General features: G+C 42.3%; 7 protein-coding genes across 12 annotated transcripts; 3 read left to right on the top strand and 4 right to left on the bottom strand.

Annotated features, from left to right (window-relative positions):
* Window positions 1-26,896: 26,896 nt before the first annotated feature.
* On the bottom strand, window positions 26,897-27,883 carry LOC309968394 (2-iminobutanoate/2-iminopropanoate deaminase-like). The gene has a single exon (XM_082849609.1). It carries the CDS (start codon window positions 27,816-27,818, stop codon window positions 27,405-27,407), a length of 414 nt encoding a protein of 137 aa, XP_082705735.1. The 5' UTR covers window positions 27,819-27,883; the 3' UTR covers window positions 26,897-27,404.
* Window positions 27,884-51,351: 23,468 nt separating this feature from the next.
* RBX1 (ring-box 1) lies at window positions 51,352-65,507 on the bottom strand (the record flags this gene model as incomplete). 4 transcript variants are annotated; one of them, XM_082851022.1, is made up of 5 exons in its annotated part: window positions 65,411-65,507; window positions 63,417-63,495; window positions 58,428-58,498; window positions 55,184-55,269; window positions 51,352-52,401 (listed from the first exon to the last, which is right to left on the bottom strand). In XM_082851022.1, the coding sequence occupies exons 1-5, from the start codon at window positions 65,486-65,488 to the stop codon at window positions 52,389-52,391; spliced, it is 327 nt and encodes a 108-aa protein (XP_082707148.1). In that variant the 5' UTR covers window positions 65,489-65,507. The 4 variants fall into 4 exon arrangements, with proteins under 4 accessions (XP_082707148.1, XP_082707149.1, XP_082707150.1 ...); XM_082851023.1 differs by lacking the exon at window positions 58,428-58,498; XM_082851024.1 differs by lacking the exon at window positions 51,352-52,401 and having other exon boundaries at window positions 55,180-55,269.
* Window positions 65,508-89,828: 24,321 nt separating this feature from the next.
* XPNPEP3 (X-prolyl aminopeptidase 3) lies at window positions 89,829-146,625 on the bottom strand. The gene is made up of 10 exons (XM_082849702.1): window positions 146,518-146,625; window positions 137,752-137,868; window positions 128,104-128,511; window positions 125,415-125,617; window positions 109,381-109,443; window positions 108,429-108,542; window positions 101,121-101,206; window positions 94,590-94,770; window positions 93,391-93,511; window positions 89,829-91,698 (listed from the first exon to the last, which is right to left on the bottom strand). Exons 1-10 carry the CDS (start codon window positions 146,579-146,581, stop codon window positions 91,532-91,534), a joined length of 1,524 nt encoding a protein of 507 aa, XP_082705828.1. The 5' UTR covers window positions 146,582-146,625; the 3' UTR covers window positions 89,829-91,531.
* DNAJB7 (DnaJ heat shock protein family (Hsp40) member B7) lies at window positions 138,593-146,150 on the top strand (the record flags this gene model as incomplete). The annotated part of the gene is given in 7 exon segments (XM_082849505.1): window positions 138,593-138,680; window positions 141,509-141,573; window positions 141,577-141,846; window positions 141,848-141,932; window positions 141,935-141,986; window positions 141,988-142,175; window positions 146,095-146,150. Coding segments are annotated over 7 exon segments (804 nt in total).
* A 470-nt stretch (window positions 146,626-147,095) lies between the features above and the next one.
* Window positions 147,096-173,462, top strand: ST13 (ST13 Hsp70 interacting protein). The gene is made up of 12 exons (XM_082849704.1): window positions 147,096-147,329; window positions 152,480-152,537; window positions 154,619-154,694; window positions 156,406-156,476; window positions 160,876-160,942; window positions 165,110-165,194; window positions 165,316-165,426; window positions 167,889-167,991; window positions 169,113-169,229; window positions 169,863-169,911; window positions 172,007-172,140; window positions 172,641-173,462. Exons 1-12 carry the CDS (start codon window positions 147,220-147,222, stop codon window positions 172,767-172,769), a joined length of 1,110 nt encoding a protein of 369 aa, XP_082705830.1. The 5' UTR covers window positions 147,096-147,219; the 3' UTR covers window positions 172,770-173,462.
* Window positions 173,463-178,777: 5,315 nt separating this feature from the next.
* On the top strand, window positions 178,778-225,828 carry SLC25A17 (solute carrier family 25 member 17). 3 transcript variants are annotated; one of them, XM_082850845.1, is made up of 9 exons: window positions 178,778-178,933; window positions 199,456-199,516; window positions 202,341-202,407; window positions 203,766-203,917; window positions 214,481-214,597; window positions 215,935-216,080; window positions 216,169-216,264; window positions 217,529-217,611; window positions 223,306-225,828. In XM_082850845.1, the coding sequence occupies exons 1-9, from the start codon at window positions 178,880-178,882 to the stop codon at window positions 223,451-223,453; spliced, it is 924 nt and encodes a 307-aa protein (XP_082706971.1). In that variant the 5' UTR covers window positions 178,778-178,879; the 3' UTR covers window positions 223,454-225,828. The 3 variants fall into 3 exon arrangements, with proteins under 3 accessions (XP_082706971.1, XP_082706973.1, XP_082706972.1); XM_082850847.1 differs by lacking the exon at window positions 223,306-225,828 and adding an exon at window positions 221,941-222,028; XM_082850846.1 differs by lacking the exon at window positions 178,778-178,933 and adding an exon at window positions 194,236-196,111.
* A 45,594-nt stretch (window positions 225,829-271,422) lies between these two features.
* On the bottom strand, window positions 271,423-273,891 carry MCHR1 (melanin concentrating hormone receptor 1; the record flags this gene model as incomplete). Its single annotated transcript, XM_082850352.1, has 2 exons — window positions 273,613-273,891; window positions 271,423-272,402 (listed from the first exon to the last, which is right to left on the bottom strand). The coding sequence occupies exons 1-2, from the start codon at window positions 273,692-273,694 to the stop codon at window positions 271,423-271,425; spliced, it is 1,062 nt and encodes a 353-aa protein (XP_082706478.1). The 5' UTR covers window positions 273,695-273,891.
* Between the last annotated feature and the right edge of the window lie 14,467 nt (window positions 273,892-288,358).

Raw genomic sequence — 288,358 nt, 5'->3', positions numbered from 1 at the left:
CATGTGGGATCTTCCTGGACCAGGGCTTGAACCCCCTGCTTGGCAGGCGGATTCTTAACCACTGTGCTACGAGGGAAGCCCTGGATGAAACTTGAAAGCATAAAACATCACCACTGTAGAGAATGGACTCAAGGACACGGGGAGGGCGAAGGGTAAGCTGGGATGAAGTGAGACAGTGGCATTGACATATATACACTACCAAATGTGAAATAGATAGCTAGTGGGAAGCAGTCGCATAGCACAGGGAGATCACCTCGGTGCTTTGTGACCACCTAGAGGCGTGGGATAGGGAGGGTGGGAGGGAGACGCAAGAGGGACGAGATATGGGGATATAAGTATACGTATAGCTGATTCACTTTGTTATACAGCAGAAACTAACACAAAGGTAAAGCAATTATACCCCAGTATAGGTGTTAAAAAGAAAACCACACCACTACAGTCACAAAAGGTAATGTATTGTATGATCCTGTCTTGTTTTTTGCTTTTTTTTGGCCGTGCCAAATGGTTTGCGGGATCTTAGTTCCCCGACCAGGGATTGAACCCAGGCCCTCAGCAGTGAAAGTGTGGAGTCCTAACCACTGGACTGCCAGGGAATTCCCTGTATGATCCCATTTTTATGAAATGTGCAGAAATAAGCAAATTCATAGAGACAGAAATCAGATTAGTGGTTTCCAGGGTCTGTGGAAGTTGGGGGGAAGTGGGAAGTGACCGCTAACGGGTACCGGGTTTCTTTTGGGGGTGGTAAAAATGTCCTAAAATTGACTGTAGTGGTGATGGTTGCACAAGTCCGTGGATATACTGAAAGCCATAGAATTGTACACTCTGAGTGGATGAATTGTACGGTATGTGAATTACATCTCAACATAGCTGTTAAAAAATGTCAAGGAGGCGGGCTTCCACGGTGGCACAGTGGTTAAGAATCCGTCTGCCAATGCAGGACATGCGTTCGAGCCCCGGTCCGGGAAGATCCCACATGCTATGGAGCAACTAAGCCTGTGCGCCACAACTACTGAGCCTGTGCTCTAGAGCCCATGAGCCACAACTACTGAGCCCTCGTGCTGCAACTACTGAAGCCCATGCGCCTAGAGCCTGTGCTCCTTAACAAGAGAAGCCACCGCAATAAGCCCTCGCACCACAACGAAGAGTAGCCCCCGCTCGCCGCAACCAGAGAAAGCCCGTGCGCAGCAACAAAGACCCAATGCAACCATAAATAAATAAATTTAAAAAAAACAAAATAAAACCAAAAAAACGTCAAGGAGGCAATCGGGTGTGCCCCGGAGAAGAGAGGCTGGAGCAGGAGAAATAAGTTGGAAGTTATTGGGCCACAGACAGGGATGGGAGAACTCTTACTGGAAAGATGAGTGGAGGGGTAAGAGGATTCAGGATCAAGTCCTGGGACCTTTCATCACTGGAATGGGGAAAGGAGGGGGGTTCAGGAAAGGAGGCCAAATAGCAGACAGTGGGGTAGGAGACATGCATGTGATGTGGACAAGCTGAGGAGGACTAGCTGAGGCCAAGAGAGGAGAGTGTTTTGAGAAGGGGGAGGGGCCAAGTGGGTCACAGGCAGCGGAGTGGGCAAGAAGGTGCAAGCAGGAAGCAGGGCCCATCCCCAGCTGCCTGCCCCCTTTGGCAAAAAGTCCACAGTGTGCCCCACTGAAGCCTTCCTGAAGCAGCAGGGGGTGTAGTTTGGTGAAGGGGAAGGAAAAGGAGCAAAGTTTGGTGCTCAGCATGCCAAGGACAATCTCAGCCCTGCTGCTTCACTGCCTAAGTGACCTTAGGAAAGACACGGGGCCTGCTTCCTCACTCCTGAATGGCCTTTTAGGGTTGATGAGGAGATTGAATACTGTACCCTGTGCAAACTGCCTGACACATAGTGGGCACTTTAGTTGTTAAAAGCTCTGGCTCCAAAGACAGGCAGCTAGCTGTGTGATCTAGGCCAGTTTCCTTAACCACTCTGAACCTCAGTTTTCAGGAGATTCCGGGGTATATTAGTCAAATCCACCTCACTGGACTGTTGCAAGAGTTAGATGACAAAATGCAAGTAAAGCGTTTGGCAGGGGGCTGGAACACAGTAAGGGCTTCGTGAAGAGCTGCATGTTCCTTTCTGCTCTCAGCCCTTGCCTTGATGCACGCCCGGGTTGGGTGACAATCGGGGACCACGGGGAGCAGCTCCCACTAACCATCTTCCCGCAGGGCTGGGCCCCGGCCCCTAAACAGCCGCTCAGCTCAGCCAGCCCGGCATCAACGCGCCACCAAGAAGACTGAGACAGAGCAGAGCGCTGGGCCTTAGCTGGAGCGGGGTCAGTGTGTGCATGTGGCCGGGTGGGGGGCCTGTAGCCTCCTCCTGGCTGGTATTGGCTCGCAGATCGGCAACATGATCACCGCCTTGACCTCGGGAGGGAACAGCTGCTCTGAGGCCATCCCATGACTCGAGTACCTCACATAAGGCCCCCTTAACCTTGGGCAGCTGCCGCGTCCACGCCAACAGCTGGGCCCCGCGGGCCGTAAATCACTGACGACACAAGCCGACCAGCGCGGCTGGCGGCTGCTGCCGGGGGTGGGAGCGGGGCGGGGGCGCAGGCAGGGCCTCAGAAACACTCCCCCCTCCCCCCACACCCCACCCATTCCATTCAAGCCAAGGGTGGTGGCTTTGTAGCCTTGCTGGGCAAACTTTCGTCAAATCCGCAGAGGTCTTTCGACACAAGAGACGCTGCACAGCAGAAGCAATGTGGACGTCCAGGGGGAGGCTACGTGTATAAGCCGAGCCGGGAACTGGAAAGTCTGACATGAAAGTCACTCGATCACACGCCGTGGGGCTGGCGGGGACAGGCGAGCCCGCGTCTCCAGCCGGAGGCCCCTCGCGCGCGTCTTGCCTCGGTCCTGGCGGCGAACACCGGGGCGCAGGGGAAGCCAGCTAATCCCGCGGATTCCACGAATGCGCAGAACACACACTCCGCGCTGCCCGCCGGCGGCCACCGGGCACAGGCAGGGGGACCACCGCCCGGGGGACTAGGACACCCGCCCCGGGGTATGTTAGTGCAGGGCACCAGAAGACAGCCTGGATTTTTCCATTATCTGATGAGGGTGCATTCCAGACCGTTCATCCACGTGTTTGCTTTGCTCCCGTGTGATTTGTCTAGAAATGTCTGTAATGGCATTTTCCCTTTAACATCGTAATAGGCAGCGCAAAGGAGAAGAGTATTAACCATTCTCTGCCGTTAGATTCCTCATGGCAAAGAACTGGCAGGTGGTGGAAACAAACGTGGGTGTCAACTACCTTCTGGCAATCGTCACCACTTGTTTACATCTTGAAAAGAATAGAAGGAAAAGTGCAAACGTGGAAACAGTTGTTTTAGGTGCTGGAGTGATTTGCTTTTAATTGTCCCTGGCAAAAGTAATCTGTGGGGTGGGGAGGATGGTAGCCCTGGGTCCCGGTAGTGACTGGGAGGGCTTTCTGGGGGTGTGGGTGATGTTCTGCCATCCATCTAGATGTGGGTTGTTACCTGGGTATGTTCACTTTATTCACCAAGCTGGACACTTACAATCTGTGTGTTTTCCTGTGTGTTATATACTTCAATAAAATGTTTGCTTTAACAAATGTTTGTGAATGATATCTTCTTATTTGTAAAACATATTTTCAAAGGTACTCATAATAGGGTGAAAGGGACTTTAGTGATTACCTCAACCAATTCCACTGCTGTACTGATGAGAAAGGAAGGCTCAGAATGAAACTAGTCACTGAGACCCACTGAGTCAGAGGCTGAACCAGAAATGGGACCTCAAAACCCTCTCACTTCTGTTCCACTGAACCAGGTGACCTCTGCAAGCCTGGATTAAGAAAACTTTTAGAGGATCATGGTTTTTTTAAAAAAGAGTAGTGGTAACATTTTCAAATTTTAAAAATCAATACGGTGTTACTTTAGTTTTTGAATTGGTTATATGTACGAAAGCTACAGAATTCAAAAGTCACAAAAAAGATTTATGATGCAAAGTGTCATTCCCATTCTTAGGGACTCTATCCCACTCTGGCCCAGGTGCCACTGCAGAGACTTCTGTGCATCTTTCTGGAGACCGTCTGTGCCTGATTAACATACTCCTTTCTTATTCACAGAAAGGGAACACACTGGACACACCATTCTACACCTCGTTCCCATCACTTCATTAACACACCTTGAACCCTGTTCATTTCAATACCCTTAGCCCCTGCCCACCCCACCCCACTTTTAAAGGCTATAGAGTGATCCTTTGTATGGACTATTTAAGCAAATCCTCTATTAGTGGACATTTAGACCGTTTCTAGCATTTGATATTAGATCGATGCTGCAGTATATAGACTTTTTCATGTTGTTAGGCAAAAGTGTAAGTAGATTGTGGAATAAATTCCTAGAAGTTGTATTAGTGGATCAAGGGTGCATCCACTTAAAATTTTAGTAAATATATCCAAATTGCTAGCCATAAATTGTGCCATCTTACAGTCTCATAAACAAGGTATGAGAGCAGCTGTTTCCCTCTACTTTTGCGACACAGTGTTTTCAAATTCTTTGGACTGTGCCGATCTGATAGTTTCAAAAGCGTATGTCAGGCTAATTATGACGTATGTTTCTCTTATTATGAGGCAGACTGAACATTTTTTCATTCGCTTGGATCATTCGTTTTTTCACTATGAGAACCATCTATCCATATCCTCTGTCCATTTTTCTATTCCATTTTAAATCGGGTTGTTGGTTTTGTATTGTCAAATTTTTAATTGGAGAATATAGTTTACAGAGTGAAAAAAATTACACCCCTTCAGCACAAAAATCACAGTTACTTTTGGTGTGGTCCTTTCATCGTCTCTTCCAGGGGCATATACATAGTTTTACATTATTACAACTAATTAATAATATGTAGTGAGTACTTCCTGAGTGCTAGGCGTTGTGCTAACCAATCACAGGGGCACATGAAATTTCTTGTTCTGCTTTTTCACATAATGTAGCAGGAGTGGTTTTTCATGTTGCGACACTGTCTTTATGATTCTCATTTGCAATGGCTACTTAGCATGCTGTCAAAATAGTGGATATCCCATCATGCTGTTCTCTAATTGTTAACTTTCAGTTGTTGCATCTATTGCCTTATCATTTCTGATTAGTAAACCCTTCAAATCTATTTTAAAAATTAAATTCTTACATTGATGTTGTAAATTGCATCTTACCTTAACATCGAATAAATATCTTTTTTGTTTTTAAATGGAAATATGTGAGAATAGGAAGGGAGCACACACATTCAAGAACTTTATAAACAGCTAATGGTTATGCACGTGTTTTTTCTCTTTTTATAAATTTATTTTTGGCTTCATTGGGTCTTCGTTGCTGCGCGTGGCGTTCTCCAGTTGCGGCGAGCGGGGCTACTCTTCGTTGCGGTGCGCGGGCTTCTCTTGTTGTGTGGCTTCTCTTGTTGTGGAGCACGGACTCTAGGCGTGCGGGCTTCAGTAGTTGTGGCTCGCGGGCTCTAGAGCGCAGGCTCAGTAGTTGTGGTGCACGGGCTTAGTTGCTCCGTGGCATGTGGGATCTTCCTGGACCAGGGCTCGAACCCGGGTCCCCTGCATTGGCAGGTGGATTCTCAACCACTGCGCCACCAGGGAAGTCCCAAATAAATATCTTTTAAATACTTATAAATATTCAATCATTGTAATTAAAATGTTTGTCTCATGAAGTAGAGGGAAATGAAATAGCAAAAGTAGCTACTGGCAGGGGGAGAGAGAAATTAGGAGTTTGGGATTAACATGTATGCACTACTATATATAAAATAGATAACCAACAGGGACCCACTGTAGAGCACAGGGAACTATACTCAATATTTTGTAATAATCTATGAGGGAAAAGAACCTGAAAAAAAAATGTATGTATGACTGAATCACTTTGCTGTACACCTGAAACTAACACAACATTGTAAACCAACTATACTTCAATAAAAAAATTAATTTGAAAAAAAATTAACTCGTGGTTATAAAGGGCACACACAAACACACTATATATGTGTACGTTGTTCATATATTACCTACCACAGCTGCTTTTCCATTTGGTGGAAAAGTCTCCCATAATTTAAAATTAAGGATGAAAAATTATGTCACTCTACTTGATGCAAAAAGGTTTCATTTAAAACAAACTTTATTTGTAAGCACTTTAAAAACTAAATGAATATACACACTTTTTAGTGCGACTTTCTCCTCAATATCAATATAAAAAGTGAGTGCAATTTTCCTTCACATAGCATAAAACTGTAAGAAAAAGAATTACTTTTTCCCTATGCTGCCTTTAAAAGTATGGTTGTGAAATTGAAGTGGCTGCCATTATACATGCTTATGTATGTAAACGCTTGTTTTACAAAAAGGCTTATTTTTCTAAGTAAAAATGCTTTTTTATAATGCCAAGTTAAAAAAGAAAAATAAAAAATTACGCGAACGGGCTTCCCTGGTGGTGCAGTGGTTGAGAGTCCACCTGCCAATGCAGGGGATACGGGTTCGAGCCCTGGTCCGGGAAGATCCCACATGCCACGGAGCAACTGGGCCCGTGAGCCACAATTACTGAGCCTGCGCGTCTGGAGCCTGTGCTCCGCAACAAGAGAGGCTGCGATAGTGAGAGGCCCGCGCACCGCGATGAAGAGGGGCCCCCACTTGCCGCAACTAGAGGAAGCCTGCGCACAGAAACGAAGACCCAACACAGCCATAAATAAAAATAAATTAATTAATTAAAAAATTTACACAAACAATATGAGTAAAATCATATTTAAAAAATAAATATACCGAATAAAGGGGAAAAATACTATAAGGAAATACACAAAAAAGTGTACAGTTGAGTTAACAAATTTTCTTCTGTAAGGTAATATTAGTTTTACAATGAAAACCAAGAAATAAAAAAAAATTAATTCTAAGGAGAGAAATGAAATCATAACAGCTCTTGAACAATAATCTGATTTATGGGCCAGAATATTTGGGGAAGAATTTCTGGGGTCCAGTGTACAGTGGCTCGTCCCAAACTACATGGCAGGGCCTTAATTGATTGTTTTCACCCATGCACAGCCAACTCAGAATTCAGACGAGGCAGGATCTCTTTGCCTTGGAATAAAACAGAGCAGAACTGATGTCAGATGTGGGCAGGGACAGATCTGAAAGGGGCTTCCCACCCAGCGGTTAAGGTTCATCTGCTCTATGGACGGACATCAAAATGATATGGGGACAAGGTAACCCAGCACCATGAAAAACTCATTATATTAAGTGGTTGTGATTATAGGTGAGTCCCCACTTCCATGTTATAGAGCATTTTCTAGTTAAAAAGTGGGTGGTGGGCTTCCCTGGTGGCACAGTGGTTGAGAGTCCGCCTGCCGATGCAGGGGACACGGGTTCGTGCCCCAGATTGCTCTGGTCATTCTGACACAGCAAGTCCACGAGGGCATCTGACCTGATTTTAGTGTAGGAAGGTCTGAACTCTTGCCTACACACCTGGATGGGTTCAGCCAAGACAGACAAAATCCTCTCGGTCCCCAGTATCCCAGAGTGAGGTGACCTGCCCCTCTGAGCAGGGGCCCAGGCTGTCACGTGGGGTTATTTCTTTGCTGCGCTGGTGAATGGGTGCTCAGCACTCCCTGCTCCTCATATCAAGAGAAATTACCCAGCTCCTTCCCAGAGGTTCTCTCCCTGAACACCCAGGGCTCTGCTTGATGGTTTCAATGTGCAAACAGGTGGTAGGTTGCAGTTTTCTCTGTGTTGTGGCTCTGAGGTTTTAATCGCTAACAGATGTGGTTGCCAAGGCAACCACACAGCTGTTTAGTCTCCTGATACTTGTCCACCTAGGTTGGCTTAAGTGGCAGGAGTTTGGGGCTGTATTTGGTGTTCTGTAAACTCTATCATTAAATCTTCTTTACCTCAAAAAAGCACATAGAAATGGCCACCCAGTGCCTGTCTGGGTTCACACTGCTAGGTAGAATTCTTTCTCTCTTGTCTTCCTCCTTGCCTATCAGACAGATGCAGAGATCACCAGAGGAAAGGGCCTGAGTAGGAAGGAGGGAGGCATGGTGTGTCCAATGAGAGGCTCAGCCATGAGCCGAGTGGTGGTCTTTCATTCTTGCGTTGCTCTCCACAGCTTGCTGTACAAGCCCCTCCGTTGTTGATGCCACCTGCCCAAGGTCACACAGCCAGCGTGGCAGAGCTAGACACAAATTTCAGTGTTCTTATGTCCGATCTGTTGCTCCTCTTCCTGCACCAAGAGGGGGAAGCTGGGGAATCACAGAGGAGGTGGGTCTCTGGGGAGAATGGGAACAGCAGGGAAGCACTGCTCGGCTATGCCACCCCAGGTGCCAGGCCACATCAGCCAGCTCAGCTTCCTTCAACCCCAGTGAGGAACAACAGCTTCCTGGAGTTCAAACTCACAGGACCCGGTACCGACCACAGTGTGCCGAAATGATCCATTATTTGCCCGCTTCCTTGTAGTGAATGCCTGCTTTTGTTTCCCTAGCACCTCTCTTTCCACTGGGAGACTGACCCTACCCCATCCCATGGTGGGATGGTCACTCCCAGGGACTTGACCACCACCTAACTGTGGGTCTGGGCCCAGTAGTCAAGGTTTGGACAATAAAGGTGCCAATCTCAGTCCAGAGTGACTGGTCAAAGGGGCATGTAGCCCAGTCTTGGCCAATCAGTTCTTTCCAGTCCATCTGGTTTAGGAACACCAGGAGGAACAGGGTTCTCCTTTCCAGTTGTAATCTTTGAGGCTGGAGGCTGGGGGTTGCCAGCAGTGGCCTTTCCCACCAGATGGAGAGGGTCTGGCTGTGGCCAGAGGGAATGAGACAAACATGTGAGGAGAAATAGGGACAAGCAGAGTCAGGAAAAGGAGAGCCTTGCCCACCCTGCGCCATCCAGTCATTTCTAGAGCAATGCCTCCCCTGGGCTTCACTGTTACCTGATCGCCCAATTTCTACACCAAGTCAAGGGGAAGCCCAGGTGTATATCTTCCGGCTGGGCTCCAGAGTTACCAATGATAGGAATTACCAGAGTTGCTGTATATTCTCAGGATAAGTGAAACACCCCAACATAAGTGAATCAGTAGAGTACAGTGCTTAAGAGCCTGGCTCTGAAGCCAGATTACATGGCTTTGCGAATTCACTAGCAGCAGAAATTTGGCTGTGTTACTTGACTTCCCCTAAGCTTCATTCTTCTTATCTGTAAAATGGGAATGATAAAGATACATGCGTCATAAGTACTCAGTATATGTGGGCTGTTGTTATCACATGATCGTTATTGTTTGGGCAGATAATAGTACCTGACATGGATAGTGAAGTTTGACTCTGTTAACTTATTCATTTATTGTTTTTTATATTGGTAATATTTTCATTTGAATATTTTTATACGTATTTGGATTATGAAGAATTGTTGGCTAATACTATTTGTGACAATTAACTTTTTTTTTTTGCGGTACACGGGCCTCTCACTGTTGTGGCCTCTCCCGTTGCGGAGCACAGGCTCCGGACGCGCAGGCTCAGCGGCCACGGCTCACGGGCCCAGCCGCTCTGCGGCATGTGGGATCCTCCCGGACCGGGGCACAAACCCGCGTCCCCTGCATCGGCAGGCGGACTCTCAACCACTGTGCCACCAGGGAAGCCCGCAATTAACATTCTTTGAAGGCTCACCGTGTGCCAGGCCGCATGCTAAGTCCTCTACATGATGATCTCACAGCAAGTATGGGAAGGAATGTTTACAAGCCCCTCCTCTCACGGCTGCCTCCACAGGAAAGGAGGGCACTTCACCCAAATGCCCCCAAAGAACACTTCCAGCCTTTCTGCCCCTTCCTTGCTCTTCCTTAAGGGGAGAGGAGCTAACCCAACAGTCAGAGCTTGACAATCATTTTCTTAGTGGGTGCGGTCCCTTTAAAATGATTGGCAGGTGCCCATTCCCTTTCTTTTCTACCTGTGACGAGCTGTGTGGGACAGGTGGCTGGTCTCATGCACTTGCAGCTTTTCTACTACACCTGGTGGAATGTTGAGTCAGGCCGCACCTGGGTCTAACCGTCTTTATTTCTGGAGGAGAGAGTAGGAAGGTGGAATATAGGCCCATGGCCAAAGGGGAATTCTCAACACAGTTAACTAAACACCCTGGATTGGAGTTATAGACTGCCTAAGTCAATAGAGTGTTTTATCTAAAGTAACCTATGAAGATTCTGGTATATGGGTTTGGCAATTACAGAAAAGAGAGGCTGAGAGAAAAACTAAAGATTGAAGTAATATAGGTTCCACCACCATTCAGCTGTGAACCTCTGGCCCAGAGCCAAGAGGGAAAGAAGATCCAAAGCTGCTCTGTCTCCAATCTACTCAATTCCAACACACTTGTCCCACAGCATGTGGCCCTTTCACCATATTAACAGTGATTCTAACGCTGAAGGATGGGGATTTTTCACAAGACATTAGCCTGCAGATGCAAGCTAACTACTTCCTTTGGTGCTTATCAGTGATCTTCTTTTCTAAAACAGGAGGGGAAATTGGTTGTGTTGGACTCACTGTGGGAGTGCGTCATTGCGTCGGAGCCCTGGAGGGGAGAAGAGGTGAGAAGCATCCTGCACCCCTGAACAGTACATTACTTGTGCTCAGAGAGGGTGAAGCATCCTGCCCATGGCTGCACAGCAAAGTGGCACAGCCTGGATTTGAACCCAGGTCTGCCTGGAAGCACAGTCCATGCTCCTAGCCACTTGACTGCCTCCGTGGCCTAATTTAGTAGTTTACTCACTTAAATGTTACAGAAACAGCAACGTTCAAACCAAGGAAGCTAGAAGGAACAGGTAACCATCTAGCAGAGCCTCTTACCCAATGTGGTTCCCCTTTCTCCAGCATCTTTAGTGGGCGGTCAGCTCATCTCTGTTCAGATACCTCTAGGGATGGTGAGCTTCTCACCTCCCTCCAGGCCAGCCACCCATCTCATTGTTAGAAATGCTTCCTTTTTTTTTTTTTTTTTTGCCCTGCCGCAGCTTGTGGGATCTTAGTTCCCCAACCAGGGCTCGAACCCGGGTCTCCTGCAGTGGAAGCACAGAGTCCCAAACCAAAATGCTTCCTTCTCATAAAGGTCCAGCTCTGCCCTCTGGATCCTGCCTAACCTGTTTGCCAAATCCATAAGACTGTCTCTCCTTTACTTGAGGCCTGTGTTCCCTGGAGGTTTCGTTTGTGAACATCTACTGTTCTCTTATATGCCAAATGCAGAGATACACACAATGCTATTACTGCCCTCATGATGCTCACAGAATAGAGGGGGAGCCAGTTGTAGACACAGAAACCAACAAACCAGAGGAAGAATAAAGTTAAGGGAGACACTGCAACGGTGGGGTTACACGCAAGCTGGCGAGAGCAGAGACTCCTCCACCGATGTCCTCTCAGCCCCAAACGCGGCTCCTGGCACGCAGCTGGGGTTTAATTAATGTTGAATGAACAGAAGAGCCAGTGATGCCAGGGAAGGGTCCCCTGGGAACGTGTTCTCCAGCCTGGGGCTTGGAGGAAAGAGCTATATTGGGCCAGGGGGAGACTGAGTCTGAAAACCCCAGGCTTTGCAAAATCCGGATTTACTATTTTTTTTTTTTTTTTTTTTTTTTTGGCTGCGTTGGGTCTTCTCTGCTGCGCGCGGGCTTTCTCTAGATGCAGAGAGCAGGGGCTACTCTTTGTTGCGGTGCACGGGCTTCCCATTGCTGTGGCTTCTCTTGTTGTGGAGCACGGGGTCTAGGCACACGGGCTTTAGTAGATGTGGCTCACGGGCTCTAGAGTGCAGGCTCAGTAGTTGTGGCCACGGGCTTAGTTGCTCCGTGGCATGTGGGACCTTCCCGGACCAGAGCTCGAACCCGTGTCCCCTGCATTGGCAGGCGGATTCTTAACCACTGCGCCACCAGGGAAGCCCTCGCAGGCAGATTCTTAACCACTGCGCCACCAGGGAAACCCCCCAGATTTATTTTTAACATTGAAAACTTGGGAAATCTCATATTAAAACCTGGACTTGGGGGCCTCTCTTGAAAAGTTGGAAGACCTTGCAAACCGGGGCCCACAGTTCCTCCAGGTGACTGTCTCTCTGTGCTGAGAAACAGTGCTCCTTCCAGGCATGAGCCTCATTCTCCTCCAATCAGCTGCTCCCACTTACACTTTCCTGCCTGGTCCTCACAGGCAGCTGTGTAGACTCTTGTATTGAATCCACTCCCCTCAGTTTCCTCATTACTCTTATTTGGAAAGCTTTTAATTCAGTGATTCTCAACTTGAAGGATGCGGGAAAGATAGCCTCTTATATACTGGAAAGATTCTAACACAACTCCCTCCCCCTGTCCTTCCTCTCCGCATGCACAATGAAGATTGCTGTCGGAAGCCCAGCCACACCCCTGCCACGCTGGCAGTGCTGAAGTGTGGAAATTCCACCCACGAAGTTTCCCTGATCCTGAGGGAAGATGTGTAGACTCTCATCTCACACAACAGCATCACCCCCCTCCTCTCTAATCATCACTAGAGTTTGTCACCTAGCAACACAGCATCCATGGGGTAGCAACTGCTCACCAATTCATTCATCCGTTTAGCAGACATTGACTGAGCTGCTCCCACGCCTGGGATGAGCAGGGACTCAAAAAAGATTTGTTGCACTAATGAATGAAGATATGGGGATGAATGAGCCCAAGAAGGAGGTCAGACTCTGGAGAAAAACAGATTTAAAAAGAATATTTGTAATACAGGCCATAATAGATGTGTTTATGCATATTTTTATTCCAAGGAGGAAGCCACAGTCCTGTATAGGTAAGTCAGAGAAAGAAGAGGGAGTAGTTCAGTTAGGTCTTGAGAGAGGGCAGGAATTTGTTAGGACAGGAAGACGGAACAGGAGAACCACGTTCCTGGGCAAAGGAACATCACAGGCAAAGGCTCTGAGGTGTGGAACTGCATGGCAGGTCTGAGACCACAGAAGAGTTCAGTATCAATAGAGCAGAGGATGTACCAAGATTCCTAAAATCTATATCCACAAAGGTTCAAGCTAGTCCCAACGCTCAGACAACAAGATCAGAGTTCTTTTGAGACAGAAGGTAGACTCGTATCCATGCATGGCCCCCTCTGAGCACAGGGCCTGGACTGCCCTGGTCAGGAGAATGTTTGCAGAATAAAGTTGAAGATGAAACAGAACCTGGAAGGGAAGACAAGAACCATCCACATACCAGGCACAGCCAAGATGCTGCCTTGGTGCTTCCCAAATACTTTTTAAATTAATTAATTAATTTATGGTTGCGTTGGGTATTTGTTGCTGCGCGGGTTTTCTCTAGTTGCGGCGAGCAGGGGAGGAGGGGCCCGTGGAGCTTGGACTCCGGCGAAGCCATCATGACGGCACTGCACCCCACCCCCATTTCCTCAAAGCGCCCGTTGTTCCTATGCACCCCTAGGCTTCCTGGTGCAAGCACCCAAGACTCTCTACCTAAAGGACTTTCTCAGGGGCACAGGAACATGCTCAGTGAGAATGCGGGAAGTACGGAAGTGCCAGGACGTTAACACTTCCAGGGCAGCCCTGGAAGTTAGTGGATAAATACCATGCTTCCCTAATCCTAATGTAGGACAATCCTGAGGACTTCTCTGCACACCTCCCAGAGGGAGTCTGCGATGGAGCCCTAGTTGCCCACAGTGGTAACCACTCATTAACGCACCCCGTATAGCAACCACACCCCCTGTACATCAGCTTCCTTACCGTCCCCGTCTTCCTTTCCCACTACTCTTACTGGGGTTTCATGGAATCATTTTCAGAATAAGCTACCTGCTCTCAACTCCATGCTCCATGGGCCCCTCCTCCAGGCGTGTAGATTCTACAATCCCAGCCCTTGCCCTTGTCCTCCCAGGCCCAGGGGAGGTATCTGTTTCCTGCAGTTACTATCTCAGTGTTACCTGTGTTCCACCCTCACCTTTTCAGTCCTTCAAAATCTGTTGAATCAATTTGCTCCATTAATTTCTCCCTGCTAAATCTGCATTTGATGGAATCTAAAACAAGATGTTACCGGAAGTGGCTCCAGGAAGTAAGCTCTCAGAATGGGATTTTGGGATTGGATCACTTTCCAGTCAGATGGCAATGAGGACCCTGTTACTGATGTTGAGTGGGATGGCGATAACCCAAAACATGCTGGGCCAGCACAATGACTAAGACTCTCACATTTGGTAGATGGGGATGGGGTTCAGGTGGAAGAAGCTGCACTGGTATCTGCAACGATGCTATCGCTTGAAAAACACGAGGGTAATGGATTATTATAAGGATTGTGGGGGGACTTCCCTGGTGGTCCAGTGGTTAGGGACTCTAAGCTCTCACTGCTGAGGGCTCAGGTTCAATCCCTGGTCAGGGAACTAAGATCCCATAAGCTGTGTGGTGCGGCACCCCCCCCCCCAAAAAAAAGGACTGTGGGGCTGGTTGGCTCTTTTAACTGCCGCCCAGAAGGAAGGAAACAATAGGCTCAAGTCGGTCCACTATCAACTCAGAGCACAATGTGAAAGCCAGAAAGTCTCCATAGTGACATCTAAAGAGACCCTAATCTCCTGTAGCCAGAGGAAAAACAGGGCTGAAAATCAGGCCCAAGATTTTATTTATGAGTTACAAAGGAGGCTGAACTCACAGCCCCAGCAAGTCTCCTCTGCTAGGGACTGGAAAGGGAAGGAGTGGGGCTCTGAGGCCTGGATGTGACATTTGAGTAGATGCAGCTGAGAACCTAAAGCACCCAGATTCACCATAACCACCCTGGACAGCAGGACCGGCCCCTCCCCTTCACTGGAGAAATCAGCTTCCCATTACCTGGAGACCATGCAAAGGCTTCATTGGAGGCAGATGTCTTACACGATGATACTTGTCCTCCTTGAGATCTGCCCTTTCCTGCCCTTAAGGATTCTAGGACAAAAACTAGGGTCAAGTTTTCCCCAAAGAGCTTCAGAACCTGGCTAATATTTTCCAGCAGGAACAAGAAGAACAATCCTGGGAATGGATCCTGCTAGTGGTGGACCAGGGAGGGTGGTGCCTGGAATTATAAGGCTGGAATGGGGAGAGTTTATTGATGTGAGGGGAACCCTCTCATGATTCAGGATTTAATATTCTGGCAAGGACTTCTGGAGCCAGTTCTGGTACCCTTTGGAATGGTCCCTTCAAGCCTGGAAACAATGATGTCCTACAGAAAATTAGATGGTAATGCTGGCCTTGCTTTACCAGTATGAGGAAAAGGTCAAAAGCTGAGAGAGGTAAGCATGTTAGGATGGATTACATTAAACCAGTGAACCTGACCATGATCTCTAGAAGACACTGTCTTCACTAAAGCAGTATGGAACGTACCAGTGAGAGGTCAACATTGTTGAGAAACTCAATGGTAGCCATTCTCTGTGGGCCAGGGTTTACATAAAAGATGCAGCTGTGTACCTGGGCTCCCTAGTGCCAATATGCATCATAGGATTCTGAAACAGCAGAGGCCAAGTGGTAGCACTTAATCAACAGAGGCAAGACACGCACAATGACTGTAATGGGGAGCAAAATGGGAATGGCAATCAGGTGGCCTTTATCGCAGAGATCTTGAGGTGATTGATGGCTTTGGCAGATGGCTGATGTCAGGCATTAAATTGGAAAAGTCTAAATCTCTCACCTATTTAGCAGACATTAGCTGGTTTTTATGCCCAGAACCCATCAAATGAAGGTGAGGCCAAATCCCCTCAAGAAAGGACCCTGCAATACCACAACAAGTAGTATATACTTATATACTTCTATAGCTTCTCCAAAAGGACTTTTAATCATTTACCAGAGTAACTGTACAATACGGAACAGAGGAATGCCAAGCTCTTCTGAGGGCTCTTAGATATGGGTCTGAGCTGACACTGATACAAGGAGACCCAAATACCATCATGGCTCCCTTGTTAGAATGGGGGTATATGGAAGCTGGTGATACCTGGAGTCATGTTCCTCTGGTCATTTCCCAAATCTTTGAGTGAGTAATCAGAATGGATATACTTATTAGCCAGCAGAACCCACACATTTATTCCTTGACTTAGAGAATAAGGACCCTTATGTTTGGAAAAGTCAAGGAGAAGTCCCTGAAACCGTTGCAGTTCTTTCCTTGGCCAACATCATATATCAGAAAAACTCCTGCATCCTAGGTGGAATGGTAGAGATTAGTATCCTGTTTAATTCACTGGTCTAGCCCTTGTAAAAGCCAAATGGATCATGGTAGATGACAGTGGAGTATTATAACCAAACGGTAGCCCTAGTCACAGCTGCTGTGTCAGATGTAGCATCTTTAGTGCAATAGAGCAGCAACACAGCCTCTGGCACTTGGTATGCAGCTATTGATCTGGCAAGTGCATTCTTTTCAGTGGGCAAGAAGGAGGCTCAAAGCAGACTGCATTCACCTGTGATGGACAGACGGCCACCCTCACAGTCTTACCTCAGGGCTACGTTAACTCTTCTGCTTTCTATCATCATATAGTCCTAAAGAATCTTGATCAACAGGACATTGATCTTACGATATACCACATCATCCTTTTTTTACTTTTTACGGTACGCGGGCCTCTCACTGCTGTGGCCTCTCCCGTTGTGGAGCACAGGCTCCGGATGGGCAGGTTCAGAGGCCATGGGTCACAGGCCCAGCCGCTCCGCGGCATGTGGGATCTTCCCGGACCGGGGCACGAACCCGCGTCTCCTGCATCGGCCGGCGGACTCCCAACCACTGCGCCACCAGGGAAGCCCTACCACATCATCTTGAAGTTGCTCGTCTGAGAGGATGTTAGAATGATCTCTAAAAGGCACAGCTGGAGTGTATAGCTGCTATAGTCCTCTGTATGTGGTCTGTAACTGCTCACAAGGTTAACAGTTATTAATTCCTCCTTCTACTACCCACTCTGTTTCTTTTGCCCTCAGCCAGGACTTCATCAAGTTAGGGTTCTCTACCTGGTAGAGTGCCTTAAAACTTCAGGCCTAAAAGCAATTAAAACAAAAAGCAACTTCATGTCTAAACGGTTTTAATTCTCAGTGGTCCTGCTTTTTGGGTTGCTTTAATTTCCCATTAACTCTTGCTACTCGACATGGAAGTAATAAAAGGTGTTACATAGGATCCTCTGGGTTCCAGACACAGTTTTGCAGCCCCCTTTGTAAGTAACAACTTGCTTTGCTAATTGGGGTGAATCATCCCAGCCAGTAGATAACCTCTTTCTTTACCAGTTGGGAAGTGCCAAATGCCCAGATTCCAACTGAATGGAACCATAGCCATGTCCCCTAATATTAGGAAATATTCCTCCTTTGGGAACTAAGACCTCCCATCGAGGTTAAATGTGTGGGAGCAGGAACTGAAAGTAGGTGTAACAGTCAGAGTAGCTGCTCCTGTTCCAGACCTTCAAACAGCACCACGTATTGACCACATGTGTAAGAAAGCACGTGTAAGACACACTCCCATCCTTTCAGGGTGTTTTTCTCAACTGGCATCAGAACAGAACCTTCAGTAGGTCATTCCACCATTCTTTCAGGCCAGCCGCTTCTAGGTGATGGGGTACGTAGTAATATTACTGAGTTCTACACACGCATGCTCACAGCAACAATTCTTTTGCTAAGAAGCCATTCCCGGGTTTCCCTGGTGGCATAGAGGTTAAGAATCCGCCTGCCAATGCAGGGGACACGGGTTCGAGCCCTGGTCCGGGAAGATCCCACATGCCGCGGAGCAACTAAGCCTGTGCGCCACAACTACTGAGCCTGCACTCTGGAGCCCGCGCACCACAACTACTGAGCCCGCATGCCACAACTACTGAAGCCCACGCCTACAGCCTGTGCTCCACAACAAGAGAAGCCACCGCAGTGAGAAGCTGGCGCTCCACAATGAAGAGCAGTCCCCGCTGGCCACAACTAGAGAAAGCCCCATGCGGCAGCAACAAAGACCCAATGCAGCCATAAAAATAAATAATAAATAAATTTATTTTTTTTAAAAAAAGAGGGCTTCCCTGGTGGCGCAGTGGTTGAGAGTCCGCCTGCCGATGCAAGGGACACAGGTTCGTGCCCTGGTCTGGGAAGATCCCACGTGCCGCGGAGCGGCTGGGTCCGTGAGCCATGGCTGCTGAGCCTGCGCGTCCAGAGCCTGTACTCTGCAACGGGAGAGGCCACAGCAGTGAGAGGCCCGCGCACCGCAAAAAAAAAAAAAAAAAAAAAAAGAAGCCATTCCCTTGATTGGATACACTGCTGCGTGAAATACCATGAAAGTGCAAAAGGAATTCCAAAAGACTATGGATGGTGACACTGGGAGAAGCATTGCTGATGGGAAAGGCAAATCCTATGCAGAATGCATGTTTATTCTAAAACTGCTGCCCCCTCCATAATGAAAGGGGTCCAGTATAACCAGCCTACAGGCAGGTGGCTGGCTAGTCCCCCTGGGGATGATGGCATGCAGGGTGGTAGGTCAGTGCTGGTCTCAGCTGTTGGAAGGTTAAACACTCAGGAATGACAGGAGCCAGATCAGCTTGTCGAGGGGATGGCCTTATTAGCTGTACATATTCTCCATCCCTGTCACATGGACCCGCTTGAAACAGGGTGTTCAGGGAAAGAGGCTGACTGACAGCTGCAGAATGTGTCATTTTGTCCACTTGATTATTGACATCTACAGTAGATGTCCCCTGAAGAGCATTCACATAAGACACAGATTGGGGGACTTCCCTGGCGGTCCATTGGTTAAGACTCCACGCTTCCACTGCAGGGGGTGTAGGCTCAAACCTTGGTCAGGGAACTAAGATCCTGCATGCCACGCAGCACAGTCAAGAAACTAAAGAAAGAAAAAAAAAAAGGCAGATATAAATATGTCCACACTGTGCCCGTTTGGAGCGTTCCACCCCTAAACCTCTTCCCAAGATTCCCTGTTACTCATCTTCCAGTCCTGTTCCTTCAAGTCTCTGTTAGCCACGGCCCGTAAGTCTAATTTCAGGTCATCTGTAAGTCTAGACCATGTGGACAATTAAATATTATGCTTCAAGTTTTGCCACTTAGGAGGATTTCTCTTCACCATTGTTTTTCAAGAACACTCATGATTGGGGTTGTAATGCTGGTGGGGTGACAGGTGATGGGGAACTTTATAATGGAAGGATCAAGCTGAAAACACCTGACCAGTCACAAAGAGAGACAACCTGGCTTTATGTGATGCATTGGGAAGTTCACATCCATTATAAGGATGCCATCAGCAAAATTCAGAATGTGCGAAATTCTAAAAGATAAATGATCTGGTTTCTTAAAAAATTTTTCAAGGAAGGAGAGGAAATGTTATAGATTAAAAGAGGCTTAGGGCTTCCCTGGTGGCACAGTGGTTGAGAGTCCGCCTGCCGATGCAGGGGACACGGGTTCGTGACCCGGTCCGGGAAGATCCCACATGCCGCGGAGCGGCTGGGCCCGTGAGCCATGGCCGCTGAGCCTGCGCATCTGGAGCCTGTGCTCTGCAACGGGAGAGGCCACAACAGTGAGAGGCCCACGTACAGCAAAAAAAAAAAAAAAAAAAAAAAAAAAGAGGCTTAACAGACATATCAATCAAGTGCAATATGTGGACCTATTTGGACCAATTATTAGAAAATCATTTATGGGATAATCAGGAAAATATGAACACTGGTGACTGGATATTAGATGATATTAAGGAATTATTATTTTTTTAGGTATGATAATTATGTTGTGGTTATGTTAAAAAACAAAGTCCTTAACTATTAAAGATTGAATCCTTACCTGTTAAGAGATACATATTGAAGTCTATTTATGATTGAAATAGAATGAATTGTAAGATTTGCTTTAAAATAACCAGGCAGGGGCTTCCCTGGTGGCACAGTGGTTGAGAGTCCGCCTGCCGATGCAGGGGACACGGGTTCGTGCCCCGGTCCGGGAAGATCCCACATGCCACGGAGCGGCTGGGCCCGTGAGCCATGGCCGCTGGGCCTGCGCGTCCGGAGCCTGTGCTCCGCAACGGGAGAGGCCACAGCAGTGAGAGGCCCGCGTACCGCAAAAAAAAAAAAAAAAAAAACCAGGCATGTATATGAAACAAAATTGCACGTTGATAATCATTGATGCTGGATGATGGGTATGAGTCCATTATATTATTCTACTTTCGTGTAAGCCTTAAATTTTCTATATTAGACGGTTGTTTCGTTTTGTTTTAATGTATCTTGACCTTATGCTCTCTTTGGCCTCATTTCTCTAGTTTCTCTTCACATTGAAATTTCTTCAAAGATTAATCACTCCCTCACTCCTGTTCTCTCAATTCTCTCTGGTTTGGTTTTCAGCTCTGTCGCTCCTTTTGAAATTATTCCTGCCGAGGTCACCAAGGGTGTCCCTGTTACTAAATCCAATGGTCACTTTTCTATTGTCCTCCTCTTCCTTGACCTCTCCGTGGCATTTTACACTTCTGATCCCTCCCTCTTGCTTGGAACACTTTTCTTCCCTTGACTTCTGCGAGGCCACTCTCCTGATTTCCCTCCAACTTCAATGGCTACTATCTATACCAATTCCAGTCCCACGATTTTGAATACACTACAGGTTCTCAACTTCCGGATTTAAATCTCTAGCCCTGCTCTCATCCCTAAGAATTCTCTTTCAACACCTTCCTTTGTGGTATCTCCACTTGGATATCTCAATGGCAGCTCAGGTATAACATGGTCAAACTCCATTTTGGTTTCTCCTATAGCTGCTGCTTCCCCAGTCTTCCTTATCACATTTAAAAGCACTGCCATTCATCCAGTTTCCCATCCTTGAAGCCTCTCTCCTTCAAGACCCCTGTCTAATCCATCGGCAAATCTGGTCACTTCTACTTTCAATTAGTGCCCTGAATCACACCTCTTCTCCCCAGCTCCCTGGTTCCTCTCTGCTCAAGCTCTCACCTGGGCAACCTGATATCACAGAAAGCATTGCCAGGGCTTTCACCCATCATTTCAGTCTTTCCACTCTTCCACTGTTTAATCTCCTTTATCTTTATGTTCATCTCCACTCCTTAACGTTTTAATCTACTCAATTTTTAAAATGTTTTCTAAACAAACAATGGGCTTTCCATCAGAAGCCGGTATAACTGAAATCTGGCCTGATGTCAAGGATTTGTTTCACAATGACAGGCAGGGGAAGTGGGTGGAGAGTGAGGGACAGACAAAACCAGACGGTCTGTGTTGATCATTGTATTTGAGTGATGCGCACCTGGGGGCTCCTTTTACCATCATGACTTTCGTTTATGATAAAAACGAATATGACCGACTTCTCCGTAACTTTATGGACAGGAAGTCTTACCGGGCTCTTCAGGTCAGACCTAGTGGCTGTGATCTCGACCATTTAGTGAGGGCTGACTGTTACTAACTGCTATTAGCGCGGCACTGATCCTTCCCGAGCTCCACCAGGGCGGGGGCCCAGCGCTCTCCAGCGGGCTCACGTCTGCAGCGCCCGCCCCCGCCTCGGTGCCTGCTCCAGGCCGGTGGCCAGGACACCTTGGCGGCAGCAGAGCGAGGACGCCGCTCCTTCCAGGCAGAGGCCCCGCACGTGCAGCCTCAGGGACCCCGGGCACCTGCCTCCCCCGCTCCCACCGCGGGCACGCGCCGCGCCGCCCGGGGGGCCGGACGAGGACCGAGAAGGCAGGATGGCTATGGGAGTCAGAGAAGGTTAAGGGTCGACGTCCGGACAGAGCCCTGGGGTGAGGGTGGACGGGCCGAGGGGATCTCGAGTCGAAACCAGAACAAAGGTTGGAAAGAGCAGAGCCCGAGGGCGCGGCGGCCCACCCAGCGCCGGGGCTGGAGGGCGGGTGCGGCCCGCTCCGCCCGGGCCCAGGTGTCGGGGTGTGGCCGGACCGAGCCGGCTGCGGCCGCCCGGGTCACCCTCCTCGGCGGAAGTGCCCCGGGGTGCCGGCGGCGCCGGACGAGCCTGGGGGCGGGGCGGGGCGGGGCGGGGCGGGGGACTCTGGGCCGCCTGTCCGCGCCGAGCCGCTCGCCGTCGCCTTTGTGTCCGGATCTGGGCGAACGAAACCGTCCCCGGCTTGCTTTCCGGTCCGAGTTCCCTTTTCAGACCCGCTCCCACCCACTCCGCCCGGGCCCTCGGAGGCCGGAGGAGAGACTCGGTCGTTTAAAAGCAGATGTGGCCCCCGCCCGCGCCGCCTGCGGAAGTGGCGCGGTGCCCGAACCTGGCCGGTCCTCCTCCCCGCCTTCCCCGCCCCGAGGCAGCTGTGCGCTGGCCCGGGCCGCACAGCGAGGCGGCGGGGCTGTGCCGTGCGTGGCGGGGCCGCGGCGGGAAGGCAGAGGCCGGGTGCCGGCGCGGCTGCGGGGAGGAAACCCCGCAGAGCAGGAGGCCGGGTGCTGGAAGGCCCGCCCCCATTATTCTGGGCCCGAGGGTCGAAGGCACGAGGACGGAGTAGACAGGACGCTGCCCAAGGGGCAGGCAGCGCTTGCACACAGGATCTGTGATGTCAGCAAGCCGCCTCTCTGTGCCTCGGCTTCCCGGTCTGTATAATGGGAATGGCATTTGTGCGGGGTACCTGCGGTGCTGGGCAGATCGCCCCTCGGCCTCCTTGCTCCTGAAGGAGATGCGCGCACAAATCTAGCAAAGGTGCCATAATACGCTTCCACGAGGGACAAACCCAGTTACACAGGTTTTCGCTCCGTCCTCCCATTAAATATTCTGAGGCTTCTGGCACCGGGCCCGTGCTGGGCTGAGGCTGTCGTGATGAAAGCAGGAGGCTGGGCCTGGAGGAGCCAATAGAAGAGACTCTTTCCCTCTGGCCAGGAAGTGGGCCCTGGAAGCCTCCGGAAGCCAGCCTGCCTGCCCTGGGCCCTTCCGTGTGCCCGGGCCCAGGGTCTCCAGGTAGTGCCATCCGCTTGGAGTACCTCCTCCCTGAACTGGTTTTAGAAAGGCACGTGACCTGAACACGGTTGGTTCTTCTAAATGATGGTAAGATTACTCGGTGTAGACTGTGAGAAGCCAGACCCTGACCCTTCAGTAGGCTGAAAGATCCTTTTCTGTTGCCACCTCTGCATTATAAAGAGCTCTAAAGGGCCCCCCTTTCCTCCCCAACTTTTCTCAGTCCTGCAGTGCTTAGTGCCTGGTGCCTTCCCTCGGTCGGTACCAACACTGGCTTACTTGGTCTTATCCAGGGCCTGTGCCCAGGCTGTTCAGTAGGTGAATATTGAGTGAATGGAAGAAGTCTTCTTTTGTCCCCCTCTGCACGCACCCCACAAGATGTAACTAATTAATAATCCCACCTACCGTTTACTGAGTGTCTGTGCAGTGCCAGGTTCTATGCCAGGTGCTAAGTTCATGCTCTCCTATAAGAGGGGGCATAGACAGGTCACTTGGGCACTGCAGCCAAGCCCAAGCCGGACGCTGGCATTGGATGGACTCTGCAGGCAATGGGCTGCCCAGCCTGCTCGGCCAGGCTTGCGCAACTCCAGTGTCAGAGAGGCCCGATGTTCCCAGCGCCAGCACCTGGGCGGTCATTCTGGAAGCTTGCAGGACCATCAGTTCAGCCAGGGTCCAAGTCCTACTGATTCTACCCCTAAATGTCCCTGAACTCCATCCAGGTCTCACCATTTGTCCCCAGATCATCCAGAGCACCCTTCCCCTCTGACTGCCAGTTCGCCCTTTTTAATCCATCCCTACCCTACACCTTCTGGAAAAAGCAAATTCCGACCTTAAAGCCCCAGGCAGTGGGCTCTTTGCCCTCTGAATAAATCCATACTTTGGGGGATGGCTCAGGAGGCTCTGGCCAGCCCAGGCTCCATAGTTTTAGCCTGTTCTCCAGCCACCCCGCTGCAGGCTTTACGATGCAGCAAAATGGAACACTTCTCACTTCCCTGCCTTGCCTCAGCTGGGCCTTCCCTCTGGGGTTCCACCATCCACACCTGCCTCTCCAGGGAGAGCCCAGTGGTCCGGATGCTGCCAGATCGAAGTCACCTGTTTGCTCTTCTGGTTCCTCTGCAAGGACTGTGAGCTCCTAGAGGGCAGGACTATCATTTCGCACAGACTCCCTAACGTCCAACACGGCGTGTGTTGAGTGAGTCGAATGTATGACACAATAAGTGAATGAAGGGGCTGCATATGAGGCCAGCCTGTCCCCGTGGTCTCCAGTGAGTTTCCCAGACACAGCTCAAGCAAATAACCCTAACCTGGTTACACTCCACCCAACAGACAAGATCAAGGGCAGGTCGAGGTTGGGAGCTATGAATCCAGGAAGCCCCAGGCCTTGCCACAGGGCACTGCTGAAGGCCAAGTAAATCCCATCCCTCCCTCACCTCAGGCCACCCTGTTGATGATCCCAGAAATCTGTCCCGCACCTCAGCTCCGCTGCATGAGGACACCTCTGGGCTTCCTGTCAGGCTTTTCTGCAGAGGACGGGAGGGGTGGGATTTAATATTAGCTAACATTTACCACCTGCCAGGGATTTGCGAAAGGCTTTCTATGTATAATTTCATTTAATCCTCACATTCCCACTGTACAGTTGGGGAAAGTGAAGCACAGAGAAGTTCAGCAACTTGTGAGGATGCAGTTTCAGAAAGTGTCAGGGCTGGGATTTGATCGTAGCTTGTCTCCCTCCACTATGATTTGAATTTAGGATGAACAGTGGGCCTTTCTTGGCTCACTGGCTTGCAGGGGCCATGGGCTACCTGGGGATAAGCTGGTCTTGCTTCCCTCTCAGTGCGGTTGAGAAGCAGAATCTGAGGGAAACTGCAGAAGTGACCTTGTTACCACAGTAACAGCCCTGTCACTGCAGCTGGGATTTTGCAGGCAGGATATCAGCCGTACCAGCACATGCCCCGCCTGAGAAGTTCAGGCAGCACCAAAGTGGCTGTACCTGTTAGGGTTCCAGGGCGGTGAGTGGGGCAAAGCCACAGTGGTGGGCCCAGGGGTGAGGGGCCCTGCTGTATTGTGTCAGACTGAGGCAACTTCCAAAATATACAACATGCAGGACAGTGCCCATCGTGGAATAATTGCTTTTCTACTCAAAAACCTTCAGTGGCTCCAAATAATCTGCTGTGATTTACCCCTGTGGGATGAATAGGATGTAGACTGGCCATAATGTGTTTTCTCACCATTAAAAACAAACATCTAGGGAGTTCCCTGGTGGCCCAGTGGTTAGGACCTGGCGCTTTCACTGACGTGGGCCGAGGTTCAGTCCTTGGTTGGGGAACTCAGATCCCGCAAGCGTGGCCAAAAAATAAAATAAATAAATAAAAAGCCATCTGGATTCCAGCTCTGCCATTCCTCTCGCATCTGGGCTTCTTTCTCACCCCCACCCCATGGATCCAGCACAGACCTACTTTAATTTTCACCTTGACTGCTGTGATAATTTCTCCATTATTCTCCCACTACAAGCATCCGTTGGCTCAACAAGTATTTCTTAGCTGGAGGCTGTGCTTATAGCTGGGGACTCCAAAGACTAGGCCCACTCCTGCCTCCTGGAACTGGTGGTCCAGCAGGAAGTGCCTGCAACACCAACCATTGTCAAAACCCAGTGTAAAGATATGGGGAGCTCAGGTGTTCCTGAAATGCTCAGAAGGACAAAGGTGAGCTAGGGGAGGCATGGGGTGAAGGGCAGAGAGATGAGAAGCTTGAGGGCTGGGCAGGGCTGGAGCCCAGAGGGCATCATACACATTACACTGCAGGCAATGGATGCGGGGTCCACTGAGGGCAACAGGGAGAGGCAACAACTTGTCCAGTTTCTTTTTTTTTTTTGGCCGCACCCTGTGGTGTGCGGGATCTTACTTCCCTGACTAGGGATCGAACCTGTGCCCCCTGCAGTGGAAGCATGGAGTCCTACCACTGGAACACCAGGGAAGTCCCAACTTCGTCCAAGTTCTAACCTGATTACCCCACCATGGGCTCACCAGGATAGCCCTGGGACCCGATAACAATTCCAGCCTTGGTCTCCCTTGTAAAAAGGGGGGACTGGGTGAGATAGTCTTTCAAACCTTTGAACAATTTTAAACCCTAGAGAAAGGTCAGATTTGCAACACAGAGTTTTCTCAGGCTGGGGAAAGGCTATGCCAGGCCTCTCTCGCTGCTTCTCCCTAATCCATCCTAGGATACCTGAGGTTACAATAAAGGGCCCACACCCCCTCCCCATTAACTTGGAATGTTGGACTTTTTATTTTTCAAAGTAAATTAGAAGCTTAATATATAATGGAATAGAGCTTTAAAATGTCAAGTCACTATAACACTAGGGATACTTTAATAGGAGGTAACTGAAAAAAACAATCTTGGAACGTTACAACCACAGTGAAAATGGATGAACTACATCTGCATAGACCAACCAGGAATGAGCTCTAAAATGTAGCTGAATCAAAGAAGGTTTCAGGAGGGCCTGTGGAGTATGAACCCATATGTTGTTTGTTTGTTTGTTGTTTTGTTTTGTTTTTGGCTGCATTGGGTCTTCGTTGCAGTGCACGGGCTTCTCATTGCGGTGGCTTCTCTTGTTGCAGAGCACAGGCTCTAGGCGTGTGGGCTTCAGTAGTTGTGGCACGTGGGCTCAGTAGTTGTGGCCCGCGGGCTTAGTTGGTCCACGGCATGTGGGATCTTCCCGGACCAGGGATCGAACCCTTGTCGCCTGCATTGGCAGGAGGATGAATAACCACTGCACCACCAGGGAAGTCCAATCCCATATGTTAAAGTTCTCATTTTTTTTCCAACTGTAAAATGAGGATATAAAATAGTGGGACCTCACAAGTTAGTTGTGAGGATTTAATGAGATTATGCTCCTATGACAGGAACAACGCCTGTAACTTGGTAATCACTCAATAGATGTTAGGCATTCTTACTGTTCTTAAAATTATTTTGGAAACCGTTGGAAGTGTGTACTCCACAATCGTAACAGTGGTTGGTGACCCAGACATTATAAGCAAGTAAACACTCACACAAACATGTAATTGTTTTTTTTTTTAATCTGCATGCTATTTTAGTTCCATTAGAAAAATATTATCTATATAAAATTTGGTCCAGTTTCTTCTCCTTTACCTCTACTGTTCAAACTTAAATGCTTTAATTTTACTCAAGTAAAAGCAGAATCATGTATCTGACATGAGAACTAAATAGTTCACACCATTAAATTAATAGAGTCTAATTGAATTAGGTGTGCTCTTTATTATTTCTCAGGAATAGTAACTCATCTTTCCTACATGCTATTTCCCTTTACTTTTATTTTTCTGAGTAACTATGTAATGTGTGTCTCTTTTCCCACATCCAGTAATATGAGTGTTATAGAAGTGTAATTTGTAACATCAGTAACTAGATTCATCATTAATCTTCAACTCATGTTCAATTCCCCTTATTATATGGTATTTCCATAATAACTTCAGATATTTCAGTCAACCGTACACTTTCCAACAAATACTGTAAAAATTAAGATGTTAATTTTAAAACATTATTAAAATTCCAGACTAGATAACACTGGGCCCACTTAGAGCGATGCTGTCACGAGAGGTCCTTGGACAGCTACTGCTTCAATCTCAACACGGCCTCCTTTGGGCAAAGCAGCAACCTGGTAAGCAGCTCTTGCAGGAAAGCTACTCTGGAAATATTGCTTGTAGATGTCATTGACAGTATTGAAGTCGTTTATGTCAGCCAACAAAACAGTTGTTTTTACCACATTCATCAAGTCACAGCCTGCTGCTTTCAGAATTTCACCCACGTTTGTAAGAGCTTGTTTAGCCTCTTCTGCCACCCCTCCTGGCACAAGCTCTCCACTTGCAGGATCCATGCCTAGCTGTCCTGAAATGTAAATGGTCCCGTCGACTAACACAGCCTGACTGTAGGGACCAATGGCCGCTGGGGTTTTCGCGGTGCTGATCACCTTTCTGATCAAAGACGACATGGCTAATCCTTTTTCCTTGCCGCCCCTCGAAGACAACTACCACATATGCTGCTTCTACTCATGTCTCACGGGTCTCATGTGATTGTTAATTATGATAAACGCAAAGCAGGAAAACGGACCTGAGGGACAAGCGTGGGAGTCAGCAAGCAAAGGGGAGGATACAGGCTTTGGGGTCTCCTACCCAGACCACGAGAATTCAGTACTCAGGAATTAGGGAAAATGAGACTTCATGCTGAAGGGAGAAAGGTTACTAAAAAGAAGCTGAGAGGGCTTCCCTGGTGGCGCAGTGGTTAAGAATCCTCCTGCCAATGCAGGGGACACGGGTTCGAGCAACGGTCCCGGAAGAGCCCACATGCCGCGGAGCAGCTAAGCCCACGCGCCACAACCACTGAGCCCCCGAGTGCCCGTGCTCCCCAACAGGAGAAGCCACCGCAATGAGAAGCCCGCGCACCGCAACAAAGAGTAGCCCTCGCTCGCCGCAACTAGAGAAAGACCACGCACAGCAACGAAGACCCAAGGCAGCCAGAACTAACTAACTAAAAGAAAATTAAAAGAAATAAAAGTAAAAACACCTGCAATCTACAACTTAGAGATAACAGCTATTAACATTTTGTAGTCTACCAGTGTCAGTATTTTAAAAAAATATGTGTATGTGCCTGTGTATTGTACTAAATTTGGATTATACAATGTATAATCCTTTAGCAACCTGTTTCTATCGTATATTGCCATACCAGTAAATAACCGACCGGTGGATACTTTTTAAGTCTTTTACACCCTGGGTGCTGCAGATGCAGAGTTAAGCCTGATTTCCCACCTCCAAGGGAGCCTGCGATCTAAGGGAGTGAGCAAACGCACCCCTGTGACTCAGTTTGCCCCTCTCTACAATGGGAGTGCCCTTTCTACCTCCCAGCTGTACAGTTTCAAGGACAGAATATTCACTCTGCTGCCCAGGCCTCCCTTCCAAGGGAGACCTGGACTTGATTCTAGGCAGGGAACAACTGCCAGGATCCATCCCAGTGGCCTCCAGGCCTCTGAAGGACAGTGCCCCTTGCATAGTAGGCACTTAAATTAATACATTTCCTAGCTCCACTTCAGCGCCCGGGGCCTCATTGAATTATCACTACTTTATTGTCCTTCGCATGTTTCTCTGCGCAGTGTCCCTGCCTTCCTGGCTGCAGCAGGGACTCCTCCGGGGCCCAGACCGCCCCCTCCCCCACCCGTGGCTGCAATGTGGTTTGCAGTCGCCTTTCTAGCTTCCCCGGCAGACCCCGGGCTCCTCAGGCCCCCAGCGCCTGGCAGAGGGTCCCGCCCAGAGGAAGTTCTCATAAATGTGTGTTGACTAAACAGGAAAGAAAAGCCATCGGCGTGCAGGACCAGGAGGGCGTGTGTTTAATCAAACTCCAAACCCCAATACCAACTCCTCAGGGACGCTTTACAAAATGGAGCGCCGAGAAGTTGAGGATTAGTTGGCCGAACTGTTCCCCCCTTTCCTTGGGAGGCGCAGGAGGAAGGATGAAGGGGGAGGGAGGGGTGCTGGTTCTGGGCAGGAGGAAGGGCCCCTTCGTCCAGCCACTGTGCTCCGCTCCGTGAGTCCCTGGGGTTGAGAAAGGGGGCAGGAGGCCCCGGGCGGGTGTCTGGGGCTGGCATCTCCCGTGTGGTAATCGTGATTGCTCCAGAGCCAGCACTCCCCCTCGCCCACACTTCCTCCCAATCTTCCCACCCCTTGGCCCTGGGCCCGCACCCCGGCCTCCCTCCTTGGGGCTTGTTTATCTACCTGGCCAGGTGCGGGATGCTGTGAGGTGTGCTCCTTCCGCCTCGCTCAGCCTGGGGGCCGGGGCTATAGCGTGGGAAGCTGTTTTGTTTCTGCTGTAAACGAGGGACATCAGTTCAGATGGTCTCCCCTTTAGTAGAGCTAATGAGTTGCTGGGGAGAGGGAGCCCCCTTGATCAGTTTACAAAGCCCGCGGGACACGTTGCCCAGACCTTAGGACCTGAGCTCCTCGCGGCAGGATCTAGACCCACCTCTGTGAGGGTCCCCAGTCGGCTGTACAGGGCCTGGACTTTCAGCGGGGAGGGGTGCCGGAGGCTTGGGAAATATTTGCTGAATGAATGAATGAGTGAACCATGTTAAGTACAGCTGCAGTGACCACAGGGTAAAGTAGAAAAGAACAAGAATTCCAAAGCCAAGCAGACAGGCCTGGGTTACAATCCATTCTCTGCCAAGTATAACTGTGTGACTTGGGAGAGCTGTTGTCTAAAAAGTTTTGAGCCCCAGGTTCCTGTAAAACGGAAGCAAAACCATTTTACCTTCTTTATGAGATTTGAGTGGCATCTTTGTAGGGTATGTGGCACATAATAGGCTTAATAAACAGTTACTATTGTTGTTAGTATTGTTTACTAATTCGAGAAATGTGCATCAAGCACCTACTATGTGCCGGGTGCTTTCTAGGGACTTGGAGTTCACTGAACAAAACACAAGACTCTTCTCCTCACGCGGTTTGCATTCAGGCAGAGGAGAGAGAGACAATAATACAGAGTGAAGTAAGCCAGAAAGAGAAAAACAAGTATCACGTATTAATGCATATATGTGGAATCTATAAAAATAGTACAGATAAACCTGTATCCAGGACAGGAATAGAGACACAGACATAGAGAACAGACACGTGGACACAGGGCGGGAAGGGGAGGGTGGGACGAATTGGGAGATTAGGGTTGAAACATATACACTACCAAGCGTAAAATAGCTAGCTAGTGGGAACATGTTATGAAGCACAGGAAGCTCAGCTCGGTGCTCTGTGTTGACCTAGATGGGTGGGATGGGGGAGTCCAATAGGGAGGGGATATAGGTACACATATAGCTGATTCACTTCATTGTACAGTAGAAACTAACACAACATTGTAAAGCAATTATACGCCAGTGAAAAACTTTTTTTAAAAATACAATTGATTTTTGTAAAACAAAACAACAGCAACAAATGAGTAAATGAAGCCACGTGTTTGAAAATGATAAAAGCCAAAGGGGAAAAAAAAGCAGAAAAGTATGGGGAATGAGGAGTGCAAGGGGTGGGGCTGGATTGTCATTTTAAATAGGGTGACAGAGTGGGCCTCATTGAGAAGGTGGCGTTTGAGTGAAGAATTTAGGTGAGGGAGACAGACGTGCCAGTATCTCAAGGAAGAGTATTTGCACAGAAGGCACATGCCCGAGCAAAGCTCCCCAGGTGAACCGTGCCTGGTTTGACTGGGGGCGGAGTGGCGTGGAGGCAGTGAGCTGGGAGATGATGTCAGAGGTCAGGCGGCCAGATCCCTCGGGGTAGTGCGGGCCATGGTGAACTTGGGTTTTACTCCAGTTGGAAAGGGGCCACTGCAGGGTTTTGAGCAGAAGAACAACGTGATCTGACTTACATTTTAAAAGGATAACCTGGGCAGCCAGGTTGAGCATAGACTGAACGGGGTGAGGGGTGAGTTTGGGAGAACAGGGGCAGAGGTCCCGGCGGGGCAGTGGTGGCAGTGGTGGCAGTCGTCGGATTCTGTATTTTGAAAGTGGGGCCAGCTTGGTTTCCTGAGGGTTTGGATCTGGAGTGTAAGAAAGGGAGGAGACCCGGATGACAGCGGTGCTGAGCCTGAACTAGCAGAAGGAATCAGGTGCCACCAACTGAGATGGTCAAGGCTGCAAGTGAACCGGGATTGGGGAGGAGATCCAGAGTTCAATTTGTATGTATTAAGATCTAGATGCCAGACATGCGCACAAAGATATCTAACAGGCTGCTGATGTGAAACAGTTGTTAGTGCTGCTATGACTGTTTTCCTCCGCTTTCACACCCAGTCCTCGTGCCAGCCAGTGAGGACGGTGGGCAGGGGTTATTCCCCCAGCTTGACAGAATGGAAATCCCATAGAGTGTATACCCAACAGAATCGAAAACAGGTATTCAAACAAGTACTGGTACATGAATGCTCACAGCACCACTATTCACAGTCGTCAAAAGGTGCAGATAACTCACATGTCCATCAGTAGATGAACAGATGTGTAAAATGTGGGACACCCATACAATGGGATATTATTCAGGCATAAAAAGGGCTGGAGAACCAATACACGCTACAAGGTGGATAAACCTCAAAAACATTATATTAAATGAAAGAAGCCAGTTGCAGAAGACTACATATTATGATTCCATTGATATGAAATATCCGGAATAGTTAAATCTATAGAGACAGAGAGCAGATTAGTAGTTGCCAGGGATTGGGGGAAGGAGGAAATAGGGAATGATTACTTAATGGGCACAGGGTCTCCTTTGGAAGTGATGAAAATGGTTTGGAATTAATAGGGGTGATGGTCGTACAACACTGAAAATGCACTAAATGGCACTGAATTATACGCTTTAAAACGTTTACATTTATGTTATGTGAATTTTATCCCAATGAAAAAAAAAAAACCCTCTATGAAGAACCTGATGCCAGGCTTATAGCACCCTGCACCATGCAGTGACTCCCACTGCCATTTTTCCGGAAGCCTGTGAAGGACAATCGCCAGTTCCCCATTTCCCTTCTGAGTAAAGTAGCCCAGTGAAGCAAAGCAATGTATCCCCTGCAAGGTACAGTTTACGGCCATTGGATTTTCCAAACTCCAAACCAGGGAATCTGGTCTGACAAGCATGGGATGCACATCTGAAATCAGCCCTGCCCTGGAAAACCTGTGGCTGGGGGTTGCTGGTGTCCCAGGGAAGCTGTACTTCCGGGTCTGTTCCAGTGGGGAAGGAAGGAGCAGAAGTGGCCAACCCGGCTGCTCAGAGCTGCCCTATTTAACCCTTCAGGGTCAAGGCTCCTGAGCTGGAAGGGACTTTATGGATCATCTATGAGGAAATGGGAACTCCAGAAAGATAAATACCTTTTCCCAAGTACCCCAGCCAGTAAACGGCTGAGCTGAGACTAGGAGGAAGGGAGCCGTCGTGGATATGGTACCCACTCCACGTCCAGGAGCCTCAGGGACATTACCTCAACCACTCTGGCGAACAGCTCTTGGCAGCTCCATCTGCAGATGAGATTCAGGGAGGTTTAGGGGCCAGGCTGACATCATGCATCTATTAAGAGGCAGGGCTGGCAGCTGAATAGAGGTCTACCTGACTCCTACAATCTGTAATTTTTGCTAGGCCTTTATCTGTCTTCACATGTGTATCCCCAATACGGAGGAAATGGATGAATGAACCAAGCTCTTTCCAGTCTCCCACACCTCCATCCAGCTTCACCCTGATCAGAGTTAACAGACGCTCTGGGGCTGTCACATGGTTGCCATGGTAACTGAACTTTTAGAACTTTTAGAAATAGCAGCTGCAGGCAATCCAGGACAAAACCAGCGAACCCTTCTCTTGCTGCACTAGTTAAGGCTTTTCTGTCCAAGCTGACAAAGGTTAACACAAAGCAGCAAAGACGGGAGATTCCTTAACGTACCTTATTGTTCTTGACCATCCTTGTTGACCAAGGACCCTTTGTTTGCCCCACCACTGCCACCTTCACCACACATCCCTGGTTTAAAAAATGGTATCTACTGAGGACATCTCCCTGTAAGCGGTAATGAAATTGTAACCCCGCTCTTTATACATCAACAGTTACAGAGCTACCACCCGAGCTTCACATCAGCAGGAGACAACCACCATCCCCCCCACAGGGTTGATAGCATTTTAGCCCCAAGTCAGAAACTTGACAGTTTTATGAAGTAGTGCATGCCTGTAAGGGTTTGGACTTTTTGAAATATGGAAAATAGCTTCTTGAGTCCATTCCAAACAAAGTAAGAAGTGAGAATGAGGAAATAACCACAGCTACAAAGAACCTTAAAAGAGTTGTGATTATTTTGTAAATGAGAAAGCCTGAACTAAACGGGTGGTTTTCTAGAAAACCATAAATTACCAAAATCAATCCTTGGAGACCATTAAATTTTAAACAGACCAAATATCACGTAAGAAAATGAAAATGTTATTAAAGAGCTGTTCTCCCATACACAAAGGGGGAAAAAAGTAGCAAGTCCAAACAAGACTTCAGGTGAATTCAACCAAAACTTTAAAGAGTGATGAATAAAAATGCCATTCAAATGGTTCCAAACCCTAGAAATTATAATAAGAAAGCCGCTACATTTATTGAGCCCCCATGTGGCAGATACAGTTCTGAGTGTTGTGTTCATTTAATTCTCACAATAATCCTGTTAAGAAGATAAATTATTGTTCTCATTTTAGAGATGAAAAAACTCAGGCAAAAGCAGTAAATAAATAGTTCAGGGTGACACAACTAGTAAGTGGCCGATCCAATTTTTTTTTTTTTTTTGGTACGCGGGCCTCTCACTGATGTGGCCTCTCCCGTTGCGGAGCACAGGCTCCGGACGCGCAGGCTCAGCGGCCATGGCTCACGGGCCCAGCCGCTCCGCGGCATGTGGGATTTTCCCGTACCGGTACACGAACCTGTGTTCCCTGCATCAGCAGGCGGACTCTCAACCACTGCGCCACCAGGGAAGCCCTGGCCGATCCAAATTGGAACCTAGTGAGTTTAGTTCCAGAATTCACTTTTTAAATTATTATTTTTAATATTTATTTATTTTTGGCTGCGTTGGGTCTTCGTTGCTGCACGCGGGCTTTCTCGAGTTGCAGCGAGCGGGGCTACTCTTCATTTCTGCGAGTGGGCTTCTCAATGCGGTGGCTTCTCCTGTTCTGGAGCACAGGCTGTATCCGCATGGGCTTCAGTTGAATAGTGCTGATCTAGACTGAAACAAATGCTCCCTTCAGCTGCTAAGTCACTGAGCTACAGGGCCTGGAGGACTGGTCCTTCCGTATCCACCAGGACCACTGTGGGAGCCACCCGGCCTCAGCCTTCTGAGGCCCAGGCACGGATTTTCATCCCACAGTGCCTGTTGTCCTCGGTCACTGCCCCAAATATCAGCTCTTTCGGCCGTTTCTTTTCTCCACACTGCTCTGTAATTCCCCTCTTGTTTTAACAACCCTCTGCTCTCCACCTTCTGGAACCTTTTTCCTTGGCTCTTTGGAAAGCTGATTCTTGGGCAAGAAAATCACCTACACCCTCACTCTTCTGCCGGCACAGCCTAGGGTTTACTCTGGTGCCCAGCAGGTAAAGAAAACGCGTGAAGTGTGAAGGTCAAGGGGTGAATGCCAGTGCCCGCACTGTGTGGTGAGAACTGGGCAAGCTGGAGAGTTCCTGTGCCCTGATCAACTCCAGGCTGACTGTCGGCACGTAAGAATGTGGACCCAATAGGGCCAGACCTTCAGATGGTTCAAGAGAGGCCAGAAACCCTCATATACCCCTGACGGGAATGTAAAGTGGTACAGCTCTGCCGAAACCGTTTGGCGGTTCCTTAGAAAGTTAAACATAGTGTTACCATATGACCCAGCAATTCCACTCCTAGGTATATACCCCAGAGAACTGAAAATGGTTCACACAAAAACTTGGACATGAATGTTCGTAGCAGCAACATTATGTCCAAGGAGTGGAAACAACCGGAAAGTCCATCAAGGGCTGAATACATGAACATGTGGTCTAGTCATGCAAAGGAATATTGTCCAGCCATAAGGACAAATGAAGGACTGACACGTGCTACAACATGGATGAACCTTGAAAACATGCTGAGTGAAAGAAGCCAGACACAAAAGGCCACTAATTGTATGATTCCGTTCATATGAAATGTTCAGAATAGGTAAGTCCATAGAGACAGAAAATAGATGAGTGGTTGCTAGGGGCTGGGGGAGAAGGGAGAATGGGGAGTGAGTGCTAATGGTACAGGCTTTCTTTCAGAGATGATGAAAATGTTCCAGAATTAGATAATGGTGATGATTATACACCTTTACAGATATACTCAAAACCACTGCATTGCACACATGAAAATGGTGACTTTTATAGTATGGGAATGATATCTCAGAAACGAAGAGGAAGAGGCCAGCAACCTGGCTCTTTGTGAGAAACCCGATATCTTTCGTATCGACTTAATTTTTGAGCAAGCAGAGCAAAGTACGGTTTGGCCTGTAGGCTACCAGTTCAGAGCCTCTGAACAGAAATCACGCTCTGCTGTGAGGCCACCCCTCCCTAGCACCCCTCCCTCGCTCAGCGGTTCCTTTCTCCCTGCTTCCTGGCTCCTCTTGCACCCGCCCCAAGGCTTCTTCCAGACCATCGTCCTTTCCTGCCTCCTCTGAAGTCCTTGTCTCTCAGCTGTGCTCATCCACTGACAGCTCACTTTCTATCTTCCTCTCTCCCCCAGTCCCTCCTTTGTTCTTTCTTTTTTTAAAATATTTATTTATTTGCCGAGCCGGGTCTTAGTGGCAGCACGCAGGACCTTTGTTGCCGCGTGAGGGGTCTTTTGTTGCGCGTGCGGGATATTTAGTTGCGGTATATGGGCTCTTAGTTGCAGCAGGTGGGATCTAGTTCCCCGACCAGGGATCAGACCCGGGCCCCTGCACTGGGAGCGCAGAGCCTTAGCCACTGGACCTCCAGGGAAGTCCCCCTCCTTCGTGTCCACATCTGAGCCCCTCCCTACTTTCCAGCTGTTTGTTCGTTACTCGAACTTCCTGTTCTTTGACTCCACTCCTGTCCTCACTTCCTTCCCCTCCCTCACCGATTCCACAATTCCCCACCTTGGCCACTCTCTTGACAACATTCTGACTTCTCTCGACCTGCCTCTCTGTTGTACCTGCCTGGAAGCCCCAACTCTGGGTCAGTCTGATTGCCCTTCCTCTCCCGGGGAGCACCTGGACCCTGAGCTCTGTTGAAGAAAATCACAGCACCACAGAGTCTGGTGCCATCAGTTCATGGACGGTGACCATAACCGGGCCCGCAAGTACCGCACACCAGCGGCGCTGCCCTCCCCGTCAGCTCACCCTGCCATCCTCCACAGTGGCTATTGAAAACCCTCGCCACTCTCCCCAAACCTCTGACCTCACCTTCTATTCCACACAGAAACTGGAGGCCTTCAGACAGGAACTCTCCCATCATCTGGCCACTGATGCATGGATTTGACAGGTATTTAAGAGGTTAAGTTGATGGAGATTGGTGGTAAGTTGTATAGATGAGGGAGAAGGGAGATCAAAGGAGACGCCCACGGGGAGCTCCCTGGTGGCCTAGTGGTTAGGATTCTGGGTTTTCACTGCAGTGGCCCGGGTTCAACCCCTGGTCAGGGAACTGAGATCCAGCAAGCCGTGTGGCACGGCATGGCCAAAAAAAAAAAAAAAAAAAAAAAAGGCGAGAGAGAGATGCCTATGTTTCTTACTGGAGCCTAGATGGATGTGATGCCGTTTATGACATGGGGAAGACTTCACAGGAAGAGGCAGAGGAAGAAGGACAGACCCTGAACCAGAAAGCAGGAGGGAAATCTGGGGAGTTTGGCATCACAGATGTCAAGGCAGATACCAAAACTGAAGTTACAGAACGTGCGATGGGCTGAGAGCAAACCTTTGCCGCATATATAACAGATTCGTCATGGAAAATATAGAGGCTCTTGAAAGAAACAGAAATGACAAACAACCCAATAGAAAAGCGGGCAACTGATATGAAAGGGCGACTTGCAGAAGAAAGGATCCAAATTTTCAGTAAACGTATGAAAAGATGTTCAATGTCCCCAGAATTAGAAGAATGTAAATATTATGGGTTGAATTGTGTCCACTCCCCCCGCCCGCAAATATGCTGAAGTCCTAACCTCCAGTACCTCGGAATGTGAACTTATTTGTAAATAAGGTTGTCACAGATATAATTAGTTAAGATGAGGTCATACTGGAGTGGAGTGGGCCCCTAATCCAATATGACTAGTGGCCTCCTTATAAGAAGAGGGCCATGTGACAATCGAGACCCAGGGAGAATGCCCTGTGGGGACAGAGAATCAGAGTGATACACCAAAGACTGACAGGCACCACCAGAAGTTAGGAAGAGGCTAGGAAGAATGGTCCCCTACGTCCCTAGGTTTCAGAGGGAGCACTGCCCTGTTGACGCCTCAATTTCAGACTTCTTGTCTCCTGAACCATGACACAATACATTTCTGTTTTTTTTTTTTTAAGCCACTAGGTTTCTAGTACCTGGTTACAACAGCCCTAGAAACTAATACAGTAAATTAAAATAACACTGAAATGCTTTCTTATTTTTCCCATCAGCTTGGAAAAACAAAAACAAAAAAGATGATAACATCCAGTGCTGTCAAGGACATGAGACAATTCCCCCCATGACTGCCCACTGGAGTGGAATTTAGTGATGCTTCATGGGAGGGCATTTGGCAGTAAACCGTCAAATAAAAATGAAAAGGCCCATGACCTAGAACTTATTCTTTCTGTCCCTGGAGAAATACACGTGTTCGCAAAAGAGTCGCGTGTAAGAATGTTCTTTGCAGGAATTCCCTGGCTGTCCAGTGGTTAGGACTCCGAGTGCTTTCACTGCTGGGGGCCCAGGTTCAATCTCTGGTGCAGGAACTAAAGTCCCGCAAGCTGTGTGGCCGAAAAAAAAAAAGGTCTTTGCAGTACTGTTGTAATGGCGCATCCACCCTGTCCATTGGTAGAGAATGCTTACATCAACTTGTCTCTTCTCGGGGAGGATTCGCTGTGAAGTTAATGGAGCTTAAGCTTCAGGGCCCCTCACTTGCAGCAGCCCAGGAGAGAATCTAGCAATTTCTCAATGTAACTTTGTAATATTTTTCTTAAAGAGGTTCCCCGCAAATGCATAAGCTTCAGGACCCAAAAAACTTGAAGCTGCCCCATCATACTGTATAATGCATGGCAACAGTTAAAAAGAGATGCGGCACGGGCTTCCCCGGTGGCGCAGTGGTTAGGAATCTGCCTGCCAATGCAGGGGACACGGGTTCGATCCCTGGTCCTGGAAGATCCCACATGCCACGGAGCAACTAAGCCCATGCACCACAACTACTGAGCCTGCATACTGAAGCCCATGCACCTAGAGCCTGTGCTCCGCAACAAGAGAAGCCACCGCAACGAGAAGCCCGCGCACCACAACAAAGAGTAGCCCCTGCTCGCCACAACTAGAGAAAGCCTGCATGAAGCAACGAAGACCCAAAGCAGCCAAAAGTAAATAATTTTTTTTAAAAAAGAGATATGAGGCAGACAATAAGAGAGTGGAGGGTTTCACCAAGTGCAGGTCTGAATTCTTACAGAGAAGGACTGAAAGTGGCAAGTTGGTTTGTTATTGGAAGTTCCTGTTGACCTGGGTGGGCAGTTTCAGTGGAATGATGGGTAAGAAATGGCAGACTGCTAGGAGGGATGGTGACAAAGTAGGGACTGTGAATGTGGACAGTCCTTTCAAGAAATCTGGCTGTGAGGAGAGATGAGCTTCAGGAGGAAGTCTCATGAGGGAGGAAGAGGCTTGAACCACTGTGTTGAGGAAAAAGAACGTGGTAGGCCTGAGCATTGAGGTTAACAGCAATTCTGAAAATATTTGTCATGTGGTTGCCTAGCCTCCAAACACTCTTCCAATTTGGGGCACTATCTCAAGCCCCCATCTCCTATCACAGGAGCAGAAATGGATCAGACATCACCCCCTTCCACCCACCCAGAGTAGCTCGCCAAATGTTTTGAAATATTTGATTTCTACTACTGCTTGCTTCAACTAGAATTTCATAAAAATTGGTATTTGATCTGACACAGTTGGGTGTGGCACGCTCGCACGGGCTTATTTGTTGTGGGTTTGGTACGAACCCCCATCTTGTGCTCTGCCATTCAGGAACCCAGAGTCCTGAAAGTCTGAGGCTTCCTGGACAGATCCCTTTCCACTGTGAGATAATCCACCAAACAGGAAGATTCTCATAACACTCAACATTTTGAGATTTGGGTTCCCTGTGTAAGAGGTAAAATGACTGAGACTTCGTGCAAGTCTAAGCTTGCCTTTGACTAACTGTGCGCCTTTAGGCAAGACTCTTAAATGCTCTAAGCCCCGATAGCCTCATTCGTAAAGGGGGATAACTGTACTCCTACTGACGAGTACATCCTACTGATGATCTGGGAGACCTGAGACTGAAGAAAGAATCCCAAATGGTCCTTGTGAACAAGTTGTTATGTTTTATTCCTGGGACCTCAGAAATGGGGACTGAGAGATCAGGGCCTGTGGCCAGGGCAGCCAGTTTTGGAGGCCAGTGCCTGATGAGCTGGGCGAGTGTGTAGAGCCCTGCCCAGTCAAGACGGTGACTCCACCAGCCACCCAAGCTTCTCTGGGGGACAGGTTCAATGCAAGACTTACACAGAGACTTGGGCAGCAGAGTGACACAGAAACCCAGAGATGCCCAGAGATTAAAGCCAAAAGTAGAAGTCTGCTGCAGTGGAAGCTTTGAGCGTGCAGAACTCATGAAGTAGTAAAGGCGGAGAGGCGGTAGGTGGTGGTAGCTGCAGACGTTATTGGTGCCCTGCCCTGCAGCCCCTCCATCCTTAATTTACCTGCAGGTACAGGAGATGTTTTCTGCATGCACTTTTTAAAAAAAAATTAATTAATTAATTACTTTTTGGCTGTGTTGGGTCTTCGTTGCTGCGCACAGGCTTTCTCTAGTTGCGGCGAGCAGGGGCTACTCTTCGTTGTGGTGCATGGGCTTCTCATTGCGGTGGCTTCTCTTGTTGCGGAGCACGGGCTGTAGGTCTGCAGGCTTCAGTAGTTGTGGTACGTGGGCTCTCGAACACAGGCTCAGTAGTTGTGGTGCACAGGCTTAGCTGCTCCGTGGCATGTGGGCTCTTCCTGGAGCAGGGCTCAAACTCGTGTCCCCTGCATTGGCAGGCGAATTCTTAACCACTGTGCCACCAGGGAAGTCCCTGCATGCACTTTTTATCTCTAGTATTCTCAGGGCTCTGCTTCTCAGCTTGAGGGTTTTTTTCTGGAGTTGTGGGCACTCGCTCAGCCCTTTCTGCTGGGCAGCCCAGAAGGGCCAGAGATTTGAAACCTCTAGGACAGTGGGAGTCAGTGGATAAATCCCCCAGGAGCACAGCGCTGTGCTGAGTTCTGCGAGGCTCCTCCCAGTGACACTGGGCCCCAGCTGCCCACAGAGGCTTTCCTCACTTCCTTCTCCCTTTCACTTTTGGTCTCACTTTCCCTTTCCCTTGCTGTGCTTCCGGGAATCTCCTCGAAAATAGGTTATCAAGTTCTTGTCTCAGGGTCTTCTTTGGGGGAATGTGAATTTAGACAGTGGCACTAGAAGAGAGAAGCAAAACGGAAGATCTACTTCAGGTGCTGAGAAGCAGTGGACACTTGCTCAGAGACAACCAGATGACGGCCTGTTGAGACATTCTGGTCTCCCCAGGCTGACTGTGCAGATGAGGATGGTTTCCCATTAGACAAAGTTCTCAGTGTGCCTGGGGGAACCTGAGTGTGTCCCTGGTCCTTCCAGCCTGAAAGCACATAACCAGCCTTCCCCTAAGGATAGCTGTCATTTGTTAAGCACCTACTATGTGCCAAGCTCTGCGCCAGGCACTTCACTTTCATTATCTCTCATTCTCATGACAACTTGCAAGGGGGTCATATCCTCTTATAACAAACAAAGCAGTGTGGTACTGGCATGAAGACAGACATGTAGACCAATGGATTAGAATAGAGCACCCAGAAAGAAATCTTCACATATATGGTCAAAAGATTTTTGAGAAGAGTGCCAAGACTATTCAATGGGGAAAGGACAGTCTCTGCAACAAATAGTGTTGGGAAAACCAGATATCCACAAAAAATGCAGTTGTGCCTTTACCTTACACTATATACAAAAATTAACTCAAAGTAGATCAAAGAACTAAATCTAAGAGCTAAAACTATAAAACTCTTAGAGGAAAAAATAAGAGCAAATATCCATGACCTTGGATTTGACAATGGTTTCTTAAATATGACACCAAAAGCATAGGCAATAACATTTTTTAAAAAAAGATAAATTAGACTTCATCACAATTTAAAACTTCTGTGTATTAAGGGACATTATCCAGAGTGAAAAGAGAGCTCACAGGAAGGGAGCAAGTTTTTGCAAATCACATATCTAACAAGCATTTAATATCCAGTTTATATAAAGAACTCCTACAACTCATCACCAAACAACCCAGTTAAAATGGGTGTGTGTGGGGGCACTTCCCTGGTGGCGCAGTGGTTAAGAATCCACCTGCCAACACAGGGGACATGGGTTCGAGCCCTGGTCTGGGAAGATCCCACATGTTGCGGAGCAACTAAGCCCGTGCGCCACAACTACTGAGCTTGTGCGCCCCACAACTACTAAAGCCCGTGCGCCTAGAGCCTGTGCTCCACAAAGGAGAGCAGCCCTTGCTCGCGCAACTAGAGAAAGCCCGCGCGCAGCAATGAAGACCCAATGCAGCCAAAATAAATAAATAAATAAATAAAAGTTATTAAAAAAAAAATGGGTGAGAATTTCCTGGTGGTCCAGTGGTTAAGACTCTACACTTTCACTGCCGAGGGCATGGGTTCAGTCCCTGGGTGGGGAACTAAGACCCCCCCAAGCCACGTGGTGTGACCCCCCCCCAAAAAAATGGGTAAAGGATTTGAACAGACATTTTGCCAGGGAAGACATGCAAATAGCTAATAAGCACATGAAAATATGCTCAACATCATTAGTCATTAAAGAAATGTAAATCAAAACTACTATTGCTTCACACCCCCTAGAATAGCTATTATTTTTAAAAAATGGACGATAATAAGTGTTGACAAGGATGTTGCTGTGGATCCAGTTGTGTCTCTCCCCCATCCCTAATTCATAGTTGAAGGCATAGCCCACAATGTGACTGTATTTGGATATAGGCTGAGGGAATTTTTTGTAAATATTTATTTATTTGGTTGTGTCGGGTCTTAGTTGTGGCACTCGGGATCTTCGTTGCGGCATGCAGGATCTTTCATTGTGGCTCGCGGGCTCAGTAGTTGCAGAGCTTGGGTTTAGTTGTCCCACAGGCTGTGGGATCTTAGTTCCCTGACCAGGGGTTGAACCCGCATCCTCTGCATTGGAAGGCAGATTCTTAACCACTGGACCACCAGGGAAATCCCATAAGGGAGTTAAAGTCAAATGAGGTAATAAGGATGGGACCCTTATCCAATAGATTTGGTGCCCTTTTAAGAAGAGGAAGAGAAACTCTACTCAGTGCTCCCTGGTGAGTAGAAGGAAATCCAAAAAAGAGGGGATATATGTATATGTATATGTATAGCTGATTCACTTTGCTGTACAGCAGAAACTAACACAACATTGTAAAGCAACTATACTCCAATAAAAATTAATTTAAAAAAAACATAAAGAGGAAGAGAGACCAGAGTTCTCTTTCTCTTTCTCTCCCTAAGTTCATGCACCAAAGAAAGGACATAGCCAGAAAGTGATTATCTACAAGCCAGACAGAGAGCTCTCACCAGAAAGCAAATTTGCCAGAACTTTGATCTTGGACTTTGCAACCTACAGACCTGTGAGTCATACATTTCTGTTGTCGAAGCTGCCAAGTTTGTGGTATTTTGTTATAGCAGCCTGAGCAGACTAATACAGCTGTAGAGAAATTAGAGTGCATTGCTAGTGAGAATGCAAAATAGTGCACTGCTGTGGAAGACAATTTGGCAACTCCTCAGAAAGCTAAAATTTAACATTTCCACTTCCAGCAATTCCACTTCTAGGTATTACCCAAAGGAACTGAAAGATGGGTCTCAAAGAGATATCTGTACACATCATGTGCATTGCAGCAGTAGTCACGGTAGCCAAAAGATGGAAAAAAACCAAGCGTCCATCAGCAGGTGGATGCATAGACACCATGCGGAATGTACATACAAGGGAATATTATTCAGTGAAAAAAGGAATGAAATTCCAATATGTGCTACAGTATGGATGAACCTTTAAAACTTAGTGCTAATGAAGTCAGTCAGACACAAAAGGACATATATTGTATGATTCCACTTATATGAGGTACCTAGAATAGGCAAACTCATAGAGACAGGAAGTAGAACAGAAGTTACCAGGGGCAGGAGGGAGGAAGCAGTGGGGAGTTACTGTTTAATGGGTAGAATTTCTGTTTGGGATGATGAAAAATGTTTGGAAATAGTTGGTGATGGTTCTACTATGTTTGAGTGCACTTAATGCCACCAAATCGTACCCTTAAAGTGGTAAATTTTATGTCATGTATATTTTATTGCCATTTTCAAAAACTTTTAAAAAACAAAAAACAACAACAAAAGCATGGGAAACAACCCAAGTGTCCTTCAACAGGTGAATGAATAAGAAAACTGTGGTACCTCCATGTGATGAAATGGATAAAATGGAACAAACTATTCACACACATGATAACTTGGATTAATCACAGAGGTATTATGTTCTATTAAAGAAGTCAGTCTTGAAAGGTGACATACTGTATGACTCCATTATATGACATTCTTGAAAAGACAACACTGTATGGATGGAGGACAAGTCAGTGGTTCTCAGGGATTAGAGGTGGGGGAAAGAGAGAGCGCGAGGGAGGTTTGTGGGGCAATGGATTGTGGTGATGATTATACTAATCTGTATATACATTAAGATTCATAAAACTATTCACCAAGATGTTTTACAAAGTTCAGTTCATTGTATGATAATTTTTTAAAAAATGAGTGACTCAGATCAAGTGACCTGTCCAAGGTCACATGACTCCTCAGTGGTGGGCTGGGATGTGGACCCAGGTTTATCTCCTTCCAAGGTTGCCTCCTCTCCACCAGCCCAGGCTGCCTCTCCAAGGGCTAGTGTGAGGGAAACATGAGATAATGGAGTGAAAGCCCTTTGTAAATGGTTAAGGGCTACACAAATGTCAGGCCTCCTTATCAATCAGGGAACATGGCTGTTCCTCCAGGCCCCAACTTAACGAACAGCATTATTATTATTGATTTGTACATTCACCTCTGACCTTCAATATATTAAGAACTGAGCTTCTAAAAAAACAAAGCAAACAAACAAAAAACAACAGGTGGCATCTTCACTCCTTCCCTAAAGGTCATGTCTCTAGAAGAGAAAAGAGCTTAAAAGAGGAATATCTGGCCACAGTTTAAAATAAAAAGACTGCCTACTCTGGGTCATGGATGACAGCATTGCAGGGTGGGCAGGCCTCTGCAAGTGTGAGGTGGGAACATCATCACCAAAGACCAACAGAGGGTGAGCTGAATCCCCTGGGTGCAGGTAGGGGGAGGGTTCAGTGTCAACTGTGGGCCCGGGGAAGAGCACACAAGTTTTTGTGTCAGACCAACCTCAATGAAAAATTTGTCTCTGCCATGATTCCCTACAGTGAGAACTTACACAGTCGTTTAAGCTCTCTGAGTCTCATTTTCCTGATCTGGAACATGGTCCAGAGCAGCACTAATCTCAAAAATAGATTTTATTTTTGTGACGATTAAGTGGATGGTAAAGTTCCCGTCTATGGCTGGCACATCATTAACAGCCAATGAATAATAAATAGTCATAAAAATAAATGTCAGTAATAATTACCAAGCTCTTAGACTTATATATAAAAAGATAACACAAAAATAATTTCAAAGCGAACCACAACTATGACAGGAATCAGAAAAAAATACATCTACACCATTGGTTTAATACTCTTTCCCAGTAGACCACCAAACCCTGATCAGACAGTTGGCTTGGTAGGCGTGAACAAAATAAATGAAAGAGCAGTTTATTTGTTCATTCCTTTGTTTTTTTAATTCAACTAGTGAAGGCACTGTGGTAGGTGCTGGAGATTCAGGGGTGAATAGGACAGGTGAGGTTTTTGTTCTCCTGGAAATTCAGAACCAGGTAAACAAGTGATCACATAAGAGACCAAGACAATGTAGATCACTAAGTGCTGTGCAGACAATAAAATGGGTTGATGTGATAGAGTGAATGGGGTGGCAGGGAAGTCCTCCTTGGGGAGGTGACAATTAAGGTGAGTTCTGAGACCTGGAGAAGCCAGCCATGCAGAAATGTGGGAGAGCCCCAGGCAAAGGCCAATGGCCAGGTGATGACTCCCAGAGGTGGGGAGAGGGATGGAGCTCTGCGAATACCAGAGGGAATGACATTCTTAGATGACCTCGGGAAGGAAGCCAGGGGTCAGCTCACCTGGGGATGAGCTGCTCTGGTTAAGAAGTTTCAATTTTAGTTAAGTTCAATGGGCGGCCAAGGAAGAGCTCTTTAAAGTTAGTTAGATGATGCATATATTTAAAGCAGACTAAGATCTCCAAACAGAGGTTAGCTTTGTCAATGGGCTGTTACTAGTCGAAGGCTATTGGCCAAGACTGCTTCTTCTGCAGAGAGTAGGGGTGGGCACTGCCTACTTTTGCCTCAGTGAGGCTCCAGTTTTAGGTTTCCAAGATTAAGCCCCTTTAGGAGTCATCTTGGTAAGCGGAGCCTTCCAGAGTCTGAAGACAATTTAGCATCTTAGGGGAGGATTCTTTTTTCCTTAGTTTAAATGTGAGAGAAAACATAGCAAGAATAAATGAAACATGGTTATGAACAACCCACAGTGTAATCTGCCTAAGTGCCATCTCATTTTTGCATGTTGTATATATTTTTTACTGAGGTATATTGTAGATTTCTTTACATTGTTGTGATCACAATGCCCATGATAATTCTATTTCCTTTCGGCATCATATAATAAATGCTTTTCCTGTGTTTCCTATCTGCTGGCACAATTTAAGAAAATATACTACCCCGTCGAAGTCCCATCGTGTAATTATTATTCCACTTGATTAGTGTTAGAGCGTTTCCATATGTTTATACCTTGTGGGCAATTGTATTTTTAAGAAGTTCTAAAATTCAGTGATGGGAATTCCCTGATGGTCCAGTGATTGGGATTCCACCCTTCCACTGCAGGGGGCACGGGTTTGATCCTTGGTGGGGGAACTAAGATCCCACATGCTACGTGGCGCAGCCAAAAAAAATAGTAATAATAAATAAAATAAGATTCAGTGAGATTTAAACATTAATGGTATAAAGAAATAAATAGTTGGCAAAAGTAACCTCCTTCTTCCTTTGTCTTTGCCATGTTCCCCAACAGCTTTGGATGAATGGAGATGCCTTCTGCAGACTCTTGAGAATATAGCTCAGAAGATTCAGGGAACATGAGTTTGTTTAAGGGGCAGAATCTTTAGACAATATAGAACTGGGCCTTCTGAATTATGCTTTTATGAAATTTTCTATTATTAGGGCTCCTAAATCTTTTCTTTTTTAAATAAATAAATTTATTTATTTATTTTTGGTTGAGTTGGGTCTTCGTTGCTGCGCGCGGGCTTTCTCTAGTTGCAGCGAGCAGGGGCCATTCTTCGTTGCGGTGCACGGGCTTCTCATTTTGGTGGCTTCTCTTGTTGCGGAGCACGGACTCTGGGCGCGTGAGCTTCAGAACTTTTGGCTCACGGGCCCAGTAGTTGTGGCGCACGGGCTTAGTTGCTCCGTGGCATGTGGGATCTTCCCAGACCAGGGATCGAACCCGTGTCCCCTGCATTGACAGGTGGATTCTTAACCTCTGTGCCACCAGGGAAGTCCCAGGGCTCCTAAATCTTGTAGGTGAGGAGAGTAACGGACTCATTTCAACAATTCAGATTATGATCAAGGCCTGAATAGTGGAGGCAGAGCGGGTGAGCTTGCATCTGAGTGATGTAAAATTGAAGCACAATAGATAGGACACGTAACCACATGGATATTGGGGATGAGGGTCGAGGTGGCATTAAAGATGACTTTAAGGTTTCTAGTCTGTTTAATGGGATGGCAGTGTCTTTGAGCAAGATAGAGGCTGTCAGTTACAGGAGGAGGAGTTTGGCAGAAAATAGAATAATTATCAAGACATCTGAAAACAGTTTCATTCTCCTGTAAGTATAGGATGATAGGTTCTACTTTTGTGTAATGATAGTTTCACGTCTCAGAATGCAAAATGTGGACGCCACTAGTCTGAAAAATTGCTACTCTGAGCTTACTCTGAGTAAAGTAGAAGAAAGGGGACGCTTTGGTGAAAGAGACCACGCTGTTTCAGACTTCATCACAGCCTGGGTTTAGCTAGAAATATGGCCTTGCTTTGGGGGAGATTTCAAAAAGTGCAGAGAAAAGAGGATGCCTCAATGCTGGGGGCCCTAATGGGAGGCAAGTGCCCTGTCTCCGTTTAGAGGAGTCTAGGGGAGGACCAGCCTCTCAGGTAACCTGGCACTGAGACAAGGGAGTAGGGAGCTTGACTGGGTTGGGCAGGACTGAGGTTCTTGGAAGGAAGAGGTTCAAGTAAGTCCAGCAGAAGCTACAACACAGCACTGGGATCGAGTCAGAGGAGCTCGTGCCAGGCTGGAAAGAGATGAACAGAGATGGAGATGTGCTTTGAAGTTCCAGGCCGTGTGTGGCTCCACATACCATGGGGTGAAGGCTCAGGTAAGAGGGCAGGGCAGTGGGCTCAGCAGGGGCAAGAGGCCCACAAAAGGTGTTCCAACAGTAGGTTGAAAATTTGTCCAAGTAGGAAGAAAATAAAGGGTATCAAAAGAAAAAACGCACTCCATAGGGCATCAACTCTTCAGTGAGTTCTTTGCAAGGAGATTGATCATGGGACTTCCCTGGTGGTCCAGTGGTTAAGACTCCACACTTCCACTGAAGGGGGCAATGGTTCGATCCCTGGTTGGGGAACTAAGATCCCTCATGCCAAGTGGCACGGCCAAAAAAAAGAAAAAAGGAAAAAGAAAAGAAATTGATCAAATATGGGACAAAAACAAAGGAGAGAAAAGACAGGCAAAGGACTCTTAGAAGAGTGTTCTGTTGGCTGAGGAAATGAGTGAAAAACATCAGATGACATTATAATAAAATGATGGGCTTTTTAGGAATGTTTTGAGAATGAAAAGGAAATGGTGTGGGCCTACCCGTTAGGGACAGGAGGAGATAATGATGAGTGTTGAAAACCAAAGACCTGGCTGATGGTTGTAGCAGAGTGGATACGGAGGGAATGTTGGGAGAGAGTGTTGGAGAGCCCACAGCACCACAGGGGATGTTGGAGAATCAATCAGGCTCAGAAAATGGGTGGCAACTGGGACCACGGCCAAAATGATGCCACAAAACTAGTCTGGGGAGGTGTTGGCTATTGAGGCTGTTAAACACCGGATGCCACCACCCATTTGGCCGTCTGCACTGGGACTTGGGTGCTGCCCACAGCCGTAAGGGATGGCAGGTTGAGTATCTCTGACGGAGGTTAGCTACCCTACCTTGCTCCAGCTGCACAGAAACTGGAGGAGCCAGGATTCGGCATGCTCAACGCCTACAATGGCAAGTGAACTCTGCATCCTTCAAGGTGGGGCTTTCTCAACTAGTGGAGGGGGCATCACACCAAATTAAAGACTCGTTTCAGGTTGTAGCAAGGAGACTAATGACAGCATGAACAGTCAAGGAACTGCAGTTGTTTCAGAGGAAAATGAAGAAGGCCTGGGCCCTGTCAGTGGCGGTGGGAATGGAGAAGAGGGTACAGACTGTAGTGAGAGTACAACAGCAGAGTGAATAGAGTTTAATGACTACTTAGATGCAGAGGCGGAGAGGAGAATATCTAAAATGCCTTTGAATGCCTATGGCTTCATGAATTGGATGAGTGGCAGTGCCATTAACCAGGCTAAGTCATCCAGGAGGAGGGGTATGTTTTGGGAAAATGACAGGTCAGTCATTTTTGACAGGCTGAGTTTGAAGCGTCCAAGAGACGCACAGCCAGGGAGAGACAGGGACACATTTGGGTGCCATGTTCCTAGACAGTAACCATGCAGTGGGGTGCTGGTAAATGACTAGCAACAGGCTCTCCGGAGAAAAGAAATTCTGATTTGTAGCATTTCTCAATTCTGTGGTGTAAATACAACCACTATGGCCAATTTCTAGGTATCAATACAAGGTTACTAAGAGTGGATTTGGGGGACTTCCCTGGTGGCACAGTGGTTAAGACTGTGCTCTCAATGCAGGGGGCCCAGGTTCGATCCCTGGTTGGGGAACTAGACCCCACATGCATGCTGCAGCTAAGGAGCCCACGTGCCTCAACTAAGGAGCCCACGTGCCTCAACTAAGGAGCCCGCCTGCCGCAACTAAGACTCGGCGCAACCAAATCAATAAATGTTAAAATAAATAAATAAAACATTAAAGTTAAAAATGAAAACATTAAAAAAAAAGAAAAGAGTGGATTTGGGAAGAGATGCACACAATCAGTTGTCAAGAGGCCACCTGGGGGGCCACTATGGTGACTATGGGTGAGGCTAAGGTCTCCCAGACAGGGCAGAACCCGGAGAACAGAATCTTCAGGGATGGACTGAAGAAGAGGGGCTGCCGGAAGGAATCTAAGAGAGAATGGGCAAGTCAAGATCAAGCCCAGATCTGGGCCCTGTCAAGCTCTCCAGAGGTAGCTTCCACCACTCATTCATTTTAAGAAAATCTGCTAGACTGTAAGCTATTTGAGGGAAAAGACTTTGTCTACTTCAGCTGTGTCCTCTAGGTTTGGAACACAGTAAGCGCTCAATTAATTCCACTAATGTCTTAGGGAAGAATTATGTCCACCAGTTTCATGAGGCAACACAAGAAAAACTGAATTGTGTTACAAGGAGACATTCTGGCTCAATGTAAGAAACACTCCCTAGCAAGTCTTGCAGATGTAGACACCTTGTTTGGTCTGCCCCATACCACTCCCATTCTTCTGGGAACTGTCACTCTACCTTTCAACTCTGAGGTTCTCAAGACGGTCACTATTTTCTAAGTGAATCTACCGATTAGTCCAGGTGTTGGCACCTGACACAGCTGGGATTTTTGGAATCAGGACTTGGAGTAAGTCCCTCTCTTGTGGCAGAAACTGGGAGAAGAGGTGACAGAAGAGGTGTCAGCATCCAGGGTTTTCCTGCCATATATAAAGCTAGTTTCAGGGATTCCCTGGTGGTCCAGTGGTTAGGACTCTGCGCTTCCACTACGGAGGGCAAAGGTTTGATCCCTGGTCAGGGAAGTAAGATCCTGCAAGCCAAACAGCGCAGCCAAAAAAACAAAAAACAAAAAACCAAAGCTAGTCTCTGCGAAACACAGGCAGGGAGAATCCCAGCAGCGATGCCTCAGTTCTATTCATTCATTCTTAGGTCCAGCTAGTTCTCTGTCCCTTTCTCTTATTACAGGACATAGCCCCATAGCCCTCTCATAAATGTCCCGTGCCTTAGAAGCTGGATTCGGGTACCCTGCAACCAAGGGTCCCAATGAATACCCAAGCAGAACTCTCCAAACGTGTAACGCCACCTGTGTGAAAAGTGCTGTGCTCTTCACCGCTCAAGTATTCACGCAGTTTGAATGGCCACTTGGAAAGGGTTTAAAGGAGCGGATTTCTGCCGAGGGTGGAAGCCCTAAAGTAACAGCGATGGCAGCAGCCACCTCTCCGTGAGCACTTGCTCTGTGTGGTGGCAAAGTGGGGAAGCTGGGCTCAATCCAGGTTTGAATTCGAAGTTCTTAATTACTAAGCTAGAGGTTCTCAAACTTTTTAGTCTCAGGGTCCCTTTACGATCTTAAAAGTTGAAGACCCCAAAGAGATTTGGTGTGCGTTATATCTATTTACTACAATGGAAATCAGACCGAGAAATTTAAAAGATTTTAAAAGAACAAAAACCCGTCACATGTTAACGTAAAAATCTTTATTAAAAGTAACTATTTTTCAAAACAAAAAATTAGAAGAGTGGCATTGTTTTACATTTTTGCAAATCTCTTTTATATCCGACTTAGTAGAAGACAGCTGGATTCTCACCTCTGCTTCTTCACTCAATATGTTGCTTTGGTTGAAGGATATAAAGAAAAGCTGGCCTCGTACAGTCATGCAGTCGGAAAAGGAACTTTGTGAACCTGCTGAAAGGGTTTCTGGAACCCTCGGAAGTCCTCAGCCTATACTTTGAGAACCACTGCAGTAAACTAACCTGCCTCTCAGTTAAAGACTATATAGCCATTGAATTAGTATTAGACCTGGCAGTTCTTTCCATGGCCAAGGCATTTTAAACAAATTGCAAAGGGTGGTGGTGGGGAAGGAAACTTGAATTCTCCTGTTAACTCAATTTTAAATGACATCGATTTCCAACTTGAGTTCATAGATTACTCCTTTGGCAGCCAAGATTACTTATTAGATTTCTCCAAGCTTACTTTGCTAAACTAAGAAGAGAAAGCAACATGTCATACACAAAGTTAACATTTGTATAGTGTTCTTAACAGCTCACAAAGCCTCTTTCTGTGCCCACATGACGCCATTTAGTCCTCAGCAGCCACTTTACAGAAGAAGAGCTCGGAGCAGAGAGGCGACCTGCCCAACACTGCCATCAGTAGCCGGGCTGTGGACCAGGCTTCCTCATGACCAAGAGACATGCTCGCAGGACGACTCTGCTCTGGCTCTAATGAACAAACACCTCACTTTCAAAAGCTGGCTTTCCAACCTAGAAAGAGGGGTCCTTTTATGTTCACTTTTTTCACATACACAAGAGGCGGCATCTGTTCTAGAATCCAACTGGATTTTATTTGACACAGAATACAATATGGGTGCAGGAATAGCAAACTGAAAAGACAAAGCAGAAAAAACACAGTTCTACCTAATTTATAATTAAGTAACAGGAGGGCAAGTCATTAAGTGGCTAATGATACAGTTGAGCTTGACGGAATAATTCTCTTTTTCTAGTGCCCATACCTGAAAGACAAGGTAAATTATTTAATTAATTCCTTAGTAATTTCCTGTTTGAGACTATAAAACCTGCTTAAATATATCCGCAAACCTGGTTAAAACTTTGAAAAGAAGTAAGTGACCACAAGTGTGTGCCAAGACCGGGTTACGACCCTGGTCTCTGCCCCTTTCATCTTACCGGCCCCTATAACATCTTACTTATCACCCCCTTCTTATGACGGTCCCGCCTCACCACGGACTCAGCTGCACCCACCTGACTCCTTCCAGCTACCAGGCAGACACCAGGCAGTAACAGGGAGGCGAGAGGGAGAAGTCAGAGCCAGTGCTTGTGAAAGGGAGCTCCACCTGTTTGCCCCAGGCAGTGGCTCAGACAGCATGAACTCTTGGCCTCCCCTACCTGTGGTGGCCTCTTCACCTCAACTCCAGTCCTCAGGCAAGTTTAGGGTAAGGCAAATACAAAAACCAGTGACTGAACAGCCTTCAATTTCAAAATCTATCACCAGTTCCAATTATAGCCCTGAGTCCACTCAGCACTGCAGAAAGAGAACTGTGGAGAGAAACTAGGTATGGATCTCAGGTCCTTTCTGATTTCCCCAGAAGCCAAAAGTTGGCTCTAGCAAGATTACAAACAAGGGCAGGAAATTTCTTCCACATATAAATGGATTTCTTTTCTTCTTTTTTAAAAAAGTATTTATTTATTTATTTATTCACTCGTCTGCAGCAGGTCTTAGTTGCGGCACACAGGGTCTTCATTGCCGCGTGTGGAATCTTTACCTGTGGCACGCAAACTCTTAGTTACGGCATGTGGGATCTAGTTCCCTGACCAGGGATCAAACCCAGGCCCCCTGCATTGGGAGCATGGAGTCTTAGCCACTGGACCGCCAGGCAAGTCCCTAAATGGATTTTGTGAACACAAAATCCTTCATTATTATCTTACTTAATAATCTTTTGTCGTGGTTCTTTGTGGGCAGTTCACCTCTGATTAAAATACTTTGTTATATGGATGGAAACCAGGGCACTAGAACTCTGCATCACTGCTTCCATCATCCTGAAGGGGTACTAGATTCTTTAAGCACTTCACGTAAGAAATTCACTTAAATATTGTCTAAAAAGTCCTCATAGGGTAGAGCTCCAGTGTGTGTTAGAGGGCTGGAGAATAACCCGGAAGTTGTCCATCAGATTTAAGCATGCTGCAATTTGCTTCTTATGAATTTGTTTTCCCAGTGCACTGATAACCATGGCCAGGCAAAGTCACCAGCTGGATACAGTGACAGTGTCAAAGCCCAACAGGAAGGTTCTTTACACCCCCCACTTCTTAGGCTCAGCCCCAGGCACATGTAATGGGCTACATGAGACAGTTTTGGTCCAAGACGGAACCTGGAGCCTGCTCCAGGGCAGAGCCAATTACAAAGGCCTCTTGAGAACTTAGAACAGTGCTTCTGCCTTGACATGTATTACTTGTCATGTCATGGCTCCACTCAGAATGCAAGCTCCCCAAGGACAGGGAAGGACTGTCTCACACATTTTTATATCTTACACATTACTTAGCATATACTTTGCTGAAAGGAATGTGATGGTATGAAGATATTGAGTTATTTGGCAGGTTTCTTAAAAAATGAACATGCATTTCACAAGACTTTCAAAATTCTTTACCAAAATAAATAATCAAGTCTAAAAACAAAATAACTGTACCAATAAGTGATTTGTAAACATTTCACAAACTAAAGAACCCTATTTATTGGTTTTTAAACATAAGAATATTCTGCTAGTCAAAACTCATATTTAAGTAAAAATCTCCCTTTTCATTAAAAATTTGATCAAGAAAATGACTGAAAATTCAACAGATAAAAGAGCGTTTCGCACAAAAATATAATAGGCATAAAAATATATAAAAAGTAGCCCAATTTCACTGAAAATTTTTAAAAATGCAATTGAATACTAATTTTCACCTGTCAGTAGCTAAGATGGAAAAGTTTGATAACAGAACATTGGCAAGAAATGGAGAATGGAGCCTCCTGCTTCACTGTTTGTAGGGACTATGAATTAGCACATATTCTTGGGAAAGGAAAATCTGACACTATCAAAAATAAAAACATACATACTCTTTAATCAGAAATTCCTCTTTTAGGAATTACTACTACAGATATAAAAAATTCTACATGTATATCCAAATACATTCAAGTACATATACGGGGACACTCGGGAAAGCCACTAAGAAGCTGTTGCTGACGGCCACCTCCAGGAAAGAGATGAGAACAAGGTGAGACTCATCTTTTGTGGTAAACCCTTTGACCACTTGAATTTCTGAAAATTTACATGTCATGTTTTATTTACATACTACTAACAGCCACAACAATAATGATTTAGTTGAGATAGCCATAAACGCTGTATCAGAATTAATCAGCATGAGATAAAACCAATGAAACATGATAGGTGGATATAATTCTAGCCCAAAGCAAAGACACCTGACATTAGTTAGCCTCTGGAGCCTTATTACTGATGCGATTTTGGAAATATTTAATAGTTTGCAAATTCTTATATTTTCTACTTTCATAGAACCTGGGTAGTTGGGAAACTCTAGGCTGCAAGCTTCTAATGTGGATTCACCTATGCATTTTCCACATAGATTAGTCCTTGTCTAACTAACCAAAAGCTAGTTTATGAAAACAAGGCATGTTCCATGTCTCCATTTTCTAAGACTGTGCACCCTCCAGCTTGACGTGAGTCCAAGAATGATACTGACCACAAAGCCCAACCTTAAAACGTCAAAACATCCAGAGACACCTACTTTTGGAATTCCCACTCTCTGTTGTCCAACGGACACACCTGCCGTGTTTTGAGCCAGCGGGAGATGCAGTGGAAGTGAAAAGCATGCTGGAAGAAAAGATACATTTTATTAAAAATAATCCTGTGAAGGCTCAGCTCTCTGATGACAATACATCTCAAGGGCGGTGGGGTAGTTACACACAGGGGCTGGAGAAGAGTGATGGAAGGCAACACACAACGGGAGACAAAAGGTCAACAACAGGTTACACCTTGGTTAGGTACGAGGCTAAGTCCAGTGAAACATGTCAGAAACGTCATTCCTACAAAGGGAAGAGTGCATTTAGGAAGCATAGCAGTGTTCTAGCAGTGAGCTCTCTTTCCCTAAGGGAAGATGGAGTGGGGCTTCCTGGTCCTATGCGGCCTGTAGCGGGGGCTTACTCTACTGGGGCTCACACAGGGAGGCCCTTGATCACACGTGGATTTCAAACATTCCCCTTTCTTGGTCCCCAGCTGCCCTCCCCACCTTGGAGAAGGGAACCCCAGGAGCAGAGGCATCTACTCAGTGTGGGTAGTGCGCCATCCCTGACATCACCCAGAGCTGAGAGGGGCACTTCCCCGACCTTCCACACGCAGCTCAACTCTTTCCAAAGGACTTTATTTCCCCATTTGTTTATAGGTGTATTGATATGACAACAGCCTGGTACTCAGTGAGCCTTCAGTGGGTGAGAGACTGTGTCTTAAAAAGGAATGAGATAAAAACTTAGGGTAAAAGGAAGTATTACGATGGGCACACTGCATGCAAACAGCTGAAAGAGCGTCGAAGGGCTTATTCCATGATCAAGACAGGAAGTAAAAGGGCAAAAGTACCAAGACTACTGGTACAGGGAGTGAGGAGTTGGCCTTCGGACATGGGGAGAAGGAAAGTCCGTGTGCAGCTTTTTGGTACGTGTTAATGACGTGCAGACGCTACCCACAGCACCTCTGCAATGGATGTTTATCCTCTGCCCCTGCTCGTGTGAGCAGCGAACTCGGACGGAACAAGAGTCTCCTCACCTGAGCCATGACGGGTCGGCTGAGTGGGGACAGGGGAGAAGTGCTGACACCCCAACACACCATGAAAGCCTTGGCAGGCTTGGCTTAGTAACAGCCCTGAACTCTGGTCAGCGTGTCCCCCCAAACATACATGGAACTTAAGAATCACAATGTGGATTATCATTTGTGAACTGTCTTTGCACAAAGACAGAAAGAGAATTCCGTGACAAACACTAGAGTCCACGGCTGGTGCACTGGGGCTACTCAACAGGACAAACACTCTCCCAGAGCAGTGGCCCTTTGCAAGATCCCTTTCCTCCTGACGCTCACACAACTCATTATTTCTGAAAAAGAGAAAAAACAAAATTTCCAAAAGGCAGCAAGCGGAGGCATTTTTCTCAATCCCCAGGCGGTGGGGACAGGCTCACCTAAGGGCGTTCAGGACACCCTTCTCCACCTCCCAGCTGCCCCGTTAGGCACCTTGCAGCAGTACAGGGTCCTGTACTCCCCAGCCACCTCCGAAGACAGAGGGAAAGACGGGCTGCAAATGAGGCTGCAGGGCTGGTGACAGCATCCCTGAATGCCCCTGTTCCCAGCTTTCTTCCTGTTAACCATCTAAGACATATTGATGAGTACACTGAGCAGTCTCAAAATACACTGCCTGGTGCTTCACACTTTGCAGGGAGTCTGTAAACATCTATTACCTCACTGGAGCCTCCAGCAACCCAGGCAAGCAAGCATGACGGCTATTACTATCTTCATTTTACAGACAGGAAACTGTCTGTATAACCAGAAGAGTTAAGTGACTTGCCTAATTCATAGAGCAGGTTAGTAGAAGACCCAGCACTAGAACCTGGGACTAGTCCAAAGGTTTCAGGCACACCTGCTGGCTCTTCTTGGTGGCAGGCTCTCTGAGCTCGACTCTCCTGAGCTGAATGTAAGGAGAAGCTCATTCCTTTTCCTTCCACCACAAAGTGACAAGGTTCTTAGTATACGCCTGGATGCCAGGGAGAGCAAAGAGCCTGATAAGCTTTATTCTTTATCCCCATAAATGATAAACACTGTCCCTTGGCCAGAGGCTACTGTGAAACTGTCGAAGGGCCCCAACAGCATGGAGAAGGTGCCCCACGAGGTGTGGGCTGGGAGGAGAGCCTCAACCCGAGGGAGAAAAGTATTGATAGCTCTCTCTTCAGGAACTACAGCCACCCCAAATTTTATTTATTTATATTTATTAACAAAGACGCTTACTGCATGCAGGAGGTGTTCTAAGCAGTTTTTTTTTTTGAGCAGAGAAAGGTTTACTGCAGGGGCATGCAAGGAGATGGGTGGCTCATGTCCCAAAAAAACCCCAACTCCTCTAAGCACTTTTTAACATAAAATCACTTCATCGTGATTGTGACACTATGCAATCTACTATCAGCTCCATTTCACACGAGGCTTAGAGAGGCCAATACTTTGCCCAAAGTCACCTAGCAAGTCCCAGAGACAGGGAATGATGGTCTGACTCCAGAGTCTGACTTCTTAGGCCTGTGTCATGCTGGGAGCCCGGACATGCAGGACGCCCGGACAGGACAATTTTAGCTCCTATGACGGGGACTACATGTCTATAAGGATGAATTTTTAACACGTGCTGGAAATAACATATTTGATGTCTATTATCCTTCACAGCTGTCACTCCCTGGAAGGCCGTACATTCAGTCCAGAGATGCTGTACAAAACATTTCTGGCATGAGCCACATTAAAAAAAAACCCAAATCCTAACTTAGTACATTTGCCACACCTAAAACACACACACACACACACACACACACACACACACACACACACACACACACACGGACACTCAATTTATTCACCTTAGTTCCACAAGACGCCTAGCCTTTTAAAAATGTGTTACGAAAGTAAAGATTTCCACTAACAGAATATTCCAAAGACTGTACCATAGGCTTTGAAGGCAATTCCCAAAGATGAATCCCCAAAATGTTGCTGACAAAAGTTGGTACACTTTATAATTAAGACAAACTATTGTCTCTGCAATAACTAATAATTTTAACCCTATAACAGGTGAACAGTACAATGCTTTTAAATCTTTTTTTTTTTTTTTTAATATTTGTGTACCTTTTGGGAGAAAAGTGGGCTAGTCATTTTTTTCCTAGTTAGTTTCAAGACCGGCAAAGCAGGAAAAGTGGTACTATGTTTACAAGCCATGCTGAGAGGGAAAGATGTTTCCTTACGTTACAGACGCCCCACGCAACGGTGCACTCTTCAGAAGTAGCAGACGCCTGGTTGGCTTGACACTCTATGCCTGTGGGAACAAGAGCAGACAGCACTGGACCCTGGCAACAACCTTTTCACCTACAGCTGCCCTACCTGCACGATTACACGATGACACGACTGGGGGTGGGGGGGGGGTTGGTGGTGATGGCATAAACATGAACAAAATCTCAAGTGGTTAATTAGTCATAATTGTTTTTTTTTTTTTTTTAGTCATAATTGTTTTTTAATGAATGTGGAAAGGGGTGAAGAATAGAGAAGGCAGAGATATGACTTAACAGCATGCTTTGCAATGAATCCCTCCCCTTGTTCAAAAACAGAGTAACGAAGAAAAGAGTACTTTTAAACTCTGAACATAACCTGACTTGTCCAAATGACAGTGATTCCTCCTAATCTGGTAAATTTAGTAAATTCTTAAAGCCACCTCATAACTCTTACTGTTCTGAGAACTGGTATCTCTATTCTTGGTGAATGCTTCCTCTCAGGCCCTTACAACACCCAGGTTTGCCACATGAAAGCCTAGCTGGGGGACAAGCTCTAGTCCCTAAAGGAGTCAGGCAGACATATGGAGCTGGGAGAGAGCAAGTAAAAGGGGGTGAAGAGGCCTGTGGCGAAGAGCAGTGTACGCTCTGCATGAGGACGTCAAAGCTCAAGTCCTTAAGACACCGTCAACACAGCAGATCTGTGAGGCCAACGGGTTAGAGGAGACTCAGGGCTACCACTTAAGTGACACTTATTGCCCCTGAGGTGACTCTCACCGGTGAATGGAGCAAACTGCTGCAAATGTATCCAAATATCAATTTCATAGAGGGGGAAGGGAGGGAACTTAAATAGAATAAAAAATCTGACTGAGATCCAGAAAGGATGAGTAAAGCTCTATTGGGGATAAATATTCAACGAACAAGAATTACTAATGTGTAATTTGCTTTCTCTGAAGGTGGTAACTAAATGGAGTCTCCCTTCTGAAGAACAAAAAGCTTCAGGAAAGACTATTTAATGAGACAATTACTTCAAACTTCCATAGGCGGAAAATACTAAAATTGTATGAAAGTAATGCTGAGATGTTAATGCATACATTTGGTCTTAGGGGAAGAGATATACCATAATATTCTTTCCCCCACCCTTCAAAAATATGAAAGGCAAAGGATCTGAAATCACAGAAGTTGCTTATGCTACCCAGATTCACACTACAAAGAGAATAACTGGTTTTCCTTCTGATAAAAGTGGAGAATCTAGGGCCTATGCCATATATTCAAGAATGTATGGGGGCTGTGAATGCACCCTATTCAAAGAGATGGCAGAGAAGATAAAATCTGATGTCCTTCAAGTTGGATCATCTCACTTAGATGACTATGTATTAAGAAATTAGCTAAGCAAGAGGCACAATTATTATTATTTAAGTAAATAATGAAACTGTTTCAAGGTACATTATCATGTTTAAATTTTTCTAGGTCTACGTATTTTTAAGGGGCTGTCGTTCTATGCCTAGTGCAAACTAGGCTTTCAGTATCTGAATAAGCAAACAAAAAACACTTCTATAAATAGAGAGAATAGGGGCCAAATATATATTTATTCTTATCAGAAAACTCCTAACAAAGAACAAAAATATATTGTACAGCACAGGGAATACAGGAAATATTTTATAACAACTTTAAAGGGAGTATAATCTATAAAAGCATTCAATCACTATGTTGTACACCTGAAATTAATATAATATTGTAAATCAACTATACCTTAATAATAATAAAAAAAGATCAGAAATAGGATTGCAATACAGAACGTCAGATAAAAGGGGATAAGGCATGAAAAATTACTAAATACAAGTGTAAAATGTCCTCAAAGATAAAATGTTTTCAAGCTTTTGGTCCAGAGGCTGAGCATTGGGGTTTAGTCATTTGTTTAAACAGGGGAAGGAATTGTTCTCTGTCAGCCTAGAACAGACAGAAAGGCAGCACACAACAGGTGTGCAAAGGCAGAAGTTGATTTCATGTGACTTATAAAGCTTGAGGACTTTTATACTTCAATACAAGAGCATTACAACCAGAGGACTGCTAAGGAAGCAACGGCTTCTTCTTGGAAGTGAAGAGATTTCACACTTTGAAAATATTGATGGACCTGTGGTTTTAGGAAAAGACTAACTTAGGGGCAGAGGCTGGGTCTAAGCACTTCTGGATGCCCCCTTCATCTGGAACAAGATTACCTGAGGCAATGGAGAAAATTACACCTAGCAGATGGTGTTCTCTAAAAGAACCAAGAAATAGGGCAATGCAAAATAAGTATGAAGCTATAGTAGGACAGGTAGTAACAATTTGGATTCCAAAGAGGAAGTCTTCAGACCAAGAATGCTTTGTAGGTGAGTTCAACTGGAGCACAGCCATAATCACTCGTTTATTTACGGCTCTGTATACAATTATTCATTTAATGCCAGACCAGAATTTATTACAAAATGGCCATTGCTAGATCAAGATTCTTATTTTCATCTTTAACAAAAGTGTCTTTTTTTTTTTTTTTTTTTTTTTGTGGTTCGCGGGCCTCTCACTGTTGTGGCCTCTCCCGTTGCGGAGCACAGGCTCCAGACGCGCAGGCTCAGCGGCCATGGCTCACAGGCCTAGCCGCTCCGCGGCATGTGGGATCTTCCCGGAACAGGGCACGAACCCGTGTCCCCTGCATCGGCAGGAGGACTCTCAACCACTGCGTCACTAGGGAAGCCCCAAAAGTGTCTTTTTACAAGCATCATAATTCATCTAGTTTTGAAAGGAAGACAAGCCCAGTTGCAGCAACCAGATTTCTCTTTAGTGTCTGTAATAAACAGAAGGGTATGTTCCATAAGGGTAAAGACCTGATCTCAGGTCTTTTATCCTAGACCTTGCAAAATGCCCAGGATATAAATATTCATCAAATGAACATAAGACATGACTTGAAAATACTTTGTTATAGGAATTCAACGTCCTACTTCTGCATCTGACATTTAAAATATATGATAAAGCAGGTGTCTAACTAAAAGCCCACATTGACCCCTCAAGTGTTCAACACTAAGAGAAGACAGAATATCAGTGGCCTTTGTCTGTCACCATCTTCCCAAGAAGTGCATTCTCTTGCATCCAGAGAGACACACAATGACTTAAATACAGAGGTTAAAAACAAGTCAGGATTACAGAAAAGAGCCCCAAGAAAGTAAAATTTTCTCTGGGCACAACTCCTTGTGAAAATGCACAGCAAGGAATTGGCAAGCACGTAATCAAAAACCCCACCCTAGCACATTTAACACTGTGCATGTGTTTTTCTGTGATGGGATCCTTCTCTCTACATTAAACATCATGGTAGCTGCTGATCTGCTTTGACTGTTGTGTGAAAAGGTAAACAGGGTCAAAACTCAAAGAAACCAAGGGCAGTAAACTACCAACACATGCCATGATTGTTTTCCTGCACAAAATATTTGATTTGTGCTTTCCAAGTTGCAATGACGACAGACTAGTCTATTTTGTGTTTTTATTATTCACTGAGCAAATATCTAGTGAGAACCTATTATAGCTTATCACTAGATATAGTAGTATTATAGTACGAAACACTATGCTCGATGCTAGGAACACATCAGTAAATAACATGGAATTATAAAGAACCAACTAAATTAATGACTGCTACAAAGCAAACTATAGGATGTCTTGGAAATATTTAACAGAACTGGCATAGCTTGTGTTTGTGTGTATGTACGTATGGTCAGGGAAAACATCTTTGAGCAAGTTCAAGGTGAGATCTGAAGACCAACTATGGGTTAGTTCTACATTGCCCAATAAAGTAGCCACTGGCTACGTGTGAGAACTGAGCACTTGAAATGTGGCTAGTCTGAAATGAGATGCTCTGGAAGTGTGAAATACACTTTGAAGACTTAGTACAAAAAAAAAAAAAGTAAAATATTTCACTTTCAAATGTTGATTACATGTTGAAATAAAAATATTTTGGATATAGTAGGATAAATAAAATACAAATCATCTGTTTCTTTTACCTTTGTTAATATGAGTACTAGAAAACTTTAAATTACGTATGTGCTCACAATTGAGGCTTACATTTAGATTAGACAGTGCTGCATTAGACAAAGATGGGGGAGAAGAGGTGAAGAACATTTCAGCAGAGGGAACAGGATATGTAAGGGCTCTAAACAAGAGCATGGACACTTGAAGAATGGAAAGAAAGTCAGAGGAACCACCAGAGTATGCAGGAGAGTGGCTCAAGATAAAGTTGAGGAGGCAGGTAAGTCATTTAAAAAATAAGTTATAATTTCAATTCGAGAAAGTTGCAATTTCTTTGCCCTATTCCTGATCTCAATAACAAACCATTTTAGTACCTGGATGAATAGTGACTGTCCCTGGTGTGATCAACATTCTTGCCCCTATTACTACAAGGATACTAAGTCCACTATGTGTTGACCACTATGTGTAATGAAATATGTGGAAATTTAAATTAAATTTCTTTAGAGCAATTAACTGCCTATTTAGATGTCGGCAGTGATGTCCCCTTAACTACATTTGGGCTAACACTGAAAATCCATACTCAGGTTTCTTTTCTTCATAAATCCCCAGCAAAAACTAGCTCTAACAGAACATTTTAGCTCAAAGTTATTTTTCTTTCTTTCACTATTTTTGCCTTTGAGTCTGGTTACAAGATGGGAAACAGAGAGGATATAATCAATAGTACCTCTGTGTCCACAATTCATTCTAAATGTGGCCTTGCCATCTTTAGATTGAGTAGATTTATTCTGAGAGAGGGGTATGCCTGCAGGACATCATAAAAAACTACTTTATTTCAAACACACCAATGGCCTAGATGCACAAGACCCCAAGTGCTCTGACTGTACTTTAAATCTCCTTGGGAAGAAGAAAACTGGTCACATCAGGATGGCCGCAATCTCTGTAACCTTCTCAACTTCCTCCCATCCTCCTCCAATTACTTACAAAGATCCATAATGTGGTTCCGGCAGATGGCACAGTTATCAACCACAATATCCCAGGCCCAGAGGGCTACCGCATTCCACTGCAAAGAGAAAAAGGGGGAACAATGCACTCTACTCTCCTTGTAACACAAGCATAGACACACACAGAACACACACATGACACTCTAGGATTTCATGCTCCAGTTATCAACTTTTTGGCCACAAGGACCACTAAACAAAAGAGCTTCTAGAGGTTACATTACTCTTATTTATTATATCAGACAGCAAGAGTAGGTTACACATACGTTCACCCATTCTCCAAACAGTTGAGTATATAAATACAGAAATGAATGTCATCTTTTAATTTTATTTTTTCCTACAGTTTAGTCAGCCATATCAACGCAAACAAATCAGGAATAATTTATAAGTGCCTGTTTTAGGTCTAATAATCACAAACTTGAATTACTGTGCAGGTTCTCCTGGCAGTTGCAGAAGAGCTCAATTTCTGCATAAACAAATATCTGCTCTTCAAGGAGACTTTGGAAGCAGGAATGGGGAGGTCGAAAACAAGGAACACAATGAACTAAGATGATGACTGGATCATAAAACGGGTAATCGTGGGATAAGCTGGATAACTACGCAGTGTCAGTACTCAGAACAAGGTCATCACTTAAATCTTACAAGATAACTGCACAACAAACTCTAAAATTCACTAGAATTTTGTTTAGTTCCTATCATCAAATAAACTATTTTCAACTTTTACATGCTCAAACTGTTATATTCAGTTAAGATAATTTCCAGAAGAATTTATCTAAAAGTAGTATTTAAGTAACTCAACCCTCTGGCTTCTGCAATTATAAATATTCCCAAACTCCCTTTCATCCACGAATTTGGTGCTACTTCTCAAACCTTCATCTCTTTCAAGCTTAATTCTCAGTGTCTAGTAACTTCTTCAGCACTTTTCACCCTACAGCTTCAACTTGGAGGAAAAAAAATCCTACTTCTATTCTTCAACATGGCTGCTGGCTGTAACTGAGCATGCAGGGCCCACAATGAAACGCCAAAAAGCACTAAGAGGGGGAATATTGTCAGGGTTTAGCCAGATGTTCCAGGAATAACATCTTCCCTATTTCAGGTCTTCATTTTGTACAGATCTGTTTTATCTTGGGTGGGAATCGGCACTTTTCTCCCCAACTGCTGGCAAACAACTATAAGGCATTTCATGCAAAAAGACACGTCCCACATTTCTGCTTTCCCACTTTTACCAGGTCGTTCGCAACTAGTACTCAACCCTGCCTAAATGACACAAGATTTGGGCTCGCATTTTCTTTTTAACAAATTCCACCATGTTTCTTTTTTTTTTGGACAGCGGGATTCTGAATATGACCACAGGACTGGGGCAGCTGTGTGACAAACCAACAGACCTCTCAGAAGAGCCAAGAGTTACACTCGAGACACTTTAACTCGGCAGGGTCGAGGACCGGAGAGGGCTAATGGACGCCTCGATTAGGCGAGGAACGGGTCGGGGTCCCTCAGAGGAACCCCAAGCTTCGGACAGGGGCGGGGCACGGAGATCGCCAGCCCGGGTCCTCAGAGGCCTCCAAAGCGGTAGGACCTCAGGTTCCCGGCTTTCGCCACACCGCCCCATCCTCCATCCACCGCAGCACTCCGACTCCCCCTTCCTCCCACCCCACCCTCTCCTTCCCCACCCCTCCACCACTCCAGTGACAGCTCAGGCGCTTGGCTCCTGCAGCCAAGTCGCAATCCCGCGTATCTCAATAAGCACCTCCGTGATTGGCCCCTCAGCTTCCTAACGAAACCAATACTGCCACTGACAGTGGGCAGCAGTCACGCCGATCAACCCTAAAACCCGCCCACCGGCTTCCTTCCGTGGTACCCTGTCCCAGGAACGCCCTGAAGTGAAGCCCTTTCCTCCGCGCCTTGGCCATCCTCGGGCCTGCCAGCCAGATCCACGCCTCTCTAGCTTCCCTGAGGAAGGCGCTGGCGAGACCCAACCTTTTTCACTTCAAAGCGCTTCTTGCCCGCGCCGCTGTTCGTGCCGCTCGGGGTATCCACATCCATCGCTGCCGCCATTTTGGAAACACACGCTCTGTCGCCCGGCTACTGCGCCTGCGCGTCAGCGCAAGCCTCGCTCCCCCTCCCGCCCCGGCACCTCCTCCCGCGCCCCACCCCTCACTGGCGCGCGAGGGGCAGGTGGGGGCGGAGCATGTGGCCACGCCTCTTAAAGGCGCTGGCGCTGTCCTCCCCCACCCCCCACCTACCCAGCGTTGGCGGAGAGGAGGCGGTGGCCCGAGCGTCTGGGGCGGGGCCGGGCGGGGCTGGGCCGAAGTGAGCGAGCCGGGTGGAAACGTTCGAAAGGGCTCGTTCTCGTCGCCCTCCCCCGGGAAGCCCCCGGCCACACTCCCTCAGCTGGGGCGGCGGCTGCTTCCTCCGCTTGGGCCGCGACCTGCAGCACCGGCCCCGCCTCGCCTTCCCCGGCGCCGCGGAGCTCCCCGGCTCGCTGATCCTCGTCGCGTTCTTCTGGGGAAGGGGCGAGGGTGGGCGTCCCGCCTCCCGCTGCCGAAACCCGAGACCTCACACTGGTCTTTCCACATCCTGACCCGCTTACGAGCCCGGCCTGAGTTGCTACCCTCCCTGGGAGGCCTGAAGCACCGTTTGGTTTCCTAATTCCAATTCGGGAAATACTCAGGATTCGATGGGGAGACTGGAGCCCCCCGCTTCCGTGTCCTCCGCAGGATCAAATTGAGCAGGCATTATGTAGCCCTGCCTTCACCTGCCCACCTGAAATAGGTGGAGGGAGGAGGCTTAGGAGACTGGGAGATGACAGCCACAGCCCACCCAAAATACCAGTCCAACTCGGAATGGCCTTTGGTTAAAGAACACGATTTACATTTAACTCACTTGAGCACACACTTCCCATTCCTCAATTGGTCATCGGACTATGGGGTCCTTTCTCCTTAATTTCGGTCCTCTTTCCTCTCTTTGAGCCATGATCACATCTGCAGTCACTGTACTTCTTGAAGTGTTTGTGTGAGGCATTTGCCACTTATTCTTACTGGTCATTCCTTCCCAGCCAAAGCACCTGAACTTTATGTCACCCTCCCTTTTCTGGACCAGCCCCCCGCCCCTTTTTCATCTCTAATCTTGCAGAGGTATGACTCTGCTAGATAACTCTTAAATTTTGTATTAGCTTGTTTGAAATCTCATATTTTCTATTAAAAGAGAATTGAAGAGTGATTGATTGTGTTGACTCCATTGTTAAACCAGAAGAAGTAGGATTTGTTTCCTTGTCTTAATCATAAACAAGAACAACGAATCTGTGAAAACACCACCACAGCTTTAACCAGACTAGAACAGAGAATAATTGTGTGAGACCTTAAAGCATTATAGGAAGCTTACAAAGTTTTTCTAAGCCCAAGTTTTGTTAAATTAATGCTTCCACGTTAAGAGTTCTGTCATTTATTGTGTTCCTGCAGGAATACCTGAAACGCATAGTAAACTAAGGTATTGAGTGCATATTTATCCTTCATTCAACAAATTCACTGAGTATGTACCAGGTCCTGTTATAAACAGGAGAGACTGTGATGAAGGAGTCTAACTCCTGGTAGGGAGATAATACACAAGTCAACAAATAAACACCAGACAATCTCAGATATCAATAAGTGGAAACAAGGTCATGAGACTGAAGGGAGATGGAAGCAGTATTAAATTCGGTGATCAAATAAGTCCCCTATGAGGAGTAACATTACAGCTGAAGTCCTTCCAAGGGCTTAAAAGGCCCTGTATGATATGCTTCCCATTCATTTTATTGTGCTTTTCTTCTTTTCTTTTTTTTTTTTCTTTTTGCGGTACGCGGGCCTCTCACTGCTGTGGCTTCTCCCGCCGCGGAGCACAGGCTCCGGACGCGCAGGCCCAGCGGCCATGGCTCACGGGCCCAGCCGCTCCGCGGCATGCGGGATCCCTCCGGACCGGGGCACGAACCCGTGTCCCCTGGACCGGCAGGCGGACTCCCAACCACTGCGCCACCAGGGAAGCCCTTCTTCTTTTCTTTAATGGTACATGTACCTTCTAACATATTTTTTCACTTACTTATTAGATTTATTGGTTTTTGTGTGTCCCACCAAGAGGAATTTTTTTATTGTTTTCTTTATGGGCAACAAATACTCCTAGAACAGTGCTCGGTAAGTTGTAGGTGCTCAGTATGTGTTGAATGAATAAACTTGAAGTTTATTGAGCAAGGGGAGTGTGGTAAGAGAGGTTGGACAGGCAGGCAGGGGCCAGATCAGGTAGGGATTTTATTGAAGATGTTATGGGAAGATACTGGAGGGATAAAGTAGGGGAGGGGACTAACAGTGACATAATCTTATTTAAGTTTTTTAAAGTTTTTAAGCTTTGTAGGAAGAAGGTATGGTAGAGGTACGAGAGAGGAAGCACCAACAATTTACAAGTTGTTTGCTTTGTAAAGAGCTACAGTGGGGCAGTTCCATTAAGCTAGGAAAACCTCATGTACTGATCTCTCCTTTGGAGATTTACCTTGCTGTGATGATTGGCCACCGCGTTCTGTATACTAGATCCTGCTGCATAAACCTAAGAAAACTTTTTGTAGGCCCCGTACAGATTCCTATCCTTCAAAATTTTACTTAGTTTATAATGCCATAGGTTGTAATTTTACTTTAGTTCTATTCAGTTCATCCATCCAGCCATTCTTTCATTCAACAAATATTTTTTATTTAAAACTTTTCCCCTCCCCGACAATGGTAGGTCAGAAGCACAGGTAACAACCTGGACTTTTAAATATTTTTTAATATTTGGCCGTGTTGGGTCTTTGTTGCTGTGCACGGACTTTCTCTAGTTGCGGTGAGCGGGGCTACTCTTCATTGTGGTGCGCGGGCTTCTCATGGCGGTGGCTTCCCTTGTTGCGGAGCACAGGCTCTAGGCGCGTGGGCTCAGTAGTTGTGGCTCATGGGCTCTAGAACTCAGCCCCAGTAGCTGTGGCGCACGGGCTTAGTTGCTCTGTGTGGCATGTGGGATCTTCCCAGACCAAGGCTCGAACCCATGTCCTCTGCATTGGCAGGCGGATTCTTAACAACTGCACCACCAAGGAAGCCCCTCAACAAATATTTCTAAAACATCTACAGAACGTGCTGTGTGTTAATTATACCATGCTGATCTGGATAAAAAGACATCTGACATTTTAAGTACTTGCCAAAGTCCCCTTTCATCATTGAACTTATGATGTGTAACAGGAGAGGCAATAGTCAGTTCATGATAATTCCAATGAATTTTAGGAAAGGGGAAGTACAGGGTGCCTTGAAGCAGAAGGACAGTTTGGAGGGTGGGGGAAGTCCTCTTAGAGGAAATGTTTTGAGATTGAAGGATGAGCCAGACAAAGAGGAGTGGATGCAGTGGTATACTGGTAAATGTTAAAAAACCCAGCTCTTAACAAAAGAAAGGGGGAAAAAAAAGTCCTGATTTGTAGCTTTAGCAGCCAGATTGCAAAATTCCTGAAAATTTAACAATTGCTTCCGTAAGCTGATGCAAGCTGGCTCCAGCACTCACACATACTGAGGGATATGGAAGAAGGTGGCATTCCAGTTTGAGCCAACAGTGTACAGAAGGAGCTGGAAGCTGGAGAATGCATAGTGCACTCATAAAGAAGCCTGGAATGGCTGCAGTAGGAAGAGAATGAGGGTGATATAAAATGTCTGCAAAGATGTGCAAGAATCAATTGTTAGTCTCTCTTCCCAATTCTATATTTAGCAATGTCATGTTGTTAGCTTGAAATTGGCCATAATCGAGTATTTACACTGTGGAAATCAGCCAACACTACAAACCAGGGGTCCCCTTACCCTCCTAGAGTCAGTTGTTAAACATTTACTTCTGGTATGGGCCAGGTCTTGCAAGAATGTTCAGTAGAGCCATGCAAAGAGTTTTGGTCTTTATCCTCAGTGATGAGAAGCCACTGAAGGATTTTAACCGGTCAGCCACATGGTCAGATATGCCTTTTTCAAAAGTGCTCGGCAGGACTTCCGCTTCTGGGAAGATGGAGTAGACATACTTTTTCCTATTCTTCTCTCTAAGTACAACTAAAATCCCTGGATAAGATATATATTTTTTAAAACGTAAGACTCTGAAAGATGGAGAGAAGAGGGCAGACCTGTTAGGGACCTCAGGACTTGAGGAATGACATGGTAGTGAGTTCTCTAGGTTTTCTTTTTACCTCCTATATCCCTGTCTTGGAACTGAAGAAGCCAGCAACCTGGAAATGCCAGTGAGTGCAGATAAAACAACAGCAACAGGTTGCTTTCTCTAGCAGACAGAAAAGTTTTAGACAATAACTTCTCTACTCCATTCAAATTACACAGAAAAAAAAAAAGTGGCCCCCCTCCAACCCAAGTGGGGAGCTTAGACTGTACAGTTCACAAGTCTGTAACCAGGTGGTATAGGCCAATTAGGGAGTTGGAACTTTCCAGGTGTTAACGAGCTCCCCTACCCCTGTGGTGTAACAGGGGACCATGAAGGGGTATGGACTTCCACTCCCACTCAGCAGTAATGAGGCACCCCTTCCCTTCCCTGCTGGAGTGGTATTGGAGGAGGCCTAATGGAGAGTTAGGACTTTCACCGTCAAGCAATAATGAGCCCCCCAACCACCACTGCAGTGTCAGTAGAGACCATGTAGGGAGATGGAACTCCCACCCCTGCCCAGCAGTAATGAGGAGCACCCTCACCTTTGGGTGTTGATGGAAACTAACTGGGGAATCTGGACTTCTACCTCTACCCTCCCTTGCAGGAGCAGTGTCAAAAAAAGGAAGGTTTAAATAAGATCCAGAGTCTCATAAAATACTATTAAGATGTCCAATTTCAGTTGAAAATCACTCAACTTACCAAGAGCTGTGAGATCTAAAAATGAATGAAAAAAGACTATCTATCAATAGATGCCAACACCAAGATGACAGATGTTAGAATTATCTGACAAAGATTTCAAACCAGCAATGATAAAAATTTTTCAACAAGCAATTACACACAAGCTTAAAACAAATCTCAGGAAATAAATAGAAGAGATAAAGGAGACCCAAATGGAAATTATAGAACAGTAAACTTCTATAACTGAAATATCTCAGTGGATAGGCTCAACAGCAGAATGGAAGTGACAGAGAAGAAAAAAAAAAGTCACTGAAATGGAAGATAGAACAATAGAAACTACTCAATCTGGACAAGAGAGAGAAAATAGACTGAAAAAACAAAACCAAAAACCTCCAGAGCGAAAATAACAAAAGATCTAACATTTGTGTCGTCAAGAGTCCCAGAAAGGAAGGACAAAGAGAGCCAGGCTGAAAATGTAATTGATGAAGTCATGGCTGAAATACTTCTCAAATTTGGCAAGAAACATAAAACTATAGATTCAAGAAACTGAGTAAATCCTAAATAGGACAAGCCCAAAAAATCCATGCCAAGACACAATTAAACTTCTAAAAACTAAAGAGAAAGAAAAAAGTCTTGAAAGCAGCCAGAGAAAATGATAGCTTACCTATTGAGGAAAAATAATTCGAATGACAGCAGATTTCTCATCAGAAACCATGGAGGCCAGAAAGAAGTGGCAAAATATTTTTTCAGTACAGAAAAAACAAAACCAAAATCTGTCAACCCAGAATCCTATAGCCAGTGAAAATATGCTTCAGCAATGAAGGGGCAATCAAGACATTCTAAGATGAAGGAAAACTAAGAAAGAATTTGTCAGCAGCATACCCACCCAAAAAATGACTAAAGGAAGTTGCCTAAAGTAGGCAGGAAACAATAAAACAAGGAACCTTGGAACATCAGGAATAAGAAAGAACACACAGTAAGCAAAAACAGAGGTAAATGCAATAGGCTTTCCTTCTCCTCGAGTTTTCTAAATCATGTTTGACAGTTGAAGTAAACATTATAAGACTGTCTTACGTGGTTCTAAATTTATGTGGAGGAAATATTTAAGAAAATTATAAATGAACATAGAGGAAGGTAAGCTATCTATACTTCACTCAAACTGGTAAAATGATGACACCAGTAAACTGTCATAAGTTATGTATATATAATGTAATACCTCGAACAACCACCTTAAAAATATACAAAGAGATACACTTAAAAACATTATAGATGAATCAAGATGGAATTCTAAAAAATGCTTAAGTAACCCACAGGAAGGCAGGAAAATAAAAATAGAGAAATGAAAAACAGAGAGAACAAACAGAAAACAAAAAATAAAACAGACTAAATTCTTAAGATATCAATAACTACATTAAACATAAATGGTGTACATATACTAATTAAGAGCCAGAGATTGGCAGAGTAGATTAAAAAAATGACCCAATCAATGTATACTGTCTACAAGAATCTAACTTCAAAAATTATGATATAGGAAGGGTGCCAGTAAAATAATGGAAAAAAGATGTCATACAAACATTAAGCAAAGGAAAGTAGAAATGACTATATTAATATCAGATTAAGTAGACTTTAGACCAAAGAATATTACCAGAGAGAGAAGGTAACATCATAAATGCTAAAAAAAAATCAATCCACCAAGAAGACATAGCAGTTCAAAATGTATATGCATCAAAAAAAAAAAGCTGTGCTGCAAAAACATGTGAAGAAAAACTGATAGCTTTTAAAGTAGAAATAGACAAATCCACCATTACAGTGGCAACTTTTAACACCTCTCTTTCAGCAATGGATAGAACAACTAGACAATCAGCAAGAATATAAAAGAACTCAACACCACCAACAACCAATGGGATCTAATAAACATTTTTAGAACACTCCATCCAATAACAGCAGCATACATGTTCTTTTTCAAGTGCCATGCAGCATATACCAAATGGACCATATCCTGGGCCATAAAACAAACCTTAAAAATTTTTAAAGTATTGAAATCATATAGTATATTCTCCAACCACAATGAAATCAAACTCTAAGTCAATAAGAGAAAGGTAACAGAAAATTCTCTAAACACCTAGAAACAATAATCCATGGGTCAAAGATGAAGTCTTTTTTTAAAAAATTTAATTAATTAATTTATTTTTGGCTGTGTTGGGTCTTCGTTGCTGCGCGCAGGCTTTCTCTACTTGAGGCGAGCGGGGGCTACTCTTCGTTGCGGTGCGTGAGGTGGCTTCTCTTGTAGCGGAGCACGGGCTCTAGGTGCGCGGGTTTTAGTAGCTGTGGCACGTGGGCTCAGTAGTTGTGGCTCACGGGCTCTAGAGCTCAGGCTCAGTAGTTGTGGCGCACGGGCTTAGTTGCTTCGCGACATGTGGGATCTTCCCAGACCAGGGCTCGAACCTGTGTCCCCTGCATTGGCAGGCAGATTCTCAACCACTGCACCACCAGGGAAGTCCCAAAGACGAAGTCTTAAGGGAAATAAAAATATGTATATTGAACTGAATGAAAATAAAAACAGAACTTGTCAAAATTTGTGGGACACTGCTAAAACAGTGCTGAGAGGAAAATTTTTAGCACCAAATGTAGACATTAGAAGAGAGAAAAAGAAGGACTTCCCCGGAGGTCCACTGGTTAAGTCTCCGAGCTTCCACTGCAGGGGGTGTGGGTTCGATCCCTGGTTGGGGAACTAAGATTCCACATGCCTCGCAGCGCAGCCAAAAAAGTAAAAAAAAAAAAAAAAAAAAAAAAAAGAGAGAGGAAAAGAGTAATCTAAGTTCCCATTTCAAGAACCTAGAAAAATAAGAGCAAAATAAACCCAAAGCAAGCAGATTGAAAGAAATTATAAAGAACAGAAATCATTAAAGTTGAAAACAGAAGAACAATAAAGAAAATTAAGGAAACAAAAAAATAGGTTCTTTGAAAAGATCAGTTAAATTGACATACTTCTAGCAAGACTGACAAAGGAAAAAGGGAGAAGACACAAATTACCAATATCAGGATTGAAACAGGAGATATTATTACAGACATAAAGGTATCATAAGGAAATACCACAAACTCTACACACATAAATTTAACAAACTTAGGCAAAGTGGACTATCTCCTCAAAAAACACAAATTACCACAACTCACACAAACAAACCACAAAAAAATAATTTGAATAGCCCTATAACTATTAGGGAAATTGAATTTATAATTAAAAAATACATCATGCATTGAGTTATCAATATTTGAACAGCTTTATTGAGATGTATTACACATATTGTAGAAGGCGCCCATTAAGCGTACATTTTAAAGATTTCAGGATATTTGTAGATACGTGCAATCATCACCACAGTCAATTTTTTTTTTTTTTTTTTGGCTGTGCCATGTGGCACGTGGAATCTTAATTCCCCAACCAGGGATTGAACCTAAGTCCCCTGCACTGGAAGCATGGAGTCTTAACCACTGGACCACAAGGGAAGTCCCTGAATTTATAATTTTAAAGTTTCCTCAAAAGAAATCTCCAGGGCTTCCCTGGTGGCGCAGTGGTTGAGAGTCCGCCTGCCGATGCAGGGGACATGGGTTCGTGCCCCGGTCCGGGAAGATCCCACATGCTGCGGAGCGGCTAGGCCCGTGAGCCATGGCCGCTGAGCCTGCGCGTCCGGAGCCTGCGCTCCGCAACGGGAGAGGCCACAACAGTGAGAGGCCCGCGTACCGAAAAAAAAAAAAAAAGAAAAAAGAAATCTCCAGGCCCAGTTGGTTTCACTGGAGAATTCCACCAAATGGTTAAAGAAGAATTAAACCAATTCTACAAAATCTCTTCCAGAAAATAGACGAGCACTTTCCAATTCATTTTACGAAGCTAGTTTTACCCTAACAAAACTAGACAAAGACAGTACCAAAAAAGAAAACTACAGACTAATATCTCTCATGAATATAGACACAAAAATTATTAACAAAATATTAGCTCACATAATTTATCAATATATAAAAAGAATTATTTACCATGACCAAGTGGGGTTTATTCCAGGGAGGCAAGTTTGGTTCAGTATTTAAAAATCAGTCAGTGGATTCTACCATATTAAAAGGTTCAAGATGAAAAAAAATCATATGATCATATCAGTATATACAGAAAAAACTTTTGACAAATTTCAACATCCATTCATGATAAAAAAAAAAATAACTCTCAGAGAAATAGGAATAGAGGAGAACTTCCTGAACTTGATGAAGGACACTTACAAAAACATGCAGCTACCATACTTAATGGTGAAAAACTGAATGCTTTCCCCCTAAAATTGGGAACAAGGTAAGGATGCCTTCTTTTATCACTTTTATTCAATATGACACTGGAAGTTCTAGCCAGTCCAATAATGGGGGGGGAATGATATAAAAGACATACAGATCAGAAAATTGGCTGCATTGAGTCTTCGTTGCTGTGCACGGGCTTTCTCTAGTTGCATCAAGCGGGGCTACTCTTTGTTGTGGTGTGCGGGCTTCTCAATGCAGTGGCTTTTCTTGTTGCAGAGCACGGGCTTTAGGCACGTGAGCTTCAGTAGTTGTGGCACGTGGGCTCTAGGGCACAGCCTCAGTAGTTGTGGTGCACGGGCTTAGTTGCTCCACGGCATGTGGGATCTTCTTGGACCAGGGCTCGAACCCGTGTTCCCTGCATTGGCAGGTGGATTCTTAACCACTGTGCCACCAGGGAAGCCCAAAACTGTCCTATTTTTAGATGACACATAGTTTGTGTAGAAAATTTCAAGGAATTAAAAAAAAAAACTCTTAGAACTAATATGTAAGATCAGTAAGTTCACAGGATACAAGACAAACATATAAAAATTAATTGTATTTGTATGTACAAGCTATGAACATGACATAGAAATTAAAAATATGCCATTTATAATCATCAAAAAATTAAAGTTATAAATTTAATGAAAAATGTATAGGACTTGTATGCTTAAAACTAAACAACACTGATAAGAGAAATTAAAAAAGAAAACTTTTTGGACTTTTTTTTTTGCCATGCCGCACAAGTTGCAGGATCTTAGTTCCCTGACCAGGGATCAAATCCGGGCCCCCACAGTGAAAGCACCAAGTCCTAACCACTGGACTGCCAGGGAATTCCAAAAAAAACTTTTTTAATAAATGGAGACACATACTGTGTTCATGGAGTGAAAGATTAAACATAGCAAAGATGTCAATTTTCACCAAACTGAAAAAGTTGAACACAATTCCCATCTAAATCCCAGCAATTTCTTTGTTTTGTTTTTAGTTAACAGACAAAATTATTCTAAAATTTATATGGAAAAGCCAAGATACTAGAGCAGCTAAAACAATTTTGAAAAGGAAGAATAAAATGGGAGGAATTACTTTATCTGCTTTTAAGACTTATTACAGGTAATCAAGACTGTGTGGTACTGGTAGAGGAATAGACAGATAGATCAATGGAACAGAGCAGAAAACCCAGGAAAAGACCCACCCAAAATGCCCAACTAAAATTTGAAAAACGTGTAAAAGCAATTCAGTGGAGAAAAGAGCATTTTCAACAAATGGTGCTGGAGTAATTAGACATTCATAGGCAACCAAAACCAAACAAAACAAACAAAATCCTTGACCTATTCTCACACCGTATATGAAAATTAACTCAACATGTATCATGAACTTAAAAACATAAAACTTTTAGAATAAAACATAGGAGGAAATATTCAGGATTTAGGGACAGAGTACTTAGACGTGGGACTTCCTGGTGGTCCAGGGTTAAGACTCTGCCCTTCACTGCAGGGGGCTCGGGTTGGATCCCTGGTCAGGGAACTATGATCCTGCATGCTGCATATGGCGCGGCCCCCTAAAAAAAAAAAAAAAGAGAGAGAGAGAGAGATCAGAGGAACAATTAATAAATTGGACTTCATCAGAATTAAAAACTTTTGCTCTGTGAAAGACTGTTAAGAGGATGAAAAGACAGTTACAGAGTGGGAGAAAGTATTTGCAAAGCAAGTTTACGACAAAGCGTTAGTATCTAGAATATAGAAGGAAATCTTAAAACTAAACAGTCAAAAACCAAACCAATTAGAAAATGGGGAAAAGACAGAAAGAGATATTTTATTGATGAGTATAGGCAGATGGCAGATAAGCGCAAGAAGAGATGCTTAACATCATTAGTCATTAGAGAAATGCAAATTAAAACCACAATGAGAGGGCTTTCCTGGTGGCGCAGTGGTTGAGAGTCCGCCTGCCGATGCAGGGGACACGGGTTCGTGCCCCGGTCCGGGAAGATCCCACATGCCGCGGAGCGGCTGGGCCCGTGAGCCATGGCCACTGAGCCTGCACATGCAGAGCCTGTGCTCCACAACGGGAGAGGCCACAGCAGTGAGGGGCCCGCGTACCGCCAAAAAAACCAAAAAAACAAAAAACCACAATGAGATATCACTATACACGTGTCAGAATGGCTAAAATAAAATCTGTGACAACACCAAATTCTGGTGAGAATGCAGAGAAACTGGATCACTCATACATTGCAGGTGGGAATGCAAAACGGTACAGCCACTTGGGAAAACAGTTTGGTAGTATCTTGTTTTTAAAAAAAATAAAATTTATTTATTTATTTTTGGCTGTGTTGGGTGTTTGTTGCTGTGCGGGCTTTCTCTAGTTGCGGCGAGCGGGGGCTACTCTTTGTTGCGGTGCACGGGCTTCTCATTGCAGTTGCTTCTCTTTGCAGTTGCTTCTCTTGTTGCAGAGCACAGGCTCTAGGCGCGTGGGCTTCAGTAGTTGTGGCACATGGGCTTCAGTAGTTGTGGCTCTCGGGCTCTAGAGCGCAGGCTCAGTAGTTGTGGCGCACGGGCTTAGTTGCTCCACAGCATGTGGGATCTTCCCTGACCAGGGCTCGAACCCGTGTCCCCTGCATTGGCAGGTGGCTTCTCAACCGATACACCACCAGGGAAGCCCTGGTTGTATCTTTAAAAGGTAAACATGAAACTCCCATACAACCCAGCAGTTGCATTCCTGGGCATTTTCCTCAGAGAAATGAAGACTTCTGTCCATTTTAACATCCATTCACAAGTTTTAGCAGCTTTATTTACAGTAGCCCCAAACTGGAAGCATCCAGGTGTCCTCCAGTGGGTGAATGGTTAAACTGTGGTACCTCTATACCACTCAACCAGAAAAAGGAATGAACTATTGACACACGCAACTACTGGATGACTCTCCAGAGAATTATGCTGAGTGAAAGAAGCCAATCCCACAAGGTTACATACTCAATGATTCTTGAAATGATGAAATTACAGAAACGGAGAACAGATTAGTGCTTGCCAGGGGTTAAGGAGGGAAGAAGGTGGGGGGGAAAGTGGCAGGGGTGGTGGTGGTGGTGTGATGAATTGGGAGATTGGGATTGACATGTATACACCAATATGTGTAAAATGGATGACTAATAAGAACCTGCTGTATAAAAAAATTAATAAATAAAATTCAGAAAAGAAAGGAGGGAAGGAGGTGGGAGGGAAGTGGGTGTGGCCATAAACGGGCAACTTGAGAAAACTCGTGGTGATGGCAATGTTTGGTAGCTACGTCAATATCCTGCTGATGATGTTGTACAAGAGTTTTGCAAGATGCTCCCACTGGAGAAAACTGAGTAAAGGGCATTGAATCTTACTGTATTATTTCTTACAACTTGCAAGTAGAATCTACAATTATCTCAAAATAATCAGCTTAATTAAAAGAAAATGCTAGGCACCATTTTAAACTATAGACAGGACTGAATAAGGTATTATATCTGCCTTCAAGGAACTCATAGTCTATCTCGTGAGGAGTTGAGCATATAGCTGCATTGCTCAAGGTAGATGTACACAGTTTCCAAAGTTTTGGACTTTCCAGAATCCTCTGACCTTGTTTTGGTAGAAACATTGCCTCTTGTTCCCCTTTCTCCTCCCTCACCATCCATTCGATGTGATCAGGACCAGCTACAAGATTTGCAGTGCCCTGTATAAACTGAAAATGCAAAGGTCCTTGTTTAGAAATGATTTAAGAATTTCAAGATGGCAACAGCTGAGCATAAAACATGTGGAGGGCCCTTCTGAACTCAGAGTCTGGTGCATCTGCACAGGTCACACTCTTGTGATGCTGGCTCTGCTTGTGATTCTGGTAAGATTGAAAATCCCCTTCTCACCTCCCTTGGCAGGAGATGGCCCTGAATCACCCAGGAGTGGTCATTCATAATATCTCATTGCCCTGGTTACTTCTATTAGAATCCTTCCAGGGAAGTCATATATAATAAAGCAGGGAGAGAGAGAACTCTGTTTCCTCTGGGGTGAGTTATGTATTGAACAAATATTTATTGGGTATCTTCCATGTGTTACACATCAGAGATACAATGGTGAACAAGATGCATATAGACAGTCCTAGCCCTCATGTAGCTTTTATGCTACAGGTAGAGGCAGATAACAGCAATGAATTACAGATTGGGTTAAATGCAAAATAAAAGAATAAGTGGAGATGCTGTGAGTAGAATAACCAGGGTGGCCAGATATGTACGATTACTATTCTATAGAGGAGGAAAGTGAAGGTAAGAGAAGGTTAAGCAAATTGTCTTAAGATCAGAGAGCTGGCAAATGGCCAAGGAGAAATTCTAACGCGCGTGTGTCTGACACCAACTGCACCCTGCCAGTCTGGAAAGTACTCACTTACTTCCCATAAAGATGGGAAGTAGCATAGTGTAGTAGAGTTTTTAAGGGCTCAGGTTCTGAGGCATAGCTAAATTCAAATCCTGGCTTGGACAGCTTATTGTAACTCCTGAAAAAGTCTTGTTTTTCTCATTTATAAAACGAGGAGTAATAGGAATTGTTGCTACAGGGATTAAATGAGATACTGCACATGGAATGATCAGCCCAGCACATCATACCTAGTAAGTGTTCAATGAGTTTATAAATCATAGTTTCAAGTCCAAAGAACTGAATTCCATCCAGATCTTCTACTTACTCTGTGAAGTTGTGTAAATCACATCCTTAGGGAGCCTATTTTCCTCATCTGTAAAATTAGGAGAATGGAGTGCCTCATGGGGTCATCACAAGCATAAATGAGATCATGTAAGTAAAAGTGCTATCCAAATGTGGCAATTCTATAATAAAACTCATAGGGTATTTTCTCTGACCAGTGGTCCGAATTTCTTCTCAAATTCAGCTCATCCCTCTGACCTTTGTGCCATCACTGTAGCTCTAATGTGACATGATACTGCATTGTAATTTTTTTTTAAAAGGGAGAGGTATTTTTATTTTATTTTTGTTTATTTATTTAATCTTTTGGCTGAGCCACGTGACATATGCAATCTTAGTTCCCCAACCAGGGATCAAAACTGTGCCCCCTGCAGTGGAAGCCTGGAGTCCTAACCACTGGACGGCCAGGGAAGTCTCTGCATTGTAATTCTTTATAGGCCAGTGTCTCTTAGCAGACTAAGAACTCTTTGAGGGAGGGACTGTGTGTTGCCCCTTCACCTAGCACCTGGCTCAGTTGCAGCTAGGGAAAGTTGAATGAGTATGGACCCTGCCCCTGGGTTCGCACATGGGGCGCTGTGTTCGCTCGGGAACCCCTCACCTAGCAGCTTCGTGTAGCTGCTCCACTCGTGTATTTCCCCCACAGCAAAATTTCAATTGCAGGGAGGCTCTTCCTGTGGCCCAGCAGGACACATCTGCACTGCCTCTCTCTTGTGCCAGTTGTTTGTTTGTGGAGAATACAAAACTACATCTGTTATTAAAAGAAAAGGTCTATAGGGTTCTACGTTGACCCTGTTCTATCTTGTTCCCTTTTGCATCGAGGAGCTTAATTATTTGGGATGCATTTTGGTATAAATCATTGCATTCTGTAGTTATGTTGTGCTGATGTGTGCTATTGTGAAAGTCTTGAGGCCAAGATTTACTGTAGAGGGAAAACGGACACTTCATTATCTCAAAAAAAAGAAGGGCATTCAGTCCTTTAGTCAACTGTGTATCCCCACACTCACTATTGAGCTGTCTCCTGGTATGCATCTGTCCTCACCCTTTGCCTAATTCGCTCTGGTCAGGAGCTACACGTGGATAGTCATCCTTGGGCAATACAAAGGATATCTGCATAATCTTCTCTCAAGCTCAGAATCAACATTTTAAAGTTAAGAATGATCGTGTCACTCAAAGAGTTTGGGGATAATTTGGGGAGGGACAATTTATTTTTGATTAAAAAAATTTTTATTTAGGCATAATTGACATTATACTAGCTTCAGGTATACAACATAATGATTTGATATTTGTATATATCATGAAATGATCAGCACAATAAGTCTACTTAACATCTGGGATTATAATTTTTTTTTTTTTTTTTTTTTTTTTTTTTTGCGGTACGCGGGCCTCTCACTGCTGTGGTCTCCGGACGCGCAGGCTCAGCGGCATGGCTCACGGGCCTAGCCGCTCTGCGGCATGTGGGATCTTCCCGGACCGGGGCACGAACCCGTGTCCCCTGCATCGGCAGGCGGACTCTCAACCACTGCGCCACCAGGGAAGCCCTGGGATTATAATTTTAATGTTGAATTTTTACTGGCACAATTCATAGAATAAGAAATCATTCTTATTGCATGCCACCATGCTTTCTTTAAAATTGTTTTCACTTATTTTTTATTGAATTATAATTAACATACGAGATTATATTAGAATCAGGTGTACAACATAGTGATTCAATATTTTTATACATTATGAAATGATTACAATAAGTCACTGTCACCATACACACTCCTTACAATATTACTGACTATATTCCCTGTGTATACAGTACATAGTTTGTAACTCTTTTTTTTAAATTAATTTTTATTGGAGTATAGTTGCTTTATGGGGGACAATTTTTTATAAGTAATATATTGGATGGAGCTGGCTGGGATTGCAGCTAGACTTTTTATATTAATTCCTATGAAAATAATTCCCCCTTTTCTATAACTTGGAGTTTTCTTGGAATGTAATCTTAACATAAAATGATACCATTCCATAAAAAAAATTCCAAAGTAAAAGATAAATGAGTTGAGGATTGTTTTTAATCCTCTCCATGTACATATTAAAACAAGTAATTGAAGTCTCTCAGAAAACACCTTTTGGTTGTACATTAGTTTATCAGGGTGTGTTTTGGTTGTCCAGAAATGATTTAGGTAAATATGATCAAAGTGGTTGCCCAGGATTGGAATCAGATATAAGATGGATTCTAGATGGTCCAGAACCAAACGCTGGGAAGAAAATGGAGAAGGAACTCAATCAAGAATATACTCTGGGGGGACTTCCCTGGTGGTGCAGTGGTTAAGAATCCGCCTGCCAACGCAGGGGACACGGGTTCGAGCCCTGGTCCGGGAAGATCCCACATGGCATGGAGCAACTAAGCCCGTGCTCCACAACTACTGAGCCTGCGCTCTAGAGCCCGTGAGCCACAACTACTGACCCCGCGTGCCACTACTGAAGCCTGTGTGCCTAGGGCCTGTGCTCTGCAACAAAGAGAAGCCACCACAATGAGAAGCCCATGCACTGCAACGAAGAGTAGCCCCTGCTCGCCACAACTAGCGAAAGCCCACGTGCAGCAACAAAGACCCAATGCAGCCAAAAATAAATAAATAAAATTTTTTTTTTAAAAAAGAACATATTTTGGGGACTTCCCTGGTAGTCCAGTGGCTAAGACTCTGCGCTCCCAATGCAGGGGTCCCGGGTTCGATCCCTGGTCAGGGAACTAGATCCCACATGCTACAACTAAGAGTTCGTGTGCTACAACTAAAGACTCCCGCATGCCCACAACTAAAAAAAAAAAAAAAAAAGATCCCGCATGCTGCAACGAAGATCCTGTGTGCCACAACTAAAACCCGGTGCAGTCAAAATAAATAAATAAATATTAAAAAATAAGAATGTATTTCATTTTCAGTGTGACCTTGTGCAAGTTACAAGGTGTGTTATATCAATTAGCAACTTGATGTAAAACAATAAAATGGCAGAAAAGCCGGTAATTTTTAGAAAGAATGGTATCAAATTTAGTCATTTTGTTGGAAGAAGGTTTATACACTGTGTAACTTAGCTATTTGTACGCTCATAAAAATCACAGAATCTGTTTGCCTTCAGGTCTATTCCTTGCCCTTTCCCTATGTCGCTTCATGTCATTACGTGGGGGCGGCCCTGACCTAGAGAGGTCAGCGTCAGCTGGCCTTTGGCTTGGCCAGTGGGATGCACTGGCTGGAGAGGAGAGGATGGTGTAAAAGGACAGTCAGTGGATGTCCCTCCCTCTCTTGGCCTTGGGCGGCATCTCTGGAAGCAGCTGAGTCTGCGATCTCAGCTCCTGTCAGCAGGCAGGCCTTCTGTGGCCCAGCTTCTGCAGTTGACCTGGCTCCTGGTCTAGAGAAACTCCACTTACTTCTCTCCTCCTCCAGCCTGGACGTAGTGTCTTCCTGTTGTTGCTAATCTTTAGGATGCCTCACCATCCCATCTGGCTGCTCTTTCAGTTCCTGTGAGACCAATTCTGGATGTTACATTTTCTGTTTAAATATTTAGAGTAGCTTGTTTTCCTGACTGGAGTCTGACTGATAACATATGTCCCTAAGCCTTTAGTGGTTAAGTATTATGATAATGAATAATAATCCTTTTGTCACCCTGGTTGGTTTCAGAGTAGTAGTACCTGCTTAGTAGAGAATCTGTTGATTCACTCAAGAAACGTAACTACGAAATGGAGCAACAGGGAACTCCCTGGTGGTCCAGTGGTTAGGACTCCACGCTTTCAGTGCCATGGGCCTGGGTTCAATATCTGGTCAGGGAACTTCCCTGCAGTGGAAGCACAGAGTCTTAACCACTGGACTGCCAGGGAAGTCCCTGATTTAGCATTTTATTAATTCTTATTTTAAATACTTAAATACTGTCAACCTCAGTTTGCCTTTAGCCCTCCTCTTCCTCTTGCCCACAAGCTAATATAGTTGAATAACTTTAATTGTGGTAAAATATACATAAATGTTACCATTTTAAGCATTTTGGGGGGCTTAGCCTCATTTTTTTTTTTTTTTTTTTTTTTTTTTGCGGTACTCGGGCCTCTCACTGTTGTGACCTCTCCTGTTGCAGAGCACAGGCTCCAGACGCGCAGTCTCAGCGGCCATGGCTCACGGGCCCAGCTGCTCCGTGGCATGTGGGATCCTCCCAGACCGGGGCACGAACCCGTGTCTCCTCCATCGGCAGGCGGACTCTCAACCACTGCGCCACCAGGGAAGCCCATCTTAACCATTTTTAAGTGTACAGTTCAGTGACATTAAGCACACTCACATTGTTGTACAACCATCACCACCATTCGTCTCCAGAACTTTATCATTTTCCTGGATTAAAATTGTTCCCCTTGTACAATGACTCCCCTACCCTCCCTCCCCCGGACTCTGGAAACCACTATCATTTCACTTTCTATCTCTATGAATGACTCCTCTGGCACCTCTTATAAGTGGAATCATAGAATATTGGTTCTTTTGTACCTGGCTTATTTCACTTAGCACAATGTCTTACAGGTTAATCCATGTTGTAGCATGTATCAGAATTTCATTCCATTTTAAAGTTGAATAATATTTCATTGTATGGCTTTGCCCCATTTTTGTTTATCCATTTATCCGTTGGTGGACATTTGGGTTGTTTCCATCTTTTGGCTTTTGTGAATAATGTTGCTGTGAATGTGGGTGTACAAATATCTGTTTGAGTCCCTGCTTTCAATTCTTTTGAGTATATGCTCAGAAATGGAATTGCTGGATCAAATGATAACTGTTTAATTTTTTGAGGAACAACCATACTCATATTTTTGTCAAAAACTACTCTATCAGGCTTCTGCAGGTGGACTCTGAGCCTGCTCTAACTACTTTATGAAATGTCAAGTACAATTTATTATGCATAGCAATCCCTATAGTAAAGTAGAATCATTCACATATAACATATAGTACACTGCCCAGATTATAATCAGTGCAGGAGTTAGCTATAGTTCATGAGAGATTTTAATCCATGTAACATGAAGATAAGCATAACCGAACACCGATCAATGAAATACTAAATAACTTTTTTCAAGATGACTATTTTTATAAACATTTTTGGTATACCATTGTAGGCTTCCTAATCTCAAGGTTGCTAGGAAAAGAAAGACAGCATTTAGTGGCAACTATCCAGAACCACTGAGCTTTAAAAACTGGAAATTTGAATCAATATTTACGTAGTGCCACACATTTTTATGTCCAAGGTAAGTAAGCTCTAGTCAGCATAATTCTAGATTTTATAATCCTAAATTAAATACCTTAAGTGATGTGCCTTGAAATTAGTATGCTGGGAGATACTGGTCCCTCCTGTCCTTAAGATGGCCAGATGGATGGAGCTTGGAGGAGCCAGAGCCCCCTTACCTGTCACCGTATCACCATGAGCTGTGGACTCACTGAAATATGGCCAAGAGGGTGCTACCACCTGGTCATATTCAGCATGACCACCTGGCCCAGCTCAGCAGCAGGTGTTGAGTATGCTGCTGTTCATCAAAGACAAGGGAGCCATGGAGTCACTGCAGCAGTTGGTGTTTCAGGTGCCAATGCCTAAGTTGCTGCTGGCCAAGGGTGTCATGGGGGTGAAGACTGGGCCAGTGCTCCTTGCAGGTGCAGCTCTCGACAGCCCCGCCCTCTGCTTCACATACATTGGACACCTCTGACCTCTGTGGTCAAAGGTATAGGCAAGGATGACTGTTCCAAAAATGCACATACGTTCTGTGAATTATAGCTTAACTTGAAATATTTGATGGAAATGATTTCGATTTGATTGGAAATCCACATTATAAGAAATTTTACATTGGGACTTCACCGGCGGTCCAGTGGTTAAGACTCCACGCTTCCAACGTAGGGGGCGTGGGTTCGATCCCTGGTCAGGGAACAAGGATCCCACATGCCGCCAGGGGAGGCCAAAACAAAAAAAATTTCACATTGCATTTGTCAACGAAAGGAAGTTATTAGAGTCTTTGAAATTTAGTTTCAATTGTAAATTACTGAGATTTAATTCATATACCATAAAATTCCCCTTAAAAGTGTACCAATGTTTTTTAGTATACTTACAGAGTTGTGCAGCTACCACCAATTCCAAAACATTTTCATCACCTAAAAAAGAAAGCATACCTGTAAGCTGTCACTCCATTTCCTCCTGCCTTCAGCCCTTTGCAACCATTAATCTACTTTGTCTCCATGGATGTGCCTATCCTGGACATTTCATGTAAACGGAATCATAAAAAATACGTGCCTTTTGTGCCTGGCTTCTTTCACTTAGAATGTTTTCAAGGTTCTTTCATGTTGTGGCCTGTATCAGTGCTTTGTTCCTTTTTATGGCTGAATATTTCATTGTATAAATAGACCACGTTTCATACATTCATCTGCTGATGGATGTACGTTTCATTTATCCATTCATCAGTTCAATTACACATTTTAAAAAATTATTTTATTTTTAAAAAAGATTTATTATTTATTTATTTTATTCATTTTTGGCTGCATTGGTCTTAGTTGTGGCACGCTGTTGTGGTCCGTTGGCTTCTCTCTAGTTGTGGCGCATGGGCTTCCCTCTAGTTGTGGCGCACAGGGTCCAGGGCATGTGGACTCTAGTTTGTGGCACGCGGGCTCTAGTTGAGGCACGCTGGCTTAGTTGCCCCGCAGTATGTGGGATCTTAGTTCCCTGACCAGGGATTAAACCCGCATCCCCTGCATTGCAAGGCGGATTCTTTACCACTGGACCACCAGGGAAGTCCCCAGTTACACAGTTTTGAATGATCATAAAAATGGTTTTAAATTTCTTGTCACCTACTTGTACAGTTTCTTGTAAATGGTGATTATGAAGAATCTGAAGACAATATCACTACAAAGTTTGGATCAGGAATTGTGTGCAGGTGCTTCAGCCTGTTATCAAAAAGTCATGTTTCCAAAGGAAGCTAAGTCTTTTATTGACATTTTAAAATTTATCTTTTGGAAGTGCTATACAAATTTAAAATTCCTGTAAAACTTTGCACGAATTTGTGGTTATAATTATATAAAGGGTATGTAATTAATTTTCTTCTCGAAGTAAGATGTACACATTTCTAAGTCCCCTTAAGTTTGTTCCATTGTGCCATATAAAAAATATCTTTTTATGTGTTCCAGGATGTGAAAAATGTTGGAGAGCTGGGCTTCCCTGGTGGCTCAGTGGTTGAGAATCCACCTGCTAATGCAGGGGACACGGGTTCGAGCCCTGGTCTGGGAAGATCCCACATGCCGCGGAGCAACTAGGCCTGTGAGCCACAACTACTGAGCCTGAACGTCTGGAGCCTGTGCTCCGCAAGAAGAGAGGAGGCCGTGATAGTGAGAGGCCCGTGCACCACAATGAGGAGTGGCCCCCGCCTGCCACAACTAGAGAAAGCCCTCGCACAGAAACGAAGACCCAACACAGCCGTAAATAAATAAATAAAATTTAAAAATAAATAAATAAATACTCCTGTTCTCTGTTTAAAAAAAAAAAAAAAATGTTGGAGAGCACATCTTAGAGAGCCCCAGATTTTAAAGAGGATTCCTAATAGTAAGAGATGCTTGGGGACTTCCGCATTGGCGCAGTGGTTAAGAATCTGCCTGCCAATGCAGGGGACACGGGTTCAAGCCCTGATCCGGGAAGATCCCACATGCCACGGAGCAACTAAGCCCCTGCGCCACAACTACTGGCCTGCGCTCTAGAGCCCGTGAGCCACAACTACTGAGTCCGTGAGCCGCAACTACTGAAGACCACGCGCCTAGAGCCCGTGCTCCACAACGAGAAGCCACCGCAGTGAGAAGCCCGCACACCGCAACGAAGAGTCGCCCCCGTTCACCGCAACTAGAGAAAGCCAGCGCGCAGCAACGAAGACCCAACACAGCCAAACAAACAAACGAATAAATAAAGAGATGCTTACACTTAGGATTCTTTATATGGCTTGCTGAGAAAGTTTACATATTTAAAATTTTGCAAAATTTGCCCTTCATAAAATGCTCATGGCTATAGTGTAATGTCTTGAGTTCTACAGGGGCTGTCTGCAGACCTATGTGTCAGTTTTGTGGAGAGTCAGCCTTTTTTCCCCCAGCTTCCTTGAGCTGTAACTGACAAAACTGTAAGATATTTAAAGTGTACATGGTGATGATTTGACAAACGTATACATTGTGAAAAGATGTCCCTCATCTAGTTAATTAACACATCCGTCAACTCATATATTTATCTTTTTTTTTTTTTTGGTGAGAACATTTAAGTTCTATTCTCTTAGCAAATTTCAATTATAAAATACAATGTTATCAAGTATATTCACCATGTTAATACGTTTGATCCTAGAGTCAATCTAATCCATTGGTTTTCCCCCTTCTATGACTGCTAAGATTATCTCATTTGCTATCATGATTTTGTGACAGTAGTTAATGAATACTCTGTAAAATAAAATACTTTGTAAAACAAACTGTTGTCACATTTAAAGCTATAAACTCTAGATTTGAAAATAACACACACATACATGCACAAACCAAACACTCTTACATCGTTTTATAGTTTATTTTTAAAATGACAGTAACAAATGGTCTTCCCTTGTTGGGAAATGACATATCTACTTTCAGTCAATAGGGCCTTAAAAAGTAACAGCATTTTGTCCAAATTGAACTTATATAATTGCACAAGTCATACAAAGCATTAAGAAATGCTCACAAAGACTGCAGTTCTCTCAGCTTCTCATGAAGCACACCCCAGGAGGCCTTGGTTTCAGTGGGGATCCCTGATCTGAATAATACTGATGCTTACCCCAAGTTCCTCAGTGACACATAGGCAGAGGTGAAAGAAGCCAGGAAGGCAAATGTGCTTTGTGACAGTGGAATTCTGCTCTAGAATTAGGGTTTAATGATGTATTCACCTTCTCATATTAGGATTATTAAACACTTCAGCTTGAAGTATATTTGTCCAGGCTTAAAACTTAACCCTATGAGCTTAAGTTTTGGGATACAGATCCCACTTCAGGAAACTAAAATTAAAAACAAACAAACAAAAACCACACAGTAAAAACCTCTTCCAAGCAAGATCCCTTATGCTGCCACCATCCTGGGCCCTCATTTAGTTTCTAACATACAAACACAAATAAGTTACATTATTATTGATCATATGCCAGTTGAGGGATGGTAGACAGAGTCTCACTCAAATCCCAACTCTTGTTTTACTGACAGCAGTTACTGGAAACACTGTGTTACAAAGGACTCTGGGGTCACAGGTGGAACTGGTGGGACAGCCACTATGCTGTACATGTGATGTGACATGGACACAGGACAGGGAGAGGCAGCACTCATGCATCATATTTGCATTCCTTCTATTATTAAGAAAGCTAAGGAGGATGCTGGTTATGTATGTTTTGAAAAACAACAAAGCCCAAGTTTTCTATTTTAATGAGTTACAATGTCTTTATCCGGGGATTTAACTTATTTTATGGATCTTAAACCCAATTAAGATATAATGTCTATAGTAGGAGTTTTCCTTTTCTGACCTTACAAAAATTAATAAAAAAGATAACAATATTTTGAAAGAAGACACACAAAGAGAACTTTAAGTCACCATAAGAAGTACCTTCCTAACTTGGGTATGACTATGGGAAGAGGAGAGTTATTATTCTATTTCTACTGCTGTGTTTCAAATAAAAAACACAGTCCCAGTTTAATTATAGAGAAAAATAACAATTCCTGAAATAAAACCATAAAACTATGCAGCAGAGGCCATCTAAATATACTTTTTTTTTTTTTGCAGTACACAGGCCTCTCACTGTTGTGGCCTCTCCCGTTGTGGAGCACAGGCTCCGGATGCACAGGCTCAGCAGCCATGGCTCACGGGCCCAGCTGCTCTGCCGCATGTGGGATCTTCCCAGACCGGCGCACGAACCTGTGTCCCTTGCATCGGCAGGCGGACTCTCAACCACTGCGCCACCAGGGAAGCCCTAGATATACTTCTTGCCTTTAGATTATTGTTAATATTTTAGCTGTATCTCTTCAATTCAGGGAGAAAAATTTCAGTGTGACATTTGAAGCATTTTTTAAAAATTAAGGTTTTCATTAGGAGAGCTTGGTGTGTATATATGAAGTATTTATTATACTGAAACAAGGAGGGAAATGTGGGGCATGTCTGTGGTAAGGCTAAGAATTAATGAGATTCCGGCACTGTGCACAATTATCTGCTCAACCAATCCTGAACAGATCAGACAGTCCCTAAACTGCTGCTCTGAGATGTACACTGTGTCACTTCTTGAAGGTTCTGATAGTCTGATGCAAATGTTAGCTGCTGTGGTTAATCGGGGACTCAAAGGACAATATGCCTGGGTCAGGGACTATAAATCACCAGAAGAATTCCACAACGGCCGTTCTACGTGTGACTTGCAACACCTGTAGAACTTGCCAGGAGTCCAGCTGGAAGAAGTCTGTTTCATGTCCAAGTAGGCTGCTATTCATAAAAGCCGCCTAAGCTTTTAGCTAGAAAGTTGAAGACTACAGAAAATGATTTATAGGAAGAAAAGGAAATTCCTTATTCCAGGATTGTAAGTGAACAAAGGTAACCCAATTCCAGAAAAAGGTTGTTGAGGCCATACAGGCCAAGGGAGTGAGAAGCCAGAGTTGTGGGTTTCTTTTTAGTCCCCTCTTAGAAAGTAACAAGCACAGGACTGAGAAGTTGGAGAGGGGTGAGGAGGGCAGGTGCAGGGATGATGACTCCAGCTGTGCAGCCATCCATTCCCACAGCTGCTGAGCACAGCCAAGCATTTGCGGGTGAGCACTGTCAGGACACAATTTGTATCACTTTGGTCGCTAACATTATCTTTGTCTCCTGATGAAGTCACTGCCTGTCTGCTCTGGGCTCTGTACCTTGGGTTTTTCTGACAAGATGGGCAAACCTCTAGCACTGCAAGGAGTGTTAATCTCCTAGCCTGTTCTTCCCTAATGCAAATATTTTCTTAAAATTTTTCGAATTTATGTTCTAATAATCAGCATGTTTTATACATCTTGAGCTCATATGCAGGTTTAAAGGAGGTGAACACACTAGTTCTTAAAGCTTTCCCCTATGATAGGAGCTCCCAAATAACCTATCTGCAGCAGTCTAGCCCTGTTCACTTCACAAACTGAGTATTATATAATTGCATCCAACACTGTGTTGAGGGAAACATGAGTCTTTACCATTGTCCTTCCAGTGCTAACGTCCAAGGAAGGAAAGGATCACAGGGTGTTTACAGGTACTGAGCGGGTTGCATATTTTGTTTTTATTGGCACTAGAGGAAATCACAGAATAATAACTGAGGTGTCTCTCTGAATACTGGGTGCCATTCCTCTGACTTTAATAGGGTAAGTAGAGGATCTGCCCTTGGCCAGGGAAGCAGCTTCAAGGGTGTGCTGAGGGTCAATGCATTAAGAATCTATAAAGAAAGCATGGATGTCTGGGAAAGGAATCAACTTTAGACTGAGAACAGACGGATGGCGGTCTGGATCTACAGCAGACACACATACTTTTCTTTCTCTTTCATTTCCTTCCTTATCAAGAATCTAAACACCTTCCAGGTCCCAGGTAACCAAATAGCAAGAAAGGCTAAAAATGTTTTGTTCGATAGCTAGTGTTGTTGGAATCTGGACTGTGGCTGAATGGTGTGACTGTAGGACACCAGTGCCCTGAGGGCTCACATGGCTCCGGTAGATACATGGGCTCCTGGATAGGTAGGCAGGTGTTATGGAAGGTATGTACTGGCCACCCACAATCACTGATGGGTGGTTTTCAGTGTAGGGAAAGACCTTGGTGATTGGCTCAAAATATATAAGCATTACACAAAAATCTTATGATATTAGGTAGATCTCAGGAAAAGTGCAGAGGGGAAGGACCTGGAGAGAAGCAGAGAATTTTCTCCATGTGCTAACCGGGATGCGTGGACATATGTAACCAAGATCTTTCTTTACATCTGAAAACTAAACTTGTCTGAGTCATTAATTCTACAGAATTAATGTTACTAAAGTTGCAGTAACATACAATCCAAAAACTCAATTTCCCAGATTTCTAGCTACATAAAACAAGAAAAGACCACATACACAACTACATACACTCATATAGCTGCTGCACTCCCCAGTGGAACACGTGTATAAATGTCCACACAGAGACCCCCAGAAAGCACACGTGCACAGAGGCCAACGTCCACCCCTTCTGAACCTAAGATGCATGTGGACCACACTGAGGGTCAAGAGGCCCTATTGCATATCTGTTCGATGTCATTCATCTCTTTGGGACAATCTGCAGAAAGGATGAGAGGTGAGTCCTCTGTTACCACTACATCATCCTCAATTCGTACACCAAGACCACGGAACCTCTCAGGGGCATCTATGTCATCCTCCGGAATATAAATACCTGAGAAGTAGAAAAAAGAATCAGAACATTCTATTCATAAATGGCAGTAACTGGATGATTTGGGGTAAGTAAGTTAACCTCTATAAAGTTGGGATCCTAACAGTACCTACCTAATAGAAATGTGGAGATTAAATGAGATAATATATATAAAAATGTCTGGTACATAAATGGTCAGTAAGTGTTGCCTATCATTACTAGAACTATTATTATAGTTATTTTGTATACTAGACTACAAAATCTATACAACTACAATAATGTTGATCATGATTCTGTCACATTCTAATGGCTCAAATGGGCCACTAAAGTTACTTAATTTATGAGTATGTCAATATATGCTGGGACCCAGTAGATTATATAAATGCATTCTTTCTCTGCCTAACAGTTCCGTGGAAAAAGGGCACTTTGCTAAAATAAAGACTTAAGGCATTTTAAAATGTATTTAAAAAACACTTACTTAGATATTATTAGCCTCAACAACCAGAAGCTGCACAAATACTCAAATAAGTCATAAATGTAACTGACGTGTACATGATGTAAAGAGGGAAAAAGGAAGACCTTAATGAACGTTTGAAAAATTCTAAGAAACCAAGGTTCCCTTTCTAATCATGAAGTCAGACAGACACCAGGTCTTTTCATATTAAAGAAACTGTAAACTTCCTTCTCTGTACTCACAGATGCTGTTCTGTGATAAGAAGAAAAAGACCAGCAAAGGAAAATGTAGTCAATGTCTAAGGAAGCGTCAACTAGATTGGACTTAACAGTACGTAAGGTCACAGACAGCAACATATGCCCGGACTTAAAGGGTGGCATAAAAGATGTGTCCCAACTATAACTTACATAATTTAGAGGTGAAAACGCTTGAAATCTAAGATTGAGATCTGCTTTCATGACAGAAGCAGCATCGGTGTTTAAAACTGACTGGTGGGGCTTCCCTGGTGGCGCAGTGGTTGAGAGTCCACCTGCCGATGCACGGGACACGGGTTCGTGCCCCGGTCCGGGAAGATCCCACATGCCACGGAGCGGCTAGGCCCGTGAGCCATGGCCGCTGAGCCTGCGCGGCCGGAGCCTGTGCTCCGCAATGGGAGAGGCCACAACAGTGAGAGGCCCGCGTACCGCAAAAAAAAAAAAAAAAGGAAAAAAAAAACCTGACTGGTAATATCAATCTTACACTCCACCGTGGCCATCACTTTTCTACTGAATCCTGCCCAACATCCAGCATCATTCAAGCTGGAGAACCATTAGACTGCCAGCTCTCTCTGAAGCTTAGAAGAAAGGATCTGGATACTAAAAAGTGGAATAATGCAGGCAGTTCAATGCAGAGGAGCTGCAACTGAGAACATGGGGAGTCTGAGTGTCTCTGCAGAAAAGTGCCAGGGGCTTCACAAGTGTCAGCAGCCCACCAAGATGATGGGAAGGACTAGTACAAACTGGCCCTGGCAAAGGCAGGGTTAAAAAAAGATTTCTTTCTTAATATCTACTGATCGAAAGTATTCCCCATCTGTTGTTTATTGGAGAAGTCAAATTAAACAAATTGTGTGATGTGAAATAAAAAAGCTCAAGAAAAAATCTACTGGAGAGATTCATTTTCCTATCTCTTCTAATTTAATTACATTCGTTCAGGTAAAAATAAAGTGTTCTAACATTAGAATTACATGTCCCAAGGGATCAGAGGTTGCTAGCACCTCCCTTTACCTGGCTCCACTGTGATTACCATACCAGGCTGCAGAGGGAGGGAGCGGGGCATGTCTGGAGTGTCGTGGACATCCATCCCGAGGTAATGGCCAACATGATGTGGGCAGTATTTTCGAGCAGCCTGGAAAAGATATTACCTCAGTGTTATTAGAGCAATGACCCCTTAAGGGGAAAGTTGGGCATATATAACGCCATGAGATATGTGTTAACACTGACCCCTGCCCCCAGTTCTGCCACTTGTTTCACCTATCCTCGGGCTAATGCTTAAGAGACTTGAAAACTGCCACCTCTTGTATGCAATTCTGCCAACAGCATTCTAACTAATCCACATTTCTATTCTTACAATTTAATATACTACACACATGCTAACTGGGGTAAGCCCAGTAATGACTACGGCAAATGAAAATCTCTTTTCTTGGGGGAGGGAAGATAATTGTGTTAGAATAGTTCTCTTTTCAATGTTCGCATGTCCCTCTTAGGAAGGCTACTCTGGAGACTCTAAGTATCTCACAGCAACTTGTGGAGTAGGTATGAAACACCATGTAACACAGTAATTATTAGGCATTTACTAGCTTGGATATTTCTATCCGTTGATTAAAGATTTGTTGGCATGAACAGGAGGAATTTATAGCTTTTTTCCTATTGATAAAAGAAACCCTGGCAGCCTAAACTTGGAGCTAAGAGATGCCTACTGGTCTGTTTCGTTTGACCACCTGGCATGGTCGCATACCATTTAATTTAAAGCTGAGGCTTTAAATTTTTACTGAACACCATCACATTTTGGATGCAGATGAAATTCACTAAACATGGCAACTGAGGATATTGTTAAAAGTCTCAACAATGTTACTGAAGCAAGAAACACCCTCCCCTTCGACCTCTACCTTTTCAAAATCACTACAAAAGAATTAAGAGTTAACCTCTCCTCCGTTTTACGTCCTCTTCCACCCTGTCTGTACCAGACTTCATTTTGTTTTCTGAATTCTGAGCTAGTTACACAGTATGCAATGAACCAGATGTGCTGCCATCTTCTGGTAGAAATAAGCATTGCACCTTTTGCTTTAATCCATGTTCAAAAAAAGTCCCTCTTACTGGTGAAGAATCACCAACACCATTTCTAAATCTAATTAGTTTTACGTAGAATAAAAACTAAGCAGCATGTCAGGTGTTCTTAAGAAATGGGGTCAAAGGAAGTGAAGTACCTTGAAGGCATTATTTTCCTTAATGTTCTTCACGATCCCCAACTCTTTAAGCTTCTGTCCTATCAGTGTTAGCATCATGCTGTAGATGTTATCCAAGCTTGTTCCAGGGGAGCAGAGGGTCAGACAATCTTTCTGGACTTCTAGAACAGCTTCATAGAGTTCTGCCTGAGGTGCCGTGAACCTGGGGACAGGAAAACCCAAGAACTCGAATTTGGAACTCTCTGACATTGTAGGAAGTTTGCTTCTAAGTTTGATTAGAAAAACTCCAAGGCAATGATGATGGGGCACTGTTGATATTTAGTCAGTACCAGTATATCATTAATGACAGGACCTCAATCATGCCTAGATGCTCAACAGGAAGAGCAATAACCCTTAAAGCTGGGGCAGCAACAACAATCTCTCCTTCAAACGGTCAGCTGACAGACACGGGGTGAGGTTAAAAGATGCACCCAGCCATGAATGCAGTCAGAGGGCCAGATCAGGCTTACTCTTGATCCTCTCCATTTTTTTTTAACCATTAAAAAAACACAAACAAAAACCAACCAAACAACAAAAAAAAACAGAGCCTAAGGATCCACTTATAGGCAAAGCAGATGTCATGGGATAAACTAATCAATACTTTGGCTATGGGACTTCCTGGTGGCGCAGTGGTTAAGAATCTGCCTGCCAATGCAGGGGACATGGGTTTGAGCCTGGTCCGCGAAGACCCCACATGCCGCGGAGCAATTAAACCCACATGCCACAACTACTGAGCCTGCACTCTAGAGCCCGCGAGCCACAACGACTGAGTCCGCCTGCCACAGCTACTGAAGCCCATGCACCCAGAGCCTGTGCTCCGTAACAAGAGAAGCCACCGCAAATGAGAAGCCCAAGCACTGCAACGAAAACTAGCTCCCGCTTGCCGCAACTAGAGAAAGCCCGCACACAGCAACCTGAAGACCCAACGCAGCCAAAAATAAAGTAAAATAAATTAATTTATAAAATAAGTAAATAAAATGTATTTGTTTTAAAAAAAATACTTTGGCTACTAATAACTTACTAGTTTCCAGGTGTCCTTAGTATAATAATTTCTTCGTCAGTAATGGGGAAAAATGAGGGAAAAATACCAAGCTCGGGTGGTATATGATATGTGTTTTTAATACATTTAAAAAAAAATTAACTTATTTTTGGCTGCATTGGGTCTTCGTTGCTGCATGCGGGCTTTCTCTAAGTTGCGGCAAATGGGGGCTACTCTTCGCTGTGGTGTGTGGGCTTCTCACTGCGGTGGCTTCTCTTACTGCTGAGCACGGGATCTAGGCGCTTGGGCGCAGTAGTCGTGGCGCACGGGCTTAGTTGCTCTGCGGTATGTGGGATCTTCCCAGACCAGGGCTCGAACCCACGTCCTCTGCACTGGCAGGCAGATTCTTAACCACTGTGCTACCAGGGAAGTCCCTATACATTGTTGATGGAATTGTAAATTAGTACAGCCAGTTAAATCAAAGGCCTTAAAGGTGCTCATAAAATTTAAGTTTGTAATTCTGCTCTAAGAAGCCATCCTGACAAAATATTTGAAATTCAAAAAAAGCTGAATATACAAAAATGTTCACTGTGATTTTAAATATAATTATAATTATAAATGTCCCCTAATAAGAATGGTTAAAGTCAGCAAGGTAATGCTATAATGAAAACCTACACACCCATCTCCCAGGTTCAGCCATTATTAACACTGTTATGTTTGTCACTGATGAGTATAAACAAGCTCCACCCCATCTCAGCATTACTAAACATTTTTTAACAATTCTTTTTCTAATGTAAATTTTATATACACTGAAATGTACAAATCTGAGCTCTACAATTCTGACAAATGGATGTGCTGGTGGTGATGAAGCTGGGGACACTGAACCCCTAAATTCTGCTGAGTCATCTTTGCTAGGAGAAGCAGCCCTTCTACCCCAGTCTGAGGAGGCCAACCCTGTTTTGACTGAGAACCTACAGGTATCTCCCCAGAGGCAGCTGCCTTGGTAGTTGCTTCTAGACCCACAACTAGACGTTACTCCCAGCAGGTCCCAAAAAGTTAGGTACAAAGTGTGACCCATGACGAGATGCACTATAATCCAAAAAGAACTGCACGATTTTTCCTATTTATATAGACAAAAATCTGGGAATATGTATAGAAATGGATGTTCATGTGTGGGCTAATGGTGGAAGGAACATGAAGTTGGATCAGGCTGAATTTATTGATAGGGGTCCACTAAGGAGAGATTCTGGATTCAATGCTGAAGCTTGAGGGCTCAGAAAGGCTCTAACGGTTTATTTGGTTGGTTGGTTGAAACATGGATCAAAAGGTAGCCTGCACTAAATGAATTCAAATACCAGAACTACTTTGCTATGTTGGAGAAAGAAGTCTGCCTCAAGACTGCAACATCAGCTTTTGCTTGAGTTTCCAGCCTGCAGTTCTGCCCTCTGAAATTCAGATATGCCAATCCCCATGACCACATGAGCCAGTTCTTTAAAATCAATCGATCATCAACCAACCTACCTACCTACATATGCATACATACATAATATATCCCACTGGCTGTTTCTCTGGAGAACTGAGATCCAGATCCATATCCCTATGACACAGAACATTGCCATCCCCCTCGTGGAAGTTCCTCATGTCTATTTCTAACCAACACCCCTACCTCGAGAGGGAAACACTGTTCTGATTATTTTCACCTTAGTTTTGCCTATTCTAGCATGTCATATAAATGGAATCAGACAATATGTACTCTTTTGTGTTGAACTTCCTTCATTAAGAATAATGTCCATGGTGTTATTTTGATCAGTAGTTTGTTCCCTGTTTATTGCTGAGTGGTATTCCATTGTATGAATAGTCCACAATTTGTGTATTCATTCTCTTGCTGATGGACATTTAGGTCATTTCCAGTTTTTGGCTACTGTGAATAAAACTGTTATGAATATTCTTGTACAAGTCTTTTTGTTCCTGTTGCACTGCACCACTGCCAACACTTGGTATGGTTGGTCTCTTTAATTTCAACCAGTCTAGTGGATGTGTAGAGGTTTAACATGCATTTTCCTCAATGACTAACGATGAATACACATATTTGTTCACATATTATCTCATTATCCTTTTGATATCTGTAGGATTTATTGTGATATCCTCTTTCCTGATCACACAGCTCCAGCAGATTCATGGGAGTAATGTTCTTTAAGTTCCCACCTAACGATCTGTACCCTTTATAGCTGAAAGTTTCTTTTGCTGCAGATAAAATCTTTGGCTCACACTTTTGTTCTCTGAGCATCTTCAATACGTTACGCTATTTTCTTCTTTCATAAAGCTTGGCTTTTGAAAAGCCTGATAACAGTCTAGTTTCCTTTCCTTCCTTTCCTCTTTTTTCCTAAGTCCCCAAAAGAATTTTTCTTTTCCTTGCAGGTTCAGAATTTTACTAGACTATGTCTTGGTGTTGTTTTTTCCTGGGCTGATATTCTCAGGTACACAGTGTGCTCTTTCTAAGGTAGTTTCAATATTTTTTTTCCAGGAAAATTTTAAATTATAGTTTTTAGTATTTGTTCTGTTCCCTTGCTTTGGTTTTCTTCTTCAGGGCTTCCTTCATGTGTATGTTCTAACTCTTTGCCTATTTTTAAAATTTTCGGCTGTGTTGGGTCTTTGTTGCTGCACACGGGCTTTCTCTAGTTTCAACAAGTGGGGGCTACTCTTCGTTGCGGTGCGTGGGCTTCTCATTTGTGGTGGCTTCTCTTGTTGCAGAGCACGGTCTCTAGGTGTGTGGGCTGCAGTAGTTGTGGCACTCAGGCTCAGTAGTGTGGCTCGTGGGCTTTAGAGAACAGGCTTAGTAGCTGTGGTGCATGGGCTTGGTTGCTCTGCGGCATGTGGGATCTTCCCGGACCAGGGCTCGAACCCGTGTCCCCTGCATTGGCAGGCAGATTCTTTTTTTTTTTTTATTGGTTTGATTTCTTTTTTTAAAATAAATTTATTTATTTATTTTTGGCTGTGTTGGGTCTTCGTTGCTGCACATGGGCTTTCTCTAGTTGCGGGGAGCTGGGGCTACTCTTCTTTGCGGTGCACGGGCTTCTCATTGTGGTGGCTCCTCTTGTTGCGGAGCACGGGCCCTAGAGCGCAGGCTCGGTAGTTGGGGCACACGGGCTTCGTTGCTCCGTGGCATGTGGGATCTTCCCGGACCAGGGCTCAAACCCATGTCCCCTGCATTGGCAGGCATTCTTAACCACTGTGCCACCAGGGAAGCCCAGCAGGCAGATTCTTAACCACTGTGCCACCAGGGAAGCTCCTGAAATGATTTAAAATTTATTTCTAATTCTTTTCTGACTTTGTCACTTCATTACCAAGATTTTCTAATTCTGATATATGTTGTTTTTTCATGTTTTGAATGATTTGCTTTAAAAATTTTTAGCTTGTTTTAAAACAAAAGGGCATTGTTTTGATCTATTTTGTAGTCATGTCTTTCTGGCATGCTTTCATTTCTGTAGGGATGTTATTCTGCTCCTTATTCTCCTTTTGCTTTTAATAACTTTTTATGAGATTTAACCTAGAAGCTTTTTTTTTTTTTTTGGCCGTGTTGGGCAGCATGCAGGTCTTAGTTCCCTGACAAGGGATCAAACCTGCGGCCCCTACAGTGGAAGCATGGAGTCTTAACCACTGGACCTCCAGGGAAGTCCCCTAGATGCTTTTTTAATTGCTTATTTTATATGAAATTAATTTCCTGTACTTTTAGAATAAGGCAGGATTTATAAAAGATTTAACTTCAGAGTGTAATCTTCTGTTGTTTTGGTGTAATGGTAAAAAACAAGGCAGCTTGTTTCAGATCTTTCCTTAGTTCTCCCTCACTTTGGTTTTATTTATTTATTTGCTGCACTGCATGGCCCTTGGGATCTTTTCCCCCCGACCAGGGATTGAACCCGGGCCAAGGCAGTGTAAGTGCCAAATCCTAACTACTGGACCGCCAAGGGATTCCCTTTCCCCCCTCTTTGATTTGGATCATCTCATTCTTTCCTCTCTTTAGTTCCTAACCTGCTCAATTTCTGTTCTACTTCTAGCAGTTTACCTTAAGTGTGAGCCCCTGTCTTAGAAGGGAGCCCAGCACCTTCAGACTTTCTTGGGCCACTGGATTGGCAAATCCTTCCCGTTTTCAGCTTCTGTTCTGAAATTGGCTCATTATCCTGACTGTGAATAGCTGTTGGTTATTTTGGGGTTCTCCTGTTTTCAGGTCTGTCAGTTAGCCTCCCCCACCATTGCTGCTTCCTTCTCCTTCCACACAGATACTGATACCACCCAGGTCTTGTGGCTGTACATAGTATGTTCATAACTGTTCGTATTTTGAGATTTTAAGGATACCCCATTACCTGGTGTTTGGGATACCAGTCACTACCTAGTTGTTCTATTCTTATTTGAAAATTTGGAAAGACTGAAAAACTATTATTTGCTGTCATCTCTCCAGAATCCCTGAATCTTTTTATAGTTTTTGGTTTCTTACTGACATTCTCTATCTGTTCACACATTACACTTACATCTTCCTTTAACTCCTTGAGCACAGCTATTGTTAGCTGCCTTAAATTCCTCATCTGCTAATTGTAACATTAGGGTTAGTTAGGATCTGTTTTTATTGACTATAATTTTATTGATTATGGGTCACATTTTCCTGATTCTTATGTCTAGTGATTTTTTAAAATGAACAGAAGTTATGAATGATACAATGTAGAGATTCTAAAATTCTGTTATGTTCTTCTGAAGAGTGATTTTGTTAACTTGGCTGGATTCAAACTGCAAGCTCTGCTCTTAGTGGGAAGTAACTAAAGTCTCTGCTCAGTCCATTCAAATTCTGGCTGCCAGTATTTTGCTGAGCCTCCTGGGATCTCACCCTAGAATATAATGTAGTGATCAGCCAAGGATTTTGGAATATTTTATATGCAAATTTTGGACCTCACCCTTTTTTGCAGTACCCTCTCTTTCAGGATTTCCCATCTTTCTGGTTCCTTGCTAGTATCTAATTCTGTCCTCTGACACCTTAGGCCAACTAGGCTGTGGCTTCTTGCTGCCCAAGCTGTGTGAATTGGGGAGTTCCCTCAAGCAAAATACTCTAACCACTTAGAGCTAACCCATTATAGCTCTTCTTTCAAGGACAGACTTATGCTGCTATTTCTACAGGCTTTTAGGAAGCTTTCTAGTGCCTTTAAATACTTGTTTTTAATATTTTGTCCAGATTCTATAATTGTTATCGGAGGGTTAATCTGGCCAAACTATTCTACCATAACCTAAATATTATCTTTGTACTCAGAAAATAAAAACTTAAATTTGTTTTCAAAAAATGTGTGTGCACACATGTTAACTAGGTGTTTTTAGGTGCCTGATCCTTGATATGATAAATAAAAAACAGTCTTAGAAAATAATCAGGAGCTTTGTAAAGGCAGTTAATGTGTGCTAGAGGGAACCTGTATATTTCTTTAGTTCTTTATTCCAAATATACCCATATTCTAACTCATACTCCTAAGAAGCAGTGGGATCTTTGGAAGCCCTACCTGCCATTGACAGGCCAGGTACGAGTGATGTCACTCACATAGCAAGAAGACTCACAACCTCCATCCAGCAGCACCATTTCCCCATCCTGGAACAAAAGTAAGACAGGTAGAAGTAGGTGACTTAATGACTGTCAGTTCTTTCTTCTTCTAATTTAAACTCTTCATGCCTTTCATTTTATAAAAAACAAAACAAAACAAAAACTCTACTTTAAAGGAGACTCATCTTCTCTGGTTCCTTCTCACAAGAAATAGTGTCTAAGTTTTTCATATGAATTCACACTGGCTCAAGAAAGATGGCACTGTAGAGTGGTTAAGTGCATTGGCTCTGGAACCAGAGTGCTGGAGTTTGAATTACTAGGTGTAAGCATTAGCATTTATGATTTATTAACATCATAAATATTACCATTATCACTATTAATTTAAAAAATCCTATATAGGTTGTTATCCAGGGCCTTTATTCAAATATAATTACCCGTAACCATTTAACTTTAGAATATCACTTTCCCTTCTGCTCTCCATCAAAATACATGTGGGGGGAAAACAAACAAACAAACAAACCCCAAACAAAAACCAAACCAAAAAAACCAAAAAACTTTGGGTACATCTCTCTTTTACTACTTGTCATGTTATACTGAAATTTTCTATTTATGCCCTTGAAGACAGGCCATATCTTACTCATATCTAAATAAGCACAGAACTTGGCACACAGTAGAATAATGGTCAAATAATTACATATATAATAATGGCAAGAAGAATGAATGTGGTTTTTGTTTCTGGAAACATGACAGAATAAATTTTAGGTAACAACTAGATCCTGGACAAAAATATATTTTATGAAATGCTGACATTACATCATATAAGATACATCTTAAAGACTTTTTTTCTTGAATAAAAACAACCCAGAGGGGCTTCCCTGGTGGTGCAGTGGTTGAGAGTCCGCCTGCCGATGCAGGGGACACGGGTTCGTGCCCCGGTCCGGGAAGATCCCACATGCCATGGAGCGGCTGGGCCCGTGAGCCATGGCCGCTGAGCCTGCGCGTCCGGAGCCTGTGCTCCGCAATGGGAGAGGCCACAACAGTGAGAGGCCCGCATAACGCAAAAAAAAAAAAAAAAAAATCAACCCAGAACTGAAACTAGAGCTGAGTAGTGATAAGGTAAGTGTTACAGTATATAGGAAAGAAGAAGTTGCAAAGTGAGGAAGATGAAGTGGAGATTCCTGCATTAACCCAGGACACTCACAGGGGATAATAGGGCCCCAGGTCATTAGGACCCACTTCACTCTGGCAAAAGCATATGCAAATAACATTTAGAGGAAATAGCGCCCAAATTTGGGATTGCATAATTTCCCAAAAATAACAAGCAAATATGAGCTCACAACCAAAGGCTGTCAAGCACACGAGGCAGTAGGCCACTGTGAGTGAGAGTCAGCAGGAACAACAAATACCAAATTTAGATCTTCCAGAATTCCACACAATGGAGTTATGAGATACAGAATTGCTATTATGAAATGTTTAAAGGGATAAAAAATGGAATCACAAAGGATAACAAGCAACAAGAGACAACTGAGAATAACTGTGGATTTGAAGGGAATCAAATGGAAATAAAAACAACTGCTGAAATAAAATACTCAGTGTATGGCTGAAGTAGCAGGTTAGACAAATGAAGAGAAAATTTAGTTTCCTGGAAGACAGACCTACGAAAATCCCCTAGAGTATGACACAGACAGACAAGGCAAATGTAAACATGAAAGAAACATTAGCTATTGAAAACAGAAAAGAGGTTTAACATACATCTAACTGAAGACCTTGAAGGAGTGAACAGAGAGAATGTAGGAGAGATGATATCTGGAGAAATAATGTCTGAGAATTTCCTAGAACTGATGAAGACATGAATCTACAGATTCAGGAAGCAGAGGTATCATAATGAGGACATGTAAAAATAAATTTGTATTTAGATATATAATAAAACTGAGAAATACCAAAGAAAAAGATATCTTAATGCAGCAAAAGCAAAAAGAAATCTCATAAAGGAATGATAATTATTATACTTTAAAATCAGCAACACTGAAAGTCAGAAGAAAGGAGTATAGTCTATTAAAATTGATGACTGAAAATAACTGTCAATCTAGGATGGTTTTCCTCAGCACAGCCATCTTTCAAGAATGAGAATGAAATAAAGATGTTTTGGTTAAACAAAAGTAGAAAAAGTTTATCAGCTACACACCTTCATCTAAAGGATGTTCTTCAGGTAGAAGGAAGGTGATCCCAGAAAGGCCATCTAAGATGCAAGAAGGAAAGATCAACATGCAGGTAAATCTAAACAAACTCTGTTAGAAGGGGGCTCTGCTTTGACCTATTCCTGACAGCTAGATGTAGCCGTGGTGAGCTCAGAGGCAGAACCACAGGGCAGCCTGCTGTCTCTGACTAGATCTCCACCAGATGCCTACCAGCCGGTCCATGACAGAGTCCTTCCAGATGCCCCAGCAGACCTCTGCATTTCTCACGGCTTCTTGATGACCCTGCCTGCTAAGTTGAAAAGTTTCAGATAACTGAAGCCAGACTATGACCTAGAAGTTTTTGACTATTTTCTCTTATTTCTTATTTAGGTCACTTTATCCAATAATGGCAATATGTCTCTCTCCCTGTAAAGCTAGATTTGTGCTTATTCTCCAGTTTTTCAAGGATGAATACTATATTTAGGAATAGGTACACTGGTGGTAAAACTATGAAGAAAAACAAAAAAAAAAATGGTTAAAACAAAAGTCAAGATGGTAGGAGACAGAAAGGGAGATGTGCTTGAGATCGCCCAAGGGACTACTAAGGTATAAGCAATGATCTTCTTATCCTTGATGGTGAATACATGGTTGTTCATTTTATCATTATTATTTTAAACAGTATATTATATTTATTGTTTATAATATATGATAAATTTGTATTTAGAAATATAATAAAACTGAGAAATACCAAAGAAAAAGAAATCTTAATGCAGCAAAAGCAAAAAGAAACAGTGGAATATAATGAAAAAAACACATGGAATATAATGAAAGTGAAATATTAATCCTTAAATAATTATAATTAGAAAAGAAGAAAGGATGAATATTAATGAATTTAAGGAATTCCCTGGTGGTCCAGTGGTTAGGATCCGGCGCTTTCACTGCAGGGGGCCCGAGTTTGATCCCTGGTCCAGGAACTAAGATCCTGTAAGCCATGTGGCATGGCCAGAAAAAAGAGTTTAGCATCTAATTTAAGAAGTTTAGGGCTTCCCTGGTGGTGCAGTGGTTGAGAGTCCGCCTGCGGATGCAGGGGACACGGGTTCGTGCCCCCGTCCGGGAAGATCCCACATGCCGCGGAGCGGCTGGGCCATGGGCCATGGCTGCTGAGCCTGCGTGTCTGGAGCCTGTGCTCCATAACGGGAGAGGCCACAACAGCGAGAGGCCCGTGTACCACAAAAAAAAAAAAAAAAAAAAAAAGCTTAAAAAAAGAACAAGAGAATAAACACAAAGAGTAGAAGAGTGAAATTAACAAAGGCCAGGGCACAGTGTGATGAGATAATAAACAAAGACAAAATAGCATTAATGATGTGCAAAGTTTTTTTTTTTTTTTTAGTATTTTTATTTATTTATTTTAAAAGTTATTATTTATTTAATTTTTGGCTGTGTTGGGTCTTAGTTGCGGTACGCAGGATCTTCACTGAGGCATGCAGGAGAGAAGATGGTTTTAAAAGACTAATAAAAACGCACAAACCTCTGCTGAGATTTCTTTGCACAGATCTTAAGTATACAGAATTAAGTCTGTTTTGTCAAATGTATACACCCATGTAACCACACCCTCATGGCCTTACCCAGTCAACACCCCATCAGAAGCAACCACTGATCTGATTTCTAATCACCATAGATTAGTTTTGCTTATTTCAGAACTTCAAATAAATAGAATCATATAGTTTGCAATTTTCTTGTGTCTGGCTTATTTATTCAGTGTAATGCTTTTGGGATCATTCATGCTGTTGGCAGTGCTGTAGTTTGCTCCTTTTTATCTCAAGGATATATCACATGGTAATTTCCATATCTAATATCCTGGTTATGGACCCCTGGACTATTATGAGTACACTTGCTATCAACATTCTTGTACAAGGCATTTTTTGGACATATGTTTTCATTTTTCTTGGAAAAATACCTAAAAAGAAACTGCTGGTTCACAGAGAATATGTATGTTTACTTTTAAAGAAACTGTCTATTAAGATTTATTAGAAAAGGGACTTCCCTGGTGGTGCAGTGGTTAAGAATCTGCCTGCCAATGCAGGGGACACAGGTTCGAGCCCTGGTCCGGGAAGATCCCACAGGCTGTGGTGCAACTAAGCCTGCGAGCCACAACTACTGAGCCTGTGCTCTAGAGCCCACAAGCCACAACTACTGAGCCCTTGTGCCACAACTACTGAAGCCTGCATGCCTAGAGCCTGTGCTCCACAACAAGAGAAGCCACCGCAATGAGAAGCATGTGTATCACAATGAAGAGTAACCCCTGCTCGCCACAACTAGAGAAAGCCCACACACAGCAGCAAGGACCCAATGCAGCCAAAAATAAATAAATAAACAAACAAACAAATAAAGATATCAAGAATGTAAAAAGGTACATAAAGGGAAAACAAAACAAAAGAAAAAAAGAATGTAAAAGGGTACATTACTACAAACACAAAAGATTAAAATGTAAGATAATACTACAATTTTAAAAACTTAGACAAAATGGTACAAAAATATAATCTACCAAACTGTCTCTGGAAGAATGGAAATATAAACTGATAAAAACACTTCGGAAATGTCTGGCATTTTCTATGAAAGTTGCAAATATGCATATCCTATGACCCAGCAATTCCATTATTAGGTGTCTCTGAGGCAACCTTGATAACTTACATACCATGAATAATGTACAAGAATGTTCACAGAACATTGTTCATAATGGTAAAAACCTGGAGAATATATAAATATCCATCTATGGATATTTATCACATTAAGAAATTCAAACTGAGAAAATTTTATAATATTTATTCATTTAAAAATAACAATAAACCCACTAATTACATGCTAAAATAACATTTTTAATGAAAATAACTATTTTTCTAAATAAAAATATTTAGTTAGAAAAGTGGCATTGTTTTACATTTTTGCAAATCTCTGTCTAGCATAGACAAAGAGAAGACAGCTGGAGTCTCATATTTGCTTCTACATTCAAGTTGGTGTGATATTGCATGTCATAAGGCCTCTGGGATACTTCACAGTACAGTTGAGAGAAAATAAGAGTGAAAAAGAGCACATAATATAATGTCTTAGCATTCTTATAAAAATATATTTAACTTCACAGACCATACTCTACCTGCTATTCTACACTCTAGCAATTACAATGAACAAACTACAGCGGCATACAACAATATACTGCTGTACAAAAGAAGACACAGACATAATATTTCAAATACATAAAGTTCAAACATGACCAAAACCAAATTATATAAACTACTTTATTAATTGTAAAATAAAAAGAAAAGCAAAGACATGATTACCATCAAAATTGGGAGAGTGTTACCCTATCAGGGAGAGAGGGAGTTATCACAGGGAGGGAAGGACCACATGGTGGAAAAGCTTCTTGGGGGTGGGGGGGTCACAGTAATGTCCTATTTCAGGGGTTAAGTGTTTCCTGTAAAGGGCTAGACAATATTTATTTTGTGGACCGTACTGCCTCTGGTGCAACTACTCAACTCTGCCATGGGGTGGGGGTGGGGGAGTGGAAACCACTGTGTTCCAATAAAGTTTTATTTAAAAAACAAAGTGGCAGGCTGGATTTCACCCAGAGGGCTGTAGCTTGCCTACATGTTTTATTTCTTGACCTGGGTAACGGTCACATGGGTGTTAACTTTATAATTACCCATTAAACTATTCTTTTATGGTTTAAGTACTTTTCCAGTAGTTACATTTCACAATAAGAAATGTAAAATAAATAAATAAATAAAAAGAAAAAGAAAAATAAAAAGCCTCAGTATATTAAAGAAATTGAATCATAGTTAAAAATCCCACAAAAGATATCTGGCCCAAATAATTCCACAGGAGAGTCCTACCCATCAAGAAACATTAATTCAAACCATTTTACAATATTAAAAAATAAACTATTCATTTTATGAGTTTAGTTTGACCTTGAAATGAAAACCATAAAGTCAGTATGAGAAAAATTATAAGACAATCTCATTCATGTACACAAATCAGAATATCCTAAACAACACATTAGCAAGTTGAAAGCAGTAATGCCAAAGATAAGAAAAGATGCTTAACTTCACTGGTAATTGAGGTAATGGAAATGAAGACCACAATGAGATACTGTTTTATTCCAACTAAAATGGCAAAAATTAAGAAGTCTGATAATATCAGGGGATGGAAAGGATGTGGTCAACAGAATTATACACTGCTGGTAGGAGTGTAAACAGATACAAATACCTGAGAAAAAATTTGTATTATCTTGTCATACTTGAGGTTAAAAGAAAAGTTTGAGTCCCCAAAACTACATATAGCAATATATGATTTTTATATATTTCATAAACAAGCAGAACTAATTAAATTGTTTGGGGAATCATGTCTGTGATAAAACTATTGAAAAAATCAAGAGAATGACAAACAAAATTTAGGATACTGGTTAGTGACCTTTGGGAGGGAGGCAGTAGGGTGCCAGAGCATAAGGGTACGCACGCAGATGTAACATATTGATAATGTTCTGGCTCTTGAGTTGACTCGTTGGTTCATGGGTATTCATTAAAAAAAATTATATTGTATAATTTATGTTTGCTATATTTATTTTTTGAATTTACTGTAAATTAAAGTAGATAATTAAAAATAGACTTAATAAAGGAATACACAATTCTTTACTTGTATAGTCACTTGGGGAGAAAACCATAAAAAATAAGTTCCCTCACAGCTAACAAGATAGTCGTAAAACCTGTCTCCTCCCAAAATATGCTTGGCCCACTGTTGCCACAAGTCCTTAGCAAAGGAGCTTTATCAAGTGAAATGAGCAGAGGCTTTAGACTAGAATAGTTGGCTCTGCACTAACGAGTTACCTAATTTTTTAGTTTATTTTCCTCATCTATTAAACAGGCATGTTAATAATTGTTCCTATCTCACAGTGCTAATGTGCAGATCAAATGAGATCATGTCTGTAAGGGATTTATATATAGCAGTTAGTTTGTGAAAGCTGAAGGTTAGGGGACCATGAGGTTAGAGTTTACTAAGGCATCTGGACCCAGAGGAAGCAGCACTGAAGGGGGTCTGTGTACCTTGATGCGTTGATTGTTCTTCACATAGTGCAGAGTGTTTGACCGATTACCTCCAGCCACCACAGGTGGGTAGGCTAAGATGTCTGCACCACGGGCCCGGCATTCAAATTCAAACTGCAAAACAAGAGCAAAGTACGACTGAAAGTCTGACTGAGATTTCCTCAGGGCAGCCCCAGCACAGGCTCTCTTCAACAGCCCAAACCTCCATTTCAAGTACTTATCTTAACAATGGAAAACTATTCGTCACATCTTTTTAACCAAACTATTATGCTGTAACTTCAGGCCATTTCTTTTATGCTCACCCCAATACTGTTATTCAACTCTATTATTAAATCTGTTCTTTTCTCCTGAGTGCTCTAAATTTCCTGTGATTTTCAAACTGTTAAGTCCAGAAGAGAACATGGAAAGCCTATGATTGGGCTGAGTACAGAGAAACGGTCAGATACTTTACATGTTACTATTTGTTTTTTCTTATTTAGATCAACATTGAAATATGGCTTGCATTTTCAACAACAGCTCTAAATTACCAATTTCAACCTTTCAAATAGCTACCGACCTACATGCTCTGGAAGTGTGAAAAAGGATGCTAGGGAAATGGTAAATTCTACTAATTTCATTATATCCTAGGATGGAGCTGGAGACTGGTTCATATCTGCTACTATCTGCAACACCACCTCAGATTCTTTGCCTTTACATTAGTTAAACAGTATTATTCTTAACTCACACTTGCAAAAGTCTTTCCTTCTTTACCTGTTCTACTTCGCAATTTTCTCCATCTAACTGTAGCTCTACATATTTTAGACTCATCTAATAAATTACCACTGACATTTAAGAACCAAATCCTCTCCACTGATATCTTGCTCACGTCCATGAAAGCCAACTGGATGCCATATGCAAATCAATGAAATTACATTTGCGTCCAACAAAACTTTTCCAGCCATTTAATGCTCACCTTAGCATAAAGAAAGCCTTCCTCTACAGGGGCTTTACTGGCAAACATGGTCTCTATGAAAGCCTGCAAAAAGAATGAAGAATGAAAAGAACATAGTCTCATTTTAACTACGCTGCTTATTCAAATGTTCAAAATACTGGCGGTCAAACGAAAAGCACACTTCTCCCCAACTTTGTCAACCTGAAGTTATGGCTTTGTGGGCATCATAATACAGATTTCCAAAGGGGGAAATATTGCTTTCAGTAATAGCTGACTGATGACAGACTTAGTGGAAGGGCACCCAACCTACCCACTTAGAATATACATTGTATATTAGAATAAGCTACATGGAAACACATTTGACATTTACATTACAAAATGCTTCTACAGCCCTGGAATGTATGAAGTTGTGGATTGACTGGTCCAGTCTACAGCAAGGTTTCCCAACCCTGGCACCATCAGCATTTTGGGCTAGATTATTCTTTGTTTGAGGGCTGTCCTGTTCAATGTAGGATGACAGTAGCATTTCCCAACTGTGATAATCAGATGTTGCCAAATGTCCCCTGGGGGACACAGAACTGCCCTCAGTTGAGAACCACCGGCCTATACTACCAATGTAAGTACTGTAATTCTCTATGTGTCATGTTTTCTACCTTTATAAACATATATGTTTATAATTCACCACTGTACCTTGTTCCAGAAAGGCTTCTGATTAGATTACATGGATACATAAAATACAAGACAGCATGAATTCATGGTAGAGTTAAAAAAAAGGCAGGTTTGAGAGGAATGATGCTAAACAAAACCAAACCAAAAAGAGGCATACCATAATGACCTTCACAACTACTATGGCTAATATGGACAGGCCACAAATTAATCTCTGAGTTTTCTAGCAGTCAATGTGAAAAGGGAAACTCTGTCGGCTATATAATTTCCAGTGTCTGTGGGATAAAAACAAACCAGTTGCACAAGAATATGATTATATGATACTACAACTAGAAAGGAATTTCTCTCAAGTTGTTAAATGAAGTAATGAATTGAGGAAGAAATGTTTTTAATACCACTTTTTTTTTTTTTTTTTTGCTGTACGCGGGCCTCTCACTGTTGTGGCCCTCTCACTGTTGTGGCCTCTCCCGTTGCGGAGCATAGGCTCCGGACGCGCAGGCCCAGCGCTCCGCGGCATGTGGGATCTTCCCGGACCAGAGCACGAACCCATGTCCCCTGCATCGGCAGGCGGACTCTCAACCACTGCGCCACTAGGGAAGCCCAATAACACTTCTTAATACAAGGTAACATCATCATAAAGCCCAAGAGAGGAAAAGCAACTGGGATGTAATGGGAATATCTGCATGGCCTGCTGCCTTTTCTCATTCTCATCTTTCTTCAGATGTCTCATCCTCAGAGAGGCCTTTCCTGACCACCCTATATCTAAATTAGCATTTTCCATCACACTTTATCCCCCTCCATTGCTTCATTTTTCCTCACAGTATTTAATTCCAGCTGACTATATATCATGTATTTGTTTACTGTCTCTCCTCAGTAATGTATGTGGACTGAGGATAGGGACACAGGGACAGTCTGTTTCGCTCACCACTGTATCCTTAGAACCTAAAGCAGTGCCTGCCACCACAGGAGGTACTTAAAATAAATATCTGCTGAATGAATTAGCAATTAAAATTAGTTAGGGACTAATTAGGTGGTCCAGTGGCTAGGACTCCGAGTTTCCACTGCAGGGGGCACGGGTTCAATCCCTGGTTGGAGACAGGGGAACTAAGATCCCATCCCGCAAGCAATGAGGCGTGGCCAAAAGGAAAGAAAATTAAAAAACACGACAGAAAAAAGGAAAAGTGTGGTAGCTCTACTGAGGCTCATACACTTCTTAGAAAAATATTTATTATTTTATTTATTTATTTTGGCTGCGCCAGGTCTTAGTTGTGGCACGTGGGATCTTTGTTGAGGCATGCATGCAGGATCTAGTTCCCCGACCAGGGATCCAACCCGGGCCCCCTGCAGTGGGAACACGGAGTCTTACTCACTGGACCCACCAGGGAAGTCTTGAGGCTCATAAACTTAAAAGAGGGATTTGTCTTTTTGTTTATTTCCTTTCAAACTGTTAATGAATAGTACAGAGAATTTTTGAAGTCATGGCCCTTTTACACTGCTATGCAGACTAAACAAGATAGAAAACTTCCTTTTGCTTCATAGGTGGTCAAATGCCTGATTTTGCTTTACTTCTTTTTGTAATCAATGTGCTTCCTATGAATCCATTTCTTCACAGATGATTCCAGGTATATATGGTACGTGCTTCATGGCACCTATCCTCACTATGTGTGTGATACCTTTTCTGTAAAGACCAAGGGGCAAACCTTAAGACTGCCACTTATTAGGTTGTCTTGTCACAATGTAGCCCACACTCCCAACTAACACTTAACTCTCTTACCTCACTAGGTGCTATTTATTTTTTTTTAAACTTTGTTTTATTTATGTATTTACTATTTTTAAAAATTTTATTTATTTTCTGGTTGCGCTGGGTCTTTGTTGCTGCGCGCGGGCTTTCTCTAGTTGCGGCGAGCGGGGGTTACGCTTCATTGTGGTGTGTGGGCTTCTCATTGCGGTGGCTTCTCTTGTTGCGGAGTACGGGCTCTAGGTGTGCAGCCTCCAGTAGTTGCAGCGTGTGGGCTCAGTAGTTGTGGCTCATGGGCTTTAGAGCACAGGCTCAGTAGTTGTGGCGCATGGGCTTAGTTGCTCCGTGCATGTGGGATCTTCCCAGACCAGGGATCAAACCCGTGTCCCCTGCGGTGGCAGGCGGATTCCTAACCACTGCGCCACCAGGGAAGTCCCACTAGGTGCTATTTAAATGTTTGTGTTCTGACTCTTTAAAAATGTAAAATGGGTTTTCTTTGCATTTCACCCTGTGCATCTCATAATCAGAGTACATCATGAATGGATACTGTATAGTTTATGGAGAAGGGAGAGTGGAGAGAAAAAGCATTTCACGAATGATTTCATAAAGGTTTTGTGTGTGTGTCCCCATATGGGTGAGGTTAGAATAAGGAAACTGTGCCATTTGGAAAGGAGGGGAAGGGCACTCAGGGCAGAGGGATGACACAGGACTGTGGCCCATCTCAGAGTTCAGGATGGCCAGCACATATGCTGGAACACATATGTCAGCACATATGTCAAGCACATATGGAGGAACAAGAAGAGATGAAGCTGGAAGGGTAGGTAGGAGGGGCCATACCATGAAAGGCCTTGCATGAGCATGTTGAAATGTAATCCTGAAAACAACAAGGAGCCACCCAGTTGTTTAAGTAGGAGAGGGACATCAGATTTATAAAGCTCACTCTGCCATGGTAGAGTTATACTCAGGCAATAATGGAAGCAAATAGACAGCAAAGGGATAGTAGGTGTCCCACTGTGCTAGGCATAGGTCAAAATAACACAGCTTGGTATTAAAACCCAGGTCTGTTCTCTACTACACTATTCTGCCTCCCTAGGAGGGCACTTGTGGAGTAGTTAATTAGATATAAGGGTTGGGGAGAAGCAATTATCTGGATAATTTCCATATTTCTATCTATGGTTGTTGGGTAAACACTGATATTATTAACCATGAGAAAGAATACAGGAGGAGAGTCAGGTTTGGTGGAGGGAGAGCACAAGTTTAGATACTTACAGGAAATTCAGGGAGAGATGTCCAGGAGGGAGGATATGCGTTCAGCCACAGGAGAGATCAGACCTGGAGAAAGTCTGATTCCCACCCCACTTTTCCTTCTGCCCAAATATTCTAGCAATTCTCTGTCTGTAAACATTACTTAACTCTAATGGCAAGGTCCTTTACTTATTTTAAACCAAATCAGAGTGCCACACAGTCCAACTGATTAGTATCACATAGGCACAAATTATATTTGGCTTGCCCCCCAAAAGAAGGGAAATTTTTGTTTGGGCTAAGCCACAGAAATATAGCATAACTATTCTTTTTTGTTGTTTGGGGGTTTTTGTTTTTGCTTTTCTTACCATAACTTTTCTTAAGGAAACTATTTTGTCCAAATATCCAAAAATCTTACAGAAACATTCTAGATTACAATTGGGAATACTGAGGGAATAAAAATCACTGACAGCTAGAAATTGTTTATTAAGAAAAATAAGGCCAGGACTTCCCTGGTGGCACAGTGGTTAAGAATCCACCTGCCAATGCAGGGGACACGGGTTCGATCCCTGGTCCGGGAAGATCCCACATGTCACGGAGCATCTAAGCCCATGCACCATGACTACTGAGCCTGCGCTCTAGAGCCCACGAGCCACAACTACTGAAGTCCATGCGCCTAGAGCCCGTGCTCCGCAACAAGAGAAGCCACCGCAATGAGAAGCCTGCGCGCCGCAATGAAGAGTAGCCCCTGCTCGCCGCAACTAGAGAAAGCCCGCAGGCAGCAACGAAGACCCAATGAGCCAAAAATTAAATAAATAAATAAATAAAATTTAAAAAATCCTCTTTGGATTTCTTAAAAAAAAAAAAGAAAGAAAGAAAAATAAGGCCAAATTCCATCTCCCTGTCTGTTGTCATTACTGAATTGGTAGATAAAGGGAATACCACAGACTTAATACTTCTAAATTGTAGGACAATACTTAAAATAGTCTCTCAGGATAACTATGTGAGGACAAGTGACAGAAGTGTGGGTCAGAATACTCCTAGGTAGATTTAAAACTGATTTTACACCTTATTCAAAGACATCTGATCATTGGACTGATATCAATTCCTCTGGAGCCCTTAACATTATCCCACAGATCTAGTCTTAGTTCTTCTTCCTTATTTTAAAAATCAGTGATTGCAGGAAGACAAAGACATAACGCTCATCACATTTATAATTAGCTATAAGTAGTCTTTGCTGGTCTGGTTGTGGCAAGAGCACTGGACACTGTACTTGAAGGACACTGACAAACTACAGCTCAGAGGAGGGATACCAAAATAAGGGAAAATATAACAAATGAGGAATAGTTAAGGAAAACAAGTCTTCACTTTGGAAAGACTAAGGTAGAACACAGGAAAGCAGCCTTCAAATATCTGTGTGCTGTTCTGCTGTGAGGTTAATTCCAGCAGGTCTGGAATTAGCCTGAGCTGTTTTGCTAAAGTTCCCACTCGGCACTGATCCTGGTCAAAGTCTGAAATATGCTGGTTAACAGCGTTGAGAAGAGTTTCCAAGCACTTTGTTATCAGCTTGTCAGTACTGATAACAGTGAGATTAATGGTTTGTCCCTGGGACCTCTGAAGGGCTATGCTGCTTCATAGCAGGAATATGCTAATGTGACCAAAACCCAAAAATCCCTAGCTGAGATTCCATCTGGGGCTCCCTGGTTCCAAGGTGTTCTGTGCATGCATCTGTGGTTCCTGAGCCAGAGAAAATGTACCATGCCCGGTCCTAAGGGAGGACAACAGAAGTCTGCACCCAGCTTCTCTGGACCTGGCTGTGAGACAGCCATTGGGTGTGACAGATATTCTTACATTAATGCTGTTGCTATACTGTACCCTTCTTCTGTACTAACTGTAGACTTGTAAGCACTGTCACTGAGTCTTCTTTAACAACTGACCTGTTTAACTGCCATAGTTAGTACAGTTGGCATCTAATTCATTCATTCATTTTTTAAACCTGAGATGAAATTCACATTACAAAAAATTAACCAATAAAAGTGAACAATTCAGTGGTATTTACTATATTCACAATGTTGTGTAGCCGTCACCTTTACCTAGTTCAAAAACATTGTCATCACCCCAAAAGAAAATGCCGTACCCAGTACACAGTTACTTTCCATATCCCCCTCACCCTAGCCCCTGGCAAGTATAAATCTGCTTTTAGTCTCTATGGATTTACATATCCTGGATATTTCATATAAATGGAATCATACAATATGTAATCTTTTGTGTCTGGCTTGCTTCACTTAGGATAATGGTTTCAAGGTTCGTCAATGCTGTGGAAGGTATGTCATTTCTTTTTATGGCTGAATAGTATACCACTGTATGTATTGATATATATACTACATTTTGTTATTCCATTCATCCACTGACGGACATGTGAGTTGTCTGCACCTTTTGGCTATCCTGAATAGTGTCTCAATGAACATTTGTGTACAAGTATTTGTTTGAGTACCTGTTTTTAATTCTTTTGGGTATATCCCTAAGAGAAGAACTGTCAGATCATATGATAATTGTTTAATTTTTTCAGGAACCCCCATGTATTTTCCACAGTGACTGAACATTCCCACTGGTAATGTGCAAAGGTTCCAATTTTTCCACATTCTCGCCTACATTTGTTATTTTGTCTGTTCGTTTAGTTTTTAATAAGCTATCTTATTGGGTGTGAAGTGGTATCTCATTTAGATTTGGATTTGCATTTCCTAAGTGGCTAATGATATTAAGCATCTTTTCATTGTATATCTTCTTTGGAGAGATGTCTATTCAACTCTTTTGCCCATTTTGTAATTGGGCTGTTTGTGTTTTTGTTTTTCAGTTGCAAGAGTTCTTTACATAGTATTCTGAATACAGACCATTATCAGATTTATGGCTTGAAAATATTTTCTCCCACTCTGTAGGTTGTCTTTTTATTCTCTTGATAATGCCCTCTGACACACAACAGTTTTTAATTTTGATCAAGTCCACTTTATCTGTTTTTCTTTTGTTGCTTATTTTCATTTCATATCTAAAAATCCATTGCCAAATTCAAGGTCATAAAGATTCACCCTATGTTTCTGTTAATTTTTTTTTTTTTTTTTTTGTGGTACGCGGGCCCCTCACTGTTGTGGCCTCTCCCGTTGCGGAGCACAGGCTCCGGACGCGCAGGCTCAGCAGCCAAGGCTCACGGGCCTAGCCGCTCCGCGGCATGTGGGATCTTCCCGGACCGGGGCACGAACCCGCGTCCCCTGCATCAACAGGCGTACTCTCAACCACTGTGCCACCCTCTGTTAAGTTTTATATAGTTTTAGCTTTTAAGGTTAGGTCTTTGATTTATTTTGAGTTAATTTTTATATATGGTATGAGGTAGGGGTCCAAGATCATTATTTTGCATGTAGATATCCAGTTGTTCCAGCATATCTGAATTATTCTTAATATATGGTAAAGGTATTATTTTGAAAGAAAAAGAATGATTCTGATAAAAAGGGTGAAAAAAAAGAAAATTATGAGCTTGGATGATTGCCAAGCCACCACTGGTTTAAAGTAGTACTGGCTTTGAAATCAGTGGAATCTGAAAATAACAGAACCTGAACTTTAGCAGCTAGCATAATGGACTAGAAAGGAATTGCAAACCGATAGTGGTCTTGTTAAAAACTCAGTGATATGGTTGCGGCTTTCAGCATTGATCTGAGAAAGTTCAGAATCCTCTTCAGATGAGTTTCACCTACTTTGAGCAGCAGGTAAAGCTCTAACCAAAGGAACCTGGGCCACTGTAATTTTTGATGAACCAGCTAAGCTTGTGATACACACTACAACTAAGATAATTCAGGTAGGGTAAACTGTTTGATGGGGGACAAAAAAAAATCTCGGAAGGGGTTATTCGGTGAAAGAAATGAGCCATTTTTCAGATTTACATGCAACACCCTGATGAACTAAAAATGGTTCCTAAGAATTTTAGATCAAGGAGCAGTGTCTCTGGCTTTAAACACTGTTGAGTGGAGGGGAATTAGGGCTCACTGTAGCTTCAGAGAAACCCCTGGTTTACCAGAATGCATTAAGGGAGGGGTCCACCATACATATCCAGACATAGGCAATTGCCCTGCTTCTCCCTTGTCTTATAAATGGTTGGTGCCTACTGAAGCTGCAGAAATGCTGTAGATGTAGGCAGTATTGCACTGGCTGTATGATGAAGGAAATGAGCACCCTTATGGAATGCCCCTTACTAAATTTATAACAGACACTGTGATAAAGGATGCTCACCAGCAGGGGCTTCATATATGACTTTGCTGTTGGATCTCAGGAGGATATAAACAGGTAGTTTCAGATTTTTTTATCTCAACTTCCTCATATGGATAAAAAAAAGATAATACGGAGTTTAGGACTTTACAAGAGAAATAAAATCAGTAAGAAAGAGGACACCAAGGGGATGAAGTTGAACCCTTATCTTTTTTCTTGTTGAGTTGTTACGAGTTCTTTACATATTCTGGATACTAGATCTTTATCGGATATAGGATTTGCAAATATTTTCTCCCATTCCAAAGTTGCCTTTTCATTCTCCTGATAATATTCTTTGATGCACAAAAGGTTTTAATTTTTTTTTAAGTTTTTAATTTTGATGAAGCCCAATTTATCTATTTTGTTGTTGTTGCTAGTGCTTTTGGTGTCATATCTAGGACTCCACTACTAAATCCAAGGTCATGAAGATTCACCCCTATGTTTCTGCTAAGAAACACATACAAAAATTAACTCACAATGGATGAAAGAACTAACCTTACGAGCTAAAACTAAAGAAAACTCTTAAAAGAAAATATAGGGCTGAATCTTTATAGCTTTGAATTTGGCAATGGATTTTTAGATATGACAACAAAATAAGCAAAAAAAGAAAACTAGATAAATTGGACTTGATCAAAATTAAAAACTGGGGCTTCTCTGGTGGCGCAGTGGTTGAGAATTTGCCTGCTAATGCAGGGGACACGGGTTTGAGACCTGGTCTGGGAAGATCCTACATGCCACGGAGCAACTAGGTCCATGAGCCACAACTACTGAGCCTGTGCGTCTGGAGCCTGTGCTCCGCAACAAGAGAGGCCACGATAGTGAGAGGCCAGTGCACCGTGATGAAGAGTGGCCCCCGCTTGCCACAACTGGAGAAAGTCCTCACACAGAAACGAACACCCAACACAGCCAAAAATAAATAAATTTTTAAAAAAAATTTAAAACTGTTGTGTGTCAAAGGGCATTGTCAAGAGAGTGAAAAGACAACCTACAGACTGGGAGAAGATATTTGCAAGCCATATATCTGATACTTTACATAGTATTCAGAATACTACCTAAAGAACCCTTACAACTCAAAAACAAAAAGACAAACAGCCCAATTAAAAAAAGGGCAAAAGAACTGAACAGACATCTCTCCAAAGAAGATATACTAAAATCCAATAAGCACACAAAAAGATGTCCAATACCATGAGTGAGTAGGAAAATGCAAATCAAAACCAAAATGAGGTAACATTTCACATCCATTAGGATGGCTATTATCAAAACAAACAAACAAAACCCCCCAAAACCTAAAAACAAGTGTTGGTGAGGATGTAGAGAAATTGGAACCCTTGTATATTGTTGGCAGAAGTGTAAAATGGTGAAGCCACATGGTTCCTCAAAAAGTTAAACATAGAATTATCATATGATCCAGCAATCCCACTCTGATGCATATATCCAAGAGAATTTAATGCAAGGACTCAAACAGATACTTATACATCAATGCTCATAGCAGCATTATTCACAATGGGCAAAAGGTAGAAACAACCCAAGTATTCATAAACAGATAAATGGATAAATAAAATACAGATACAGGCTATACATACAATGGAATATTATTCAGTCACAGAAAGAAATGAAGTTCTGATACATATATATATATATATATATATATGACACAGATAAATCTTGAAGACATTCTGCTAAATTAAACAAGTCAGACAGAAAAGGGGAAATATTACATGATTCTACTTATACAAGAAGAATATTTGCCTATTCTTACTTAGAATAGGCAAATTCATAGTAGATTAGAGGTTATTGGGGTTGGGAGAGGGGAAATTGGGAGTTATTGTTTAAAGGTTACAGAGTTTCTGTTTGGGATGATTAAAGAGTTCTGGAAATAGATAATGGTAATGGTTGCAAAACAATGTGAATATACTTAATACCACTGAATTGTACACTTAAAATGGTTATAATGGTAGTGTGTATTTTACAATAAAAAGTAGCAAATGGAAAGAAAATAAGGGAGCAACAATTCATTTTTTATATGGCTAATTAAAAATGTTATGAAAAGGAGGAAAATGACAGAGTGCCAAACAATGATAATTTTACAGTAAGGTGGAGAACCTGCAACTGCTTGTCCTCAAACTCCTCAGGATATAAAAATCTCAAGGCAGATACACTCAATTAATCTGATTTAGAGGAATTTTAGAAAGAGAAAGATTCCAATGAGCCACTATCGTCAGATACCAAAATACTGGATTTCAATATTAAGGCGGTAATGGAAGAAGAAAATTGATATGAAGGCCAAGGTCTCTTGACCCAGTTCCTGGCAGGGGACCCAAGACCTTTTATAAATGTGTAAGTCAATGACTGGAGGTCAAGAAGAAATTCTTTTAGGTCTACTGGATACAGGAGCACAGTGTGCAGTACTGCTTAGGGCTGAAAATAAGCCCCTTAGGGATGACAGAATTAATTCAGGGGGATAAGGGGATGCTACTGTGAAAGGAATAAAAATTAAGGTCTGGGGACTTCCCTGGCAGTCCAGTGGTTAAGACTTCGCCTTCCAATGCAGGGGGTGTGGGTTCGACCCCTGGTTGGGGAACTAAGATCCCACATGCCTCGTGGCCCAAAAACCAAAATATAAAACAGAAGTGATACTGTAACAAATTCAATAAAGACTTAAAAAAAATTAAGGTCTGGTTAAAAGTTGAAATATATGATAAAACAGCATATACTGTGGTATCTCCCTTACCTGAATGTATAACTGATATGGATATAATGTTTGAATGGAAAATCCTCCCTCTCCTGGGTAATATGAAGAAAAGAATAACTTGGGTCTTCCCTTCATCCAGTACTCACTGGACATGCAAAACGGGAGCCATTAGAATTAACCTAAGCCAACTCAACTAGAAAACTGGAAACATTATTGGATACCTAGAAGGCAGTACTGCCCTGAATAAAGAAATGTCATATGCAGGTATATTAGTGTCCATAAATTCACTGTACTAGCCCAGTGGCCAATAAGGAAGGCTAATGAACCAGGTCACTAACAGTAGACACAGACTCAGCTGTCCCCAATACACTCCACACTATTCAACTGATACAACAAGCTAAAGGAGACTGGTATCCTGTATTGATCTGGTTAATGCATTTTCCTCATTATCAATCACCAGTGAGAACCTACAACAACTTGCATTCATGTAGAATGGTTTCCAATATACATTTACAGTATTATTTCATGCCAGAAAGCATTCCAACAAGAAGGGCAATGCCCAAAGGAATTCCATCATAAAATGGAAATGCACTATATGGAGTATGTTACCAGGGGATCCATGGGACAGACTCATCATCTTTATGAGCCTTTTTTCCTCAGATCCTTCCTTTTGACCAACTGCCCAAGGATGTCAGGCAATTGGTCTGGTTCACAGATGGTAGCTCAGAACTAAAGGCAATTCTGTATGGAAAGCAGATATTGAGTCCAGCAGAAGGTAACATCCTTATCAAAGAACAAGCTGGTCCACTGAGTTGAATTACATGTTGTATTCCTAGCCATGATAGAAGAAATGGACACAAATAAAAGCCTCACTATTTGGGTAAATACTGACTCCAATGCACTTGAAATTGGTCTAACAATCGGCCATAAATAACTGAATAAGATTCCCACATGTGGGCCACCACTCTATATAAATCTCTACGGAAACTCTGAGGGTAAAACGAAGTAGGCCATGTTGATGCTCACCAAAGAAACCCTATGCCAGGGTTTGAAGGTGACTGGAATCAACTAGTTGATGGCCTAATTTGATCTGCTGAAATGTCAACAAAGGTCCATGAAATGCGTGGACATGGAGGAACTCAGGCCAGGCAGATGCACTGGACAATGACATAGATCACTGGCCCCTACCGAAGCTCAAATTGTTAATAAGAATTCTTCTTGGAACAGTACAGTTCCATTTTTCTGTATTTATCCAGTCTGTCCCCTTGTAATTGGGAATGGACTAGCTCAGTGGCTGGACCAGAAAATTATACTTTAGCGGGGAAAGGTATGAGTTAAAATTAATGATGAATGGAAAGGCAAGGTTGTTGGTGAGGGAAAGGGAGCCAATAAATGAGTGCCACAAAAGGGAAAATCTAACAATTTTGGTGCCTCAAGAGATGCTTAAAGCAAGAGAATAATATTTCTCTCAGCCTTAACTCAGAAGCTCTTGGGTGAAGGGCTCTGATGAAATCTCTTCCTCTTCTGAAGAGCCAAAAAGAGAGCTAGACAATAGCCAACCTAACAAACACACTTCCCAGAGTGATATATGTCCTCAAAATGGATGAAGAGATGGGAGCTCTGTGTCTGACTACGTGAAACAATACAAATGTAGCTAGTTTTTTTGATTCTCATTTCATAGGATGGATCTATTATAGAGGACCTGTATTGGGAAGAAACCTGTGGGCATATTTAACAGGCTGAACCTGAAAAACACTGATTAATAATAATCTAAATGGACATTATGTAGCCATTAATTGTGATGATGGTTTAAAAAAGGTACCACAATGTGATAGTAGAATGGCATCTACTACATGTCCCATCTGTCATAATAACATATGTGTAAAAATAGCTATTTGCCCTTTTCTTGTGGGTGAATAGGCATGAAGAGGAGGAGGGACATTTGGGACACTTGGATCACTGATAAAGAAAGTTAAAACTTAGTGGGCCTACATTCCTGAGAATTTTGGAATTTGTTGCTGTTGGTTATGGGAAGCGCTACGGAAAACTCAAACCAAAGTCTGTTTAAGAGTAGACCAAAGTCAACTCATATGATCTAGGCCTGGAGGAATTACCATTTTGGGGGTACCAAATTTATTTCCTAATTGTACTAAAGCAGTTAGTACTCAATGGCAACATGTCTGGTGTTGGCCCACTCGAAATGAGAGCCTTAGAGGAATTAGGAGCTGGGCTATGAGTAACTGGCCAGGCAGATTTGCTTTCAATGAGAAAAAACCTACAAATGAAAAAGACCTACTACCATGAATAGGGTGCCTTGAAGGCATCCTATTCCAGGAGTAAAGACAAAAGTGGCAAGATACTTGAAGTAATAACACAGTGCTCACAAAACGAATCTTTTAATTACAGCATACACTAAGACAACATGCCCAAATCAACCCAGCAGTGAGAAGGGAACAAGCTTACGTGTTAATATAAGCTAGGTTAATAGATTCCTTAATTCAAATGGAGTCCAAGGCATCCCAAGCCCTATGGCCAGGAATTCCCATAGCAGAAATCCAGGGTATGCATTTGTGGGAGACGTATGGGCCCTGTAGTCTATGGAAGATATTAACTAGAGGATGCAACCTGTCGAGGTGCTCTTTACCAGCTTCAGCACCCCAAATGAGGGCTAACCATTCTTTCCCTATAGTGTAGTTTGTGAGTACTGGAAAAACTTTAAATATTATAGTGCTTCCTGTGGTAGATAAATGGGTTCTGTTGCAGGACTCTTCTCACCGGGGAACAGTATCTGTCAAACCATGTAACCTGAGAGAAGAAATCTGGCTATGTACTCAAGATGTTCTGAATCCTGAAAAAACAGATATGGTCTCTGATTTATACTCCTATGAGGAATAATACATGGTATATGGGAAAAGGTAGATTGGGTTGGGAGGGAAAAATTGATAACACCATTATTTTGTCTGATTTATACTGTAACTACAGCGGTATTATTATAAGGTATAATACGGAGTCATAAGTAAAATTAACGCTGTAGATACTAATAGTGATCTAATATAATGGGAGACTGAGTTAAAGCCTTCTCAGGATCTTATTCCCTGTGCAGCAGAACTGGTCTGATGAATACTTACAGCTGATTAATGAAAGATTATGATTCTTAATAATTCAGACAATATATGCCAAAAAGAACAGTGAGCTATAGATCTGAGAAGCAAAAGAATTGTACGGTTAGTACAAAAACATGAGAAAGTACAAGTGGAAGGTTCAGCTGTCTGTTTAAATCTATACCAACCCCATATTTTGTAGATATTGTAAATGGATTCAGCATGGACACTCTGATTGTCTATCTCATTGTATGACATTGTAAGGCAAGTAACTGTTATCAAACTAAGGATTTATTTTATTAGAAAAAGCCTTGACAATGGGTCGGGGGGTGTGAACTGTTAATTCCTAGAATTCGCTTGAGCTGTTTTGCTAAATTTCTGCATGGCACTACTTTGGTCAAGGCATGGCATGAAACATACTGATTAAAAGTGTTGTGAGGGCAATAAGCAAATGAAAAGATGCTCATTCTCACTAACCATTAGGGAAATGCAAATCAAAACCACAATCAACGCAGCCATAAAAAAGAAATAATTCTGCCATTTGCAGCAACATGGATGGACTTGGAAGGCATTAATTATGCTAACTGAAATAAGTCAAAGACAAATACTGTATGATATCACTTATATGTGGAATCTAATAAATACAACAAATTAGTGAATATAACAAAAAAGAAGCAGATTCATAGATACAGAGAACAAACTAGTGGTTACTAGTGGGGAGGGGGAGGGAAGGGGGCAATATAGGGATCGGGAAGTAGGGGGTACAAACCACTGGGTGTAAGACAGGCTACAAGGATGTATTGTACAACATGGGGAATATAGCCAATATTTTGTAATAACTGTAAATGGAGTATAACCTTTAAAAATTGTATTAAAAAAACACAGATACCCCTTCATACCCATTAGGATTGCTATTATTAAAAAAAAAAAAAAAAAACCAGAATGTCATAGATATGGAGAAATTAGAACACTTATGAATTGCTAAACACAGTATGGTGCTTCCTCAAAAAATTAAACAAAGAATTGACATTTGATCCAGCAATTCCACTTCTGGGTATATATTCAAAATAAATGAAAGTCAGGTCTTAACCAGATATTTTTACTGCAACGTTCACAGCAGAATTATTCACAACAGCCTAAAGATGCAAACAACCCAAATGACCATCAATGGATGAATGGACAACAAAACACTGTATATACATACAATGGAATATTATTTAGTCTTAAAAAGGAAGGAAATTCTAATATATGCTACAACATGGATGAATCCTGAAGACATTATGATGTCTTCATCATAAGTTAGAAACAAAAGGACAAATATTGTATGACTACACTTATATGAGTTGCCTAGAGTAGTCAAATTCATAGAGACAGAAAGTAGAACAGTGGTAACTAGGGGCTACAAGAAGGGGGAACAAGAAGTTACTCCCTATTGGGCACAGAGTTTCAGCATGAAATCACGAAAAAGTTCTTGAGATGTACAGTCATGGTGATTGTACAACAATGTGAAAGTACTTAATGACACCAAACTGTACACTTAAAATGGCTAAATGGTAAATTTTATTTTATTTTATATATATTTATTTATTTATTTATTTCACCACAATAAAAGCAAAGTATTGCAAGAAATTTCAGGTCAGTACAGTTTGTATCAGCCTGTCAGTAATGATAACAGTGAGATTAAAGGTTTATACTTGGTCTCTGTGAGAGCTCTGTTATCTAGCAGGAATATGCCAATGAGACCAAAACCCAAAAATCCCTAGCTGAGATTCTATCTGGGGCTCCCTGGTTCCCAGGTGTTCTATACATGCATCTGTGGTTCCTGAGCCAGAGAAAATGCACCTTGCCCGGTCCTAAGGGAGGACAACAGAAGTCTGCACCCAGCTTCTCTGGACCTGGCTGTGAGACAGCCATTGGGTGTGACAGGTATACTTACATTAATGCTGTTGCTATACTGTACCCTTCTCCTGTAATAAACTGCAGATTTGTAAGCATTGTCGTTTTAGGTCCTACGAATCTTCTTTAACAAACTCTAACTGCTGCTATTATTGTAGATATGGTAAGGAAAGGAAATAAAATGAATTAATTTATGTTGTTGCAAGGAGGAACAACTAAGATCATGGGTAAAAGATACAAGAGGGATACTCGATATGCCTTGCAAGGTTCTGAGCAAGTCTCTAGACACATTCAGTAAACATCAAAGCAGAAGCTAAATGTCCATGTGCCATGAGATTACTACATCGGGTACACAACCTCAAGGTGCCCACTGAACCCTAAGAGCTGAGATTTTTTAATTTGGAAAGAACTTTTTCAGTAGGAGCCATACCTGTGATGTCAGTTTCCCAGCAATCTGCATTCGTTCAATTTCTGCAGGAGATTTGATCAGCCTGAGATGCTGTACCAGCTGCTGCACAGCCCGAACCTTGTTCTTGCTCCTGGCTTTGACCTCTGTCAACTGCTGCATGTAGTCACAGTGGAGCTGAATGTGAGGGGGCCTCATCCAGTCATACCACAGTGTATGTGTCTCGGCTTAAAACAGATTTAAAATAAAACAGCAACAAGAAATACCACCTGTCATAATGACTTGAACAAGAGTCAAAACTATAAAATATGTAGTATAGAACTCTAAAGGGTTGAACACAAACTCTCAGGACCGAAGTAATTGAAGGATTGGATCGTAAATCATTGGAAAGGCCATTCCCTGAAAACAGCAAGATATTCTGAGACTGAACACACAGCTTTTTCTGCCCTCAAACTTCAGTGTTTTTAATAAAGATGATAGATGAGACTAAAGCTTTATGCAAGCTTTGATTTTATTATTTATTAACTGTTAAAGAACAATTATGACAATTGTTCTCCACACAACTGAGCTAGAGGCATCATTAAATAACTAAACACAAAAGGACAGAAAAAAGTACTCAGCTCATGACCTTATGGTTAAAAGTGTTCCATCCCTTACAAACAATCTCAGTATTGGTGAAAGGAGCTCTCATAGTTGATAATACATGCTAATCCACACTTACCCAGGAAATCCTTCCTTTTCCATCTGCCATGTATTCTCATTACAGACAACCACAGTTCACCATCTCACTTTAGAGACCCAAGGAAATGGTCAATTTTTGCCTGAGATATAAGATGAAGCTCATTATGAAAATCTTTTCCATTTACATCAGGTCTCTATTTGTTTGTTTCTTTTTTTTCTGACAGAAACCTATGAGTAGGGGCTTCCCTGGTGGCACAGTGGTTAAGAATCCACCTGCCAATGCAGGGGACACAGGTTTGAGCCCTGGTCCGGGAAGATCCCACATGCCACAAAGCAACTAAGCCTGTGCGCCACAACTACTGAGCCTGTGCTCTAGAGCCTGTGAGCCACAACTACTGAGCCCACGTGCCACAACTACTGGAGCCCACGTGCCTAGAGTCTGTGCTCCGCAACAAGAGAAGCCACCACAATGAGAAGCCCGTGCACCACGATGAAGAGTAGCCCCCGCTCGACGCAACTAAAGAAAGCCCATGCGCAGCAACAAAGACCCAACAAAGCCAAAAATAAATAAATAAATAAATAAATAGTAATAATAAAAAAGAAACCTATGAGTAGTATTCACGACAATCTAAGTCTGAAGGTTTGTTTGTATGTTTCATACAATGGACTTTGGGACCGAAGACGGAAAAAATCCTAAAAATTTTGATCGGATATGTATTAGTGGTACAATCTCCTAAATATTTTCACTTTAAAATAAAAGTGATTTTAAATGTAGATTACAGGTAAAACTCTAATCTTATTTTCAATAGAAATTAATTGCTGTAATTTTTAAAACGTAAAACAACCATGACCATCTGCTGTCAGCTTATAAAATCACACACCAACCTTTTTAGGTTTTTAAACTTTCAATCTATGATCACTGGAAACAGTTTTGAAATTCTCTTTTAGAGACTGACTTCAGAAATGTTTATAAACCTTACAAGAATATGACTAAAATTTTACGATCATACATTATTTTGTCTAAAATCAAGTATTTTCCAACTTGATCATCTATCTTATTTATCAAATTCGGATCTAAGTGACTTTTGGACACTTCAAAAAATAAAATGCTTACTAGAGTTGTAGATTTGTAAGAATCACTAAGGATAGTTTATAATGCAGTGTACATTCTGAAAAGTTCCAGAAAAGGAATCCCAAAACATTCTGAGTGATCATAATTTCACCAGAATAAGCGTAGAGAAAATGACTATTTCAAGGGGCATGAATTCAACCGTGTACACGAACCACCTGAGAATCTTGTTAAAATGCAGATCCTGATTTAGTAGGTATGGAGTGGGGGCTGCAGATTTTACATTTCCAGTATCTATTATGCATTTGTAATTCTATAATGCGTCACCAGGTGATTCTCATGCTGGTGATGAATAAATCATTCTTTGAGAATACTGCCCTTTTTTGAAGAGTTGGCAAAAGCAGTATGATAAGTAGTAATCAAAGGTCAATAGACTGGTCAGTAATCTTGAAAATCAGTAATCTTGAAAAGCAGCCCATGCTCATCCTCCACTTTAAAATTCTCTGTCTGGGATTTCAAACTAGAACAGTTAAAAGTCTCTGTGAATGAATAATCTAATGAAGATTTAGCAAATGAATAAATGAAATCTTTAAAGTCTTGTGGAAAAGATTTATATTCTTTTTTTTTTTTGGCGGTACGCGGACCTCTCACTGTTGTGGCCTCTCCCGTTGTGGAGCACAGGCTCCGGACGTACAGGCTCAGCGACCATGGCTCACGGGCCCAGCCGCTCCACGGCACGTGGGATCTTCCCAGACCAGGGCACGAACCCGTGTCCCCTGCATTGGCAGGCGGACTCTCAACCACTGTGCCACCAGGGAAGCCCAAGATTTATATTTTTTCATGGTGCCCAGGGCAATGCTGCTATGATGATTTTTTTAGGAAATGAAGAACTTTGTCTAAACAGGCAAGGAAGGTCTTAGTCCCAATCTGGCCTATGATTTGACTTCTGCTCCCATTTGTTACCTTTCAGTTTTGGTACAAGATGTTGAAATTCTTCCAGCGTATAGGCTTCATCCACTCCAGTTAGAGCTATTGCTCCATCAGTACCAGATCGGGGGCCATCCCAAAGTTCTCGACTGGGATCTCTCTGAGGCACAAAAAGTATGGCCTTGTGTGCTGGTAACTGCTTGCCGGGGAGGCTTTGAAGGACCAGAATGCTATCAGGCTCTTGGAATCCACACAGGTACAGGAAATTGTTGTCTTGGTGGAAAGTATAGGGGATATCATTGCTCATATAGTATGTAGGGTTGGACAGCAGTACCACTGTGTGGTCTGTACCACTCTGCCCTTGTGCTTCCTTGTGGATCAGAGATATTAGTTTGTGTCTGCGAAGTGCATATTCCACCTGGGATAGTCCTGGCGTCACCTCCCCTAGAAATGACAAAAAACAGTGATGCTTTGCATTTCTATAGTGCCAAAGTACTTAAGAGAGTTTAATATTAGATGGAGACACCCAAGTTCATTTCTTCAATTTATGCCCAATCTCCTCATAGCACACGGCAAATTAAGGAGATAACCCAGGTTTCAAATTTCTATTCCATTGCAAAAATTTGGAAGAAAAGATAATTACATGTGGTCCTGCCTGAAAAATGGGATCATGACCCCTTAAGATCTCTTCCAGCTCTTTGGTTCATTCTTTTACTCATCCAATCAAATATTTACTAAACATTATTATATGGAAGGCATTGTTAGGCAAATAATCCAAGTTGCCCTGAAGTTTCAATATACAAGGTGAGGAGAAGGATCACATTTTCTGTGTAAGACTTCCCCAAAGGAATGTAAGCTCCTCGAAGACACAGAGTTTTGTCTGTTTGCTCAACGTTATATTCCCAGTGCCTAGAATAACAACTGGAATATAGTAGGCATTTGATAATTGTCAAATGAGCTATAGTAATTTTAGAGTTGAAGGCCAAAAAGCTTTCCCCAATTTCAAGAGTTAGAATAAATTTCTCCTTCTGAATTTCCAAAGCATAATAATATCTTTCTAACAGGGCTTTTCACTTTCTACCTTGTATTAACAGTGAGCTGGGTATACATAACCTCTTTGATGGTCAGAACCATCTTCGTATCCTTCAAAACTCTAGTAATACTATCCACCTCTTGGGGCTGTCATGAGAATCAAATTTGATAAAGCATGTGGTTCTTAAGGATTTGAAGACATCCTAAAAATCTTTTGAAAGCTATGGATGTATTCTGTTTACTAAATGGCATGTAGGCACATACAAACATTTTTTTTAAAATTTATTTAGTTTATTTTATTTTTGGCTGCGTTGGGTCTTCGTTGCTGCATGTGGGCTTTTCTCTAGTTGTGACGAGCAGGGGCTACTCTTCGTTGTGGTGCATGGGCTTATTGTGGTGGCTTCTCTTGTTGCGGAGCACGGGCTCCAGGCGCGTGGGTTTCAGTAGTTGCGATACGCGGGCTTAGTTGCTCCGCAGCAAGTAGGATCTTCCCGGACCAGGGCTCGAACCAGTGGCCCCTGCATTGGTAGGCGGATTCTTAACCACTGTGCCACCAGGGAAGCCCAAATACAAACTTTTGACATACAATTTCAAGAGTCTCACATTCCTGTAAGCGCACGCAAAAACCCATATTAAGAACCCCTGTGGGACCTCCCTGGTGGTCCAGTGGTTAAGAATCTGCCTTCCAATGCAGGGGATGTGGGTTTGATCCCTGGTTGGGGAACTAAGATCCCACATGCCGCGGGGCAACTAAGCCCACAAGCTGCAACTACTGAGCCTGTGCACCACAACTACAGAGCCCATGTGCTCTGGAGCCTGCACGCCACACTAGAGAGAAGCCCTTGCACCACAACTAGAGAGAAGCCTGCATGCTGCAAAGAAGATCCTGTGTGCTACAACTAAGACCAGATGCAGCCAAAAATAAATAAATAAATAAACATATATATAAAAAAAGAAACTTTGCTATGAAGTGTTATGTTAGTTCTTTATTTTAGCCTTTTCTCCTTTTATTTATTTATTATTTATTTTTTTAACATCTTTAGTGGAGTATAATTGCTTTACAATGTTGTGTTAGTTGCTGCTGTGTAACAAAGTGAATCAGCTATATGTATACATATATCCCCATATCCCCTCCCTCTTGCATCTCCCTCCCACCCTCCCTATCCCACCCCTCTAGGGGGACACAAAGCACTGAGCTGACCTCCCTGAGCTATGCAGCTGCTTCCCACTGGCTATCTATTTTACATTTGGTAGTGTATATATGTCAATGCTACTCTCTCACTTGGTCCCAGCTTACCCTTCCCCCTCTCTGTGTCCTCAAGTCCATTCTCTACGTCTGCGTCTTTATTCCTGTCCTGCCCCTAGGTTCTTCAGAACCTTTTTTTTTTAGATGCCATATATATGTGTTAGCATACGGTATTTGTTTTTCTCTTTCTGACTTACTTCACTCTGTATGACAGTCTCTAGGTCTATCCACCTCATTACAAATAGCTCAATTTCATTTCTTTTTATGGCTACATAATATTCCATTGTATATATGTGCCACATCTTCTTTATCCATTCATCTATTGATGGACAATTAGGTTGCTTCCATGTCCTGGCTATTGTAATATGTGTTAGTTCTTAATACTAGTACCTAACAGACTGCCTGGCTGCTAGCCCAGTGATGACTGGGTGAACGCTTCACTTCTGAAATGGAAATTATGCCTGCTTTCACTTTAGGTTCCCAGACAAAAGAACTACTAAAACAATTACTCACAAAAGCTGTATCCCTAAGCCTACACTTAACAATAATAACAGTAAAACAACATCTAATGCTTACTGAACGCTTACTACGTGTCTGTACTATTCTAATTATTTACACGTATCAACTTATTTTATCTTTACAATGACTCTATGACGTGGGGAATTATTATTATTCCCTGTGGTAGCCAGTCTCCACATGCAAGTATGGGAAGATAGCCATGAAACACTGCTGTGTAAGAAAGTTAAATAAGAAGATGGACAATATGTTCTCATTATGTTTAAAAAAAACAAAGGAGAGAGAAAAAAGAATTTAGAAAAGAATCAGAATTTTTATAGTGGTAACCTATGGAGAGTGACATAAACTGAAATTTTCTATTTAACATGATTTATTACATTATTTGAATTCTGTTTCAATGAGTATATATACTCTTATAATTAAAGTCCCAAATAAAGAGAAAAAGAGGTTAAAAAGGGAAACCATGGACAGTCCACTCCATACTCATAACCTACAATGGTTCTTTATCATCTGTCAGATCAAATTCATACTCTTAAGCCACTTTTAACACTTACATTTAAATGTAACATTTTAATGTTCTCTACCAGGTGACTTCAACTTATCTGGCCAACTTTTTTTGGTAACAGCTCTACTGAGATATTTTCATACCATACAATTCGCCCACTTACAAGTGTACAATTCAATGATTTTTGGTGTATTCACAGATTTGTGCAACCATTACCCTAAACAATTTTAGAATATTTCATCACTCCAAAAAGAAATCCCATGCCAATCAATAGTTACTCCCTGTTTCCTCCAAATCCAATCCAGCCCTTGACAACGACTAATCTATTTTCTGCCTCTCTGGGTTTGTCTATAGTACAGATTTCATATAAATGAAATCACACAAGATGTGTTCTTTGGTGACATGGCCAACTTTTTTCTTATCATTCCCCCAATTATTCTGAAATTAATTCCTTCTATATCTTACATAAGTCCAACCTGTTACCTTCCTTACAGTGTGTCCCCTTTCTAAAATTTCTTCTCCCTCCAAAGCAATTCCACTCAAGACTTGGAGCTCAATATATGTTTGTTTTTAGACCCTTCTGATTCAAAAGGCTTTCTTGATTAGCCCAGATCATGTTGATTTGTTCCTTTGAATTACATTTTTTTTAAAGCCAACTATTTTCATATACACATCTTATAGTTGTGTATAAATGTAATCATACCATACTCTTTCAATAGTTAAACACTTTTCCCCCATTTCTTCATTGTTTGAGACCTCACTCCCCTTCCCTCCTTCTACCCACATTAGAACCACCCTCATATTTGTAATTTAGTATGTATCCTTTCCTATTTTTCTCAATACTCATATAATCACATACACATATACCTGCATTTAGGGTTTTTTGAGTCACTAGTGTTTTACAAAAATGGGATACTACACAGTCTTGTGTTTATGTTGTCTTTCTAACACAACAATACCTCATAGAAGTCCCTCCCAACAACTCATTTAGCATAACTTCAACTCATTCTGCTTGATGTCTCCATATTATTTCTTGGGGGAATGTATCATAACTTCCTGATCCATTTCCATACTGGTGGGCATTCATATTATTTTCAGCTTTTTGCTGCAATAATGAACATCTTTCTACTTATATACATAGGGTACTTTTAAATGCCCTATGTACTGTTGCTTTTATTTCTGTGGGATAGTCCCAGGAGAGAAATTAGTGGATCAAACAAAGTCCTTCGAGTTTTCTTAGTACTCATGTTCAGTACATGCAACTCAGCTGTTTATGATTACTTTGGAACTGTCTAGTTGTTTTACCTATGCATAGTTTATCTCTCCAGAAAATTCTGTAGTTCTATCCCATTAATAAATTTTTATTTAACTTTTATTTACCTACAATATAAAAATTTACATTTTTATTAACAAAATTGGTAAGAAACAAAAGAGATAAATAAGAGAGGGCCTTACAGGCCAGGCAAAGCAACAGAGTTGGTCCTAGAAAAGTTCACATCACATTTCTTTCTCTGAGGATTGAGTTGGCTAAGAGTCCCCTGGGGCTCTAGGGTAGACTATCGAACTTTATACCAGAGCCCAAGAACAGCTTAACTATTTATCTCCCTGATAATTATTCATGTTAAGTCTGCCACTGTTACTCAATATTGGAAATTTCCTAATTTACCCAAGCAGCAAATACTCTTTTCTAAAAGCAGAGGCTGGTTATAATTGGTGGATTATCCAACTTTTCCTTTTTGTCATTTTACTTGGTCCCTATCCTGTGCTTTGCTTTTGGTCATTTCCCAGCTATGGTCCATGTAATAAAACTAAACTTAAAAAATCAATTCATTGTGTTTTTAAAAAAACTTTGGAAATAAGAAAATTCACAATATTAATGATCTTAATCAATGTGTTATCTCTCATTTTCATTAATAACAGAGTATACATATATGTATATTAGGAAGTAACTTCTGAAAAAAAGATAAAATTATTTAAAAATCAAAGCAGGATTGCAAAACCACCTTTTTCGCCCTTCAAAGCATTCCTCGTTGCTGAATCTAATTTCATACAAATGACTATATGAGAAATATTTATTTAAAACACTGACTACATTTTCCCAAGCTTACTAATTGTAAACACTATACAGTGACCATTAACTATATGCTTCCAAACTTCTGAAATTTCGAAGAACTCTTCATCACAACAGAAAAATTAACCAAGGAAAAACACACCTTATCAACTGAAGGAGGGAAAAAAAGTGTGATAAAGCAATGAACTTCAACCCTAGAGGTAAACCTGGCAGTTGTTATGGCCTTTGATCATAGAACTAACCATTATAGTCAATCTAGCCTGACTTTCTTCAGATAAAACTGCATCTGAATAGACATTCTGGTAACTTTGTCAAATTGTGAAGTATTAAGAAGCAAAGTCAGTATTTTGTCATGTGGACTCAATTAAGGATAGAAGGGCTACTCTAACAAGTTATTTAATCAATCAAATGCCTAGATGTCACAATCTGGACTCTGTAAATAACAAAGTCTCACAATCAATCCTGAGACTGTGCAGCCAAGAAGAAAAGCTCTTCCAGGACATCTAGGATTGGACCTCTCGAGAGAATGAGAAAAATGTTCTTCATATTTTATCAGCCAGGCAGAAAACCCAGAGAGGAAAAGTTTTATGAAGACAGAAAATGGATGGAAATATGCAAGTCTTTGCTACAATCTAGGTATGTATTTTAATTATTTCCTGAAACTAACTAGGTTAGGATTTTAACGTGGCCTGAAGCAGGGTCCTTGAATTCTGTTTAATATTAGGAGTTTTTTATTGTATATAAGGAAGTAGTGCATAAAATGATCTATTACTATGTAGTTGGAAAATGGGGGTAAAGAAAAAGCTAATAAACATTTCCTTTATAAAGTAAAACACAGACCTCTCTGAAAAAAATGAAATGATCAAATAAATAATTTTAAAATACTCTCAATGGATTTTATTTGCATATACTGAGCAAAACAAGCCAGACAGAAAGGGTTCATACTGTATGATTCTACTTACACGAAACTCAAGAACAGGCAAAACAATCATGTTGATAGAAACTAGAGCAGTGGTTAAGGATGGAGGTGGGGACTGACTAGAAGGGTATGAGGGGACTTTCTGGGGTGACGGAAATGCCCTTTATCTTGAATGGGGTATGGGTTTTATTGGTGTACCTTTGTCAAAACTCACTGAATTGCATATTTAAGCTCTGTGCAATTCACCTAATGTAAATTTTATCACATTAAAAAAAAAAGTATAGCTGGCCCTCCATATCCATAGGTTCTGAATCTGGGGATTCAACCAACCACAGGTCAAAAATATTTGGAAAAAAAATTCCAGAAAGTCGCAAAAAGCAAAACTTCAATTTGCTGTGCATGAGCAACTATTTACATAGCATTTACATTGTATTAGGTATTATAAGTAATCTAGAGATGGACTATAGTATATGGGAGGATGTGCATGGATTGCAGTCATATACTATGCCATTTTAGGTAAGGGACTTAAGCATCCGCAGATTTTGGCATCTGAGAGGGTCCTGGAACCAATCCCCTAAGGATACCAAGGGATGACTATACCACTCTCTAAAGCTGAAATAACTTTTACATCAAGACTTCTCTCACTTGAATTTCTTCTTACCAAAAATATTATATCAAAAAAAAGACTTAAAAAAATTCCCATATAGTATTCTTTGGCATGGGTGTTATGTGCTGTTTTGTGGTTAAGTATGGACTCAGACTTTTGCCGAGTTGGAATTCTGGCTTAACAACCTACTGAGTGACTTGGGGAGAGCTACCAAACTGTTCTGTGCCTGTGTCCTCATCTGTAAAGTGGAGATAATAATAGCACCCACTTCACAAAGTTGTCAGGAGGATTTAATAAATTAATGAAATACTTAGAACAGTTAGCACTATATAAATATTAGTTTTAATTATTACCACAATAAATAATTTACACTTGAAGAGGCTGTCATCCTGGTAATACAAAGCCAGATAGGATCTTGAAAGAGTAAAATTTATAGGGATGACCATTATCCCTATCAAAGTAATTATTTACATGAAAGCCCTGAATTATCTGGTTTTCTCACACAATGGCAAGAATGAGTTAAGTGATTCAGGAGCTTTTTTTTTTTTTCTTTTGTGGTACGCGGGCCTCTCACTGTTGTGGCCTCTCCCGTTGCGGAGCACAGGCTCCGGACGCCGCAGGCTCAGCGGCCATGACTCATGGGCCTAGCCGCTCTGTGGCATGTGGGATCTTCCCAGACCGGGGCACGAACCCGTGTCCCCTGCATCGGCAGGCGGACTCTCAACCACTGCGCCACCAGGGAAGCCCTATCTGTATTCTCTAATTTGTCTATCATATATATGGAACTTGTATAATAATTAGGAAAGGGACTGAGATATTTTCCAAAAGTTTAAAGTACTGGCAAGTACTGGGGAAATATTCCAAACATGAAACCATTTGGAGCAAACCACATAATAGAAACATACTTTTAAACCCCAAACTAACAAACTGACCTTGGCTTTGTAAAAGAGATTTTAAAAAAAGTATTAAATGCCTCTTAATTTTTCTTAATAATTGACTCTTCCTCCACCCCTCAATTATTTTAACACTTCTGTAAGTTTTGCTTCTCTACGTGGAGAAAGATAAGTGATTAACACTTTGGCTATTGTATATCTGGTGGTTTCTTTAACACTGATAATTCTCTTTTAAAATTCTATCTACTTTTATCCCTTCTCACTTACCCCAATCCCTATTGTACAGGAGAATAAAAATTATGATAGGTGGGCTTCCCTGGTGGCACAGTGGTTGAGAGTCCGCCTGCCGATGCAGGGGACACGGGTTCGTGCCCTGGTCCGGGAAGATCCCACATGCCACGGAGCAGCTGGGCCCGTGAGCCATGGCCACTGAGCCTGCGGCGTACGGAGCCTGTGCTCCGCAACGGGAGAGGCCACAACAGTGAGAGGCCTGCATATCGCAAAAAAAAAAAATTATGATAGGTATTCCTTTTCCCCCATAGTTTATATGAACATATGTATATATATGAACTTGTATGTGTGTATTTATTTACATTCATTTTTAACATAGTTAACATGCACATAACACAAATAACAGTCTAGATACAGAGGCCATCATCTTGACAATATGGTTACTAGTTTCAAGGCCTGGAAAATGCAGCTCACCATGTAAAAGTATCTCACCACGAGAAATCAGTAATTTTCAAAGCTGGTAAAACTTAGTATTAAATTGAAGCTACAGGTAGGTTGATTGGATGGAGAAATACTTAAATTAATATCAACTGTATTGCTATTAAGCTTACCTTACAGCTTTGAAAAACTCTGATTTCCTGTGTGTTTCAGTGGTGAGCTGCATTTCCTGAGTCTCAGCCGACTTCCCAGCAGGAATTCCAGTCTGATGAAGAATCAGCAAAAGGAAGCCCTCACTGAGAGACACACTGGTATCATTCACTGAGTGGAGACAGTGAAAGAGCAACATATTTCCAAAGGCAATTTAGATTATTAATATATATGCTTACACAGTAAATACAGATTTAACTTCGCATGGCAGAAGCAACAATTAATCTCCCTTGAAAACCCGACTGATTTTTCTCCAAAGCATTTGGTTTTACCCTGCCTACCTCTTTGGGATGATATTCATTCATCATAGTTCATCCCTTAAGTGTCTTTAAAAAAACAAAACAAAACAAAAAACCTTAGGTATGAATTTGAACAATAGTGATGACACATCTTCCAGCAGGAACGCTGGAATCTTAAAGTAGAAAAAAAAAAATTAGTGAAGTAAACCTTTATCAACTTTTTGCATCACCTTTATCACTGTTATCACTTCTCAAAGTTGTGACAATCACATCTGGAAATCTTGTGTAACCTATATAAAAATATTTTTCTTAATATTGACATGAGCATTTAATGCTTTCAAGAAAAATGTTTCCTAAAATGTCTTTAACACAGTAGTCCACAAAGAATCAATAGTTAGAACACAGTTCTAGACACCATGTTTTAGAAAGTAACAGAATTTTTCTTTAAAAACATCTTGAAATACATACTTTTCACTGATACTTCTGAATTATAAGGCTAATTGTATTTATTGCTCTAGATGGTGCTGTCTATACAGTACTATTAGCCACATGTAGCTGTTTAAATTTAAATTAATTAAAATAAAATTTTAAAAAACTTAGTTCCTCAGTTGCACTAGCAACATTTTAAGTGTACAGTAGCCACTTGTGTATAGTGGCTACTGTATTGGACAGCACAGCTCTAGAACATTCCCACTGCTGCAAAAATTCTATTGGATAGCACAGTTCTAGACAAAGCCCCTAAAGAGAGAGACAGTCATTACAGTTAAAAGGCCTTACCTGGTCTGAGGAGGTGTGGGTGCGTAAAGGGGCTGGGCTGGCCTAAGTATCGGTTTGGAATCCTCCTCTCTGGGATGGGTTGCAGGGAGTACCTTCGCTGTGAACATGACATGCATCCTGAAGGAGAGATAAAGAGGATGAAATGGAACAGTGTACCTAGAAAGTCCCGACAGTATATACACATTTATCTACCTCCAGCAGTAGGATGCTTTAGAAAAATGCAAATTAGTATCTCCTTCAGTATTTATATGGTCCTTCCTCTGGGCCAGCCAGAGCCTGTGTTGGGCCTTAGGGATACAGAAATGAGATTATCTTTACCTTTAGTGACTTTAGTCTACCTGAATATAATAGAGGTATATATACATACAGTATGATTAACGTATGAATAGGAGCTATGGGAACAGAAGAAAGACAACAAACAAAAGCAGGGGAGGGGGTAGGAAGTATTTCATTGAGGTAGTGTTATGCTGTGTCCTAAAATTCAGAAAAAGAGAATTAACATTTTTATTGAGAATATGTGAAGTTTGAGAAAATATGCACATCTTATCTCATTTAATCTTGGAATGTTAGAGCTAGTGAAATGTCTGAAAAATGCTTAATCATATTTAGCCCATAAGAAGTAATATTATTAGCGTTCATTCAGCAAGATTTATTAAGTGTGTGATTGGCACATGCTGGGAAAGACACAAGAATAACACAAGACTATCTGTCCTGGTCTGGAAAGAACATACAGTCTAGTGGAGGTGAGACAGAGCAATACTACATTGTGAACGCAGTGGTGGATTCATACACAAGGTTTTTGAGAGCACAAAAACTAACACAACGCTGTGGGACGGGTACAATGACGATAGGACACAGTGATCTGGGGAACAGAGAAGCACACTACAGGCGCTTGTGTGAGACTGCAGAAGTAGAAATGCCTACTCTGAGTAGGAATTAGTCAGTGAAAGTGACAAGGGGAGCTGAAGGTATCATGAATGAGATTATGAAAGGGAAGGCATAGAAAGCACCACATTCACATGTGCCCATGTGTGCGTGTAGAAGGAAAAGGGATAGAAAGAGAATTTCAGGTCAGTGTTGCTGCTGGTGGGAGAGGAAAAGATCAGCAAGGTAAGGATCAGACCATTGAAGGCTTTGTACACCAAACTAAGGAATTAGATTTTTAACCGTTACGTGAGGTAGGCATTATCATCGCCTTCTTTTTTATTTTTTTTTAACAAATAAGGAATCAGACTCAGAGAAGTAATTTGTGCAATGTTACACAGTTAGTAGTAGGGAAGCTGGGATTCAAACTCAGTTTTATTTAACTTCAAAATCTTTGCTCTTATCCCTCTACTCTGTCACTCAGTAAGTCTTCTCTGCTAAATCCCAACAATACAATTAGTACTGTACAATCTCCCCGTGAACATACAATCACTACCACAGCAAAACGCAGTAAGTCTGGATCAAGTTAAAGGTTTTAGTAGGGATTATAAAGCATGAATGACAGCGTATGTATTTGGAGAGTTAAGAAGTCTTAAACATTAACTTTGAATTAAATTTACAAAGGGTTATTGAGAAAAATTATAGCTTCTTGAATGATTAAAAAGACAGAGAAAATGGTACAGGTTTCCAGGCAGTATGAAAATACAGTTAAGAATAGTGGGAAATGAGAAAAAGGACAAAATATTAAGTATTTCCTGGAATCTGTCTTTAGAAAATGTACAGAATACATATTAAGGAATATGCCCAGTCTACACAGGTTGAAAGCTTAACAAAGATGAGGCAAGCAATTTACAAAAATACAGAGAATCCTGCTAAGTGACACCACAGGGAAGCAATCAACAAAGACACTACCAGACAAACAATTCAGCTTTTTCCACATAAATTCGAAGCCAGGTAGGGGTGGTAAGGTATGGAAGGGGGAATCTATAGATTAAGTAAGCCTTAAAAGACATTATCAACCAACTGTAATATGTGAACCTTAACTGGATCCCGATTCAAGCAACAAACTGTAAAACAAATACATTATATTTATGAGATCACTGGAAATTGGGACAGTGATTGCATATTTGATGGTATTACGGAAGTAATATTTGTTTTAACGTGTGATAATGGTGTTGTGATTATGTTAAAAAGAAACTTATCTTTTAGAGATATAAATAGAAATATTTACAGATGAAGTGATATGATCTCAGGTTTGTCTCAAAATAATATGGGGGTGGGGTGGATTGCGGAGAGGATGAATGGGGATTTGAATGAAACAAGACTGGCCATGAGTTGATAATTATTGAAGCTGTGTGATGGGTACATCAGAGTTCATTATACTACTCTACTTATGTATATGTTTGAAATTTTCCATAATAAAAAAGTTGAAGAAAAAAGAAAGATGAAGCGACCATAGAGAAAAATGAAGGAAATAAGCATGTACTCCAGAAGGCAATCTAAGACAAAGAATTAAAGGCAGCATGGTATAGTAGAAAAAAGTGCTAGTTCTAGTTTAGTTCTACTATCTACATGATCTTGGCATGTTACATAACTCTTCTGTACTTATTTCTTCATCTGTGAAATAAAGCCGTTATATTAGGTAGTGGCTTTCAAATTTTTAAAACCAAGACCCACAGTAAGAAATATATTTTATACAGTAACCTAGTATATACAGACATATATATGTATAATGTATATAGAAATTTCACTAAATACTATTCTTTCTGTGACTGTTATTTTTGCTGCCCTATTCCATTAAAAATAAGCTTGCCTCAGTGCACTAAAATGATTTTATTACTGCAGTGTCTGGAATGGTGGCCTCCAGAAGATACATCCACATCCTAATCTCCAGAACTTGTGACTGTTAATTGGAAAAAGGGTTTTTGCAGATGTAATTAAGGAACTTGAGATGAACGGATCATCCTGCATTATCTGGGTTGATCCTAAATCCAATGACATGTGTCCTTGTAAGAGAAATGCACAGGGAGAATTGAGACAGAAGAGGAGGAAGCAGTGTAACCATGGAGGCAGAAACAGAAGAGATGTGGCCACAAGCCAAGGAATATGTATAGCCACCAGAAGCTGGAAGATGGGAAGAACGGATTCTCTCCTAGTGCCCCGGGAAGGAGTGTAGCCCTGCTGACAAATGATCTCGGGCTTCTGGCCTCCAGAACTGTGAGACAATACATTTCTGTTGTTTTAAGCAGACATGTTCATGGCAATTTGTTATGGTAGCCTCAGGACTAATACAATGACTTACTAAGGTTGAAATAAATATGTCCAGTGCTTGATTATTTTTTCATAGTTCACAAATTCTTCATTTTTTCAAACCAAAACATGGAACAACTGAGAAGTAAGTTATTAAAGCTCAGTAACCCAGAGGTCATATTATGCAAGAGGTATGCTGTGGCCATAAACAACAGCTCCCACTGGTTTATAAGGCACTGTTTGAGGCTTCCAGGAAAATATAGGGGAAATAGTCCAGAGGGTTAAGGATGGTCTGGTATGACTCTGGACTAGCTCTCTTTGGAAGGTCTAGTTCCTACCCCAACCCCATAATGACACCACAATGCAGCCCTCCCTGACATAAGCTTGTAACTCTGCTTGCCATATAATCAGTATCCTAATGTGTCCTAGCAGTGGTCCATGGTAATAACACTGTCTTCAATGTAAAAATGTGCCTAACTGCAGTCACTGCCTCTACCACCATCACCAGCAGAGCCTAAGCTGAGAGGAAACCACGGTTCTCACTACCCTGAGCACCCCTTTCCAACCATCTGTTACAACATAGTGGATTACTATGAAGTTCTAGAATTGCAGAGATATACTTCACCTGTGGACATTAAAAAGGCTTATTGAAAAGTGGCACTTAAATGGCACCCTGATAAAAATCCAGAAAATAAAGAAGAAGCCGAGAGAAAATTCAAAGAAGTAGCTGAGGCATATGAGGTATTATCAAATGATGAAAAACGGGACATTTATGATAAATATGGCAAAGAAGGATTAAATGGTGGAGGCAGAAGTCATTTTGATGATTCTTCTGAGTATGGCTTCACATTCCGTAAGCCAGATGATGTGTTTAAAGAAATTTTTCGTAAAAGGGACCCATTTTCATTTCATTTCTTTGAAGACTTGCTTGAGGACCTTTTTTTTTTTTTTTTTTGAAGACCTTTTAAATAATCCAGGAAGCTCCTATGGAAGCAGAAACAGAGGTGAAAGATCTTTTTCTCTACATCCAGTGAATATCCAGCTTTCGAGAGATTTTCTTCATGATACAGGATATATACCATGTGGTTCACTGGGCCATGAGGGCCTTCATTCATTCTCTTCCCTGACATTTGACGACAGTGGGATGGGCAACTACATATCTGTTACAACTTCAGGTAAAATTGTTAATGGCAGAAATACCAATACAAAGAGAATTATTGAGAATGATCAAGAAAGAGACAAAGACAATGGTGAGTTTAAGTCCTTTCTTTTAAATGGTATGGCAGATGAAGAGAGCTTTGCTGAAGAATGCAGTTGGAGAAGACGGTCATTCAACAATTATTCACCAAAGTCCTGCAGCCCCAAACATGTATCTCAAAATACTTTTGCAACTGGAATCCCTCTATTTTCTCAGCAGGATTCAAAGAAGGTGGTAAGAGGAAAAAAAAGAAGCATAAAGAGGTACAGAAGAAGTCAACTAAAAGGAATCATTAAATTGACTCTTCAGACACATTATGTTCATATAACATTTGAACACAGCTCTTTATGTGCTTCTTTTTTTTAAATTTTATTTTATTTATATTTTTATACAGCAGGTTCTTATTAGTTATCCACTTTATACATATTAGTGTATATATGTCAATCCAATTCATCACACCATCTTTGTGTGTTTCTGTTAGAGTTTTGCAGATAATATTTGTTTAATACCACACTAAGATTATGTTTTTAACGTATTTAGCAGGACTGTAAACATCTGATGAGTGGCTGTTTGGATTAGGTATGTTAGAAAAAGATGAATTTGTGGTAACAGTGATACTAAGAATTTAGAAAACAGCAAAGATTAATGAGTTTTGAAATTTTAGCTAAGGTAGCCAGGAAAAAGATCTAAATGAAATGAAGGAGTTAGCCATGTGGATATTTGGTCAAAGAAGATTCCAGGCAGCAGGACTAGCAAGCGAAATGTCCCTAAAGCAGACTGTGTAAGGTGTGTTTGAGGAACATGGAGATCAGTGTGGCCAGTTATGAGAGCAAGTAGATGAAGTAAGAAAGGTAACAGAAGACCAGATTATGCAGGGACTGCTAGATCACAGTATGAACTATGTTATAATTGTCAGACAGGAAGCCAATGGAGGCTGTGAGCAGAAGAGTGACATAATCTGACATACTTAAACAGGCCTGTGCTGGTTGCCGTCATTAAAAACAGACTCTAAGTAAGCAGGGGTAAAAGCAGGGAAATGCAGGCTACTGCCACAATCCAGGCCAGAGACTGCAGTAGCTTGGCCAAGGTGGTGGAGGCGGTGGTGGTAAAGAGAGATCAGACTCTGGATATATTCTAAAGGTAGGGCCAAATGGAATTTGCTGACAGACTGGATGTGGGGTATGACAGAAGTCAGGATTTTTGGCCTTAGCAACTGAAAGAAGAGAAGTGCCATTAATCTGAGATAGGCCTGGAGGTGTTAAATTTTGGATGTGCTACATTCAAGGTACCCGAATTTATTAAGCAACAAAAAAAGAATTTCCTACGTTGACTTGCATCCTGCATGTTCCCTGTCATTGAATTCTTCCTATTTTTTTAACAAACAGATCTTATTGATCATATTAATCTTTTATCTTAGAAATATAATTACTATAAATTTTAATGTGACTAAAAGGAGCAAATAATCTAGTAGCACTTAAAACCCAACCACCTTTCGAAAAACATAGTTCAGTGATATATAGCAATGCAACAAATTTTGAAACCAGAAAAAATTCTAGGATCGACTATTTTTTTTTTTTTTTTTTTTTGCGGTACGTGGGCCTCTCACTGCTGTGGCCTCTCCCGTTGCGGAGCACAGGCTCCGGACGCACAGGCTCAGTGGCCATGGCTCACGGGCCCAGCCGCTCCATGGCATGTGGGATCTTCCCGGACCGGGGCACGAACCCACGTCCCCTGAATCGGCAGGCAGACTCTCAACCACTGCGCCACCAGGGAAGCCCACAATTACTTGCTTTTTTGTCCGTCTCGCATGATGGTAGAAACTTTTTTTGTGTGCTTAGTTCTCCTATGTGGTGCTCAATTAATGTTAATAGAATTAACTGCAAACAGGCTTTTAAAAATTATTTTCTACTTATTCTTTAATGTTTTCAATATTTCCCTTCCTCATCTCACACTTATATTTAAATGATCTAGTCTTTTAAAATATAAAACTTACTTATGCATCATTAATGCTTTATTTTGCTTTTTCTCAAATGACTAGAAGGTGTTAATAACTATATCACAACTAATGAAATCACACTCTTAATTAGCCAAAGCATTTTCACTTTAGGAATGCATGACTTTCACAGAATAGGAAGTTACCTATGGTACTCAATACCCTGTTCCCAGAGTCTTCCTAAGGAAAAGCACCCAAGAGCACCACAGACATTTGAAGTTCTATTTATGAACATCTAAAGTCGGTGGAATTTTCAAATTCTAAAACTTTATAAAATCCCAGAATAACATACTTACAACCCATTATTGCCTTTCTTGGGCTCCCATGTCACTTGAGTCAAGCCTCTATTACCATCCTTTGCTATATATATTCATTTATTTGTTGCTTCTCTATCATCTGACTAGACTGTAACTCCAGGGAAGTGGAGATTCACCCACTATGACTGCTAACTCAAAAGTTACTGAATGAAGATACATTCTTTCTGGCTCAATAAAAAGGTCCAAAAGGACTCAAATAAGCAGAGTAAGACCTAGCAGAGGTATAACAGAAAAAGGACTAGATGGGAATCATACAACTAACATTCCTGACCTGCTACTTGTGATATCGTGTTAGTTTCAGTTCCCCATCAGTAAAATATTTGCTCTAACTTACTGGACTTGTGAAGATCCAAGGAGATCATTCATTCATTCATTCAAAAAGCCTATATATGTATATTATGATGTTAATATGAGAAGTGGTTAAATTTACTTATTCCACTGAAGCAAAATGAAGCATAATGACTACATTTTTCCAGGACACTGGTGTGTATAATCTAGTACCTAGCTCTAAATTTTGATTAATCAGGTTTTACACAAAGCCTCAACAAATGGAAAAAAGTTACAAGCAAAGAATGGTTCCAGCTCTAAATCACAAGTTATGGCCTCTGTGATCAAGACTGACTAACTGTGGGCTTCCCTGGTGGCGCAGTGGTTGAGGGTCCGCCTGCCAATGCGGGGGACACGGGTTTGTGCCCCGGTCAGGGAGGATCCCGCACGCCGCGGAGCGGCTGGGCCCGTGAGCCATGGCCGCTGGGCCTGCGCTTCCGGAGCCTGTGCTCCGCCACGGGAGAGTCCACAGCGGTGAGAGGCCCGCGTACCGCAAAAAAAAAAAAAAACAAAAAGAGACTGACTAACTGCATATCTATTCACCTACTCCCATGGAGAGGGACAGCTTTATGGAACTTAAGTGTTAGAAGCAAAGAGCAAGTTCTGTGCACTTAACAATGATTACTTTTTAGTTTTACTTTCTAGAGTAAGGAGTAGGTCTTGATATAATTACCATTCCATTTTCAATAAATTCAGGTATACCAACGTAAGAAACACGTCAAGACTTAACACTGGTGTCAAATACCATATGCTCCGGCTCACACATTGTTCACCTATCGGCCCCCAAAACTAAAATATGATCCAATGGCAGATCTGCCTGAAAGACGATTCAGCTTTCACCGATCAAGCTTCATGTTCACTGCTTGCGACAGAATACACCCTAAAAAAATGCCCCGCCCCCCATTCCTGGACTACTCTATCTTGCCTTTTCTTTTTTTAAGTTTTTTTTGAATTTTATTTAATTTATATTTTTATACAGCAGGTTCTTATCAGTCATCCATTTTATACACGTCAATCCCAATCGCCCAATTCATCACACCACCACCCCCACCCCTCCGCGGCTTTCCCCCCTTGGTGTCCATACGTTTGTTCTCTACATCCGTGTCTCAACTTCTGCCCTGCAAACCAGTTCATCTGTATCATTTTTCTAGGCTCCACATATATGCGTTAATATACGGTATTTGTTTTTCTCTTCCTGACTTACTACCTTGCCTTTTCGAGCAAGGCTTTCAGACATAAAAAGCCTCAGGAGTATTTTCAAATATTACCTCTTCTGAGAGGAACTACTCAAAGGATGTGTAGTACTAAACATGTGTTTCCCGTATATTCTGCAGCCAGCTCTCACGTCTACTCTTTGAAAACACGAAAATCCGACTGTAAGTTAACCTAACAGAAACAAGAGCTACGTGATGTGAGACACTGTGTCACCTGGGCAAGTGTGATAACTGACACAACTTCCATGAGTCCGAGTTACTTTGAAGACAGCCCCTCTGGGAAGACAGCACACCCTTTTCTCTCTGCAGTCATTTCAACCTCTTAGAATACCTCAACTGCAGAAAGAACCCCGGGCCCACCCTTTTCCAGGGACAGGGGGTAGAGAAGAAATCCAAGGAGCGCACAGAGGATTTGGGAGTGGAGACCCCAGCAGAAGAGTCCACTGAAGCAGGGTTCGCCTCAGACCAACCTGGACCCCTCTGGTGCGCCTCAGGCTTCTCAGAGCAAGCCCCGAAGGAGACACTGTGGGAGGTGAGTCTAACCTGAGAGGCTGCGGGCGCTTGCTACCGCGGGAACAAGCTTAGTTGCCGAGAGTATCCAAGGCATGACCGCCACGCTTGCACTTCAGGAAGGAAACGCGGAAAACTGACGATGATGCCGCCGCCGGCAAGGTTGAGTCGCCCGGAAACCAGGCCAGGCGTCCCTCCCCTTCCGGCCGGCGCTGCTCGACGGGCTTTCCTCCCACAGGGGCGCAGTATGTTGACGTCACGCCCGGCGCTGTGACCGCCGCTCCGGCCGGAGGGCCACCCTGGCGTCATGACGTCATGTGCCATTTAACGGCCACAATCACAGAATATTCTATTCTAAATGACTCCCCGCAGGGGCTGACAGCTCCCGCCTCCTTGAAAGCACCGGATAGGAGGTTGATCCATCTAGAGCACTGTTCTGAGTGAAGATAAGGATCCGTGCATGGAGAGGCAGGCACCAGCACGAACAGCCACACTTCTAGAAGATTCTAGCCAGTGCACAGCGCGGCTGTAGAGGAATAGGAATGAACGGGCGAAGGACCCGGGGTCACGAGACCGTTGGGTGGGCGGAGCCAGCGGCCGGGGAGGTTCTAGTCTGTTCTGCCTCTCAGCAGCCGCCCCCTTTACGCGGTCACGCTGAGCTAGCCCGGGCTTGGGATCGGGCCGCAGCCTGTGCCGTGCCCGCCGCCTACTGCTGCCTCCCGCCGCCTCCGGACCATGGACCCCCGCAAAGTGAGCGAGCTTCGAGCCTTTGTAAAAATGTGCAAGCAGGACCCAAGCGTTCTGCACACCGAGGAAATGCGCTTCCTGAAGGAGTGGGTGGAGAGGTGAGACCCGGGCCTGAGGGCCGATGGGGGAGGGAACAGGGACGGCGGGAGGGGGAGCTGGGCCCGAGCTGGCGCGGGGCGGAGGAACCTGGAGCTCGGCGGCGAGTCTCGCTCCCTGGCGGCGACCTCGAGGGGCTCGTGGAGGATCGGGAAGCTTAGCTGGTTCAGAGGCAGGGAAGGAAAAGGCAGAGCTGGGTTTCCTCCGCTCTGAGGTCGCCAGGAGTGTGTCTTCGGCGAAATACGGAGATGCAGATGGTTGCGGGCAGCAGGGCACAGTAGCCGTGAGGGGGAGGGGTGAAAGCGGCAAGACTTAGCTTTCTCATGGAGTTGTTTGTCTTGAAATCTCTGGTGTCCTGCTGAGGTCGCAGTGACACGAAGCAGCTCCTTTACGCACTGTGCCTTTAAAAAGTGGTGTGATGTGTAAGTTATTTAATAAGTTACAATAAAAGTGGTAATTGTGTTTGATTACTTTTACAATTACAGCGATTCTAAGTGCGTAGAATTATTTTGGGAATCGCTTATTGTATCTCCGTAGTGGCAGTGCCATCACGCCAAACACTTTTAAAAAACTGATTTTTCAAGGACCCACATGTTAACACGATCTATTCTTGTTATCTTTAACTCCAGAGTACGGCGCTACGAGCGTGAAATTAGTTGGACAGGCATTGTGCCAGGTGCTAGCTAGGAAACAGTTTAAGTACAATCTATTTAGGGATACAGATGGATAAGTACAGAAATTCGTCTTGGTATTTGGCATGTAATAGAGATTAGTATTCTTCGTATTGAAGGGGAACTTAAGGGAGAAAGGGAACTCTTCCCCGAGATGATTCTTTAGAGTCAGTACTCCTGGTGAGGAATTTAAAAGAGATGACATACAAATTGCATCTCACGGTGATAAATAGCGAGTAAAAAGGGATAAATAGTGTAAAACAATATTACTTGTAAAAGGTACTACCCTAAACGTTGATTTGTTTATTTTAGTAACATTTTTATAGGGGAAGATGAACCAACGATTAGCCAACATTTGAAAGAATATTTCTTCCAGTGAGCTTGTTCTAACGAAGAAACTTAAGTTCAGATCTATCAACGTTGTCTGTGGTGGGATAGTAATTTTTTTCCTCTAGGAAGTTTCTCAGTCCTTTTTTCCCCCACCAGGTTTCTAGCTACTGTAAGATTTTTGCTCATGTTAATTTATGTAAAATTCTGAGAACACTTACAATTAGTTACTGTAGTAGCTTAATAACAGTTGTTAACAGTTAATACCGTTTTGCAAATTGTGCTTTTTAACAGAAAAATTTTTAGGACTAGGAATTGAGGTCTAGATTTTAGTCATTTTCTCTGTTGAGTAACTTTATCCAAAAATGTCACTTAAGATATTTGTATGCTTTTGTCCTCCTCTTAAACTTACTCATTGGAGAAAAGAGCCTACAATTAATAAGTTCTTAAAATTCCAGGTAAAGCGGACCTATACTGCAGGAAGAAATATCTGGCACCAAGAGTGAGCGGTATATTGAGTTGATACAATGTTATGTTCCACTCCTAGAGAGGTAGAGGACACTGAGGAAAAAGTTAACACACATCCGAGAGAAGTGTTGTAACTTGTGCTGGAGTGATTGTGGCTGTGTAGAGAATTCCGATTTATGGTCTGAAAATTCTGTCAAGTATTGTAGTCTCTGAAGTGTATCAGTTCCTCTCTTTTCTGTCTTGGTATCAGTCTTCTTAAAGCAGTCCAAAGTTATAGGAGATAGGGTTGAATGTGGAGACTTCTAGGTCCAGTAATATTCCTAAACCTAATCCTACTTTTAGGGTTCCTCAAGTAGAAACCATCTCAGGTTTTCCTTTAGTCCATACTAAATTAGTCATGGATATCCAGGCTTAGACATTGAAGAACAGTCCATTTGCTTATTTGCCATAATTTCTACTATTGTTTATAGCTTAAAATTTTATTTGGTTTTAAGAATATATAAGTTTAATAAATTGAACAAGAGAAATATGCAGAAAAAAATTTTGGCCCAATAGTCAGTGGGAATCAGGGAGACTACATTCTTTCCAAGAAATAGTGTTTTGGAATATTTTTGTTTTTCTAGGGGGAGAAGTATTTTCTGATGCTATTTGCTCCTATATCACAACTCGGTCTACTTTGTATCTTGCAGTTACTTTTATCCTTTTATTTTATGGCAATTTAAGATCAAAGGGAGAATCTTTGTATTCTAGTCTCCAGCACAGTGCATGCATGGCACATGGCTTTTCAGCAGATTTGGGGTTTTTTGTTGTTTTTTTTTTTTGTGGTACGCGGGCCTCTCACTGTTGTGGCCTCTCCCGTTGCGGAGCACAGGCTCAGGACGCGCAGGCTCAGCGGCCATGGCCCACGGGCCCAGCCCCTCCGCCGCATGTGGGATCTTCCTGGACCGGGGCATGAACCCGTGTCCCCTGCATCGGCAGGTGGACTCTCAACTACTGCGCCACCAGGGAAGCCCTTCAGCAGATATTTTAAATGAAATGAACAGGATGCATTTGTACCCTCAGTGAATTTAAAATATAGCACCCAGTGTTTTGTACATGTGTGTAAGTAAATATAGCACAGAGTAGGTTTAATGTTACCAAATTAAGAGAATTATGACTGAAGTCTTGTGTGGTCCCACATAAATGCCTATATTGGCAAAGTCCAGTTTGCCATTTTTGGCGGAGAACTATCTTGTTTTAAATCTTGGAAGCATAAAATGAAACTTCTGTACCTATAAATTGGTGTTACCTTCCAATAGTTAACTAGAATTTGGAATGTGAGAAACTCTAAATCTAGTTCATGAATAAACCCTCTTGGGTTTTCCTCCCAAGTTTTAAATTTTTTAATTTTTTGGAAACAGTTTCTAGCTTGCAAACAAAATGCAAGTATAGTACAAGGAAATTTTTTCCTGAACTATTTCCAACACTGTGTCCCCAACACCATTTAGGGTGTGTTTTCTGCAAACAAGGACAGTCCTCTACAGTACAGCCATCAACTCAGGAAACTGATACTGATACATTAATAGTATCTAATCTTGAGAATTACATGTTACACTTCGTACTCATGTCTCTTCGTTCTGAAATAATTCTTCAGTCTTTCACTGATTTTCATGACCTTGGCAATTTTGAGTATTATGGGTCAGTTATTTTGTAGAATTTCCCTCAATTTGGGTTTGTCTGATATTTCCTTAGGATTAGATTTAGTTTAACACATTAGTTGGAAGGACTATCACCTCCCAAAGTTTTAACATAAATTACACTGTTAGGACTGTGTTTGGATGTAACTCTAAATACATTCTTGGATGCTGCATTTTGAAACTTAGGAAAAACACAGTTTAGGAAGTCTGGTGCCTTCATTAAAATTTAACTGCAAAGAACTGGTATTTGATTACTGTGCTCTTTCGAAAAGTTTTTCAGTAGAATAGAATTTTAAAGAATTTTGTCCTGTTTGTATGCTTGTTCCCTATCATTAAACCATTTCACTTTGCTGAATTGCTAGTTAGATGTTTTGGATTGTGTAATGATTTAATGATTGGCACACGGGAGCCATTTTTCCTTATCAAAGGTACTGAGTAACTGAAGATTTTTTTTGTTACTGTCACATTAAACAGAATGGGAAAGGTACACATTTTTCTTAATTGAATGGTACATACAAGAAATTGCAAATTTTGTTTCTCATTACATTTGTTCCTTTGCATTTATACTTCATGTTGGCCTTATCAAAAGATACTATTGAGTGAATAGGCAAGCCACAGGGTGGGAGAAGACATTTGCAACTTGTAAAACTGACAGAATGTGCATATGCGGAATATACAAAGAACACCTACAAACATGATAGACAACCTAATAGAAGGCTGGACAAGAGGTGAACTTTGTGAAAAAGGTTTTTAAAATGGCCAGTAAATGTATGAAAAGAGATACCACTACACACCTGTTACAATAAGATACCACTACACACCTGTTAAAAATGCTAGAAATTTAAAAGATGGACAGTAGCTACAAATTACAATAAGATACCACTACATACCTGTTAAAAATGCTAAAAATTTAAAAGATGGACAGTAGCTAAGTGTGGAACAGATGAATTCTCATACACTGGTAATAGATGTGTAAGTTGGTAAAAGAACTTTGGAAAACCAATATCTATTTAAATCCAGTATACTCATACCTTATGTCCAGAAATCCCACCCAACTGAAATTAATGTAAGCGTGGCTCTGATAACTCTAAGTTATAAAGAATCGACGCTTACACGTGTTTTGGACTAGGTTCCTTTCTGTTTTCCAAGTTAACATATCTTTGTTTTACATAAAAGTTAATGGCCTCTTTTTTTTTTTTTAAGGCACATGTTAAGTCTTTGTGATCTCCAGCTCTCACTATTGTGGAGTGCTCTTAATCCACTGAATTTTTTAATCACTGGACTGTTGCATGTAGCCCTTATGCTTAGAAGGAGCATATAACACTAACTCTTCATGGTCTTATTTTTTCCTTATTTTTAAGTTATTTATGTATAACTCACTTCGTTGGCCTGGAGTATTTGGGAAAGAAGGGCTTGCAAGGCCAAGAAGAAATTCTAATGGGTGAAGTTTAGAGGTGATAAGGAGAAAATCTTCAGTGTGAGGGGCATATGAATATAACCAAGAAGAACCCTTGTAGGTACTAGTCAGAGGAAACAAATGTTTTGAATCATTGCACTGTGACTTCGTATGGCTATTTTATAAACTGCCTATTTGAATTTAATTGAGCTATTCTTACTAAATGTCAAACTTTTGATTCAAAAATTCAAAGTTTTGGATTCGAGTATATCTACTGAACTCTAACAACTTGTACAAATGATTTTGTCATTGCATGTTTCTCTACCTCTTTTCCTTTTTCTCTGGGAATGGGCAGAGAAGCTGTATAATTAAGTTTACTAGACTTATTGAGACAAGGAAAGGGTTAGATTTTTATTAACCAGTATCCTAAAAGTAAATAGATTTTTAAGCTGAAAGAAACTTACAATACTGAAGCATTCAAATGAGTTTACCCTTAAAGGTTTGAAAAGGTAACTATTTAAATATGTAACCTCTTTCTCAGCATAAATAAATGTTTCTTGGCTTACTGAATTTTAGTTTTCTAAACAAATATCTTTTCTTTCATCTTTCTCAAGCATGGGGGGTAAAATACCACCTGCTACTCATAAAACTAAATTGGAAGAAAATACCAAGGTAAGCTATGAATTTCATTTGTATGTTTAGTGATAAAGTACAATAAGGTTTCTTAGGGGTGTTTGTCACCTTCTGCCCTCAAATTGCCATTCCTGATTTCCCCGAGAAATCACTTGGAAGTAACATCTTTGTAAAATTTCTATTTGGACATCAAATCTCTATAATCTGATTTAACACTGAGAATGTGGGGTTGAATGTTCACTATGTTGTATAGAGTAAGTGAGAATAAATGCTGGATATATGTTATATGCGTGACCTGTAAGTGGTAAGCTCTGTGTCTGTGTGCATTTGTAGTCTTCATCTTTATTTATTATTTTTTTTAGCCACTCAGCGCTGCTTGTGGGATCTTAGTTCCCTGACCAGGGATTGAACCTGGGTCCACAGCAGTGAAAGTGCTGAGTTCTAACTACTGGACTGCCAGGGAATTCCCATTCATCATTTTTGGTTGGTTGTTTTTTTAGCACGTAGCATAGTGTTTTTGTAGGTACTTTATTAATATTTGGAAAGTAAATGAAAAAACAGCCCAAAATAGTTACTCTCAATTTTCTTTTCTGCCCTACCACCTGAGGAATATTTCTGAGTGTGGTTCATGGAGTTGCTTTAGCGTATTTGCCAAAAAGGTGTGTACAAACAGGAGGAGGTTGCTGGTATCTAAAGTTTAGAGATGGGCATGGGGGAAGATGTACTCTTAATGCTCCCTTGGGACTTCCCTGGTGGCACAGTGGTTGAGAACCCGCCTGCGAATGCAGGGGACACTGGTTCAAGCCCTGGTCTGGGAAGATCCCACAGGTTGTGGAGCAACTAAACCCGCAAGCCACAACTACTGAGCCTGTGTGCCACAACTACTGAAGCCCATGCACCTAGAGCCCGAGCTCTGCAACAAGAGAAACCACCGCAATGAGAAGCCTGTGCACCACGACAAAGAGTAGCCCCTGCTCGCGCCACAACTAGAGAAGGCCCGTGCACAGCAACAAAGAAGACCTAATGCAGCCGAAAATAAATAAATAATTAATTAATTTTTTAAAAAAAGAATGCTCCCTTTGGAATTCCTTTTTCTCCTATTTTCTGCCTTCATGTCTAAAAGGTTTTTTCCTCAGAGTCTTCTGACTAGCTATCTTAAATTGATAAGAAAATTTGCTGTTTTATTATTTAGCTTATCTTTGAACAGTGAAATGAGAGAGGTTAAGTAAAAGCTTCAGAAGTAGTAATTCTTTTTTTGGTGAGTCAGTTTTCAGAGTTTGGTAGATTCTGAGCCCTAGGTAAGATATTTTGCCATGTGATACATGTGTGAAGACAAAATTGTATTAACTTATATCTCTGCTAAAAAATTTTTATTTTGCGAAAGTAGTATGTGTTTGATTATGGAGAGTTGTGGACTACAGTGCCTGTTAAGGGTGTTACATAATATGTGGTATGTCCACTTTATTAGCTTCCTAAAATCCAAAATTTTAAAAATTCTAGAACTCATTTTCTAAATGGTTTGGATGAGGGACTGGACCTATACTTAATTAATTTATTTATTTTTATTTATTTTTTTGGCTCCGTTGGGTCTTCGTTGCTATGCGCGGGCTTTCTCTAATTGTGGCGAGCGGAGGCTACTCTTTGTTGCGGTGCGTGGGCTTTTCATTGCAGTGGCTTCTCTTTGTTGCGGAGCATGGGCTCTAGGTGCTTGGACTCAGTTGCAGCACGTGGGCCCTACAGCACGCAGGCTTCAGTGTTGTGGCACGTGGGCTCAGTAGTTGCAGTGCATGGGCTCTAGAGCACAGGCTCAGTAGTTGCGGCGCATGGGCTTAGTTGCTCCACTGCATGTGGGGTTTTCCCGGACCAGGGATCGAACCTGTGTCCCCAGCATTGGCAGGCGGATTCTTAACCACTGTGCCACCAGGGAAGTCCCTTTAATTTAAAAAGAGAAATAAAAATAGAAAACAAAAGCTAGTTTACCAAAACAAAACAAGAAAGAGCATCAACAACTGAAATACAGTGTATCTGAATAGTTTATACATAAATTGGTATAAATTAATAGCATATATGTTGGGTGTGATATTAAATGCTGATAGCATTGTTTGCCTTCCTTTTGCTAGGAAGAAAAAACAGATAGTAGGAAGGCGGAGGAAAACATAAAGACAGACGAACCATCAAGTGAGGAGAGTGATCTAGGTGAGGAGATGGTAGTTAGTTTGTATTTGATAATCTCATGATATGGTCCTGTGTTGATTTTTACTAAATTGACTAAATTAGTGCTATCTAATAGAAGTATAACGTGAGCTACATATGAAATTTAAAATTTTCTAGTAACCACGTTTTAAAAATTTAAAGCAGTTGAAATTAATTCAAATAATATATTTTAAACAATATGTAAAATGGTACCATTTCAGCATGTAATCAATATGGGAAAATTATTAATGAGCTGTTTTCCTTTTTTCATACTAGGTCTTCAAATCCAGAGTATTTATAGCGTATCTCAATGCAGATGTTACCTTTTTAATGGAAATACTTGATCAGTATTCAGACTTCATGAAATTTGTATTTGAATAAGTTGGGTCAGATACCCAGGTTTTTCTAGACATATGTAAAAGTTTTCCAATAAATGAATCCAGTACCAAAAAATTATTTTCCTTTAGTACCTGCATCTGTGTTAATAAAACTGGTTCAGTTTAGAAGAATTGATGTCTATGCCATGGGCTTGGGGTTTTATTTGTTTGTTTGGTTTGGGTTTTTTAGACTGAAAACTGACAAATTTCTTCATAAATTTGGAGGTCCTTTGAGACTATAAATGTATACCCCAGTTATTAATTGGGCAGTCTCTTAATTCACAGAACCTATCTAAAAGTTTAAAAAAAAAACTCATTTTTCAAATTTTCAAATTTTGAGTCCGTTGATCTTTGGTATGTTAGAAAGGGTTTGTTGTTTGGGGGCTTAATCAGATCTTTTACTTTTTGTAAAATTTTTTTAGTCTTACAATTTTCTAACAATTACCATGACTAATATTTTTTAAAAAATTAACTCCATCTAAAAGCATTTTGTGCAGGAATCAAGCTGTTTTATAATTAGAAAAAGTTACAAGCTCAGTTCCTGTTAAAAATTGATTAAAAATTTATTGTTGGATGTTAATTCTGATTTCAGGTAGCCAATTTTAATTTCATTCTTTTTTGACAGTTGAGAGGAAACTGCTTTTATCACATTTACTCTTTGCTAAAAATGTCTCCTAATGTTTATTGTTTAAAAAATTTTTGATATATAACAGTTACTTTGTTTTGTTTATACAGTTGCCCTCATGAAGTTTGCAGCATAGCTCTTTGTAGTGCTATCTTTGGGTGTCAGTTCTGTACGAGTAGTATACTTTTAGTTTAAAATTTATCCATACTATGTTTTCAAAGGCAGAAAATGGTAAAATTAAATATTTCATCATGATTTACATCACAGTATCACTATAACTTGTGCTATCTGCATAAAATATTTTTTAAAAAAACATTATAGTATATTGGTGTGTAGAACACAATATTTCAACTGAATCAGTTTGTTGACACTGACTAAATCAGTATGTCTGTGTAATATGTAATAGGAATAGAAACTATGCACTTGCCAGAGTACCTACTACAATATGATAATAAATACTTTGCATTATGTGACTATTAAAATGAAATATAATTTTACCAAAACAATAAGATTGTGTTTAACAGGGAAATATTTTACAGTGTACCAGTTTAAATAAAATTAACAAAGTAAAATATTTAAATTAATCTAGAGTAAAATGTTCAGTTCATCAGTTGCACTAGCCAAGGTTAATTAATTTTTAATAGCCTCATGTGGCTAGTGGCTACTATATTGGATAGCCCAGGTCTTATTTTCATTTTCTTAACTTCAACAGAAATTGACAATGAAGGTGTGATTGAACCAGACACTGATGCCCCTCAAGAAATGGGAGATGAAAATGTAGAGGTAAGTTCAATGGCTTATTTTCTGCTTGCTGCCAGGAATGTGAAAGCCTACCTACTGTAATAATTTTATGACATCTCTCTTCTAGGAAAAGCGCAAGTTGAATCTTTCTCTGACTTAAGGCATCTAGGAAAGCATTTTATTCTTTAAAATATTTGTGAAAATTCCCTTTATTTTTAATCGTAGTCTCTAACGATCTCTGAAATACTTGTATTCTGTTTACCTATTTCAGTTTGCATCTGGTTCGACTGCTTTTGAGACCATAGAGTTCATCTAACATTTATTTCTACAAGTGGAATTGCCTGTTAATGGGATATCTATCGCCAGTTTTCTAAAATGGTTTTGTCCCAACAAAAGATATTGCCCTCAAGGTGGTGAAAATCGGTTCTTGGGAGGGGGGCTTGAAAAAAACTTAGGTGTTACAATGGTTAGTGGTACTCCAAAGGTCGTAGCACATTCACATATATGCACTATATCTGCAATATTAAAATGGAGGGGGTGAGAAGTAAGAAAAAATTGCCTAAAAAGGCTCTTTGGGGGTTGATAATGAAACAAAGCTTGAGAAACATTGTAATATACTAATTGCAGTTTAAAAGATTGGTCCATATTCTCACCAGTTCTTGATATTGTCATAATTCATCTTTGCCAACCTTACTGTGTGAAATGATATGTCCTTGTGGCTTTTAAGTTTGCATTTTCCTGATTTCTAATAAAGTTGACATATTTTCATGTTTATTGGTTATTCACAGGTGCTTGTGAAGTCTTATTCTGACTTTCCTTTTTTTTTTTACTGGTTCATCTCTTTCTTGCTGATTTTTAAGTTCAGTTTATATTCTGCTAACAGTTGATGCCAACAGTTTGTCGTCTGTGTGCTCCACATTTTTTTCTACTAGTTTGTGGTTTCTCTTCACTTTCTTTACATTGTCTTAGTATACAAAGTCTTTTTTTAAATATTTTAATTTTATTGGAATATAGTTGATTTACAATGTTGTTAGTTTCAGGTGTACAGCAAAGTAATTCAGTTATACATATACATCTACTAATTCTTTTTTAGAATATTTCCCATATAGGTTATTACAGAATATTGAGTAGTGTTCCCTGTGCTGTACAGTAGGTCCTTGCTGGATATCTATTTTATATACAGTAGTGTGTGTATGTTAATCCCAAGTTCCTGATTTATCCCTCGCCCCATACAAAATCTTCTAATATAGTTAAATTGAAAGTTCTTTTATATGCTTTATTACCTTAAGGTTATAATTGCTGTAATATATTGGTTTTTTCCTTCTGAAAATTTTATGTTTGCCTTTCACCTTTAACCATCAACACCATAATTGAAAAAGCCTTTTCCTCACCAATGCCAAAATACACGGTTTCTGTATATGTGTGGGTCTGTTTTGGTGTTTTGTTGTTCTACTTGTCTAATTTTTTTCCATGCACTAATGACACATTGTTGTATTTAGCTTTATATTAAGTCTGTTACCTTGTAGGGCAAGGACCCCCAAACCTTTAGGAGTAATTTTGGTTGCTATTGGCCCTTTGTTCATCCATATAAATTTTAGAATCAGATTGTTATCCCCCCTCCGTTAGAATTAACAAATGGAGGAGCTACATCTCCTCATTGTTGAGATTATCCATGAATGTGATATCTTTTATTTTTAGGTCTTTTTTAATGTCTTTAAATAATTTAACTTTTTCTCCATAACGAATATAAATACTTTGTCAATATTTGTTAAAAAAATTAATCATGTTCTATTTATTGATGGTGCCATTCATCTCGGTGTGTCTAGGTTTATAATACTTTTTATTTATCCTACTTGGGATTTACTGGGCATCGTAAATCCTAGGGTTAACTTTTTTTAGCTCTGGAATATTTTCAGCTAGTATCTCTTTCAAAAATGGCTTCTTTCCCATTCTCTCTACTCTCATTCTGGAGCCGTAGTTAGATACAGACTTTTTCACTGTTAAGTTCCATCTCTTTATCACTGACGAATTATGTATGCTTTCTTTGTCTAATCAGCTATTCCACTGATGTTTGAATTTGAATGCTTGTTTTTCATTTTGATACTTTCTCTTTGATTCTTTTTAAAGACCACTTGGTTATTTTTAAGTCTCTTGCTCCTTACTCATTTTCAGAACTTGCATTTATTTTCTTAAACACAGTAAATTCTTTATCGGACTGTTTTGCTGGTCTTATTCTCCTGTTATTTTTCCTGACTCTTGCTCATTGAGGTACTTTGTTTACTGTAGTTTGTGCTTGTGCGTGCGCATGCACGCGTGTGTGTGTTGACCATGAGTTCTTATAAACTTTACCTGTGGAAAGGTTTTGAGGCCTGAGTAGAGGGTGTGTTCCTCCAAAGAGAGAGATGTTTGCTTCAATCAAGACGCTGAGTTGGTGCGACCAGCTCGAGGATCACTTCAGATTCTCAGCATGGTTTTTTCATTGCTTATTTAACTACAGAAGTAATGTGAATTCCAGTGCAAAGGCTGGCTTGTGGTTATGAATTTTCAGGGGAGATTTCTTTTTCTTCTCTCTATATAGGTTTCCCTCTTTGGGACAGGTTTATTTTTGATATACCATTATGCCTGCAAGTATAGGCATTTGGGGTTCCAGATTTGTTTTGGAGGGTGTCTGATTAGACAACATACATTTGTTTCACCTGAATCTAGACTTTGTTTCATGTGTCCTGCACTATCTTCAAAAACAGAATTGCAAGGTCACCCAGTTTGACACCTTCCACAAGGGTGATAGCAGATGGAGCACTTGGCACCTGGCTGGATTTCAAGCCTTCACTTTATTTTGTTGTTTGAGGATTTCTACATTCTTAGGCCAAAGATGGCTTTTATTGATAAAAGGTGTGTTTTAGACTTGTTCAAAGGATCATGTGCATCATATTGCCATAAACTGAAGTCGTCTTTTTGCAAATTATCCTGGCTCTGTAGGATGTCTTACTATGTGGAAAGTGTGTTTTCCTTTATTCTTTTAAAAAGTTTTAGTTTGTCCAAAACTTGTAGGGATTTTTGTTTGAAATGCTTTGAATTTATTGAGTAACTTGGGGGTAGATTGATAGTTGATAATTTTTTCATGAGCATGGTATATATCTGTGTCCTTTAATAGAATTTTATCTTTTCCCCTGCTCCCTCCCATGAAAGTCTTGTGTGCTCTTAGAATGGTATCTTGTTCTATTATATTTTATAATTGTTGCTGATGTGGAAGAACTCTGGGTTTGTTTTTTATGTTGCTCTTGTATTCTCTTGTTGTTCTCTTCAGTAAAGAGAACTTTACTGAATTGTCATAGTAGATCTAATAGCTTGTCAGTTCTGTTAGATTTTCTAGGTATGTGTATAAAGACAGCTGGTATTTTCCTTCCAGTTTTTAAACGTATCAAATTATTTTCTTAATGATTAGCCAGCACCTTCAGTAATATTTTACAGTGATGGTGATAGAGTGGATTTTTGATTGTTAAAGAAATCGCTTCTTATAGGAGGTTTGCTGTACGTTTTCGTTATTAATGATCATTGTATTGTCAGCATCTTGTATGGTGTTTGTTCTATCTAGTATAGGTGCTCAATAGATGTTCATAGGACCAAAAGAATGAGACATTTCTAAGATTCAAGCCTCTTAGGAACTAGCTTTTCCACTTGTGGGGAGACTGGGTTTTAGTACAGGTATACCTCCAAGATCTCATTGTGAGTTAGGTTCTAGACCACCACAATAAGGTGAGTCACACAAATTTTTTGGTTTCCCAGTGCATGTAGAAGTTATGTTTACCCTATGTTGTAGTCTATTAAGTGTACAATAGCATTATGTCTAAAAAACAATGTACATACCTTAATTTAAAAATACTTTATTGCTAAAAAATGCTAACCATCTGAGCCTTCAGCAAGTCATAGTAGTAACATCACAGATCACCATAGCAAATACAATAATGAAAAAATTTGAAATACTGGAAGAATTGCCAAAATGACACAAAGTAAGCAAATGTTGTTGGAAAAATGGCTTCAGTAGACTCACAGCATTGCCAGAAACCTTCAATTTGTAAAATTTGTGCTGTCTGCCAAGTGCAATAAAATAAGCTGTGCCTATACTTGTGAATAACTAGAAAGGATTTGGTAAAAACTAGGGCAGAAAAACCTGCTCGGATCGGGATGGAGGGAAGCAAAAGTCATGTCTAGGGCAGAGTATAGGGAATGAAATTTATTATTTAGTATGAAAGATTAAAATGTATCCTGTAAGATTTCTTACTAATCCTTTATTATAATTCTCCTCTTTGTTCCCTTGAGACCAGAGAAAAATGAGTGGAGATGGGGGTTGTGACTACCACACCCCTAAGAAAGTCCAAATTGTTTCCTCCTTCCCTTTGCTTTTCTTCTACTACTTAGTTGATATTCAATTTCCCCATAGATAACTGAGGAGATGATGGATCAGGCAAATGATAAAAAAGTGGCTGCCATTGATGCCCTAAATGATGGTGAGTGATTTTTTTTTTTTCTCTTTGCTACATTTCCTATAGTAGTCTGGATATTCTCTTCTCTACTTCTCTGCTGCAGTAACTGTTAATGGTGGGAAACTGGAAGGGAACTTAAATTTATTGAGTATATGGTACTGGAGAAGAAAGCGTCCTGTCCTCCACTCACCCCTTTCCCATTAATAAAGAGGCTGAAATCACTCAGGTATCAATTATCTTGCCTCAGGGCGTGTACAGATCCTGATTATAACTCAAGGACTGTACTTTCCTGACTATAGTCTAGTGTTTCTCCACTGACAGGAGGCTTTGGAACCTTCTTTATAATAAAAGCCTGATGGGAAAACCTGAAAAAAAAAATAATAAAAGCTGAAAGGTTTTCCCCAAAAATGGTATTAGAGCGATGATCCTCGACTTTTTACATTGTAACACCCTTGACAAATATTGTCCATCAATACAACACTCTTGTTCTAGTTTCTGCATGTTAGAACCCCTTCAGAAAATCCTATCAGAGTGGGAGAGTGCTGGTAGTATTAAGTATTATGTTTAATTAGTTAAAATTTATAAGAACAAATTATTTATTAACTTGGGTACTGTGCAAACCCCTTTATAGCTGTGTGGTGTAGTGTGTCACAATGCCATCATTGAATAGATGCTATTGTATGATGCTGTTGTGCATTTGTACTTCATCCTTAGACTTAGAAGATGACTAAAGTTTTATTTTAGAATGAGTTCAGTATCAATTGCTGTTCAGGTTCCTTTTCATTGTAATCCCACCACCTTCTTAGCTTAAGTCCTTATATGTTTATACTATTGCAGTTACCTTAATAGTTTGTCTACCTGACATGTCTCTACTTCATTGCTTTCTATTCACTGCCCCTAGATCATTCTTATTTAGAACTTGTTTTTATTGGTACACACTCCTTTGCTTGTAACCTGTGACTAACTTTTGCATACATTTTGAAGCTCATCATAGCATTGGACCTGCTAGAGTCAGATCCTATATTTTGCCTTCCCAGCCTTATTCTTTTTGAGTATTAACCTTTCATTCCAGCCAGACCTCACTTTCCTAGAATGTTCCTTTACTTGTGCCTCTCTGTAAAGCTCTTCTTCACCTATTTCAACTTTTAAGTTGTACCCATCAATTCATCCCAGCCACTTCTCTTCCTGACCATTCCTTTTCCACACTAATCTTTTCTTAATTTCCCTACCACCTAAGATTTCTATTTACCTAGCATATAATTGTGCCTTCTACATTTCTGCCAGCTTTATTATATTTTAATGTGCATTATTTCATTAAAATCTCATACTAGTCCCATTTTACAGATCAGTGAATAATCTGAGGGCTTAGAGGGGTTTTGACTTGCCCAGGATCTTACTGTGCCATACTATCAACTCATTATTTTTGTCACTTATTTTGGCATATTGTATTTTTAAAAATTTACTTATATATTGTCTAAGCAATATTTAACAAAGTGAAAATGAAGCAGTCACTACCTAATAAGTCACATTTTTGTTTTTCCTTATTTTTTTCCAAGCTATGTTTATGTGTAAATATAGCCTAGTTCTAATTTTAGAATAGGTACAATTTTATGGTGTATGTTACAGGGATAAAACACTAGTATTACAAGCTAGGGATTGTAGGTTCAGGCCCCACCTGGGGTCGGAGAGACAGGAATATAGTTAAACCCTGGGTTTAAGGAGCCCAAGTTCCTGGGTTTGAATCCCAGCTCTGGGGCTTACTAGCTACGTAAACTTGGAGAAGTTACTCTCTCTGCCTCTGTTTTTGTTCCCTCCCTTGTAAAATATGGATAATAATACCTACCTAATAGGGTCATAAGGAATAAATGAGTAAATGTGTATAATATGCCTAGAATAGTACCTGTTACTAATATTAAGGTACTGGTACTTTTCTTATTAAGACCTTAGTGTTTCCAGCTGTCACATTATTAGGGGTATTTCTGTTAGGCTTTTTCAGTTTAATATATTTATTCAACAAGTATTTATTGAAGGCTTACCATGTTCCAGATGCTGGATATACAGTGGGAAACAAAGCAGACCAAGTTCTTTACTTCGTAGACTTTATATTTTGGGACAACAAAAATAAACAAATTTATAATATAAAATTAGGTGGTAATTAGTGCTATGAAGAAAAATAGAGCTGAGTAAAGGGATAGTCAATGATGGAAGCTATATTTTATATAAGGTGGTCAGGAAAGCACCTGATGAAGTGCAGGGAGCAAGCCGTGTAAAGAAGCGCTTTTGGGGACATAGGGGAGAACAAATACAGAGGTTAATTGGGAGAGCATTGGGGGCAATTACGTGTTCAAGGAATAGCAGAAAGGCCAGACTATCTGGAGTGTGCTGAGCGAAGGGATAAGAGTGGTAGAGTTGAGGTCAGAGAAGTGCTTGCGGGGTGGGAGATGGGGGGTGGGAAGGTGGTGAGGAGGACAGATGATTGACAGCTCACTAAAGAACTTAGTAGATCATGCTAAGGATTTAGGATTTTATCCTTGATTATGCAAAGCCATTGAGGGTTTTTTGACTAGGAGAATTTCATAGTGAGAAGAATTTACTTTTGAAAAGGATTATTCTTGCTACTCTGTGTAGATCAGATTTTAGGGGCAAATTAAGGGTATGTTCATTGGAGAAGTAGAAGCCAAGACATGAGTTGGTGTGGCAGAGGTATATTAGGAAAATACCTGTGAGGCAAGGTGGGGGAGCAGGGAGAACTGGAGGAGTCTGGGAAGACAGTGAGGCTATCATGTAGGTCTTACCCCTCTGTAGGAGAGATGGAAGGTTGTGTAGGAAAAGTCTTCAACGGTGTGTGTGTTTCTAAAAGTCTAGGCAAGCCAAGGTTGCCCATTAGAGGAGTTGCAGGTCTCACAAGAATGGGCCTACCTGGGTATCCTTCCTGTATTCAGTCATTAGCTGGGAGCAGCTTATGGAGTGTAGCCTTGAGCCTAGAAGGCGGCGTTCTCCATCAGTTGTGCTCGCTGCAGCAAATCTAAGGTGCATTTTCATGACTCCACAGAGGGAGGGAAGAAATTTTTGTAGTCCAGGTAGCTAATGATGATAGCTTTGCATTGGGGCATGCATTTCCCAAACTTGCTCTGTTTATAGTGTCCTCACCATTTTCACTTTTTTCACAGCACTCCTAGGCCAAAAGAAATACATACGAGTTTAGTTTATAATGTAGTTAGGTTCAAACAATTTAATAAGTATCTATGTCCTAACAAGTTAGTGATTGTTTGAAAAAAATAATACAAATGGAAAGAAAATATATTTAATTTCATCCTTTAATAACCATGTTTATTTTCTAGTAAGCAGTGGATATATGTTGGGCATTAAACAGCTTCTCAGATCTTGGAATCAGATTGGACATTGCCACCCTCAGTGCTCCACATCTCTTTTTCTACAGTTCTTGCTTTTTTATCATAGAAACAACTTTTTAAAATTAATTAATTTTTGGCTGCATTAATTAATATATTAATAAAATTAATTAATTAATTAAATTTTGGCTGGGTCTTCGTTGCTGTGCGCGGGCTTTCTCTAGTTGCGGTGAGCGGGGGCTACTTTTCGTTGCAGTGCGCCGGCTTCTCATGGCAGTGGCTTCTCTTGTTGCAGAGCATGGGCTCTAGGTGCGTGGGCTTTAGTAGTTGTGGCACGTGGGCTCAGTAGTTGTGGCTTGTGGGCTCTAGAGTGCAGGCTCAGTAGCTGTGGTGCATGGGCTTAGTTGTTCTGCGGCATGTGGGATCTTCCTGGACCAGGGCTCGAACCCATGTCCCCTGCATTGGCGGGTGGGTTCTTAACCACTGCGCCACCAGGGAAGCCCTGTCCTTTTAACTTAATGGATACAAAAAAATGTAATTAATAGAATAAAATTGACTTATCCTTTGATTTTATCTAAATTTAAAAGCCAATGAGTCCTACCAAGAATGTGATATTCTAATATTTTTTAGGGGGGTTATGTTCCCCAAAATTGTCTGTCTTGAGTGATTTACAGTATAGGTATGGTAAAGATTTTGCTTTGAAGAGCCAGTTTTGTATGTTAATTTAGAAACTGGTCTTACTAGGCTAAAAGGGAAATGTGAAAGGCTAATTAAAGAGACCAACAGTTTTTATTAATATTTTTTATCCACTATTTCTCAATAAACTTTTGTTTCACTTTAGGTGAACTACAGAAAGCCATTGACTTGTTCACAGATGCCATCAAGCTAAATCCTCGTTTGGCCATTCTTTATGCCAAGAGAGCGAGGTGAGAATTCTAAATAAAAACTGATTTCTGCTTATTTGTTTAGATAGAATTGCTTCTGTGGCAACCCCCAAAAAGTTACTGTTTGAAATGAATACTTTTTAATATCATACTTATTTTTTAGTGTCTTCATCAAATTACAGAAGCCAAATGCTGCCATCCGAGACTGTGACAGAGCTATTGAAATAAATCCTGATTCTGCTCAGCCATACAAGTGGCGAGGGAAAGCACACAGGTAAATAATGAGACTTAGTTATTTTCAGAGCTCTTTAAGTTTAAATCTGATGTTTTAATATACCTTATTTAAAAAAAAAAATCGCGGGATTTCCCTGGCTGCCCAGTGGTTAAGACACTTTGCCTTCTAATGCAGGGGGTGTGGGTTCGATTCCCGGTTGGGGAGCTAAGATCCCACATGCCTCACAGCCAAAAAACCAAAACATAAAACAGAAGCAGTATTGTAACAAACTCAATAAAGACTTTAAAAATGGTCCACATCAAAAAAAATATTTAAAAAATTGCCTACGGATTTAATTTTAATGTAATACATGCTCAATATGTAGAATTGAGAGAATGTCATAAGGAACAAGTAAGAAAATAAAAATTCTTTTCACTGCTTCCATTCAGTGAATACCAGTGTTAACAGTTTTTGGCCACATATAGCCAAATGTAAGGTAAGGATTTTTCTCAGTTATCGCCAAGAAAAGAGAGTGGCTTTATATCAGTGTCTTACAAACTTTCTCTTATTTTCAGACTTTGTAACTTAACATTAAACAGCCAATATATTATGGAAAAAGGAATATACTAGCTTCAGACTACTTCGATCACTGTTAGATCACTTGAAGAGTCAGATAAGGGGGAAAATAAAGAGGTGAATTTAACCCAGATCAGTAATCAAACCTGGAAGCAAAACTTAATATACAGATGAGTCTTTGTGGTTTGGGATGAAATGTCCTGTGGTATTTACATTTTACATGGATTGAAAAGGTACTGTGCTTCAATTGTGGATGGAAATGAAGATGAATATGCTTGGGACCATCTATATTAGGTAGCTCAAAAAGTAGCTCTAGTGATTATGAAGACAGATGTCAAAGATACAGGTAAAAGATTGGAAAATTTATATTAATGCTCTCTGGGTATATGAAAGGTCATGCATTGCTATTGATTGTCTTGAGATCGACCCCATTAGTCTTTGAGCATTTCTTGGCCTTCTGGTATAAGAACTCATCTTGTACTTTAGCTTGGAATAGACCAGGGACTTCCCTGGTGGTCCAGTGGTAAAGAATCTACATTCCAATGCAGGGGACGCAGGTTCGATCCCTGGTCAGGGAACTAAGATCCCACGTGCCACAACTAAGACCCAATGCAGCCAAAAAAGTAAATAAATAAAAAATAAATTTAAAAAATACACTATATAACATCAAAGAAAACCATTAAAAAGCAAACAGCTTGGAATAGATCATTTCTCCAGAAAATCTTGGTTTGTTTTAGTGGGGATTATTTTGTGGAAACTGAAATTTCGCCACTAGGTATGTTTATTGTTTCCAGGATATCGTCATTGTCATTTCAATTAACAGTCAGAAAAAACCTTTAAAAATAATGATTTTAGGGAAAGAAATTGAGAAATTTTGAGTTTATACCGATATTCTCAATTAAAATTCAACATTAAATGTTTTCCATTTTGTATTTTAGACAGTATTCTCCTAGAATCATGCATTAAAAATAATATACCCTTTAAGTAAAGTTTATTTTGCAGTTTTTTCTTATCCCTAGGATATGTCTCACTTAAGATATACAGTCAGAATACTGGTTTAAAAATTACTTTAATTAATTTTTCCTGTATGGTTTATGTTGTCAATGTGATAAATAATTAGCCTCTTTTTATTTCTGTTTGTATTCAGGGTTTGGGCTTGCTTTATTTCTGTCCTTTCTGATTTAATTTTCTTATTTGAGTTTGTAAAATATTTGCATGTTTAAAACTGAGTTAATAGGTATAACCAGAGAAGTCTCATTTCCATTGCTATCTCCTCTACTCCATATTTACCTATCTCCATCAACCTTTAGTTTCTGATCCATCCCATCTCTCCTTTTTATTTATTTATTTTTTTGCGGTACGTGGGCCTCTCACTGTTGTGACCTCTCCCGTTGCAGAGCACAGGCTCTGGATGTGCAGGCTCAGCGACCATGGCTCACGGGCCTAGCCACTCCCCACGGCATGTGGGATCTTCCCTGAGAGGGGCACGAACCCGCGTCCCCTGCATCGGCAGGCAGACTCTCAACCACTGCGCCACCAGGGAAGCCCCCATCTCTCCTTTTTAAATAATATGTGTACACATGTTGTTTTCTATCCCATATAGAAGGTAGCATGCTGAACACGCATCATGTTAACCCTGTTTTTAATGAGTTGAAAGTTGTGCCTCTATATAATTTTTTAAAACATCATAATACTGTGAATTAAAACAATTTTTTAAAAGCTTTTAAACATTTTTTAGTAGAACAGCTTCACAGTTACCATAGAGGAAATTTAAACTAAATTTTTATGGAGTGGAACATACTAATTGAATTGGTTCATGAAAATTTGTAGTTGAATATCTAAACCTCTTCTGTAACAGTCCTTTTTTATAATAAGGAAGTAAGACACCATGCTATGTAAGTGAATATGTGTAAAAGGCTCCAAAAATTACTTAAAATCTGTTTCAGACTTTTGGGCCATTGGGAAGAAGCTGCCCATGATCTTGCCCTTGCCTGTAAGCTGGATTATGATGAAGATGCTAGTGCAATGCTGAAAGAAGTTCAACCAAGGGTATGGTAAAGTAGAGAAGGGAAAAGTCATTACTAATGGCTCTAGTACTTAACGCCCTAGCAGTAAATTAACTGCAAAACAGATGCAAAGAAACAATCTTTGGAAGTTATAATCTGTAATCAGTTAAATTTGTGTTGAACTCAGGAAATCTCATTGGGTTTTCATGCTTTAATTTCTCATGCAGTATTACAGCAAGCTATGTTATTTTGTTTGCAACCCTGCAAAATTATAACCAGAAGGTTAGGAATGGAAAAGGGGCATCGAGTTTACAGCAAAAGAACAAATAGAAAATTTATAAAATGCAGCCCAAGATTGAGTCTGGTTTGTCCTTATTTCTATCTAAAATTGTTAGTTAAAACAACTTAGTGCGTTTACATGGTAAATCTTACAGCTTTGTGGGAGGTTCAAGAATTTACTATCAGAGGCTTTAAGATGGTGGAAGTTTTATTGAATTTAATCTATCAGATGATTTGATTTTCTTTCTTTTTGTAACAGGGCTAACTCAGCAAGGTTATCGGATGAGATATTCTAGGACACAAGGTTCTTAAAAAATAATCATAAACAAGCTAAAATAATGGTTGAATATGAATCTCTTACGTTTATATTATTCTGTGAATAAATACTAGATTCCAAATGTTTGGCATGGACTATGTACTAGTGCCTGGTACCTATTTTCTCTTGATTGTTATAGTTAAGACTAACATACTTCTCCCTGCCCTCTCATTTTATTGATGAGGAAAACTTCAGTATAGTTTAGACTGTGGGAAGTAACTGGTATGTGTGTTCCCAGTCTCTGCCTTCCCATGGCAGGTATCAGGCAAAAATTGTCATGCAATTTGACCTCTGTTTGTCATCCTTGCACTAGGTAATTGTTTGAAATTTTTAACACTTTTCTCTATCTTCAAATCCCAGCCTCTTTTCTTTGTTTCACAGTGGACTTGTTAAAGCCTGAGTTAGGTCTTATTCTATAGGGTAAATCTAACCCATTTTTCACAACTATGTGTTGAATTAAATCTCTCCACTTTTTAAAGAAAAGTAATTCTTTAACAAAACCATTGATTTGTGCTGACCTTATTCAACTTTCAGAGAAGACATTTTTCTGTGGCTGTTTCTTCCCTAAGGCCCAGAAAATTGCTGAACATCGGAGAAAGTATGAGCGAAAACGTGAAGAGCGAGAGATCAAAGAAAGAATAGAAAGGGTCAAGAAGGCTCGGGAAGAACATGAGAGAGCCCAGAGGGTAAGGTTTCTATACTTAAACCATTAAAGCAAAATATAGTAGATGAGACTTTTTTGGATATCATTCTAATTCCTGGCTCTTGTTAAATAAAAAGAGCTGGCTGCAGTTCTGTAGGATAGTGATACTACTTAAAGGAAGTTTTCCTTCCCTTCATTGCTTAGTCTTCAAATTCTTAAGTGAGTTTGTATAGCACCAATTTATATCCTTGTTTGTGTTCTCCTAAAATCAAGACTTTTTCCCGATCAAGTAATTAATTTAAAACTTGGCAGTATTATTTGCTTTTTTTAGGATGCAAGCCCTGATATTTTAAGTTTAATGATTACTTCGGTTTTAATAGTGGATTCATAACTATTTAAAATTGACTCGTTATTTTTTAGTTTTAGTTACAAATCAAAAATATTACTTGAAATCATTACCAAAAGTAATACCCATTGAGAATCCAATTGAAAATTGTTTTTTGGGAGATGGGGTGTCTCCTTTAGTCCAACATTGCCATTTGAAACTTGTCAAAACTTGTAAGTCCTCTAACTAGCTTATTTTACAATTTTTTCATGGTTTTGCATGGATAAGGTAGGCGTGGACAGCAGACTTCCCCCTTCTTATTATATAATTTATTTCCTCTTTGTATTAAAGGAGGAAGAAGCCAGACGACAATCAGGAGCTCAGTATGGCTCTTTTCCAGGTATTTTGAAAGAAAAATTAAAACTCTTAATATTGTAAATAATTGGGTAATATTCTGATTTGGAGGCTCAGGTATGTATATTGTATTTTGTACCATTAGTCCCTGGAACACTGAGTCTTTAGAATGTCAGCCTCTAGAAAGTTTCATTCTTGTTAAAAATTTTGTTAGTGGAAATACAGTATATTATTTTCCTCATATTTTGAGCAGTATACTTTTTAAAAATAGATAAAATTTACTGAGGTCTGAGCCTTGTATTTTATTAAAAGACTATAAGAATTTATTATGATGTATTAATTAGAGTATTCCTAAATGGCTGTAATGGAATTTTGTTCTATTATACATTGATATTCATGAGGATACTAGGTAAAAGCATGGAATCATTAAGCACAAAAAGTTCTGCATCCAGTGTAGAATTAATATATCAACACATTGTTCCCTTTCTTGCAAATGTCAAGTGATCAGAAATTACTAGTGAGGCAAAGCCTTGAATGATAGCAGAGGCCTATGCGATACAGGTAGAAGAGCTGTTAAAAAGGCACTCAGAGAATGCTTCCTTAATGAGGCAGTGTGAAATTTACGTAAAGAGAAGAGAGTTTTTTTTTTTTTTTTTAAGTTCGTAATTGTAATGGGGGATCAGCAGCTGCAACTAGCTTTCTTGTAAAGGTTTATAGAGGCAGCTGCACACCACTTATGCTTCCCTTGCTTAGAATTTACCACATGGTCAGAGGCTAGGAAAGGTAGCCTCTAATCTGAAAGGTCATGTGCAAGCAACTAAAAAAAAAAAAAAAAAAAGGAAGGAACATACATTGGGGATGACTTGGAGAAAAAGCAAGAAAATAAATTTTAGCTCATAGCTTACTTTGTGTTTTTTAGATAATATCTTATATCAGGTACCTTTGTTTTAGAAAATGACCACTGATGTGGACTAGTACTAGAGATAATTTTTTGTTATGTGGGTTTTATTATATGGATTTGACAAGCAGACTGGCTAACTTTTGTTGCCTTGGGTCAGTAATTTTTGTAGAAAGTAGTTTTAAAAAGTCAGCAGTAGCATAAGAAGCTAGAAGTTGTTTTCAGGCCCCCGATTAGATCTCCTTATCTGTGATTGTTAGTTATTTATGGGCACGTTTGTATTGTTGAGACAGATGGAAATCACTGTGTTATAGGTGTTTCTTCTTTATGATAGCTTTATTTGTAATGACCCTTGATCTGTAGATTAATGTTACCTGTATTTCTTTTTAGGATGTCCCTATGTTGGTGTTAATTGTGATTTTAGGATATCTCCAGTGGACATAAAGGTTTATGGTAGTGAAAAACTGAGTAGAAAAGTTTGGGTTTGTAATCTAAAAATATACTGGGAGAATTAAATCTTGTTTACTAGAGCATTGTTTTCAGTGTAAAAAAGAGACACCAGGACTGCTTGTTAAAAATGCAGATTTTCAGTTTTACTTTCAGAAATTTTGAGGCAGTCAGGGTGGAGATTAAGATCCACAGCTTTTTTTTTTTTTTTTTTTTTTTAATTTTGGCTGAGTCCTGCAGCTTGCAGAATCTCAGTTTCCTGACCAGGGATTGAACCTGGCTCGCGGCAGTGAAAAGCACCAAATCCTAACCACTGGACCACCAGGGGACTCCCCAAAATCCACAGCTTTTTATAACAAGCATTTCAGGTAGTTGAAGGAAGCAGTTAGCTTAGGGGAATATAGTTTTTTGGGGAAAAAAAAAAACCTAAACTCTTATGAATTAACTTTAAATTGAAACAGACAAATATTAAAGAATGAGAAGATAAGATACAAGGTGACTTACGAGACTTTTTAATTTTATAATTCCAAGGGACTGTTAGTTTTCTCTCTGAGGTAAGACTAGTTTTCTTTTTAAAGTTTTGTTACTAGGAAAAATATATTTACAGCCTTATTTTTAAATAATTAATGTTAAAAATTATGTCTTGTTACATCCAGTTAGAATGTTCAGACTACTTTGTGTCTAGTAGCACACTTGTTCTTTGTGCATGCACATGTGTTATTTTAATCAGGAGGAAGTAGTGTACTCAGACTGCTTGGGAATATGCTTGGTACAGATCTTTCATTTATTCTTGTAGGTGGCTTTCCTGGCGGAATGCCTGGTAATTTTCCTGGAGGAATGCCTGGAATGGGAGGGGGCATGCCTGGAATGGCAGGAATGCCTGGGCTCAATGAAATTCTTAGTGATCCAGAGGTTCTTGCAGCCATGCAGGTAAGACTTGGAAGAACAAAGTTGGACTTTATATCACTGAGGCATTTCTTTCATAATTCTATGTGGAGACAGGTTAAGGTTACTCTGTTGGCCATATTTTATTGAGCTGAATTACCAAATAGCTTATTATGCAGTTGTGACATTCATGTTCTTTTTTTCAAAATGAGCTTAAGTTTTTAAAAGTGGTTTATAGGGAAATACTCTGTAATAGTTGGTAATTATATCCTGTTGTCGTTTTCTTTGTATCAAAATTGTATATCTTTTTTTTCATTGTCTGAAGTGACATCATTGAGTTGGAGTTGGAAGTACACATTAATAATGTTTACGCTTCAGGGACTTGTCCAAACCTGAGTTGACTTAGCCATGACAAATTTGAAGGTCTGAATAAAGAGATAGGATTTAGGATAACAAAATTGATGACCCATAGAACATTTTTTTCATACTAAACATATATATATGTATACACATATATATATACACAGACACACCTTTCTTTGCAGGATCCAGAAGTTATGGTGGCCTTCCAGGATGTGGCTCAGAACCCGGCAAATATGTCAAAATATCAGAGCAACCCAAAGGTTATGAATCTCATCAGTAAATTGTCGGCCAAATTTGGAGGTCAAGCATAATGCCCTTCTGACAAATAAAGCCCCTGCTGAAGAAAAAGCAACTTAGATCACCTAATGGATGTCGCAATAATACAAACCAGTGTACCTCTGATCTTCTCATGAAGAAAGCTGGGGTGCTTTGAAGATAATCCCTACCCCTCTGCTCCAAATGCAGCTGAAACATTTTACAGTGGTTTGCCATTAGGGTATTCATTCAGATAATGTTTTCTTACTAGAAATTTAAAACTTTAAACAATTTTTAAACCTTAAAAATATTTAAAACAAGAGGGTGTGTTAATCCCTACATTTTTCTTTACTAATCATTTTGGTTTTTTCCTTTGAATTAGTTAGGCAAGGAAGATACTTCAGTATGGAAGATTTATTGTTCAAGTTTGAGTGAAATAAAGATTTATTAGTGGGAAGCAAATGTAACATTTAAATAGATAAAGTTTGAGTTGGATATATGGTCACTGAGGCATTTTGATTTGTCTTTTTAATTGCTTTATTATTATTATTTTTAATGATTTGCTTCCATGAAACTATTGGGACCACCAGTCTTGCAGTAGGACCTGGGTAGGGACTGGAAGTACTTGGCAGGGCAGCAGTAATCTTACTACATTTTATATAATGTGTACCCTTGTGCAGATTAACTTAAATCTTACACTGTGGTGAAAGGATGATTTTTATACTGCTGCAGTAAAATTGGATTACTTCTCTCTGTTCTTGTCTGATATCTAAAATAAATGTTTCACATTTCCACACAGGGGAAATAAGGGAATACTTTTCTTTTTGTATTTCTATGCTTAAAATGTTCTTTTCAGATCAGAAAATGTCCAACTCTTTGTCTGCTTTCTCCTTGTTTTCACATTTTTTTCATCCTACTCTTCTTGGGGTAAAGATGATGCTTTTTCACTAGCGTCATCACTGCTATCATCATTCACAGCATAATTATGCAAGCACTTTTAACGCTGGGTTTAATTTAATATGTAATACAAATAGTGGCTATGTAGGGTAATACCCATAATAGCTGTAGTTTCTTACTTGGCCAAGAGATTTCATATTTAAGTGTTAGGTTTCCTCTTTGGTGAAATCTTAACATACCAAAAGATGTTGGAAGAAGGGATTCCCTTTGGTGTTTGGTCTCCTACTTAGGAAATACCTATTGCAGTTAGAGTTTATCTTGTGTTAATTTTGGGAGAAGTTTGAATTAATTGATACACAAAGAGGGGCATCTAAATTCCTAATCCAGCATGAACTAAAAAAATGATGAGATTCATGGTGATTCTTCTTTGTGGAGTTCTCAGCATTGTGAAAGATGCATTGTTCTATTCAGCTCTTAAATACTGCAGCCATGTCCCCACCTCTCCTTATTCCTTCCCTGTCCTCCAAGGATAAAGAAAATGATAAATTTTTTGTTGTACATCCAATTCTTATATTAAATGAGGCTAAGTCCAGGCACTGTACCAGGAATTGCTAGGTTTCTACTTATTTTTCAATGTAAAGTGCTAGTTTAAAAGCAGTTTCAGGGGATGAGACCCTCTGTACTTTGCTTATTTGAAGAATCAGTGGTAGGAGCAGTGAAGTAAATTCCATGGAATACATTTCTGAAATCATAAGTAAGTTGATTCAAGTTTTTACCCTTTGCTGTATGCAAGCAAATAGAAATGCATCTGTTAAGTGAGAAAAAGCTGTATGCTGATTATGCTTTTTAAACCCTTTAAAAATACTCAGCATATAAACTTGAGTGTGAGCTTGCTGTTGTTCTTTTTGTTAATATGTGTTCTCCTTTCCCAAAATTTCCAGCGTGTGCTGTAATTCAGGACCAGCTGCTTCTGGATTTTTCATTTGATTTACACATTACCTAAGTACGTTCTAACATTGCACATATTACCATACGTGGGTAAAAGTAAAATTGGTCTGAAAATGTATCCTGTGCTTTTTAGACTTTTAAGTTAATACAAAGTACATCTTCATTTTTGTAGAAACTGAACATCATTTCTAAACCAGAAATGTTCTGTTCTTGTGCCAATGATGCTATAAGAAGGAAAACTAAAGGACCTTTTTTCTGCTTAAAAATATATAGTTAGGGGCTCCCCTGGTGGCGCAGTGGTTGAGAGTCTGCCTGCCGATGCAGGAGATGCGGGTTTGTGCCCCGGTTCGGGAAAATCCCACATGCCGCGGAGCAGCTGGGCACGTGAGCCTTGGCCGCTGAGCCTGTGCGTCTGGAGCCTGTGCTCCGCAACGGGAGAGGCCACAACAGTGAGAGGCCCACGTACCCCCCAAAAAAAATATGTATATATATATTTAAATGAGGGGTTTAAAAAAAAAAGAAAAACACATGGCGATCTTTGTTCCTGACTGATTCACAGTGATCAATGGCATCATTATTAAAATAAATAAATATATATATATATAGTTACTGGATATTTCTAGCTACGTTAAAAATAAAGTGCGGCTTCAGACTGGATATTGACTCTTCTCACCACCACTCCCCTTTTTTCAGCACGTGTTCCATTTCTTTTATGTCTCTATATCACTAATCCTAAGGTATTTACTAAGCACAGTAGACTTTAGATTATACAGTGTTAACAAGGACCCCTAAAAATATATTAGCTTAAGTAAAATAGAGCTTTACATTTCTTCAGGTCGCAGTTCAGAGGTAAGCACTTGTGCCGTATTTAGAAGGGAGCTTCCATTGCTGTGCTCAAAGATGCTTGCTCTGGTGCTCATCTAGCCCCAAAAAACTGGAGAAGGCACCAGGGAAGTGTATGCTGAGATACTGATGCTAATCCATGGAAGTAACATTCTGTCCTCATATCCCATTGGTCATTTTTGTTTTGTCTTGAGACAATATTTAGCTCCAAGTAAACCTAGAAAATATTCCATAGCTGTGTGGTCATGTGCCCAACAAAAATAATTGCTACTACAGAGAAATGGAGAAAAGACCCAGAGTAACAACTAGCAATCTGCCACACTAGGAAATACTGGCCTAATGGGATAAGGGAGAAGCAGTATTTTAGAGATTTGCTCGTATCTAAAATTAATGCACCCAAGTAGGCACATACATCAGGTGAGTAGTAATCTGTGCCAAGCACTTTTATTCTGCAAGTATTGACTTGATTCTGGTAATGACCACAAGGGTGAGTACTCCTCCCCATTTTATATAGATGAGGAAACTGAAGCACTTATGTAAATTGTCCAAGATAACATAGTTGATTTGTGGAGCTGAGATTCTCATCAGGCGTGTGGCTTCAAATGTCTTGTTCCTAAATTCTGTGCTGCCTCCCCTCTGTGTACTAGGTTGCTTCTTGCAGAACTGTTCATTTAAGAAATTGAAAACTAAATGTACATTTGAAGGGCATTAGTTAAATAAGGCATATCATATCATTGGTGCTGACAATGCACCTCCACAGGGGTTTTTCCTAGTAGAAGTCTGATGGCATAATTGTGCTGTTAGGCCACTTGTGATGGGCCCAATTAGAGGGACAAGAAATAATTAGTTTTAAAAAGTTTGGTGCCGGGCTTCCCTGGTGGCGCAGTGGTTGAGAATCTGCCTGCTAATGCAGGGGACACGGGTTCGAGCCCTGGTCTGGGAGGATCCCACATGCCACAGAGCAGCTAGGCCCGTGAGCCACAGCTACTGAACGCGCACGTCTGGAGCCTGTGCTCCGCAACAAGAGAGGCCGCGATAGTGAGAGGCCCACGCACAGCGATGACGAGTGGCCCCCGCTTGCCATAACTAGAGAAAGCCCTCACACAGAAACGAAGACCCAACACAGCAAAAATTAATTAATAAACTCCTACCCCCAACATCTTAAAAAAAAAAAGTTTGGTGCCGTAATTTTAAAAAATTAGTATGTACCAATATTTATAACCAATAAAGCATACTTTGGAGTGCATATATTTGGGGGCGCGTCGCCTAAAGTACATAGGAAAATATAGTTAAGGATAGCTGGTAAACTTCAAGAAGTCAAATCTAAACTGAGTAAGGCATGTCTTGTTGGCAAAAGTTTTAAAACTGGATTCTAAGTCTTAGGTGGAACCAGAGTAGTAAGGAGGTAAATAGAATTAGCATAAACTCGTGTGTAAGTGCTATGAGATTCTAGGTATCTGGTATATAATCAGGATGTCCTTAAGTAGTTCACTCGCAGATCACGAGGACATTTTCAGGTTGCGGTGTAAGTAACCTGACCATATGGCAGTGTATAAACAAATAGGAAGGTAATCAGTTATGGCTAGGTTATTTTTAACTATTTTGTAATGATGGTATGGTTGTGAACAGAATGATGCTAAATTTTTAGTATATCGTTTATGTAGTGTGGGACTTAGTGCTTATATAATTGAGGGAGCGCTCTTTAAGAAAAACAGTGTATAATTAGGAATACTGAGATGTGAAAGTGAATGTTTAGAATGAGCATAATGTTACTTTTAGAAATTGGAAATATCTCAAGCATCACAACTATAGAGATAGTTCCATTTAATAAATGATATACCTATGGAATTGCTACATTTTCTGCTGCCTACTCTGATTATATGACTTTTGTGTTTTCAATAGAATAGATAATTCCATCTTGATCAAAATATTTTTTGATAGCTGGGACGCAAAAGATTTCACACAGATAGACGTGCTGTCTGCTCTAGGTCATACCCGACAAATGGTAATTCTGAAAAATACTGTGTTCAATTACCATCATAAAGGGAAAGTATTTGTAAAGTGTGTTTATAAATCTGTATGCTACATAGTCCAGTTTTTTCTTGAGAGAGCTTCCAATTTAAGTAGGAGTCTGTGAGAACTGAGTCCTCTGGTTAAATTTTACAGCGGACAAGCTTTTGTGTTCCACTGCCAGAATCCTATCTTCATTTGACTTTTGGACCTGCACCTCATGTCATGACCTTAGAGAGTGGTGGGAGTATTCCTGGAAGCGATTCCTAACATAGGATGTCTAGCAGTAACCTGTATTAATACATATAAATATCTCTAAATCCAACTGTGTGCCCAAACTTGCTTTTAACTTAGCTGTCGTCACTGTAGCACCACTGTAAATGAAAGGGAGTTTAAGTGGAAAGGGATCTTAACCAATAGCATTTAAAATATTTTATGCAAGTTTTGTGAAAACATGACCAGGTAAACATTGTTGGGACTCTTTCCTAAGGGAGTAAATGTGATAAAGGGCGTAAAGCACTGGGCCTGGCTGTAGCAAGCAGCCAAGGACTATCAGCAAAGATATTATAAAAGTAGACTTACTGGTACTGAAACAGGCAGACGCACAAAGCTATGGTGCTCGAGTAATTGTGGGTGAGGGCTAGAATGTGATTTTTCTAGTTCTGTGTAGTTTGGGTTTTCGCTTTGTAACATGGAAAATTTTTTTCGGTATTTTATAAAGTACGTCTACGTAAATTAACTTTTCTAATCCTCACGGTATTAACACTTGTCATTCCACAAAGGAGGAAACCAAGAGGTCAAATGATTTTCCTGGGTGCCTACTAGTTTGTCCCCACCTCCATCTGATCATTTTGATTTCCTGAAGCTCAAGTTCTCTTCCCACCAGGGTTTTTCAGAGGGGAGAACCTTGCCCGATCAACATTTATTTCCTCTTGACCAAAATGTGACTAAAAATACTAGCAAGAGCAAATACGAGTAAAGTCTCAAAAGAGAAACAGGAAGATGAGTCCCCCATCTTGCTTGTCTCCATCTTGTCTTATGGAGAGAAGTGGGGGAAAATGAGGCTGTCCACGTTTTCTGAAGTCTCCAGTGTTGCAGTAGGTGTGAAGTACGACTGGCCAGGTCCCGAGAACGTAGCGGAAGTCGAAGCTGACCCATCCCTTACTGAATTTCGGCCCGACCCACCGCTCCGCGTGATAGGGGCAGCACCGTGCTGCCCCGCCCCGCTCAAGGCCCGGGGGCCAATCAGAGCCAAGGGGCGTTCCCAGCCCCGTCTTTCCCTCTTCCTTCCCCTGCGGCTGACGGCCGGGAGACTGGGCGGGCGCCCTGCGAACCGGAAGTAGTTCTGGAGGAGGTGGGCCTGAGGGGTTGGAGGTGGTGACGTTGGCGCCCGGGGCTCCGGCGCTTGTTACCGCCTGTTTGCGGCTCCTGCGAGAAAACTGTGGCCAGGTCTGCGGGAACCGCACCTATGGCTTCCGTGCTGTCCTACGAAAGCCTGGTCCACGCCGTGGCGGGAGCCGTGGTGAGGCGGGATCTTTATGCCCGGGCCGCTGCGGGGTGTGGGGCTTTTCTGGGGCCAGACCGGGATATGGCTGGGGGGTGGGGATGAGAAGCAGATCGTATCGTGACTGGGACATAGAGGAATGGAGCATAGGTGAAATGTTGCTGGAAGAATTTGGGGCGAGGCCCGACACTCACCCTCCGCCCCTGGCTACCGCTTTGACCTCTTACAGAATATCTGGGATGTAGGCAGCGGTGATCCCACACCGCCACAGGGAGTCAGGAAGAAGATCATTGCCGTTTTCTTTGCCTTCTGAAATTTAAAGGGCAGTCGTCCCCCTAAACCCACCCCACCGCACGCCCAAACTTTGACTGGGCCAGAGGAAAACCTAGGTGTGAAGCTGTGTTGCTGAATCACATTCTTAACTACAGCCTATTTTCACACACTTGCTGCAGACAAGTGGCAGTACCTAGCAGGGATATCTCTGGCCAATATCATTGGCAGGAGAAGATACTTTTTTTTTAAATTAAATCAAGATCAGAGTCGCTGTCTACCACATATGTGGTTTACTATGAGGAATGTGCTTGGTGCTTGGGCTCCTGGATTTCTCGCTTCCACTTGACACCACTCCCTTTTCCTTGAAACTTTCCACTCTTGGTTTGAGTAACTTCCTCTGTGGTTCTCGTCCTGTCTCTCTGCCTGCCCTTTCTCACGTCCTTCTCTAGCTGTCAACACGCACGTGGAGTCACTGGGACTTCAGAGGACTATCACTGACTGAGTCCTCTTCTCCTAGGCCCCCAAAAGTGCACTGAGAGCTCATGTTCTGTGTAGGCTAATGGGAGTTGAACCCCAACTCGTCACTTGTTAGATGGGTGGCCTGTAAACCTCACTTTCCTAATCTGTAAAGTGGGGGTATTGACACCTACCTCACAGAGTTGTTACGTGAATTAGATGACACAATAGTTCATGGAAGTGCCTGATTCAGGAGTCCTGGTTCATTCAGTTAGATCAAGCTTTCAGCCATTGTAAAGGCGCTGAAATGGTAGCTTGTTTGATATGCTCTAGGATAGGCATTGGAGGCCTGTGTGTCTGGCATGGAGGGAACAAAGAGGCAAAATGGTTTCAGGAGACCAAATTGTGTAAGAATTTTAACTCTGAGTGTGAAAGACAGCTAACTAGCTATTAGAACAAGTTCTTTTGAGCATGCAGCAACTTGCAGATGTACATTTTAAACGTGATCACCCTGGCTGCTCTGTTGAGAGTAGACTGTACGGGAGCAAGGGTGGAAGCAGGGAAACTTTCAAGGGACTAAGATGGTAGCAGTGAGGTTGTGAGAAGTGATCATGAACCTGGAATATATTTTGAGATAGAACCACCAGGGTTTGATGGTAGATTGGATGTTGGGTGTAACACGATGCGAGTTGGTTGACTCCCAAGAGTTTGGGTCTTGAGCAACTGGAAGGATGATATTCCCATTTACTGAGATGGTGAAGACTGTAAAGGAGCAGCTTTTGGGGGAAAGATGAGAATGGTTTTGGATTTTGACTAGTTAAGTTTGAAATGCCTAAGAATAGTTATGAGACTAGATGAGCTAACAAAGAAATGAGTGTGGACTGGGAGAAAAGTCTCAAAGACTTAGCCTTGAAACATGCCAACGTTAAGAGGTTGGGGAAATGAGAGCACCAGCAAAGGAGACTAAGGAAGGGCCACTAGGGTAGGATGAAAACTAAGAGAATGTGGTGTTCTGAGAGTCGCATGGAGAAGGGTGTAGACCAACTGGGTCAGGTGCTGCTGGTGAGTCAGATAAGATAAGGACTGAGAATTAACCATTAGATTTATCAACATGATAAATCCAGTGGTTAATTGAGAGGACTTGTTTTGGTGTTTTAGGGGGGAGAATAGAGTGCAACAAAGAGAAAATGGGAAGATGGGAAATGTTTGTTCTCCTTTCCCTCAATAAATGCCATTCATTCAACATCTTTACTGAGTGCTTTTTACGTGCCATGCACTGTTCTAGGTGCTAGAAGTATAGTGGAGAACAAAGTCTTTCTTCATGAAGTTTACATTCCAATGGGGAAGTCAGACAATAATTGAGTAAATCAAAAAATAAATAATTTTAGATAGTTTTAAGTTTTATGAAAGAAAATAAGTGTTGGCAAACTTTTGCTTTAAGGAGGCAGATGGTAAATATATAGGTGTATCGTCTCTGGTGAAGCTGCTCAACCCTGCCATGATAGTTTGAAAGCAGCCATTGACAATAAGTAAATGAATGGGCAGAGCTGTGTTCCAATAAAATCTTATTTATGAAACCAGTCAGTGCATCAAGTTGGCCCTTGGTCTTAGTTTTCTGAGCCCTGCTATAGACAGTGATTGGGGGTAGAGGTGATACTATCTCTATTTAACCTGCAAAGACATTTCTATTTTTTTTTTCTCTCCTTGTTGCCTATTTTTCTCTTGTTAAAAGTTCTGCTTGAAATTATGCACCCTGAATTTGCAGTGGTTTTTCTTTCTCCCATAAGCTATGTTAGATTATCTAATAGATATACTTTTGTAAAAATAATTTTTTTTTCTCTTGCTTCCCTCGGGGCAGTACTGTTCCTGGCACATGTCTAAATGAGAAATTGCATTGTGTTTTGTTATTCTTTTGAATTTTCATGCCAAAGAGTGGTTCTCAAACTCTTTTTGCAAATTTTTGAGTTAAGGATAAACCACACAACATGGACCCGGCTTTCTTCTGGTTGCTACCAAAGGAAAACAATTTCACCACAAAATGTCACTACATTTGATGAGACGTGTGACGAGAAAAATGGCATTGCTTTTAATGGTATAGTACTGTGGTAATGAATGGCTCATGTTTAATTAAATGCCTTTGCCATGATGTTCAACCAAAGCTTTGAGATGATCCAGGAGAGCACAGTAGTTAAGAGCATTTGAATGCCTGACTTGAGCTAGGCAGCCTGGGTCGGAATCCTGGCATAAACTTCAGGATTTGGTATAAACTCCAGAGTTGCCTGGAGTAATTAGTTGTGGCTTCTCCCCAAAAGATTGTTAGGTCATTGTTTAAGATGTTGATTTACAACCTTTTTTTTTTTTGCGGTACGCGGGCCTCTCACTGTTGTGGCCTCTCCTGTTGCGGAGCACAGGCTCCGGCCGCGCAGGCCCAGCGGCCATGGTCACGGGCCCAGCCGCTCTGCGACATGTGGGATCTTCCCGGAACGGGGCACGAACCCGTGTCGCCTGCATCAGCAGGCGGACTCTCAACCACTACGCCACCAGGGAAGCCCCTACAACCTTTTTGAGTTGACATGTTTCATGTTTGCTTATTCACTTCTTTCCAGGTCCTACACTTTCTCACCCCAAGTGTGGTGTTATGTGTGCGCACACACACACACACACACACACACACTTTAAAAATTAAAATAAACAGATTAGTGATTTTGAGTGTTTTATGCTTCACTTTGGTATAAGTGCAGATAATCTCAAGTATTTGAAAATCAGAATTGTGCTGTTTCAGGAGAATGCTTTATCTCCAGTTGATGACTATTGTCTGATACAATTAATGGCCTCGCATGTAAATACTTCTCAAAATTTTGAGTATAATTAGGTTTATAATTTTATATTTTTGGTTCTCAGATTAGCTTCCAAAGATAGATTTTATTTGTAGAAGTGTACATTTGTAATTAAAAGAGATTTTATTAGTCTAGAATTTGAAAAGTGAGATTGGTTGGAATTGTCTAGGGGGTTTAGATGCCAAAACAGACTTTGGAATTGTAATGATAATTATTAATCAGTAACTTTCAGGGGTCTTCTTTTTTCCCTATTGTTTATTTAAAAATTGTTTTTTAAATTTTAATTGCATAATTTGTTTTAAAAGAATTACATTTCATTGAATAAATGCTGACCATTAAAAAATTCAAGTCATACAGAAATATGAAAGAGTTCTTTCTCCTTCCACTCTACCTATTATTGTGCTGTGACTCAAATCCCAGACATACCTCTCCTTAGAACTGTGTAAAAAGGCTTATTCGGAGCACTTTTCTCCAGTTGGTATCAAAGGAGAAAATTAGGCCCAACTATCTGACTCTGTAGCTCATACTCATACACTTAACATTACAGTGGACTTTCTACCATATAGACTCACTACCTGCCTTTTAGAAGTAGAAACCAAGTAGAACTTGTTGATTTTCTGTACAAGGTCTTCTGGATATAAAGGTTATCAGTGGAAAAGTCCCTGTCCTCAGGAAGCTCTTCTTAGGTGTATAGTGGTGGTGTGGATAAGACCCCTGGTGGTACCTAGGAAGAAGTGGTGGGCTGCCCCTGTGAAGATAATGGGAAGCCCCCAACGTTGACATATTACCAAGACTGTGCACAGTGGGAAGAGGTAAAGAAAATCAGGAAAAGGGAATGTTGCTGTGTGGCCCAAAACATCAGATATCCACTATATCATGTTGTTAAAAAGACTTGAAAAATCATTGGCTTTTTAGTATAAAATATTCTATCATATGGGTATCCCATAATTTATGGACATTTGCGTTGTTTCTAGCTTTTCACTGTGGTAAATATTTAGTATAGATGTTAATGTGACCTCCCAGCACCCCATTATGAAGAAACTATGGGATTGCTTGGTTAAGTGACTTTCCTAATGTTACTCATTGATTTATAGATTAGAAACAAAAACCTAAATTTTCAGATTCAGTTTAGTTAACTCTGATTCTAATTTGTTAAATGCCAACAACCTCACAGGGTTCTGTGAATATTAATAAAATAACAATTAAAACAGCTTTTATACTATCTGACACATAATAGGGGCCCAATAAGTGAAAGCCATTAATATTTTTGTCCACAACTATGTTTTCTAATTTTCTATGCATCCTAACTTGTTTGAGTTAGTTAATTTAATATTAGATTTAATAATAATATTTAGTACTTATAGAATTCCCTATCTTCTCACATCTGTTAACAACTTTGATAGGTAGGCAATATAACAAGTAGTTAAAAGTATGGCCTCTGAAACCAGACTTGCCTGAGTTCAAGTCCCAGTTTTGCCACTTATCACATGTGTGACCTTGGGCATGTCTCTCAATCTCTCTTGCCTCAGTTTCCTCATCTATAAACTGGGGAAGATAATAGTACTCACTTCATAGGGTTGTTTCTGAGGCTCTTAGACAAGTATCTTTATTCTCATATAGAGACAAGAAAATGGAAACAGGTATGTTAAGTGTTTTTGCCAAGATTACCAGTAAGTTATTTGGTCACAGGCCTGGGGCAAGAACCCAGGTCTCCCTTCTCTGCTACTCTTCTGTTGCTATGCCTAGCTGCCTGTTCCTTCATACTTCTTGTCTCTTTTCCCCATCCCTTTGTTTAATTCAAAACTAGCCCCTGAATATCTTTAGATTTTCAGAAAAAAGTGACATTAAATATTACATATATACATGTATAATCAAACTGGAGGCACTTGGACATTAATTGTTCATCAGGTGCACTTTAAACCACATATCGAACAATTTAAATGTTAAGTTCTTTTTGGAAGGGTTTTCTTTTCCACAGCTGGCTCATCCAGACCCATAGTTTGAATCTAGTCAGATTCTCATAGAATTAACTTAGGATAGTATACATCTGAGGGCGTTGTATTACTTTGGTTTAGAAACCTTAAAAGGAGGTAATTAGAAAAAGTCTTCATTGTCTTTACTTCCTTGCTGTTTTATTTCATTTAGTCTTCCACTAAATTATGATTGAATTCTTATATAGCTTTTAATCTTTAGGACTTCTTTGCCTCACTACTCATCCAAAATATATCTTGATATCTTGATAAACTTTTTTTCAAGACTTAGTTTTTTAGAGCAATTTTAGGTTCACAGCAAAATTGAGAGGAAGGTACAGAGATTTCCCGTGTATCCTCTGGGCCCCCCCAGCACTCCCCTCCGGCCAATGCACAGCCTCCCTCATTATCAGTATCCCCCACCAGAGTGGTACGTTTGTTACAAATGATGAACCTACATTGGAACATCATAATCACCCAAAGTCCATAGTTTATATTAGGATTCATTCTTGGTATTGTACATTCTGTGGGTTTGGATAAATTTTATAATGACATGTATCCACAATTACATTATTATATGGACTATTTTCACTGCCCTAAAAATCCTCTGTGCTCTGCCTGTTCATCTCCCCCCCTCACCCCAATAAACTTTTTAGCTAATAGGGTCATTTCAGTTCAGTTCTCTTCATCTTAAAGGTTCTTACGTAGTCTTGATTGGAATTATTTTTCCAACTTTAATTTGCTTTGTGCCTCAGTAGTCTATGACTTAATTTTTTTTTATTGAAGTAGAGTTGGTTTACGATACTGTGCCAATCTCTGCTGTACAGCAGAGTGACTCAGTTATACACATAGAGACGTTCTTTTTTAAATATTCCTTTCCATTATGGTCTATCCCAGGAGACTGCATATAGTTTGCTGTGCTATACAGTAGGACCTTGTAGTTTATCCATTCTAAATGTAATAGTTTGCATCTACCAACCCCAAATTCCCAGCCCATCCCTCTCCCTTCCCTGCTCCCCCTTGGCAACCACAAATCTGTTCTCTGTGTTTGTGAGTCTGTTTCAGTTTTGTAGATAAGTTCATTTGTGCCATATTTTAGATTCCACATATAAGAGCTATCATATGGTATTTATATGACTTAATCTTTTTAAAGGAACAAATATGGTAGAATAGCTGAAAAAGGGATTTGGAGTAAGACGTAGCTATCTGTGTCATCTTGGGTCATTTATGTTTTCTTTCTGAACCTGAGTTTTCTGAGCTGTAAAATGAAAACAATAACACTTTACTTACTGGGTTCTCTTGAGAAGCCAATGTGGTAACACTTGTGGAGTACCTATTACAATACCTGTAGTAGTGTAGTAAGGCCATAATCATTTGTTTCTTTTTCAGAGATTTTTTTTTTTTTTTTTTGCGGTACCCGGGCCTCTCACTGTTGTGGCCTCTCCCGTTGCGGAGCACAGGCTCCGGACGTGCAGGTTCAGTGGCCATGGCTCACGGGCCCAGCCGCTCTGTGGCATGTGGGATCTTCCCGAACCGGGGCACGAACCCATGTCCCCTGCATCGGCAGGCAGAATCTCAACCACTGTGCCACCAGGGAAGCCCCTCAGAGATATTCTTGAAAATACAGTATTTGTACCCAATTTTAGAAATTCAGTGGAATTGAAATTTTCTCTCATCTTGTATAGTCAACTGTATCCATTCACTTGTAACAGATGATCTCGGCTTTTGCTCTAGATAAAATAGAGGCTACTTGGGATGAGCTTTCTAATGTTTCTGTTTTTTCTATTACAGAATCAACTGCAATTGTACCCAGTATTTCCTACATTGTGCTGATCTCAGGAAAAACAGATGTGGCTGGTCTCTGCTATCTTGATTCCGCGCGCCCCCCCCCGCCCAACTTACACTACCCACAGTTATCTTTTGGGACTTTGCTCCATTCATTTTCACTTCTTTCCCATAGCTTTAATCTTTTTCCATGGTTTTTCCCTTCAGCCCTGACCTGTAATAAAACCATACCAATCGGGTCTACACACTGCCTTCTTAGGTGCCGCTCATTCTCCTTCCCTTTATGCTAAGTTTATTTAATGACTATTCTGTACTTCCTGCCTCTCCTCCTCATCCTACTCTGATTGCTGGAACTGCTCTTCCATAGGCCATCACTGACTTTCTGCTGACTTAGTCTACTGACTCTTTTTCCATTCTTATTTGATTCGACTTCTTTGTAGTATTTTACACTGTTGACCCTCCTACCTTCTTGAAGCTCCTTCTGAAAGAGCAGTTATTCTTTTTTTAAAAAAATTAATTTATTTATTTTTGGCTGCATTGGGTCTTCGTTGCTGCGCATAGGCTTTCTCCAGTTGTGACGAGCGGGGACTACTCTTTGTTGCGGGGTGCGGGCTTCTCACTGTGGTGGCTTCTCTTGTTGTGGAGCACGGGCTCTAGGTGCGTGGGCTTCAGTAGTTGTGACACACATGCTCAGTAGTTGTGGCTCGCGGGCTCTAGAGCGCAGGCTCAGTAGTTGTGGCTCACAGGCTCTAGAGCGCAGGCTCATTAGTTGCGGCACACGGGCTTAGTTGCTCCGCGGCATGTGGGAATCTACCCGGACCAGGGCTCGAACCCGTGTCCCGTGCATTGGCAGGTGGATTCTTAACCACTGTGCCACCAGGGAAGTCCCTTTATTTTTTACTAAATGACAGTTGCTCTTTTGGAAGGAGTGTAAATAACGGTTGCTAATTTTAGGACCCTGATTAATATTGAGCCCCACTGCTAAAAAATGCTGTAAAAAGGATATATAGGAAGCAACATTTGTTGAATGCCAACTGTGTACTTGAAATGATGCTGGGTCTTTCCATAAGTTAATTCTCACTTCTCACAGCAACCTCCACATTTTTTATTGGTCCCCAAATTACAAATGGGGAGATTGAGGCATGGAGATTTGAAGTAATTTATTGTACAGTATGTACTGTAGCTGGGACCAGAACCCCAGTTTATTTTATTCCAGAGCCCATGCTTTTTCCGTTGGGCACTCAGGTGTGTTATCTATTAAGCCTTTTGTTTAACTTGTGTATCTTTGAATGGGTATGAGAGTTAGCTTGTTTGTTGTATCAGGGGAAAGACTTACATTAACTCTGATTAGGTGAATAACATTTTTGAATGTGAAAGCCACAATAAGTGGCTTTCATCTTTGGAATTTCATTAGCTCCAGATCTACCACTGACAGTGTATTTTAGTTGATTTCTTTTAAAAATAATCTTCTGTCCAGTAATGCCATATACTCCATCAGGAGATGCTGTACACTGATTTCAGTTGTGCTCCTGTGACTCAACCACCATTTCTGGACTCCTCTGGAAATTGACTTTGGAACTAGCATTGCATTTTTTTGGATTATTTTTCATCCTTCAGGGGTGAAGTAGCATTTTGGGAATGGTTGAATTTGGTTAGTAGGCCATCATTGTTCGTACTTAAAGGGTGTGATACTCTGCTTCTATATTTATGTGTGTCCCTGTCTGTCATTCCCATAAGATGGCACACGCTTGCAGAACCAAGCCTTGACCAAGTTTGCCCTACTGCTTCCTTCTGACTTTGTGGTGTTGGGTGCTTCAGTTCCACACCACGTGGGTTTGTGTCACAGCCAGATTAAAAGGTGGACTGAAAAAAAAAAAAAAGGTAGACTGGATATTTATTGACTGCATATTTATTTGGCTGCGCTGGGTCGTAGTTGCAGCTCGCGGGATCTTCGTTGCTGGTGCAGGATCTTTTAGTTGTGGCATGCGGGATCTTTTAGTTGTGGCATGCGGGATCTTTTAGTTCTGACATGTAGGATCGAGCTCCCAGACCAGGGGTCGAACCCGGGCCCCCTGCATTGGGAGCATGGAGTCCTAGCCATTGGACCACCAGGGAAGTCCCTGATTCTTTCTTTTATAGTTCTTTTTTAGTTCTTCTGGTAGATATCCCTTCTCCGTTTTCCTAGCCACCACTCAAAGTGATTCAAGGCCTTAGTATTTTAAATCAGATGTACTTTGCTAAAGCAGTGTTTGTATTTGTGCTCTGGTCTTTCAGGTTGAAAGCTTTTAAGGTTACTTGGATGGCTCCCTAAAAGGCCTTTGGTGTGTCTTTTAATCAGACACTTGTGTACAAAGGACCTAATTTAAGATTTCTGGGGTTTTTTTCTCCCTGATTTTGTCATTTTCCTAATTTTCACGTCCAGGTGAAATGGTAGCTATTTTATGTTTGTTCTGATTTGCTTTTGTTTACTATTTGTTACACTACAAAATTTTATAAATTTTTGGAGGCAGGGTGATTAAGTTAAGAATAAATTTCTTATTTATAAATTATTTATAAATTTCAATTGTTAAATATCCAGGGAACATAGAGAGGTGGTAGATGCTATGGGGTAATAGATTCAAAATGTGAATATGTCACCAACCTGCCCGTACACAATCTTATGAAATAAGAACAAAATAGAATAAATAGCCAAGGAATAAACACACTCACAAATATTTTTAAATATTTATTTGCTAAGACTAGCAACAGTCCATTGTAAAATACCTAAAATGGGATTCCTGTTTCTAAGGAGCTTATCAAACTTTCTCCTGAAAACTTCCCTTTATAATTTAAAAAAAATCTGTATAAAATATTTTTTAAAAAACAGTTACTTATTTTTTCTTAATTAATTAATTTATTTATTTTTGGCTGTGTTGGGTCTTCGTTTCTATGCGAGGGCTTTCTCTAGTTGTGGCAAGTGGGGGCCACTCTTGATCGCAGCGCGCGGGCCTCTCACCATCGTGGCTTCTCTTGTTGCGGAGCACAGGCTCCAGACACGCAGGCTCAGTAGTTGTGGCTCACGGGCTTAGTTGCTCCGCGGCATGTGAGATCTTCCCAGACCAGGGCTCGAACCCGTGTCCCCTGCATTAGCAGGCAGATTCTCAACCACTACGCCACCAGGGAAGCCCAAAACAGTTACTTCTTAAAAGCATTAATAAGGTGACAGGAAGGTAAGGAACTTTTAGAAATAGAGAATGAGTGAAGTCAGGACCCAGAGTCAAGGAGAGCAGTCTTTGCCCTGTAGGAATTGCTTAGCCAGGTAGACACGAGCTTTAGATTTGTAGCTTACAGAGATACAGGGAAGAAAAGAAAGAGTCCATTCTGTCCAAGATAAGTCCAGTAGGGGATCACCGAATAAACCTGAAATCCCAAAGGAATGCGCTATAAAGGTAAATGGGAAATAAACTTACTCCTCCCCAGGAAAATCGGCTGTCTCCAACCTTGGCACTAATTTGAGAGAGGAAATCACCACTGACATTTTGAAGCCACAGGGCCTCCCTTAGGTTGCAGCCTGAATTCTCACTATTTGATTGGAAAACCTAAAGTGAGTAACTTAGAGCAATTCCAGGTTGGTGGGTCCCCAGAGTGCCTGGCAGAAATCCTTTCCAGAGGTACTTACCTTTATCAGGTCTAAAAAAAGCCCAAAAATAAAATTTTAAGGGAAATGAGCAGCTCAACCCAAATTAACGAAACTAACAGAGAAACAAGGCAATGTGAACATGTACAGTAGACAGGAGCAACAATCAGAAAATGGACTTCTCAGTCACAATCTAAAAAGCTATTTAGTCTGTATAAAAATAAAAGGCTGGAAAATAAGTGCAAAGAACAAGAAACTAACATTGGCCAAGCAGATTTGAAAATTAACCACGTAGAATATTTAGAAATGGAAAGTAAAATAATTGAAATTTAAAAATTGATTGTGTGATAGTCATGGGAACACTAAATATTGATTTAAGCAAAAATCAAAACTCTTAGAGGGCTGGCAGAAGAAGCAGAGGGGAATATGAGAGCTAAATTCTTACCCTCCGTAATAGAAGGTGAATAATGTCTAAAATTGATTAATCAAAAGATACCAGGATATTTTAAAGTTATATGGAGATGTGTAAATGACAAAAGATACAGCTAAAAGAAAATACTTTCCTCTGGGGAGGAAGATTGTATAAAATGGGCAGGAACTACTTATTTTGTCATTTATATTACATGACTTTTTAAAGTATATGCATGCTCTGCTTTGATCAAATAAACATTTAAAATTAAAATATTTAATGCATAGCTATGAATTGATCATTGTTGAAGCTGAGTGATGGGTTCAAATTCAAGCGTTTTTATACCATATAGACACAGCTGAAGGTAGAATTAGTGAGCTAAAGGATAATTTAGCTGAAACGTGATTCTCACTTGCAATGATTGTAGTCAGGAAACTGGAATGTTTTCTACATTTTGCTGAGAGAAAATGACTTCCTACCTAGAATGCTATGTCCAGTGAAAAGTTTAAAAACATACACGAAATAGAGACATTTTCAGATCATGAAAAGCAGTTTGCCACTAGCAAGATCCTCACTTGGAGAAATTCTAAACCTAATGAATATTTTTAGAATTGATAAGTTAGGAATATATGTTGTAATTACTAGATAGCTTGTAAAAGAATTAGAAACTATAACTTAAAATTTATTGGAAACACTAGTCAAATAAGAAAGCAGTAAAGGGCAGAAAAAGCAACATAGAGCATGTATGACACATAGCACAAAATAAGATGACAGCTGGGAATTCCCTGGTAGTCCAGTGGTTAGGACACTGAGCTTTCACTGCTGTGGCCTGGGTTTGATCCCTGATCGGGGAACTAAGATCCCACAAGCCACATGGCATGGCTGTAAAAAAGATGACAACTATAAATCCAAATAAATATTAATAAACTAAGTGTTTCAGTTAAAAGAAATTGTGCTAGATTGGTTTTCAAAAGGGAAAAATGCTATTTATAAAAGATATGTCTAAAAGAAAAGGATACAGAAAGTTTGAAAGTAAAAGTGTGAGAAAAGACATGCTAGACAAATACTAAGCCAAAACTGTTAACATCAGACAAAATAGACTACAGTAATGTCACTACTAGAGATCAAGAGAATGACATCATAGAGAAAAAGGCTCAGTATGTCAGGAAAATAAAGCAGTTTTAAGTTTGTGTTCATCTACTAATATAGTCTCAATATCTTTAAAGCAAAAATTAATAAAACTTTAAGAGGAAATATCCAACCCGTCATCGAAGTGGTAGATTTTAATATATCCTTCAGTAATTGATAGAACAAAAAAGGAGGGAAAAAATATAGAAGATTGAATATGTATTTAACAAACTTGACCTAATAGATACATACAGAACATTGTACCCAACAACTGCAAAATACACATTATTTTCAAGCCAAACATGGAAAAGTTATGAAGACTGACCAGTTACTGGGCTGTAAAGCAAAACTTAAATTTTGAAAAAGTTTTGAAATAGTACAGAATGCTTGAAGCACAGTGCAATTAAGCTAGCAACCAGTAACAAAAAGGTAACTTTAGAATATAAATATATATATACATATATATATATATATATATAACATATATGTTTGAGCATTAAACACATTACTGAATGATCTATGGGTTAAAGAAGAAGAAATCATAATGGAAATAAGAATGCATTTAAAACTGAGTGATAGCACAGATGGTGCATACTAAAACTTGTAGCTATACTGAAAATAAGTCATCACTGAAAAAAATTAAAATACCTAAGTAAGTGGGAAGGCATCCTCTGAATAAGTGGATTGGAGGCCAAGATTGTCAAGATGGCAATACTCCCTAAAAGGATCTACAGATTCAGTGTACTCCCTGTCAAAATTCCAATTTGCTTTTTTGCAGAAATTGATAAGATGATCCTAAAGTATATATGAAAATGCAAGGGATCCAGAATAGCCAAAAATTTTTTGAAAAAAAAAGGTGGAGGACTCATACTTCCCAATTTCAAAGCTTAGTACAGAGCTACAGTAATCAAGAGACTGGTACTGGCATAAGGATAGACAGGTAGATCAACAACAGAATTGAGAGTCCAAAAAATAAACCTACAAATTTGTGTTCAAGGATGCCAAGGAACATCAATGGGGAAAGAACAGTCTCCAATAAATTGTGCAGGGACAACTGGACATCCACATGCAACAAAATGAAGTTGGACCCCTACTTCACACCATACACAAAAATTTACTGAAAATGAACCACGGACTTAAATGTAAGAACTAAAACTACAAAACTCTTAGATGAAAACATTGGCATAAATCTTTACAACCTTGGATTAGGCAGTGGTTTCTTAGATATAATGCCAAAAGCACAAGTAATAAAAAAATATGTAAATTGGACTTGATCAAAATTAAAACTTTTTGTGCTTCAGATAGTATCAAGAAAGTGAAGACAGCAGAATGGAGAATACATTTGTAAGTCATTTATCTGATACAGTGTCTGGTATCCAGAATATGTAGACTGCTTACAACTCAATAATAGAAAGGCAAATAGCCCAATTAAAAAATGCACAAGGGATATGAATAGACATTTCTCCTGTGAAGTTATATGAGTGGCCAATAAACACATGAAAAAATGCTGGATGGCATTACTTATCAGAGAAATGCAAATCATAACCACAATGAGACGCTATTTCACACCCACTAGGGTGGCTATAATCAAAAAGCACAGGTAATGACAAGTGTTGAAAGGATATGGAGAAATTTGAAACCTTGTTTTGCTGGTGGGAATATAAAATTATGTAGTCACTGTGGAAAACAGTTTGGTAGTTCCTCAAAATGTTAAACATAGAACCATATGACCAAGCAATTCCACTCCTAGAGAACTGAAGACATCCATATAAAAACTTGTCAAAGGAATGTTCGTAGCAGCATTTTTCATAAAGCCAAAGAGTGGAAACAACCCAAATCCATCAACAGATGAGTGGATAAACAAAATGTGGTATATCCATATAATAGAATATTTTTCAACCATAATATAGAACAAAGTTCTGATTTGATAACATGGATGAGTTTTTTTGTTTTTAAATATTTATTTGGCTGCGCTGGGTATTAGTTGAGACATGTGGGATCTTCGTTGGGATCCTTAGTTGAGGCATGTGGGCTCTTAGTTGTGGAATGTGGGATATAGTTCCCTGACCAGGGATCAAACCTGGGCCCCCTGCCTTGGGAGCATGGAGTCTTAGCCACTGGACCACTAGGGAAGTCCCCGTGGATGAGCCTTGAAAGAAGCCAGCCACAAAAGATCATGTGTTATTTGGTTCCATTTACATGAAATGTGCAGAAGAGGCAAAATAGAGACAGAAAACAGATTAGTGGTTGCCAGGGTGTGGGAGGAAGAGAATGGAGAGTGACTGCTAATGGGTATGGATTTTCTTTTAAGGTGATAAAAATGTTCTGGAGGGGCTTCCCTGGTGGCGCAGTGGTTGAGAGTCCGCCTGCCGATGCAGGGGACACGGGTTCGTGTCCCGGTCCGGGAAGATCCCACATGCCGTAGAGCGGCTGGGCCCATGGGCCATGGCCGCTGAGCCTGCGCGTCCAGAGCCTGTGCTCTGCAACGGATGTTCTGGAGTTGGTAGTGGTGAATGTTGTGCAACTTTGTGGATATATGAAAGACCACTGAGTTGTAAAGAAAGAAACTTGTCAGATACAGCTAAAATACCTCGAGGGAAATGAGTAGCATTTAAATCAAGTTTGAAAAAGAACTTTCAAAACTAAACTGAACTGTACAATTTAAAATGGTTAATTTCAAAACTAAAACTAACATGTACTTATTGTTTACAAATAATAATTATACAGAGATGCATCACAAGAGAAATGGAAGCCATCTTTAATTTCTTCCTCTCCTTGTATAGTCCCTGTTAAGAATTTCCCGGATTTTGTGTGTGTGTGTGTGTGTGTGTGTGTGTGTGTGTGTGTTTGTATTGTGTATACTTTTACAATTAGAAGAGAAAAATGAAAAATCGCTTATATCTTGATTGCAAAAAGGTTGAGAACTTAGGTAGAACAGTGAACAGTAGAACTTGGAGTTGAAGAGAGCTAGGTTCTAACTCCGCCTCTGCCACTCTGGCTTTAGGCAGACCTCTTAACAACCCTGTCCAAGACTTCTCAGTTCACAGGGGAAGGGTCTGCACTGCTAGGTTATCTCTGAAGGCTTTTCCAGCTCCAGGTGCCAGTGTGGTGTAGGAATTCATTTGCTTTCCCAGCACCAAATGGTTAAATGCCAGAAGGGGATGGTAGAATGTTGTGACTAAAAATGTTTGATTTTGGTGAGATACAAGAAGGTTGTTTCTCTGGAAACAGAGTCTTTTAAATTGTAATTGTTGTCAGCAATAGAACTCCCACTCAGATGGTTAGAATTCTGTGGGACTCACAATAATGGGTTGATTTGTATGCCTCTCTGGCACAACAGTATTGTACCTTGTAGTTACCTTCTTACTATTTTTTGCCTTCTAATTTTATATAAGTAAACAGGCAGTCCTAGAGAAAAAAAACAACACTGAGTATTTATGAAAAGAGGAATTTAATTCAAATTCTGAAAAATCATATGATTGTATAGCTTATCATAAGACTTGCATATATAATAAATATTTTCCTTCAGGTAACAGCTGCTTACGAAAATAGTCATCTATCTGTGTGTTTGCTTGGTCAGGAGACAAATATAGCAAATCCCCAATGTACAGAATAGCTATGTTCTAAATTTACCTTTAGCATTTGCAATACACTTTCTCATAGATATTAAGTTTATATGTAGGTGGATACAGTCATACATTTATTTACAAGTTCAGGGCTTATGCTATGCCAGGCTCTCTGCTGGGTTTCCAGAGCAGTCCATAAAAAAAAAATTTTTTTTTGACACATAAAGTAGTTCCCATATTACTATATTGCCTTTATTTTAAAGCTAATTTTTAGTTCTATATTAGTAAATTTTTAAGTTTTAATTGCAACACTTGTTAAGTATGGACTCTGGAGCCAGACGGACTACGTTCAAATACAGATTCTGCCACCTGCAAAGTGTATGACTTGAGAAAAGTTGCAAAACCGCTTAGTATCTTTTTCCTCATCTATAAAATGGAGAGAATAATAGTACTTACCTCATATGGTTGTTGTGAGGATTAAATTTTTTTTTAAATTGAGATGTAACTCACATAACAAAATTAACCATTTTAAATTGTACAGTTCAGTGGTATTTAGTCTGTTCACAGTGTTGTGCAACCATTACCTCTATCTCATTACAAAGCATTTTGAATAGATAAACAAAATGTCATATTATACATACAAGGGAATTTTACTCGGCCATAAAAAAGAAAGAAGTACTGATACACACTACAAAGTGGATAAGCTTTGAAAACACTGTGCTGAGTGAAAGAAGCCAGACACAAGAGGTCACATCTTGCACGATTGTTTTTATATGAAATGTCCAGAATATGTACATCTGTAGAGACAGAAAGCAGATTAGTGGTTGTCAGGGCCGAGTGGAGGGGGAAGTGGGGCATGCCTGATTAACAGGCACCGGGTTGTCTTCGGGGTGATGAAAATATTCTGGAACGTGATACAAGTGGTGGTTACACAATATGAATGTACTTACTAAATGTCACTGAATGGTATACTTTCAAGTGGTCGATTTTATGTTATGGGAATTCCACTTCAGTTAAAAAAATAATAATAACAAAGCCCCTTGATCACTTAGACTCACAAAAAAATCCTCTCAATGAACACCAAGGAGGCTGCTTAACCCTATGGGTTTCTACTCTTCTTTGTGGCCCCAAGGAGGTTCAGCTAATCATTTAAAGGGTACGTGTTATATTTTAGTTTTAAATTTTTTAAATATTTTATATTTTAGTTAACAGTTCTAGGTATTTTGTAGTGTGTGCCATATTGCTGGCAGTGGAAACCCCCATTTCACCCTTACATCTTTAACTCTCACATTTAAGCTTAGGTTTTTTGCCAAAACCTAGAATAAATTCATGTGTGTATGTGTATATCCTCTTCTTAAATAGGGTAAAACTAGTAAGCTTTTTATTTCCTTGCCACTGTGCACCCCTCCCCCTGCCTGTACTTGTTTACTGCTGGCGGCTTCCAGGAATTGTGGTATAAAGGTGGCATGCGTTCTGGCAAGGTGTGACAGTGGCTAGGTCTCAGCGTTTCTGCTCACCTCAGGCAAGTTCAGGTTTCCATATTCACAGTCACTGCCTGGGGTGGGGACTGCCTGGCTGTGGTTGTCACGGTACCAGCTAGTCAACTGGAAAGTCACCCCAGAGCTCCCTTCTGCTTCCCCGGGCTGGTCCCCACCATTTGTAGTAATCCTGTTTTATTAGTTTTCTATTGCTGTTGTAACAGGTTACCAGATTGAATGCTTTAAAACAACACACGTTTAATATCTGTAGGTCAGAAGTCTGATGTACAGCTCACTGAGCTAAAATTAAGGTGTCAACTGGGTCATGTTCCTTTCTGGAGGCCCTTAGGAGAAAATCCATTTCCTTTTTCTGGCTTCTAGAGGCTGCCCACATTCCTTGGCTAGTGGCCCCTTTGTCCATCTTAAAGCCAGCCATGATGGGTTGAGTCCTCCGTTGCCTCACTCCCACCTACTCTTCCACTTTTTATTTTATTTTTTTTGGCTGCGTTGGGTCTTGGTTGCTGCCCGCAGGCTTTCTCTAGTTGCAGCGAGCAGGGGCTACTCTTCATTGTGGTGCGTGGGCTTCACTTTGTGGTGGCTTCTCGTTGCAGGGCACGGGCTCTAGGTGTGCGGGCTCAGTAGTTGTGGCTCGCGGGCTCAGTAGTTGTGGCTCGCGGGCTCTAGAGCGCAGGTTCCGTAGTTGTGTCCCACGGGCTTAGTTGCTCCACGGCATGTGGGATCTTCCCAGACCAGGGCTCGAACCCATGTCCCCTGCATTGGCAGGCGGATTCTTAACCACTGTGCCACCAGGGAAGACCTACTCTTCCACTTTTAAGGACCCTTTTAAGGACCCACTCAGAAAATCCAGACTAAACTCCTTATTTTAAGATCAGCCAATTAGCAACCTGCCATGTAATGTAACATGTTCACAAGTACTGTGGATTAGAATGTGTTCATCTTTCAGGGGGCCATTTTTCTGCCTGCCGTAGCTATTGTCTGTGCATTTTGGTCTGTGATTTCTTCTTTCAGAACAGCCTCACTCTTCTATCCTTTTAATTTCTGGTCCACCATTCAGACCCCTTTTGTTTTTCTACACAACACTTTTATATATAAATCTTCTCTCTCATTATTAGTGATTGGAATGGGGAGGAGGCAATGGTAGGTTTTCAATTCACCATCTGGATCCAGTCTTTCCAGTACTAATACAATTTTAAGTGTTTTTTATTTTTACAGATTTGAGTTTTTTATGCTAGTCCTTGAGGAGGTAATAGATCTTTGAGCTCTTTGGACAGACTGTTCTCTTTATTTTGGTGTAAAATGTACTTTAAGATTTCAAGGTAGGTAGGGCAGGGTCTTCTAAGTTAGGAAACTTCAGGTGTCTATTTAAAGCTGACAGGGAAGAGGGATGGAGGTAATCCAATTGTTTGAAAAAGTAGTTTCCAGGCAGGACTTTTCTGCATAGGTGTGCTAGTACCACGTGATAGGAAGTAAAGGCCTTAATAACCTTGATAAGCGTTCTCCAGCTTTGCAGCCCCCATTTTTCTTGGAAATTGCCTGTAAGGTGAGCAAGGATGCCGGAAGAATAGATTTGTAGACTGTAAACCTTTACAGATCCAGTGTTTCTTGAAATATTAAGTATTATCTAGTTCTTACTAGGAAAGATCATTTATGTGGGAGCCATCTAAGTTGTATAAATAACTGAAAGTAGAGTGAATTTAATAAACATTTATTTAAGAATCTATGGTATACCAAGAGATAAATGGATATTCTTACAATCCGGTGGAAGAGTTAGGTTTCACTGCAATATGAGTGCTCTAAGAGACATATAAACAAGTGCTGTGGGAACACAGAGGAACCTGATTGGTAGAGTGTTAACATTTAATCTGAGTTTCGAAGAGTAACTAATGGGACAATACAGTGTTCTTCCTTGTCAAACAGGCTGATCTATTTAAATAGATAAGAGACCTAGCACATTTTTGTTCTTATCTATAAAGTTGACCTAGTTTCCCATTGTTACCATGATAAAAATATGTATGTTACTGTTATTCTATCAGTAGCTTAAAACTTGACCTTATGCCTGAGAATATATACCACTGGGCCTGCATCTAGGTTGAGAACCATAAACACACCTGGAGATATCATGCATATAATTTTATCCCTAACTGTATACTTGTGGTTTTTATCTGTCACAGGGCCTTATGAATGAAAAGACTGGTTGTTGGCTTCTTTTCTTTTTCCAGTCGTAATTTTTGTCATGTTATCTTGGATAAATTATTTATAGAATTTTTAGCAAAGATATTGCCCCTCTTTTTTTTTTTTTTTTTGCGGTACGCGGGCCTCTCACTGTTGTGGCCTCTCCCGTTTCGGAGCACAGGCTCAGGACGCGCAGGCTCAGCGGCCATGGCTCACGGGCCCAGCCACTCCGCGGCATGTGGGATCTTCCCGGACCGGGGCACGAACCCGTGTCCCCTGCATCGGCAGGCGGACTCTCAACCACTGCGCCACCAGGGAAGCCCTGTCCCTCTTTTTTAAAACACAAGCAAACAAAACTGTTTTAAAGAACAATATGATTCTTATATTGTGGTGAATATATTGATTAAGCAGAGAGTATAGAAATACATATCTGTTTGATCACTAGATTTTTTGGTTTCTGGGGGTATCAGAGGAGAGCATAGGAGCAGTAGCTGACCAGTAAAAGGTTAAAAATCCATTTACCTGCTGTCTTTGACATGTGTCCTAGGTTGTAAATCCCTAAGTTTGTCATCTCCAGGGACCCACTGCATTTTCTTTTTCAATATCAGAGAGAAAGAGATTTCTTCTGGAAAATTAAATACGTCTGTTTAAGTATATAACTACAGAAGTTTGAACACTAATGATCCCAACAGATAAAAATATTCTGTATATTTGTTCACTGAAAATTTCATCTGACCCTTTGATAATAATGAACTTTTTGTTCATTTAAAAGTTGTGGCTCATTATTTTTGTGATATTGTAATGGCTAAAGGCTTTTCAAACTTTTCAGGGAAGCATGACAGCAATGACAGTATTTTTTCCCTTGGATACAGCTCGACTTCGACTTCAGGGTAAGTATCTTATTGTCATCATATTCCTGTTCATTTGGTATCAGGAAGCAAACATACTTCTCTACTAAGTTCTAAGTTAACATAGGATTTCCCATTTCATTAGAAATCTGTTGTCCATTTTCACTAACTTTAAATACTTTTATTTTTGATGTTTGTGAATGAGTCATAGCCTCAGCCATTTTCTAATCTGAGAGACCTGAGTGGGCTTGCATTAGTAATTTTGAATCATTACAGTTCATTCTAATAAACAATACGACTTTTGAAAGGCACAATGTAGAGATTTTTTTTTTACTGGGGGTAGATTTTCTGGAAAGAGAACAGAGAATAGGAAACATGGTGGAGCCAGATACCATTGTCACTGCTCACGTGGGTACGTAGTCCTAGTCTCCCTCTTTCACTTTATAGGGCTATGCAACTTTCTGTAACTCTTGCTTGTTCTTTCCTCAGTATTTTTCAACTTTAAATTATAAACCTATGCCAGAACTTAGATGAAGAGATAAGAGTAAGATTAGCTTTGAATAAACTAATTCCTATATTAAAATCCTTCATGGCCACTATTTTTAATTAATTTTAGAGATTTTGGAAAGGTAATAATTTTATATGACTCAAAAACCAAAATACATAAAAAGATAGGCAGTACAGTGAAAAATCTCACTCTACACTGTCTCCTTTTCTCTCCCCTGTAGATAATGTCTCTATTAGTCTCTCAAAGAGCCCTGAGAGTTTCTTTATGTAGAAAAACAAGCAAATAATATATATTCTCGATTTCCTCTCTTTATTACTCAAAAAGCATACTTTTCACACTGTTCCATATCTACATTTTTCACTTAACAGCATTTTTTAAATATCTTTATTGGAGTATAATTGCTTTACAATGTTGTGTTAGTTTCTGCTATACAGCAAAGTGAATCAGCTGTATGTATACATATATCCCCATATCTCCTCCCTCTTGAGCCTCCCTCCCACCCTCCCTCTCCCACCCCTCTAGGTCATCACAAAGCATCAAGCTGATCTCCCTGTGCTATGCAGCAGCTTCCCACTAGCCGTCCATTTTGCATTTGGTAGTGTATATATGTCAATGCTACTCTCTCACTTCGTCCCAGCTTCCCCTTCCTCCCCATGTCCTCAAGTCCGTTCTCTACGTCTGGGTCTTTATTCCTGCCCTGCCACTAGGTTCATCAGTACCATTTTTTTAGATTCCATATATGTGTGTTAACATACGGTATTTTTCTCTTTCTGACTTCACTCTGTATAACAGACTCTAGGTCCATCCACCTCATTACAAATAACTCTATTTCATTCCTTTTTATGGCTGAGTAATATTCCATTGTATATATGTGCCACACCTTCTTTATCCATTGATCTGTTGATGGACATTTAGGTTGTTTCCATGTCCTGGCTACTGTAAATAGTGCTGCAATGAATATTGTGGTACATGTATCTTTTTGAATTATGGTTTTCTCAGGGTATATGCCCAGTAGTGGAATTGCTAGGTCATATGGCAGTTCTATTTTTAGTTTTTTAAGGAACCTCCATACTGTTCTCCATAGTGGCTGTATCAATTTACATTCCCACCAACAGTGCAGTGCCTTTTCTCCACACCCTCTCCAGCATTTATTGTTTCTAGATTTTTTTAAATAAATTTTATTTATTTATTTATTTATTTTTGGCTGCATCGGGTCTTTGTTGGTGCGTGCAGGCTTTCTCTAGTTGTGGCAAGCGGGGGCTACTCTTCGTTGCGGTGCGTGGGCTTCTCGTCGCAGTGCATGGGCTTCTCATTGAGGTGGCTTCTCGTTGCAGAGCATGGGCGCTAGGTGCGCAGGCTTCAGTGGTTGTGGCATGCAGGCTCAGTAGTTGTGGCTCGCGGGCTCTAGAGCGCAGGCTCAGTAGTTGTGGCTCGCGGGCTTAGTTGTTCCACAGCATGTGGGGTCTTCCTGGACCAAGGCTCGAACCTGCGTCCCCTGCATTGGCAGGCAGATTCTTAACCACTGCACCACCAGGGAATTCCCCATATGCTAATTTGTTTCTGTAAGTTCTATGAGATAAATTCCCAGAAATGGGATTGTTTGATCAAAGGGCAAATGTTTGTAATTTTGATAGTTATTGTTAGATTGCCTTGTACAGGGGTTTCCTAATTTGCCATCCCATGAGCCATAAAGGTACCAATTTTAATCCTTAAGAAATCGATTCATTTTCCTATTTTTATGTTTTCAAAATAGTCTTCAGATGTGGGTAGGAAATTTGAAGTTAATTAAGGTACGTTTTGTTTTATTTAGAATGCCAAGAAAAGCAGAGTTCCCATCTTTTTGAGACCTTTTATTTTTTTAGATTAGGGAACAGAGCACAAGGTTAAAACTTTGTAAACTTGAATTTTAATCCCGGCTCTGCTGCCAACTACATGTGTCCTTCACAGCTTTGTGTCTGTAACCTCTTCTCTGAAAGGGAAATGGTAATTTATTTCCTCTCTACTTTATAAGATATTAAGATAAAAAGGAGAATATATAACTTTGAAAAAAAACTAGAGAGCCCTATGAAATATAAGAAATAAATTTCTCCTGTTACATTTTTTACTTTGGAAATTAGGTATTGAGTTAAAATGCTTTATGGTTCATGAATAACAGATGAAACCATGGAATCAATAGTAGGAAATTTAGCACATGGGAACACAGGAGGATCATTGAGTTCTGAGGCAAACTAGGGAGCTCAAAGAATAGGGTGAGAGACTGCTCATGTGAGGTAAATGGCGTTTCAGTGAAACTTGCTGATGCTGAAGATAACAATTCTCAAAGGATTTAGTTTAAACATGTACTCTTTGGTCTTGTAGTTGATGAGAAAAGAAAGTCCAAAACGACACACATGGTGCTCCTGGAGATCATTAAAGAAGAAGGCCTGTGAGTACTACCTTGTTCATCCTTGTTAGGTAGAGCAGCTCATTAGGAGATTCCTGGGCGTCCATCATACCTACACTCACTTTCTATCCATTCTCAAAGCCTCACAGTGTTGTGAATTTGTAATTGGCTGAGTTGTAAGTAAATACATAGTTGTTTTCATTTCCTTAAAGTTCTGTGGTTGACCATTTTGATTCTTGATCATGGCGTCTTACATGAAACCAATGAACAATAAACTGAAGAAGGTAATAGTTGTTCAGCTCATTCTATCAGATGCATTCAGACCTGTGTACCTTTTAAAAAACTTTTTATTTGGAAATAATTTCAAATTTACAAAAAGTTGCAAAACTAAAATAGTACAAAGAATACCAGTATGTGTTTTAACCAGATCGACCTGTTGTTAACACTCTTCCGTTTGTACTCATGCTTTCTCCTTCCCTTCCCCACTCCCTCCTTCTTTCTTTACTACACAGACACATACACACACCACACACAGATTTTTTCAGAATTAATTTGAGAGTAAGTTACATACCATACATCAAAGCCCCTTACCCCTACGACTGACATTTTCAAAGATGTGGACCTTCTCCCCTTATTTTTCCTTAAATAAAATTTTTCTCACTTTAAGTTTGCCTCATGTTTCTTCATGATTAGATTGAGTCTATGCATTCTTGGCCAGAATAATGTATAGGTGAAATTGTGTCCTCCTCAGGATGTCACATTGGAGTCACATATTGTCTACTTGCCCTCCATTGGTTAATTATGATTTCTTAGATTCAAGTTAGCACTGAATAATTTTATTTTTCCTCTTTTGCAACTATAAGCAGTCTATGAGGAAATAATTTAGTATCATACAGACTCAGAAATTCAATGGTTTACAATTAATTACTTAATTATTTTGGTGCTCAAATTGTCCCAGGTGTGGCCAGTGTGAGCTCCTTCAGTCTGGTTCCTGTGCCCTTATAACATGCCCCCATCACTTTTTTTTTTTTTTGCACTTCTATATTTACTTCATTTTAAATGTTCTTGCCCTGTAATAAAATGTGAATGATGCTATATTAACTAACAGCCATGAGGAAATTGTCTTTAATTTTACATAGCAATTTACTAAAGGAAATCGAGGGGGGAAATCAATAAATCAGTCATAGAATGTATGTTGTTTCTTTGGTATCATTAATGCTAGAAAAGAATTCTTGGTTTGGGCATCCTCAGAATGTAGAATATGTGTACAGTTTGGAGTACGTTGTAGTGTAGGAGTGAACTTTGAGAATATGTGAATGATGATCAGCCTTTTCTAGGACTCTCGTTTCTAGTGCCTTTTGTTCAGCATTTTTACTTTGCTTATTGTGTTCTTCCCCTAGCCTGGCACCATATCGAGGGTGGTTTCCAGTTATCTCCAGTCTCTGCTGCTCCAATTTTGTCTATTTCTACACTTTTAATAGCCTCAAAGCAGTCTGGGTCAAAGGTCAACATTCTACTACTGCAAAAGATCTGGTAGTTGGATTTGTTGCAGGTAACTAAGTTTTCTGAATATAAGATATTTTTATATTTTGTTGTTTATATTGTGGTCCATATACCCCGAGAGGTTATTTTAACACAAAGTAATGCTACAAAGAATGTAATTAGTTTTCTGACTTGACTCTGTGTGTGTGTGTGTGTTGTGTGTGTAGTAAAAATGCATAACATAAAATTTACCATCTTAACAATTTTTAAGTGTACATTTCAGTAGTAGGTTTACTTACATTATTGTGAAACAGATCTCCAGAACATTTTCATTTTATACATGAGAAGTTCTGTACCCACTAAATAACAACTCCCCTTTCCACCCTTCCCCCCAGCTCCTGGTAAGCACAGTTCTACTTTCTGTTTCTATGAATGTGACTACTTTAGATGCCTCGTATAAGTGGAATCATGCAGTATTTGTCTTTTTGTGACTGGTTTATTTCATTCAACATAATATGTACTCAAGGTTCATTCATATTGTAGGATGTAACAGGATTTCCTGGTTTTTTAAGGGTGAATAATATTCTATTGTATGTATATACCACATTTTGTTTATCCATTCATCTATTGATGGACATTTGAGTTGTTTCCACCTCCTGGTTACTGTGAATATTTGCTGCTATGAACATGGGTTGTATGAATAGTTCTTTTGAGTCCCTGCTTTCAGTTCTTTTGGATATATTCCCAGAAGTGAGATTGCTGGATCATATGGTAGTTCTTTTTTTAATTTTGAGAGGAACTACCATACTGTTTTCCACACTGGTTGCACTATTTCAAAATCCCACCAGCAGTTGGTTCCAGGTTCTCCACATCCTTACAAACACTTGTTATCTTCTATTTTTTCTATAGTAGCCATCCTAATGATGGCAAAGTGATAGTTCACCATGTTTTTTGGTTTTTTTTTTTTTTGCGGTACGCGGGCCTCTCACTGTTGTGGCCTCTCCCGTTGCGGAGCACAGGCTCCGGACGCGCAGGCTCAGCGGCCATGGCTCACGGGCCCAGCCGCTCCGCGGCATGTGGGATCTTCCCGGAACGGGGCACATACCCGTGTCCCCTGCATCGCAGGGGGACTCTCAACCACTGCGCCACCAGGGAAGCCCTCACTGTGGTTTTGATTTGCATTTCTCTGATGATTAGTGATGTTGAGCATCTTTTCCTATGATGTTGAGCATCTTTGGAGAAATGTCTGTTCAAATCTTTTGCCCATTTTTTGAGTTATTTGATTTTTTGTTGTTGTTGCACTATAAGTATTCTTTATGTATTCTGGATATTAACCCCTTATCAGATATACGATTTGCACATATTTTCTCCCATTTTGTAGGTTGCCTTTCACTCTGTTGATATGTCCTTCGATGCTCAAAAGTTTTTAAGTTTGATATTGTGCCATTTGCATATTTTTCCTTTTTTGCCTGTGCTTTTGGTGTCATGTCCAAGAAATCATGCTGAGTTTAATGCCATGAAAGCTTTCCTCCTATGTTTTCATCTAGGAGTTGTATAGTTTTAGGTCTTTAATCCATTTAGAGTTAATTTCTGTGTGTGATGTAAGAAAACGATCCAACTTCATTCTTTTGTATGTGGAAATCCAGTTTTCCTAATACCATTTGTTGATGTGGCTAGACTGTCCTTTCCCCCTCTGAATGGTCTTGGCACCCTTGTGAAGATCAGTTGACCATATACACAAAGTTTTATTTTTGAGCTGACTTGGCTTATTTTTATCTTCTTAATCCAGAGAGGAGGGTCAGTTATCCTTGTTTAGCAGCCTGTACCCAGAATTTATGGACATAAGGTCTCTTTTTTTAAAAATGAAAATTACAATACCTTTCCTGCTTACTTTCTGGGGATTTTGGGGGGGATTTTTTTGTTTGTTTGTTTGGTTTGGTTTTTTTGGACTGAGGATTGTATGCAATGTTTAACATGAACAGGACTGGCTACATAATTTTCAGGGTCCAGTATAAAATGAAAATGCAGGACTCCTTGTTCACAATTTATTAAGCATTTCAAGATGGTTGACACTAAAGCATTAAACCAAGCACAAGACAGGTTACACACTCATGAAGCCCACCATGAGTGTGAAAGCATTTAGTCAGATGTGACAAAGAGTTTTTAGTGCACAGCCCAGTGTAGTCAGTATCACCATAGTCGTTAGTACCCTAGGGGTTCATAGGAGAAAGGTCACTTTTGGCTGGGAGGTATCTCCTTATAGGAAGCAGTGCCTCTTGAGCTGAGCCTTGGCAGAATTAGTAACACTTGGAGATAAGTGGTGACGGTTTCTGGATGGAGAGAGTGGTAGCAAACTGAGAGAATACAGGACCACATTTAGATCAGTGAGTTCTATAATTTTGTGAGTGAGTGTAGGAACATGAGCAATAAAGTTGGAGAGTTGAATAGGAGCCCAATTTTAGAAGGCTTTGGATCCTTGTCATCTGAGACTTCAGAAGCACTAAGGAGCCACTAACCTGATATTGTGAATATTTAGTTACTGTCTGTCTCTACTTAGTGGAATATGAGCTCTATAAGAGCAGGTATCTTTATCTATATATGGTATATCAAAGATATATATAAGATGCAGAGCAGTATCTTATATATACTTTATATATATATAAGATATAGGGGCTTCCTTGGTTGTCCAGTGGTTAAGACTTCGTGCTTCCAGTGCAGGGGGCACAGGTTCAATCCCTGGTCAGGGAACTAAGATCCCGCATGCTGCGCAGTGTGGCCAAAAAAAAGAAAGTTAAAGATATATATTACATGAATTAGACAATATATATTGCAATTATAAGTTTATCTCTATATATGTGTAATTGTTATATCTATACATATATAAGATAACGAATACATATGATACACTGCTTTTGTGGCATATGTGTATATATATATCTGTTCCCCCCTGCCTTGCTAAATTTTCAGTAAGAACAATTCCTAACATGTAGTAGGAGCTCAATAAATATTTGCTAAATAAACAAAATATTTGTTGAATTAATCAGGGTTTTATTAAAGAGATGGGAAAAAAGTAGATCTCTTTCCTATGGGTTTTTTGTGTTTATCTAGTCTATATCTAAATTAATTTATTTAAATGTTGTATGTTTAGTGTTAGTATTTTGTGGACTCACTTATTGATATATTCTTTGAAAAATTACTGATTTGGGAGCCACACAGTTGAATAATGTAAATGTCCATTTGAAAATGATTTGATTGAAAAATAGTTACCAGGCCAGGAGTATCCATGGCCCCCAATTCTTCCTCTTCACCTATATGAGACCACTGCTGTTTTTTTATTTGGTCTCTGAGCCTTTCTTATGCTTAGTACTCTCATTTTAGTCTCAAGTTGATTTTGATATAATGAACTTTCACTTGGACCAACTTTTTTTTAAATTGAGATATAATTGACATAATATTCTATTAGTTTCAGGTATATGACATAATGATTCAATATTTGTGTATAATGTGAAATGATCACCACAAGAAGTCTGGTTAACATCCATCATCACAGATATTTACAATTTTTTTTCTTTTCTTGTGGTGAGAACTTTTAAGATCGACTCTCAGCAACTTTCAAATATGCAGTTCAGTATTATTAAGTCTAGTCACCTTCTGTACATCACATCCCCATGACTGACTTATTTTATAACTGGAAGTTTGTGCCTTTTGACCACCCTTATCACCCCCAACCCCCGCCAGACCAACTTTCACATAAAGAGTATAACACACAGGGTTTCATTTTCTGGGGTAATAAGTGAATACTTGTAGGTAGGTAACTCAGGATAGAAATCTGGAAGTCTTCATAGAGGGTGCTCTCTTACCCTCCATGTCTGCCTGGTCTTCATGAACTATCAGTCTGTCTCTTAAATAGCTCTTGAATCTATTCCCTCGTCTCCATGTCCGTAGCCGTTTCCCAAAATCAAGTGCCATCATCTCTCCCTTGGACCATTGCTCTGTTCTGATCTCTTTGCCTCTCAAGTCTTTCTCACTAACATACTTTGCATAGTTGTGCTTCAGGTAGCCTTTCTAGAAGAATGGTTTTCAAGCAATGTCATAATTCAAAGAACTCAAGTTTGAGATTTGTTCACTTGAAAAAATATCAGAATAGATGCAACCTGTAGAGGAGGAATCTTCTTTTTTACATAATTGCAACAAATGGCAATCTGGTATGATGTTTTATACTTGACACCAAGTATTGGTAATACCTTGATTTTAATACTTTTTTTTTTTTTTTTTTTTTTTTGCCCGCGCTGTGTGGCATGGGGCATGCAGGATCTTAGTTCCCCGACCAGGGATCAAACCCGTGTCCCCTGAATTGGGAGTGTGGAGTCTTATCCACTGGACCGCCAGGGAAGTCCCTTAATACTTTTTAGATTACTGTGGTTCATATGTATTTACATTTAAAAGGTTATGACTCACTGTCAGAGACTAACTCATATAACTTCCCACGAAACTACTAGTTCATGAAATATATGATTAAATCTTCTTCTTTTTAGGTGTCCAAAGTTGTTTGTTTGCTGTTATCTGGCATCCCATTATCTACTAGGTACACACAACCCCTTGTTATTCTCTCTCACTGTGCTCTGCTCATTTTCTTTCTAACTCTTATGCAGTTTATAATTACAGTAGATCCTCCCATACCTAAAACAGCTAGACTGGTATGGTAGGGCAGTTAGTTTTAAAAAGTCAATGGAAGTAGGGACTATCATAAATAGCCTACATGCCTTAAATATTTTATTTTAACCTAAGATATGTGAATATATACTTATCCAATTTTTTGTATGGCCAAGACATATCCACTCACTGATGGAAGTTTTGTACTTTTTTTCTTGTATAACCCATACCTGTAAATGCTTTGCCTACTGTAACAGATATGACCGACATAAGCAGGTTTGAGAAAAGACATAATTCACTCCTGGTAAGCCTAAACCCCTGTGGGATGGAAGTAGAAGAGCACGGGTACACTAGGGAGTAGCCTACTGGCTGTAGCTATCAGCGTGCCGTGGCATCTGTCGGTGTGTCCTGTAAAGGGAAAGAGGAATACAGGTTTATCTGGTGAGTCCATTATATGGAACTGGTTAAAAGAGATCCCACTGTATTAATATCATTCTAATTCATTTACATTCTGAAATGTTTTCTTGAGAGCGTGAGAAAAGAATGGAATTACGCTTGATGTCCAGGGAGAACCCGTGGGTCTGTGTTGATTGTGAACATCATCTGTTACATGTCTTGTCAGAGAAATGATTGAGAACTGCTATTCTAATATCCGAATCTGATTATGTTGTGCCCAGCTTCAGACCCTTCAGTGTCTGCCGCTTGCGTGTAGGATGGAGTCGCGGCACCCTCAGCAGAAAAGGCCCCCCTCGTACACGTGCAGGATAAGCGCCTAACATACGAGATCTGCTGTGATACTGCTTACCTCCCTATCTTGGTCTTTTCTATTCTTGTTCTCCTGTGCCAAACTGATTCCTTGAATAGACCGAGCCCTTAGTAACTTCATTCCTCTACAGCTGCTGTTGTCAGTCTGAAGCAGCCTTACTGCTTTTTTTATCTTATTAATTCCTAGTCATCCTTTTATTCTCATCTCAAGCCACCTCCTCTTCAGGAAGCTTCCCTGTTTCTCATGTCCACCACCCCCAAGTTGTATTCTGGGTTAGGTGCCTACCCTCTGTGCTCCAGCTCTGTATATACCTCTGTCTCAGTGCTTACTCTGCTGGATAACAATAGTCTGCATATTTGTCTTTATCTTTTATTAGACAGTGAACTCCTTAAGGGCAGAGACTACATTGTTTTAAATCTCTGTATCCCCAGTGCCTGATACACAGAAGGTGCTGATTAAATGTTGAATGAATGAATTCAATTTAAAGGACCACTCCTCCTGTAATCTTCCTCATTTTACTAGTTGCCCTACCAAAAGTCGAATTCATCCTCTTTCTCTTTGACCCCGCCTCCAGTCTGTGAGCAAATCCTATTGCCTGTTTCTTCATATGGTTTCTAGAATTCAGCCCCTTCCCCCACTACCACCTGTGTCCAAGCCACCACTAAATCTTGCCAGGATTATCTTCAGAGCCTCCCAACTGATGTCCTGCTTCCTCCTTTGTCCCCTTCAATATGTATTCAACACAGCAGCCAGTGTGCTCACGTTAAAACATAAGTGAGGGCTCCCCTGGTGGCGCAGTAGTTAAGAATCCGCCTGCCAATGCAGGGGACACAGGTTCGTGCCGTGGTCCGGGAAGATCCCACATGCCACGGAGCAACTAAGCCCGTGCGCCACAACTACTGAGCCTGTGCCCTAGAGCCTGCAAGCCACAACTACTGAGCCCACGTGCCACAACTACTGAAGCCCATGCACCTAGAGCCCATGCTCTGCAACAAGAGAAGCCACTGCATTGAGAAGCCTGCGCACTGCAACAAAGAGTAGCCCCCGCTCGCCGCAACTAGAAAAAGCCCACACACTGCAACGAAGACCCAATGCAGCCAAAAATAAATAAATTAATTAAAAAAACATAAGTGAGATTATATTATTTCTCTGTTCAAAGGACTCCAATTGCTTCCCTTCTCACTCAGAGTAAAAGCCAGAGTCCTTACCTTGTCCTACAAAGCCCTGTGTCACCTGGCCCGCCCGTCCTCTTTACTCACTCCACTGCAAGCCTCACTGACCTCTTCTCCAGGAACACTCCTGGCATGCTTCTGCCTCGGGGCCTGTGTACCTGCTGTTTCCTCTGCCTGGTTACTGTGTGGTTCATTCCCTCACCTCCTTTAAGGTCTTTCCCTAAATGGCCACACTGATGAAAATGGTGCCCCCTTCTACCCTGCAAAACTTTATCCCCCTTCTCTGCTTAAATTTTCTCCTTAACCTTATCCTCTAACATACTACATATTTTACTCATTTATCCTGTCTTACACCATTAGAACATAAGCTTCAAAAGGGCAGGGATTTTCATTTTTTATTTACTTCTGTATCATCAGCACCTACTTAGCACATACTAGACACACAATACGTATTTGATGAGCAGACCATGGATGACTGACTTGCAGGTCATAATCATTTACTTATCCTAAGATACACATAAAGTTATTTAAGAATTGCTAATTCATACCTCAGATAAAAAAAACACCTATTAGCTAGTTTTATGTTTCCAGTTGCTTTAAGAAGGTAGATTTAGTATCAGTAAAAATAAAATTTCTAACAGTTCTTGTAAAAAATAGGCTATTGGGGTGAGAATGAATTCCTATCTTTTGAGATTTTCAAAAATAAAATGAATAATCACCTGGTGATTGGATTAGATCAGTGGATCCACAGGGAACATATGACCATGTCTGGGAACATTTTTGGTTGTCACAACTGGAGGATGCTACTGGCATCTAGTGGTAGAAGGCCAGGGATACTGCTAAACATCCTACACAATTGCACCCCTGCCCTGCCCCAAACTAAAAATTATCCAGCCCCAAAGGTCAGTAATGTCACAGTTGAGAGACCCTTGATCAAATGAATTTTATAGTCCTTTATAATTCTGTGATTCTCCAATTATAGGTCCTCTCTTTTTCTGAAGGTAGGGAATTCCTTGGAAATCACTTTTGCGAGTTTTAAACTCCTCATGTTTTTATATCTTAATGCTTACCGCATTTTTACGATAATTAAAACAGCTTTTTTTCTTCCTGCTGTGAACCCTGCCATTGTGTTCCAGTCACTGTAGGAATGAGTTGCATTGTCGCCAGGGAGAACTAGGAGTAGTATTATTGTTACTCCACTTCTGGGAACTTAGAGAGTTATTACTATTTATTTTATTTTCACAGAAGAAAGCCCAAATAGTTTAATACCCTGGGGAAGAATTTGAGATCAGAACCTTACAGGTAACTTAAATGAAGATGATACTTGCCATTTTTATGAAATTGGAATTTTTATCAATAACTCTTTTTGAATGCCAACGGTGTTATTATTGTTGTGACAGTGAAATTAATTTCCTGTCCTTAAGCCTTAAATCTGGTAAGGCAGGTTTGTTCCTGTAGTGTATCAAGTTGCATTCCTTTGTAAGGAGCCAAGCACTTAGATTTATGACCCTGATCTGCCATCTTCTTATCTCAGTGGTCATGGCACATGTTCCCCAGAAGTGCACCCAATTAGCATTCTCCATTTTTGTTTTCTGTCCTTAACTCAGGAGACTCACTACAAATAAAACTTTGTTTTTAATATTTCAGAAGTAAACAGCTGTGTTTCACTTATCCTTGAATCAGTGAGTGATTTTAGTGTGTTCAGTTACTGTTCTTCATCTTTTAATTTTGGTTCTGTTTAAATGATTTTTTATGAAGAAAGAAAACAGAATCATTTGAATTGGAAGAAAAACAATTTCCTGTTCTTAAGTAGGTAAGGTATTAATATTCCCATCTTAGAGCTGAAGGAACAGCCATGGCTTGGAACTGGCAGAAGAATTTTCTACACGTAAATAAGCAGACAGCTTTCTCTATCCTGCAGCCATATCCACCGTGCTTTAGTCAGAGTCGGAATCACTCATCACGTTCGTTTGCAGCTTGTTTTTCCTCCGTGGAATGTTGTCCTTTGCTGATTATATAGGTTGCAAGTTTTTAGTAAAGTTTGGATCCTCAGGTATTTTCCCAGAACTCATAAAATGATAGTGGTTAAAAAATACCTCTCCATCTATTTTGGCTTAGAGCATTAAAGAACTTCTCAGAAAGAAAGCTTTGAAATACAAAATGTTCTTACAAGGACTTTATATTCTCTTCTTTAAATGATGTGATGCATTTTTGTACTTGACAGTGTCCTTAGAATCCTCTCCATCTTTCAGCCTGTGTTAATAATGGGGATACGTAAGCAGAATTTTAAATAGTGGCTAAATCTTAATCTTTGCTGCATTGCCTCTGAAATGTTTTGTGTGTGCCTACCTCTTGAACAGAACATGAAGGGAATTTTGATTTCCAAAGAATTTATTTAATGGGCAACCTATTTCATTTGTTTAGAAAGGTATGTACACTGTGCCTGTCTACAGTATCCACAGAAGCTTGTGATCTCTGGTTCTGAGCTCTCCTGTCTTCATCTTTAAAAAAAAAAAAGCAGTAGACTGCTTAGTAACACTTTCTAGTCTGATTTTTCTGGCTGTTGATTGTTTTTTGTTAAGTGATGTGTACATTATATTGAATAGGAATACATTGTAAAGTCTGGGCAGATGGGCGTGTATTGATAGTCTTCTATCTTGGCCTCTTGGGCACTTGTGCTTTTGTAAAATGAGACTAGCAAGAATCTCTAGTTAAGACTTTTTCAGATTATGATCAATGCCTCAAGTGACAATGTATGACTATATTGAGTCTTAACTAAAGATGACTCCTTTGTGTTATGTGGGAAAATATAACAAATACAACTCATAAAATTATTTGATAATGCCTTTTATTTTGAGAAATGTGTTCTCACAATGTTTCTGAGAGAGAGGTGCCAAAATATCTTACTTTTGCAACTGCATTCAGCTAATGGAAATTTAAAATTTGAATTTCCTGGTGTTTTCACCAAGCTTAGCCTTGGTGTTTTCTATATATAGTATGTTGTGAGATTCCTTAAATCAAAACATTCTTAATCCTGTTGTATTTAAATGGCTTTTAGTAAAAGAAGATTTCTCTTCCTTATAATTGTGCCTCTTGGTTCTTCAGAGTATGGCTAGAGCCAGATAGCTTGATATACCATTGTTTGCTGAGTTTGCTCATTAGTTTACTTGTTAAGTATTTATTTAACAAACATTTATAAAGTATATACTGTGTGTCAGGCACTTTGTTACAAGTCTGTCTGGTATTTTTTTCTAATCATTTCAGGACTGATGAGGAATATTTTAATAACTCAAGGTGGTATTAAATTGGGATCATGTGTTTTCAAAAAAGAAGCACCTGGCTCATTGTATTGTTCCACTCTGAGGCCACCTTGGGCAGCCAAGATCCCCATCCTTAAACTTGTAAGGATTATGATGCTTGTGAAACTGTTTCAGGTGTTTTTGTAATGGTTCATAACTACTGCTTGCTGCCTGCCTATCCTAATTCCCCAAGTGATGAAGAAGTCTTCTGTGAGCCTCCAGTCCCTGTTGAAGCACTTTCAAATGTCACACTTTCTCTCATTTATTGTACTAGATCCATACTCACTTAAAACCATGTGAGCTACTTACATGAGAGTTGTAAATTGTGTGTTTTATGTGATATTGTCATGGACTTATTTAGCATGTGATCAACAAGTAACTTCCCTGTCTTAAAGCTGTTTTTAAAAACTGTACTTAAAACTATATCAAAATTGCTACTTTGGGGGTTATATAAATTGACAGACAGATTGCCTCCTATTATACAAATGAGGAAACTCAGTACTCTCTTCATGTGGAGAAGTACTGCTGCCAGCCATTCTGCTATCAGCAAGGCTTCTGAATTGCTTCTAACAGTAGTGGCTTGTGTTGTACCCTGGCACAAAGGGACACCTTACCTTAGGTCTCCTAGTAGGTCAGTGGCAGACGTATAACTGAAACATTGGTGTGTAGCTTTAACATAAGACAGCAAAGCTTAAAAGGTTACATTTTGCTTTCCCTTTGTCTCTCCCCCTTTCTTTTTGAAGGAGTGGTGAATGTGCTGCTAACAACTCCACTCTGGGTAGTAAACACCAGACTGAAGCTGCAAGGGGCAAAATTTAGGAATGAAGACATTGTACCAACCAACTACAATGGTATTATTGGTGAGTGTCTCTTGGGTGAGTTCCTTTGTAAAGATTTTCTTTTCTCTCTGTATCTGGAATTTATCACCATGATAACGCTACAACCTCAAATCTCAGTGCCCAACAGTAAGTATTTGTTTAGCTCATGTGTCTCTGGATTGACAGGGATTTGACTCATCTAGGCTGACTCCAGCCTAGGATTCTCAGCTCCATGTGTCTCTCTTCCTTTTCCTGGGACCAACCTGAGCATATTCTTCTCTTGGTGATGGCAAAAGCACAAGAGGACATGCCCAATCATAACAAGCATATTTCAAGCCCCTGTTTGCATTTTGTCTGCTAACATCCTCTTGGCCAAAGCACAACCAATGGCCAAGCCCCAAGAAGATAAAGGGTAGAGAAATACACCCATGGAGTATATCTCATGGAGCATAGGTGGGAGGGGATGAATATTTCTGAAGAGCAATCTGCTACTTTTTTTTCCGTAATGTTTTCTTTAGATAAGGATACCAGATTAGCATCTGATATCCTTGAGCTTCTGCTTTTTAATAGTATTACATTGCTAGGTTCTCCTTTCCCATGCTTCCATCTTTGTAATGAGAACAGGGGTTTTCTTATAAGGCAATCCTATAAAATGGACTCCAGAGAACTATCTAATCTTTTTTTTATACATTTATTTATTTATCTATTTTGGCTGCATTGGGTCTTCGTTGCTGCGCACAGACTTTCTCTAGTTGTAGCAAGTGGGGGCTACTCATTGTTGCGGTGCACAGGCTTCTCATTGTGGTGGCTTCTCTTGTTGCAGAGCAGGGCTTCAAGAGCTGTGGCACACAGGCTCAGTAGCTGTGGCTCTCGGGCTACTGAGCACAGGCTCAGTAGCTCAGTAGCTGTGGTGCACGGACCTAGTTGCGCCGCAGCATGTGGGATCCTCCCGGACTAGGGCTCAAACCCATGTCCCCTGCGTTGGCAGGCAGGTTCCCAATCACTGCGCCACCAGGGAAGTCACCTCTAATCTTTTTCTGTACTGACCTTTGTTGTGAAACACATGGGCTATCAGTTCACAATTCTGTGTAGTACAGAGTTCCCAGTGGTGGTGATGATTACTTAGGAAAACTTGACATGCTAACCCCAGATTTGTCAGGAAAGGTTGCCTATGAGTGAAATTGGTCTCTCAATAACTTGGTGACGGTCAGTATCTGATGATTATTCAAAAGTAGTTAACTGATTAACTTGTCATTGTGAGAAGGAAATCTTGATAGAATCAGTATGATAGAATACTGATAGAATGAGGTTTGTGTTCTGGGTACATTGTCTTCTCTAGTTAGGGGATTGTCATCAAAGGTCCTTGATTTCTTGCTCAGATGCTTTTCACCAGATCATTCGCGATGAAGGAATCCTGGCTTTATGGAATGGCACATTTCCCTCCTTGCTGTTGGTCTTCAATCCTGCCATCCAATTCATGTTCTACGAAGGTTTAAAACGGCAGCTTTTAAAGAAACGAATGAAGGTAAGCCCTGATTCTGAAAGCAGCAGACAATCCCTGACACCTTCTTGCTGTTTAGATTGATGCAGTTTGTTCTTCCTTTGCTTTCCAGCTTTCTTCTGTGGACGTGTTCATCATTGGTGCAATAGCCAAAGCCATTGCCACCACGGTCACCTATCCTCTGCAGACAGTACAGTCAATTCTGAGGGTGAGTGCCAGGGTTCTCCCTGCATTTAGTCAAACAACATTCTAAAATACTTGGTTTCCCTGTTTGAAGCAATGTTATTTAATAAAGCAATAAAGTAGTCCGGAGCATTCCTCATGCATTTTTTCCATTATTTGATATTTTGCAGATTGAGGAAAGAGCTATAAAGGAAGTGAACAGCATTCTATGATTTAGTGGAGAGGGGCATGGTGGGGGTCTTCTCAGGTGGCATGATTGGAGATGGGCTCCTCTGAGGAGCCATATGTAAATTAAGACTTAAAGGAAGGCAAGGATCCAGCTGTGCAAAGAGCAGAAGAAAGAGCATTCCAGGTAGAGGGAACATGATGTACCGAGAGCTTGGTGAATCCTAGGAACTGAAAGGAGGCCATTGTGGCTGGAGGTGGCTCAGGAGGAGATTAGAAAAGGAGCAGGGAGCCTATAGGTAAGGACGAGATTTTATTCTCTCTGCAGTGGGAAACCTTTGCAAGGCTTTAGACTGGAGAGTAATGTGATCTGATTTACAATTCGAGAAGATTACTGTGACTGTTCAGTGGTGAATTGGTCAGAAGGCTAAGAGAAAAGGAGGTTGTCAGGTTAGGAGGCTATTTCGGTCATACAGGTAAGATGTGAGCGTGGCCTGGACTATGGTGGTAGCAGTGGGGAGGAGAGATTCAAGGTCTGTTTGGGAGAAAAAAATTCAAAGGACTTACTGATGGGTAAAATGAAGGTGGAAGTGAAAGTATTTCAGTTCAAAAAGATTATTCCCTTCTGTTAAAAGTATTTTTACTAATGTACTATTTTAAAATTGGTACTTAATATAAAGAAATTCAGTAGCAGTCAAATGAATGTATTTTGACACTTTTATAATAGAAACATATAAAGTGAAAAGCTCAAATTGCAGAGATTCTAATTAATTAGTGTTTATCATAACTTCTTAAAGGATTGGAAGCCATACCATCAATATCTAAATCTTCATCGTGGGCATGGCTTTTTCTTTTGAGGTAGAATTTTCCCCATGACTCTCTGTAAAATGAAAATTCTCATGCTTGCTTCATTGAAAAAATATTTCTTATTTTCACTTATTTCATTGAAATAAGAGGATTAATTAAATCTAAATACTGATGGATATTTTTATTACCATATGCTGTAACATGTTACTCCAACATAATTTCCTCTGCAAGCGGAAATTGAGATAAAGAAAGCTGAAATTGAGATAAAGAAAGCAGTAGCAAGCAGTAATTATTTATCTTTTTTTCTTCTTCCCCAGTTTGGACATCACAGACTGAATCCAGAAAACAGAACACTGGGGAGTCTTCGGAACATTCTCTATCTTCTTCACCAACGCGTAAGGTGAGCTTTGTAGATGGTTCACATTCTGTCCTCTTTTTTTTTTAAATTTATTTTATTTATTTATTTTTGTCTGCGTTGGGTCTTCTTTGCTGCACGTGGGCTTTCTCTAGTTGTGAGCGGGGGCTACTCTTGGTTATGGTGCACAGGCTTCTCACTGCGGTGGCTTCTCTCATTGCGGAGCACGGGCTCTAGGCGTGTGGGCTTCAGTAGTTGTGGCACGCGGGCTCAGTAGTTGTGGCTCACGGGCTCTAGAGCGCAGGCTCAGTAGTTGTAGAGCACGAGCGTAGTTGCTCCTCAGCATGTGGGATCTTCCCGGACCAGGGCTCGAACCCGTGTCCCCTGCATTAGTAGGTGGATTCTTAACCACTGCGCCACCAGGGAAGCCCTCTGTTCTCTCTTTTAACAGCGCTCTCTGCCAAGAAGTGGTTGGATTTGCTTACCTTGCACTTCTGCCTTGGCAGTGGCAGCCTAGAAACCTCTCCCTTGCCTGCTGTGCTCAGACATTTCTGACTTTAGGGGCTAAGTGAGATATGACAGCATTTTGGGAAATTATGGAAGAGTTTAGGTCCTTATTCTTTGTTAGTTACAAAGATTCAGTACTCCTTTAGAAAGGGAATCCTCCTATGAAATCCTGCCGTTTGCGACAAAATGGATGGACCTTGAAGGTATTATGAAGTAAGTCAGGCAGAGAAAGACAAACATGTGATTTCACTCATATGTGGAATCTAAAAACAAACAAACAAACTCATTGATGCACAGAACAGACTAGTTGTTACCAGAGAGGAAGAGGATTCAAGGGTGGGCAAAATGGGTGAAAGGAGTCAGCTGTACAGTAATGGTTGGTTACTGGACTTGTGTTGGTGATCACTGTGTAGTGTATACAGATGTCAAATTATAATGCTGTATACCTGAAACATATAATTTTAAAAAAGAGAGCCCTGCTGTAATCTAATATAGAGACCACTCTGCTGAGTAGTCCTCCATTGATGACATATCCTATGACCTCTCATAGATAGAAATAAGCAGCTATTAGAGAGCAGCAGTCATAGCGGGAAAGGGAGGGAAGAGTAGGAAGAGTTACAACAATTATCATCATAATGATGACAACAGTGATAATGGTGATGAGAGCAGCTAACACTGTTGAGTGTTTGCTATGTGGCAGACACTAAGCCAGATGCTCTACCTGGTAATCGCGCTTAATCCTAACAACAGCCCTATGAGGCAGGTACTGTCGTCATTTCCCCGTTTCATTTAAAGAAACTGACCCCTAGGGGAGTCAAATAGATCAGCACCTTTGAAGCAAAAGCTGCTGTAACTTTATTACTGTTTCTAGATGTAAGATATTTTAAAATAAATTTATTATAAAGATAGAATATACTTGGGATAAAAAATAAAATCAAAGATAAAGAATTGGTATAAAGTAAAAAATAAATGCTGACCATACCAAGTGTTGGCAAGAATGTGAAGCGACCAGAACTTTCCTATGCTGGTGGGAATTTAGAATGGCACAACCACTTTGGAACGCAATTTGGCATTTTCTTATAAAGCTAAACATACACCTACCATAGACCCAGCCATTCCCCTTCAAGGTATTTACCCAAGACAAATGAAGTGCGTCTATACAAAGACCTGTGCATAAATGTTAATAACGGCTTTATTTGTAAGAGTCAAAAGCTGGGAACACCCCAAATGTCCATCATCAGATGAGTAGATACAAGTTGTGGTATACCTATACAGTGGAATACTATTCAGAAAGGAAAAGAAATAATTACTGATACATGCAAAAATGTGGATGGATCTCAAAATAATTTTTCTGAGTAAAAGAGATCAGTATGAAAACGATTTCATACTGTATGATTCCACTTATATAAAACTTAGGAAATGGAAATAATCTACAGTGACAGAAAACATATTAGTGGTTGCTTAGGGCCAGAGTAGGTGGAGGGAGAGTGATTGCAAAGGGACGTGAGAATACTTTTTCAGGTCATGGATATGTTCACTACCTTGAATGTGGTGATTGTTTCATGGGTGTGCCCATCAGTCAAAACTCATCAAATTGGGCTTCCCTGGTGGCGCAGTGGTTGAGAGTCCGCCTGCCGATGCAGGGGACGCGGGTTCGTGCCCCGGTCCGGGAGGATCCCACATGCCGCGGAGCGGCTGGGCCCGTGAGCCATGGCTGCTGGGCCTGTGCTCCGCGGCGGGAGAGGCCGCAGCAGTGAGAGGCCCGCGTACCGCAAAAGAAAAAAAAAAAACAAAAAAAAACCATCAAATTGAAGTCATTTAAACTTCAATAAAGCTATAAATACGTGCACACCTACTATGTTTTCTCTCCTGTCTCTTTACCAAGAGCTAGTCACTGTTAACAAAAAGTGCATGTATTTCCAGAATACTGTATAAAACATATATTTTGGGTATTCATTTTTATACAAATGTAACCATATGGTAATACTGTTTTGTACCTTGCCTTTTTGTAAAAACGTTACAAACAATCCTTCACATCAATATCTGTACATTTATCTAGTTTTTTTAAATGACTGCATTTTTTGTTATATAATATGCCATAATTTATTGACCAATACACTTACGATAAGTATTTAGTTTGTTTCCAGGTTTTTGCCTTTACAAACATTGACAAGTGAATAGTCCATAAATTTAGCTTTGTATACCTCAGTTATTATAATTGTAGAGAAAATTCCTTGAAGTGGAATTACTTAAGAAGTTTAAACATACAAAATTTTGATAGGTATTGCCGTGTTGACCCAAAAAGATGATACCCATTTCCATTTCTGCCAGCATTGTGAGAGTTAAGAAAAATGTAGTTAAGAAAGTTAAGAAGGTAGTGCCAACAGGAAATCTTTAGAGTTACATAGTTTTGAAATTCAGCGTGCTTTTACATCTTTCATCTTGCTTGGTTCTCACTCAGCCTTGTGCGTGTGGAAGGGTGACTATATTCCCATTTTTGCAGATCAGGAAGCAGGTTTAGAGAAAATGACTTGCCCAACACCAGACAGATGCAGGCAGAGCCAGATGTTCAAACTCATACGCTCAGTAAGCACTCAGGGACCATTGAATGAGTGTTCATCCACTAGAACGTTCTACAATGATGGAAATACCTGTTCTGTTCAGTAGGGTTGCCACCAACCACGTGTGTCTGTTAAGCACTTGAAATACTGCCAGTACAATTGAGAAACTGAATTTTAAATTCTATTTAAATTTAAATGACCACGTGTGGCTAGTAGCTACCATATCGGACAGTGCAGTATACCATGCCAGGCCTCTCCAAACTTTTGATTGATTAAGAACACCTGAAGTGCTTATTAAAATACAGATTCATGCCGCCCCTCTGGAGTGGGGCCTGGCAATCTTCATTTCTAAACAGACCCTGGTGATTCTGATGTGAGTGGATGTGAAGAAAATCAACACTACTGTGTATCTTTCCTTTACTACTGACACAGAGCACTTCACTCCTGGCACCTCTGGTCACCAGATGTTGTGTGGGGGGTTCCCCGCGCCAGGCAGTTCTGTGTGATACCAGCCGGGCGTCCCGTGATTTAACTCCGTTCTGATGCTGCGTACCCAGGGATAGCATTAGATCCCACAGGTTAAGGAAGGGCTCAGTCCTAGGATGCTGACCCTCACTTCAGATGACAGTCACAGGTAGTCGGTCTCCAGGTTACACAAAACTTCTGTCTGACTTGGCTACGAATTGGAGGTTGCCATAACCTCCTCCCCCTTGGGTATGATTGTTTGCTAGAGCAGCTCACAGAACTTAGGGAAAGGGAAACACTTATGTACGTTTACCAGTTTATTAAAGAATACAGATGAGTAGCCATATAAAGAGATCTGAGAGGGTCCCAAGCACAGGAGCTTCTGTCCCCGAGGAGTTGGGGTATATCACCCTCCTGGTACATGGATGTGCTCACCAACCTGGAAGCTCTCTGAACCCCATACTTTTGGGATTTTTATGGAGGCTTCATTATGTAGGCATGATCTATCATTAACTCCATTTCCGGCCCCCTCTGCTCTCTGGAGAATAGTAAGTGGGGCTGAAAATTCCAAGTTTCTTATCACAGCTTGGTCTTTCTGGTGACCAGCCCCATCCAGGAGCCCACCAAGAATCACCTCATTAGAACAGAAGACCCTACTATCACCGAGGAAATTGAAGGATTTAGGAACTCTATATCAGGAACTAGGATCAAAGACTAAATATTAGAATAAGAAACGCTCCTAGTGCTCTTATCACTTAGGAAATTACAAGGGCTTTAGGAGCTCCATGCCAGGAACTGAGGACAGAGACCAATATATATTTTTTCTATTATCTCCCAGCAGACCTCACCTTGAGAAACATTGAAGTGGACTTGCTTGGCTTTCTTGGGGGAACACAATTCAAATTAGTCAATGAACTAGAAATTCATGGGTCAAGGCTTTTCATTCCTATTTATCACAGGATTTGCTCCAAATGATAAGTTTTCACACATAGCAAATGTATAAAATGTAGAATAGTTTCTGAATGGAGCGCTTGATTAGCTTTAATCTCTCAGTCTGCGTGCTGTGTATAGCCCTGGAGTTGCTGATGAACTAGCATATGAGATTAATTCACTCTCAAAAAGTAGCTTTGGAGACATCGTTTACTCTGAACTCCTGGTTCTAGCTGAAGCATTCTTCTCTGTGGTTAGAGCAGTGGGTCTAAAGGGCTGGTGTCCAGGCTGGCCTCATCATCCTCATCACCTGGGAGCTTGTTAGAAATGCAAATTCTTGAGTCCCATCCCAGACTTAATGAATCGGAAACTCTGGAGGGGACCCAGCAATCTGTGGTTCACCAAGCTTTTCCAGTGATTTTGATGTATGCTAGATGTGAGAACCACTGGGTTAGAAGATCAAATGTGGACTTCCCTGGTGGCTCAGTGGTTAAGAATCCGCCTGCCAATGCAGGGGACACAGGTCTGAGCCCTGGTCCGGGAAGATTCCACGTGCTGCCGAGCAGCTAAGCCCAGGCACCACACCTGCTGAGCCTGCGCTCTAGAGCCCACAAGCCACAACTACTGAGCCCACGTGCCACAACTACTGAAGCCTGCGCGCCTAGAGCCCGTACTCCGCAACAAGAGAAGCCACCACAGTGAGAAGCCCGCGCACCGCAACGAAGAGTAGCCCCCACTTGCTGCAAAGAGAAAGCCCGTGCACAGCAATGAAGACCCAATGCAGCCAAAAATTAATTAATTAATTTAAAAAAAAAAAAAGAAGATCAAATGTATGGGAAGACTCAGAATTGGAGAGCTTTTCATTTCTGTCACTTTCTCTCGTTTTGTTGCAGCTACAATGATCTAAACCAATTGGCAGCTTTGCCACCATTTAGGGACTGTTAGGTTGAAATAACTGAGTTGGGAGAGTGTTAAAGTCAAGATCTAAAAGTTCTTTGTTAGATCCCAGATTTTGGCATAAAAATGGTTTTAGGATTTTAGGATCTGTACCCTATCTGTGGGATACTGTCAGCATTCCACTAATTAATGGTGCCTGTGAAGAAATACTAAACTTTCATCAATCCCCAAATACGTTTAAAGATAAGAAGTACTTAAACAACAGAAGTCCGTTATATCTAAAACTTCCATAGCTTCTTTTGATCCTAAGAATAAACCTTTGCAAAATAGTATTGTTTCTTTGAAAACCTTTTGTTTTTTCTCACCTCTTTCCTTTTAGGCGTTTTGGAATAATGGGACTCTACAAAGGCCTTGAAGCCAAACTGCTGCAGACAGCCCTCACTGCTGCTCTCATGTTCCTCGTTTATGAGAAACTGACGGCTGCTACCTTCACGGTCATGGGGCTGAAGAGCGCACACAAGCGCTGAGGCACCTTCCACCGCCAGGCACTCAGAGATGCTCAAGACAGGGGATCCTTCTCTGTGAAGAGAAGCGGTTCCCCTTTTACTTGCTCCTTCCACTGAGAATTTTACCCTCATTGGCTTGGAATGCATCTAAGTTTACACATGGAGTATAGCCAGCTTGACCTGTTACCAACTTAGTTTTATGATGGTTGGTTGAATTTTGTGGGGGAGGTTGGGCCAATGGCCATATGAAAAGAAAACATTATTGAAAACCTAAAAATGAAAGTTTATGGGGGTTTATTGGTTTTTTTTGAGGGGAATGGACTCTTGCTCTCATGTATAATCTTTTCCAAGTAGAGTCTTTTTTTAGATTTGCCAGATGGTCCCTTTCCCTTGAACCCTCCCCCAGGTCCTAGGGCAAATTTGCTACCATGTAATTCTCCTCATATACTTTTGTATGTCTTCATCTTGGTATTTTCTTCACTAAAAATGTTATGACTATGCCATAAGCATGACTTTATTTTTCTTGGCATCTTTTTCCTCCTGCTTAAGGAAAGGTATCTTCTTTAGTGTGTGAGCTATTTATTTTGTGGGGGAAATGAAAATTATTAATTCCAAATGATTCTCTTATAAACTATTTGTAAATATCACTTATTTAGTATTTGACATAATTTTAAAATATTTATTTTGAATCAACCTTTTCACTACAAAACTTGAGGTTTTATGTTCATCCACATAGGCCCCAATAAATTGTCGGCACAAAAGTCATTTTTAAAAGTTGCCCTTTATAGTATTACATTGAGCTTACAAGCAGCTGGTAAAAATCACAGAAGAGGGAGCAGATACCTTGTTTAGGCTCTGGAATATTATCTTCTTTTATAAACTCTTGGTAGAGACTGTATATTTTGAGAATAAACTTGATTGAGGTTATTTCTATTTGGAAACATTCCTTAGAGTCCTGCTACTCAAAGAGTGGTGCCTCAAGCAATAGCATCGACATCACCTGGGAGCTTATTGGACATGCAGTCCCAGATCTTCTGAATCATGTTCCGCATTTTAATAAGATATCTAGGCAATTTGTACTCACATCAAAGTTCAAGAGACCTTAGAGCTCTTGACCCTGCAGAAGATACAGTTGGTTTCAATTATGGAAACCAAGACAAAGATTGTTCTCAAAGGAAAGATAGACTAATGTATTAGAGCAACCTCTGAAAAAACTGGGAGTCCTATGTCATCATTTACTTTCACCTTGTAGCACATGTTCAGGTTCGTAGGACTTTTGTTATGTGGCCAGCAATGAATTTAGACATCTCAAGGCACTCAAGAAGCAAACTCCCTTGACATTAGTAGAACAACAGCTTAGTTCTACTTAGTTTGACTTAGTTTTTGACTTAGTTTTTGTCCCTATAACACAATGACAGGTTTTTCATTTGTAAGTCTAATTCATTCAGAGTCAGAGAGAGTAATAATCAAGTGTCTGTGGACTCCAGTATTTAAATTCAATTTTGAGAGTGGAAATTTCTTTCTCTTATTTCTCCTCTCGTCCCTGTGGTAATTTCAAAATATGTGATTATTAAACTATTAATAATTGAAAGATCATTGTGTTGTTCTAGAAAACAAGAACTAAGAGGAACTGATAATCTGGGAACTAGCCTGAGCACTCGCTTATTTAAGCTAGAGAACTGAAGACAGAGAACTGGCCCCATTACTACTTTTTATTTTATATTAAGGTATGTGTTGTGTTGGTGGCGAGGCTTGGGTGGGGAGCATGGGAGAAGAATGATCATAAAGGTACCATGTGTACTTTTGTTACTATTTTAATTTTGATGTCCACTTTGCAACTTGAATTTTGAGCTCAGGGTATCGTGTATTGTTGGTGTGTTAAAATAATTTCCAAGTCAGGTTATATAGTTATATTAGATGTTTATGATGTGAGAATGTATTTGATGCTTCTTTCTTTTCTGATTTTATGAAGGAACAATTTCATAATGTGGTTTATATTCCCTTTGGAAGCTTACAGACTCACTGCATAGTTGAAACTAGGTAATGAGTCACCCGGTTTTGTAATCTTTGATTATTAATAAGTTACTTGAGGAAACTAAGGAGCCAAAGTCTATACTAAGGGAATGGAAAATTTTTTCTTTTTGATTCTTTATGAGGTTTCTTTAGAATGTGAGGATTAAGAGCCTTAGGGATTATGTTAGTGTCACCTCAGTAGAAAACTTAATCTGTGTTTTTAAGTGGACACTAATATGTCCACCCTTGTCTATTTTACAATTAAGTTTGAAATGCAGAAATAGGATTTACCATAAGAACAAAAGCAGTGGGAGTTAGAATCTTGGGTTTTATTCCCAGCTCTGTCACTGACTAGCAAGTTACGTCATCTCCTTGTGCTTCAGCTTTTTTTTTTTTTTTGCAGTACGCGGGCCTCTCACTGTTGTGGCCTCTCCCGTTGCGGAGCACAGGCTCTGGACACACAGGCCCAGCGGCCATGGCTCACGGGCCCAGCCGCTCCGCGGCATGTGGAATCTTCCCAGACCAGGGCACGAACCCATGTCCCCTGCATCGGCAGGCGGACTCTCAACCACTGCGCCACCAGGGAAGCCCTCAGCTTTTTGATAAGTGGAGATAATAATACTCACTACCCACTTCAGAGGATGTTTGAGAGCTAATGATGTCAGCTAATTCCCTTTATGATCGTGGGAGAGGGAAGATCTGAGTGAAACTTGTGACAAGCCTAGATTTATATAGCAATTTCCCTTCTTAAAGCTTGTACACTTTCTCATTTTATAACCCCAATATCTCTGTGAAATAGGTAAGGACGAGTAACAGTATCCCCGTTTAATTAACAGGGAAATTGAGACAGAACTATCAAATGACTTGCCTGGTTGGAGTCAGGACTAAAGTTGAGTTTCCTGCAATCTAGTGTGATGATTACGAGAATAGGTTCTGGAATTAGACAGACCTAGGTTCTACTCTGATCCTGCTCTTTACCGGCTGTGGGAACAAAGCAATTGCTGAACTGCTATAAAACTCAGTGTTCTCAACTGTGAAGTGGAGATCTTGATAAATCTACCTCATAGGGTGATTGTGAGGATTAAATGAGATCATATACATAAATTTCTTAGCACAGGGCTTGCCACATGAGAAAAGCTAGATAAATGTTAGTGATGACTATTATTATAATATTATTATTATTGATGAGGGATATGACTGTTTGAATAGATGCAACCGTGGTTCAGTGGAAAGCACACTGAATTTTTAGCCAGATCTGTGTTCAGATTTTCATTCTATCACTTAAAAGCATTGTGGCCACAGACAAGTCATTTCCTCACCTTTCTTAGTCTTTATGTGTTTATTTGTCTAATAGAAATGATTACCACACAAGACTGTTTTATATATTTAAAAATTTTTTTCTTTAATCCTTCTTTAATCTTTAGAACAGGATGTAGATATACATATATATATATATATATATAGGATGTAGATATACATATATATGCATCTGGCATATATATATATATAGATGAGGATGTAGATATACATATATATATATATATATATATATATATATATGCATCTGGCAGAGTACATGACGTATAAATGTGCTTAATAAATGCCGGGGTTTTCTATTCAGATGTAATTAACATACAACATTTTATTAGTTTCAGATGTACAACATAGTGATTTGATGTACATATATATTGCAAAATGATCACCACAGTAAGTCTAGTAAACATCTATCACTAAAACATCCATCAGATAAATGCTGTTTGAATCAAGAGAACCTTCTAGGTTTTACTTTGGGGCAGTGTTTCCTCTTTCCACTTGTTTTAATTGTGAACATTTCTTTTCTGGGAGGCTTTTGTGTACCTCCTCAAAAGTGAAGCCAAATCCAGTAAGTTAATGTTTTATCCAGTATTCAGATTAAGGCCCCCAAACATTTATCAGTTCATCAGTAAAATACGAACTCGTTCAGTAGCAGAAAGTCCCTGGCTGAGCTAGCGTCTCATCTTGGCTCTCTGGAAAAGCTAAAGAATTGTGACTTCATGGGTCCAAATGCCACACATCTCTGGAGAGCCCTTCCTCTGGGCAGGTAAATTACTTACCTGGCAGTGTTGACTGTCACCAGAATACCAAATATATATGAAGATTCACTTGCAGATATTTATATATGCAGTGAGTGTAATTAATGTGACCCCCACAGGGTTTTTACCACTATAGAAATGAAAGGGCCTTGGGTTAGTGCTGATGTTTATGGGACATACTGGTAGCCCCTGAAAACTATGTTCACTGGGACATAGACAAGAAAATAACTCACCCATGGGCTAGGTGAGAGAAGAAAAGAAAGAAAATTACTATGTAAAGACAGAGTGAAGAAGAGATTAGGAGATGGATAGAAGGTTCATGGGGAGGGAGGGACAAGGCACCAGTGCCTAGCACAGCACTCAAGGAGACATGCTCAAAAAATGTTCATAGACTGGGCAGTGAACTGCGGAACCCAGCCAATGAGGTCCAATCTGGGGAAAGGGAAGGAAAACTCGGTTTGGAACTAACCATGAAAATGGGTAATGGAACTTTCATGCATTAGTGCATGGTAAATGCCAGGCACAATTAACTTACATACATCTTGATATCTTTGTAACAACTCTAAATATATGAGGTTCATTCCCACTAACAGATAAACTAGTTAAGGCTTCAAGAGTAACTTATCTATGGTCACTCAACAATTGAGGGTCAGGATTTAAAATTTAGGCTGACTCCAGGACTTTCTACATTGCCACACTACATCCCTCAGATATCTTTAAAGTAAGACTTCTAAGCCAGGGCATGGTTCCCTTTTACAACCTAGAGGGGCATATGATTGAAGATATGTAATTCTTTCTGTAATGAACTATCTGAACCCCAGTATGATGCTACAAGTCTCAAGGAAAGCCTGTGGCCTTTGTAACCAAGAGTGACTCCATAAATCCATGCTGTTTCTTGCTTCAGTGCCTGTGTTTATAGTTTCAGGAATCTCTTCCTACTCTTCTTGGTGAACTGCCCAGATCAGGCATCAGCTCTTCCTGGAAGCCTTTCTGGAACTTTGCTTCCTCCTACTCACCCACCTCCAAAGACTTTTGTACTTCTTTACTATTTTGTACATATGTCTATCGTTGACCTACTCCATTGAGTTTTGAATCGCAGTATCTCTGTCTTCCCCTAGATACCAACTTCTTCCAGCGCAGGAAACGAGACTTTCAAGTAGAGTGTCACTCAGGGTAGGCACTCAGTTGTCACATGAGTGTTTTTGGCTAAAGATAGTGCTGACCCTTCTCCAATCAAGTGCATCTGTTAATTATGAGTTTACATATTTTAGAATCCTTGTCCTTTGGCATTTTCTTGGTCGTTGATTATCAGTTTTTCATATTTCTTTTCCTTAATTAGTTCACACTTTTTGGAAGTATACTTTATTTTGCTAGTCATTTGGCTTTTTTAAGCTTTAAAGATCCACTATTTCTTTGCTTTAATTGTAGTCACCAAAATTATCTAACTGTAGTGGTATCGCTTATCTAATTCTTCCATGTGTACTTCATTCTTGTTTTGCTTTAGCTTCTGTAGAACCTATTGACAGAGTAGATGGCCAGCCAAGTAGGTGATTCCCCTATGTGGGTGTGGTATGTAGGACCTTATTAAATTGCAAATTCCTATTCTAGGACTAACATTCTATTCATTTATTCAAGAAATCGTTTTTGATTACCTCCCATATCCAAGCACTATGGCAGTTTGCTGGGATTACCCAGATGAATAATACTTAGTCTCTGCCCTTATGTAGCTCATTGTTCTACATGGGGGTCAGACAAAAAACAACTTGGAATTCTACCACTAATGAGTTCTCATAAGAAATGTAATGGAGGGAACTCCCTGGTAGTCCAGTGGTTAGGACTCTGCGCTTTCATTGCCAAGGGCCTGGGTTCAATCCCTGGTTGGGGAACTAAAATCCCACAAGACACGCGGCATTGCCAAAAAAAAAAAAAAAGTAATGTGAATGTTCAGGAGTTGCTTTGGGAGCATGGAGAGGCTGGGCCCACCTCTGTCTTGGTCTGTGTAATCAGAAGGCAACATTTGAATTAAGAACACACCAAGTAGGACTTCCCTGGTGGTGCAGTGGTTAAGAATCTGCCTGCCAAAGCAGGGGACACAGGTTCGAGCCCTGGTCTGGGAAAATCCCACATGCCACAGAGCAACTAATCCCGTGCGCCACGACTACTGAGCCTCTGTGTCACAATTACTGAAGCCCACATGCCTAGAGCCCATGCTTGGCAACAAGAGAAGCCACTGCAATGAGAAGCCCGTGCACAGCAACGAAGAGTAGCCCCCGCTCACCACAACTAGAGAAAGCCCGCACACAGCAACAAAGACCCAACGCAGCCATAAATAAATAAATTTATTTAAAAAAGAGCACACCAAGTAATGGGTAGAGGACCTTCTTTTTTTTTTTTTTTTTTTTTAAGTTAATTTGGCTGCTCGGGGTCTTTAGTTGTGCATACAAACTCTTAGTTGTGGCATGTGAGATCTAGTTCCCTGACCAGGGATCGAATATGGGCCCCCTACATTGGGAGCACAGAATCTTAGCCATTGGACCACCAGGGAAGTTAGAGGACCTTCCTGACGGAGGAAATAAGTAGTTTTGCAAAGTAGAACGAGGGTGATGCTTTATTATTTATACATTGGTTTGAATTGGATACAGAAGCTTCCCAACCTAGATCTCTGAGTTGAACACATGTTGGAATGGTGGTGGCTACTGAGAACCTGCAACAAGGAAGAAGAGATGATCAGGGTCCTTATCCTGCTTAACAGTTTTATCTATGGTTAGATTTGGGTCTAAACAAAGAAGATACATTCCCTGTACTCCATGAATTTAAAATCTAATTTTAAACATACTTTGAAAATTAGACATAACATGAATCATTTTGTTCCACCTCTATGAAGAAGGGCCAGCAAGAGTAGTTTAGGGTATCGTGAATTGCTGTGACTGTCAAGGTCTGGAGTTGCACTTTATCTGGATCAATATGGACATGTTTACTTAGAAAATAGTTCTGAGCCTAGTTGAGGATAAAACCCTAAGTACTTTATTGTGCGTTTGTTCGTGTATTAAAAATTATAAAAGCAGTGAAGGCTTAAGGGAAGGGGAATTTAAAAATTGAGAAAGTCCTTTCTATTTCTCTTTTAATTTACAACTGGTTTATAGATGTGGCATTTACAGATTTTTTTCTTAATGCGCTCATTCTCACTTTATTCTCTCTATTGTAAGAATTACTTTAATTACTTTTATACTGTATAGATGGGGAAATGGAGACGCAGATCTGGCTCAGGTCACATAGCAAAGGATTGGGAGTCAAAAACGTGAATTCAGACCTCCTGATATTCTATCCAGTAATCTTTCACTGTCTTGTACTGCTTGGAGGTATCTCTGTTTTCATTTTGGTTTAAAGTTTTTCTTTTAGCTTTTTTAGGTTTTTTTTAACAACAATAATACACAGCCATTAAAAATTTTTCAGAAAATACGGAAAAGAAGAATGAAGAGAGTAAGGATATATTCCTGTATATATATGTTTATATATCTTCCTATATTCTTACTGCCTAGAAATCACTGCTAATATTTAACTATATCTATCTTCAGACTTGTTTAAATATATACATTCACAGATATATTTATAGATAGGGTTTTTTAAATGAGATCAAACTATGCCTAATTTTGTAACTTTTTCATCTCAAATATAATTTGCTGTCAGTAAATATCTATGTCATAATTTGTTATATAGAATTGCATTGTATGAATGTATCATTATTTAGTTAGACTCCTACTGATGGACTTCTAGGTGGTTTCCAATTTTTTGCTATTATAAATAATGTGATAAAATCCCTAATATATGATTCCTTTTATATTTTCTGATTACTTCTTTAAGAAAAATTTCCAGGAATATCCAGTTACCAGGTCAAAAGGTATGCCTCCTGTGAATTATGTTATTAAATTAAAACTTCATCCTATCTATTCCTTTATGTTCCTTGTCACTTTGGAAACACTTTCTTTCTCTCCTCACCTCTCCTTTGGCAAGCTGCAGGAGAGTTCCATTCTGAGTGTGAAAGGGAAGAAGAGTTGTATGCCAGGGGCTGAGCTTTACATGCTTTTTCATTTAATTCTCATAACAGTCCTGTGAAATTCAGAGTTAAATGAGGTATATCAAAAGTAATCATAATAGGAGTTTAGATTTGCTGAAAATTAGATTTCTTCCAGCAGATGGCTTCGATCATTGAATATCACATGCTAAAACATAATAATTTATTGAGCACCTACCATGCGCCAGTTGCCATACTAGATGCTTTACATAAATTATCTTATTTAATCCTTCTACAAAGGTTCTAAAGCCTGTGTACTTTCCACAGTTCTCCCCTTTGAACCTTGGTTCCAAGTCTGTATCCTTGCTCCTGTGCCTTTGTTAGATGGCAAATTCTAGAGGGCAGGGACTTGCTATTAACCATTTTCTGAATCACCGTGAACATGGGGTCACATTGGGCAAGTGCCTCTGTAAAGATGCTTTATGATTATGATCGTTATGAAAAGCAAAGAAGACTTTTACAATTTATCTTTGTTGACTTTTTAATTTATAAGTAAGCTATTTGATAGAAAATGGCTGTTGTTTTGTTTTTGTTTTATGCAGCTGCAGATATGGCGAAACCTTTAGGCCACCAGAGGGCATTGCAGTCAGCCTCCTTTATCATCACTATAAATCACTGCTGTCAGAGATGCCTAGTGAAAATTGTTCCCAGTTTAACCAAAAAGAGAAGCATTCTTAGACCCGATGAGCAATCTGCATAGGACCTGTGGCTTGAACTTGGTGGAGCACTACCTTGAAGCACCCTTTTTATCTATAAAAGCGAAGAATGGAGTAGGTAGTATTTTGCTGAAATTATATTCTTTTACTTTTTCCTTTCCCCAAGCATATGCCTAAACTTTTAATTTGTCATCCACAATTTATAATCTTCTCTTGGCCAGATATTAAAGCTGGCAGCTCTCAATCTCTATAGAAACTGAAGGCAGAGAAACAATAGACAGAGCCTTTGTCCAGTAGCATCCACCTCTTTACTGGTCTTTACTGACACTAATAAAAACTTGCAAAATTGACTGATCCGCAGTTGAGTGACTCCCTCGTTTCTGTTCACCATCTGATAGAAGTGCCAATAGGCAGAAAAATGACTAAAAGGCAGAGCAGGAAAGAAAAAAAGTAAAAGGCATTTTGATAACCCGTGAATTTGAAAATCAATTTAAATCTTTACTAGACAAGTATTTTTTAAAATGTAAACAGGAAGGGACTTCCCTGGCGGTCCAGTGGTTGAGACTTTGCCTTCCAATGCAGGGGATGCGGGTTTGATCCCTGGTCTGGGAACTAGGATCCCATGTGCCTCAGGGCCAAAAAAACCAAAACATAAAAAAACGGAAGCAGTGTTGTAACAAACTCAATAAAGACTTTAGAAATGGTCCACAGAAAAAAATCTTTTAAAGAAAATGTAAACAAGTAAATCTTACCACATAATCTGAAATAAATTTTCTAAGTATTGAGGCTTCTAAGTTGCAGCCAACTAGAGCTCTCATTGATCTGTGCCACAGGAGCGTTTAAGATACTAATTTATCTCACAGATATTTTTGAGTACATTCATACTGGGCACTTGGTAAGCACTGGCATACAGATATGAATAATAATCTTAATGTCGCTTTATAGTTTAGAAAACAATCTGGCATCTACTGTCTTACTTGGTACTCGCTTCATACCGCTGAGATGAATTGGGCAGATGATAGCTCTCCATTTTACAGGTGGGGAGATGGGTTCAAATGGTGAAATGACTTGTTCACGGTTACACAAAGAGTGACAGAGTAGGACTCAAACACAGGTCTTCTGACCCAAGTCCCATCCTTTCCCACAACACCATGCTGTCTTCCTAGAAGAAGTGAGCCTATTACTCTCAAAGGAGGACTTGAGGGATATACTACGCCAGAGGACCCAGGGTTTGAAGTACATACATTATAGCCACTTGGTGGTTTTGATTGTTAGTTTAATAAGCAACTTAGCACGTAAGTTCAAAAGCTTACCAGTACTATTTCTGTTTTTTCCACAAATGGAAGGTAGATTCAGTATGCAGGCAATGAAAAAAAAAAACAAAAAACTGGAATCTTTTTCCTACTTGGTTGACATATTTACTAAGAATTTAATTTTTTCAAGTCTCTGAGTCCCTGCATCTTTCCCTCAGGTATGATTTATGCAGTAATGCCCATGTTAAAAAGAACAGGACCATCATTTGTGTGTCAAGCTTGGGTAAGAATGTCTCTAACACAAAGTTCACTGTGTGCTTTTTATGTCTTTGGTAGTTTTGGAACATAATACACTGGCTAGAGCTCTTATCAAGTAACCTCTGCATTAAGTTGTATTTCTCTGTTTACTTCCCTACCTCCCTGGATAGATTAAAGGCCCATACTTCTCATCACCATTACTGTGTCCCAGGCATTATTATGAGTACTCTATAAATATTTGTCCAATGAGTATATATATTGAGGGAGGTGGGGTATAGTGTTGAATTTAGGTTTGTCTAAGCCAGAGTACCTAGAGTTGCAATCCCCGGGATAGTATGTATTTTGACAGAAAGTAAGATGTGGCTTCCCCAAGATTTAGCATCTTGGCAATTTCCCCACATTAAATACAACATGATACCTGTATTCCTTAGTCTGAAGTGAATAAAGTGTGTGATGTGTCCAGGCAGAAGGGAGCTGAGAAGCAGATGCACAAGCTTAGCACTATGTAAGCAGAAAGAATACTATGTAATTAAAACGAGAATGCTGGCATCATCCTTCTCACATGTTTTTCATCTGTGCTCCTGGTCCTAGAGTGCAGTTTTCATTTTTGTATCTCCGGTACCTAACAGGAGACTTAATAATGGTGCTTAATAAGTATTGTTGCCTTGTACCAAAGGTACTCTGCTAATCAAGAAGTCAACAAAGAATTTTTGAGCATATGCCACGTGCCAGCCACTTTGCTAAACAATAGGGATACAGTGTGAGCAGAATAGATGAGGTCCCTGCTCTTGTGGGACTTGGGTTGGGATGGAAGGAGATAGCAAGGAGCATACAAACCAGTAAGGGGATTTTAGGTACAGATAAGTGCTGTAAACAGTATAACGTAGGGAGCAGGTAGAGCAGGTAGAGCTAACATACTCTAAAGATATTTTAGTTACCAGCCTCCGTGTGAGAGAGAGTATTCAAGCAATGTGTGCAAGCGCTGATATGAGGAAGGCGGTAGAATACCAGAGCAGGAGAACACCAAGCCATGCAGAGATAGAAAAGGGCTCGAATGCAGTATAAAGTTGCCAACTAAAGGAATTTATATTAAATGTATATGTATATATTATTATGATGATTGAGACTTTTCCCTCAGCTTTGGGTCTTTGTATTAGACTATGTGGCAGGTGATATGAGACCAGCCTTTCTTCCGCCCAAACTTCATAAATTCGATTTCTAAAGTTGATTCACCATCCTCATAAACAGTATCTTCTTTATCTGAGGTGCCGATTGGGCTTTACGTGTGCTATACTAAGTTCCAAAATACTGTTTCCACCCAGAATGGCCTCCCTGAGCATTCTAGGTCCAGCAGGTAGTGGCTGCAGATTGCCATGATTCTACTTCCACTCATGAACTTGGTGCTCTTTCCCCCACCTACCAAATTCCACCACCAAATTCCCCCAAATCAGAACTTGGTTCAGAACTGAATTTAGGCATGACCAACTAAAATCTGGAGTAAGTTAAGCAGTCACTTTTCTATTATCTTTTTTCTTCTTCTTCTTTTGGCCACACCATGCAGCATGTGGGATCTTAGTTCCCCGACCAGCAATCGAACCTGTGCCCCCTGCATTGGAAGCACGGAGTCTTAACCACTGGATTGCCAGGGAAATCCCTTTCTTTCTATTTTTATTTATGAGCTCATCCTTAGTGGTGATGCTGAATTTTTTTTAAACAGTTTTATTGAGGTATAATTCACTTGCCATATAATTCACCCATTTCAAATGTACAATTCAATAGTTTTTAGTAAGTTACAGAGGTGTGGAACCATCACCACAGTCAATTTTAGAACATTTCCATCACTTCAGAAAGAAAGCCCATACCCTTTAGGCATCACTCCCTCATCTCCCAATTCCTTCCCCCGCTATCGGTAAGCAACCACTAACCTATATTCTGTCTCTTTGGAGTCCTCTGTTCTAGACTTTTATATGAATGGAATCATATAATATGTGGACTTTTGTGACTGACTTCTTTCAATTAGTATGTTTCTAATGTTCATAGAAGTTGTAGCGTGCATTAGTACTTCATTACTTTTTATGACTATATAACATTTTATGAATATACAACATTATTTTATCCATTCATCTGTTGATGGGCATTTGGCTTGTTTCTATCCTTTGGCTATTGTGAATAATGCTGCTATGAACATTCATGTACAAGTTTTTGTCTGGACATATATTTTCATTTCTTTTGGGTATAACACATTCTCTTTGGTACATTCCTAGAAGTGGAATTGCTTGGTCAGGTGGTTACTCTATGTTTAATCATTTGAAGAACCACCAGATTGTTTTCCAAAGTGGCTGCCCCATTTTACATTCCCCCCAGCAATGTATGAAAGTTCCAGGACTTCCCTGGTGGTCCAATAGTTAAGAATCCGCCTACCAATGCAGGGGTCACGGTTCAGTCCCTGGTCCAGGAAGATCCCACATGCCGTGGGGCAACTAAGCCCCTGTGCCACAACGACTGAGCCTGCGCTCTAGAGCCTGCGAGTCACAACTACTGAGCCTGCGTGATAGCGTCTTTGGGGGCTAATCCTCTAGAACCACAATAGACTTTTGGGTGTGAAATCCTCATTAGTGACAAAACTCCTGTTTTGTTGAATCGTGACTATGTACACAGTTAAATACTACATTTCCCAACTTTCCTTACAGAGACGATGGCCTCCTCCCCTTCCCCTCCTCATCCTTCTTAACTGGCAAAAGTTATATGTGAATACATTCTGGTTGTACAGGCTTCAAACAGTAAAAATGTGTGTCCTTTACCTGCTCTCCACCCAGAAGTAATTACCATCAACAGTTTGATACACAACCTAACAGTACCCTCCTATGAATTTAAGTCAGTTTATTTTCTACATAGTCACCCAGTGTTTCTGATTTCTTATTTCCTAAGTAATGTTCAGCAGCCTTTTTTTGTTGAGGAATTTCAAAGCACATTTTAAAAAAATATCCCTTTGTAAGGAAAAGAAATCCAGAAATTGTAGGTTAGAGGAGCCTTTTGGAATGCACTACCCTGTTACCTTCAATCACATCTCTCCTGAGTCTGAGTTCTTGTTTTCCAAAGAATGGTGAAAATCTATTTTTCTCCCTTAGTCTTCTAGTAGCCAGGTTAAAGTGAGGTCACTGTGACTGTATTATCTTCAGAGAGGAAGCACCTCCCCTTCCTTAGGATAGAGGCACCTGCTGGCTAAGTAGGCAACAGGCCTAAAGATTTAGGGGCAACATATAATTTCCAGTCCAAACATCTACCAAATATAGAGTGTTACTGTATTCAAGGCATTGTGGAGACTCTGTGGGGTGTATGAAGAAATGCAAGGCAATCCTAGCCCCCAAGAAGCATGCAGTTTATTCTGGAAGATAACCAGCAATACAAGATTGTTTACTTTTATGTAAAAAGTAGTATCTATGGGAGTCAGGATGGCGGTGTGGGAAGACACGCAGTTAGTCTCCCCACAACTAGGGCACGTGCCAGCCACTGGTGGGGGACTCTGATGCCCAAGGAGACTGGAGGAACCCCAGAGTGAACCGGTAGGACATAGGGGGACTGAGGGGAAAGGAGAAGTGGAGGCTGGACAGGGTCGGCGCCCCTGAGGCTGGGAAGATCAGGAGAGGCAGGTGGGAGGGACTCTCCGGGAAGAGTGGAAGAGGAGCAGAGAGCGGTGCCTGGCCCACTCGGGCTGGGGAGCCTGCTGAGCTCCCAGGCCGGTAACACCCGCCCGGCTCAAAGCCCCATCCAGGCCGCATGGGTCCTGGGGGCATAGGAGGGAGGCTGGGGAGATCAGGAGAGGCAGGTGGGAGGAGCCATCCAGGAGAAGCAGGAGAGAAGCAGAGGACAATTGCCCTGCCCACAAGAGGCCAGGAAGCCTGCTGGCCTCCCAGGTGAGGTCCCTTGCCCTCTGAGACCAGGGGTGGGGGGCATGCCTGGGTTCCTTCTGTGTCTTGAGCCTAAGCCCCACCCCAAACAACCCCCAGGGCCTTTTCCAGCCCTGTGGGTCCTGACAATTGGCCCCGCCCACCTCCCAAACGTTGCCCCTGCTTAGGCCCCGCTCTCCACAGCCAAGGCCTTTCCCCACCCTTTTTTTTTTTTCCCTCCTCTTTTTTACTATTGTGGTACTGATGTACCTTCCAGTTGTTGATTCAACTATATTTTTGTTTTTATATTCTTCCTAACATATCTGTTAGTTTCATAGTCTAATTTTATTTTTTACTTTTATTTTTTGTTTTTTTTTTGCCACCTCAGGCGGCTTGCGGGATCTTGGTTCATGAGTCCGGGGTTGGGCCAGAGCTCCTGTGGTGGGAGCCCCAAGTCCAAACCACTGGACTAATGGAGAACCTCAGACCCCAGGGAATATTCATCAGAGTGAGGTCTCACAGAGTTCCTCACCTCAGCACCAAGACCAAGCTCTACCCAATAGCCTACAAACCCCAGTGTTGGAAGCCTCAGGCCAAACAACCAGTAAGACAGGAACACAATCCCACTCATAAATATATATATATATATATATATATATATATATATATATATATATATATATATATATATATATATATGAGACAGCAAAAAAAATTATCACAGGGTTTCCCTGGTGGCGCAGCGGTTGGGGGTCCGCCTGTTGATGCAGGGGACACGGGTTCGTGCCCCAGTCTGTGAGGATCCCACATGCCATGGAGCGGCTGGGCCCGTGGGCCATGGCCGCTGGGCCTGTGCGTCCGGAGCCTGTGCTCCACAGCGGGAGAGGCCGCAATGGTGAGAGGCCCGTGTACCGCAAAAAAAAAAAAAAAAAAAAAAAAAAAAAAAATATATATATATATATATATATATATATATATATATATATCACAGATGAAGAAGCAAGGTAAAATCCTACAAGACCAAATAAATGAAGAAGAAATAGGCAATCTACCTGAAAAAGAATTCAGAGTAATGATAGTAAAGATGATCCAGAATCTCAGAAATAGAATGGAGGCATAGATTGAGAAAATAGAAGAAACGTTTAACAAAGATCTAGAAGAACTAAAGAACAAACACACAGAGATGAACAACCCAATAACTGAAATGAAAAATACACTAGAAGGAATCAATAACAGAATAACTGAGGCAGAAGAACAAATAAGTGAGCTGGAAGACAAAATATTGGAAATAACTACCGAGGAGCAGAATAAAGAAAAAAGAATTAAAAGCATTGAAGACAATCTCAGAGACCTCTGGGACAACACTAAACGCACCAACATTAGAATTATAGGGGTCCCAGAAAAAGAAAGGGTCTGAGAAAATATTTGAAGAGATTATAGTTGAAAACTTCCCTAACATGGGAAAGGAAAGAGGCACCCAAGTCTAGGAAGCACAGAGAGTCCCATACAGGATAAACCCTAGGAAAAACACACCAAGACACATATTAATCAAACTATCAAAAATTAAATTCAAAGAAAATATATTAAAAGCAGCAAGAGAAAAACAAAAAATAACATACAAAGGAATCCCCATAAGGTTATCAGCTGATTTTTCAGTGGAAACTCTGCAGGCCTGAAGGGAGTGGCAGGATATATTTAAAGTGATGAAAGAGAAAAAACTACAACCAAGATTACTCTACCCAGCAAGAATCTCATTCAGATTCGATGGAGAAGTCAAAAACTATTGACACAAGCAAAAGCTAAGAGAATTCAGCACCACCAAACCAGCTTTACAACAACTGCTACAGAAACTTCTCTAAGTGGGAAACACAAGAGAAGAAAAAGACCCACAAAAACAAACCCAAAACAATTAAGAAAATGGTAATAGGAACATACATATTGATAATAACCTTGAGTATAAATGGATTAAATGCCCCAATCAAAAGACACAGACTGGCTGAATGGATACAAAAACAAAACCCATATATATGCTGTCTACAAGAGACCCACTTCAGACCTAGGGACACATACAGACTGAAAGTGAAGAGATGGAAAAAGATATTCCATGCAAATGGAAATCAACAGAAAGCTGGAGTAGCAATACTCATACAGATAAAATAGACTTTAAAATAAAGACTGTTACAAGAGATAGGGACACTACATAATGATCAAAGGATCAATCCAAGAAGAAGATATAATAATTATAAATGTTTATGCACCCAACATAGGAGCACCTCAATACATAGGCAAATGCTAACAATGATGAAAGGAGAAATTGACAGTAACACAATAATAGTAAGGGACTTTAATACCCCACTTACACCAATGGACAGATCATCCAAACAGAAAATAAATAAGGAAACACAAGCTTTAAATGACACAATAGACCAAATAGATCTAATTGATATTTATAGAACATTCCACCCCAAAGTGGCAGAATACACTTTCTTCTCAAGTGCACATGGAACATTCTCCAGGATAGATCACATCTTGGGTCACAAATCAAACCTCAGAAAATTTAAGAATATTGAAATTGTATCAAGCATCTTTTCTGACCACAACACTATGAGATTGGAAATCAATTACAGGAAAAATACTGTAAAAAACACAAATACATGGAGGCTAAACAGTGTGCTACTAAATAACCAAGAGATCACTGAAGAAATCAAAGAAGAAATTAAAAAATACATAGAAACAAATGACAATGAAAACACGATGACCCCAAACCTATGGGATGCAGCAAAAGCAGTTCTAAGAGGGAAGTTTATAGTAATTCAATCTCACCTCAAGAAACAAGAAAAATCTCAAATAAACAATCTAACCCTACACTTAAAACAACTAGAGAAAAACAACTAGAGAAAGAAGTCAGTAGAAGGAAAGAAATCATAAAGATCAGAGCAGAAATAAATGAAATAGAAACGAAGAAAACAATAGCAAAGATCAATAAAACTAAAAGCTGGTTCTTTGAGAAGATAAACAAAATTGATAAACCCTTAGCCAGACTCATCAAGAAAAAAAGGGAGTGGCTTCCCTGGTGGCGCAGTGGTTGAGAGTCCGCCTGCCAATGCAGGGGACACGTGTTCATGCCCCGGTCCAGGAAGATCCCACATGCCTTGGAGTGGCTGGGCCCGTGAGCCATGGCTGCTGAGCCTGTGCGTCCGGAGCCTGTGCTCCACAACGGGAGGGACCACAACAGTGAGAGGCCCGCGTATCATAAAAAAACAAAAAAACAAAAACAAAAACAAAAGAAAAAAGGGAGAGGACGCAAATCAATAAAATTAGAAATGAAAAAGGAGAAATCACAACTGACACTGCAGAAATACAAAGGATTATAAGAGACCAGTACAAACAACTATATGCCAATAAAATGGACAACCACGAAGAAATGGACAAATTCTTGGAAAGATACAACTTTCCAAGACTGGACCAGGAAGAATTAGAAAATATAAACAGACCTATCACAAGTAATGAAATTGAAAACATAATTAAAAATCTTCCAACCAACAAAAGTACAGGACCGGATGGCTTCACAGGCAAATTCTCTCAAACATTTAGAGAAGAGTTAACACCAATCCTTCTCAAACTCTTCCAAAAAATTGCAGAGGGAGAAACACTCCCAAATTCATTCTATGAAGCCACCATCACCCTGATACCAAAACCAGAAAAAGATATCACAAAAAAAGAAAATTATAGGCCAATATCACTGATGAACATAGATGCAAAAATCCTGAACAAAATACTAGCAAACAGAATCCAACAGCACATTAAAAGGATCATACACCATGATCAAGTGGGATTTATCCCAGGGATGCAAGTATTCTTCAATATACGCAAATCAATCTATGTGATACACCATATTAACAAATTGAAGAATAAAAACCATATGATCATCTCAATTGATGCAGGAAAAGCTTTTGACAAAATTCAACACCCATTTATGATAAAAACTCTCCAGAAAATGGGCACAGAGGGAACTTACCTCAGCATAATAAAGGCCATATATGACAAACCCACAGCAAGCATCATACTCAATGGTGAAAATGGTGAAAAACTGAAAGCATTTCCACTAAGATCAGAAACAATACAAGGATGTCCACTCTCACTACTTTTATTCAACATAGTTTGGAAGTCCTAGCCACAGCAAAAGCCACAGAGAAGAAAAAGAAATAAAAGGAATACAAATTGGAAAAGAAGTAAAACTGTCACTGTTTGCCAATGACATGATACTATACATAGAAAATCCTAAAGATGCCACCAGAAAACTACTAGAACTAATCAATGAATTTGGTAAGGTTGCAGGATACAAAATTAATGCAATCTCTAGCATTCCTATACACCAACAATGAAAAATCAGAAAGATAAATTAAGGAAACACTCCCATTTACCATTGCAACAAAAAAGAATAAAATACCTAGGAATAAACCTGCCTAAGGAAGCGAAAGACTTGTACTCAGAAAACTATAAAACACTGATGAAAGAAATCAAAGATGACATAAACAGTTGGAGAAATATACCATGTTCTTGGATTGGAAGAATCAATATTGTGAAAATGTCTGCACTACCCAAAGTGATCTACAGATTCAATATGATCCCTGTCAAACTACTAATGGCATTCTTCACAGAATTAGAAAAAAGAATTTTATAATTCGTTTGGAAACACAAAAGACCCCGAATAGGCAAAGCAATCTTGAGAAAGAGAAACGGAGTTGGAGGAATCAGGCTCCCTGACTTCAAACTATACCACAAAGCTACAGTAATAAAGACAGTATGGTACTGACACAAAAACAGAAATATAGATCAATGGTACAAGATAGAATGCCCAGAGATAAACCCGTGCACATATGGGCAACTAATTTATGACAAGGGAGGCAAGAACATACAATGGAGAAAAGACAGCCTCTTCAATAAGTGGTGCTGGGAAAACTGGACAGCTACATGTAAAAGAATGAAATTAGAACACTACCTAACACTGTACACAAAAATAAACTCCAAATGGATTAAAGACTTAAATGTAAGACCAGACACTATAAAACTCTTAGAGGAAAACATAGGAAAAACACTCTTTGACATAAACCACAGCAAGATCTTTCTTGACCCACCTCCTAGAGTAATGGAAATAAAAACAAAAATAAACAAATGGGACTTAATTAAACTTAAAAGCCTTTGCCCAGCAAAGGAAACCATAAACAGGACAAAAAGACAGCCCTCAGAATGGGAGAAAATATTTGCAAATAAAACAACAGAAAAGAATTAATCTCCAAAATATACAAAGAGCTCATGGAGCTCAATATCAAAAAAACAAACAATCCAGTTAAAAAATGGGCAGAAGACCTAAATAGACATTTCACACAGGAAGACATACAGATGGCCAAGAGGCACGTGAAAAGATGCTCAACATCACTAATTATTAGAGAAATGCAAATCAAAACTACAATGAGAAAAAAAAAAAAAAACTACAATGAGGTAGCACCTCACGCCAGTCAGAATGGCCATTATCAAAAAATCTAGAAACCATAAATGCTGGAAAGGGTGTGGTGAAAAGGGAACCCTCTTGCGCTGTTTGTGGGAATGTAAATTGATACAACCACTATGGAAAACAGTTTGGAGGTTCCTTAAAAAACTAAAAATAGAACTACCATATGACCCAGTGATCCCACTACTGGGCATATACCCTGAGAAAACCATAATTCAAAAAGATATATGGGGCTTCCCTGGTGGCTCAGTGGTTGAGAGTCCGCCTGCCGATGCAGGGGACACGGGTTCGTGCCCCGGTCTGGGAGGTTCCCACATGCCGTGGAGCAGCTGGGCCCGTGAGCCATGGCTGCTGGGCCTGCGCGTCCGGAGCCTGTGCTCCGCGGCGGGAGAGGCCGCAGCAGTGAGGGGCCCGCGTACCGAAAAGAAAACACAACCCCCCCCCCCGTAACTATATATCTCAATCCTAGTTATATATATACACATACCGGCAAATAAATGAGAAATACGCTAAATATTAACAATTGTTGTTTTGGGGCAGTAGAACTCTGGGTGACTTTTTTTTTCTTCATTCATTTATCTAATTGGACCAAGTTTTCTTTAGTGAGAAAATCTATATAATGAAGGTATGGAATTTTAAATTATGTCACAATTGGGAGTAATTTAAGCAAAACTTGCCTAGGTGTACAGAGTGTGGACTAGAAAAATTTTCAAAGTTCAGGTTGCTGTAAAAGGATTGGTTCTAGAACTTGGCATTAGATGGGTGGGTTAGCTCAGGAAGAAAGCATAAGAAGGGGATATGATGGCTGCACACAACCCTGATTGTCATTCAGTGGGTGGTATTGCCAGCTGTCATGTTGACCACAATCCCACATGAGCTGGGGAGCCCCGGTCTCCTTTTCTGCTCGGAGTTAAACATGCCGAGAGAGGGTGGTTCACACAAGTTACCCACAGAGCGCACCTGTGACTCTCACAGCTGAATCCAAGTTTTCTGTTTCACCTTTCTGCCCACTTGGCTGGAGCCAGAGGGAAGGGAAGAGGAGGAACACAAGGCATGGTCTGTGCTCTACAGCTGATCCACATCCGCTGATCATGCCTCCTGACAGCGCACAAACGTCCTCACTGTAAACCTCTGGCAACCGATGATTTTTCTTTTCCAAATAAGCTCATTGTTCATGGAAGAGACAGGATTAAACTTGGGAACATTATCATCTGTATAGCTCAGTATCATCTTTAACCCAAACTGAGAGCTTCCGTGTTGGAATACGCAATGGAACACAGGATACCGTCTCTGCTCTCATGGAATTCACAGTTTAGCTGCACTGATGAGATATGTACATATGAAGAAATTACATTATAGGAAGATTATAGATACTACTTTTGTTTTTTAATAGATCTTTATTGGACTATAATTGCTTCACAATACTGTGTTAGATTCTGTTGCACAACAAAGAGAATCAGCCGTATGCATACACATGTCCCCATATCCCCTCCCTCTTGAGCCTCCCTCCCATCCTCCCTATCCCACCCCTCTAGGTCATTGCAAAGCAACGAGCTGATTTCTCTGTGCTATGCTGCTGCTTCCCACCAGCCAACTATTTTACATTCGGTAGTGTATATATGTCGATGTTACTCTCACTTTGCCCCAGCTTCGCCCTCCCACCGCATGTCCTCAAGTCCATTTTCTATGTCTACCTCTTTATTCCTGCCTTGCAGCTAGGTTCATCAGTGCCTTTTTTTTTTTAGATTCCATATGTGTGGGCCCAGCTCCGCGGCATGTGGGATCCTCCCGGACCGGGGCACGAACCCGCGTCCCCTGCATCGGCAGGCGGACCCCCAACCACTGCGCCACCAGGGAAGCCCTAGTGTTTTTTTTTAAATTGAAGTATAGTTGTTTTACAATGTTGTGTTAATATCTGCTGTACAGTAAAGTGACTCAGTTATGCATATATATATTCTTTTTCATATTCTTTTCCATTCTGATTTATCACAGGATATTGAATATAGTTCCCCATAATTACAGTTTTAAATCCTAGTGTAAAAGGCAAGTTTTACATACTATTTTTGTCACTCTACATCAGATAACACCTAATTCCCGTGTTATGCCGTGGTTTGGTAAACATAATTTTTAATGGTCCACTCCATTGTTCATGTAAACCAATGAGTGCTGGGGGTCTCCACATCTCACAAATTAGGAACCAGTGAGAGGGTGGGGAGAAAACCCAGAAGTCTTCTGTTCAAACTGCTCCCCTCAGGAAGAAGAGTCAGGGACATCTCAGACTCCGTCTCATGGTTGAGACCCCAACCCTGCTCAGGCTCCAATCTCAGCTCTACCATGACCCGGCTGGGTGACCTCAGGCAAGATACTTTGCCTTAGTTTTCCCATCTGCAAAGTCAAGATGATACAGCTCCTTCTTCCTAGGGTTTTCAGGAGGATTAAATGAGTTAATATATGCAAACTGCATAGAACAGTGCCTGGCAAATCCTGAGAGTTATGTAAGTGTTGGCTATTTTTCTTAGCCATGGCTGGAGGTCCTAGAGTGAGACTGGCTGGGTGGAAGCTGTAATATTTGTATTATGTATGCCTCTACTGTGATTTAATAGCTTTTATGCCTTTAGATGAGGTCCTCTATTTCACTTGGGAACAAATGTGTTGTTGCTTCAGTATGAATATTAGAATTTAATTTAATTCAGAAGGAAAGGAAATAGATTCAGGGGAAAAAAATTCTCTCATAAACTTAGCATATCATTAATAATTTTTTCCCTCAAAAATGCCAAAAACTGATTCCTCTGGATAAATACTCCCTAGAACTCTCCTAGTGCTCTGAGACACCAGTTTGTAAAAGCCTCTGTGTGAGCTCTATGATCACTCCCATAATATTTGCTTCTGGAAAATCATTTCTTCTAAGTTGATTTTCCAAGAACTCAGACAGGAAAGTGAGTTATTTTTTAAATCGCCACTGGGTACGGTAGCAACCTCACTGGATGTACACAGTAGGGTCAGGAGACCTGGATTCAAGTCCTAGCTGCTTCCTTAGTTCTTTCACTGATTGGCTGGGTGGCTTTTGGCAAAGCACATGACATCTTTGAAGCGTGGTTTTCTCTTCTGTAAATGGGAATGAGTGTTGTCCATAACAGCCTTGGAAGGATGATAGAGGATTAGATGAAATGCAATAATATGCAAGAAAGTGTTGCAGAAATTAAAAGGCATCATGTGGCTATGTCATTCGTATTATTAGACCGAGTGGCCTAAACTCATTGCTCTGATTCCCCATCTGAAAGGGGTTTTGTTCTTTTCATTCTCCACCATGTCTCCTGCATGTGCCTTCTGGAAGCGTGCCATGTCCAATAGCTGAAAACGCTTCACAGTGAACAGATAATTGCAGTGTCCAGCTTTGTGTTTTTTTCTTGGCTCCCATAATGAACCAGCCTGTTTATTTCCATTATTTTTACCAGATTTTGTTCTGTCACATTCATTAATTATAAGTTCCCAGGGAAAACATCCCATTTAGGCAGAGATCTACATCTCATATGACTAGCACGGCCTTCTTAAGGCACCTACTGTGTGGTGTGCTCCCTAAGAGACAGGTTTGTAGCTATGGTAACTGAAACCTCACCCAGGCCCATGGTGTGGATAAGGCAGGGACAGCATGACTGTTGATTTCTCTGTTCTTCACTGTGGCACTGAATCCCCTGGGGATTACTGTTGGTGGGATTACTGAGAGCTGATTCCCTTGGTTCTTAGCTGTGTCTTTTGTCCTTTTGTAGCATTAGATGTCAAACTAAAGAAGAGAGTACATAGAGAATTGCATGTTTTAATACTTTTGTGCCCAAATGATCTAAGACACTGAGCACAGTACCCAGACCTAGCGGGAACTGGGATTTGGGTATTCATGTGTCAAAAAACATTTATTGAATGAATGGTTTATAGATGAGTGTGAACGCATTTATAACATCCACATCTGTAAAACCTGTTTTCAGGTTCTGTTCTGTACTGGTACTGCTTCTGCACCAACAGTAGAACATACACTTTGGTTTCACAGTAAGAGGAGTTGTGGCGATCTGTCTCCCTCTCTCTCACCAAGTCCTCCTCATGAATTGCAAGAATTTGCTGAAAGGCTGGTAGGGGTTAGGGATGAACCCACACTGTGACCAAATCTGAACATGAACCCAGTGTCTTTGACCAGCCTTTATTAGGTATCCTAACCACATGCCAAGCATATGCTAAGTGCTGGGAAAACAGAAATAAATGGGACCAGTCCTCTGTCTGTGGTTCATATTCAGTGGGGAACACAGACGTGGAGCAGTGACAATGAAGGGCTTGGTCAGGGGTGATAGAGCACTGTGGGAACACGCCTGCCAGGCCTGTGCTCACGTCCCTTCCTTTGCACCAGCTGGTCCTCTGCAGAAGATGCTACTCCCTCCCTTTTCCATTTGGATAACTTCCCATCTGACTTTCTAAATCCAGTTCAAAGGTCACCTTCTCTGGAAAGCTTTCCTGATATTCTGCCCACCCCCAAACCTGATTTCCCAGAACCCTTCATTAAATTGTTAGTTTGCTTGTCCAGTTCACCATTTTTTTGGACTATACACTATGTTTAGCACTGTGCTTAGCACAAAATTAATTGGGCCCTTGAGGACTGACTCATCTGATTCACACAAAGCAAACTCACAAGAATCTAATCTATTAACCAGGGAGTCATTTTCCTCATTTTCTGGGGGCGGGGGGGGGACACAAAGCGGGGAGCAGAGGAGAAGTCTACACCTTTCCAAGACCCCTCATCAGGCTCCCCTACTGTCCAATGCAACCTCTGTTCCATGGCAGAAGCATGTGGATGCCTTCTTCCAGCTGGACTCTGAGACCCTGAGAGCGAGGGCAGGGTCTTCATGAGGATGGAAAGAAGGGAACAGGGATTCTACCTGAGGGTATGGTAGTTAATTTTATATCAACATGGTTAGGCAAGGGTACCCAGTTGTTTGGTCAAACACCAGTCTAGATGTTGCCGTGAAGATATTTTTCAGATGTGATTACCATTTCCATCAGTAGACTTTTGAGTAAAGTGGATTACCCTCCATAATGTGGGTGGCCTCATCCAGCCAGTTGAAGCTGTTAAGAGAAAAGACTGAGGTCCCCAGAGAAGGAAGGAATTCTGCCTCCAGACTGTCTGAGGACTCAAGGCTGCAACGCTGACTCCTGTCAGAATTCCCAGCCTGCCGACCTTCACTGCAGATTTCCAACTTGCCAGCCTCATAATCACTTGAGCCAATTTCTTAAAATAAATCTCTCTATATAAATACAATCTTTTGGTTCTGTTTCTCTGGAAACCTGGACTAATACAGTTGGTCTCACATGGGGACTTAAACTGGAACCACAAGGATTAGTGAAGGCTGTGGACTTTGATCAAAGTCATCGTATCTTAAGCTTTTAGACTTGAAAGCGCTCTAAAAGGTTATCAGAATTACAGTTTCATTTTATTATTGAGACAACTAAGGTTCAGAGAGGCCCAGTTTCCTATCCAAAGTCACCCAGCAGAGAAGTAATTGTAATAGGTGAGACTGGTACCTGGTCTCCTGACTTATCTCACTTTCTATATAGCAAAAGGACATCAGTGAAAAACAAAATATATAATGTCTTTATACTGTGCCTTGATTTTATGATGGCATAAGTAATGAATTTCCTTGCAGGATCTGATTTACATGTAAAAGGGCCATTTTGGTTCCAATATGGAGAATAAAAATGTGGGGGGCTTGGATTGTAGAAGCAGGGAGATGGGTTAACAAGCAGGTTCATAAAGTAAACTAGACTGTAAACTCCATTTGTTGCCTAGTGATACTTGCTTAAGGAAGTCCTCAAACTCTCATAGATGATGCGTTTGTTTCCCCAACTGATTCTGAGAAGCGCCTATTCCTACTCCTACTACTAAAACTAGTAAAGGGCCTGCAGCCTCCTGATCCCAGGGACCCTTCTGTTCTTCAACACTTTCCCGGGACTTCCCTGGTGGTCCAGTGGTTAAGACTCTGCGCTTCCACTGCAGGGGGCACGGGGTTCGATCCCTGGTCGGGTCAAGATCGTTCGGCAAAAAAAAAAAAAAAAGATATTCAACGCTTTCCTGCAGGGCAGGCTGTACACTTAGACGTGGCTGTTAACAGCCTACGGATTTCGAAAGACACCAGGAAGACATCCTCTAAGAGTTATTCTTTTTAATGTTTGAAATTCACCCATCAGAAGCTGAATCATCTATATTGTCCTGGACAAGTGATAACATTTGGCAGCTTTGGGGAAGAGGCTGGAAAAATTGTTGTAATATTCTGGTTTATAAAATCCTTGTGGGGGGATTTGGGGAAGATGGTGGAGTAGAAAGCACCAGGAATGTTTCCCCACCTAGACAACAACTGCACTGGCACATCTGTCTGATGTAACTATTTTGAAACTCTGGAGTCTGCTGAAGGCTTGCAACTTCCAGGCTTCGGCCCAGAAAGAGAAATTTTACCAAAAAAATTTCCCAATTTTTAAAAAAATTGGGAAATACACGTAACATAAAATTTACCGTTTTAAGTATACAGTTCAGTGATATTAAATACATTCATAATGTTGTGCAGCCATCAGCACCATTCATCTCCATAGCTCGTCATCTTGTAAAGCTGAAACTCTGTACCCGTTAAACACCAACTCCCCATCCCTCCCTCTCCCCAGCCCCTAGCAACCACCATTCTACTTTCTGTCTCTGTGGATTTGACTCTTCTAGGGACCTCCTATGAGAGGAATCACACAGTATTATCCTTTTGTGACTGGCTTATTTCACTGAGCATAATGTCCTCGGGGTTCATCCATTTGTAGCATATGTTAGAACTTCCTTTACTCATGCAAAGGAAAATATACTTTCTGCTTTCTGTATCCTGCTGTATACAGTAATGCCTTATGAATTTAGGTGTGAGTTTGGTAAGTGTGAAACAGATGACTCAGTCCCTAAGAACCTGATCCATTTGTATGCACTAGAAAAGGTCTGTTTCTTCATTCATTTCTTTGACAGACATTGATTGAGCACCTACGCTAGGACCAGCCCCTATGCAGTGCTCAGGGTACAAAGAGGAACAACATAGTCTGTGATCTGAAGTAAAGGGGTCCCCATATTAAGTGAGGAGATGAACTGGAAAAACTTTAAAGCTCCTTTCATAAAAATAGGTTGTGTGATTTTATTAAAATCACAGCTTCTTGGTGCTGGCAAACTCTACCCTTCCCAGGACTGGGTCCTGCCATCACCTCTCTTGCCCAGCAGTACCAGAATTCCTTTTTTTTTTTTTATTTTTAATATTTATTTATTGGGCTGTGCCAGTTCTTAGTTGTGGCCCGCATGATCTTCGTTGCTCCATGTGGGATCTTCGTTGCGGCATGTGGAGCTATAAGAGGGAGAGAATCTGAAGTTCCAGTTGGTCTTTCCCTTGCCTCTGTTTTGGTGAGCTGGGGGTGCGGGGTGGGGGGGAGGAGACAGCCTATTGAAATGACCTGCGCACGTTCTGGACTGACTACAATCAGTGCAAGCTTTGAGACTTCGATCAGGAAGAGAACTGATTATTCTGGAAGCAGCTGACAATTTCAGTTTGATGCTGTACTACCCTGAATAAGACAGACAGGTACCAGGATCTGTCAGCAAAAGGACCTGTCACAGCATCGATTAAGAGAACTACTGAGCACTTGCCCCTTTGTCGGAGCCCAACATGAAGGCCCTGCAGCAGGAGGCTGAGCAGGAAATTGCCTGGCGAAGATGGATTGAGTAGAGTCATTGTTAGAGCAGAAAGGGCTTTGTGTTGAGCCTTTGGTGTGTGTTCAACTCACCCAGGTCATCCACCTAATATACTCTTGGCACCCCTGCTGCTAATGAAGCAGTCACAGGCAGTGGCACTTAAACAATGGCCCCTGAAGCCTGACTTCCTGAAAGGCTCCAATAATCTTTTATTGATACAAAACACACCTCCAGGGCAGATCTAAGCTCTCCTAGGCAGAGGCTGCTGAGGGCAGGGACGGTGGGGGGAGGGTGCTGTAACTACAGCCTATGGGCCTATGGGGACCCAAGAGAGCACTGCTGTGGGGAGCTTCACCGTGGTGGAAAATGGACATAACGTGACCTCACGGGTCCCTCTCTCCAGCCTCCGCGCCCTGCCTGGTGTTTTCATTTCTACAGCTGAAAAAGCCAAAGCACAGAAGCTACCTGACTTGTGGCATCCCACAGCTAACAAATGGCAGAGAGGGGATTACGGGTTGAATTGTGACCCACCCCCCCAAACAAAAGATGTGTTGAAGTCCTACCCCCAGTAGCTCAGAATGTGACTTTATTTGGAAATAGGTTGGTAGCAGAGGTAGTTAGTTAAGATGAGGTCATACAGGATTAGGGTGAGCCCTTAATCAAATATGACTGGTGTTCTTATGAGAAGAAAAGGGGCGCGCAGGAGAAGACAGCTGTATGACAAGGAGGCAGATTGAAGTGATGCACCTACTAGCCAAGGGATGCCGGCAAACACCAGAAGCCAGATGAGGCAAGGGAGAATTCTTCCCTACAAGTGTCAGAGGGAGCATGCTGCTGTCGACAGCTTGATTTTGGACTTCTAGACTCCAGAACTATGAGGCAATGCATTTCTGTTGTTTTAAGCCACTCAGTTTGTGGTACTTTTTTGCGGCAGCCCTGGAAACTAATGCGGATGGGAGTGTGGTCTTCCCACTGACGTCAGCAGGACACAGAGGGAGCCATTTGGGATGCTCAGATCGATAGCATCCACACCCACAAGCCCACTTCAGACCCCTCCCGTGCATGTGAGAGATGGTTGTCGTGGTGGAAGGTCAACACTGCTTGGAGGGCTTCCAAGGTGGAGCTGACAACTGAAAAGCAGGAGGGCCAAACTCCTGCCTGGAGGGACCCTTTTGAAACCACAGAAATGCGTCTTGGCGGGGGCTCCGAGGAGTTCCAGTTCTTTATGTCTCAGCACAGAAAGAATTCAGCAAGAGGCAAAGAGACAGATAAGAAGTGATTTATTAGAATAGGACGCTTGTAAGACTTAAAAGCAGGCGGGCAAGAGGGTGCTGCCCCGAGAACTTAGTGGGCTGCAGTTTTATAATCAAAGGAAAAGTGGGGAGAGGGAGAAGACCACCTTCTTCCTCACTCTTGAGTAGATGTCAAGCTTCCATCATCAGTTCCTCCTCCACGTCAGGTGGGGGAGTTTTCTTGTCCCTCCATGGTCAAGCTGGGACTGTCATGGTGCAACAGAAATGGGCAAAAAGTGATAACATATACTAAAATATGGTAAATCATCTCAGGTTTCAGTATAATGTCACCCTTTCCTTATATTTTTGTTTTTAGTGTGTGCAGAGGAGCGTGCCCTAGGAATCATTAACTTACTGAGCTCACTGGGCAGGACGTGGGTCTCATTCCACTATTGTTTTATTGTCTTGGGGTGTGTCTCATACTTCTGCTGCATGGTTTTGTTGCTAAGCAAGCCTGCTTGGTTTTGTGGTTAAACAAACCTGCTTTCTTGAGTGATCATTAATTTACAGGGGTCTCCCATGCGTTTTTCTTTACTTACAATCCCCTAGTGGGATTAACTACTTAATCACCTACTTTGTCCCTTTACTCTGTCCCTATCACTTTGAACACCATGCTTTTATAAAGAGAGCAAGCAGATGAGAGTGTTGTAATTAGGCCCCAGAGAAGCAGGATCTGAGACTGTGATGCTCGTGCAAGGGATTTATCGAGGGAGGGCTCTCAGGAGAAGCCTATAGGGGAAAGATGTGGTTTCAGGAGAAGTCTAGCCTCAGCCCAACCCCCTGGGGAGCTCTGGAGCATAACTTGTCCCACAGAGGTGGTTCCCCCCAAAAGGCAAGGGCTGCGGGGTGGCCATAACCTCCCAGCATCTCCTCAGTCAAGAGGGAGCCTTTAAGGGAGGGTGCAGATGTGAGCCATTAGCAGCCAACACCTGCAGCATCTGGGGATGGGGGCAGCCCAGGGCAGCAGTATCAGCTCAGTGCTGGGATGTGGGAGCCAAAGGAGTCCCGGCCCTGCCCCCCACTGGCCGTGCTCTGGCTGTTCCTGTCTGCACACTGTGTTCACTTAGAGATGGGAGGAGATGGGGCCATGGGGGTGGGGGTGCAGGTGGAGAAGGAATAACTGGAAGTTAATCAAGGTCTCTTCTTTCTGATGTGACTCTGGAGGAGTACGGGGCATCGGAGTAAAAAAAACAAACTTGGTGCTGGCAGAATTAGTCCTGGTTTAATGACCAATATTCCAAGAAGAACAACACAGCCTTTGACTTCTTCTTCTTCTGAAACTCATTATTTAAACTGAAGTTTGACTAGAAGTCAAAATACCTTCAAAAAAGATTTGGATCAGGACTTTCCTGGTGGTGCAGTGGTTAAGAATCCACCTGGGGACAACACAGGGGACACAGGTCTGAGTCCTGGTCCGGGAAGATCCCACATGCCACAGATCAACTAAGCCCGTGTGCCACAACTACTGAGCCTGTGCTCTAGAGCCCGCAAGCCACAACTAATGAGCCCACGTGCTGCAATTACTGAAGCCCACACACCTAGAGCCTGTCCTCCGCAACAAGAGAAGCCACCGCAATGAGAAGCCTGTGCACTGCAACAAAGAGTAGCCTCCACTCACCACAACTAGAGAAAGCCCACGCGCAGCAATGAAGACCCAACACAGACAGAAGTAAAAAAAAAATTAATAAATAAATTTATAAAAAAAGAAAATACTGTTCTTCCCTCTATTGAATCATCTTGGCCCCCTTCCTGAAAATCATTTGACCATATACAAGGGCTTACAAAGGTTTATTTCTGGGCTCTCTAGTTCATTCCATTGGCCTATACATCTGTGTTTATGCCAGGACCACATTGTTTTTATGACTGTAGCTTTATAGTAAGTTTTAAAATCAGGAAGTGGAAAACCTCCAGCTTTGGTCTTCTTCTTCAAGATTTCAGGGTCCCTTGAGGATCCATATGAACTTTTGGATGGATTTTTCAATTTCTACAAAAAAACATTGTCAGGATTTTGATAGGGATTGCATTGAATCTGTAGATCAATTTGGGTAGCATGGACATCTTAATCACAGGAAGTCTCCCAATCCATGAACATGGGATGTCTTTCCACTCATTAGTATCTTCTTTAATTTCTTTCTGGAACATATTGTAGTTTTCATTATGTAAGTTTTTCACCTCCCTGCTTAAATTTATTCCTAAGGATTTTATTCTTTTTGATGCTATTGTAAATGGAATTGTTTTCTTAATTTCCTTTTAGGATTCTTCATTACTAGTGTATCGAAACAACCAATTTTTGTGTTGATTTTGTATCCTGAAACTTTGCTATATTTATTAGTTCTAACAGGTTCTGTGTGTGTGTGTGTGTGTGTGTGTGAAAGTTTTTTGAATTTTCCAGTTGATGAGGAAAGCAATGAATGTAGATCTTCTTCTGCCCACCAGAGTCTCAATGGAGAACACACTGGGTAAATGACTTCCATGGAGGACTGAAGCTGGGAGGATGTGCGGGCCTTCCATTCTTTTAGGTAATCCATATGTTGTCCTTGAGCTTGACCATAAAGTGGTGTCAATTTAGAGCCCCTGTGTATAGCCCCTTTTAGATTATTTTTGCTTGCATGTTTTTACTGGCTTATTTAATGATGTTGAATATGTAATACACTCCTGTGGTACAAAATTCAGAAGGTACAAAAGGTTGTATAATGAAAAGTCAGTCTCTTACTTCTGTTGCCCTCCACCCAGTTCCCCTCCCCCAAAGTAAGCATTATTACTAGTTTCTTGTGATTCCTTTCAGGAGTGATCTAGGGCATATACAAGCATTTGAGTTCATATACCTTTTTTTCATCTATAGATATTGCTCTGCCCCTTGCTTTTTTCACTTCCCAGTATATCTTGGAGATTGTTTTAGATGAGTCATAAATTGCTCCTCTTTCTTCTTAATAGCTGTATAATAATATTCCATTGGATGTTTGTACCTTAGTGTGCTTGATGGACATTTAAGCTATCTCTAATTTCTGATATTACAAACAGCACAGAATGAATATTAGGATTACACTTGAATGACATTTCAGTGCCACTGAGAGCCTCCATCACCTTCTACATCTCAAGGTCATCTCTAGGTGGACCGGTGGAAGAATCCTCCCAAATTTCAGTACCAAGGTTAAAGTGGTGCTTCTCCTGAGAAGTTCTGGTTTTCTTCATCGTGTGGGCTCTGTAGTTCGTGTATCGGTTTGTTGTTCACGCTTTACTTTGGTGACTAGGGTTCTCAGAATGAAGCTTATGGGCCTTGTTAGCAACTGTACAGGACAATTTATTATACATTTATGGATACTAATCTTACTCCTAGTTTCACTACCTTCCCTCCCTTTATTTTTCTTTCACTTCAATTCCCAAAGCTATCTGTTTTATTCCTTGACATTGCACACATTTTTCTAAGCCGTCTCAAGTTTTTCAGGTAATAAAGTGAGTACAAATAAATATACATGTACATAAACTTGTCCATCATACATAAATAAAATACAAATTTGAGTCGAGTATTCAGAGGCAGACTTGACCTCTCTTCAACCCGTCCAATCCAGGGAGGTACACAGGCTCCCCTTCCCTGAGCCTCTCAGGGGATCCCCTCCCCCCAAGCAGTCCCTCTTCAGCTGCCCCTGTGGCCTAGCAACCTGCTTTCTATTTGCTGCAGGAGGTATTCTAGTCCATCAGAGTGCTTCCAGGCCCTCCTGCCCCAGACAAAGGCAGAGGAGAAATCTGCTTCCACTCTCACACTCTGTAAAACCTTCACACAGAGCAGGGAAGCAGGGGAGGGGGAGGAGAGAACTTTGGCCGCTGCCCCCTGCCCTGCCTCAGCGCCCCCCGCCTTGCCTCTCTGGTGTCCTGTTAGGGCAGCTGCCCACCCTCGTGCCATCTTTCAGCTACCAGCTCCAGTGGCTGCATCCCACCTGCCAGCGTTCTTTTGCATTAGTGTGAGAAAGCAATTTGCATCCAACCAGCAGGATTAAGATAGATGGAGGCAGCCTGCCTTCTCATCTCAGAAACCCCTTTCATCTGTGGAAGCCACTGTGCAGAAGGCGGATAGAGCAGTTTTGTTTTAATGTGGCCCCTGCAGGCTGAGTTTCAGATTTGTGGTCCGTCTGCCTTAGAGACACCGGGTGAGCGTACAGCTGGGAATGCTGCAGGCTGAGGACCCAACACCCTTGAACCCTTCCCACATGGCTTCTACCTCCTGCATGGGGCGGCTGTTTTAAGTCAGAGGGAGGACCGGGTCTGTTTCCAATACCTGGGGTGGGCGTGGGGCACCAGAGCAGTGCTATGGAAAATGGGACCCAGGTCTCAGATGCATGTGGACTGCTGCTCTCTCCCAGGGTTTCTCCTCTGGGATGGAAAGCTATCAGAAGAGTGGAGAAGCCAAGAGCTGGGCCTGTCCCAGAGTTGAGTGCCATCTTTGCCAACCTCAGTGTCTTTACCTGCAAAATAGGTATTTACTATTACTGGGCTCTCAGAGTTGTTGGGAGAATTAAATAATAATAGCTGGTGCTTTAATAGCTCTCATGACATGCCAGTCATTCCAAGTGCTTTACATATAAGAACTCATTTAATCCTTACAACACCCTTGGCTATTACTCTCCCCATTTTTCAGAGGAGGACACTGAGGCTCAGAGAGCTTAAGCAGTTTGTCCAAGTTCACAAAGCTGGTGAGTGACAGAGCTGAGATTTGAACCTAAGTAATCTGGCCCCAGAGTCTATGCCCTTAGGCACTGGGGCTTTAAGACCTGGGGCAGGGCTTCCGTGGTGGCGCAGTGGTTGAGAGTCTGCCTGCCGATGCAGGGGACACAGGTTCGTGCCCCGGTCTGGGAAGATCCCACATGCCGCGGAGCGGCTGGGCCCGTGAGCCATGGCCGCTGAGCCTGCGTGTCTGGAGCCTGTGCTCCGCAACGGGAGAGGCCACAACAGTGAGAGGCCCGTGTACCGCTAAAAAAATAAAAATAAAAATAAATAAAAATTTAAACAAAAGACCTGGGACAGTGCCTGGCACCAGGAGGCACTCATCAAAGGTAGATCATGTTCTGGTATCTGAGTCACTGAGCAGGTTTCCTGGCTCCACCTGGGAGGGGAGCTCCAGCAGCGGTGATCCAGGTGACTCTCTGGCCACCTCACCATCTCCTTCCCCTGGCTGGCAGCCCTTCCAGTCATCCAGGTGCTGCTTCCATCCATGCGCTTAGCACCTGAGGCTGCTGGCAACTCTTCCCTCCCATATCCCAGCACTTAACATAGTTCTTGATATATAATGGCTGCTTAATGTTTACATAAAAGTTGTTTCTTCTTTGTCTTGCACTGGAACCATGAGGTTCATTGGGGAGGCGGTGAGCCTATCGCTGGGTGGCCTTGCCCTCCTCCTGGTGGCCTGGGCCAGAGACCATCCTTTCTAATCTGGTCTTCTGCCTTGTCAGCTCCTGTCTCAAGCAGGCTGTTTTGAGGGCCTTTAAAAAATATCTTTATAACTATTATTGTCTTCCAGCACAAAGCAAACCATGCTTTTTAAAAAGGAATTAGAACATTATGGAAACCTTGAAAATGAAAGTCCTCTATAACCTGCTCTTCTAAGTGTGCTTCCTGATTTGGCATCACCTGGGAACTTGTCAGAAATTCAGAGTCTCAGGCCCCTCCCACCCTGACCCGCCGAACAAGAACCTGCATTTAACTGGATCCCACTGACTCACAGGCACCTGAGAGCGTGAAGAGCTGGCTGCAACCCTCCTCCCCACAAGCCCAGCTAAGACAACAGTGCCACTGGTTTTGTGTACACTTAAGAGCCTTTTAGTTTTTATTATAAATTTATTTTTTTTATTTATTTACTTTTGCCTGCATTGGGTCTTCATTGCCGCATGCAGGCTTTCTCTAGTTGTGGTGAGTGGGGGCTACTCTCTGTTGCGGCAGGCAGCCTTCTCATTGCGGTGGCTTCTCTTGTTGCGGAGCACAGGATCTAGGTGCACGGGCTTCAGTAGTCGTGGCACGTGGGCTCAGTAGTTGTGGTGCACGGGCTTAGTTGCTCTGCGGCACGTGGGATCTTCCTGGACCAGGGCTCGAACCTGTGTCCCCTGCGTTGGCAGGCGGATTCTTAGGCACTGCACCACCAGGGAAGTCCCAAGAGCCTTTTAAAAAGTGCACTCTTCTAACCTCTTCCAGTAATTACCTGCAGTTTTCAGGCCTCATCTAAAACCAAAATCCTCGTCAACGTCATTCAGCAGGAAGCTAATAAAGACATCATTATCTTGTCTGCCGGCCGCCACTCTTGCCCACTCTCCAACCCCAGCAGCCATGGTGATGGTTCTAAAACATAAACCAGATCACATCACTCTCCCACTTAGACGCCTGCGGTGCCTAAGGGTAGGTGCCTTTCCACTGCCCTGGGAGCACTGTCGCCCGCCCTCTACTTCCTGCTCCCTGCTCCTGACACGTTGACCTTCTCTCTTGGTCCCTCTGGGTCTTTGCACTCTGCTTCTGTGCCTGGATGTCCTTTCCTCCTTCCTCCCTGGCTGGCTCCTTTTCATCCTTCACATCTCAGCTTAAATGTCACCTCCTCAGAGGCTTGAGATGAAATGACCACGTGGGGAAAGCACGCCCTTGCTGCCAGCGCTCTTTATCACAGCTCATGTCCATCACCAGCCGTGGTCAGGACTGTCTCCCTGGAGGAGTGTAAACCGCATGAGGGCAGGGATCGTCCTGCCCGCTCACTCTCTCTTGGATCGCAGTACTTGACACAGCATTTCACTAAATATCTGTTTGAATGAATGCCTGCTTTCTGGAGACCAGGCATATGAGTGTCATCACCTTGTTTGTACTGACTTGTTGAAATTATAAAAATAATAGATGCTAATTTATATTTTTAAAAACTCTGCAGGAAGGAATAAATGAAAAGTAACATCCTTTTTCCCCTCAGCTCCTTCCAGCTGCATAAGTAAACACCGATAACAGCTTGTTTTGTCAGCTTCCGAAACTGTAGAACACTTTAAAGCCACACTAATAAGATCACGCTAGAGTTATTAATTCTATTCTTCAACTTGCTTTTCGTTAAAATTGTGGTAAAATCCACATACCATAAAATGTACCGTGTTAACCATTTTTAAGCGTACAGTTCGGTCGGGTTAAGTATATTCAGGTTATGTGTGGCCAGCCGGTCTCCAGAACTTTTTCATCTTGCAGAACTGAAACTCTACCCCTATGGAACTCTAACTCCCCATTTTGCCTCCCCCAGTCCCTGGCAACCACCCTTCTGCTTTCTGTTTCTATGAGTTGGAACTACTGGCTTTTTGAACGTAGCTATACATCTTCCCACCGGGGCCTGTGGGATCTAGCTCGCTGTTCCTACAGCCACATAGTATTCCTCAGAGGCTACAGCTGATATTTAACCAGTGATATGAAGGTGGCTCCTGGTTTGGGGTGACTACAAACAATGCTGCAACACCAGGGTTAAACCCCCAGACCCGGGAGGTCAAAGGGTACACACTTCCATTCTGCCAAACTGCAGTGCAAGGAATCTAACCAGTGAAGCCTCCGACCCACAGAGGAAGAGAGGGCTCTTCCCAATGCAAACCAAGTAAATACCGTCCCATCCCAGGGACAGGCCTTGAAGGGAGGGCAGAAGCCTAGGGGGTGAGCTGGTGGCGCGGGGAATAGAGCTGCTAGGTGTATACACAGGAGGGAGTCAAGTTCAAAAGCCATATAATGAGTTGACTTGGGAAGGAGCTCGTTGCTGTGGCAACCCGATTCCCCTGCTGTCAGGAGCTGGTTTCCCCTTCCTTCTGCACCTGGTAGGAGCGCCTCTCCCCTTAGCATTACTTGAGAAAGACAGAGTTCGGTGACCTCAACTTTCGGTGAGGTCAGTGCACCGTTTCCGACAGTGACTCCCCGTCACTGACGCACTGTGATTCTCAGATGTCCTCTCCAGGCGAGGAGCTGGCTGGGCCCCATTCCCTGGACAGATGTCCCGGGTATGTTGCCTAAGACCCTGATGTAATGGGGCTCCCAGTGGTGCCAGGTGGGCCGAGCCCCCGGGGAGACTTTTCTGTTCCCTTCCCAAGAAAAGGTTTGAATGCCAAAGGTCAAGGTCAGGGGACGCTTGCTTGAGCAGGCCTCTTAAACCAGTCTTGGGTTGTGAGTCACTTTGCTCTGCTTCCTCCAGGGTTGTTAACCCTGAAAGTGCTGATTGGGATAGAGCTGGGAGAGGGGGCGGCGGATGGGTGACAGAATTAAGTTAAATTATTTTCACCTGTTCCTGCATCCCTGCTAGACACACGGTTTACATGCTCTCCTCCGATCCCTTTAACCTCTCAATAAGGTGGGAATTATCATCCCCATCACTGTAAGAGTGAAACCTGAGGCTCCAAAGCTTAAGTGCTTTGTCCAAGATCTCAGAGCAGGAGTATGAATGGGCCGCTGCCTGCATCTCAAGGTCATGGTCCCCGACCCCCCAACCCCCCCTCCAGGGGGACAATTTAGAGATGCAAACCAGGCAGCAGAGGGCCGGCTCCTTCTCTGGGACGTGATGGCAGCCAGCTTTAAAGCTCCCCCTAGGCAAAGGGGTCTTGACCCACCAGCGTCCCCTGTCCCTTCTTCCTTTAATCAGGCAGTAGGCTAAGTGGGGAACACATGGGATCCATACCAGCTGTGGCTCCTGACCTGGTCTGAACCCCAGCCTCAAAACAGAAATATAGGGAAACGGTGCCTCTGGGTCTTGTTTGTTTGTTTTTTTGTGCAAACACCTAGTGCTGTGGGGAGGGTTAAGTGAACCGAGGGGCAGGCTCCCATGCCGTCCCTTTTCTATTAAACTCCAACAGCCCAGGTCTCCATCCCGGGCTTGGCGGCCTTTCCCACTCCCTCTCACCTGTGCTTCCCCTCAGCCTCTGGGGTATATGACGATATTGATTTGTACTCTTGAATTTGACATCCTCTCCCAGAGTCAGCCATCCCCGGAGCCATTCCCAGGAGAATCGTGTTCCACTCGCACACATTTCATCTCCGCATCCCAGGCCCCCAAGAACCCTTTTCCACGAGCTTCCCCCCACTTCTCCGGCAGCTGCAGAAATGTTGCTCCCAGCCTTTGGAGCACTGCCTGGGTGACAGTGGCCTGGGTAGCAGAAGCACAGATTAGTATTCAAGGAAAAATGCCAGGACAAATGTAGCTTCTGTTTCCTGTGACTGAGCTGAGGAACCCCTGTTCAACTGCGGGGAAGTGGGAAGGAACCCTAATTTGCCGATTTGTGGCGCTACAGCGTCTTCCAGCTTAAACCGTCTCTCTGGGATGACTCAGTCTCTGTAGGCTACATGCTCAGTCCTTTAAGTTTCCCCTCCTTTCTGCTGCCACTGTCCATGATGGTTGTGGCCAGGTCTGCCAAGAGGTGGGCCTTCCGGAGTGCCCTGCTGACACCCACTGCTGGAATCATGCCCCGTGCATGAGGGCCGCACAAGAGTGGTCTCTTTTTCCTGCCCTGAGACTCCGAGGGCTCCCAGGTCCTTCGGCACCTCCACATCTCCTTGCCGGACAGTTATTTCAGGATCCCCTGCAGCCATGGGGAGCAGGTCATTCATCTGGCCATTTCCCCACCTCCATGTGGCTCTTCTGCGCCCCCTGACCGGCTGGACACAGGTCTCGCCCAATATGGGTCTCCTCCCAGGTATTCGAATGGGAAAGAGGCTCAAGGAACAAGTGCTTTTAGCTGTCCCCTCAACCCCTGGCTTTGGCCAGAAGGAAGATTGAGACCACATGTGGGACCACCTGTGTCCCTTGCCCCTGCCTTCCTTCACAGCTGTCCTGGGGCCGTACCCACCACATCATATCCTGATTTCCTTTACTCCAAGCTCATTACAAAACTCTGGGTGACCTAGTCAACCAGGCCTGGCTCTGGGTATGTTAATGTATGCTTCAGTTATTTAGAAAATCCTTTTCTCTCTTGACGAAGATTGGCTTTCAAGGTTATTCCCTTGTTTTACACTCAAGAATGTTTTTTTGGGTGTTCAGAGCTAAGCGCTTCCTCTTTGCATTCCTAATCTTCTCCAGGCAGAAGAGGAGGGAAGTCACCCGGGAAAGCACATGGATGTCTTTCAACGGGCATCTCCCCCGCCCAGCCACTTACGCTGAAGCGTGTTTGAGGTCCTCCCAGCCCTGAAGTTCTGTGAGTCTGTGCATTCTGTCCTTTCAACCCTGTTGATGTAGGACCAACTGTTTCACTAGCAGTTTTGTTTTTTTCAAGGACCTTTCCTTTAAACGATATTGCTTTAGTTTCTGCCATAGCTGTCCTCCCCTGTATAGTCAAACTTCCTGGGAGAGTTGTTCCTACTGCTTCAGAACCCACCAAGGTCAACCAGCAACCTCTCTATTTCTAAGTCCAAGCCCTGGATTCATTTCCTAGGGCTGCTGGGACAGAGTACCACAAACTTGATAGCCTAAAACAAAAAAATGATAGAAGAGACAAATGTATTCTCTTACAGTTCTGGAGGCCAGAAACCCTAAATCAAGTTGTTGGACAGGATAGGTTCCTTCTGGAACCTTCCGAGGGAGAAGCCATCCCACACCTCTCTCCCACTCCTGGTGTCCCTTGGCTCAGGGATGCATCACTCCAGTCTCTGCATCAGGCTTCATGTGGTTGCCCTGGGTGTGTCTCTGTGTCTCAAATCTCCTTTTCTTTTCATAAAAATCCAAGGACATCACTGGGTTTAGGACCCACCCTAGATCCAGGATGATCTCATCCTGAGATCCTTAACTTCATTGTATCTGCAAAGATCCAGTTTCCAAAAAGGTCGAAGCCCCAGGTGTTGAGGGTTAAGACTTGGACATATCTTTGTGGAAGACACCATTCAGCCCATGTTGTCAGCCCTCAGCTTGACCTTTCTGCAGCATTTGGCACTCTTGCACACTTTCTCTTGGAAACTGTCCTTTCCACTGGCTTCCAGGATGCCAGGCTCTCCAGGTTACCCTCCTACCTCTCTGGCTGATCCTCCACAAGCTCCTCTACTAGTTCCTCTTCTTCTGCCCAGCCCTGCAAGGTGAAGGTCCCTAAGATTCTGTCCTGTCCTTAGCTCTTTTCTCCTCTCAGTCTCCCTCAGCCAATCACATTTGTTCCCACAGTCTTCAACAAAGAGAGCGGAGTCATCCTGGGATGTAAGAGGCCACATTATTGCAAATTTTAGGGCTAGGATGGGTCTTTGACTCAACCTGATGGTAATGGGACAGGAATATTATAGGGCCAGAAGAGTGACAAAAGGAACATAAGAAGATTTCTCTGGTCTTGGTGTTTGGGATGGATTGGATTGGAGAAAGAGATTAGAAAACTGGGGACCCTTTGGCAAGTTACAGCTATAATCCAGGTATGTGATGAGAAGGGCTTAGACTAGGATGCTACCAAGAGAGAGAGGGGAGAAGAGAATTCATGTTTCACGGGACATCTGTTGTTTGCCACTTTATATATGCTTCAATTCTCACAACAACCCTGCAAGGAATATAGTCTTACTTCCATGTTACAGAATAAAAAAGCTCAGAGAGGGCTTCCCTGGTGGCACAGTGGTTGGGAGTCCGCCTGCCGATGCAGGGGACACGGGTTCGTGCCCCGGTCCAGGAAGATCCCACATGCTGCGGAGCGGCTGGGCCTGTGAGCCATGGCCGCTGGGCCTGCGCGTCCAGAGCCTGTGCTTCGCCACGGGAGAGGCCACAGCAGTGAGAGGCCCGCGTACCACAAAAAAAAAAAAAAAACAAAAACTCAGAGAGGTTAAGTGACATGTCCAAGGTCACACAGCAAGTTAGTGGCCATGCTGGCGTATAAACCCAGCTGTCTCTGAGTCTAGAAATCAGATGGAAGGAATGAATCTGTGAAATAATTTAATATAAGGCTTGGCAGGACTTTCTGATGGATCAGATATAGGGGGTGAAAAAGAGCAAGGGATGTAATGCCCTGAAGAAAAATGGGGAATTTTGGAGGGTGAGTTAGTGTGGGTGGTCAGTGGTAGGAAGATAATGAAAATATGGTTTCCATCATATTGAGTCCAGGAAGGGAGAGATGTCAAGTGGACAGGTGCAAATATTGGACTGGGGTCAGGAAGGGAGATAGGGATTTGAGGGGCACCAGTAAAAAGAGGGGGTGGTCTACTGAGTAGTCAAGGGGCTGGAGGTGAGGACAGAGGCTGTGACTGGTGATCGTGGGAGTGCCCCGCCTGCTTCATCTAAAAGGTACTGCTGCATTTAAGGTTCCCTCCGCACGTCCTTAAGAAAGATATTGTCTTCCTTTCTGATTTCCTCCTCTTAACGCCATTTCTCAAGGGGGAAGGAGAGTTGGGGAGGCACTAAAGGTAACGAAGCTCCCAGCAAAGCTCTTGTTGGCAGGCAGCCGCGGGAGCAGGTGGGCGGCTGCAACTTCCCTGGCTCCACTGGTGTGGAGGGTGACTGGTAGCAGGGCAGGGGGAGCTGATCCAGGGAGTGCCAGGCAATAAGGAGGTAGCAGGGTAGTCTGTGCTCCAAATCCACTCGTCTGACAAGTGTTGGTAACGGAGCTGGCTGGCGTTTGAGGTTTCAGCAATTTTTTTTTTTTTTAAATGAGATCCAGGAGAGACCAGGATGGAAAGACAGCAGAACCACTATGAACCAAACTCTTGTTTTTCCCTTTTGCAATGAGCTGGTTTGCCCCCAGGCTGCTGTTGCAACCACATAATTGCAACCAGATTTCTTTTTTTTTTTTCCCAAAGGGCTCCATCCCAGACACCATGCATTCTGCCACCTCTGCACTTCTGCCCTTTTTTTAAAAAAAAAAAATTTATTTTTAAAAATATTTATTTATTTATCATCTCCCTATCCTTATTTGGCTGTGCCCAGTCTTAGTTGCAGCACGCGGGATCTTCGTTGCCCTGTGCTGAATCTTTAGTTGCAGCGTGTGGGATCTTTTACTTGCAGCAAACGGGTTCTAGTTCCTTGACCAGGGATCGAACCTGCCCCCCTGCATTGGGAGCGTGGAGTCTTAACTGCTGGACCACCAGGGAAGTCCTGCACCCAGAGTTCTTTCTTGTTCCACATTACAAAACAGATTCCAGGAGGACCTGAGAACACAGTGTGTATCCAGCTGAGACATCCCCTGGGTTCCTCCATATCAGGGCGTCCACTGGCATTCTCTTAAACTCCCCCCAAGCACAGGGCTCTTGCACAGATAAGGCCCCCTCCCCTCCTTACCCTTCAGAGCTCAGTGGGTGAAATGTCCCTACTTTTGCCAGGCCTTCCCTGACCTGCCTGAACAGCTTACCCGTCGCCCACGCACTGATTCTCATACCTCCCCTTTGTAATTTCACATTTCTCCACGAGATTATCTGATGAACATTCGCCCTCCACTGCGGTTGGCAGCTCGGCAAGGGCGGGGACCCTGCCCGCTTTTGCTCTGACAGTAGGCGTTGTGCTCACAGCCATCTGGGGTCTTCCGTCTGACTTTGCTCTCAGACATCCAGATTCCTCCATTACCAGGGCTCCTCCTCGGGCACTGGGGAGGAGGTTATAAACCCTCCAAACTTATTTGCAGTGTTTTATGCGCATGTGCAAATGTGCACTCGGGGGAAGGATCCAGAGTTTTCATCAGATTCAAGGTTAAAGATTCTTTCCTGTGCAGAATCCTCCACAGTAATCACCGGGCTTCCTGGCTGGTCTCTCAATCTTCCTTGATTCTCCTACCTGTCCTTTGCCTGTTCTCTTTTCCATGCCACCCTCTCTAATTATTGAGACCCTACCTGGTGGGTTGTCTGTTGTCTTTGTTTGCCCATCATCCTTCTATCATTCTTTCTACTTAAGGCAATATAAATTCTCTTTTTCTTTTAGGAACTGCAATACACACACACACACACACACACACACACACAGTGGGGCTGCCAGTGAAATGACCCCAGTCGGGTGAGTATGTGACCTATTCTAGCCAATAAGGGTGTCCCATGTCCCCAGATCTCATGCTGGGTTGGGTGGAAGTGGGAAGGTGTGTAACTCACACGTGACCACTCAGAAGCTTTTCCGGATTTTGAAACAGATGTTGGAGGGAAAGGTGGCAAGGACATGGCAGGTGGCAGGACAGAAGTCCTGGCTAATTCTTGGAGCTGCTGCCTGTGAGGATAATGCAAGTTCACACCCCTGCTGGTGGCCATCTTTGCTACCACATCAGGGGACATCCCTTGAGAAGGAGGCCAACCAAGAGGAAAACTGAGCTGAGTGAGAGAGAGAGAGAGGGTGTGGGGAAGAGAGAAAGGGGGAGTCCATACTGATGGCAGAGCTTTTGAGCTGTTGGATCCAGTCATGACTGAAAGCCTTAGCAATCCCTGAAATTTTCCACTTAAAAGGCCAGAATTGTGCTTCCCTGGTGGCGCAGTGGTTAAGAATCCGCCTGCCAATGCAGGGGACACAGGTTTGAGCCCTGGTCCGGGAAGATCCCACATGCCGCAGAACAACTAAGCCCGTGTGCGCCACAACTACTGAGCCTGTGCTCTAGAGTCCGCGAGCCACAAATACTGAGTCCACGTGCCACAACTACTGAAGCCTGCGTACCTAGAGCCCGTGCTCCACAGCAAGAGAAGCCACTGCAATGAGAAGCCCACACACCACAACGAAGAGTAGCCCCCGCTCGCCACAACTAGAGAAAGCGTGTAGCAGCGAAGACCCAACGCAGCCAAAAAAAAAAAAAAAGACAAAGGCCAGAATGTTCCCTATCTTTTTGCTCAGATCAATTGAGTTGGATTTCTGTCATTTACAACTAAAAAGGCTCTTACCAATTGTCTTAGCTTGGGCTGCTAAAACAAAATACCATAGACTCTGTGGCTTAAACAACACACATTTATTTCTCACAGTTTTGGAGGCTGGAAGGCCAAGATCAAAGTGCCGGCTGATTTATTTCCTGGTGAGAGCTCTCTTCCTGGCTTGCAAATGGTTGCCTTCTCACTGTGTCCTCACATGGCCATTCCTTGGGGTGTGCAGGTGGAGAGAGAGAGAAGCAAGCTCTCTGGTGTCTCATGACCTCATCTAAACATAATTACCTCCCAAGGCACCATTTACAAATGCCATCACATGGGTTAGGGCCTCAACACATGAATTTTGGGTGAAGACAAGTCAGCCCATAACACCAATACTCCAACTTAATCTTTAAAATGTTCGTATCTTTCTGGACTTCCCTGACGGTCCAGTGGTTAAGACTCTGCACTTCCACTACAGGGGGCAGGGGTTTGATCCCTGGGCGGGGAACTAAGATTCCACATGCCGAGTGGCAAGGCCAAAAAAAAAATTGTTCATATCTTTCTTATCAGGACTTCCTAGTTGCAAATAATAGAAAGCCCAACTGAAGTGGCTGTTAAAGGGAATTTATTGGTTCATATAATCAAATGGTTTAAGAGTATCTTAACTTCAAGCAAGGCTTGATCAAGTCCCCAACAACATCACCTGATTCTCACACTTTCTCTTTCAGCTCTGATTTTTCTGAGCTGGCTCCAGTCTCAGGAGGGCTTTGCCCAAGCAACCCCAAGGTGGTTGCCGGCAGCTCATGGAGCTGTGTGCTTCTCAGGTCAAGTCTAGGAGGGGGATGGGAGAGGCTCTACCAATAGCTCCAAACAAAGAATAAAGACCTTCCTTCCCAGAAATCCTGGCTAATGACTTTTTACATCCCATTGATTGCTCTTGCCTCCCTGGATGAACCAGTGTGGCCAGGGAGATGGGATACGGTGATTGGTTAAAGCCAAGTGGGGCCCATCTGTGGAGGTGGGGCTGGGGTCCGTACTTCCTAAACCAGGAAAGTTTAGGTTGGAAGCTTAGGATGTTATCGGGAGGGTTAACAGAACAGTCGCTTAAACAGATAGGGATTTATTTTCTTGCACACCTAGCAGCCTCGAGGTTGGTGTTGGTTCAGCAAGTCAGTGATGCCCTTGGGAACACATGCTCTCTCTGTCTTCCTGACTCATCAGCCTTAGAGCCTTGGTTTGCATTCTCATATTTGTCACCTCGTGATCCCAAGAGAGTGGCTGCAGCTCCAGATGATGCATCTGCATTCAAGGCAGGGAGAAAGGAGGAAGAGCCCAGATGCTACCAACCTGATCTGTTTCCTTTAGTCAGGAAAGCAAAACCTCTTCCAGAAGTCCCCACAGCAGACTTCTGCTTAGGTCCTGTTTTTGTTTTGATTTTTCTTAAAAGACACATTTCTTAAGGAACCACACAGGTAGAAGAGGAACACAATTTTGCATTTTCCCCATTCAAAGTGGACGATGTTGCATCTCAGCATTTCGGAAAGCCTAATTTTTTTTTTTTTTGGCCGTGCCACACGGCATGAGGGATCTTAGTTCCCCCACCAGGGATCGAACCCATGCCCCCTGCAGTGGAAGCTTGGAGTCTTAACCACTGGATCACCAGGGAAGTCCCTGCATCTCAGCATTTCAAATGAAGATGTCAAATACAAAACTGAGTGAAACATTGCACGCATCTCTCCTGCTGAAAACTAGATCATATGTGGACCCTTAGCTGCAAGGGAGGTTGGGAAAGCAGGAAAGAGGGCTGTCCAATAGAGTTAGACTAATCATGATCCATACCCTGGGGGGAGAGGGAGCATGTGCATTGGTGGTGGAGGGTCCCCAATACCGTCAGCAATGTTCCTTAAACACACGCAGCTTTTCCCACCTCTACATATTAGCTCAGGTGTTTTCCACCTGCCTGAAACTTGCTCTTCCCCATCTCCGCTTGTCAACGTCCTATCTACACTTGAAAAATCTCTTCCGCATGCCCTGAATCTCCAGTGAGAAGTGAAGACTTCTTCAGCCTCTCCGAGCATCTTCTGCCTTTGTTCTGGGACTCAATTCTATCCTATGGCTGGTCCCGTGCACGAGGCACAGCTTCGTGGCCAGACAGGCATTGGCTCCAAGGGTGCCTGTGATCGGTGACTTAACATCGCTCTAGGGCCTCAGTTTCCTCGTTTATAAAATGGGAGTAATCATAGAACCTGCCTCATAGAGTCGCTGTGAGTGTTCAATAGGATAATCTACGTCAAATGTTTAGCCTAGTGCCCGTCCCGTAGCCGGCGCACAATTGTTAGCCTTTATTATCCTTACTGCCCTGTTCTCCCCATCACCTCCCTCAGGCTCTGCCTCCCTCAGCCTTGCATACTCTGCCACTTTTCTTAAAATTGATATATAATTCACATACCATAAAACTCACCCACTCACTTTCCTGTCTCAACCCACTTTGCTTCAACTTCAGTTTTCAATATGGGGTTTAGAGTCTCTGGGGCCGTCAGCAGGTCATTGGCCTGCCCACTCACCGGCCTGTAGCCTTGGTCACTTGCATTTCCTGGGAGAGGCCATCTCACCTATTTCCTCTCCCAGAGTCCTCCTTGGAGGGGGAAGAGGGTGAAGAAGATAGACCCTGGGGAAGACTTCCATAGGCAAACCAGTTACAGGAAAACCTCCTTTTCTGGAACTAGTGGGTAGGAGTTGCCTTAAAGCTCCCATAAGAATCTTTTTTGTTGTTGTTGGATGTGCATCTAAAACAGATTTGGAGCTTACCTGTGACAGCTGGAGACTCCACTGTAAATGAGTAAGGAAAACTGTCTGCTTTGTCCCCACCCCCTGACCCCAACTCCCCACGCACTGGGTGGAGTGGAACGCAAGCAGAAAATACTAATGATGATGATTACAAAGAGCTCCCGGGGACCTAAAGAAGCTGCCTAGAAGTTTGCTAATCAGGCTACCTGCTGCAGCTCCGCAGTGAAAAATAACTGGTGAGAGGAGGCTGTGCTGATGCACCTGCTTTAGGGATGCATCTGGACAAGTCAGGAGCTCACAATTTGCTCCCACTATCTATCTCATCAAAGCCTGCGGAGTGGTTCGCGCAGGACTCCTGGCTCCGCTCGTGAAGAAGCTGAGAAGCAGCAGCCTTGGCCGCCGCCCAGCGGCCCCGTCTGTAATCTTCCTGCTCTGCGTGGCTCGCAGCAGATCTTAGCAGCAGCCACAAGAGGCAGGCGCAGGCTCGGGCTGCCCGAGAAGCCAGCCCTGCGACTTGTGACTCAGCAGGGGAGGCGGCGGGTGGGACTCTGGCCTGAGGGGCCAGCACTGCTAACAACCAAGTGCTTTTGAGCAGAAGACGGGAAGTTGAGTCCCGAGAACAAGACTGGCAGCGGAATTTCAATCTAATGAATTCACAGTAATCCTCCCTATGGGTTTAGACAAGCAGATCCCCTGCTTCTTGCTTCCTAAAATGCAGCCTGAATCAAGGTCTAGATTCCACGGCCAAACGACCTCTCTTTCCCTTTTCGGCCACCCGCCTCCACCGCTACGCCCACCCCCAAGCCGGAGCAATTATACAGGAGCGTCCAGAGAGATACGGGTAGAGATTTTCCTTTATTCGTTTTTATTTTGGAGAGAAAGGGCTAGAGCCAAAAAATGATGCCAAACACACCAGGCCTCAGAATGAGCCCTGCATGTGCAGGACCCTGATGGGTGCTCACTCTGGATCTGGTGACTGACAAATGTGCCCCCCGAAGGGAATGACCCCACAACTGCCCCCCTTGACCCTCTCCCTTTTTCTTAATTTCAAGGCCCTCACCCACACCCATCCCGGGTAGCCTTGTCATTCCCAATAAGTGGATCTCCTAGCAAATTGGGCTTTTACCTCCGTGGGCTCAGACCCCACCCCCACCCCCAAATAAACATGCATCGCCTAGAGATAAAGGGAAATTGACACAGGATGCTGGAACATGGAGAGACCACACGCTTTATTTTTCATCATCCTCCAGCTTGGGAGAAAGGTTGCCCTCCATCATACCAATGAGAGACAGGAAGAGGCGGTGAGGCCGCACCACCTTTCCCATTTCCCCAGGGGCCCGTGCCCATACCCCTGCTCACGCCCTGGCCCTGCCTGATTTTAAATAAACCCGGCAAGAAGCCTTCTACGTCTTCTCTCTGGAAAAAGACATTTGGGAGCTGGTAGATGTAGGGCTCAGCTGAACCTTTAAACCCATCTTCTTGCTCAGTTTCTGTTCAACCCAAAGGTCCATCTTGTTCTCCGAAGGAGATTTCTGATGCTTGAAGCCCCCAAACCTGGCTCCGTTGAGCAATCTGTGGGCCCTGTTGAATGTTTTTAGTTGTAACCCAGCCTCCCTGCATCCTCCCAGAGCGGTCTTCGGTTTCTCTCAGCATCTTCCCCCATGGTCTGCCGTGGTGCCCTGACGTGGAAGTGCCCAGGGTGGCAGGGGAAGTGTCAGGTGCCCTTGCTTTCTGTCCTCTCTTCATCAGCCGTCTGGGCATTGCTGATGGCTCGAAGCTGCCCCTGGGCCGCAGGCTTCACCGATAGGACCAAGCGTTTTCGGAACGTCTCACAGAGCACGATGTACACAAAGGGGTTGAGGCAGCTGTTGGCATAGCCCAAGCTGATGGCCGCGTTGTACAGGTAGACAAAGGTGAGCGTCGGGCGGCTGATGGACAGCTGGGTCAGCTGAAGCACGTAGTAGGGCGCCCAGCACACAAAGAAAACCAGGCAGATAGCGATGGCCGTGCGGGTCACCCTCTTTGTCCGCAGCCGGATGCTGCGTTGAGAGGCGGGGGCCACGGAGGATGTCATGCGCTGCAGGATCCTCACATACGCGGCCGTGATGACCACGAAGGGCAGGGCAAAGGCCAGGAAAAACTGGTACAGGGTGAACCAGTAGAGGTCAGTGTCTGGGTTGGGCAGGCGGATGCCACAGCCCACGGTGCCTCCTGGGAAGGGGATAAGCCTGGCGTAGAGCCACACGGGGGTGATGCTGATGAAGGACAGGGCCCACAGGAGGCAGATCACCAGGGTGGCCACAGAGGGCTTCCGGAACTTGGTGGAGGAGATGGGGTGGACGGTGGCCAGGTAGCGGTCAATGGCCATGGCGGTCAGGATGTAGGTGCTGGTGAACTGACTGTTGGCGTCCATGGCCGTGATGAGGGTGCACATGGTCTCTCCAAAGTGCCAGACACCATTGCCCATGAGCTGGTGGATCATGAAGGGCATGCCCAGGAGAAAGAGGAGGTCCACCACCGAGAGGTTGATGATGAAGATGTCGGGGACGTTGCTGAACCAGGGCAGCTTGGATTTCTTCACCACCGCGAAGATGACCACGGAGTTCCCAACGATGCCCAGGAGGCAGATGGCACCGAACACCGAAGGCATGATGATGTTGGTGTAAGAGACGCTCCCTGTGCGAGGCGGCAGCCCTGGGGACAGAAGGAGCGAGCGTCGACCATTTGACATGGACTCTGCTCTCTGAGGGCTGACCTCCTACTGGCGTGCTCAACCTCCAGCCGTGAGCCTGCCCCCCATTCATCCTCCTGCCATTTCAGCTCAGAATCCTCCCTACCATACTCCCTGCCCACACTGCTGCTAATCCTGCCCCCCGTGCCCTCCTGCACCGGTTCCCTGGTCAATCCCATCAGAGTCTCCCACACCACCTGTTTGTTGAAGGACCGGTCCTTTGCCTCCTGCATTTTCTCAGAAGTCACAGAGTCAAGAACCACAGTGGTCTGCAGAGAATTGTTCTGTGGGCCTCTGGGCTTCACCAGCAAACAACATCAAAACAGCCAGCAGGACATGAAACTGTGTGCATGTGTGGGTGCGTGCATGTGTTTTCTCCTTTCCTGTTTGCAGCCCTGATCATTTCATTTCAGGAGTCGCTGGTTGAAAGCTGTGTACTGATTCCTGGGCATCTCTGTGGGTGACTGTCTCCTGGAGGCTTTTGCCCATCAGACCCACAGCCCTCCCCTCTCCTGGGTTCCTGTCCAGGACTTCCTTGGTCCCTATCTTCTGAGTCTGGGCTTCCCAGGCTTCCTGAGTGACCAGAGACCGAAGCTGTGTGTTGCAGCCCAGCTACCCGAGAATTTTCTCTATGCAAACCTTTCCTCTTTTTTCTTCCTCCTCTTATCCTTCAAAGCTAGAATTCCAGGGCATCTTAGCGCTGGAAATGTCCTCGCATCTCTGTGAGTTATCCCTTCCCACGCCTCTCCAAGGAGGCAGTAAAGATGTTTCAGATCCCATAACACGTAGTTCGAGCGAAAAGCCAACGGGATCGGTGAATGAGTGAGCCTCCAGGTATCTCCCTACATACCACCCTCCAGCTTCTATTGCTCCCTTTTCTAGCCTGGAATATTTTCTGCAAAGCATCTTTGGAACTCCTGGGCAGCTCTCCCCTGGCTCCCTCGCGGCTGGCCACCATCCCCGGCCACTTCCGAGGGTGCCTTTGCCCTCTTCTCTGCCCCTGCCGTTTCATTCTCATCCCCTTTTCCCCTGCCCCTCCGGGCAAAGCATACTGCACATCTTATCCCCAAGAACTGTAATAAAGTTTCGCCAGCAGTTTGGCTCAGAGGTGAAATCTTCCCATTTCCCACCCCTGGCGCAGAGGAGGGAGGACTCCCCTCCAACACGTCTCACCGGCCGTGGTGAGGTTATCCGGGCCATCCGAGGTGTTGCTGGCATTGGGGCCGGTGGGCAGCAGCGAGACTTCCAGGTCCATCCCGCCGGCGCCGGCGCCCGCTCGCCCGTCGGCCCACGCAGGCTGCGGCAGCCTCCCGCGCCGACCGCAGCGTCCCGAGCCCCGGCCCCCCGGAGCCCCGCCGTCTGGAGGGGGGTCTTCCTAGGCAGCCCGGCAGCCTCCGCTGCCTCCGCTGCCCACCGCTCTCCCCTCACTCCTTCCCCGGCTCCCACTGACATCACCTAGACACATTAACATTCGGAGGCAGATGCGCGTTAACCTCTTCGGTCCTGCGCCGCAGCAGCTCCAGCTTCCGACTGCCTGCAGAGCCCAGCGGCCGGAGCCGGGCTCAGGCATCCCCATCAGAGACGGGGCTTCCTTCCCTCTGGCACTTGGGCTGTGTCTCCTGTGCCACAGGGGGTGCTGCTTCCCTCACGTGAGGCTACAAGACTCTGCAAAAGCAAGGAGCCCGGCCAGCCCCTCACCCCAGGGACCGGTGCCTGGGCCACCGGGCCGGGGGCCGGGGGTGGCTGGGCGCAGAGTTTGGAAAGGGAAGGCTTGGACCACAGCACGCCTGCCCCCAGGACACCCTCGGCCCCTTCCCAGCGCCCCGATGGATTCCAGCCTTCAGAAGCTGAGGAGTTGTTGGCTGCTGAGCCCTTGCAGGCACTCAGAGGCAGTTCAGGTCACCCCATGTTGGTGATGGCCAGGGTCTCGGGGACCAGAAGGGGACAAACTCCCTTCTGCCCAGGATCAGCATGGACCAGGCTTAGAGAGATGCTCTTAGGTCCTTGAGGTTTTACCTGGAACTCCTTGAGACAAATTTCAGAACAAAGACCCCCAAAGAGATCACCAAGAACAGACTGAGAGGGCAAAGCACTGAGTGAATCCTCGGCACAGGCATCCTGCTGCCAGCCTCTATGTCCCTCAGAGCCCGGAGCCACCACCAGACCCGCTGCCGGACTCAGGAGCCAGGGGTTCAAGGGAACCGCAGTCTGATCCATACATACTTCTTAAGTCTTATTTATTTATTTATTTATTTGCTTCATCCAACAAATATTTATTGAGCACTTACTACTTGCCAAGCACTGTTCTAGGTTCTGCAGTGAAAAAAACAATAAAGTCCTTGAGTCCCTGTTCTCATGATGATTACTTTTAAGTTGGGGGTGGGGGAGCAGGCAGAAAATATACCCCCCCCCCGAAAAAAAGACAATTTATGATATTGGTGATCAGTGCTATAAAAAACTTAAAGCAGGGTGAGGGGGCCAGGGAATACTGGGGGAGGGGGAGAGGTTACTACTTGACATACGAAGGTCTCTCGGGAAGAGTCCTGAAGGAAGTAAAGAAGCGTGCTTGGAAATATCTGGAGGAAGAGCATTCCAGGCAGCAGAAATAGCCAGTGCAAAGGCCCTGAGGCAGGAGTGTGCTGGGTGTCTTTGGCGACCTGTGGCTATAGTAGAGCAAAGGGGAGAGTAGCAGGAGGAACTAGAGGAATGGCAGATTCTGTCAGGCCTTAGCCCTTGTCCTGAGAAAAGGACTTATGTGCACGTGGCTCTTCTGAGAGCTGAACCAAGAAGCAGCCGTGAGGGAGTGGGGACAACAAGACAGGAAAGAAGACAAAGCCAACAGAAGGTGCATTATCAACTTCGCTGCTGTGGGCAATGGGAGCTTGCGTTTACCAGGGTCCTTGAAAAGTGCACAGACTGTTTCCCAGAATCGTATGCCTGAAGGATGGGGGGCAGGAACGTTTTCCCAGTTGCCTCGACCCCCACTGGTTGAGTGTTGCCACTGGGGTGTTAACTCTGCGCTCCTGGGTGCCTGGGAGGAGCAGGCTCCTACGGCATCAGATGTGGCACAGAATGACTTTTGATGTGCAGCTCACACTTGAGGCGAGAGGCTGTCGGCGCAAGATGAATCTTGTGCTCGAGCCAAGAGGGCTCTGAGAGCGCTGACGTCCTGGGTGAAAAGCGAACAGACCCAATGTGCATGCCGGAGGCAAGACACATCAGCACAAGATCAGCTGAGCTCACACACACCTGTCTGCTGCAGCTGGAGTCAAAGTCAGAGGTAGCCGAGGGAGGTGTGACAAGGGTGACCAGAAGCATCCAATATAGAAGACTATTGCAATAATGCAAGTGAAATAGGATGGTATCTTAGACCGGGGAGGTGGGGGTGGGGAGAAATGGTGGGTTTCTGTACATTGTGTAGAGCCCAGAGGATTTGCTGCAGATTAGACCAGAAATGTATGAGACAAAGAGGCATCAGGGATGACTCCTAGGGTTTTGGCCCAAACAACTGGCGGAATAGAGATAGGGAAGTCTGTTGGGAGGAGAAGATTTGGAGGAAAAATGAAGAGTTCTGTTTGGAGACGTTACATTTGAGACATCTGTTAACATCTGAGCAAAACTGTTGGGTAGTGTTGGATGTGAGCCAGAAATTCCGAGGAGAGGTCATGCCTGGAGGTATGAAGTTAAATTGAGGACACTGGATGAGCTCACCTAGAGGGTGAGGGTGACTGGAAAAGAGTTGTGAGGACTCGGCCCTGGGGCATTTCAGAGTTTACAGGTTGGGAAAATGAGCCTCACAGCCCACTATTTCCTCCTCTTCCACCGCCATAGTCTCCCCACCTCCATCCATCCATCCTTTCATCCAGCAAATCATTCTTGAGCCTCTGCCCTATACCAGGCACTGTGCTAGGCTCTGTCGGTACAGTGAAAAAAAACAAACAAGTGCCTGGTATCAAGGAGCTTCAACGACAGAGTGGTGAGAGACAGATAATAACAAGCAAGCCAATAAGTAAACAAAGTATCCTGCTCAACGCTTAGATCCAGACGAGTCCAGGTAACTTAATCATGAAGGGATTTAGGTGTTTATAAAAGCACGGCTCCTGAACTATGCCACCCCTGCACTAGCAAAATGACTCTGCCTGACTGGAGAAATTTAAACCATGACTGAGCAGCAAGGGAATCTGGGAAGGGTAAGTTTTAGATTTCTGGCCTTTGCATATTAGGTGTGGGATTGGTGGAGGGGCTGAACAGTCAGTCCACAATGGCAGATGACTCGTGTGGTAGGGAACGAATGGGATGATGGGAGTGACTGGGGTCCTTTAAAGAGGAGCGTTAAGGACGTCCTCTCTGAGGAAGCATTCAGGTAGAATCCTCAGCGTCCTTTTCACTACAAATGACTAACCTAAACCATCTCTCACTCTCCTCACCAGTGACCGTTTTAGGGCTGAGCGTCCCTCCTGGATGCCCATGTGCACCTCTTCAAATCCTCTTGGCTACACCTAGTTTATATTCCATCCATTGCTGCCATGACCCTGCTCAGCACGGTCCCTAACCAAGTTCAGGTAAAGGTACAGGTGTACCAAGTTCAGGTGCAGGTATGACCAGATGGTGCTTTGCCCTAGGCCGGCACCATGTGCTTTTTACCCTCTGTCCCAATTGTCTCTGTTGCTATTGTGACTTAGAATATAGGACCCCACAGAATGCCCACGCCAGAGCAACCTGGAAGTACGAGGAGAGTTCACTCCTTAGGGTGAACCGTTGGCCAATGGGGGGGTGGGAGCCACAGAAAGATGCTTTTCCCATGTTCCCCTTTTCCTGAGACACATTTCATATGGCTTCTCTGGGATCCCATGAGGTACAGCATCTGGTCCCTTGTAGTGGTGGACAAGCCCACACCGCTCACCAACTCCTCCTGAGAACAGAAGTTTTGAGCTACTCTCGTCCAAGCCATCTGGCTTTTGACCTGCTCAGCTCTGCCCAGCACAATCACGAGGAAGATCAGGCCTACGTACAGCAATAAACCCTTTCCCTCCTATCCATGTGCCCCCACTCACCATGCCCTACCCAGGGTACCCCAAGGGTTTAGTGTATCTCTCTGACTGCCCCCGTGGTAATATCCACCTGCCCTGTACTTTTCAGGACTTGGCTGTCATCTGCATGTTTTGAAGTCTAACTGGGGTCACTGCATCAGATTCTCACTTGCTCCCCTCACTTCTGCCTTGCCCCTTACACTATACTCCCTACCAAACAGCAGGAGTATTCTTGTTAAGATAGAAATTTCAGGGGAATTCCCTGGTGGTCCAGTGGTTAGGACTCCGTGCTTTCACTGCTGGGGCCAGAGTTTGATCCCTGGTCAGGGAACTAAGATCCTACATGCTGCACGGTGCAACCAAAAAAAAAAAAAAGATAGAAATTTCATGACCCTACATTGTTGAAAACACTTTAGTGGTTCCCAATTGCTTTCAGAATAAAGTCAACCCCCTAACAGAATGTAATGGACATGATAGTTTTTGGTACCCAGGGTTGATCCCCCAGAAAACCACGGCCTTGAGAAGTTCTTTGGGAGGGGCAGTAGCAGCTCCTCTAAACAGTCCTTGGTGGGAGCTGCTGGTGGGAAAAGCAGCAGTTGAAGTGGGCTTTCTTATTTCCGCGGGGATGTGTAGACCCTGGGGTGGGAGAAACCAGGTAGCAGCACTTCCCAGAGGAAAGTGAGCATGGTTATTATAATAGGCGGGGCCAGTGGAGTTACCCAGATGACTGCCCTGCAGAGGCTGATGTGGCTAATTGATCATGGAGTCTCTAAAACCAAACTATATGAGCAGCCCTTCGCTAAGTTCCTACTTGATCTGTATATCTGAAAAAACCTTCAGGTCTGATAAGCAGAGCTCTGACTTTAGCCACTTGGCTCTCCTGGTCAGAGTGGGAATTAAGGTGGATCAAGTAATAAATGGAGTTTGACTGGAATGACTTAACAATAGTCCCCGGGGACCTCCAAAGCTATTTGTTTCCCTGCCCCTACTTCTATAGCTGGAATAGATATCCCAGCCATTGGCAGAACTACTGTATTGGCTCTTGGATTGGCAGAGTAAGGGATGTGATGAGGAGAGGAGTCAAATGGAAAGCCCTCTCTACAAAAGTGATAAGCCAAAAGCAATATTGCAGCCCCTGGGGGATTGAAGAGATTAATGGTATCATCAAGGCCTTTAAAGATACAAGGTGGTGATTTTGTCACATTCCCACTTGACTCTCAGTTTGGCCAGTGGAGAAGGCAGATGGGCGTCAGGGAATGCCAGTGGGTTACTGTAAACATAATTATGTGGTGACTTCAATTGCAGCTGCTATTTCAGATGTGGTATCGTCGTTGGGGAAAATAAATACAGTCCCTGACACCTGGTATGCAGTTACTGATCTAGCGAATAAATGCCTTTTTCTATATCGCAGAAAAGACCAGAAACCCTGCCTTTTTTTTGTGAGGGTCAACAGTGCACCGTTCCCATCTTGCCTCGGGGCTTCATTATCTCTTTCGATGGCTCTTCGATTCTCAGACTTTGAACACTTCAAATGCCATGAAAATACAAAGGCCTGACATCTCAGTAAAGGTTTGGGGTCCAGTGTCCTGCACGTGTCACGATCTTCCCTCCAAAGTAAAGCTCAGTTTACCCGACATCCCCTACCCCAAAAGAGGAACCCCTGGAGACACACAGTTGGAAAAGGGAACAGCAATTCCCCAAAGGAGCAGGGAGCAGAGGGGTGCGGGACGTGCAAAACCAAGGGGAGCCTAGTCCCCCCAGTCTCCCCTGTTAGGTCTGGCATGCCTTGCATGCAGGGACTGTGGCTCTTATTCTAGCGTCAGACACAGCTGCCATGTCAGTCAGTGGATTCTGAGTACACCCCAGGTCCCCTGCTCCAACCTGGCACCCTGCCTTTGGACATTCGCACTGTGCCCTGTACTTTTTCTTCACAGCAGTCATCACAGTTGTAACCAGACATTTATTTATTGTATAGTTGATGACTGAATGCCTTTCCCTCACTAGATTATAACTCCCAGGGAGGCAGAGGACCATGTCTGTCTTACCTTACTGTATTTCCTGGGCCTCGCCCAACGCCGGGTACACGTTAGACATTCAGTAAATCTTGGGTGAATGAATGGCTAGTAGAGGGATCTAAGTGAAAGCCCCTGGCACAGAGGTGGGCAGAGGGGAGGGGAGCACAGCAATACTGGCCAAGATCCCTGACCCTAGGGCTCCACTCAGCCCCAGTGCTTCCTGGGCAGCCTGGCAGCAGTGGCCGTCACGCCTGTGGGCAGGCAGTGGACGCCCGTCAGCTGTGAGGCAACCCAGAGGCCACAGCCTCCTTCTGATTGAGAGAAAGACAAACGAGATCACCTTCATGCGTAGGATTCATCCTAAGATTCATGGAAATCCCAAGGAAGAGTGGAAAGCAGCTGAGGTAAAAACACTTGCATGAAATTCTGCCATGTGCTACAAGAGGGTGGAACTTAGAAGACATTATTCTAAGTGAAAACTGCCAGACCAAAGCAAAACAAAACAAACAAACAAACAAAACATAGTATGACTCCACTTTTGTGAGGTCCCGGGTAGAGTCAAATTCATAGAGACAGAAGAAGAATGGTGGTTTCCAGGGGCTGGGAGGGGCGGGCGATGGGGAGTTAGTGTTTAATGGGTACGAGTTTCAGTTTGGGAAGATGAAAAATTTCTAGATGTGGAGATGGTTGCACAACAGTGTGAATGAAAATACCACTGAACCGTATGCTTAAAAATGGTTGAAGTCAATTTTCTGGGGTATTTTTTGGGTTTTTTGTTTTTGGCTGTGCTGTAAGTCATGTGGGATCTTAGTTCCCTGACCAGGGATCGAACCCATGCCCCCTGCAGTGGGAGCGTGGAGGTCTTAACCACTGGCCTGCCAGGGAAGTCCCAAAGTCAATTTTCTGTTATGTATATTTTACCACAATTTAAAAATATGTTAAACAAACCCAGTCAATGAATCTGCTTACCCGAATGTGTTTCTGCAGAAATTTAGAAAATGCTGGCAAGAGGAAAGCCATGTTACAGGCCTTAAAAACATTGAAGTCATTAAGGCCCCTGAAAATGGCTAGAAGACATTTTAATGATGGGAAGCATTTTCATAAGACATGTGCTAATTTTTTAAAGCTTTGCTCTAACTAGTGCTAACAACTTAGTGGCGTTGCCAAATATTAGTAAAATTGCAAATTTTTTTTTTTAGGATTATGGAAAGAGTCTCAGGCCAAGGATGTCACTGAGGAGTACTTCAAATGCAAGAAATGATCAAATAAAAAAAATGGGCTCTTGTTCCTCAAAAAATAAATACAATACAATACAATACAATACAATAAAAATACATTAAACAGTTTAAGAATGGTATCACATATAGTAATTGAGTCAAGAGCTTTTTATAAGATCTCAAAAGCCTAATATATGTCATATTCTTATAAACTGCAGCTCCAAGGCGTGTTCAGTTAAATATATTTTCTTAATAAACATGGAAAAACTAAAACACCACCACCACTCTGAGCCCCAGAGATTTCAACACATCAGGCCACATGGAGACCTGGGGCAGCTTTGCAACATCTTTGGGAGAACAGATCAAGGTAGGTCACTTGCCTTCTCTGTGGGCACCCAGCCCTCGTGCTATTCAAGAGAGAATCTGATTTTTTTTTGCCTCTATCAAATATTAGGAATTCATGTTGGACAGCAAGTCTCCTCAAACCACAGGCCTGTGACCGGAGGAAAAAAGCTGCCTTCACTTGCCAGGAATTGTAAATTGTAGGAATTACTCTTTAAGGCCTGCTTTCCTTAAAACGGAGCTGTGTGATATTTAACATGGGTGACAAAACAATTCAGTGAGGGAACGAATAGACTTTTCAACAAATGGTGCTGGGACGACTGAGTATCCACACACACGAGAATGAAATTAGGCTCCTACCTCACACCATATGCAAACACCAACTTAAAATGGATCAGAGACCTAAATGAAATAACTAAAACTATACAACTCTGAGAAGAAAATATAGGGGTAAATGTTCATGACCTTGGGTTAGACAAAGACTTCTTAGATATGATCAAAAGCTCAAGCAAGAAAACATAGATAAATTAGACTTCATCAAAATTTAAAACTTTTGTGCTTCAAAGGACACCATCAAGAAAGTGAAAAAACCCACAGAATGGGAGAAAACCTTTGCAACTCATATCTTTAATAAGGGACTTGTAGCTAGAATATATAAAGAACTCTTACAACTCAATAGTAAACTGACAAATAATCCAATTTTAAATGAGCAAGGTATCTGAGGAGACATTTCTCCTAAGGAGATATGCAAATGGTTAATAAGCACATGAAAAGATGCTCAACATCATTAGATATTAGGAAAATGCAAGTCAAAACCACAATGAGGAATATGTTTAATGCCACTGAATTATACACTTACAAATAGTTAAAATCATAACTATTATGTTACATACATTTTATCACAATAAGGCAAACACCATGAGATACTACTTCACACCCACTAGACTAGCTGTTATCAATATGACAGATCCTAACAAGTGTCCTTGTAATGGACGTGGCCAGGATATGGAGAACTGGAATCCTCATACACTGTTGGTAGGAATGTAAAAAGCTGCATCCATGTTCAAAAACATTTCCTCAACATGTTAAACATAAAGTCACCGCATGACCCAGCAAGTCCACTCCTGGGTCTATACCCAAGAGACATGAAAACATGTCCACACAAAAACCTGTACACAAATGTTCATAGCAGCATTAGTCACGATAGCTAAAAATTAGAAGCAACCCCAATATCCACGCACTGAATGGATAAGTAAAACGTAGTATAACCATACAATGGAATATTATTCAGCCATAAAAAAGAATGAATGGGGAATTCCCTGGTGGTCCAGTGGTTAGGACTCCATGCTCTCACTGCTGAGGGTCCGAGTTTGAACCCTGGTCTGGTTGGGGAACTAAAATCCCACAAGCCACACAGCACGGCCAAAAAAAAGAGAAGTACTGATACATGCTACAACATGGAGGAACCTTGAAATCGTTATGCTAAGTGAAAGAAGTCAGTCACAAAGATGACGTATCTTATTATTCTATGTGAAATGCCCAGCATAGGCAATATTTATTGAGATATAGAGTAGATTAGTGATTGCCTGGGAGGAAAGTGGTGGTGGGGGAAGGGAATGACTGCTAATGACTAGGAGTCCTTCTATGCGGTGATGAAAATATTCCACTATTTTTTTTTAAAATAAATTTATTTATTTATTTATTTTTGGCTGTGTTGGGTCTTCGTTGCGGTGCGCAGGCTTCTCATTGTGGTGTCTTCTCTTGTTGCGGAGCATGGGCTCTTGGCGCATGGGCTTCAGTAGCTGTGGCACATGGGCTCAGTAGCTGTGGCTCGCGGGCTCTAGAGCGCAGGCTCAGTAGCCGTGGCGCACGGGCTTAGTTGCTCTGCAGCACGTGGGATCTTCCTGGACCGGGGCTCGAACCCGTGTCCCCTGCATTGGCAGGCGGATTCTTAACCACTGTGCCACTAGGGAAGCCCAATATTCCACTATTTATTGTGGTGATGGTTGCACCACTCTGTGAATATAGTAAAAACCATCAAATTGTACACTTCAAAAGGATTATTTTATGGTATGTGAATTATATTTCAATAAATCTGTTTTGAAAAGGTTGGTGGGGGTCCAAGGGCTGGGGCCAGAGGAAGGGTTGAGAAACGCCTGGTCTCTTCTTCCGTCCTCAGGGCAAATGTCTACTCTTTGTCTCCCTCTTCGCCTTGCCTCCTGGGAACCTCATCCAGCTGCCTCTTGCCAACTTTTCGGAGGATACTGGGGCTGTCCATTGGGAACTGCCTTGAACACTCTTTGCTGAAAGGGACTTCCTGGGAACGCCTTCGATGTCCGAATCGCAGTGTGAAGTTGGGTTTCAGCTGATTCTGCCGACGATGTTGGAGTTGGTACTCAGATGAGTTTACACCGTGGCTCTGCTGCTGACTTGCTGTGTCATCCAGTCAGTCCTTGACCTGCTCAGTGCCAAATGGGAACTGGAGTAAAGTGAGCCGCCTCGGGATTCTCCTTGCTGTGGGAGCTTTTTTTTTTTTTGGCAAAATGATAGGAACTAACATGTGCACAGCCTTTTTTACTCACATGACTTATCTTAGCTGACCCTGTGGAATAGATATGATCCCCAGTGCAGATGTGGAAATGGAGGTACAGAGAGTTCGGTAAGTTTCCCAGAGCCATCCAGCTGGCACAGTGGTGCTGAGCCCCAAGCCTTGGCCTTCGGCTTTTCTGACTCCAAATTCTGCTCTCATTCCTCTCCACGGGACTCCCTTGTGTTGACACTTTCTACTTCTAAAATGCCTACATTGAGAAAAACTTTCAAATTGGTCCCAACTCCTGTGTTTTCAGCCCTTGGAGACAGCCCCTCTGCGGCCGTCCCTCTCTGGCCATTTGCCTGCTCTAGGCCTCCTGCCCACTTCAGTTCTGCAAAGCATCTGGGCCCTGATTTCACCCAACTGAACAGGACTGGGCTGGCTCACCCTGTGACAGTGGGTGAATGTTTCCAGGAAGGACTGAGGTGGGGGTGGAATGAGAGCCCAGTTCTTTTTAAAAGAACTTTAATCCCCAGTCTTTGATTATGGCACACAGGACCCTTCATGATCTGGCCTCTGCCCACCCCTATGCCCAGTGTGATTCTTAAATAGCTCAGTGTTTCCAGAAAGCGCCACGTGCTTCTACAACATTTGCACACATTGACCCCTTAGATCTTTCTTTGCTTGTCTGCCTCCTAAGCTGTTCTTCAAGATGTCCCAGAATGACCTCCTCCTCCAGGAAGCCCCCCGCCCACAGCTCCCTTCTGCTCCCTACCCCGTCCTGCATCAAACATCCAGCACAACAAACATCAGAGCAGATGCCAGTACTGTCCGCCCCCGTGCCCCCCCCCACCCCCCGGCCCAGGTCGCTCCGTCAGGCTGCTGCACCCATCCTCCAGCTGCTGAGGGGGATGGCTCCAAGGCCTCGCAGCCACCCCAGCTGTCCTTTTGTGTGGAGAATTACCCTTGCCTGATAGGAGCCTCCTTGCCAGGGAGGTCACCACCCCCATACGCCAGCAGCCAAAGTCTGAAAGGGGAGTAGAAAAGGCCAGTCCACCCCCCACCCCCCACCAGCACACACGCGCCCTCTGGACCAGGTCCAGGCTAGACTGACCTGAGGCTTCCTGCTCAGCAATGACCTTCTGCACTCCTCCCTCAGGGGTACCTTCCTTCAATAAACCCCAGATCCCTGCTATCACCTCCCACTGTGATGAGCAGTTTTCTTATTGTGTCCCAGACCACACTCTGTGCTCCCCGAAGGCAGGGATTTATTGCTTTATTTTGGTGGCCTCACCTCCTAGTTGGGGACCTGACAGAGAGCAGGTGCTCTGCGTTGAGTTCTGTCCAGTTTCTGAGCTTCTGTGCGTCCCGGTCTTCCCATCTGTCTCCCCCGATTCCTTTCCTCCAGGACCCTCTCCTAACTGGGCCTCCCTCCTCTCTTCCTCCCCTACCCACCAAGTGCCAGATACATCCCTGCTCCCCACCCCCCACGTCCTGCCCCTTGCAACTTAGATTTGAAGGAAAGAGACTGGCAGAGCTGTAGAGTGGGTGGGGCCGGGCTGGGGGCAGCTATGCACCTCCCCCCGCCCCCCCCCCCCAACCCCACGCCCGGGGACTGGGCAGCAGGAGGCTGTTGGCAGAAAGCATCCTCGGCCCCTGGTTGGGCGGCTGCTCCAACTGCTGCTCCGGATTTCCCCTCACTTGCTCTCTGTGCTTCTTCGCTTCATAAATGCTTTGGGAACCGCGGTGCTCCCACTGTTTTCCATTCGTTCCCACCCACTCACAGCACCAATCCCTGTCACCAGAGGAATGAATGTCTTGCCTCTGAGGCTCACTAACTTTCCAGGCAGCAACCAGCTCACGTAGCAGCTGAGTGAGTGCGGCGCCAGCGGCCCAGGAAGGAGGGCACGCGCAGCTGATCGGGTGGAGCACGTGGGTGTCAGCGGAGGCCTCCTGTTGCACAAAGCAGAGGAGCAGAGGCCAAATCCACCCCAGAGGCTGGCCCTGGGAGGGCTCATCTCACCTACTTCCCCACACTCAATCGTGCACTGTTTTTGCTGCCCCACCTCCATTCTCCTCATATCCCTCTGCAGCCCCAGCAGCCCCTGGGCTTCCAGCAGGTAACTTGTGTGTGGCGGAGCTTAGCAACTGACCCCAGTAACCATGATGATTGGTCCAGGGCTGGGCAGGTGACCTGTCAGAGCCAATGAGATGCATTGAGACTCAGGTTCAAAATTCTGGGACAAAGGTGCTCACTCCTTTTAGCTGGACTTGAAACTGGAGAGGATGGGGGGATTAGAGCTACTGGCTCCAGGTTGCTACCAGGTGAAACATGAGACTGGAGCCATCCCTATAGAAGAAATAGAGAGAGAAATGATAAGAAACTGAGTCCTGACTATATCCTGGAGTCCTGAGTCCAGCCATACCTGAAGCTGCATTAAAACAAGGACTTTTGGACTTCTGTAGCTCAATATACCCCTTTACTTAAGTCAATCTGAGTTGAGTTTTTTGTCACTTTCTTGTTGAAAGAATTCTAATCAATACAGGTATTTGCTACCCTATTTAGCTAATTCTTTCTGATTGTGTCCTGACGGAGACATCGTTTGCAAATGTGAGAAATTGAGCACAGCTGCCTATATTGTCTTGTCTTCATCTGATTTAGATGCCCTGTTTGTACTGCATGTACTGAATTTAGTGCTATTTAAAATATCTTCGAAAAGATCATAGCGTGACTCAGCATTTGGATAAAAAGTGATGATGCAGAAAGACAGGGATATGGATCAACAGGGAGTGGAACTAATACCAGTGAAACAAAGTTTTCTCTTTGGAGAGATGACTGCTCTTATCTTACAAAGCAACAGCAAGTGCTTTGCAGAACCTATGGCAGGAAGACAAACGAGGAGCAGGGGTTGTATTACATTTTGTTTCTAAACTGTGGGTAAAAGGATTGACTATCTACACCAAGCAATGGAGCCTAAGGCGGGAGACATTGCCAATCTCACAGAAGAAATGAGAGGAATCTCCAAGCCAGGAGAGTTGCGGTGACTGGTTTATGGCTTGTCCAAGACTATCATTAAGACTTCTGTCACAACGCAATTGGTGTGTTTTCTTTCTTAGTGGTGCATCTTATAACCATTGGAATGTGTTGTTACTACTATTTTGCAAAAGTGCTGTTAAAGTCACTTGCTCAATGGTTGGACCTAGAGACTGTCATACTGAGTGACGTAAGTCAGACAGAGAAGGACACATATCATACGCTATCACTTATATGTGGAATCTAAAAAAATGGTACAAATGAACCTATTTACAAAACAGAAACTGAGTCACAGATGTAGAAGACAAACTTATGGTTACCAAGGGGGGGAGAGAGGGATCAATTGGGAGATTGGATTGACATATACACACTACTATATATAAAAGATAACTAATAAGAACCTACTGTATAGCACAGGGAACTCTATTCGGTGCTCTGTAATGACCTATATGGGAATGGAGTCTAGAAGAGAGCACATATACGTATGTATGGCTGATTCACTTTGCTGTACAGCAGAAACTAACACGACATTGTAAATCAACTATACTCCAATAAAAATATTAATTTAAAAAAATTTTTTAATTAAATGCAAAATAAATAAAGTCACTTGCTCAAGGTCACAGGCTAGGTCTGAACACCATGGACCTGACCGTTATGTCACACACATCCCCCACCCTGGGAGGGCCCAGGTTCCCACTGGTCAAGGAGGGTGTGGAACTGGGGACACTTCTGCCATCCCTGCCCAGCTGTCTGAGAGTCCTGGCCTAGGCTGGATGGCAGGAATGTAGAATCAGGTGGTTCCCCTGTCCTGGCCTTTAGTACTATTTGCTCTCTAGCTGAGTTCAGTAGCTCAGCCCTAAGAAGGATCTCCTGCTCCCAGATGAATTGTTGTGTCTACGGTCTGAGGAGCACCAGTAGGCTGTGCCTGTGTTACTGACCAGGGTTCTTGGCCTTCCCCAATCAACAGAAATTGACTAGAGGCCACAAGAAATTCAGGCCAGGCTATATGGGAGCCCCTGCTTCAGCAGGGGGGATGAGGACTAACAACAGCTTCCCTCGCTAGCTTGCTCACCGAGAGGGGGAAAGCTTGTTTCTTATATGGGGTGAGGGCAGGGGTGTGTCCAGGGGTCGGGCCGGAGGGGTGGCTTAGGTGTTTTGCTCACCCTCTAGGTGGTGGTGTGTGCAGGGGCCTGTGCGTACCTTGCTTTTGCGCTCAACACCGTGTTTCTGCTCCAGACTCTTCAAAAGTGGCAGTTGGGTTTTTTGGGTCCAGAATTTGCCCCAACTGCGCACGCACGCAGTTATTTTTGGTCCCATACACTTTCTTTGTATTTTGTTGCTCCAGGAAAGGTGTGTCCAGGTGCAAGCATTGCAGCACTGCAGCAAAGGGTCCCAGGTCCCAGCAAAAGGTCACAGGTCCCAGCCTATCTCACTTGGATTGTAGTTTTTTCCTCCTCAAAGCATTTTTGAACATCTTTGCATAAAACAAGATTTCAGTAGAGATAACATTGTCATTTTTCATACACGAAGTAATAGGAACATCCCTACTAGAGTTATCTTTCTACTAAAGCCAATGGAAAAACAATAGATATGTGGGACTTCCCTGGTGGTCCAGTGGTTAAGACTCCCCACTTCCACTCTGGGGTGGGGAGTAGGTGGTGCGAGTTTGATCCCTGGTCGGGGAGCTATTATCCCGCATGCCGCGTGGTGCGGCCAAAAGAAAAACCAATAGATGCTATTTGTAGCATAGA

Source organism: Leucopleurus acutus (assembly GCF_964270905.1).
Source record: "Leucopleurus acutus genome assembly, chromosome: 11".
Classification (NCBI taxonomy): Eukaryota; Metazoa; Chordata; class Mammalia; order Artiodactyla; family Delphinidae; genus Leucopleurus; species Leucopleurus acutus.
This window is presented reverse-complemented; position numbering and strand designations above follow the sequence as displayed.

Coding starts and splice junctions, on each gene's coding strand:
- ST13 (XM_082849704.1), top strand. CDS start 147,220: ATGGACCCCCGCAAAGTGAGCGAGCTTCGAGCCTTTGTAAAAATGTGC. Junction 165,427..167,888: donor TGGCGAGGGAAAGCACACAG/GTAAATAATGAG, acceptor AATCTGTTTCAG/ACTTTTGGGCCATTGGGAAG. Junction 172,141..172,640: donor AGGTTCTTGCAGCCATGCAG/GTAAGACTTGGA, acceptor CTTTCTTTGCAG/GATCCAGAAGTTATGGTGGC.
- LOC309968394 (XM_082849609.1), bottom strand. CDS start 27,818: ATGTCGTCTTTGATCAGAAAGGTGATCAGCACCGCGAAAACCCCAGCG.
- XPNPEP3 (XM_082849702.1), bottom strand. CDS start 146,581: ATGCCTTGGATACTCTCGGCAACTAAGCTTGTTCCCGCGGTAGCAAGC. Junction 108,543..109,380: donor AAGGCTTTCTTTATGCTAAG/GTGAGCATTAAA, acceptor CTTGTTTTGCAG/TTTGAATTTGAATGCCGGGC. Junction 93,512..94,589: donor AGGAAAATAATGCCTTCAAG/GTACTTCACTTC, acceptor TATCTTTTCCAG/GCTGCTCGAAAATACTGCCC.
- SLC25A17 (XM_082850845.1), top strand. CDS start 178,880: ATGGCTTCCGTGCTGTCCTACGAAAGCCTGGTCCACGCCGTGGCGGGA. Junction 178,934..199,455: donor ACGCCGTGGCGGGAGCCGTG/GTGAGGCGGGAT, acceptor CAAACTTTTCAG/GGAAGCATGACAGCAATGAC. Junction 214,598..215,934: donor CAACTACAATGGTATTATTG/GTGAGTGTCTCT, acceptor TTTCTTGCTCAG/ATGCTTTTCACCAGATCATT.